The 288,358-nt window shown below is 44.2% G+C and overlaps 1 protein-coding gene and 1 long non-coding RNA gene across 3 annotated transcripts; both read right to left on the reverse strand.

Moving 5' to 3' along the window:
• Positions 1 to 4,910: 4,910 nt before the first annotated feature.
• Positions 4,911 to 234,404, reverse strand: DSP (desmoplakin). Of its 2 annotated transcripts, none has more exons than XM_086965017.1 (24): positions 233,641 to 234,404; positions 173,028 to 173,124; positions 167,641 to 167,789; positions 166,010 to 166,178; positions 156,416 to 156,544; positions 140,077 to 140,127; positions 134,225 to 134,386; positions 133,065 to 133,169; positions 132,074 to 132,169; positions 130,641 to 130,766; positions 125,838 to 125,990; positions 119,171 to 119,325; positions 117,557 to 117,683; positions 116,392 to 116,653; positions 113,788 to 114,020; positions 103,469 to 103,635; positions 86,661 to 86,799; positions 53,498 to 53,691; positions 52,282 to 52,444; positions 51,655 to 51,738; positions 50,382 to 50,489; positions 47,782 to 47,880; positions 15,039 to 16,004; positions 4,911 to 8,709 (listed from the first exon to the last, which is right to left on the reverse strand). In XM_086965017.1, the coding sequence occupies exons 1-24, from the start codon at positions 233,895 to 233,897 to the stop codon at positions 5,524 to 5,526; spliced, it is 7,377 nt and encodes a 2,458-aa protein (XP_086821143.1). In that variant the 5' UTR covers positions 233,898 to 234,404; the 3' UTR covers positions 4,911 to 5,523. The 2 variants fall into 2 exon arrangements, with proteins under 2 accessions (XP_086821143.1, XP_086821142.1); XM_086965016.1 differs by having other exon boundaries at positions 13,707 to 16,004.
• On the reverse strand, positions 40,856 to 47,421 carry LOC147722488 (uncharacterized). Its single transcript, XR_015310029.1, has 3 exons — positions 46,750 to 47,421; positions 46,117 to 46,577; positions 40,856 to 41,079 (listed from the first exon to the last, which is right to left on the reverse strand). It is a non-coding gene; the product is annotated as an uncharacterized LOC147722488 (long non-coding RNA).
• Positions 234,405 to 288,358: the final 53,954 nt, after the last annotated feature.

A 288,358-nucleotide genomic window follows, 5' to 3' on the forward strand; every position in this document is an offset into this window, starting at 1 on the left:
TTTAGTTTGGAAAGTGAATCTTTAGTGCCACTAAGAGGACAATGTTAATAATACAAGAACAGTAGGGCCTGGGTAAGGAAATGTTTCACTTTCTCAGTCCGTAAAGGATCTGATTGTGCCCATCCTGTTTTATGCAACTCAATGCTTAACAACAAAGATCGGTGCTCGGCTTTTTCACAGTAGAAATGATCTTTTAGAGAAATACTGGGTGCATATTTTTATTATTCTCACCAAAGATAAATAACTGCGCAAGGAAATTGCATGTTATTCTAAAACAAAAAAAAAACAAAAACATATAGTACATATTAAAGTGATGCCGAAGGCGAGATCTGGCTTCTCTTTCTGTAGCTTTCTTCGAGTGTGTTGGTCTGTTGTCACCAGACTCCCATGGACTTTCTGTCTTGTATAACAAATAAGTCTCTTGAAAATCAGGAGTGAATTTGTTGCCTATAAAAAGTGGTTGATTCAGAAGGCAGCGCCTTGAGGCTTCCACGCCAATGTGAACTCATACAATGTATACCTTTTGTAGCTCTTATTTGTCTAATTCCAGATCCTCCCACAGCCCGCCCGCATCCTCCCACCGGTGCCAGCTTCTTACATTTCCTAGAACCACCTACACTAGCTACCTTTGCAAACCGGACACACTGCTTACCAGTGCCAACTTATAAAAGCACCCACCAGTAAAGAAACTGCCCACCAGTCCCACCCCTTTCCACGGTTCACGGCTGCAGCACTTCACACTGCGCACCGGTGCAAGCGCTTGACACTACCCACGGAGACATGCACTTACTCTGCCCTCCTGTTCTTTACTCTGCTCACCTATTCATGCTACTCACACCATACACCAGTGCCAGCTCCTTTCACTTCCCACCAGTGTCCATTCCTACATTGAACATCAATGTCAGCTTCTCCCACTGCCAATCACAGTCTACTCCTTGCACAGCAGCCAATGTGGTCTCCTCATACCGCAAGCCAATGCGAGCTCATCACGCCAGCAACAATGCAGGCTCTTCACACTACTCGCACTATCGACCGGTACCAGGTCATCACACTGCTCACCAGTGAAGACTTGCTATTCTTCCCACTGGTGCCAGATCAACAGATTGCCTAGCAGTCCACTGACAAAGAGAAGGCAGTGCTGTGTGTCCTTGCAAAGTGCGGCTCTGGCTCAGACAGCTTTCGCTGTTTTATCAGCCTCTCGGTTTCCAAAATAAAACAAGCATTGGCATAGCCAAGAGGTCGCGCCTTTGGGGCATTATAAGTGTTTAGTTATCCAGCACAATAGCCTTGGTGCAACAATATCAAGTGTTGCATGGCTAAACACTTATAAGGTCCCAAAGGCGAGACCTATTGGCTATGTCAATGCTTGTTTGCATTGCGGCAGATGCTGCAGCCATGTCTGAACTGGGGTGGCAGAGTGGGCTAAAGAACGGTGATGGATTAAACCCAGATCTTTTGACTGGGTGTGAGTGTTTGATTGATTCAGATGCTCTGTCCATCACCACCCCCTTTTGTACCGCAGTGCAAACTATAGGCATTGCAACCTGTGGTGGGACCACCGACAGTCTGTCGGGCAGTCTGCTCACCATCGTAATCGGGCCCCAAGTTCTTTCTAATTAAATAACAGTGCTCTGATTAACAGTGTGGAGGGTTCACTCTGGATATGTCATACACTCCATGTTACGTGTGTTGCATGAAACAACCATCCTGAAGTCTTGTTCTATACTTGAAAATAGACTACTTTGCGTAATCTCAAATTAGATATTTAACTTTTAAGTTTACAAAACTACACAATTATATTAAAGTGCCTCAGTAATTAACAACTAGTATGTAATAATCAGAAGTATATATATAAATATAGCTAAAATCCAACGTCCTCTTCAAACTCAGAAAACCAAATCTATGATACAGTGCATCAATCCTGAATATCTGTTCTAGTGTTACATCAACACAGTTCATTTCCGCACAAAGCAAATCGTGGAAGGGAAAGAGTTCTTCAACGCTCTATATATGTGTGCAATGGGTCTAATGTTCATCCTTTTGAGACATAACTTCAAATAACAACACCATTTCAATGCCATTGCTGACCAAGAACTAGTACACCCAGAAGGTTCTCCAATGGCATGCTCCTACACTGTCTGCGCAGGAAGGCAGTCCTTTCTGAATTGCTACCCAAGATCTCAATAAAAAAGGGCCAAATTCACATTATATAAACACTGTCTTGATGAAGATATATTCATCAAACAATTTTATTTAAGACCTTCAACTATCTTGCTCTATCAACACCTTAATGGATGCTTTAAAGCACGTGTAGTCACAGTCCATTTTTGGGTTATATACAGTTGTTTATATTGCACCGTGTCCTTACTTTAAGGCCATAGAATAATATTGTCATCCCAACTTTGAACCAGCTCCAATTCATTTGAACCTTTGTCAACAACCAGGCCTCAGAACCAGGCGTCAGAACCAGTCCTTCTCAATGGAACCAAATCAGATCATACTCCTCAAAGAGGGGAACCCAATTCAGTGGCTTTAATTTAACCCCTTCGAAGCTAATGACGAGCTGGGCTCGTCATGGCGCTTACCTACCGTGCGCGGATGACAAGGCCAGCTCGTCATGATTAATGATCATTTTGTTTTTTCAGCGCAGGACGGGAAAACGCCTAGCAGCCATGTGGTTAAGAGCCATCCTTATTAGGGTACCTATTCATTATATTTTTCGAGAGAACTAAAATCTGTTTGACAGACTTTAAACTTTAAGTACCTCTTAGACTTAAACCAAAATACATGTTCTCAGAAATGTTCATGAGCATTGGTAATCAAACATCAGCACAATAAATACATATTTGGAACTCTTTCATGGCAAGTGTGAATTGTTGAGCAAATAGGCAGACAACCAAACTTCCGTGATGGAGCCATGCAAAACATCATAAAAGACAAATTCACAAGCTTTTAAGGCTCTTCTTCCACCTGCACATTCCTGCAAGAAAACACAGTTATCGCATAAGAATGGGTACCACTGTTACCTTAGCCTACCATTCCATCAGAGCCACTAAAAATGTACACAGCTGCTATATTTACACAAATGAACAGCGTTCAATGCAGCAGAGGGTCTAGGTCTTAAGCAGGCTCACTTCTACTTCCCTGTCTTCTACTCACATTGAATAGAGAGGTGAAGGTCATCTATATTTTATGAAGGTGACTGAAGAAAAAATCTGGATCAATATTAGAAAACAGGCCTCAAAAGATTCCCACAAGCTACCCCACTCCCTGCTTTTATCCCTATTTAATCTTTGGGTTAGCTCGGGAGCTTCTTCAGCATTGTAAAATTCTTGAAAGGGTGCTAAATCTGCATTTCTAAGAAACACCACTTTCAACATTAGTATGGAGAAAACAAAAACGTACTGGCAGAACATGAAACATGCAGTACAGGTAAAGCAGTCTTGTGATTGGTAATGATGCATCTGCCAGGGGGAAGATTTACCCACAAAGTATTTGAATGCTGGGTAAATGCCTCTCCCTGAAATAACATAGGTGTCTGCAGTGCCCTAAGATAAGATATGCCTGTTATATGAAGATCAGGTTGCTGTACAGTATTTATTAGCATTTATTTTAGATTCATGGACCTTTCAAACTTTAAGGAGTTTTAACAAAGTACTTTCTCATAAAAGAATGAGCCACAAATAAGAGTGCATGACAGATGGTTATTATTTACAAGACCTTTGTGAACCATCTTGTTCTTCCCACACATACATTGCCTTCATAACAGGCAGCTGCTATATGTCCCACCATTTTGCCACCAGACTCTGTGTTTCTGATCTTTGCCAGTCTACCACCTTCATATCTTACCCACACTGCCCCTGCCACGCTTGTGTTGGATCCTTAATACTAACTACTCCCTCCGTGTCAGATTTTTCCTTGTGGATGGTGAACATTGGGATATCTAATCCTGATCAATCCCCCATTTGTCTTATACCCATTGCCATTATCTCCAAGGCTATTTACTTGACTGCCACACCCGTAGCCTCAGATCCTCATTACTCTCTTTTGACCACTAACTCAATATTTACTGTCATCGCATGTTTTTGATACTCAAAAGCACCCACATACTCCTTGTAAATACAAATGTATTCCCTTATATCCTCACACCACGATTCTTCCTCTGCTTCAGTCCAGTAAAGAAATGAAAGAAAGCAGAAGCGCTGCATGAAAGTAGGTGGAGGCTATAAGCATAGTCTGCCACTCCATAGGTACCTCAACAAAACATGTGGTGAATTCTTGCCATCATTTTCACATCCATGAAACATGTAATATAAAAGTCTGAAGAACTAGTTCATGTAGTGGATTAAGTTCCGGAAAATCAACAGCCTATTTGTGAAGAGTCATTGAAAGTTACAATGGTAATAAGAACATACTTTACGCGGTATAAGACACTGTGAGTGGTCTCGCTTAGTGTCCACACTCCTGACAGCTAAACTTTAGAAATTAATTAGTACATGTAAAGCAAACTGTAGTAGTAGTGCTGGCACACAAATCCACAAGTCTGAGGGAATATGAGTTGCTCTGCTAAGGAATCAAGGAACTAGAAGCATGATGGGACATTCTAGTTTTTTGAGAAAAATAGAACTAAACATGGGTCATAAGGGGGACACTGGAAAGACGGGTGCGCATGTACTGTTACCCTACTACATACTATTTTCAAGAATAGAGTTCTAATGATTCTAACCTACATTTTGGTAAAAGGAAGGTATTAACTGTAAAACCACAAATAATTTGTAGTAAAGATTTGCTTAGGTACAACTTCATCAATTGCTCAGTTTCCGTTTTCTGCACAAAGATATATTTGTTGTTCCTAAACACCAAACCAGACTAGATATGTTATAGTCTACTAGAATCACAAAGAAACTCGGTTCTACTAGTTTAAAGATTTATTGCTTATTTTCAGAAACCATTTCATATACAGTACAAGAAACTGAAGAAGCAAAATTACATTGGTCACGATTCCACCAGAAAAGCTAATGCTAAAAACAACCTGACCAGCAGAGGTCTAATTGTACATGAGACAAGATTCCAAGAGGTCTGGTAAAGTATGTGGGATATGTTTATAATTTGAAACTAAAACTGCCTGGTGAAGCCATGCATCAGAAAGCAAGATAATACAGGCATTCCATAATATACCATTACTGTTTTCAGGTACAAATGTGTACTTTTAAGATAAAGATATATAGTTTAATAAAAGATGCAATAAAAATATCTAAACATTGTTAAGAACATAAAAAAATGCACAAGTCAGGAATGTATTATTTTTCAGTATCCAAATGCATTTGCAATGTTGCTAGGCAAAAAGCATTTTCATGTTCTTCTTGATGAACAATAAAACAGACAAGCTTAAAAGCCTTTTACATTGTGCAGTTTATGGCTTATTTTTTCAAAATCTGCTGTACAGTGAAAGTATGTTGTTTCTACCAGAAACTTTGTTTTAACAAACACCTGAATAATTTTGATTATCCAACAACTATCTATCTAGACCCCAGCTGAACTGCTGCTGACACTTTGATAAGAATAATTGTAGGTATTGGATGCGGATGATGCAGCTGTTGCGTCAAAACTACCTCTCCGGGATCCACTACGGGAGCCTGGACGGGAACCTGACCGGGAGCCTGGAGCAGAAGACACATTGTATGGACTACTGATGCCTTTAGATGACATTGAGCATGCTTCAATCATTCGTAATCCAGTCTTATCTTCTACCATCGATCGGTCTATAGCTTCTTTGTAGGAGATCTTTAATTTGGTTTTTGGGCAGGTCAAGACTTTTGGATAGTTGTTGACATCTCGTAATTTCTGTGCAGCTCGCCCATCTATCATCCCTTTTCTAATAGCCTCCTCTGTAGATATCCGCCCCTGCGCTTCTGGATCAATGAGGCCTCCAGTGATGTACTGGAATTCAAGAAAGCGTTGGCCAGCTTCATATGGCAGCCAGTTCACCTTCATGGCTTCTGCTGCTGATAATTTATTCTTTCCTCTCACACCTTCAAACCCAACATAGGCTTTCTGAGCCTGTTTCAACCTTGTTGCCATCTCTTGATCAATCATACCCTGCAAAACAGCATCCTGAAGTGAAAGCTTTTGACCAGTGGAAACATTTATTATGCCTCCTGTGCAAGCTTGGGCTTCCAGTAAGCGTTGCCCAGTAATTGTGTCAACAATGCCGCGTTGGATGCCTTCTGAAATTGAAATCTTTTCTACATTTTCAGAATCAAATATGGCAGCAATTGGACTCATATCTTCCAGAAGATCTGAGAAAGAACCACTTTTGGTAATTGAGCTACTTCTAAATCCTGGTGAAGACGGTGTTTTGCTCACTGAATCAAGCCTGGTGGCACTTAACACATCATCAGAGCCATTCTTCTGGCAGATTAAATCTGCAAACTGAGTGAGGCTCAAAGTTCCAGAGCGATACTTCTCAAATTCTGTTTTATCAATCACACCTCTTTCTATTGATTCTTGGATGTCATACTGGTTGCCCGTTTTCCTGTCCACCAGAACGACTCGTGTGCTGCCATCAGATCCAGATATAGTTATTTCTTCCCATTCACACTCCTGTTCTGAGAGTTCAATAAATGTTTCATAATCAATAAGACGTTTGTTATATGCTTCCTGCACAGTCATTTCCTTGTTTGTGTCTGGATCAACTATAACAACTCTCCGTTTTCTTAGTGTATTCTTTTGGGATGTTTGCACAGCTTTTTTCTTCTCTCTCAGGGGCAGCAGGCAGAGATTAGTCTTGCTGTCCACGATGCACCGGTCCTTCAGTTGCAAATAAGTTAAATTTTCTTCTGTGTTAGGATCAAAGAATCCTTTGGTGTCATCACTTGGATCGGAAAGAATCTCATTCATCTCTTCATTGAAATAGCCACGTTTGTACGCAGAATCTACTGGTAAACGATGGCTGGCTTTGGGATCAATTATTCCACCAGTTGCAATCTGGGCCTCCAGTAAACGAATCCCATGGCCTTTTTCAATGAGTTCTTTGTTCATCGCCTGGAACAAAGAGATGATATTTCCTGTCTCTGGGTCTTTGTACCCTGTAACAGCCCTTTCAGCAGAAGTAAGTTTCTCCTTAAACTCTATTCCAATTAGTCCCCTTTTATATGCTTCTTCAACTGGCAACCTCAGATTATTGACAGGATCCACTATGAAACCAGTGGCTGCTTGGGCTTCAAGAAGCTCAAGAGTGGTACCTGGTCGCAGCAAGCCTTTCTTCATTGCTGCATAGATGCCAATTATTTCTTTTGTGGCCTCATTGTATACGCCAGCAATGCAGCTAGATCCCTGAAGATATTCTTTAATACTTTCATTGACTTCTTCAAAAGTAATTTGACCTTGTTCAAGTTGTTCAAGTGTTGTTGCACGCAGAACACCTGAATCTACCAACTCATTTGCAGTAACTGGCTGCCTTATACCTTGAAAGGACATGCTTCTCTTTATTACTGGCAAGAGGAGCAAACCTGTGTGTGGTTCTATTCTGCATTTATTTTTTAGTTGTGCATAGCTGGCTTCTTTTTTTGTGAGCGGATCAATGTAGCCCTTTGATTCATTCAAACTGGTATACAGGTCTCGATCAATCAGCCCTCGGGACAAGGCAACCTCTTTAGGTAAGTAAACACTATTTACTGGGTCCACAATGCCTCCGGCGGCTAACTGAGCTTCAAGCAGGCGCATCCCAGTTTGTCTATCAATTAGGTTTTTCTTTATTGCTTCTCCAAGGGCTACAGTCTTCCCAGAGTATGGGTCCTTAAAACCAGTGACAGCCTTTTCTGCTGCATAAATTAGCTCTCGGTCTGGAAAATCAACTAGGTCTCTGGCAATAGCATTGTCCACTGTCAACCTTTCATTTTTGTATGGGTCAATAACGCCACCTGTGGCAGCCTGAGCTTCCAAAAGCTTAACAACTGCTTCAGGATCAATTAACTTCTTCCGCTTTGCCTCTACAAATGCATATTTCTCCTTTGGTGTTGGAGATACACCGGCAATTGCCCCAGCCCCTCTAAGATATGGTTCAATGTCTGCAGCAACTTCTGTTATAGACTTTTGCCCCTTAAGCAACTTCTCATATGTTGTTTTGTCTATGATCTGACATTCAAGAAGCTGCCGGGCTGTAACCTTTTTCCGCAAACCATCAAAAACAAATTTTGAGGGATCTACTGATAGTTCTTCTTCAGTTTGCGTATGTATACTGGAGCCAATAGATCGTTTCTTAAGATTTTCTAACTCCCTCTGAAGAGCTAAACGCTGAGCTTCAAGCTCAGACTGACTGGCTCGGTTGGTCTCATCAACCTTGCGCCGGCATCTCTCCTCAATTGACCTGATCTCTGCCTGCAGTCTTTCAATTTCACTTTTCAGAGTCATTTTTTCTCTCTCTGCTTTTTCTTTTTCTGATTCAATCCTTCGAATATCCTCCTCTTTACGGCTGTACTGGCTCTTCCACTGGTTTAAGTCATTGCGGATTTGCTGTTTCTCATCTTCTAACCGTTGCTTTATTCGAGTCTCAGACTCTAGTGTTGCTTTAGCTCGGCTTAACTCCTCTTCTAACCTTTGTAGTCGTGCTTTGTCTTGGTCCAAGAGTTTGATTTTCATCAACAGGCTCTCTCTTTCTTGTGTAATTTCTGTAATTTGGCTTTTGGACTCCTTAATCTTATTTGTTGCCTGGATGGGAAAACAATGAGAGAATAATATTTTGTCATTGGAATCTTTCAGATTATTTACATAATCTTAAAACATTCATACATCCAATAAATTTACTTTTTTAGACCACTGATTTTCAACTTATTGGCCTATTGACTTTCCTAAAGTATTGACCTCTAACAAAGGTTTGAAAAAATTAATAAAAAGTAGAGGGGGAAGAAACGTACCTTTGAAAAGAAAGAAATTAATATATTTGTTATTTGAAAGAAGGATTAGAAGGAACTTTGGTTAATAATGGGTCTCACACCTAATGCAGTTTATAATATGTGTCAGAATTTTAATTCAGTTAGCATATGTTATACATGATTAAAGGCACACATAGCAAACCAATACAGGTGGTTAAAAGGAATGCCTGATTAGGAGGAAGGAAAAACAATTAAAAAGGAATAAATCACAAGAAGAGAAAAAATCCCAAAAGGTAAGAACTTATTAAACAGTCATTTTCAAAAGCAGCTTATGATCAAAGTGGAAAAAAAATACAATACTTGGTTTTATAGTTATATACATAGCTTTATAGGAAAATAGTAACACTGTGAGTTAAACAACTTGGCACGCTTAAGCACTTTATTATGTCTGGAATAAATATATGTACTAGTAGACACTGCAATATCATATTTATGCATGCATGTATGTTACATTGTAGTAGAATCCATTTTTTCTGGGTGCAGTAGTAGCACAAAACAGACTACAGTTTGCCAGGGTTTGGCTGTTGTCCGATAACATCATTTTCTGGGTTTATTGATAGGTTAAAAGCTAACATGGACCCCATCAATAAATGTAAATGAGAGCCCTTAACACCATGAATTGACTATGTTATTTAATTTAAAATATAGTGGGGGGTTGCTCTAATCCCTGAAAAAGGCATACATTTGAAAAACTGTCCCTTTCTATTTATGGAACACCTACGAGGTATTATTTATAATCTTGGTTTATTTTTGCTGATTTATGTAATGAGATTAGTTTATGCTACACTGATGGTAGGAATTATTTTGCATCTAGATTTGCAAGACAGCAGACAGATGAAGTTACTGGTTTGGTGCATCCTTTATTACTTTAACTCCATTAGTTCCACCAACCATTACATTACCCATTGCATCTGACTTTGAGGAAAGTACATAGACAGTTTAAAAGTGAACTTTAAAATAAAAACAAATTAAAGGGATCACAGTTGAGAAATGTATTAAAAAGAGTGTAACTCTGTAAGTCATTTATAGGAGATTGGTTTGGAGAACGTTAATAATTACTAGATTACTCTAGCTCGGTGTTTTCCAAACTGTTTACTGACCCACTGGTGGGTCATGCGCACAATTTTGTTGAGTCGTAAAAGTTCAAGCAATAAAAAAATGCCTTTAAATTCTGTATTTATCTGGTCACATTTGATGTGCTTCAAGGACAGAGGTCAAATATAAGGCTATGTCTTCTGAGAAAGTTCCTGCTTTTTCCCATGGGGATCGGTGTTTACAAACTCCTCTCACTTAGCAGCCAGAGAAAGAAAAGTAAAGTGAATTATGTGACAATCTTGCTGGCGTACAGGTGTTTTAAAAGAAAGGCTGAAGGATGTCAGTTTTTGTACCACACAACAACATGTAAATAACTGCAAATTAACTGTACACATTCAGCAGTTAGGAAAGCAAAAATAAGGCCCATTTTTCAGCAATTCTGAAGTGTGATGGAGACAAAGATTTCAACAGGATCAAACCGAATAAAGAAACTACATGGTGGTGCACAAATGATAAATATTCACTGAAACATGATTTCCACTTATCATTTGTGTGCAATATAGTTTTATCAGAAAAACTGTGTCTGTGCAGATTTAGCTGCCATTTCAATAGAAAATGTGCTCTGTTAATGACAGTGAGCTACTACAGGATACTTTAGTTACATTAAAAATCGCCCACCTCATGTCCACTAAAGCTAGGTGGATTGCGGAAGTTTGGTGCTCTAAAAAGCAGGATGTGGTTCTAAAAGTTTAGCAAACCTCTGCTCTAGTTATGTGAGCATTTTAACTTAATATTAACTTTAACTTAACATCATTGGATTGATATTTTGTATTCAATTTTATATAATGTGATTGAAGGTCATACATTTAAATATGTAGTATTTAGTGGGACTACAGTTATGGCTAAGATTACGTTCAGGGGTCAATGCACACTTACATTTAGTTTTTGGATTAATGTGCAAGTCATGAAGTCAAGTAAAGTGTATCTTGATATAAGCACTAGTCTAGTCTAGTCTAGTCTAGTCTGGATACTTGTATTGCGCAACATATCACATCCCAAGGGAGTCTCATGGCGCATGCGGACGATCCTGGGGTGGGAGAATGAGCCAGAGGATGGAACTAGCAGAAGAGCCAGGTTTTCAATTTTTTGCGGAAGGTCATATGTTCTGTTGTTGTATGTAGGCTTAAGGTAAGTTCATTCCATAGGGATGGTGCCCTGAAAGAGAAGGCACAACCACCATTTCTGGCCGTTTGAACTCTGAGCGGCGTGAGCTGTGATTTAGTGCTTGATCTCAGCTGTCGACCAGGCAAATACCATGTCAATTTCTGAGTCCAGTATTTTGGTCCTCGACCGTACATGTGTTTATGAACCAAACACATGGTCTTGAAGATAGTTCTTTTGTTAACAGGGAGCCAATGTAGGATTCTCAGGCATGGCAATGAGGGGGATCGTCTGGGTAGGCCTAGAATCAGACGGGCGGCCGTGTTTTGTACGACCTGCAGTTTCCTGGTGTGGCACTTGTTTATAGCGAGGAGAAGTGAATTGTCATAGTCAAGCCTATTTACGATGAGGCCCTGGACCAGAATTCTGCGTGCTTCGGTTGGTATCCATTTAAAGACCTTGCGTAGACTTCGCATAATTCCGAAACAGGTGCCCACCGTATGATTTACTTGGTCCCTCATGGACAACTTGTTTTCCATGCGGAACCCTAAATTGCGGACTGATTCCTTTGGAACGGGACACTCCCCTAATTCCGAAGGCCACCAATCTTGGGTCGAGTGTTCATTTGCTCGCCCAAATAGCATGACTTCGGATTTGGTGCCATTCAACTGGAGATGGTTGTGGCCCATCCAGTTTTTTACCTCTACCATGCACATTTTAAAACGCCTTTTGGTATTGTTTACGTCAGGGCCAAGTGTGACCAGTATTTGCGTATCATCCGCGTAGGATAACACGTCAAACCCGCATGCCCTGATCACGTTGGCCAGGGGGGCCATATAAACATTAAAACGTGAGGGGCTCAAAATGGAGCTCTGAGGCACACCTCTTGTGACGGGCCGAGTGCTGGCCAGAGTATTGTCTACTTGTAATGTGGTTGTTCGGTTAGTCAAGTAGCTGACAAACCATTTTAAAACCTGCCCTCTGACACCACACTCCCACAGTCTTCTGATCAAGATCTGGTGGGAGATGGTGTCAAAGGCAGCCGACAAATCTAAAAGGACAAGAATAGAGGATTTACGTTTATCCAGAGCAAGCCTAATGTTGTCGACAACTTCGATCAGTGCTGTTTCATTGCTGTGGGCAGCACGGAAACCTGACTGTGAGGGATCGAGTAAGTTGTTCGTCTCCAGGTAGTTTACCAGTTGTTCATTTACAAATTCTTCCAACACTTTCCCTGAGTATGGCAGCAAGGATATAGGGCGATAGTTTAGAAAAGCATTTGCATAGGCGCCAAGTTTTGCTCATTGATAGCATGTTGACATAACAGCAGCTCGAAAAAGTGGGTTTTTAAATGTTAGGCATGGGGTTGAGGATATGGTCAGTTGCAGATATGGAGATGAACTAATAGTAGAAGAAGTAATGGTAGCTGAAATAATGACACACATCCAGTAAAATGCATGTATTTCAAAGTCCTACACAGACAACTTTACTAGACCTCTTATGGAGAATTTACTTTGTACATTTTTTTTTAGCTGATTAGGTGTTTGAGTTTAAAATATTTGTAGAGCGCACGTACACCTGGCGGTTTCATGGCGCTATGAGTGTTCCCAGATTTTGTCAAGGATCTTAAAGGCATTTGTTGGTTCACAAAGAAATTAGCACTCAATAATTTAACATCAAAGGTATGTAGAGATACCTGATGAATTTCCAGGAATTGATGATAGGCACCAGTTGATATCCTTAAGATAATTAAGATAAGTAGCTGGCACTGATAAAGGTTTGTTGGGGAAACACAAGATTGAAAGCAATTGCATATGTTGTGGTCTATTTCTGGATAAAGTTTACATGCCAAGTATATCCAAATAATAAAATAAAGTTATGGTTAATTCTAGACCTTTCCACAATAACATTCATTTGGTTACATGTATAATTACTGATATGGCATAAACATGCATTTTAAAAATACCCTTGTGCATATGTATATAAACATAACATATGGGTTAACCATACCGTTATGCATGCACTGAAACCATTATTAGCAACCATCCCGCAGTTTTGTGACTTCAAACATGGACTGTTTGAAGACAATTTGTAGAAAAGCATTTATTGCAAAAGAGAGAGTCTATCTTATTTTGTATGCAAGCCAGTGCATTTTATAATTAAAGTGAATGTTATAGTGTTGTAGTATTTTTTCAACAGGGTACAAGTTAATAAACTTTCCTGACGAATGAACCTTTCTCCCTAAATTAAACAAACTTTAACTCTTGATGGTAATCTATTATTTGATATTTAAAACTGGAGAGAGGATAGATTTTCTGCGACCAATTGTATACACAACCAATAGCGATTCTGAGGTCCTCAATATTTGTTCAGTTGAGCAAAACCCTGGAGATTTCACAATCAAAAACAGAACCACATTTATAGACATTTGTGAGAAGATGATAAAACAAGCAACACAGTTGTGGCAGAATAAATATGATTCAGATACACTTAACTAAATTAGCGTGGAAAGCCAGTCATTTGATTTACTCGGTCACTTGACAGACACAAAAGTCAGGAGGAAACATTTTTGAATACCTCTAGTGCCTGCCTTTGGAACTTTTCAATTTCCTGTCTCAAATTTCCCCTTTCTTTCTGTAACTCATTAATCAGCCCCTGTAGTTCTAGGCTTCGTGCGTTGCTTGTTTGCAGTTGATTTCTTAGCTCAGTAATAGTGGCATTTTTTTCACCATCTACTTCGTCTTTGCTCTTTCTTATGTCCTCGTATTCCAGCTTCACATTTCGGAGCTCCTCCTCTAATCTCAAGTGCTCCTTGGTGAGGTTCTGCGTGAGAGACTGTAGCCTCTCTATTTCTATTTTACACTCATTCAGGCTCTTATTGCGTTCTTCGATAGCCTTTTGAAGATGCTCATTTCTAAGGTGGGCCTGCTTTAAGCTCTCCTGCTCCTGAAGCAGCTGACGTCGCAAGGCATCCACCTCTGCTTTGAGCCTATTCAATTCGTCAATTACATGTTGGTTCTCCCTAAGTTGGCTGTCTAAAGAATCTCTGTGCTGCCTAAGGTCATCTTCACTCCTTTTCTTTAAAATGGACATTTGCTCCATCTGCTGGGTGAGATGTGTGACATTATTCATTTGTTCTTTGTAGGATCTTGTCAGGCTTTGCATCTCTTCCTCCAGCATCCTTCGCTTTGCAGACTCCTCCAGCAGATTCTTTTTGTGCATGCCATTTTCCTCCTCCAACTTGTGCTTCTGGAGCTGCAGCTCTCTAAGACTGCTCTGGAGTTTAGAAATGTCTTGGTCTCTCCCATGTTTCTCCTGCGATGTCCTTTCATGCTCACTCTGCAGTTGGAGGATCTGTTTCTCATGGTTAATTTTTAAAGTGCTGATTGCCTCTAGGGTGCTAATATTCTCCTTCTGCAGATCAAAGTTGCTCCTCTGCAATCTAGCAAACTCTTCCTCCAGTGATTTCCTCTCCCTACTTTCAACTTCTACCAACTTTTTCAGTCGATCAATTTCCATATTCCTGTCCTGAATGGTCTTTGCAGCATCGTCAAGTGACTTCTTGTACCTCAACTCTTCTTCTGAACGGAGTTTGTGGATCTGCTGCAGTTCGGTCTCTAGTTTTTGTTTTTTTTGGGAAATCTCAGAACCTGATGTTTTATGGTGGCGAATATTTTCTTCACTTATTCTCAGACGCTCTGTGGTCTCAGTCAGTGTGCTGTTAAGCCTGCTAATTTCCTCTTTCATTGCCTTCTTTTCTCTAATTAAACTGTCAATTTCTGCTCTGTAACTAGATGCATCATTTTGGTTTTGCTTAGACACCTCTTGGATTGTTGTCTTTGTAACGGTGATTTCAGTCTCATATTTGTTTTTTAGGCTTATAATTTGCTCATCATAAGTGCTCCTTACCTTAGCCAGGTCATTTTCACATTGCCTGTAGCGTGCAGCCTCTTCCTGTAGCTGAATCTTAAGTTTCTCAATTTCCTTGTTTCTATCCCGAATGGTCTTTGCAGCATCATCCAATGATTGTTTGTAATTTGAAGTATCTTCTAAGCGAAGCTGAACAATCTTCTGGTACTCCAACTCCAACTGCTGTTTTCTTTGAGTAATGTCTGAGCTAGAGGCTCGCTGTTGCAAGGCAGCTTCTTCTGCTCTTCTTTTCTGATCATTTGTTTGAGCTATGGCCTCGTTCAGCCTCTTTATTTCCTCTGTTAGGCTCTTGTTTCGACTTGCAAGGTTTTCAAGCTGTGATTTGAGTTCACTGCATTCATCATGCTTCTCAATGGATATCGTCTGTATTGTTGTTTTCGTGATATTGATTTCGCTTTCATACTTGCTCTTCAGATTGATTAGTTGATCCTCATATTCCCTTCTTACCTTAGCCAACTCATTTTCATAATCCCGTTTACGTGCTCCTTCATCCTGCAGAAGAACCCTCAACTTCTCTATTTCATACTCCTTTTCTTTGACTGTCTTCTGAGACTCTAATTTTTGCCAGTTGATGCTTTCCAATTCATTTTGCTTTTTTTGCTGTACCTGCTCAAATTCATTCTTGTGCTGATCAAGTCTGTCTTCTGCTGTCTTCCTTCGTCTCTTTTCCTCTTCAATTTCAAACGTCAGTCTTGCAATCTTTTCGCTGAACTCCTTTATTTGGCTGTAACATTTCTCCAGATTTGCCTTAGACATACTACCATCCATTTCAACCTTCCTTTTCATTTCCTCTAGAAGAAGAAGTTTTGATTTGTACTCTGAACATTCCTGCTGGACCTTTATCAGATTCTGATCCAGGTATTTGTTCTTGGAATTATTGTCAGAGTTTGCATCTCTGGCAAGTCTTAGTTCCTCTTCTAGCATTTCAATTCTTGTATTTTTCATCTGTGAAATAAGAGGAAAAGTAAATAAATCCTTATTAGTGGTTCACTGTATCTTCAATGCAAACAAATAAACACAAACATATCGATGTTGTTGAGCTAATTGCAAGGCAAATTGAAAGCTATACCATTGTAACAAACATATAATATTTAAGCATCTAATTAATTGTTTTACCAAGATTCATACACACTATTAGAAACTTTACATTAAAAATGGCATCTAAGTAATCGGTTACATATGGTCATAGGTTTAACAATTGCAGAATATATCTACCAGTAACATTCTATGAATTCAGACCTGGATCTCTCCTTATGTCCTCTTGAGGTAGACAAATGTAATCCTAATGAATGTCAATAATAGAACTTATTATTTAAGAGTCAGGTACTTAGGTTTCTGGCACACAGAATATGAATTGGTCAAGATTATTAAAGTAGTAAATCCTCATTTATTTTTATTTAGCGGCAACAAGCCCAATTCAAGCACTGATGCTGTTTTTAGGTCCAGTCTGAAAATGCAGATCAGTTGCATAGGTCTAATAACTAACATGATAGTCTGCTTGACCACGTTTCCCTAAAATATGTTTTTATGTAGCTGTAATATTGTTAACCTCAAGTTCCTGCTTAAGTACTTTTCGCTGGCACATCCTAGCACAGTCCAAATCCAAAATACTAGAGTCACAATTCATGAAGTCCTTTTAAATTTACACCTGATGATAATTTGATTTACCTATGACAGGAATTTACTTTAGGTAACCCTGACTCATAAAACAAGTACATTATCCTCTGGAGTTGTGTAATATTGTGCAAACCCAACAGTTTGAAGGTATTCACAAACAACTTTTAAACCCAGTCCCACCTGGAAGTGGTTGAAGAGTCACTATGTCATGGAAAGGAGTAAATTAATTTTGATGGTGGATGTGTTAAGGGAATGTGTTGAACTTGGCACTTTTTGCAGGGTCATCCCGGAACTTTTTGCCTTCCTCCTGTATTTTGTCTGACCTGTTTTTGTTGGTTTTATGACTCTGGGCACTTTACCACTGCTGATCAGTGCTAAATTGCACATGCTCTCCCTATTGTAAATTGATGTGTGGATTAGTGACTCCATGAGTGGCTTTTTGATTTACTGTCAGACCCTAGTAAAGTGCAATGCAGGTGCCCAGGGCTGGTAAATCAAATGCTGCTGGTGGGCTTGCAGCACTGTTGTGCCACCCACAGAAGCAGCCTGTAAAGTGTTTCTCAGGTCTGCCATTGCCGAGCCTGTTCTGGTACTGCCATGTTGACTGGGCAAGTGCACCCACTTGCCAGTCCATAAACCTTCCCTTTTCTGCATACTAGTCACCCTTAAGGTAGACCCAAGGGCAGGGTGCATTGTAGGTAAAAGTTAGGACATGCCCTGGTGTGTGTGGCATGTCCTAATAGTGAATAACAGCCATTTTCGTTTTTCACTATTGCAAGGCTACCTGTTCCCCATAGGCCAAGATGGGCAGTTTGATTATACCATCTTATAATCCTAACTGACTCAGGGAACTAGGTAGAAATTCGAGTTTAATATGCCTGAACTCAGAATGATAAAATGCATCTTTTAGTGAAGTTGGTTTTAACATTGTGTTTGAAAATGCAACTTTTAGAAAGTAGATATTTTCTTGCCTAACTATCCAAGTCTGCCTCTGCTAGGTTGCGTATTCCTTGTCTACAGTTTGAGTGACAGGAGCTGGAGGATTCCAGGAGTCCGGGTGAGTCAGCACAGGGCTGAATAGACCCATCTGCATGTAGTGTGGTGGGGGGGGAGCACCTAGGACCTGAATAGGGTTGTGCCTGCCTTTCACAATGCTGACTCCACCTCCTGTGGTGCGTCTGATGTCTCTGGTCCACACTGTCAAAGGAAAGGAGTCTTGTCAACAAAGTGCTCCAAGGACTGCACAGAACGGGTTTGGACTGAGTTCCTGGCCCTCTACCTTCAAAGGACAAAGGATGTGCTAATATAAATATTGGGACCCAGACCCAAGAACTTTAGATCACTTTCGGGAAACAAGAAGAACCTTTGCTGAGGAGAGGAACCAGAGAAACTGAGGAGGAGACTATCCCTAAGCTGAGAGCTGTTTGGGGGATTGGCTTGCAGTGGTTGCCTGACTGCCAAAGAAAGGTGAAAGGACTTTGTGCTACTTTCAAATCAACTTGTAAAGGATCTCCAAGGGCTTGAGCTAGAGCTTGCCTCCTGCTGAGGTCTCAGAGGCAACAGACTACACCAACCAGCTCCACTGCATTCTCTTGCTGGGAATTGAAGTGCCTGCTGTTGAGCTGGCCCTTCTGAAAGACTGCATGTCGCTGGAAGCCATCACATCACCCGAAGCGCATCACCGGAGAAGAGTGTCGCCGTCACAGCAGACGCCGTCGCATCAACGGAGAAGCGCGTCGCAGGGCCTGTCGCAGCTCCGGAGAATGGTTGAGTCGCCTCACGGTCGAAGGGCATGCACGCATCGTTGTCGCATCAAGAAGAAGATGCCATTTTGTCTCATTGCACCGGATCTTCATTGCATCACGGCGCTGCTAGTCGCAACGCCATGGAAGCACAGTAAGAAACCGACGCATCACCTCCCCGCGTGAAGAAGAACCAATGCATCCCCCACACAGCAGTAGGGACCCGACGCATGACCGTTTTTGCGTGTACGGAACCAACGCATCAACGTGGGATATCGCCATTAACAGACCCGCCATTTGACGGGCTCTCCCTTGCCTAAAATACTCGCTCTCCGGACTGGATCCACGGTCCCTTGACAAAAACCGCCTTGTATGAAAGGCAATTGTTACCTATTTTTTCAAGACAAACATGATTTAGATACTTGTCCTGCAGATGATGCCATGTATCTGAGGTTTCGGAATCGAAACGTCGTTGACACACTAGTACCATATGTACCTAAAATTTTAATAAATGCAATATACAGTGGAGCTCTAAAACACAATCAAGTCTGTTTACTGTTTACTGACTACAAGTATACAGACCGCCTTGTTCACTCTTGCCTGAATTCTGTTGTTTTGTCTTGTTCACTGTGGGTCACGGGCCGTGCCTACTTGACATTACTTTAAGATTAATTTCTAATTGTGTGCATTTTTCAAATAAATTCCTGTCCGGCTGGACAAAGGACATACTAACTATCTAGTGCAGTGTTTCCCAAACTGTGGTCCGCGGACCCCCATGGGTCCGTGACACATTTCCAGGGGGTCCGCAGACAGCAGTTTTAACAGCTCTGCAAAGTTCCTTATATAATTAGCAGTTTTCCAGGCAACAAAAATAAGTGTCAAGATAACACCAGTGATTAATGTACCTGCTGGAGAGAGATTAGAGTGTTGTCCAATGGCAGCTTTGAGTTATCTAAGGTAGCGCAGAGGGTTAATATGCCTACTGCAAAAAACGTGTACAATGCAGCTCAAAAAACAGTATTTTATGTGCGTAGCTCAGTGGGTTACTGCTTTTCTCACCCAGATTCGTTTGTAATTGCACAGTTCATATGTTACAATCATAATCTAGAACCGTGACCTATAAACTGTAATCAAAGAGCTGCTTGCAAACTGCACTGTACAAGTTAGTAACTTATGTTTTTCCCACACTTTTATTATCCTGATGCTGCTAAAAAGGTTTATTTGAGTAGAAATACATTTTTATTATTAAAGTCAATGCTAACCACTTTATGTTCTGAATCCTGGGTTTGTGGTTCTCCAGAACAAGCACACTTTAAAAGTGCCGACCAGTATGTATATGTGAAACCTACACCCTGTAGCATCCTTTGCCTTACGTAACATTTTATATACACTGATTTACACATATGATTCATTGTCTCTATATGTGTGTGATGTAAAGTGCTCTGACATCCTACACTGGTATGAGAGGTGCTATAAAACAAATGAAATACATGTGAGAGAAGGCTCTTGAGAGATGAGATGCACTCTTGGAGAGTGATAGTGAAGGAATCATTGAAGAACCCCAATAAAGATTGTCGTATCCTGGTGCATAGTAAGGTCATCATTTACTATTATTTACAAGCTAATACAAATCAATATATAATGATAAACGTGTTATAGAATGCACCCTTGTTTCCTAAATTGTCTTGGTTGGAGAGATTCCCAAAGCCCCCTTTATAGTGGTCAGGCTCACTCACTGCACTTGCTGTGCATCCTATGGGTACTGGTCAGAAAACATCTGCCAGGGCAGCTTTGGGTTGCCAGTCCACCCCTGGCAGAAGCAGGCGCCTCCTACTGCGAAATAAAACCAACCATTTAAAAGTCAGTCAGGGAGATGCAGCACCAATCTTCGATTTTTGCAATTCTTTCAATATAAAATGCTAAAATCCTCAGTAATTCGAGTATTTGTTTAGTGTGCACACGTGTTTATTTTTTTCAAATTACTGTTTTAATTAAATTTAAATCATGCAAATTGCTTAGGGGTCCCTGGTTTCCAGTGGGGACTCAATGGGGGTCCTCAGGAGTCAAAGGTTTGGGAACCACTGATCTAGTGTATGTCTATTCTTACCCTGATCTCTCAAGTACTAGGGTCGACTGTTTTTGTAAAAGTTAGAGCCAGTCGGTCATGTTGTTCATGCATTATTCATCAACTTCACTTTCACATGAACCCCAATAAGACAATGGGTCATATCATCACCGTACTGGTTTCCTCTCTATAAACTACCCGTTTTCCTCTATCCATCTAGTCAATGGTGACCAGATTTTTAAGCCTTTCATATGTGAACGTATTTCCCTCCTTGCATAAATAGCCTTTTCCAGATTATAATTTGCAAGCAGGCGAAAAAGCCATTGCTGAAATCGGGGGTGGGGGTGGGGGGGTGTTGGGATCTAGCCATGTTGATGCTATGCATAAACGGAGGATCGCCATTTCAATCAATACTAATTCCTCTCCGATTTTCCTCCGTGTATCCAGTGCTACCCCAAGCCCTATCAGGGACAGAGAGAGGGAGCATTCTACTCCTAGAGCCTCCTTAAGGAAGTTGATGACCTCCAGTTTAAACTTGCTAAGCATGCTGCAGGAAGCAAAGATAAGGATCAGGTCTGCCTGAAATAATGCACACCTGGGACATGATGTTCCTTTCCCAGTCCCCCATTTGGCATTTTTTTGGGGAGTATAGTATACTTTTTCCACTTTAGCGCCGGTTCCTCCATGTTATCTTTCATTAGAGAGATCAAAAATGTATGAACTACCCGTGTAGACAGATCTTTGTTTTCAATCAGTTTATCAAATATGTCATTGTTAGCGAATCCTATTTGTCCGCCACCTATCTTGTTTAAGAAAACCCCTTTGATATATCTCAAACCATTCTTTAAGGTTTTCAAAGGAGACATGGACAAGTGGAAAGAAAAAAGCTCCAAGTTTTCTCAGTCCAACCTAATCTCATCTTTTAGTTATGGGGCCTTTAAATATTTCTGGCAGATTTTGGTTATTGCAAAGTGGTGCATAAAATTTGAGCCATCCAATTCCGATCAGTCTTCGAACCGATTTCCAGATTTTAACCCCCCCCCCCTTGTTGTGTTGTGAAGCTGATTTTTTTGAAGTAGTCATCGTTAAGTTACCGCCAGGCCCAGCCCCAAGCTTCCACCCCCATTATAAGTTCTACGGCAGGGGTCTCCAAACCGGTCCTGGAGGGCCGGATTCATGCCAGATTTTTTGGATATCCTCATTGAGATACATGTAGTAATTTTAAAAATCTGGCTTGAATCCGGCCCTCCAGGACCGGTTTGGAGACCCCTGTTCTAGGGGGTCGGTACGTCTTCAAGTGCTCTATCTTTTGGCTTCTCTTGTATTAGAACTAGATTGTGTAATAGTACGGTGGTCCAGTAATGAAGTCTTATATTTGGTAGGGCCAATCCCCTCTTTCCTTGGGTTAAGTACGGAATTCATAGGCCCTTTTTGGCTTGGCGTATGCCCAGACAAATCGGGAAAAGAAATCTTCTATTTTCTTCAAAAAGTCAGTTGAGAATTCCAGTGGAATACCATGCAGAAAGTATAAAAAATATAGCAGTTTAATAATGTTGCATCTGCCAATGATAGATAGATGGAGATTATGCAGTCTCGACAGGTCCTGATTGACTTTAACTAGTAGGGGATCGATGTTATCTTTGGCAATGTTATCAATGGTTGCTGATATATTAATCCCTAAGTTGGTCACTTTTTTGAGGGCCCCAGTATCATTGATCATTAAGTTCTTGTTACCCACTATTTGCGTTTTGCCACAATTAAGAGTATATCCCAAGAGGGTCCCATATCTCTCGGCTTCTTCTTTGATTTATTTATAGCAGTATCAGGGTCGGAGGTCATGAGGGCAATGTTATCGGCATATGCCAAGACTTTTGTTTCCTAATTATGTGTTACAATAGGTCTAATAGTCTTATTATTTTCTAGTTGTCGGAGAAAATGGTCAATATAGAATGCAAATAGCAACTGTGAACTTGGACAGCCCTGTCGGTGCCTCTTGTTATTTTAAAAGGATCTGTAAGTGTTCCGTTAACAAATACCATTGCCGTAAGGTGAACATAAAACATTTTGATAGCCTGTAGTAGCCCATCTCCGATTCCCACCCTTGATAGGGTCTCCCATACAAAGGACCAGGAGATCCGGTCAAAGGCCTTTTCTGCGTCTAGCAGGATTAGTGCCATCAGGTCTTTGGATATGCTGGTGGCAGGCTCCTTGTGTGGCCTGTTGTTCCTTGCCCTGGGATAAATCTGTGCTGCCTGATGGAGATGACCTTAGGATAACTAATGCCATTCTGGTGGCAAGGATCTTTTTAGTAAATTGTACTATCACTTTTAATCAGTGTTATAGGGCGATATGAGCCAGGCTCACTCTAGGAAAGTGGCTCTATATATACTGGACCAAAGTAAGGTACAGTGTGTATAGAGTCCCCAGTCCCCAGATGTTTGCAAAGGCTAATGTTAGATATAACCTTACTCTCTAAAGTGGTAGCTTGATCGAGCAGTAAGGCAGTATCAGAGGACAGTGTAAAGCATGTGTTGTACACACTCAGTCAGGAAATGGTCTCACACAGTCAAGAACTGAACTCTAGGCAAATGGTTTTGTGTCAAAAGATATAGTTGTTTTATTTTAGAACCAATCATTTTGGTTACAGTAGTGATTTTTAAAGAATATTATTGTATTTTAAAAGTTGACACTTAGAAACTTTTTCAGATGAAATTGCCAATGTTATCCTATGGAAGGTAGTTTCTCGTTACTATTGTAATCCAGTGCACTGGGACCTCTCTCTAAAACAGGTAAGTAATTACGTTTTGGTAGATGGTACGATTTTTAAAGAATATTTGTAGTTTGCAAAATTCAACACTTCGAAGACATTTCACAGAAAAACAGTCAATGGTTTCCTATGAAGAAAATTCAAATTGCAGGTAAAGTATGTTCACGCTACTTTTGTAATCCAGTACTGGACTCCTAGGTTCAGCACTGGGACCACTATCTAACACAGGTAAGTAAGTACATTTTGGTAGTCGGTACGATTTTTAAAGACTATTTGTAGTATGCAAAAATTGACACAGAAGAAATTTCACAGAAAAAAAGACAATGGTTTCCTATGGAAGAAAATTCAAGTTGCAGGTAAGTACGGTTAGAATTACTTTTCAGGATTGGTGCTAGGCTAAAAGGTGCAAAAGGGGGTGGTGATGGACGGAGCATCTGAATCAATCAAACACTCACATTCAGTCAACAGATCTGGGTTTAATCCATCACCGTTCTTTAGCCCACTCTGCCACCCCAGTTCTGACATGGCCATATGCAAATCAGTCTGACCCTGTGCCTCATGGGAACAGTCCAACCCGAACTGCCAAGCCATGCTTTCCCTGGACCGGAAACAAGCTTCTGAGGACCGGTTTCTGGCATTTCAGCCGTCTTCAGCCTGGCTTGCTTGAATCCAGTGGCAAAGTGAGCAAGGGACTCACGTCTGAGCATACCCTGCCAACTTATGGCAAGCAAAGTGGTACAAAAGGGGGTGGTGATGTTCACCTGATAACAGGTGAGTTATTTGGAATTCGTTGTTCGGCTGATTTTAGGTGAATATTTTGAAGTTCCAAAACTCCACACTTAGAAGAACTTCTGAGTGAAACCAGTCAATGTTAGCCTATGGAAGAAAAGTGAGTTATCGTTTTTTATGTAAGTACTCGACTGGCAGAGTTAAGGTTCTGGACTTAGACTCAGGGGTTGCCGTGGGTCAGGTAGGTACAGTTGGTACACCCTCAGCGGCACAGGGTCAGCCGGGTGCAGAGGTAGTTAGGCCCAATGTTATCCAGTGAGAGGCATGGAGCCTTCGGTTGGTGACTGCTGGCTAGCAGGCCACGCGGCTGTGGGAGCTGGGCTCCTGGTCACTTGCTCAGGGCAAATGGTGAAGTAGGATAGGACACAAGTTGCATGGCCAGGGGCACTCGGGCGGCTAGGTGCAGGGTGCTTTTGAGCCGTTGGGCACTCAATGTAATTCAATGGAGATCTTGAGAAGGTAACAAAGACTGTAGGCCCGAGGACGATGGATCTTCTGGAGCGACCAACACTTCGAGGGGTAAGTTGGGATCTTGGAGGGTAGGTAGGCACCCGGAGTTGGGCACAGGAGGCCGGGTGCAGGGGTGTCTTTGCACATTGGGAAATCTTACCCTCTGCTGGTCGCGGTAGGAGGGGTCCCTGGTTCTGAGTCTGCAGGCGTCGTCTGGGTTGTTGAGGAGGGTCCCTGGGCACTGGATTCCAGGTCAGAATCGCCAGGGGGACGTCCTCAAGGTCTTTGTCCACTTGGGCACAGGCCGGGCTCAGCGGGTGCAGAGTGGGCTGGATCCGCGGTTCCTGGCTGGCACCAGGGGTATTGCTGTTTGAGCAGAGCCACTGCTCGTGGGAGTCCCAGTCTCTAAGAGGGTCAAGGCAGGCAGGTCCTCCGGGGTTCTTGAGGTTGCTGTCGGCAGGAGACGCCGGGAGCAGGTTCAAGAATCAACAGGCCTGTACGGCTGGGGCCAAGTCAGTTGGTGTTGTCATCTTGTTAGTAGCTGCAGGGCTGGTCTTCTTCTTCTTGGCCTTTTTCCTTGTTTCAAAATCGGGATCTGAGTAAGGAAGGTTCAGGGTGCCCCTAAATACTACATTTAGGGGTGTTACAGGTAGGGAAAGGGCAGGGACCAATAGGTCCCTGTCCTGGGGTGAGTACACTGTCTATCCTGCTCCTCTCCGGTGGGAGTGGGGCAGGAGCCTATCTCTAATTGGGTAGGGCTTCAAGATGGCCGGAGCCCGGAGTTTTGCTTCACCTCGCCTCTTCCACCTGAGGGGTGGAGTTGGCACAGGCTGGTACACCCCCTTTCCTAGCGTAGATTTTCCCGCCAGTCTTCCCGCCAGAGTGGGGGTCAGAACCAGTGGGGGCCAGTTGCTGAGTACAGCAAGTGGTCTGGAGAAGCTCACAAAGGCGGTATGCCTTTGAAACTTCTCTCTGCCCATCCTGGGGGAGGAGGCCTAGCACCTCGCCCAGGATGTGCATTGTTGCAGGCCCAGGAGAGCGGGGGCTCTCCACCCAGGGGTCCAGCAACATGTCTGCTGTGGGGCAGCCTCTCAGACCAGACGTGGATTGTAGGTTAGGTTTCAGGGGTCATCTCTAAGATGCCCTCTGTAGTGCATTTTACATTAAATCCCACACTGGCATAAGTGTGGGTTTAATGTGTAGAAAAGTTTGATATCAAACTTGTCAGTCTTCAGTGTAGCCATTATGGTGCTGTGGAGTTCGTAAAGACAATCTCCCTGGACCATATACTGTTAATGGCATCACTGCACTTACAGTGCCCAGGAATGGCCCTGGGTCCTGTAGGGGCACAGGGCTCATGCACCTGTGCCCACACCACTGGCATAGGGCACCAGCTAGATGGGTGACGGATGTATGCCAGGGCAGTGGGTGTGTGGGCATGGCACACAGGGATGTGTGCCATGTCAAGACTATGTTTACTTCTGCACCAGGCCACTCAGCCTGGAAAGGCAGTGTGTGGGTGTCAGGGTGCAGAGCCCCTAAGGGTGGCACAATAAGTGCTGCAGCCCTTAGGGGTCTTCTCTGGTCACAATGCCCTGGGTACCTAGGGTACCATACCAGGGGCTGACATGTGGCCAGAGGTGCCAATTGAGTTTCAGCTTCGATGCAGTTTTAGGGAAGGAACACAGCCCTGGGTACCTGATTGGCAGAAGCCCAGGGCACACTCAGTCAAAGCACATCAGCAATTCAGCAAAAAGTGGGGGCATACCAATGCAAGAAAGATGACACTTTCTCACACTCGCATGTTTTTTTTAGGAAATCACTATTTTGGCGGGTGACCTAGAGTCTGGAGGTCTTCCACCCTTAAATACATGCATAAATAGCTGGGTCATACAGTCTTTAGGCTGCAACAAGAATTTTTCGTAAAATTCCAGAGGGAAGCTATCCAAACCAGCAGCCTTGCCATTAGGGAAACTATTAATGGATAATAATATCTCAATCCATTGCCGGCGCTCATCTAACAGTAGTCGTTTTTCCCAAGAGAATTGCTCCACGGGGATTGGACTCAAATATGCCTTGACTTCTCCCAGTTACCTAGATGAATCCTCCTGATATAGTTTTTTTGGTAGTATGCGTTAAAAGTGTTCCTAATTCCATCTGGATCTGTAACCACACATAGCACTGGGTCTTTCATTTCTTGTATTATGTTCTGTGTTGCTTCTTGTCTAGCTCTAAATGCCAGGTGGTGCCCTACCTGCTCACTGCCCTCATATGCTTTATCTCGCCATACTGCGAGTCTGTCTGCAACATTTTTCACAAGGATTTCCATAATATCGGATTTAGACACAGCCCCTTTTGTCTGCGCTGCTGCGGGATCCCCACCGATTGGAACACTCTAATCAGGTCCTCTTCTGCAGCTGACAGTCTACTTGATGTATCATTAAGAAATAATTGTTTTTTATATGAGGACAGGGACAATCTAAGGATTCCCCCCCCCCCCCATATTCCTGCTTTTAACGTATCTCATACAACCTCGATTCCTGTCCTCCCTAAGTTCTCATCAAGAAATTGAGGGCTCCATTTCCTCATATAACTCAATATTCCTCATTCACAATCAGGGCTTGTTCAAAACTCCATGTTGCACCACCCTTAGTTTTTGGCCTTCTTCCCTTGATCTCAGCCATTAAGGGGTTATAATCGGACACTATACGCGGGGCGTTATCGATACAACAATCATAGAGTAGGGAATGGGACACTAGTATGAAGTCAAGTCTAAAGTGCTCACTGTGTGCAAAGGAAAAAAAGTAAAATCCTGGGTCAGAGGGATTTCGCCAATTTCAGAGGTCGCAGAGTGCGTGATCTAAGCATTTTTGTCCTTAATGCCCAGAAGACTTTCGGTTTCCTACCACTATATGTCCAGTTAGTTTCTGAGTTAAATGTTTTATCGGCAAGTATGTTTATGTTAAAGTCCCCACATAAGATTATGGGGAGCAACCAGACAGTAAGTTTATTATTCACCTGCTCAATCACTCCTGGATTATCCAAGGTGCTGCCATAAACTGAAGAAATTGTGAATTATTGCTCATTGCTTTGAGGGCATTCAGTTATTACCCGTCTTCCTAGATGGTCCACTGATGTTCACCTAAATTGTAGAGTAATGTTTGATGTCAAGATTGCCAACCCACTTGTCCGTGTATTTTGTGTCATCCCCCCAACATTGTGTAGCCAAGTGAATTTAATAGGTGCAATTGAGCCCTTTCAATGTGAGTCTCCTGCATGCAGGTCTGTCTTCAATAGCCGCAGCCCGCCTGCAGTGTGTGGTCTCTATTTAGGGTCATATAGACCACAGATATTAATAGTGGCTATGAGTATATTACTCATCAAGCAAGAAAAGAGAAAAAAAACACAATACCTGTAGAGCATCTCCCCCTTTTGCCAGCCCCCCAACCCCAGTGCCCACCCAACCCCACATCCCCTCCCACCACCTACAGCTGAGATAACCTGGCCCTGCCCGATGATGTCATCAGAGTAGTCAAGACCTCGCTGCTCCTCGAGTCTCACTCCCTCAAAATCATCCTAAAAAAATAAAAGAAAGAAAAATCTGTGAATCTTATCCTAATATTTTTTCCCCAAATCGTTGTCAATCATTATTTTGAGTCATGCGTCCTATGGTTTGGCTCTGTCTACAACTAGACCCCACTCTCAGTTTGGCCAGAGATCTCCTTTAAATATGTTTGGGCCTGAATTTCAGTGAGAATGCTGCAAGTTGTCCCCCTGAAAACAACCTTTAGCCTAGCTCAGTTCTGCAGATATACTTCTGCCCGAGCTGCTGAAATGGGGCAAAGAATTGTCTAAGTTTCCACCTTCGATCCACAGTGGCATGAGCGAAATCCGTTCTCATGAATCTCACTCCATAAAATTCCTTTTTGGCGGTTGGTATGGCCAGATCGTAAAGGGATTGCTGAAGTAAAAATTTCCCGAAGTATACAAGCATTGCACGCGGCTGCTCAGAAGTGGATGAGGGACATTTTGACGGTGTTAAGGAGAATCTGTGGGCCCGCTTGATCTCTTTGTCCCATTCCCAGATGTGCAGTTCAGGAAAGGCCCCCTTTAGCAACGATATCATATATTTTCTGGGGTCGTTACCTTCGGCTCCTTCTGCGATGCAAAGGACATGGAGGCTGTTACGGAGTTGTCTGTTTTCATACTCCTCCATTTTCCACATTAGATCCTTTACTATGCCCTCATGTGCATCGCCTTGTGCTTTCAGTGTGACAGAGTCCTTCTCCAAATTTTCAGTCCGAGCTTCCACTTAGGCCATTCTGTCTGCGATTTCACCACGTGCTCTACGATTGTCTATCTTTACCTCCTCCTGAAAGCTCTTGATTGTTTGTAACACCACTACTAGGGCAGGTTCATTCTGGCTCCCAGTCCCTCCATTCTCAATGTTGCCTGTAATTGTGTGGTTTACCCATGAGCGGATTGTTTGATCTGCTATAGTGGTAAATTGAGAAGCTGAATAGTCTAATCTCAGTTCCACAGTGCTTCTGCAGTCGGGGATCTCGCTCCTCCTTCTCCTACTTCCTTTCTTTGTTAGGGATTTCTTCTGTGCACAGGGTTTTGAGAGAGGCTCAGAGTCAGCGGTGCTCCTCTAGTTACACCCATCTTCTTCGCTGGAGGCGGTGTGCTTACATCAGATAATTCGGATTCATCAGTTAGGAAGCAGAATTTCTCCAGTGTATCAGGTGATCTGGCCAAAGGCAGAGGGGCATCTGCCTTTTCATTTCCAGCTACATTTCCAATTTAATTTCCAAGATCTTTGTTAGCCAAGGAGCATTCACTCCCAATTATTCCCACACTATCTGGACACTTCAGCTGGCCATCTTGGGGGCCGGCGATGAAGCTTGCAATGACAGACTCTTTAGTTTCTAATGCCAGGTCAGGGGCAGTATTTGGTTGGTGGCTAGGCCCAGGTGCCACCCCTCAGGTTGATGTAACGTCAACCAGGACTTGCTCGTTGTGCTCATTATGCTCCTCTGCCCTCTTCCTTTTTTCCAGAGCCCTATACTTGCCTCCATCTGTTAAGCCAAAGATGTTGGTGATTAATGGTTGACAAGAAACCAAGTCCGGAGGGGGTTTTGGCTGCTTTTTTTTTATTGTGTCAGTTTTATCCGTATTTTTACTTTTTTCAGTCTTTTACACACCCTTCCCTTTGCCCCCACGGGTATCGGTCCTCTTTCCTTGATTTTCAAGAGTCAGCATGGAAGATTGGGTAGCTGCAGCCGCTGTTGACAGAGAAACCTGAACACTTTCAATCCTAGTGTTCTTCACACCCAATCCTGTCATTCTTACTTGTAGTCTGCCACCGATACAATGTATTCTCTGTGAGCGGCTCTGGCTATGATACACAGGAGGAGGAAGCGCAGCTCTGCGCGGACCGTGCGGAAGAGATGACACAGGAATTCCCTGCAGAGCTTGCAGAGCCCCAGGGAGCGACTAGAGTGCTCCGATCAGCTGTTCGCTTGACGCTCGCCGCAGGGCGGGAGATGTCACTAGTGCCAGACTGAGCCGCGCAGACTGAAACAAGCAGATTACTCTCACCGCATGCTCCGCGCATGTCGTATCGACAGACCACAGCAATCTCTCATCGCAGGTGCTTCATTACAGTGCTTCACAGTGCTTTAAAAGGGCAGTTCTGTAGTTTTCCAATTGTTCTGGGGTCTGACCGGAGGAGCTCTGTGAGTGAGCGGCTACTCAGATGCCATCTTGCCTTCCGACACTGCTGAATCCCTAATATAAATCTATATCAATGCAAAGAAGTAAATCACCAAGTGTACATTTATTAGAAATCATCCGTCTCCATCAATTGCAAAGTAACAATAATCCCGGATCTAGTCCAAAACACTGTACTTAATCCAATCTAACAGCCTGGATAACGAACTAACCTTGTTAGTATGTAGGAGATTGTGAGCTCTTTCCTATAAAGATGAAATCATGTGCTAATCTAAAACTGGGTGAAAGTGACATTGCAGCGAAGGATTGCTTCAGGGGTTGTTTCTTTTTTAACACTGCTATTCTCAGCCAAAAGGAGGCTTATTTCAATGAGACAGAGTACTATCTAGCATGCTACTGTCCAACTAAGGTTGAGTTTTTTGGCAAATGGCTATAGTTCAAACAAGCCCTAAGTAACTGAAAGGAGAAATGCTGCAACTTATGGTTGGTTGTTTCTGAAGAAGACAAGTGACCTTTAAATTCATGCCAGAAATATAACACTGAACGAGCTCACAGGCCTGTTTTAAAAAAGAAAAACATAGCAATATGGATAAAGCAAGGTCAATGTTTTTAGGATTTTACTTTATAGTTTAATAATCACAGCAACAAAGATGTTAACTACAAATAAAGACCGATGGACCCCTGTTGACTGCTTAGTTTCACTTGCTCATGACTAACGCCCTAGAAACTCTCCAGTTTTATCCTTGGTAACTCAGTGTCTTCCAAGCCTTTTTTAAATATGTTTCCTGTTCAAGATGCCACCAACTTTGCTGGCGGACTTGGTCAAAGGTTTTCTACCTTTTCTGTGAAAACATTTTGAGGCTACAAACTTTGGAAAACATAAGAAAATGTATCTTTGATCATTAAATAAGTATCTGTGTAATGTATGAACCGCAAAGTTTGCCTATAGGAAGATTCACTTCACCACCACAATGTCTGTACCTACTGATCTATCAGCTGGAGTCTCATGAAATGGAATGCCATTTTGTTACCCCTTAAGATATGATTAAAGTTCAGGAGAATCTAACTTTTGTCTGACCTATGTTGTTTCTATCAATCAATCAATCAATAAATAAATTTAAACTTTATTCAGATTCAAAAATGTATCCATAAAAGCACAGGTCAGATAAATCGATATTAAAGAAAGAAACAGATTGGACCAAGAAGAAAGAAAAGAGAAAAATACAGAGTACATGGGAAGAAAAACACGCTCCAAGAAGAACTTCTAATGGATGACGAGATGGTAAATAAAACCATTGTCAATTTAAGTTCCAGAAATATTAGCAACAAAGATAAACAAACACTTTGTCTGGGACTATCCTTCTGTCCATCAGTACACATGAACTATGTGGACAGTAAAATTGATGTTTTTAAATTTTGCAGAAAGTGAAAACTAAACAAATGGCATGAACTGAAACCCACCACTAGTAGAGAACCACACCAAATAGATCGGTCCACCCAAGAACAGGGACTAACCATAGGTGACATTGATACCATGATAGTCCTACATGAACTACAACATAACCCAGATGAAATTCTTAATAGAAGGGACGCAAAACTCATCTTAGATGAGTTAGAAATCCAACATAATAAGGCAGCGTGCAGTAATTTTAAACCCCCTTCCACCTTTGTTCCGATGATGCCTCATGACAATATAGACACTTTCCAGGATTTAGTGAGCAGTGTGCTGCTGAATTTCAGACAAAAGAACTGGCCAAAGAAAATGAAACAGTTCAAACACAATCTTACCGCCACCCAATAAAAAGCCATGGAAGACTTAGCCAATGATGACAGTATAGACGTAAGACCAGCCGACAAGGGTGGCAACATTGTCATTTTTACCAAAAGACATGTACATCAAGGAAGCTGGAAGACAGCTTAATGATGAAAAGACATACAGTGTTTCTACCAGGGTAGAATACAACAGCAGCATTGTTACAATTTGGGAGAAGTTGCATGAGTGGAAGGACAAGGGACTTCTCTAATGGGAGGAGTTCTGTTTCCTTAAAAAGGATTATCCTGTCTTACCAGTTATGTACCTTTTCCCAAAAATCCACAAGGACATGAACAACCGCACGGGTCGCCACATTATTTCATCTAGAGGTAGCGCCCTAGAAAATGTCTTGAGATACGTAGACCACTTCCTTAGAGAGTTTGTGTTCTCCTTACCCTCCTATGTACAGGATACCAAAGACTTCCTAGGTAAAATAGCTGGTCTTAAATGGGAAGAAAATTACATTCTTATCACCTTAGACGTGAACTCACTATACACAGTGATAGATCATACACAGGGAGTGAATGCACGTGAAAGATTTCTCAAACAAAGAGATGTCAGGTACCTAGAACACACAAACATGATCTCAGACATGATCAAATTCTGCCTCGAAAACAATTTCTTCTTGTTCAACAGGGGAATTTACAGACAGAAACTCGGTACCGCAATGGATAATTCATTTGCGCCGAGCTTCGCAAACCTGTTCATGGGGCCGTGGGAGGAGGACAACCTTAAGAACATATGTTACCAGGCAGCCTTCTCAAGGGTAAGATTGAGGCTAAGGTATATAGACAACATTTTCTTGATATGGCACGGAGAGAAAAGTGAGGATTTACTTTTCATTGAGGATCTCAATCAGAATGATAGAAATCTCACCTTGACCAGCACCATTAGCACCGAAGAAGTTGAGTACTTGGACACAAGGGTAATAATCAAGAACAATACCATTGAAACAGTCCTATACCGCAAAAGCACAGCAGGGAACACACTACTCCATGCTCTGAGCATTCACCCGGACAATCTCAAATGCAGCGTACCATATGGGGAGCTGCTCAGAGCCAAGATAAATTGTAGCTCTGTACCAGACTACCAAAAGGAAGAAAGTGTAATCATAGAGAGATTCAAAGCAAGGGGTTACCCCACCTGGGTCCTTAAAAAAGCCATACGAAGGATCGCTGAGATTAACAGGACCAACATTCTGAACACGGCAGGACATAATGAGACAGACACGGAAAAAGAAAACACCACTCATATGATCATGAACTTCAGTAGTAATTCAAAACAGATACAGAAGACAGTCAATCGACACTGGGGCATACTCAAGAACTACCCCATAATAGGTAGCAAGATACCTGATAGACCCGGCATCCAACACAGACAGGAAAGGCATAGACCTACAGGGCTTTTTTCCATGTGGCCACTGTAAAGCCTGTGGCAATAGTAAATTGGTCAAAGAATATTGGAACACTAGTACCAATAAAATGGTGAGCATCACACAGTTCTTAACATGCACCAGCACATTTGTAATCTACGTGCTAGAATGCCCGTATAAACTTAGATATGTGGGGAGCAAAACACACATGGATAAGAAGCGTGTCCTTGAGCATATGAGGGCCCTCACAAATAAAGACAAACAATACCCCATAGCCCGCCATTTTGCCAGTCAGCACTTTTCAGACTATACCAAACTGACATACTATGCCATAGAACAGGTTCTACGCAAGGCCAGGGGAGGCAATAGAGTGCTGAGACTTAGACAGAAGGAATCCAGGCATATTGTTGGAATGTGTACATATTACCTTAATAGGCACAATCTTGATGATGAAATGGCAACACACCTGCATAATGAATGATGTCCTAGCAAGCAAGACTGTATGTCCATCTAACTGGATTTTATTCTATTTAATTTTAGTTCACTTACAAGTTATTTTTTTAGATTTATACCTGTCTTAATTGTATATATGCATCTCTTCTTTACAGGGGGAAAGGAAGGGAACATGTCTCCAAGCCAGTGGCAACGGGACCCCTACCCTTTTCTTCAGCTCATCCTCCGATCATACTTCAAGCATCAGATAAGATTTTAATTTTAAACTTGCACCTTTTGATATGTTATTGATATTATTTTGTTATGTTATTAGGAACACCAGGGGTATTACACAAGGGAAAACCAAAGGAAATGATGGACGGAGCGTTGACAATGCAAGCACTCACCCCCAGTCAACTGATCTGGGTTTAATCCATCACCATTCTTTAGCCCACTCTGCCACCCCAGTTCAGACATGGCCATATGCAAATCAGTCTTACCCTGTGCCTCATGGGAACAGTCCAGCCTGAACTGCCAAGCCAAGCCGTGCCTTCCCTGGACCCGAAACAAGCTACAGAGGACCAACGCTCCGTCCATCATTTCCTTTGGCTTTTCTTTGTTAGCCATAAGTTGGCAGGGTATGCTCAGACGTGAGTCCCTTGCTCACTTTGCCACTGGATTCAAGTAAGCCAGGCTGAAGACGGCTGAAATGCCAGAAACCGGTCCTCGGTAGCTTGTTTCCGGTCCAGGGAAGGCATGGCTTGGCACTCCGGGCTGGACTGTACACGTGAGGGTTTCAGATTTCTGCAATGGCATGGTTTGTGACTAGTTGTGAGTGAGTGCAGCCAGGTGAGAAGGTGGTTCAGACCATCTAAGCCACCTGGACTTTTCGCTCTTTAATCACCTGATTTTTGAGCTTTCACTGTGGGTGAGGCTCATAAGCTGGGACTCACCCACGGTAAACTTGTGATAAAAAGGACTGCATGTGGTTTCTGCCGGTGTCCGCCTTGTGAGATAAGGCCGCTGTGCTGCAGCCAATGATAAGTGAAACTAGAGTGGTTACATGTGGGCACGTTTTGCACCCGTGTAAGGGCTGTGAGGGGGGAGATTCCTGTTGTACGCAGCCCAGGAACTGGGTACAGATAGAATGTTGTAGAAGGGACTATGCAGAGTTGGGTGGTGACATGAAATAGGCTTTAAATGTGGGGCTACACATGAAATGGGTAGTCAGTGTGCTTTACTGTTTCACTCTAGGAACACGCCAATATACTCCTATGAAGAAAGAGACCACATGGGGTAGTTTCAGTTCCATTGGGCCTACAAACTTCAGGTATGCACAAAAGTACACAGTAAGTGGTGTGAAAATAATCATTCTATGTCCAAAGGCATAGCTGTACTGCTTATGAGCCAATGTCATATTCCTCAGACTCAGTTCAGAACCAGAGCCCAGGCTAGGTGTGACCCTGCCACTCTGGAATAATTACCTTTATCACCAAGCTGTACCATCCGAGGCCTAGCCCTTCACTGCAAGTATTCCCCAGGGTGGAGGTCTTCTCTCCAAGATGGAGAGATGGGGTGAAGCTGAAGGACATCAATCAGCAGCTTTCACCCAATGCCAGGCACTAGTCCTGCTCCAGGCTTGGGCCGTGATGTCAGCAAGTGGGGAAAGGGGGCTTTTTAGAGACCATGTGGCATGGGACCCCTGGACGACGCCATCTTGAAGTATCCCAGAGGCCAGTGAGGAAGGTGGGATCAGGGTGAGAAAGGTGATGTTGCCCTGCAAGTTAGGACAGAAGTGCATTCCTGCCGGCTCCCTCCACTTTTTCTTAAAAGGTCTTGCACAGGAAGAGGAGCTCTCTCTGGGATGCGGTCTTGCTGAGGAAGACTGGTGCTGGGGGCTGGCGTCATGGGCAGTTGGAAGGAGGGGACCCTTGACTGTCTCCAGGGCCAGGAACTCTGCCTTTGAGTGCCTCCAGGACTGGTGAAAGAAGTGCTGAGATTCTGCGCAAGGAGAGGAGAGGCCCAGAAGGAGAGCCAGGTGAAAGTCTGGTGAAGCCAGCTCCTTGCAGAGCTTGCCCCCTCAGAAGACAGTAGGGTGATGGAAAGTGTTCCAGATGGCTAGGGCTGGCCACCAGGAGCAGAAGGAGATGAATGCCGGTAAGACTGCCCACCCCTCAGGGGCCTGAGATACGGCCGAAAGGTAGGTGACCTTTGATGAGTCTGACGATGAAGCACACGGGGCTCAGCTGCCGGTCTCCAATGTGCCCCCAGGTGGGTCAGGTCATGGGGGCTGCCCGAAGAGGAAGATAAAGCCGGGAAGCCCTGCAGTGCTCTCCACGAAACTGATGCGGGACGTAGGATCCCATCCTTGGGCCCCAAGAAGTGAAGTCGGGGTTCTCCATTGCGCCCCGTGAAGGTGCCCCAGGGGCCCTTGGGCCCGATGAAAGTTAAGTTGGATGTGCCATCGCACCACCCGTGAAGGTGCCTCAGGGGACCATGACATACATATAAACTGGCCTGATGAAAATGGGGGCGGGGAGTGCCGTCACACCCCCGTGAAGAGGCTTTAGGGGCCCAGCATCCTTCCCCCTAGGCCCAGACAAAGAGGAAGTCAGGGATCACTGTTGTACTCCCTGTTAAGCTGGAAGGGGGCCCAGGATGCCTCGCCCCAATGGCAGGAGAGAGTAGGGCCGTCGACACTTCCCCGCATCACCTCCAGGCCGGTCACAGCCCCCGCCTCTGCCCACAGGAGTGGGGAGACCAGAATAAAGGGTCAGCTCCAGCGGCAGCACGTGAGGGTGCTGGCCAGGCGGGGAGCCAGCGAGAGCAGCCAGGAGTGGGCTCCCCTTCCTAAGCTGCTCTCCAACGACGTACCTTCACAGGAGGTGCCAGGTGGGACCACCCCTTCCCTCCAAGGAAAGACCGAAACGTGATGCGAGGCCATCAGCCAAGTCAGTGCGGCTCTCCTCTGAGCAGCAGGAGAGCCACTCCTCAAGGATGCATGCTCCAGAGAGAGCGCCCAATAATTCCCTGCAGGGCCTGGCAGCATTCAGGGGTTAGAATGGCTTGTGATGACACCAGGAAGATGGGGTCATCAACCTCATGAATGCCATGTGCAGGGTGAGCTGCATGACGAGCGCAGACTCCCATGAAAGGAGCTGGGAAGTCCCCAGCCTGAGTCTCTAGGGCTCAGACATGAATAACCCTTCAAGGGTTTCAGTCCAGTGTTAAGTTCCTCCGAGGCTGGAACTTTTGTTCTGCAGCATGGAGGATCCTTGTTTTTGGGGGACAAGGATTATGAGTTGCTTCCAGGTGGGCTTCATGTGGGGAGTCTCTTTCTAGGGAAGGAAGGTGTTAAATATGCGGAGGTGCATTTACATAAATGTGGTCCTTTTGAGACTAGATGTCATATGTAATATGTGATGTTAAAGTTGAATTGGAAATGTGTTGCTAGAATTCTTGCCAGGGTACCTGGTTATAATTGCTCAGCCATCTAATTATAAATGTGAGTTCTTTTAGGGGCAGTAACTGAATTGTGTTGTACATGTTACCAGATATATTAAGTACTCCTCACTTCAAGTCATGCTTTGACATGTATTTTTGCTACTGTGATTTAAGTGTGTATACTGTGTTGTCAGTATTAGGTGCTCTCGGTCAGGGTTATATGTCACTATGGCAGGTGTTACCAGTATAAAAATGCTTATTGACATAACGTGGTGGGCAGCCACTAGCTTGATGCCAGTGGTAAGAGCCCTCACTCCAAGTTATGATGAACCGGTGGCAATTGGGGGCAAAATGATGTTCATACATGTGAGTGGTGGAACATACACAACGTCAAGAAGTATTTCTAGCATCTGATGTATATTTGTAAATTGTAGCGTAATATTGAGTAGTGTGTGTGTAATAAATGAACTTATTAAAAAAAAAGCACAGGCTGGACACTCAATTATCGAGTGTTATTTATGCGTATCTGTCAATGGTGATTACTAGCCCACACCACTACCTTGACTAAGCTTGGACTGCCCTGCAACGCTACCACCTGAAAGTCAAGCGCTACGATGGGGTGTTTGTTTCCCAGTGAAGGGAAAATGTAGACCCATTACTTGTGCAGGCCTCACAACTAATGCCTCGTATTCCAACAATCTGGACAAGTTAAGAAACACCTACAAACTTACAGATTTGGGGGTATTTTTGTATCTCTCGCAGGCCAATTCCCTCCCTGGAAATGCGCACAGAAAGAGCTTTTCCAGGTTGAGATGAGAATGGTGTAACAGCATATTTAACGGGGTTTTAGGAGAATGGAATTCTCTAGTGGGGAAATATTTTCCTTGACAAAGGAAAAAGTGCACAGATATAAGCATTTCCAACTTGTGGTTATTTCAACTGCATAAATGTTACACACTGCTGTAAATCAAAGAAATCTATAAATACATAGATTTTCTTCAGCATTCTTCAAATCTTTTGCAAACCCCAAAAAGAAACAAAGTTGTCCCTAATGAACAAATTAGGTTCGAATCAATGCCAACAGACCCTTTTCAGGTGAGAGACTACCAATTTTATAAGCCAAAAGTAGCTTTATTTTAATTTTCTCTAACCTGAAATTCTCTCTGATTCAACAGAAGTCAATGTAGAAATAAAAAACACTGATTTAAAATCTTCAACTTTCCTGTTATACAATGTTGGCATGCATGTGTTATGTCGGCCATTTACCAACATTCTGACAGGGTCATCTATAGTCACTTTCCTTCTTCTGCGAGTTTGAAGGGTCCCTCTTTTGAAATCATGACAGGGATGGCATATTTACATATTTTTAATTTTGAGTATTATGTTCCAATTGCTTTTATTTGTCCAAAACAAACACTTACATCCAATAAAGCTTGTTCATTTGTTTTTCCAAAAGAGTACAATTTAGTGTGAATACAAGTAATCTCAAAACTAATGTAGAATCCTGTGGTGCATAGGAAACAAGAGGGGCAACTAAAAGAAGTGTGTACATGCAGTCAACACTATGAATATCTTTTACACAAACAATTATCCAATGTTAAACTGCAAAAACAAATGTGGATAATAATTCTATATAATGTGACACTTAATTTTTATTTTCTTGCCACATAATTCAGTGAACCCTGCCACATAATTTGTTCATTTACTGGCACATAATGAAAGTGGTACACAGTTGGGGCCACTCATCTGAAAAGTATCTGTTGTATAGAGATGACCCAGCAGTCTAGATGATCACACAGGCACAGGCATTCACCAGGTTCCACTTTCAGTAACAAATTAATTTACTATTTTTCTTTTACTTATCATGGTTTTAAAGATAGCAAAGAAATGCACTAATTTTTACTAACAAAAAGAACTGGAATTTGAGGGCTAAGGGCCTGATTTTGAGTTGGCCCGGAGGACCACCAGCCCGCAGTGGCAGCGGTCCATGAAACGCAGCCAAGCCGGCGGCATCCCACCTGCCACATCAAGAGTTCATCGTGGGGCTGGCAATGTGTGTCCTGTAGAGACTTGGCAGCAACATACTTCGGCTCTGCTTTTGAGCCTGAAGACGTTGCGGACCATTCTGAAATGCCTCCAACCAGTCAGACACTATTTCCCTGCAGTACGTTATGCAAGAGAAAGTGTGCGCGCAGCAAACCCGATGGCATAAGGGCAAACACTGATAACACCAGTAGCATCTCTCAAGGGCACCCTTGCCCTGGAGACAGTTTTGCACCCCAAAGCATGCCTTTCCACCGACTGTTGCATGGCGATGTCCCACCAGGGAAAGGTTGTTAGAAAGGCAGGTCATAATACCCACGGCAGTGCTAATGCCGGCACCACCTCCATTGACTGCCTCTGCCTCCCTTACCAATGTAGTCCAGATATTGGTGGTGGCGGCAGATTAGAGGCTGTCTTCACGCCCACTTCGTATTCCGGCAGTCGGACTACTAGGTATGTGGGCGGGCAGACCGCCAAAATGTAATGGCAATTCCCAGACCACCAAGGTCATAATCACACTATTTTCCCATTTACCTCTCATTAAATTTCCTTATTGGAAGATAAAAAGAATTTGAGAGACACGTGCATTAGCACAAAGTATGTTAGTAAGGATGGTGAAGATGATCCTAAATCACCAAACTGCCAGAAAGAACGGACATGCTTTTTCTTGACCTTATTAATATGCTTGTAAAGCCATCTAGGAGGTAGCACAACAAGGACAGCTAATAACAGTTTACAGGGCAGTTGCAGTGTGTAGAACATAACTCTTCCTACTTCCTTACTCAAACAGACACAAATAACTTCAGTACTAAAGAGATGAGCAATAAGTGTAGCATCTTAAAATTAGCAAAAACACACAGCAAACGTACCACTTAGTCTCAAAAAAGGAGCATTTCTATAAAGTGCAACAGACATTCAGCCTGACCAAGGTTTCACATTAAAAAGAAAGTTGAAAAATTATTAAGACCAGCCATTTGGATTAAGTTCCAGTCTATTCGTGGGACAATATTTGAAGGTAAACTATTTAAATATTCTGTGTTCTTATTACCCTAGTATGTTTGGAAAACCTAATTTAATGCTGCCAGTACAGAAGACACATAATACCTGGATGGGTTGGGTTACAAGGCTCTCCAAGATCTGGAGATGTGTTTGTTTTTGTCCTGGGTAGGCAAGGGAGTAGTTAAAAAATTAAATTAGCCTCACTTCAAATTCACATCTAACACATATATATATTCAAACAAAACATACAAAGAGTGAAAATGCAACACTCCTTAGAACAGTTCCCCTCACATTCGTTCCATACCATCTCTTCATTCATCTTGTCACCCATCTGTCCATTCCTTAATCTTTGCACCACCCATTCCCATTCATTCATACTTTTTACACCCATTCTTTTATATATACATCCATCCTTCCGCTTATCCAATCATCAACATTCAAGTATCCATCCACCCGCCCTTTCACATATAAAGTTTTTACCCTTCTCGAGCTATGCATTTTTTCATCCTTCACTGCTCCTTTCAAATTTTCAATCCAAACTTTCTCCCGTTCATCTAGCAATCACTTTCACCTCCATTTCCTACTTTACTTTCGCATTTCACTCCTTTGTTTCGGTCTTTCTTTCCTCTTTTTATTAACTCCATCTACTCTTATTTTTCTCGCTCTGGTTCTTTCTTACCTTTCTCTCTCATTCAAGTCTTTTCTATGTGCCCCACTCTCTGCGTTTTCCCCTAGTTGAGATATTCCTCTTATTCTGGCTCCTTCACTATGCATGCCAGCTCAAGGCCCCTTTCATGGTATTCCCATGCAATGTTATTTGTGGGCATTTTATCTACACATATAGGAAGCCCATGACCATCTAATTAACATTCAAGCAGACCTAGTTTACCAGTGTATAGGGCACATTGGTAGCCACTCCTGAATTGTCATCACTGTGTATGGGTGAAATATTTGTGTTAGTTGCAGAAATAAAACTTTGGATATTAACTTCTTCCAGCAATCAAATGGCATTTCAATCTAAGGCCAGAAGAAAAAATGCAGAGGTAAGAACGTAAGATGCAGTTTCTGGTTTTTAAGAGCGGGGTATGACTCTGATGTGCTACTATGCTTTTGTGAAATGATACACAGATTTCCTTGAAGTGTGCTTTGCTTATTTAGAGATGGTTTGGTCTGAAGGATTATTGTTGTTATTCATTATGTATTAACTGCTCTTCTAAATAGTAGAGTCATTTTATTTTCTTAATTAAAGGTCCGCACCTGAGTTTTGTAGGAAGCTGGCTCTTTAAATAATGTACCAAAAAAAAGGTACACTGTGTAAAGAGTCCAGGCAAACCTCAAAGGAATTAGAGGCACAAATGACACCCCAAATGCTCTCTTTTGTGGTAATGTGGGCTAGAAGTTAGACATATCAGAGGGGAGTGCTAAGCATTTATTGCACACACAAAGGCAGTGAGACACACACCCAATAAAGAATCCAAAAATGTATAAAAATAATGCATACTTTTATAAGAATTGAGATAGCAAAATCAACGGAATCAGGTAAGTACTTTTCGAGGTATACATTTTTACAGTTTTCAAAAGCTGACAGTGCAATTTTTGGTAGCGGTAATGTTATCCTATGAATAAAAACATGTAATGCATTTGAGCACTTAACAGTGACTTACAGGACTGTTCTCTGGGACTTGAGGCGAGTATGGCGCAAGGTCCACGGCCGCACCAACAGTTCACCCTAGGTGGCTCTGGGGTTTCTGGATGCAGAGGAGTGTTACGGCATCGGGTGTCCTATTCACTTCAATGGGGAACAGTCTGGTTGGAAAGAGATTGCAAGCTGGGACTGGGGGACCAGTCTGGGGGAACCCACAGGGGGGCTCGACCCTTGAGATTCTTGATAACGGCAAAATAGCAGTGGTCCACTTCTCATGCTGCGGGGCTCGGGTGCAGTGGTGTCTTTTGGCATTAGGTTCAATGTTTGAGTCTCTAGCGGTTGGAGGGCCTGAAGAAAGAGGCTGCACGAGGCAACTGGAAGTCTAGTCTTGGCAAACCCAAAGATGGGCTTAGCCTCAGAGGGTCTCGGGACCCTGTTAGCACCTTCACCTCCTTCAGAATCAGACTGTGGGGAAAGGGTGAGGAGGTGCTTTGAGGCGTTGGGTGGCGGTGGTCAGAGGCTTTCTCTGTGCCTTGGTTTCTACTGAAGAGGTGCAAACAGTACAGCTGGACCACTCACAATGTGCATCTCATTGTCCCTGAAGTCCCTTGATGTGCTGGTCAGGCTTCCTCAACATTGGAGTCCGGACTGGACACAACAAATCTTGGCTGTAGCAAGGGGTCTGGTACCCCAGGTATTAGCACTGCGCCGCTCCAGTCAGTTCTGGCTTGCTCACACTTGGAGGGAGGATGGATCTTACATGTAGGAGCACATTGACCTCTTCCTGGGAGGCTGCAGCGTTGGTAGTCCTGGTACATGGCAAGATGGTAAACCGGATGTGGCTTCTTTGGTGGCTGCAGATGAAGGAGTAGCACCTCTACTCCAAGGGAGTTTCTCTGGTGAGTGGCGAAGCACTGGCAAGCCCTCCAGGTTTCTTGGAGTCTGCACAGTGGCAGGATGAGTCAGGTTCTCCATGAGTGACAGGTACCACAGACAGGACAGCATGGTTAGTGCCAGGTCAGTAGTTGCTCCTTTGTTCATGGGTCAGCCCATCTTCTTTGTCCACTTCTTTATTTTGTCCAGTGAAGTTTAAAATTCTGGTATTAGAGGGTCCACTAAATACACCATTTAGGGACGTTAAGGGGAGTGAGTCATTTAGTTAATGGCTACTACCAATGGGCTACCTACCCTTGAGGTCACTATGCCCCTTAAATAACCACTTCTTTTGGGGAAGAGGTCATCATTCTGTCCCAGAATTCCTAATTCCACCACACACAAGATGGTGCAATTTCTAAATTTGTATTCACTTGAAGCTGATCACCCCAGAGGTGATCAGCCTGGCAGTGCAGCACACCTCCTACATAGCTAATGTTCCCACCTGTCCTGGTGACAGATGGGCCCAGGGAAGGCGATGGCATTTACCCTATCTGGGGAAGCCTTGGTTCAGATATAAAAGGCAGCAGGGGCATTTGAGGCCTCCTGCCTTTATATGCTGATATACCAGCAATCCTGGAGAAGGAGGTGATAACACCTGCCTCCAGAGCAGGCATTGTTCCTGACCACCTAAGAGCTAGGGCTCTTACCCCTGGGGTCAGAAATTAATCTGTGGTGGCAGACTAGACATCACCAGTCAGCCAGGGCCGGTAGTTTACATGGGGTAGCTTTAAGGTATGTATTAATAAATCCATCACTGTAATCAGTGTGGATCTATTAATAAGAGGTGTTTGATACCAAACACCATTGGTTTCAGTGAGGCCATTATGTAGCTGAGAAAGTAGGTTTGACCAGTGCCCAGTACATGCCTTAAGATGGCTTCCCTTTTTACTTGTACTGAAAGTAATTGAACTGGTCAGCACAAAGCCATATCAACTCATGCAGATATTTTCTCACATGTAATTTAGTGCACCCTGCCTTAGGGCTTTAAGTCCTACTGTACGGGTGACTTACAAATATTACATGCAGTGTTAGGGGGACCATGTCGTGTTTTCACTTTTTGAAGCACCTTGTCTTGACGCCTGCAGTGTCAGCCTGTATGAGTTTGGTGCTGGGTCCCTTAAAATGTCACAAGGTATGCTGCAGCTCTTAGGGACCCTCTTTAGTACCTAGGTCCTAGGTACCAGAGATGCCACTTACTAAGGACTTACAGAGGTGCTAAATGCCTAGTCACTCGGGGATCAAGTAATAAGTTGTAATTTCTAATTTCTAATTTAAAACACTTGTAGAGCGCGGCGTACACCTTGCGGTTTCTTGGCGCTGGAGGTTCAGTAACTGAGGAGGAAAGACCATGGAAGGGTGGAGTAAGTATTAGGCGGGGAAAGCCTGGCTGAAGAGGAAAGTTTTCAGGTCTCTACGGAAGGAGAGATACTGAGTTGCAGAACGGAGATTGTCTGGAAGTGAGTTCCAGAAAGTAGGGGCCAGAGTTGAGAAGTTAGAACCGCCCCACTTTTTGCGTGAGAAGCGGGGGATCTGGAGAAGGGACTTGGAGGAAGACCGGAGGTTTCTAGCGGGGACATAGGGTTTAATTAGTGAGGCGATGAAAGCGGGGGCAGTGCCCTGGCGGGCCTGAAAAACCATGCATCCGATCTTGAAAAGGGAGCGTTGTTTCACGGGGAGCCAGTGAAGCTCTTTTAGAAGGGGGGTGGAGTGGTGATAGCGTGGAAGGCCGTATATCAGCCTGGCCGCCTGGTTCTGGATGGTTTGGAGTCTACGCAGGCTGTACGCTGGGATGCCATGATAGAGGGCGTTGGCGTAGTCCAATCGTGAGATTACCAGGGCGGCTATGATGATCTTAAGTGCCTGGGGAGAGAAGAAGCGGGAGACAGAGCGGATAGTTCGGAGAGTGAGGAAACAGGAGGAAACCACGGAACTGATTTGTGAGTGAAGAGTGAGCTGATTATTCATTTTAACACCCAGTGTTTTGACCACGGTGGAAGGGGATGGTGCCGGGCCAAGAGAGGGGGGCCAGAAAAGAGAGTTCCAGGGGCTGGATGAACCACCAGTGAGAACCAGCTCGGTCTTGTCAGGGTTCAGTTTAAGATGGTTGTGGTTCATCCAGTCCCTGATGAATGTCATAGTTGACTGGAAATTAGAGACCGAGAGAGGAGAGGGGGACAGATCAAAGATGAGCTGGAGGTCATCCGCGTAGTTGTAAACAGTGACCTCCAGCTGCTGGAGTGCATAGATAAGAGGAAAGATATAGAGATTAAAGAGTAAGGGAGAGAGAGAGGAGCCCTGGGGAACACCGCAAGTGACAGGGAGAGGGGTGGAGGTGAAATCGCCTAGTCGGACCGCCTGAGTGCGGTCCCTCAGAAAGGAGGAGAGCCAGACCAGAGCTGATCCCCCGATGCCGGCCGCCTTGACACGGGCGAGTAAGATGGTATGGTCCACCGTGTCAAAGGCGGCGGAGAGATCAAGGAGGACCAGTGCCTGGTGGTTGTTGTCATCCATACCCTTTCTGAGGTTGTCTAGGACTGAGACTACGACCGATTCGGTCGAATGCCTGGGGCGGAATCCTGCCTGGCGAGGGGCCAGCCCCCCATTCGCCTCAATGTGAGCGCTCAATACCGCGGTGACATGGCGTTCCATCACCTTGCCCAGGAAGGGCAGCAGGGAGATGGGGCGAAAGTTAGCCGAGATGGAAGGGTCCGCGCCGGGTTTCTTCAGCAGAGGCACTATGGTGGCGGCCTTTAGTGCAGGGGTCACAACACCCTGAGCCAAGGAGCTGTTAAGGAAGGCGATAGGGGGATCAGGGATTGTATTGTTTTTGGGAAAGAACACTGGCCCTAGGGACTTGGTTAGCAGGAGCCCATTGCACTTCAGTCAAAATTGCATCAAATACCAGGCAAAAAGGGGGGTGGACTACTACAATAAAATACTATTTTCCCACAGGTATAGGTATATACAGCTCAAATACATTTTTCTTTTTCAAGACCCGATTTTTGGAGGCGATAGGTTATTGGAGAATTTAAATAGTGACTATCATTGTTTTTAGGGTAGATAATAATGTAAAAATCTGCACATGGGAGAGATCAAACTAACAGGAGGTTAAACTGTCTGTATGGTTAAGGCGCAATGCTTGAAAGGTTTCACATGTGGCCTTTGAGCATGAGGCTGTATTTTGCGGAACAGGGTGGGAAAATGCTTTACAGGGTTTGAGTAGTATACAATAATTTGATTGTAATAAAGACATTTAATATTTGATCAACAAGTTAAGAGTGCAATGGCCTTCTTTTCAGGGGGCACAAATATGCTTGACACAAGAGTGTGGTGCATGTGGTGGTGGCCTTCCAGATCTATGTTAAAAATGTCAGTGATAATTTACAACATCCCCCGACAACGCCTTCCCATCCATACCAACGCCAATGGCAGCTGGCGTCCTCCACGGAAATTACGCCCACACAGTGCAACCGCCTGTGGCAAGACATCCCTAAGGTCTATAGTAGTATCCCGCAGAGGGAAAATGCATACAAAATTATGACACAATGGTAATACACACCCGCTCGATTGCACAAGATGTTCCCCGCCTCTTCCCTTTTGTGCTGGTGGTGTTCGACTGCATCTGGGGATTTCCTACACATTAGGTGGGCTTGCCCACTCCTGGCCCTGTTCTGGAAGGAGGTCCTTAGCCATATTAAAAGGGTATTGGGTTTCCCCCTGCCGGATTCCACAAGCACGATCCTTTTGGGCATCAAGCATGCCAGCTTAAAGGTGCTCACCCGCAGTGATTGGACTATAGCGCTTCACATGCTTTGAGCTGCTAAGCAACTTATAGCGTTATACTCGAAGAAAGAGGAGACCCCCCAATGGTATGTGCGATTATGGCATGTCATAACCATGGAACTCTTTACAGCGAGGCTGCAAGCGCGCGACACCTGCTTCACGGCTGTTTGGCAACTCCTGATTAAATACCTCTGGGCAATAGAGCATGCACGTTACATGCCCACTAAGCTTAGGGCGCTACGACTCTTCGAAGATACTATACTGCTGCCTGCTCCCAGCAGATTGCTCCCGCAGCAAGATCAACTAGGCGCGTAACCTTCCTTAATAAGGGATAGGACTTTCACTAATGAGTGCAGCTGAACACTTCCCCTGCCTGCCCACACCATTCTTACTCTTACTGCTATCTATCTTCTCTCCTACTCCCTCTCTCTGACGTCTCTTTGACGTCTCCCTGTCCACTCATCACTGTTCGCCTTCTTTCGGGCTCTTGCCCGTGATCTCAAGTTGCCGTTCTTCAAAAGTCCTGTAAAATCCCACAATAAATCAATATTGCACTTTATAATGTACCACGCGGCCAGCCCCACGAGGTTGTAGGTGACATGCTGTGTTCAAAATTACCTTCTTGTTGCTTCTTTATTTTCCTAGAGACACTCCTGCAAAACGCAGCTGGCACTAAATAGGGTTGTAGGCCTGACGCTGTGTACATCTGGGCCTATGTTCTATTCTTGATTCGAAAATAAAACAGATTTTCAACAAAAAAAATTCTGTGATAATTTGCTGATGTGGGGGGAATGTAAAGAGGTTGAAAATCCATACTAGTCAGAGGAAATATTGATCTTAACACCTTCAGCGCGGCGCGAATTCTCGCGCTGTGCTGAAGGTTCTAATGAGCCAAGGGCTCATGACGGAAGAGTTCCGCCATGAGCACAGCTCAACCGATGCTCATGACAGAACCGTTCCGTCATGAGCGTCGAAGGGGTTAATGAGAAGAGTGCTTAAATGACCAAAAACAAAACACAAACAGATGAAAAATAGGTAGCATTTTTTACAATAAGACTACATTTATCCAGGCTGATTTAATGAGTAATTCACCTTTATGTCCTCCATGTTCTTGGACATTTCATTCAGGAATTTATAATAATCCCCACCTCTGGTGAGAAGTTCTATGTAACGACTCTGAATGTCTGCAGCCTGAAGGAAGAAAAATGCAAAGGAGTCAAAATATACTTCTTAAAAATAGAAATACAACATTTTTCAAAGTGAAACAATGAGAAAGATGGATGGATAAAAGGCAAAATATATATTAATAACAGATCATTTACTTGAGGAGCATGGTTAATTTAAGTTTATTCAAACCATAGCCAAATTGCATGTGTACTTTAAAAAAACAAACTCCACCAAACACACTTCACAACAGGTTACATAGTAGTATACACAAAGATACAGTTCATAGGTATTACATTAGAAACACATAAGAATTCTGGGTCACCCAGTCAATGTTTGCAGCACTGCTAATGGGTACCATACATATCTCAAACAGCCTTAAGTTTTGACTGCACAAGTGAAATGTCCTGTCATTTCAAAATCTCACATTGTTTTATTAGAGTGACACACAATGTTGAAGAGAAGGTTTATATATTCTAAATCTACTGTACACGACTGCATTGCTGATTGTACGAGATTCATCTTGTCCCCAGAATTTACTATGCGAGGACCATGTACACCCTCTCGAATTTTATATCTGTATTGGGCTATATTAGCCAATATAGAGCAAGGATCATTATATTTTACCAAAACCTGTTCTGCTCAGATGTGGGTTGCACATTGATTTCACCAATACCTTACTCATTGTTCTGATGAATTCCCTTTCCTTTGCCTGGGTTTTTACCAAAACCCATTTAGGATTGGTACAACAAACCACTTACGGGTCTTTGAAAGTGAAGTGAAATGATTACAATTATGGCCAGCAAAGGTTCCCCCATCCCCGTAAATGCTTATATGCAAAGGGCAACAAGAAGAAGAACCTCCACAATACCAGCTCACTTGGTAAACCAAAGGGGTTTTAGTTCATATGAGTGGCTTAAGTCCCGATTTAGATCTAGGCTGATGGGTTACTCTGTCACAACAATGACAAAGATCCTGTCCGCCGAACTATAAATTCCATTATATCCAATTGGACTGATATTTCAGTGGGCGGGATATCAGTCATCCTTGTGATGAAGTTACCCGTCCACTGATACCTAATACAGGCCCTTAGTCTCTGGCTAGTGGGTGGTCATGAATCTTACTGCATCACCTACTATCTATCTGACCAATCTTCTCTAATCTCTACACAAAACTATCTATTGATCGTCAACTCCACTTTGACTAGTAGACTAATGTTCTGGATTCTTCTATAGAGAATCTTCACAGCCATGTGGAATTTCCTGTATCTCTGGAAGGTAGTAGAACAAAACCCTGGGGAGAGGGGGTGAGCTACAATGGAAATTGAATCTATATACTTGGCGAAATTCATATCGAGGAGGAGGCATTCCCTATAGCCGGACACCCTTGCATAACTCTGACATGCCATTAAAAACAAGGGATGGTGTAAGAGGCATTTTCAGAATCTGTGCCCAATGTAAATCAAAAGCCCTCTGCCATTTACTGCATTTCAGTTAGTGTTTCCCAGGAAGGACACATCATGTCTCGATTAGGAACTTAACAGTTATCGAAAGGGGGCCAAGGCCCACCAATCATTCTACCTACGCAGGCATTCTTCAGTTTTCTGTTCTTAGAGCGACCCTCTCAAGCCCACCTAAGAAACTATGGAGATCTTTTTTCATGAAGATGCTAGTCAATGTCCTAAATACATTCTTGTTCCACTAGAAAACTCAACTTTCATTTTGCAATTATTCATTTGGGCTGTAGACCTTTAAAAGTTAGTGTCACACTTTTACAAATTTGCCAAAATACATTGAAAACTAGAACCCTGGTTTGTTTTGAATTATTATTCTCTAATTTCAAGGGTTTTTTTCCCGTGGACCATCATGTAACCTATTTGCAAGAAAAATAATAAGCATGTTGTGTTAGGAGCTTTTGCTCAATTTTTCGAGCTTTTTGACTATTGAGTAGAACTCTCATGTGAAAGGGGCAAAGCAAATGGTAGATCCTTTATCACCCTCAGCCTCACATATATAAGTTATTACAGAATTCTGCAGAGGTGCAATTTTCCTCACAAGGAAATCAGAAGGGGAACTGCTAGCACATATGCTAGCATTTCTTTTTATTCCCATGGCCTCCCTGTAAAGGCTGAACAATGGTAGACCTGATGCCATGTATTGCTTGGTAGAAGAAGCCTGCCTTATACTCCTGCTTGAATATTGTTGACCGCTATGATAAAAGAAAAGTCGATTCAATCCAAGCCTAAGTATATCGTGGACCAGTTACTAACATATACTTTGGGGGCATGAGTATTTCTAGAAGGATGAATAGAAAAATGTGATCCTTTCAGTTTTCGTGGGCTTGGCCATGATGCTATCAATTCAATTAGAATTTAGGACATTTCTCAAACTACTTACAACTGTATCATCATTAGGAAACGATAATGTCACACTTATTCCTCATACCGTTGTCACTACAAGCCAGGCTATCACAATAAAACTTCCCAAATTTAAGCATGGCCAACCTCAGCATAAAGAGCACCGTCGTACCTCTTGTAATACAGTTCCTGATGGCGACTGGACCATTGTCCTTTTTATTGGTATGTTTAGCAAAGTTTCAAGGCCCGAACTATAGGATGCCAGCTGGAGTTCATAATCCTGAAAATCAAAACACACAAAATATGTTAATAAATATTGAGATGGAATTAAAAGTAGAACAAAGGATGTTGAAAATGTCAAAAGCAGATGCGCATATTGACCTGGGTGAGTAATCATATTGTCACAGAAATATCAACAGCCCCCTTGTAGCTATGCCTGGGACAGAAGCTGCATCACCCATCAGTAAAAACAAAATTTCAACTTCAGCGAGTACAAGGGTGGGGTACATAGTAGTAGAGGGGAGCCTGATGAGGAGAGAGACGCATGGGTTGTCACTATTCTGTTTCTCTTTCCATTAATGCTCTTAGTTCTATGCTGGGACACTGCATAAAGCTGTGACCTGCCAAGTACTTGAAAACACGAAATTGAAGGTGGTAATCATACTTGAAAACGAAAAAAGTATTGTACAAAGGACTGCCTCCCGCAGACTGCGCAATTACCAACAACCCTTAAGGAACCAATCACATCATGGGACTAAAAGTGTAAATACAACAGTGATCTACAGAAAATCACTACAAGTAAGTTTATCAACACATGAAACCTGAATCCTTATGGCATTTACTAACTGTTCCACAGTGGATGGAGCACATACAAATAGCATGATCTATACTAAAAGGTTAAACAACTTGTTGGTTACATCAGCAATACACACTAGGGCATGACCAGAAATCATGTACAGTGTTAACCACTCATACAAACTCAGCTCTGAGAACAAAAGCAATTCTTGTTAAGTGAATGTGTGTAACTCATACATTACCGCATCACAAAACAGAGGCAAAGGCTACAAACTATGTTAGATATATAGGAGTATTACTTAAAATACACTGTCTTTGGTTATAGCCCTTGTAAATGTATGTCAAAGATACGTTCAATATCCTTTCAATGGGTAGAACACTACAAAACCTCGGAGGAGCACTAAAAACCTTGCATAAGGAAAGGTTAAGATGATAATTATAATAAAAGAGCTATTCTACATTCATATAAAAACTGATGGCATCCCAGAAAAAGCAATGGAATTCTTCAGGTAAGATATCAATTCAACTTTGACATCACCGCCATGTACTGCTTCTTGCCACACACATCATAACGTCCAATCATTAATGATATTACAAGACATCACCTTTGGATTTACTCACTGAAAACTTTAGAAACTATCTTTCTGTACCTTGATCGATGATGCACACTGCTCTGCTGTCTTCTGAACCTCTTCGACATCGTCTCGTTTACCATTTATTTCTGCATTCAAGATCTATTCAGGAAAAGGAGATCCTCATGATTATGTCTAGATTATGTATAAAATATTGTACTTTTTACTTTTCAAATCAGTGCAGCGAAGCCACTTCATCAGACAGATGCATTGACTTTGCTCTTCAAATTATTTACAATTTTGTAAAAGACAACATGCTTTTTGTATACATCCCTTGCAACAGATTTTCTATTCGGTAATCAATGTATCAAAGTTTGAATTATTAAAAAGATAGATGGGTGTTGAGTACAGGTTGCACACAGATGTTAGAAATATATGCTTACCTCTCTTAGCATTAGTGACACGGCAGGCCTCGCTTTATTCCATTCCTCTATAGATTTTCTATACTAAATATTACATTTTCAACTACATTGCAGAGAGCTATGTGGTAGAGATATAAATGCCTTAAGGCTCACTCCCTGCACAGAGTCACTTGGTGGCTCTAAGCCATTCATAAAAATACAAACAGAAGATCTACATTCATTATCTTTAAAAGACTCAACAACTACAGTTTTAAAGTTCTTTTACAAGCTCCACACTGCATACCTTCTGCTCATTTAAGTATCTGGAAACTGTATTAGAATCAACCAACTTTGTAGATTCTATGACATCTTGTCGATGCTTTGTGTCACCAATCCATCTACTGAGTCCTTGCCAGAGTTGCCTGTAATTTCTCAACTGCTTGCCCTGCTTTTCCAGCTCCCAAGATCTACAAAAAGACATTACCACATTATGTTAATATCCCTGCAAAGGTATCATAGAATGCATCAAAGTAATGATTTCTCCTACTGATATAATAAAAAGAAAATTCAATTGGTATAAACTAAGAAGCAGTTCAAAACATCATAGTCCTTTGATGGCCAAAATATTGTGTCACCTCTTCTGGCACATGTCACGTATGCAGAGTGAGCAAAGACAATTTGAAGTACAAATTGACAGCCAGAGGCCAAAGAGAACCTGTAGCCAGAATTAAAAAAAACACAGTCCCATTGCTCATTGACCAAAGATAAACATAACAAACACAAGGAGAGGATGAAGGGAGCGCTGAAACTTTTCAGACATTCACCTCCAGTCACAGATCTGGGTTAAATCCATCATCGTTCTTTATCTCACTTTGTCACTTCAGTTCAGACCCAGCTATATGCAAATCCGTCTTGACCCTGTGCCTCATGGGAACTGTCCAGCCCAAACTGTCAATACAGGTCTTCCCTGAACCGGAAACAAGCATCCTTGGAACGGTTTCAGGGTAACACCCCTTATCAGCCAGGCTAGCTGGAATCCAGTGGAATTGAGAGCCCCGTCCATGATATCCTTGTGTTTGCTGTGTTCGCCCTAAGTAGGGAGGGTATGCCAAGACGTGGGTCCCTTGCTCACTTTGCCACTGCGTTCAAGGTAGCCTGGCTGATGAGGGGTGCTACCCCGAAACCAGTCCCAGGATGCTTGTGTTCAGTCCAGATCTGAGACTGGGGTTGAGTGTCTGAAAAGTTTCGGCACTCCGTTCATCATCCTCTTGTGTTTGCAAAGATAAACATAGGCAAACAGCTTCACAAGGCTTCCATTAGCCACCGGAAAGTAATCCTAGTTGTGGCGGCCCTTCTGTAGTATAATTGAGAAACAAGGATAGCATATTCAGGAGGAGGCTAATGGTAGGCATATTTTTTCCCACCGACTCTACAGCCTAATCTCGAGAACACATAATAGTAGAAAATTGCCAGAATCAAAATTTTTACTATAATTAATGTACAACAGTTTTCTCACATACCTGTCATCTATTTCTTTATCAATCCTTTGCCAGCGATCATTTAGTTGGGTTACTTTGTCACTAAATTTGGAAATGTCCACATCGCAATTTGAAAAGGACTGTGCAATCTTGTTGTTAATTTGCATTGTGTTCTGAAGCTCAGTTTCCATGTTTCGCAGCAATGCTTTCTTTTGTTCCAATTCAATTTTCATTTTCTAGCAAAGAAAAATAACAACTATATTTAGCCCCTAGGAAGACAATTCGTATAGATGGTATTGCTAGTGTACATGACATAACTTCTAGCATGAAACAATTTAGTGAACAATAAAAAAGAGAGCATGATTCAAAATATACACATAAAACTGTATTAGGGCCCTTGCAATCTAGATGCTAATGCAGTTTTCTTCCCAAAGTTAAAATATGTGGTAAAACGCATTTGACAATTTGCAATTTAGTCCACTGAAAGAGCTGGCCTGCTTGCTGAGTGACTAGGAGCTTAGACTTTAAGACAGCTCAAACTTTTTCAAATGAAGCTTAAAGCACTGATATGCACTGGGTCCCTACTAACCAGACATCAGTGCCAGTGCTCGTTCCCTCCAACAATGTTCTAAATGTAATACAATTGGCACACACGGTGGCACCCCTTAAAGTTGTTAGTAAGTGGTACCCTTTGGTATCTAGGGAATGGGTACCAAAGAGGGTCCCTAAGGGCTCCAGAATGTATTATGCCACCCACATACAAATTGCATGCAGCCTGCCATTGCTGACTGTGTGTCATGGAGCAAACCATGAATGAAAACATGACATGGCACACTTCCTGTGTGCCATGCCAAAGTCACTGAATGTACTATATGTAAGTCACCCCTACAGCAGGGCTTGTAGCCCTAAGGCAGAGTGCATTATATTACATACATGGGCATATTTGCATGAGCAGATAAGCCCCTGTGCTTTTTAGCTCAATTACTAGAGGGTGCAAGTGAACAGGGAAGTCATCTTAAGCAGTACTTAATTTGAACCAGTGGTTTCTAGTGCTTGGCACTGGCACCTAATAGTCAACACCAGTACTTGTGACAGTCTGCCACAAGGTGGCACTGTCTGGCTAATTTAGAGATGACCACACCAACAGGTAATTATTCATTCAATTTACATTAGAAATGACTATTACCTTCTGCCAAAGCCATTCTTATAGCTTTGGAGGCTTGAAATAGTCTGAATTGTCACGCTTGTAGGGGTGGAATGGTTAGAAGTTGTGTTGTTACTAAGATTAGCAGCGCTGTCAGGGGCAATGGGTGATGTTAGCTGCATTGGCCTCCTGACAAAAGCCCTGGCACGTACTATTATTTTTCAAACAAATTAAGCACTGATCTTAAGTATCTTTACTAGTCACCAGTCATGATGAGTTCCCCAGCTATATGATGGATTCACTGAAAACTATGGTGTTTGATATGAAACACCTTGTCTTAGTAAATCTGTACCCTTCAAAGTACAAGATTTGTTATGACATGCCCCCAAAAGGCACCTTAGAAGTGGCCCAGAAAAACATACCACTATCTAATGTGCCGACTGACTGCTATCATCCAGCCTGTCACCACAGACATGTTTCTGACCCCCTGCAGGTGAGAGCCCACACTCTCTGAAGCCAGAAACCACGCCTGCTCCGGAGAAAAGTGTTAACCCCTCCTCCAGCAGGATGGCTAGTGATTTAACATATCAGTGCCAGGGGGCTTCAAAGCTCCTAATTCTTTTGATTAGGGACCTCAGCTTCCTCCAGACCTGGGAGATGCCACCACCTGCCCTGATGCTTATTTGGCACCAGGACATGTGGGAAATTAGCTATACAAGTAGAAGTGTTGCCCTACCAGGCCAGTCACACCTCTAAGGTGGGATGCCCTATGTACTCCACAAAAGATGGATGCCACCATCTTGTTTTTGGTGAAATTTGAAACTCTGGCACAGGGTAATGCCCACTCCCCAAAGGACGGGGTCAAATAGGGGGTGTAGTGACCCCAAGGGTAAGAAGCTTATTGGCTACTACCGTTCACTCCCCTAAATGCCCCTAAATTCAGTTTTTAGGTGGCCCCCTGACACCAGGAACTTAGATTCACCTGACTAAAGAATAAGAATGACAAATAAGAACCAACGAATGCAACAACTCAGGCCTAGCTTTGGACATGGCACCAAACCCGAGGAAGAGGTCACCATGCTTCAGGAGGTCAGATCCACTTCCTTGCAAGTTTGGAGATGCCAGGACCCCCTTTAGCTGCCCTACACCAATACAATGGGTACAGGAGCCATTGAAGCAGCCAAGGCTTATTCAGTGTCAAGCCCCGACAGCAACACCGCCAAGACCGACCTACCAATGTGGGATGTCATCACCAGCAAGGCAATCATTGAGAATGGTACAGCTGTCCTGTTTTGTTCCCATCTCGCAATTGACCTAACAAGTGAGAGCCTCCAACGCAAGTGACCCACCTGACAAAACATTTCTACACCCGAGCACCACAGCCCTAATGCCAGCCTACCGAAGGTGCACCCTTGCTCCAGAGATTCTCAAGAACCAAGCCCCCCTTTGGGTTTCGAAGGGCTTGTCCCCAAACTCCACTTGCAGTTTTTCAACTTACAGGTCTCTCCATAGACTTCAACGGTTGCGTTCGAGGCTACCTTTGTGACCAGCACCTCTACACTCCAGGGCAGGTAAGCCGATACTGCTGGTGGTTCTAAGGACTTTGGCCCCTACTTGCCTTAAGTCCAGAAGATCAGTCCTGTAAATCATTTGCAAGTGAACCTATGCAGTGTATGTTTTTCCCAAAGGATAACATCACTGTATTCAAGGCTAATGCCTCACATCTAAGAGCTGTATTTTCAATGTTTTTTTAAAATCGCTAACTCAACAAGCATTTGCAATGCAGTAGGTCTCGCATTAGGAAAGTTTGAGCTATTGGTCTTGTAAATGACAATTTTTTTATTTATGTGTTGGTTTTGAGATTTGCTAAATTAATAGCTTTGTCATTTACAATGCCAATAGTTATAACTTTCGCAAATGTGACACCAATAACCTGGGATTACGCTGAGTGATGCTGTGGTGGTGCTGAGTGGTGCTGTGGTGGTGCTGAGTGATGCTGTGGTGGTGCTGAGTGATGCTGTGGTGGTGCTGAGTGGTGCGGAGTGATGCTGATTGGTGCTGTGGTGGTGCTGAGTGATGCTGTGGTGGTGCTGAGTGGTGCTGTCCTGGTGCTGAGTGGTGCTGTGATGGTGCTGAGTGGTGCTGTGGTGGTGCTGAGTGATGCTGGGTTGGCGCTGAGTGATGCTGTGGTGGTGCTGAGTGATGCTGTGGTGGTGCTGAGTGGTGTTGTGGTGGTGCTGAGTGATGCTGTGGTGGTGCTGAGTGGTGCTGTGGTGGTGCTGAGTGGTGCTGGGGTGGCGCTGAGTGATGTTGTGGTGGTGCTGAGTGGTGCTGTGATGGTGCTGAGTGATGCTGTGGTGGTGCTGAGTGATGCTGTGGTGGTGCTGAGTGGTGCTGAGAGGTGCTATGGTGGTGCTGAGTGATGCTGTGGTGGTGCTGTGGTTGTGCTGAGTGGTGCTGTGGTGGTGCTGAGTGGTGCTGAGTGATGCTGTGGTGGTGCTGAGTGGTGCTGAGGTGCTGCTGAGTGATGCTGTGGTGCTGCTGAGTGATGCTGTGGTAGCGCTGAGTGATGCTGGGGTGGAGCTGAGTAATGCTGGGGTGGCACTGAGTGATGCTGTGGTGGTGCAGAGTGGTGCTGAGTGGTGCTGTGGTGGTGCTGAGTGATGCTGGAGTGGCGCTGAGTGATGCTGTGGTGGTGATGAGTGGTGCTGAGTGATAATGTGGTGGTGCTGAGTGATGCTGTGGTAGTGCTGAGTGATGCTGTGGTAGTGCTGAGTGGTGCTGTGGTGATGCTGAGTGATAATGTGGTGTTGCTGAGTGGGGCTGCTGTGGCACTGAGTGATGCTGGGGTGGCGCTGAGATGTTGTGGTGTTGCCGAGTGGTGCTGTGGTGGCACTGAGTGATGCTGGGGTGGTGCTGAGGGATGCTGTGGTGGTGCTGAGTGGTTCTGTGGTAGCGCTGAGTAATGCTGGGGTGGCGCTGAGTGATGCTATGGTGGTGCTGAGTGATGCTATGGTGGTGCTGAGTGATTCTGGGGTGGCACTGAGTGATGCTGTGGTGGTGCTAAGTGATGCTGTGGTGGTGCTGAGTGGCGCTGCAGTGGTGCTGAGTGATGCTGCGGTGATGCTGAGTGATGCTGTGGTGGTGCTGAGTGGTGCTGTGGTGGTGTTGAGTGATGCTGTGGTGGCGCTGAGTGATGCTGGGGTGGCACTGAGTGATGCTGTGGTGGTGCTGAGTGGTGCTGTGGTGGTGCTGCTGAGTGCTGCTGTGGTGATGCTGAGTGGTGCTGTGGTGATGCTGAGTGGTGTTGTGGTGGTGCTGAATGATAATGTGGTGGTGCTGAGTGATAATGTAGTGGTGCTGAGTGATAATGTGGTGGTGCTTAGTGGTGCTGTGGTGGTGCTGAGTGATAATGTGGTGGTGCTGAGTGATAATGTGGTGGCGCTGAGTGATGCTGTGGTGGCGCTGAGTGATGCTGGGGTGGCACTGAGTGATGCTGGGGTGGCACTGAGTGATGCCGTGGTGGTGCTGAGTGGTGCTGTGTTGGTGCTGAGTGGTGCTGTGGTGGTGCTGAGTGATACTGTGGTGGTGCTGAGTGATAATGTGGTGTTGCTGAGTGATGCTGAGGTGGCACTGAGTGATGCTGTGGTGATGCTGAGTGGTGTTGTGGTGATGCGGAGTGGTGCTGTTGTGGTGCTGAGTGATGCTGGGGTGGTGCTGAGTGATGCTGGGGTGGCGCTGAGTGCTGCTGTGGTGGTGCTGAGTGATGCTGTGGTGGTGCTGAGTGATGCTGTGGTGGTGCTGAGTGGTGCTGTGATGGTGCTGAGAGGTGCTATGGTGGTGCTGAGTGATGCTGTGGTGGTGCTGTGGTTGTGCTGAGTGGTGCTGTGGTGGTGCTGAGTGGTGCTGAGTGGTGCTGTGGTGGTGCTGAGTGGTGCTGAGGTGCTGCTGAGTGATGCTGTGGTGCTGCTGAGTGATGCTGTGGTAGCGCTGAGTGATGCTGGGGTGGAGCTGAGTAATGCTGGGGTGGCACTGAGTGATGCTGTGGTGGTGCAGAGTGGTGCTGGAGTGGCGCTGAGTGATGCTGTGGTGGTGATGAGTGGTGCTGAGTGATAATGTGGTGGTGCTGAGTGATGCTGTGGTAGTGCTGAGTGATGCTGTGGTAGTGCTGAGTGGTGCTGTGGTGATGCTGAGTGATAATGTGGTGTTGCTGAGTGGGGCTGTTGTGGCACTGAGTGATGCTGTGGTGGCGCGGAGATGCTGTGGTGTTGCTGAGTGGTGCTGTGGTGGCACTGAGTGATGCTGGGGTGGCGCTGAGGGATGCTGTGGTGGTGCTGAGTGGTTCTGTGGTAGCGCTGAGTGATGCTGGGGTGGCGCTGAGTGGTGCTGAGTGGTGCTGTGGTGGTGCTGAGTGGTGCTGAGGTGCTGCTGAGTGATGCTGTGGTGCTGCTGAGTGATGCTGTGGTAGCGCTGAGTGATGCTGGGGTGGAGCTGAGTAATGCTGGGGTGGCACTGAGTGATGCTGTGGTGGTGCAGAGTGGTGCTGGAGTGGCGCTGAGTGATGCTGTGGTGGTGATGAGTGGTGCTGAGTGATAATGTGGTGGTGCTGAGTGATGCTGTGGTAGTGCTGAGTGATGCTGTGGTAGTGCTGAGTGGTGCTGTGGTGATGCTGAGTGATAATGTGGTGTTGCTGAGTGGGGCTGTTGTGGCACTGAGTGATGCTGTGGTGGCGCTGAGATGCTGTGGTGTTGCTGAGTGGTGCTGTGGTGGCACTGAGTGATGCTGGGGTGGCGCTGAGGGATGCTGTGGTGGTGCTGAGTGGTTCTGTGGTAGCGCTGAGTGATGCTGGGGTGGCGCTGAGTGATGCTATGGTGGTGCTGAGTGATGCTATGGTGGTGCTGAGTGATGCTGTGGTGATGCTAAGTGATGCTGTGGTGGTGCTGAGTGGCGCTGCAGTGGTGCTGAGTGATGCTGTGGTGATGCTGAGTGATGCTGTGGTGGTGCTGAGTGGTGCTGTGGTGGTGTTGAGTGATGCTGTGGTGGCGCTGAGTGATGCTGGGGTGGCACTGAGTGATGCTGTGGTGGTGCTGAGTGGTGCTGTGTTGGTGCTGCTGAGTGGTGCTGTGGTGATGCTGAGTGGTGTTGCTGAATGATAATGTGGTGGTGCTGAGTGATAATGTAGTGGTGCTGAGTGATAATGTGGTGGTGCTTAGTGGTGCTGTGGTGGTGCTGAGTGATAATGTGGTGGTGCTGAGTGATAATGTGGTGGTGCTGAGTGATGCTGTGGTGGCGCTGAGTGATGCTGGGGTGGCACTGAGTGATGCTGTGGTGATGCTGAGTGGTGCTGTGGTGGTGCTGAGTGATAATGTGGTGGTGCTGAGTGATAATGTGGTGGCGCTGAGTGATGCTGTGGTGGCGCTGAGTGATGCTGGGGTGGCACTGAGTGATGCTGGTGTGGCACTGAGTGATGCTGTGGTGGTGCTGAGTGGTGCTGTGTTGGTGCTGAGTGGTGCTGTGGTGGTGCTGAGTGATACTGTGGTGGTGCTGAGTGATAATGTGGTGTTGCTGAGTGATGCTGAGGTGGCACTGAGTGATGCTGTGGTGATGCTGAGTGGTGTTGTGGTGATGCTGAGTGGTGCTGTTGTGGTGCTGAGTGATGCCGGGGTGGTGCTGAGTGATGCTGGGGTGGCGCTGAGTGCTGCTGTGGTGGTGCTGAGTGATGCTGTGGTGGTGCTGAGTGGTGCTGTGATGGTGCTGAGAGGTGCTATGGTGGTGCTGAGTGATGCTGTGGTGGTGCTGTGGTTGTGCTGAGTGGTGCTGTGGTGGTGCTGAGTGGTGCTGAGTGGTGCTGTGGTGGTGCTGAGGTGCTGCTGAGTGATGCTGTGGTGCTGCTGAGTGATGCTGTGGTAGCGCTGAGTGATGCTGGGGTGGAGCTGAGTAATGCTGGGGTGGCACTGAGTGATGCTGTGGTGGTGCAGAGTGGTGCTGAGTGGTGCTGTGGTGGTGCTGAGTGATGCTGGAGTGGCGCTGAGTGATGCTGTGGTGGTGATGAGTGGTGCTGAGTGATAATGTGGTGGTGCTGAGTGATGCTGTGGTAGTGCTGAGTGATGCTGTGGTAGTGCTGAGTGGTGCTGTGGTGATGCTGAGTGATAATGTGGTGTTGCTGAGTGGGGCTGTTGTGGCACTGAGTGATGCTGTGGTGGCGCTGAGATGCTGTGGTGTTGCTGAGTGGTGCTGTGGTGGCACTGAGTGATGCTGGGGTGGCGCTGAGGGATGCTGTGGTGGTGCTGAGTGGTTCTGTGGTAGCGCTGAGTGATGCTGGGGTGGCGCTGAGTGATGCTATGGTGGTGCTGAGTGATGCTATGGTGGTGCTGAGTGATGCTGTGGTGATGCTAAGTGATGCTGTGGTGATGCTGAGTGGCGCTGCAGTGGTGCTGAGTGATGCTGTGGTGATGCTGAGTGATGCTGTGGTGGTGCTGAGTGGTGCTGTGGTGGTGTTGAGTGATGCTGTGGTGGCGCTGAGTGATGCTGGGGTGGCACTGAGTGATGCTGTGGTGGTGCTGAGTGGTGCTGTGTTGGTGCTGCTGAGTGGTGCTGTGGTGATGCTGAGTGGTGTTGCTGAATGATAATGTGGTGGTGCTGAGTGATAATGTAGTGGTGCTGAGTGATAATGTGGTGGTGCTTAGTGGTGCTGTGGTGGTGCTGAGTGATAATGTGGTGGTGCTTAGTGATAATGTGGTGGTGCTGAGTGATGCTGTGGTGGCGCTGAGTGATGCTGGGGTGGCACTGAGTGATGCTGTGGTGATGCTGAGTGGTGCTGTGGTGATGCTGAGTGGTGCTGTGTTGGTGCTGAGTGGTGCTGTGATGGTGCTGAGTGATACTGTGGTGGTGCTGAGTGATAATGTGGTGTTGCTGAGTGATGCTGGGGTGGCACTGAGTGATGCTGTGGTGATGCTGAGTGGTGTTGTGGTGATGCTGAGTGGTGCTGTTGTGGTGCTGAGTGATGCTGGGGTGGCGCTGAGTGCTGCTGTGGTGGTGCTGAGTGATGCTGGGGTGGCGCTGAGTGATGCTGTGGTGGTGCTGAGTGGTGCTGTGGTGGTGCTGAGTGGTGCTGTGGTGGCGCTGAGATGCTGTGGTGGCGCTGAGATGCTGTGGTGGCGCTGAGTGGTGCTGTGGTGGCGCTGAGTGGTGCTGTGGTGGCGCTGAGTGATGCTGGGGTGGCTCTGATTGATGCTGTGGTGGCACTGAGTGGTGCTGTGGTAGCGCTGAGTGATGCTGGGGTGGCGCTGAGTGATGCTGGGGAAGCGCTGAGTGATGCTGAGGTGGTGCTGAGTGGTGCTATGGTGGTGCTGAGTGATAATGTGGAAGCGAAGGGAAGAAAGAAAGAAAGAACGAAAGAAAGAAGGAGGGAGGAAGGAAGGAAAGAAAGAAAGGAATGAAAGGGAGGGAGGAAAGGAAGGAAGGAATGGAAGAAAGAAAAGGAAGGCAAGAAAGGATGGAAAGGAAGGAAGGAAAGGATTGAAAGAAAAGAAGGAAAAAAAGGATGAAAGGAAATAAAGAAAGGATTCTAATTGCAAGTGTCAACATAAACAGGCTTGTTTTGAAGATGTAGTCCCCAAATTTGAGATTCCACGACAGAGAGGGGCTGTGAAGGACAGAGAGGGGCTGTGAAGGACAGAGAGGCCATGCGCGGCGGACATTGAAGGAAGGGTGGGAGGGGAAAAAAACGCATTAGCGAGCGAGAAAAGCCATAAACACCAGGGGGGTGGGGAAGCAGATTGCCTTCAAGCCTTTGCGAGGCCAAGCGCGCGCCTGGGGAAGCTTCATGGTTGAGTGCACAACATGCATTGCACGAAATCTGACTGGTTTCAGAGATTTTCTTTCAATAGTAATAGGTTCCGAGTTATAAATAACTCGACCTAAAAAATCAAGTGTAATCCTCTAAATCAGGATGTTAAATTGGGAGGTACAGCCCGGCACAATGGGTAAGTGCTCTACAACATTTGGCTCCCAATTCAACACCACGTTCAGGACCAACCAGTAGCCCCTCAACCCACTGAACTCACATATTTGCTAGTTTATTTAATTTACTGGAACCTACCTTCTTACAAAGATTACATCACATAGCAACAGTGCTTAATTTGAGTCGGTGGTTTTCAGTGCTCGGCAACTGCACCTAATTGTCAACACTGGCGCTTGTGACGGTCTGGCACATGGTGGCGCTGCTTGGCTAATTTAGGGATGACCACAACAACAGGTAATTATTAATTCAATTTGCATTAGAAATTACTAGTACCTTCTCCCAAAGTCATTCTTGTAGCTTTTGAGGCTAGAAATAGTGCCAATTGTCACGCTTAGGGGAGTGTAATGGTTATTTGTGTTGTTACTATCATTTGCAGCTCTTGCTGGGGCACTGATGAAACCTGCAGTTGCCTCCTGACGAAAGCCCTGTCACTTATTTTTTTTTTTACAAATTAAACACTGCATGGGATCACACTGCACAGGTATATAGAAAATGAAAAAAATCTAAGTCCCTCTTCCTAAGAATACCCGAGACACCCCTTTACCCCCCCTCCCCCGGCTGTGTGGGTTTCAGCAAGAGAAGCAGGAAGCTGCGGTGGGACACACCACCACACACTGAGCTTGGGTCTCCCGGCATGGGGGATGAGTGATTGGTGCCTGGATGCCCAGCGTTTCTCCAGTGCATTGTGCATGCGGCTCTATCGGCTCCTGTCCCTTTAAGAATGCGCTGCTCCCCGCGGCGCTCCTTGTCAATCAGCGACGGTGTGCTTTGAAGTCGTGGCCCCGCCCCCTGTGCTCCCAGCAGCTCACACGCTCCGGCGCCCAGAGACTCCCAGCAGCAGAGCCGGCGCAGGGAAACTTTGGAGCCAGCATAGAGCCCGGCTCCGGGGACACCGGAGACCCCCCGACCGGTACACCACCGAGAGAGGGAGGAGCTCCCCGCCCCAAGAGAAGCAGAGCCCGGGGAGCAGCCCCAACCAGGAGAACAGAAGAGGGGAGTCCGCACCGCTTCCACCATGAGCAAGGAAAGAACAACACTCTTCCCAGCACCCCCAACCAGGGAAGAAAACTACCCTCACCGGACAGAGCAGGAAACGACCCCCTCCCCGAAGTAACGCCCGAGCACATGGAGGGCCCCCGCCCCCACTAAGGATCCAGAGCCCCCTCTAGTGTTTGACCCTCCCAGAGCAGCCCGGACACTTCCAGTCCACCCTTAGGGGCCTCTTCCACCCGGAGCCCCCCCGGCCGTCACCATGCCCCAGCTCAGCAGCGGCAGGGGCGATGACCTGGGGGCCAACGACGAGATGATCTCCTTTAAGGAGGAGGGCGAGCAGGAGGAGAAGAGCCGGGAGAGCCGGGGCCTGACGGAACGCGGCCTGGCCGAGCTCAAGACCTCGCTGGTCAGCGAGTCCGAGGGCCGGCAGCAGCAGCAGCCCCGGCCGGGCCCGCAGCAGGAGGTGAGGTGGTGGGGTGGGGGGCTGTGTGACCGCAGCGATGGGGGGGGGTCCCGCTCTCTCGCAGCCGGTGAGGTCACTGGGTATCACTGTAAAATAACCAACAGGTGAGGGAGACCCCGCTCACCTGGAAGTGAGAGGAGGAAAGAGCACTGCTGATACTGTAAGATAACGAGTGGGAAACCCCTCCAGTACCCGAGGGGTGACGAGAGCAGGGACCCCCGCTGCCTGTGTAAGAACCACTGGCTTTGCATTCACTTCCACCACAAAACAAGCCATCAGCGATTTGTGATGAGAATGTTTTATCTCCTACAAGAGGTACCCCAACCGCAGGTGTGATACACGGGGGAGGGCGAGGACACGTAAGCAGACTCAAGATATGGCCAGTGCTTTAGACTGGCAGGTGCTGTGTGCCGGCGCTACTCTGATGTGCGAGGGAAAGTACCAGCACTTCTCAGCAGCAACCGGGGTGTCTGGGATAGCGTTTCCCAGCATTTCCATTTAACGTAACGGGTACAGGGAAAGCGAATTAACTACAAACCCTAGAAAACGCGATGTCTAGGGGAGGCACGCCACTGTAAACTCTAGCATGGGGTGGTGTGATTGTAACTTCCACCAGAGTTACAATGGGAGAATAGTAGCCATCCCAGGCAGTGAGGTACACCGGGGTGTGGAAACTGTACATACCTCTTTAACAGTACGTGAGTAAGGAGGCGTATGAGGTAGCGTAACCATTTCATCATTCAGTATGTGAGGTAGAAGGGAAATGTTGGCCGAGGAATCCGATAACAAAAGGTGGTGGGGACCTTTAAAGATGGCTCACTCACTTTGTGTGCAATAAGTCAGTCGCAGGTATACTGTGTTGCCAGGACTTTAAACTTGATGAAAAGGGTTGGGGGGCTCATAAAGTGGGCGTGGCCCTTGTGTTTAAATAAGAGCGTGGTTTTAACACTGCAACTGCATTTCTGTGATTACCATAGTGTGCACCTAGCCAGTATTTTGGCTACTTTCTGTTACTGCAGCCATATATATGACACCACCTTAATTCAACCAGAACTATTGGCTTTGATTGTTGTTTAAGATAAATGAGCAATATGGTTTTGTTGAAATTAATAATGTTGAAAATGTTTCAGATCTGAAATTGTGAGTCTGAATAAAACGTGCAAGGGACAACGGTCTTTAGTGTCTCCATCACTCGTGTTATGTTCACTCTTACACATGTAGGCCTTTTTTTTTCTATATGCGCCTCACCCATGTGCATGTCTTCCACCTCATCTCTTTCGCCTTAAGCACCCTCTTTTCATTCTTTCCTGAAAGCACTTACTTCCATCTCCTTTACTTCACCGCCCATACACAAAACACACCCATTCACCTGTAGCAGTGCACAGGTCTTTTCGCGTTGTCAATATTTTGACAACTGTATACCTGTTAACCCACATTTGCAGAGTCACACTTGCAGCTGGAATAGTGACCATTGCTGTGAGCACTGTTCACAGAGGCCATGCGTTGGATGACCACGTTATTCTGAAAACCTTTTTGACCTACTGACACAGGGCCGGCGCTAGGCATGGGCAGCGTGGGCAGCGGCCCAGGGCCTCGCAGCCAGGGGGCCTCGCGCTTTCAAATGCTTCAGAGTTTGGAGGACCAGGGGGCCCAGGAGGCCCAAGGGATTTAATCAATATCTGCCTGCCTTGGCCTAATCGCTGCATCTGCAGGAGGATAGCAGCGATTAGACAGGTCATTCAAGAGCCATCACCTGTGAAGTGCGCCCTGCCCCTGATGGCGCCTCACACTGAAAACAGCTCAGCTCATCCAGGACTAGGGAAAGGGAGCACAAAGTAAATGAAAGGGGTGCAAAATACTGAATCAAGTGAGAGGGGGCGGGGGGAGCAGATAGGTGTGATAGCAGCCAGACAAGAGGTGCAGGAAGAGTAGCACAATCAGAATGTAAAATTGGCTGGACTGGGGCTTTCAGTGTGCTAGGTCCCTCGAGTCTTTACCTGGTGGTAAATTAAAATATTCAAACAGGCCCTACCGGACCCTATATTCATGTCCTTTACTTTACCTACAAAAACAATGATCCTGTATCAGCACAATAATTGTATAACACAGTGGCCGGGTTGGACATTAGGGCAATCAGGCAGTGTGTAATGGTCCAATCTGCCAGGTTAGTATTTGACCTGTTTTTTGGGCTGTTTGTTTGCCTGCTTTATGGTCAGATGAACATGTTTTTAATGTTGATTTTCATGATATTAAAACAAACATTGCCTGCAGCAAAATCAAATTATGCAATCTCTCATACCTTACAAAAAACGTAAACAGCTTGGGCCTCATTTATGAGGCCTTGCGTCAGTTTTGTGCTGCTGATGCGTCACTTTTTGTGACGCATCGGCGGCGTAAAACATGCGCCTTGTTGCGCCATATTTAAAAAGTGACGCATCTAGGTAGATGCGTCACTTTTTAAACCCCTGCGCCACATTATACCTGCGTCAGGTATAATGTATGCAGAGGGAGCGTTCCCCCCGCAAAAAGCCTCGTAATAGTGACGCAGTGAAATCTATGAGATTTCACTGCGTCACTTTTAGGACGCTGTTGCGTCAAAATCTTGCGCCTGCCTCACAGCAGGCGTAAGACTGACGCAAGCCCTTTCACATGGGGCTTTCCACATGTGAAAGGACGCATTGCTGGAGTTGCGTCACTTTTGTGACACACTCCAGCAATGCGTCACTTTTGCGCTTACAGATACGTCAGAAATACTGACGTATCTGTAACTCCTTGCGACATGATGCGTCATACATTAAATATGACGCATCATTGGTGTCGCATGGAGTGCGCAGTGAAAAGTGACGCATCGCTGTTTTGACGCAGCGATGCGTCACTTTTCATAAATAAGGCCCCATGTCTTTACAAGTTAAAAACTGCCCTAATTGACACTTTTCTAGCTAACTAATTCACTAATGGGGGCCACTTTTATTTTTGTGCTGGGCCTATTTCCTGACCCTATGAGGTAACTTCCTGTCAGGTTAAATCTTATGCAAATTATAGGGGCCTCGCATGTTCCTATTCTGCCCGGGGCCCCACAAATCCTAGGACCGGCCCTGTACTGACAGGCACTGTGAGAAACTAGCTTTGACTTCAGCCTGAACTCCAGACCTGTCAATCATGGCCAGTTGTAAACACCTGAGGCGAATCAGTCCAAAGTGTACGTTATACACGAGTAATATGCTGCCTGAAAGAAAAATATACCATCCTGGAAATAGCAAACCGAGAATGCAAGATTAAGCAAAACGTGAAATACAAACCAGAGAGGTGAATAGACCAGGTCTGGGGCGTCCTGCTACTACAATCTTATCTCCCAGAACTGCAGGCCCTCACCACCAGGTCACCGGGGAAGGGGGACCGTCCTGCAACTCTAGAGGGAGGCACAACACTCCAGCACTGGGGGAGTGTGGGCAGTGATGCTGTCGGTTCTAAACCAGCTGGAGTATTAAAAGAGCACGGTTCCCAACGTTTTTGCACACCCGATTGTCAAGTGTGAAAAAGCAACGTGTCGGATTCGAATTCGCTTGCTGGCTGGTAGACTTTTGTTGCATACCATTTTTCTTTTGTAAAATACAATTCGGAGAAAGGAAGGGAGAATCTTCCACGTTCGTAAATGGAGGCGTGGGCGTTTAAATGTAGATGTTCAGTGGGGGGCTGCGGGTAGTCCAGGGTGCTGCTCGCAGTGAGTTTATGGCAGCCAACGAACAATTTGCAGACAGATTCTCTGTGGAAACTCTACAAAGCGACTGAGAATGGAAGCCGTACCTGCCTTAGGTTGTGAAAGCGAAGCGACACATTTGAGATTCACAGGGTGCAGGAGAGGGGGTTGTGCACTGTAAACAATATTGTGCCTGTGGACAATAACATACGTGTCCGAATGCGCATAACTGCGTCACTTACTGAATGTTGCGTCAGGTGGATCAACTACATGAGTAACCCTGGAGTTTAAGGACTCCTGGAAACCGGAGTGTGTTGTTCCCGAGAGATGTAAGCCAATAAACGTTGGAAATCTTAAGTCATAGGAGCGGTCCTGTGGGAGATTTCCGGCTTTGGAAACCTGGGCTCCAGTGGCCAGCCAGGGGTTGTCTTAGCTCGCGAGGGAGGAGGAGAGCTGTCGGTAGTCGAGCAATCAAGCTGCGGCGCATCAGAAAATGCTGCCATATTCTCTGTAAGAGAACCTCAAGTGCACTCCTCTGGAGCAGTTCCACGCAGAACAGCTGCGTAGTACGGAAGTGAGGCTGATCCCGGGGCTCCTTAATGCTACAGTGATGCCTCCTTCAGTGTGCCAACTCCGAGTACAGTGCTTTAAGATCTTATTTGTATGCGCAGACCCACACAAATGGGTTTCAGAGCGCTGTTGTACTGATTATTGTAACGGAAAACTTTTCTGTGCAAAAAGCATGTTAGTAGCGATATTTACAGAGGTTTGGGAGCTTGCACTATTCAGTAATGTTTACACAAATGAAGATACACCCCACCACCAATATGGTTACTGTTCAGCATCGACACATATATTTCAATCACTGATCGACATGTTAAAGACTTTCCTCAGCCAAAATGTCAGTTTTTTTACATTTATTTTTTGAATGTTCGTGATTATTACTCCGGACAGGGCCCCAGCATATTATTTTATCATTAGTAATATCCACACAGGGCAGCTTCAATCGGAGATTAGTTTTTATAGACTAACTGTGCATGCGTACCACCTGTACCAGCGACGAGTCACCAGAGGTCACTGACGCACGGGCCCCGGGCTGAGCAGCCCTCTTTTTCCCATCCTTGAAATCTCTAGGTGGCTGCGATGTCGCTAGCTTGCTACACTGAATCAAGGCACAGAGAGGGAGTCATTTATCCAACATCGCAGAAGCTGAACAAGTGGGGAAGCTATGATTCTAATATTCCTGCTACCCATATTATGTTTTTCTACAAATGCATAGATTTTGCAGTAAGTACTTTAAAACATGTATTTTAAAGTTAGCAAATATTGAAGATGGTTTGAGACCAATTTTCATGAATAGAAAAAAAATCTGTATATTTGCAAAACTGTCTTAATGCTTTTTAACAGTTTTTAAAATGTCTTTACTTAAAAAACGATTTGGAAACAGTTTGCTTTGTTTGAAGCTAAAATAAGTATATTGTAAAACTGAAACGGGTCCACAGCTAATCTCCAGCCCAGGCACAAAAAGTCTCAGCCCCAGAAAACCCCGGATAAAAAGCGAGTCAGATAAAAGTAAGTAGTAGGAGATTTTAGCAGCTGAAGAAAGAACAGGCCGTGAGCGTGCACTCTCCCGAACTTCCGGTCTCGGGATGTGCACGCTCACGGCAGACGTGGGGCGGGACTTCCGTCTTTTGGAGAAGCCCAAGTGGATGGCAGCAGAAGTCATGAGAGGCGGCTGAGGCGGTAAGTGGGGCTTGGGGGGCTTGGCACCTGTGTGTCAGCGTGTGTGTATGCAGTGTGTGTGTGTGCGCGTGCGTGTATGCAGTGTGTGTGCGCGTGTGACTGGAGAGGCATGGCTGACCCTGGCAATCGGCTTCTGGAGATGTGCACGGCTCCAGGGGGCGGGCATGCGCGTCCACGCTGGGAAATCGCCGCGTGTGCCCCTGTCTACGTCCCTTGAGAGCCGACTTAATCACAATAGGTCTCGAGCGAGACCTAAAAAGTACTTACCTAATCTTCTAGATCTTGGTATTTAAATTAATACAAAAATCTGTTATTTTTCTAAATTGGTGTTGGATTTCGTTATTGAGTGTGTCTCTCATTTATAGACTCTTTGTGTCCAAAAAATGCATAACATTCCCATCTGATAAGCTTAATGCTGCTCGACCACACTACCACAAATAGAACACTTTACTCAGCTCCTGTTCACTAATAAGGGATACCTGGCCTCTCTGCACAGTGCACCTCTTTTTAGTGCACTATATAGAAAGCCATCTTCCTACAATTATGGACTTGCAGTGTTTCCACTAGCACTTTATTTTTGCTGTTTTTTTTCAACAACATCTAGCTGAATCTGGTCTTTGAAGTGGTAAACAAAGCGATGCAGCTATACTTCTTGCCTCAGATAAATCAAATTTTTGTTACTGTTAATGATATGTCCCCTTTCTCCTTTCCACTATGTTACTCCCTTGCTCCCCCTCCTTCCACTCTCTCATTTTTCTCTGCAGTCCTTCGACGCACCTCCTTTGTTCCTGTTATCCATCACATCTGTTCTCCTTTAGTCCAATCTCTGCCTTTCTCCATTAGTCCTCCTTTTCCCCTTGTAATCTCCTTCATTAACACATTTTCTCTTTGATCCTCCTCTTTTTAAACAGACCTCCTATTCCTCTAGCCAGCTTCTTCATGTATACTCTCTTTGATTTTCCTCTTTTTCCAGCCTCCTTTTCCCCTTGTCATACCTCCCTTCCCTTAGTGTCTATGACCCTCTTTCCTATTCAATCCATTTCACTCCTTCTTTACCCTGTTCTCCGTCCTTCCTTTACATTCTTTCATTTCTTGCCCCTCCTCTCCTACTCCCATCCGTTAACTTCAACGTTAGCTGTCTAGAGATTTGGTGGCATCTTAGAATATAGAAAATTCAGACATCCCCAGAGACAAGCGGAGCACCGTAAAGTAAAGAAACAATTTAAACGAGGTGTGCAAGTAAAACTGCTGTATCATTCAGGTACATTCAGTTTCATAAAGCTATGAATGCATGTGCAAGAAGGTACAGAGATTCAATTCATTTATAAAAGCCCAGGGTACACTATCAGTGCCTTTGATTAGCATAGAAAGGCATCTGATTTTCAAAATATCAGTGTTTGATTTATTGTCTGCACAGGCTAATTCATGCACATGGAAAAACAAAACAATGTATACAAATGTTCAGCACTTTAAAAAAAAACTAACTTAGGTCAAGATTCACTGCCTGGCAAAACAATGCATGCAGATGTAATAGAAACCACTGAAGGACGACTATAGACAGACTTCATTATTTATTTGCTGAGCTTTATATTGCGCAAACGTGACCCATTAGGGTATCGGGTGCTTTACATAAAACAGTTAGGTCATACCTACAAAGTAAAAAAGCACTGGAAATGCAGTAGTTCTTGCATTTGCTTGAGTTAGAGCTATTGGCGTTGTAAATGACAATGTTTTTACTCATGTGTTATGGAGTGTATGTACGCGGTGTGTAGTGGAAATGTGAGGGTTGGATTGGAATTGTTAGTTGTGGAATTGTGTTACGCGGAACTGTGTGGTGTGGAATGGATTTGTGCAGTGGAATTATGTGGCATGGTGTGCAGTGGAATTATGTGGATAGTAATTATGTTTTATTTAGTGTACTGGAAATATGAGGAGTGGGATTTTGTGCTACAGAGTGTAATTATGTGGAATGGTACTTTGTGTTGTGGAGTGGTATTTAGTGGAGTTTGATTATGTGGTGGGCTGTTGAATTTTGTGGCATGATATGGAATTCTGTGGCGTGGATTATATGTATGTGGTGTGTTGTGCATTTGTGTTGTTGAGTTGAATTATATGGTTTACTGTCGAATTGCAAGGATTGGAAATGTGTGGAGTTGAATTGTGTGGCTTGGAAATGTGGATAGCTTTGCCCTTTTGATGACAAATATGTAGAAGCTAAGCTCCAGATATGTGTCTTAGGTGATGAAAGAAAAAGACAAGCAAATACATCTCATTACAGAGCTCTGATCTTTCCCGGGTCCCATGCATAGGTGGTTTTTCTAGGCCAGGCTTTCTTTTTCTCTCCATTTTGGTAACGTTGGTAGAGGAAGATGGCTGAGTGATCCAATAATCACCTCATACATCTACATTAATCTAAAGCAGAGGTCTTCAAACTGTGGGGCGTGCCCCCCTGGGGGGCCGTAACAGTGTTCCCAGGGGGGCGCGAATACCTCAGTAAGAAGTTGTAAATGAAATAGCCTGGAAGCACCCTTTTGTTGATTTACTGCTTTACCAAGCTGTCTTCATTTACAAACAGCAGCTGAAGTGCAAGGCAGGGTCAAAGATACGATTAAAAAGAACAACTTTAACTATTTTGTTATGCTTTTTCACTTGCAGGTAACTGCAGATAAAATAACACACATCTGAAATGAAACATATTTGATACTTATGAGACCATAATTTAGTAACGCAATCATTGCAGAGGTCTCTGTGAGGTCAAACAGTCACAGAATTGAATCTTGGTGGGCGCAGTGGGGAAAAGGGAATGTATGTGTATACATACTGTTATAGGTCACCTCCTCTAAAATAAAGCACTGTGAATGTGAATATGTAAATCATTATTTTAAAATTGTAAACACAGTATAAGATATGGTGCTGCAGAATGGTTTAGTCAGAGCCACGGGAATTATGTGACAGGGGACCACCAAATTATGCAACAGTGTTGGCAAAACTATGCAAGAAGAAAATACACATAAATGCAGCATATTTTCTGACACTATTACTTCATTATTTTGTACTTTTTATATATAATACTATTTTGGTAAATATGTTACCTCATTAGTACCAGTTTAACAAATTCAGATACAAGCATGTGAAAGGGGGCCAGTTAACCTTTGTGAAGGGCCTGCCACTGCCTGGGAACACTGCGCCACATTTTAGTAACTTTTGATCCTTTTGAGCTAATAATATTTTTTTTCTAAAATTTGCAGCTTCTGCACCAGGTGATGGTTTCTGTGGCGAATGTGGAAGAGCCATAATTATGTGAAAAGAGTCCCAGAATCATACAATTCCAGTGGCTTTGGGATTAGTGTTTATGATAAAACAAGGGCTTTCAAAGCATGTCTTTAGTAATACGTAATCAGACTGTGCCTAGTGCAAGCATTTCAATAAGTATCCATTAAAATTATATTTTCCAGAATCCAACACTCTTATGTCACTTATCAATATGAAACTTCCAGTGAATCCATCAATTAAGGCTTACACTGGGTCCCAATCAGGCCTTACGTTTGGTGATTAACCAATTCCACTCAATTACATTTCTTTCACGTAGCAAGCACCTTGGTCGCTGTCACACCCTTGGCTTCACAACACATGAGAGCCCCACACTCAGCTTTGCTCATCTTTACCACTTCCGCTCGCCCAAGTCTTGCCATAAAGTTTTGGAGGGGGGCCAGACTTCAAAACATTTTCCTTAGGGGGGCTCAGAGCAAAAAAGTTTGAAGACCTCTGATCTAAAGGATAGAGTTTGAACCCTGGGAAGACAAACTTCCTCTTCGGAGGTTGGCAAACCAAGTCACATTAATCTGTTATTTTCAGAGCTTAGGAGCGGAACGAATTGCTCGAAAAATATTTTAATTGATATATTACTATAACAGTTTGAATAATGAGATAATGAAACCTACAAATACAGGAATGCAAAGACAATTTAAAAAAATCTGGCTTGGGCAAGCTAATCAAGCATAGACCTGAGAAACCGAAGATCCCCGTTATTCATTTTTACATTTAATCATCTCCAGCAATACTGTAAGGATATTATTGCCCTTTAGAATAAACAGCATGGTGTGTATATATAAAATAAAGCAGTTTGTGTAGCTTAAACGGTTAACTCACGCGAGAGAGCAAAGGCACTAGATAAGAGCTTGAACACTCGACAACGTGAAAGAGCAAAAAATCGTAAAATGATGGTCCGCAGTAACCTTGGACCACAAGAGATGCATTCATGGAGCTGCCTGTGAAGACCAATAACAACCCAAGCGAGGAGGCGAGGTACCTGCTCCCCTTCTTGGATGCCTGAAATTAGACGGCGAACACACTTTCAGTTTTGCAAGTCCTTGCCGAAAGTAGTAGCCTTTAAGGCTGGTGTACAAATGCAGGAATAAGGGTTCTGGTGGGGGCTCGAAGCACTCTCCAGACAGGACTTGGGTGGGGGAGGATACAGAGGCTTTCTAGACAAGCCTGGTGTTCAAAAGAATTCCTGTTAGCTCTTTCAGTTGTATTTCCCTTGAATTTTGCACATCTTAAATGCTGGGTTTAACACTTTTTGAGACAGATCGTTGGTTGATCAGAGACCCCTGACTCTATTAACTGCAGTCAGATGCTCAAATGTTTGGTGCCTGTGCTGATCTGTGCCGAGGTGTGTTTTTTAGTGGTATTACATATTTTTTATTGGTTTGCGATTCTCTCCCAAATATCTTTTTTATTGCCACTGCCAGTGTTTTGGTTTTTTTGCATAAAAAGAATCAATGCTCAGATTAAACAGGGCAAATCAGAACATGTGTTGTACACACGTAATGTGGTTCTAAGTATCACTTTTGTGCACATTTTCACAGTTAAAAAAATGCCTCCATGCCATGCAGTTTATGTAATGTAGCTGCATATAGCATGGTGATAGTTCTGCATTCAGTACTTAGGCTTACAGTTGTATTTGCTTTTAGTATTTGCATAGGAATTCCATGACAGCAACTTCAATATTTAAGAAAAAAAAGTTGTAACTTTTTTTAGGTCGCGAATTCGAGACCTCTTGTATATACATTAGTATATACTTGTTATATACTTATATGTGTATGTACTATGTGGGCTCTGGAGATCAGTCCTAGGACTTGTCTGCTTCCGCTTAGGACTTTTTTTCTGTTCAACCTTATCTATTTAACTGTCTTCATAGAAAACGACCACCAGAAGTCGGTAAAATACCAGAATTGCTTTCTGCTGAGAGACTTCCTTCATTTTCTTTTTCTGACAACTGCCTCGATTTAACTTTCTGGATAGAAAACGACCAGTAGAGGTCAGTAAAATACCCGAATAACTTTAGCATTCTCTAGATTCCAGTCTGTAGAAATGGTCTTCCATGAGCGCCCGTGGCCAATATTTTTTTCAAATCTTGTATTTTCAGTGATATGACCACCGAAGGCCCTGACAAACAGAGCTTTGGACTATACCATTTCCCGCTGAAAGGCAATATTTCTCCCATGTGTTCTCATACCTGGCATGCCACGCAGTTTGGTGCTTACTTTCCCTCCATGTTTAAGAACAGTAGATGTTTCAGCACCCAGGCTAATGTGCTCCATAACTTAATACATATAAGGTCCCAAAGGTGAGACCGATTGCATTGCAAATGCTTGTTTTTTTTCAATAAATGGAGATCAGGCTTTAAAGCATGAATATATAAGTGCTTTTCCAACTACAATGTATGCTCGCTCAGCGCCAATGAGATAAAACACTCCCATTCTCATCTTTCGACTTCTATTAAGAAGAATATATGCACCTAATGAACTGCAAACTCACTGGTACTATTTTATGCAGTGGTCATAGAGCGAGCTAATAATAAGGTAAACAGAGCTCTTTTTACCGTACCACCCTATAAGCAAGATAAATACAAAAAAATCTTAATCTTGGATCAATTGAGAGAAATTTGCATTTTTGCAGTAGTAAACCATCATACAGATTCAGGCTCATATTGTTCTCTGTGGAGCGGCTTTAAATGGTGAAGAGTGTGTCAGACGTTCTTTCAAACAAACACAAAGAAATGTAATTAATATCACTGGAGCAGCAAGATTGTCTTTAACAGAACTGTCAGCGCTCTTCAGCTTCAGAAGCAGTGGAGAGTACCGAGCAGACAGTTTAACCTCGGTAATAAGACCCCGGCGCTCCCACAAATACTTAACACAGTGATTACGCCAGCCTGGATGTGAACTATGTCCTTGCTTCTTTTGTCAGTCAGGGGACGAAGGAATCCATTTCTGGTAACACTGACACCAATCCGGTAACACGTGTTCAGGAACAGGAGCTAATTACGCTCCAGTGCGGATCCACGGTGTAGTAAGCGTTCCAAGATACCAAAAGTGCATAATTGCTAACTCTTCTGTTTGTGCAGGGACAGTCCCGGCAATTTGGAGACTGTCCCGGGTAATATTGTTGCAGAAACTGTTCCTCTTTATTACACACAGGCACCGAAACATGAACTTTCTATCTGCAGCAGCCCAGTGCTGCAAAGTGTCACAGGAATTGTGTTTTCAAATGTTGGCAACTGAGTAGTTTATTAGTTCAAATAATAACAACCTGTAGGATCCCCAGTATTCCCCTACCTGCCAAGCGGAGTGTGGCAAGCCCTGCTCACTCTGGTCTATGAGCATCAAAATGAAGCTCAACTTTCTCTCGAGGGAAATCTCGCAACCAACAGTTGACGGAGCTAAGCATAGTTAGCGATGAACAATTGGGAACAAAAACAAGGATGGTGAGGGAGCCAGATCTGAGGCTCAGGGCCACCGTGAATGGCGTGCAGACTATAATACTGGTCATGTGGCAACGCCGGGGCCAATCAGGGAGCAAGGCTTTATTTAGCACTGCTTCCAAATCTAACTAATTTTACTATCCCATGTTTCAGGCTGATGGGGCAAAAATGTGAAATCATGGAATGGGTGGGGGCATCTCTAACTGTTACGTGTCTGAGGCGTTACAGTCTTCAAAAAAACCAAAACTGCACTCAGTAATGAACCTTCTGCACTTTTACACATCGAATCGAATAAACCTCACCCATTTCCCCTTCCGTAATTAGGTGCAAAAGCGTACACGGCGTGCAGGAGACGGGGTATAGTAGGTGTGGCAAAAAGATGCGTAAGGTGTGGTTGCTGAAATTTTCATACCCCGTTAAAAGGAAGTCTTGGAATGCGGGGTGCAAGTAGGGCAGCTAAGTGAAAGCTCAGATTTGGGGTAAAATTAGGAAAAGAAAATCCAGCTCTGAGGTCGACCAGACGCAATGTTTTATGGCTCCTGTTTGCCTGAAGAACTCATGAAAGGTCTCAGAATCTACAGTTCTGTCTACAGCTGTAACTGCTAAGGCATTAGCTTCTTCAATTGGTTTTCCTTCAAGAAATGTAAAACCACCATGTAGTGGGCAAAAAACACATTTTGGTAAACACAGCATATCCCTGCCCTAGCACTTACATTTTTGTTTCTCCCAAACACCCAGGTCCCATCTCTATCATGCAGACCGAGCTGACGGAGGGCGATTGTGGCACTGGGGGGAGAGCTAGAGTTCGAGGCAGGTGAAGGATGGGTAGCAGGATTTAGAAAGTGACACGGATGGAGTTCTGTGGGGGAAGTGGACCCACGTCTTTCTTCAACCCGTTCACCATCTACAATTGTTGAAGAATATGGCTGTTAGGTACTAAATTATTTGCAGCTGTCCTTCCCTTCTCCTGTTAGACAACTGACCATTGGAAGCACTTTTGGAGTCTTGTTTTTTTCCTTCTATGATTTATTTCCATGCGTGTTAGCCCACTAAACTAAACAACCTGGTATGTGTTTAGATATAGGTAGTCCGTGATATCTGTCGCCTGAGCAGATCACATGATTTGTCAAAGAAGTGGGAGTTGACTGCGTATTTTTGATCCTCATGAATATTTTGTCAAAAAGCTATGTCAGATGACTGAATGAGAACATTTCCATTGTTGTGGATGGAGATTGTAGTTTTGGCCATGAAGAGCGCTGAGGGTGTTATGGATATTCAAAGGCCATGTGGTGTTTTCCTGGATAAGTTAATCTTGGGCGTTAAGGTAATGGCTCTTCTCCATTGGGCTCTTTTATTGGCGAAGAAGATTAAATCAGTAACCGCAATTCCTTTATTAGGGCAAAGGAAGGTATCAGAAGGAATATGCTACTTACCAGTATGCATCTGTTCTTGGCATAGAGGGCTGCAGAGTGGTACATTATGAATAGATCGCCATCTGGTGTTGGGCTCGGATGATTGCACTTTGTTTTTCTCTTGGAGAGTCTTTTGTATCTTGGTGACTCCTCCCTTAGTTGGTAGTGCGCATGGGCATCGGCTCCATCCTTAGATTGTTTTGCCATAGTAGGGTTAGATGGAGTAGTATAGTAGAATACAGATAAGAGTGCCCATGTAAGTGTATCTAAATAAGATAGTGTTGGAACAGACACAGGTTTCCGGGGAGGCTGGGAGGGCATGTACCACTCTGCAGCCCTCTATGCCAAGAACAGATGCATACTGGTAAGTAGCATATTCCGTTCGAGGCATATGGGCTGCAGATGGTACATTATGAATAGACTATACAGCAGTTCTCTCCCTAGCGGTGGTCACCCGTGTCTGTTGCAACTGTCTGAAACAATGTTTTTAATACTGCTTGTCCCACTCTAGCTTGTTGTGTTGTATGCACATCTACACAATAGTGTTTTGTGAAAGTGTGCGGTGTAACCCAGGTAGCCGCTTTGCATATGTCATCTAGTGGAATGTTTCCCAGAAATGCCATAGATGCTCCTAGTTTACGTGTAGAGTGAGCTCTAGGAGGAACAGTTAATGTTCTCTTTGCTTTTAAGTAGCATATTTGAATGCATTTTACAATCCATCTGGCAATGCCCGCTTTGGAGATGGGATTGCCTTTATGTGTGGGAGAAAACGCAACAAATAGCTGTTTTGTCTTTCTGAAAGTTTGTGTTCTCTCTATATAGTACAATATGGCCCTCCTAACATCCAGTGTATGTAGGGCTCTTTCCGCTACTGTTTGTGGTTTTGGAAAGAAAACCGGTAATTCCACTGACTGATTGATGTGGAATGCTGAAATAACCTTTGGTAAGAATTTTGGGTTTGTTCTAAGAACCACTTTATTTTGGTGTAGCTGCATAAATGGTTCTTGAATCGTAAAAGCCTGCAGTTCACTTACTCTTCTAAGTGACGTGATAGCTATGAGGAAGGCCACCTTCCATGTGAGGAATTGTATTTCACACCTATGCATAGGTTCAAAGGGTGGCCCCATTAGTCTGGTAAGCACTATGTTGAGATTCCAGACTGGGGAAGGTGGTCTTCTTGGTGGAATGACTCTTTTGAGTCCTTCCATGAAAGCTTTAATTGCTGGTACTTTAAACAATGACAGGTGTTGTCTGTTTTGTAGGTACGCCGCTATGGCTGCTAGATGAACCCTAATAGATGTATATGCTAGATTACATTGTTGTAAGTGTAATAAATAGCAAATGATTTGTTTAGTGGATGCGTCCAGAGGGTTGATGTGCTTACTGTTACAGTGTATAGCAAACCTCTTCCATTTTGCTGCATAGCATGCTCTGGTGGTAGGACGTCTTGCCTGTTTAATGATTTCCATGCATTCTGGTGGTAAATCTAAATACCCAAACTCTATGACCTCAGGAGCCAGATCGCTAGGTTCAGTTGTTTGGGATCTGGGTGCATTATTTCTCCATGGTTCTGTGTAAGATGCATGGGTAATAACCTTAGCTTTTGATGTGGTACTTGTGAGAGTTGTAGCAGCGTGGTGAACCACGGCTGTCTTGCCCACGTGGGTGCCACTAGTATCATTGTCATTGAGTGTTGCTGCAGTTTCCTCACCAGTAATGGAATTAGTGGTAGAGGAGGGAACGCGTAAGCAAATTTGTTGGACCAATTTATCCACAGTGCATTGCCCTGGGACCTTTGGTGTGGGTACCTGGATGCGAATTGTTTGCATTTTGCGTTCTGATGATTTGCAAACAGATCTATCTCTGGTTGCCCCCATTTTTGGAAGAATGGCTGTAGTATTTGGTCGTGCAGTTCCCATTCGTGAACTTGTTCTGACTGTCTGCTTAGGATGTCTGCTATTTGATTTTGAATTCCTGGTAGGTGTTCCGCTAACAGGTAGATTTTTTGAGGAATGGCCCATCTCCATATGTCCTGTGCTAGTTTGGACAGTTGGAGAGAGTGTGTCCCCCCCTGTTTTTGAATATAATACATTGCAGTCATGTTGTCTGTTCTGATCAGGACTGCCTTGTTTGTTATTTGCATTTGGAAAGCTTTTAGTGCTAGAAATATTGCTAACAGTTCTAGGTAGTTGATGTGCAGCTTCTTTTGCTGCGCACTCCACTTCCCCTGTACTGTGTATTTGTCCATATGCGCTCCCCATCCGGAGAGCGATGCGTCCGCTGTTATTATTACTTGTGGAACTGGCTCTAGGAACGACCGTCCTTTGGAAATGTTTTCTGTGTTCCACCACTTCAGAGAGCGATACGTCCGGTCGTTTACCAACACCAGATCTGTAATCTGACCTTGAGCCTGATTCCACTGTGTCGCTAGACACTCTTGTAGTGGGCGCATTTGTAGTCTGGCATGTGGTATTAGCAGTATGCAAGAGGACATCATGCCTAATAGTTGCATAAACACTCGTGCTGGTAGTGAGTGTTGTGGTTGAAATTTTTGTATTAACCCGACCATTGTCTGTACTCTGATTGGGTTGGGGTATGCTATTGCCTTTTCTGTGTCTACTGTAGCCCCCAGGTATTGCTGGATCTGGTTTGGTTGCAGGTGTGATTTTTTGTAGTTCACCGTAAACCCTAGGTGGTGCAGCAGTTGAATTGTCTTCTGTGTGTTGTGAAGACATTCTTCCTTTGATTTGGCCTTTATTAGCCAATCGTCCAAGTATGGGAAGACATGTATTTGTTGTCTTCTTAGGTGTGCTGCCACCACAGCTAGGCATTTTGTGAAAACTCTCGGTGCTGTTGTGACACCGAACGGAAGGACCTTGAACTGGTAGTGTTGTCCTTCTAACACAAACCTTAGGTATTTTCTGTGGGCTTTGTGAATTGGGATATGAAAGTAAGCGTCTTTTAGATCCAGTGTAGAAAGAAAGTCCCCTTTCTTCAGTAAAGGGAGTACTTGTTGGAGCGTGACCATGTGGAAGTGCTCCGAATTTATGTAAGCATTGAGAGGTCTGAGGTCTAATATTGGTCGTAGGGACCCGTCCTTTTTGGGGATCAGGAAGTATAGAGAGTATACTCCTGTTCCTTGTTGATCCTTTGGGACCTTCTCTATTGCATGCTTTTGTAGAAGTGCTAGCACTTCTTCTCTTAACAATGTCAGATGATCCTGACTCATTGGGCGCTGTTTGGGGGGGATGTTTGGTGGGGTAGCTGTGAGTTCTAGGCAATAACCATGTTGGATAATTTGTCTCACCCACTTGTCTGACGTGATGTCTTCCCAGACAGGTAGGAACTGTGATAGACGTCCCCCGACCGGTGTTATGTGGTCTGGGGGGAGATCTATGAAGTCACTGTTTGGGTGTTGAGGCGTTGCGGTTGTTATTATTTCCGCGGCCTCTACCCTTATTGTTGTTACCTCTGTAATTACCTCTTGAATTACCTCTGGGTGATGTTGGTGTGAAAGATGTGGATTGCTGATTTGTTCCTGTGTTTTTTGAGCCCCCTCTATAGGTGGATCTACGAAAGGAACCTCTGTGCGTTGGCTGTTGCAATGCTCCCATTGATTTAGCCGTTTCTGTATCCTTTTTCATCTTTTCTAATGTCTCGTCTGTACTTGAACCGAACAATGTCTTCTGATCAAATGGTCTGTTCAGTAGGGCTGTTTGAACTTCTTGTTTGAATCCTGAGATTCTGAGCCATGCGTGCCTTCTTAGCATGACACTAGTGTTAATAGACCTTGCTGCAGTGTCTGCTGCGTCTAACGCACACTTAATGGAAGTATTAGTTATTATTTTACCTTCCTGAATTAATTGGTCTGCCTTCTTCTGATGTTCTTTTGGAAGATGTGTGAGAAGTTTTTCTAACTCATCGTAATGTGCCCTGTCGTAACGTGCGAGTAGAGCTTGTGTATTAGCTATACGCCAGCTATTTGCTGCCTGTGATGCTACTCTCTTGCCTGATGCATCTATTAACTTCGACTCTTTATCTGGTGGAGGAGCCTCTCCTGTAGATAATGAGTTTGCTCTCTTACGAGCGTTTGATACCACCAGCGAGTCTAGAGGTACATGCCCTCTAATAAATATTGGGTCCTTTGGAGCCGCTTTATATTTTTTATCGATTCTTGGGTTTAACACCCTGGCTCTCACTGGGTTTTCGAATATTTCTTCTGTGTGAGTGAGAAGACCCTTTAGCATAGGAAGAGTACCTGATGTTCTCTGTGCACTAGGTAGAGTCTCTAACAAGAAATCCTCTATCTGAGGTTCTGTGTGCATATCTAGTTTGTGATATTTTGCTGCCCTATTAATGAGCTGCACAAAACCTGTGTTATCATCAGGTGGTGAAGGCTTTGAGGGGTATAGCTCTGGGTCGTTGTCCTCATCTGACCCTACATCGTAATTTTCCCATGGATCTTCCTCATCCTGGATAGATTCGTCATCCCCTTGAGGTTCTCCCTCCCCTATATCACTGTCTACATCTGACTGAGGTGTAGCTGGTCTTGGTGTGGAGGGTGTAGGAATATGTGGCCTATTGTGAGGAATAGGAGAAGAGGGTGTGTCTCTAGGACGAGGAGAAGCAGGAGGAGTTATGTTCGTCCCCATTGTTCTCTTTTTTGGAGGAAGAGGTTTATCTTCTGACTGTTCACTCTTTCTCTTCTTCGTGACCACTTTCCCAGTTTGTGGGTCAATAAACAAGATCTTTTGCTTGGGATCTGTTTGTTGCTCTTGAATCGGTACCGAGGGTCCTGGTTCCGAGAGCTGTTTTTGTTTTCGATCCTCAGATCTTTCTGTTTTCGACACCGAATGTCTGCTCGATTCCGACTTTTTGGGTATCGAGTGTCTTTTGGGCGATACATCATATTTCTTTTTCGACATGGAATGTTTCGATACCGAGCTCTCCTTTGTATGCCGCCTCGGTGTCGAAGTCGATGACGCCCTTTTCTCGGATCCGACGTGGTGGGATTCCGAGTGTTTCGGTTTCGGTTTCGTTGCCGGGCCCGAAGGCGGGGCGTCGGAAACTTTTTTCAGCGATTTGACCGGGCCCGAGGGCGGGGTCGTTACCGCACGGGGTCGGTTTTTCGGTAAGGGGACGTCGTCACTCACGGTTTGTTGCTCGAAGAGTTCTTCAACCTCCGACTGGTCCCCTTCCGACCCCGACTGGTCCTCTTCTTCCTCGATTTGTTCGTCTCCGAACAGCTCCGGGATCGCCTCCGCCTGCATTCTTGAAGCCTCGTGTCTTCGAGCTCGACGATTTCTGATCGTTAGCTTGGAGGAGAATGCTGCGCAGGCTTCGCAGTCCCTGGATTCGTGTTCAGGCGATAGACAGAGGTTGCACACCTCGTGTAGGTCCTTGTGTGGGAACTTAGCACCACACGATGGACATTTTTTGAATGGAGTCCTTTCCATGGACTCCGGGCTTGACTGCGCCGAGAAAGGTCTCCTGTTCCTCGACGTAGATCCAAGTTTTTCTCTTCTATTTTGAATTTGTAACGCGTCGGAATGGAAAAGAACGCGTTCGCTAACAATACCGTCGAATTGGAAAGGGAATACGCGCCGAAAAATCACTTTCTTCAGAAGTTGATCTGGAGCGTCTCGATCTTCATCCGAACCCGATGGCGGAAAAAAACAATCTAAGGATGGAGCCGATGCCCATGCGCACTACCAACTAAGGGAGGAGTCACCAAGATACAAAAGACTCTCCAAGAGAAAAACAAAGTGCAATCATCCGAGCCCAACACCAGATGGCGATCTATTCATAATGTACCATCTGCAGCCCATATGCCTCGAACATGAGTGTTTCAGAGTTCCATTTGAGTAGTTTATGCTTGATGTTTTTTGCTGGATTTTAAGTAGGTTGGGGGGTATTTAATCTTGAGTGCATTGCAACCTAACTGTGACAGCAAGCTATCAGAAGGAATTGAGTTATCTGACTCCATTTTATCTACTGAATACAACTACTTAAGCATAAATAAGGGCCTACTCAGAAGTGCAACTATCTATAAACAGTGCTCAGTGCACGTATTTAGCCAAACTGTCTCTTAGATGATAATTAATGCACTTCAATTTGGGTAGCAGAATTACTCCCAGTGTAGTCAGGAGGTTTCCAGACATTTTGCTGTAGGAAGTGTTAGGAGGTTTGGAACTTCTGTGTTATAAAGCAGAAAAAGCCAGAGAAGTGCAACTAGGGTGACACAATTTAGAAGAAAGCATGGAGTGGGCAGGGAACCAATGCTGATTACCCAAGTTTAGAGTGATAAACACCCATAACTTTAAAATGATTAGGGGTGCAAAATATTAAATATATATGGAATTATAAGAAAGACTGAAACAAATTAGTGCAGGTGCAATCAAACATTTGTGTGGGGAGACCAGCCAAAAGCGTTGCAATATGACTGCTCCGATAGGGCTCCGGCTGTAACATTGTTGGTGAGCCAGAAGTCCTTCTTTTCTTTCAGTGTACCACCATAGGAAAAGTCCAGTGTCTATTTCAACTTCATGAGTTGAAGTTCCTAGAAGTCCCTCTTCACTTTCCTTGTAATTGTCTAAGCCCCATCCTCTGTTCACCACGAATTACAGAGCCAAGCTGCTATTTTGGGATGAGGCCAACATGTAGGAAAGGGGACAGAGGTCCCAAAAATAGAGGGCTAGCTTCTGACCTAAGATACCCTAGCTACAAAAAAATCAGCCCGATCCGCCAAGGCACGGAGTTCCATCAGAGAGGGGACCATGCTAGTGAGCGATAGTAAGATACCAGTGTTGGGTGTAGGAGGGTGACTGAACAAGGACAGCAGTGACTCCTCCCCGGAGTAGAATCCATCTCGTAGGTAGACTTTGGGTTAATCCAAACATTTCCAATATAATTCTAGTTGTGATGAAAGTTGTCAGGGAGGTGAATAGCAGGGCATTAAAAGGGATATTTAAAAATAAAAGATCCTAGGAACACCATCCCATGAGTCATCTGTGAGAAGAATGTTAATGAACCAGCTTGAAAGGCATCACTGGAAATTTGCACACAGAATAAACTCTAAATTTTAATGTGGTAGAGTTACTGAATAAAAGGCAAATACATTTGAAAGGCCTTAGGTGTGTGCTTGCTAATCACGTACTGTTAGTGTAATAAGTCATTCTTCTACCACTTACACCTGTTGTGAACCTGTGGAGCTTGCGCAGAAAGCAGAGACTATAACACGGTACCCACAAAAAGAATGATATTTGCATCTTGCATTTTTTGATCCTTGTTCCAGTGTGCACAGAAATCAGGGTTTCCACATGAACAATGGAAGTCCTAATTGGTAGAATCAGGATTTAGATGCAGAAATAAGCAAATGCCCCAATTCTGAGTGGTTCGGAAGGAAGGTGCAATTTTTTGCACTCAGATTCGATTCATCAGGGTTTGGAATTCATCAAGTATCATAATTTGCACCTATTTTTACTTTTTGGCCAGTAAAATGCACATTTTTGTGATTAGGACAGCAAATGACCAGTCGCAGTAAACATAATACTCTTGTCCCCTTTTTAAACTCCAGCAGGTTTGACCTTCTGAAATTTAACAAAGAGTGAGGACTTTATAGCGCTCGGTAATAACTGGGTGCAGTAAATACCATACAACTCGAAATTACGACTGCTGCAAAAGCAGTTTTTTTGCAGAGGCCATAAAACTCAGTCAGACTTAGAATCAGGTACTTAATCTTGAGGAAAAGGCTTTCCATTTAGAAATAATAGATGAGGAAAGCTGGAAGGTAAGGGAGAGGTTATGATGGGATTCACAAAACTTTTTCATACATTTTGTTATCCAGAAAACACGTCAAGTTTTCAGGGTGGTATGTGTCATGGAAGACCTCATTGAAAAGTATTTTCTGATGGGGAAGGGGGTAATCGAGGTTAAAAAAGCAAAAGTCACTGCAACCCTAAACATAAAGCAGAATTGACTGATTATCCACCTGCATAAAGACAGCCAGGCACACATTGGGGTTAGTTAGAACCTTCTGGAAATTAACTAAAGTCCCAGATTTCCCGGATTTAAGACTGGACACAGTGAAAAAAGGCAGCAGTTGTAAAGCCCAACAGAAGGTATATTACTCCTGTTGTGATTTCTGACTGCTGAATCAGTCCCAAGATGCAAATGGCCTGATTGCAACTATGGTGCGAAGTCTGTTTCGGATGCAAACTGGAGTTTGCACCTCAAATGGGTTTCCAAGTTGGTCGGTATTTGCTACACACTAATTGCACATCTGCCACGTGCCTGTGGGCAAATTCCGTACATCACCCTATCTGTTCATAAGTTTCTGGCAGGCAAACCTGGCGAGAGTCTTGTTAGCAAATAGCATGCAATTCCTACAGGCAGAGACTGGAACATCTTTCAGCATGGGTAAATATGGCAGATGTAGCTCTTTGACTTTATCCACTATTAAGACTTTAGTCTTTGATACAATTGAACAGACAGACCAGTTGTAGGCCGTTCAAGTCACACACAAGGTTATAACAACCTGAAAACTTGATGCAACCAAGAAGAACTTCTTTGTATATCAGATGTTGGGTAGGCAGTCAGGGGCTTTTTAGCCTATCTTCAATCATTAATGTAGAGAACTTGAAATCAATTACACAGCCTATTTCCATTACTCCAACCATCAATGTATGAAGGCTGAGATGTTTGAAGTCCAAGCCCACAGAAGGCGAGGTGTCATGTGCATTTTCCGGGGTTTTTATGACAACATTTCTCTTATATAGGAGAGGACATTGACCGTGCACATTTAAAATATCAAATATAACCTTTCTTCAGTAGGTTCCAAGTATACAAGAAATCTAAGAAAATATTTATTGAATGAGTGAACCATTTCTACATTTCTACATTACATTTTATCACTTTGCTATTTTTTTCTAAAATTCATTAAGAAGTATAAAACATTTCTCTCACCTTTAGCGCAACTCGGTAGGCTTCTACCTTGTCAGGGTCCAATGAAATGGTTTCCTCTTCAGTGAGTCTGGCTTCGTAAACCTTGATTAAGTCTTCTGCTTGGAGAATACTTTGGAGCAGTAGTCGGAGTGACTTTAGCCTGAAAGAAAATAAAGTGACAAAATCTGTCAACATTTTTACAGAAAAAGCAAACATTTTTTATTGTAGCTGACTTTTAAGGTGAAAATACACACAAAATGCTAGCATTTGACCAATCTGTTTGTTAGACCATATAAGATGTGGGAGCTGACAAACCTTTAAGGTGTATAGCTCATTGAATTTGTACACACTTTCTTTTGACTTAAATGAACAGTTAGAATGGGAGTAGGGGTGCTAGGTGGCGCCGGACCAAGATGGCTGCGCTGTAGTGAGGCTCTCGCCTGGTTGAGCCGTGAACAATCCATCATATCCTCTAACAGGCGCTAAACGCTCTTTTTGTACCGGGAACAGCTTCCTTTCACCGAGCTGAACGCTCCGACACCGAGAACTTCTCGATTGGTCCGCCACAACGGAAGAAAAACGCAGCGGACCCGGCGGACGCACCTTCGCGCTCATTTCCGTGCCTGCTCCCCCGCGGCGGAGGACTACGCGACATCGGGGATTCCGGGCCCGGCGGTGCCTGCAACGTCGGCGCTGGGGGGCGGACGGCCCTGACGGTCCATCAGCGGTGGCCCTGAGCGGAGGTGAGGAGACACCCCCCCTCCCATCCCCCCCAGATACAGATACCTGCCGAGGGCCGCTCCCTCCCCCGCCTTCCCTAACTTACGCTGTGACGGGACGGGGCGCGCCATCTAGCTCGCGGCCGCTGCCATTGTAATCCTGCCGTGTGCCCAGGCGCCCCTCCCGCGCAGCTCAACAACTGGCACCTGCTGGACTTGAGAGGCCCTCTAGACCTGCGGACCCCCCATCGGCCACACGCGGGGAACGAGCGCCCCGGCAGTCTTATTGGCGCAAAAGAATCCACGGCCGACATACCCTTCTCCTGCAGCAGCAGCTCGTTTGCTGTGCTACCTGGGGGCTGAGGAGGGACCACACTGGACACTATTGATGCCCTGGGTGCCTTCTCCTGCCGCATTACAGCCGTGGGGTGCTGTGTGAGGCCCACCCTTCCTCACCCAACAGCCGCCATTTTGTGGATCCCGGCAGGGGGGACCTCAACGCACCTGCTCAGCTCCTGCCCTGCACAGACCTCTGCCATCTCACTCCCGGCCCGGGCAAAGCTGGTGACCTTGCCCCCTGGACAGCCGGGCGATCGCGGCATTTGGACCGCAGGGTCGCGCGCCAAGGGCCGGGGCGACGCCAAACAATCGAAGATCCCGTTCGAGGCCCGAAAGACGACCAAGATGACTCCTGGGCCAGGCGACAGCCCCACTGCATCCGCGCCACCGGACGAGGACTGGAAGTCCCTGCTCCTGGGCATGAAGCAAAGCCTCACCAATATAGACGCAAAAATTGATAATATGAACTCTCGCATGGATGGTATCATGAAGAAATTAGATCACCATGACACGCGTCTTAAGGAGGCAGAGGACAGGATCTCCGGGCTGGAGGATGGAGCTACCACCGCCCGTCGCCAGGTCTCTCAAATGGACAGACTCCTCAAAGTTATCGCCGACAAGAATGAGGACTTGGAAGCCAGGTCCCGACGAAACAATGTGTTGTAAAAGAAACTTCAAACGCAGTGAAGGTAAGAACTCATCTTTATTCTGTCACCCACTCTCCTGGACTGCCTGAGAGATGCCAACATTCCAAGGCGAGCTCTCACGGAACATACCAACAAGGAAGGGACAACCAGGGGAGGGCGGAGTGTACCAAGTGGATATATTAACAAGTAGAAAGATTACAACACATCTCCCTTTGATACATAAGGGAGAAACCTGAAGATGATGCTGTCCAGGAAGTTATTGAAGAGCCAGAAAGCGACCTAAAAAAGGCTTCAACCAAAGAGGGGAGAGGAGGGGGGGGGGGGGGGGGAAACGAAGGAGGCCTCCCCAACTGGAAAGAGAAAGTGGGTGGGGGGAACACCACATGAATAGCAAGGTTGTAGGGGAAATAGGTCCTACAGTACAATTCCATCACAAATGTACATTTCCACATTCCAGAAACCCTTAAAGCATTTACCTAAAAATTGCTAGGAAGCATAAAATGAATGTACGAGGCACATTGAGACATTATCTGGACCTTATATTTATATCCTCCTATTGTGCGGAAAAAGATAAAGTATAATTGACCTGAAGGTACCTTAACTTGACATACCCTACCTACAGATTCTGCTGGTGGAACTTCTCCAAGATACACTAGAAGTGTATCCAATAGGTTGGCCAAACTGGAAACTACACTTAATGAGTGGAAGGAGGGTAGATCTTACCAAGGATTTCTGACATGAGGGTACCACTCTCCCAACTCCCCTGAACGGGTAAGGCCTTCATCTTTACCCTGCCCCTCAGGTGAGTGGGCTCCCCAGCATAACCTGTTGGCGATACCTTGTGTTTGGACACATAGAGCGTGGCAAAGCTATCCTGATCGTTCCCCTTGCGTAGTTCCTCTCTAACGCAGGGATTGAAGGTACACCCTGCATGCTGGTCCCAGAAGGATGTGGACATGGCAGCAATGGGGGAGGGAAAGGTGGAGAACTCCCCCTTAAAATTTAAAGGAAGAAGCAAAAGTACAATTGACTATCGGACATAAGCACCCAGTGGAAGGGATCCCTAAAATGCTAACCCCACAAGGGACAAAAGGGGAAAAAGGAAACCCACTTACCAAAGGATGGAGCTAACTAACTGTGGACACACCAAGGTACACAGGGTACTAGCATTGCCACTGACCGTATATATCTATTGCTGCAGATCCGCTGAAGATCCCAAAGACAATCAAAAATGAAACGCCCCAAAATGTGCTGTAAGTGCACTAACAGTAAAAAAACTGTATATGAAGTACAAGGGTACCACGTAATTACTGTGTGGTTAAAAGTAACACATTGTGCTGTATCACTGGAGAACAAGGTTGCCCTGAAATTACAAAATTAGCTTTTCACAGGCTGTACACCATCACTGCCAATACGAGAAAAGGTACTAGGTTCACCTTAAAATACTAAATACATAGCTTATCACGGCTGTACAATATCACTGCACACTAAAGTCACCAATCTAATTAATATGAATTACCAAACGCACGGTTGTAACCATTACAATGTTCACCCTTCCCCCAAAACCCATACATGAAATGATATCATCTGCTTGCTCAGTACTCCCCCTCTGCAGACAGGAACGTGTCCATATAATTCTGATATGAATGTTGTGTAAAAGGACAATCTCCAATCTATCACGTAAGTACCAGGTATACACAGTTAGAAGTTTGCACGGTGCACTATAGAATTTACAGTAGTACCCCCTTTATTTATTTATGTATATATTTTTTTTCCTTAAAGCATGTAGAACCGCCCACAGTAAGCACGGATGACTTCAGAGCCTGGATAGTTTAACTTAGGAAATTCTAATTATGTTAAGGCATGCAAGAAGCTTTGCTTGTGAAGTAACCAAAAATATGCCACAGCTATGAACTACATTAATTTAAGTAGGTTACTGAATTGATGCCGATGGCTTGCAGATGATAATGCTCGACATCATTTCTTGTCACGTACACAACGGGACACATGAGGGCGCTGTGTCTTTACATAGAATATATCATCGAGAATAAGGTTCAAACGTTAGTCAGCTACATGTAGCCCCCAGAAGACACAGTACTGTTAATCGCCCCCAAAGTGCAGGCTATAAGTACACAGTCACGCTGATCCCGCTGAAGAGAGGACAAAACGTTCCATATTTAATTCAATGAAGACCTTACTTGAAAAAGGAAATGCCCCAAAGTGCTTCCAAGTGTACTGTAAAACTCCGATCACTTGTGCGAAAATCGAAAATGCCACTCTGCCCCCGTTGAAGGTCCGGAAGGTATTGTAGATGACAGCTCTGAGGTAGCTGAGACGCCCGATTTTGACCACGGCGTTCTTACTTGAAACTCTGTGAGGCAGGGACGACCAGGGAGGCGCTAACAACTCTTGAATATGTGTTGCTGCCCGCGGGGATGCACTGGACGTCGCCCTCAATGATCGAAAAGAAAGGAATTGGAGATGGCTCGGAGGGAGAAATTGCACCGGAACTCACGTCTTCTTCTTCATCACTACTGACGTTTCAGACCGGTTTACAGGCGGAGCTGCTGCGCAGACTCGAAAAAGGAAACTGACGAGGATCCTCTGAGGCGAATGAAGGGCGCCCCGCTGTTGACATGAATGACAACCAGGCAACCCGGCCAAACCAAAGGGATTCCTCACTGGTAAATTGTACAGCGGTACTGAGGAGCCGGTCAGGGCACACCAAAGAACCGAGAGGAGAACTCTCACTGTTTGTTGATCTGACAGCGGAGCAAAAATCACCACGAAACTCCTCGTCAAGTGTACTCTACACTGGACAACCCGTTTAGACTCCGAGCCTTCACATAAACAGGATCGTGTAAAAACCGCCACCCATGTGGCTGCAGATTAACGCTTCACTCAAGAACGGGATTTTTTTCATCCGGCGCAGAAGAGGGGAAGATTACTGAGGGAAGTGCTCCAGCAGTGCGCTTACGATTTTCTTGACCATGAAAATGCTTTCCAGTCAGAAGCGCACGCTTCACCCTCCGTCTCAGCTTGGCTGTACGAAGCTGTCCAACTCCTCCTCAATAAGTCCCTTGAACAAACGTTGGTAGTGCACACCTTTACTTCAGACGAGGGAGCCCTCTCAGCCAACGGCGCTCACCTCCTCACCTTAAATCAACGGTTGCTGCTCACACACTCCTTATGCCTTCGATTACTCACGGCACAGAGCTCAAAGGTCTCTCCGCTTAGCTGGTACTTCCAAGATCAGCATAGCACCGCGCTGACTGTCATTCCGCCATTTCTACATCTGCCAGGTTTGATGTTAGCACTTATAGATGGACGTGACTGGCTTTGATCACGACTACTGCTTCAATAAATCCCCCGAAATCACAAGATGACAATCCTTCCTGAATACTAGGCTACTGGACCGTCGAACAGAGATCACCAATTTAACTTTTAACCTCATCTGTACCAAGCACGAACTTCACAGCATTACTCGCGTACCGGTTGGAGAGAGCACTGAAAGGGGAGGTGACAGCTTGGCCCCCTGCGCCAGGTTCTTCGCCTCGTCGCCAGTGTTGTAAAAGAAACTTCAAACGCAGTGAAGGTAAGAACTCATCTTTATTCTGTCACCCACTCTCCTGGACTGCCTGAGAGATGCCAACATTCCAAGGCGAGCTCTCACGGAACATACCAACAAGGAAGGGACAACCAGGGGAGGGCGGAGTGTACCAAGTGGATATATTAACAAGTAGAAAGATTACAACACAATGTCCTCATATTGGGCCTGGCGGAATCTACAAATACTGGGAAAATGGAGCCCTTTGTGGAGGCCTTAGTGGTGGAGCTATTTGGTAAAGACTCCTTTTCCCCGCATCTTATAGTGGAGCGGGCACACAGGTCCTTAGCAGCTAAACCACCCCCAGGAGCTGCCCCCCGGCCCATCATTGCTCGGTTCCTCAATTACAGGGACCGCGACACAGTGCTCCGCTGTGCCCGAGAACTTGGCACTGTGACCTATGGCAACGCCACTTTGTCCTTCTTCCCAGACTTTACCCCTGCAGTGCAAGAGGCCCGGCGAAAGTTTGCTGCTGTTAAAAAGAAACTGCAATCACTGGACATCTCTTATGCCATGCTCTACCCTGCAAAACTGAAGATCTCTCACCACGGCCAGCAGCACATTTTTGCAACGCCACAACAGGTCGAAGTCTTTTTGAAACAGCGCTACCGAGACCGAGCCGGGCACGACGCAGAGGGTGGCAGATCCCACTCGCGCTCGCCGTTGGAGCAACAAGACTGACTCCATGTTGGAGTATGCTGATACTTGCTGGCTGCCTGTGCTTACCTTGGGCAGCTCCAGGACCTTCATTCCCGGTGAGGTACATTTACTGACTTTCTCATTACCGGTTTGAATACTAGACTGAGCTCGACAACCTACCTCCATCCCAAGTTGGGCGATCCGGTTGTCGGCTGGCGCCTTTTGGGTGTGACTTGTGGGGTAGGGGGCAGGTCGGGCGCCCCTGGCAATACTTCCCCAATGGGTGATCCCCGATATTACCTCTCCCCTTTTGGGGGAAATGAGACTCTGAACTGTTGGTTTCTTCTGCTATGTTTCTCTAGGTTGTTGGGTGGGGCGGGAGGTGTTCTGTACCCGGCGGGTTGGGGTGGCCGGTGTGGGTGGGATGGGGATCTGATATCTTACAGTCGTACTAACTGTTACTTAGAGAGCATTCAGGTTCGGTTGATCTGCGTGGAACTGACGATTAATGTTTCTATGCATGACGTGACTTCTGGTGAGTACGCTATACCTCCGCACAACAGGCACAATTGTTTGCGCATCTTGACATGGGTGAGGTAGAGGGGACGCAATCTAATCAGCCATTACGCTTGATGTCATGGAATGTCCGGGGGCTCAACAACCCGCGAAAGAGGAGACTGGTGTTGGGGTATCTGGCAAGGCATGGTGTCTCTATTGCAATGCTGCAGGAAACACACTTAATGTCGGGAACGTCTCCTTTGTGTGCGGCCCGATGGGCCTCTAGTAGAGTGTTCTCTTCATACTCCAATTATGCTAGAGGGGTGACAATTTTGGTGAGACGAGGTGTGCGTTTTACTCTTGAGGGCTCAGAGGCTGACTCGGCAGGCAGGTTCTGCATGGGATGGGGTAGACTATACTCACACAGGGTGCTATTTGTCTGCTACTATGGCCCCAACATGGATGACCCGTCCTCCCCTCTCACAGTGTGGGGCAAAGCTCAGTCGATGGGGATTGCGCATATAACTTTTTGGAGGGGATGTCAACACCGTGCTTCGCCCCAATGCAGACAGGTCCCACCCTCAGTCACTACACTACATGCATACTCAGCGTCCTCTGTCGCATATAGTCGAGGAGTGCCGTATGACTGACGCCTGGAGGCACTTACACCCAACACAGAGGCAAGGCACACATTACTCTGCTGTCCACTCCTCTTGGGCACGCCTAGACTACATTTTTTGCTCTGCAGGGCTCTCCACCTGGATAGTTGCTGCGTCCCACCTGGCTCGCACCCTTTCCGATCATGCCCCGGTATGTGTTTCATTGTGTATTCCACAGGACGCATCTCCCTATCTAAATTGGCGCCTTAACCCGGCACATCTTACAGACTCCGCCTTCAAGGCAGAGCTGGAGCAAGACATTCAGGACTTTTTTGACCGCAATATAAACTCGGTTTCCAGCATTACCACAGCTTGGGAGGCTTTTAAAGTGACGGTCAGGGGGTGGTGTATTGCCAAGGGAGGTGGGGGGGGGGGGGGGAGTCCTTAGGTCCTTTAGAGATGAGTTGCGGAAACTTGAACGCGAACTGAAGCATCTCCAAAGGGAGGCGGAGAGTGACCCACCCAACTATACTGCTAGGGCTACCCTCCGTGAAAAGCTGAATGACTACACAGACCTGGCTGACAAGGAATAAACCCCCCTAGATACCACAAATATATAACGACGCTGTTAGATGAACACGATGTACCTCAACGAGCGCTGCCGGAACAGCTTCGGATCCTAGCTAACCATTATTCCAAACTCTACACTTCCCAGCGGTCTAACCCCACACCCCTGAACACTTACCTTGACGCCACTGCACTTGCATGATTAGGTCCCTCCCAACAAAAATTCCTTCATCATATACTTGAACTAGAGGAGATCACGGACGCGATAATGTCCATGAAGTCCGGGAAATCGCCGGGTTCGGACGGTTTACCGATTGATTTTTATAAAGCCTTCATGCACATTCTTGCCCAGATACTGCAACAGGTCTACTATGCGGCGCTGGAAGAGGGCATCCTACCGGCCACTATGCGGGAAGCTCTTATAACGTCGCTTCTGAAGCCAGGCAATGCCCCTGAGTCCTGTGACTCGTACAGACCCCTCTCTCTTCTGAACTCAGATGTAAAAATACTAGCGAAAGTGCTTGCATCGCGTCTTAATTTACTGATGGAGCGGCTGGTGTTACCTGACCAGGCAGGCTTCATTCCTAACCGTGCCACCTCCCATAACCTGCGCACCCTCCAGGCTGTCTTCCAGGATATTACGCCCACGTGTGAGGCTGCAGGCAGGGATGCCCACTATCCCCGGTCTTGTTTGTGCTCGCCATAGAACCCTTGGTGGCCAAACTGAGGCAGCACCACAACCACAGGTCCCTTAAATACCCGGATAGACAGCTGCTTGTTGCACTCTATGCCGATGACATGACTCTGTACGTCCATAAGCCCAGGGAGAATCTTAACCCCCTTCTCCGAGAGATTACTAAATTTGGTGATTTCTCTGGCATTCAAATCAACTGGTCGAAGTCAGCACTCTTTCCGCTTACAGACATTACAACACAATTACCCCTAGATTACCCTATCATCTGGGAGGCGGATGAAATCAAATATCTGGGTATTAATGTGACGAGGCGCCGGGACACTATTATCAGAGCCAACTACGGTACGGTCCTGGATACGCTGACGGATAAAGTCTCCAGGTGGATACATCTTCCATTGTCAATGGCAGGCCGTATCTCACTGATTAAAATGGTAGTGCTACCCAAATTATTGTACTTGCTCACTAATATTCCGTATAACCCTGGCCCTCACTTCTTTCGTGCCCTTACTTCCCAAATGTCCAGATTGATCTGGGGCGGCAAGCAGCCGCAAATTAGCATGCGCACACTAATGCTCCTTATAACCAAGGAGGCTTTGAAGTTCCGAATTTTCGAAGATATTATGACTGTGCGCAGGCTCATTTTGCGGCATACTGGCTCCACCCCCCTCCATCTTTGGCCCATCTGGAGGTTGAAGATGGCTACATGAGGCCGACGCCGCCGTCGAGCTATCTCTACACTGAGTCCAAAATCTCAGACCGCGACCCCAGCACGGTGGACTGCACAATACTCGCCTGGAGACGCCTGGCTGATGCTTCAGACACACCCTTCCTATACTCGCCTCTGATGCCGCTCGCTCACGACCCCAGACTCCGTGTGGCCTGCGAGCAAATAGGATGCAAGATGCTCACGCGCTTGGCGCTGCACACATGGGGGGATCTATACCTTCAGGGTACTTTTCGAACGTCTTCACAGTTCTTTGGCGATGAATCTCCGTCCGTTATGGACACCTTTCTATATGTACGCTTGCGGCAAAACATGAAGGCAGACACCCCTAACTTCCCAGATGAGCCTGAGACAGTACAGCCCCTTCATTCCCTCCTCCAAACCGAGGCTCCGAAACACGTCGTCTCGTTACTATATAAACATACACAGGCAGCGGGGTCCCCACCTGCGTTGAGAGCGAGACAAGACTGGGACGCCGACCTACAGACCCCAATGACTGACGAACAATGGACGGAGAGCTGCGCTCATGCCGTGGCCGTAATGGGCAATGCACGCCTTCGACTCATACACTACAAATTTTTGCATAGGCATTACTACACGCCAGCTAAACTGCACCGCTTCCGCCTCCGGGAGGATGACCGGTGTGCCCGCTGTGGGGCCGAGGGTGCGGATTTTTTCCACCTCACGTGGACGTGTCACAGTGTAGCTGCTTACTGGGAGGAAATATTCGCGGCTGTGTCAGACATGATCAGGGTGTCCGTGTCCCCCTGCCCGAAGATAGCATTGTTGGGGCAGGCTGGCCTTACTCTGCAAGCCCACCGTAAATTCTTTGCTCTGAGCTTCCTTATAGCGAAGCGCCATGTGGCGTGCCGCTGGGGGCGCGGTCGAGCACCCAAATTCAAGGACTGGCTCGCGACGATGACTACCTGGCAAGACCAATTGCATAATTATACCGAACTCCTTCCCCTCAAGTCGAGGCCTAAAGACATATGGGGCCCAAGCTCTTGCGCAGCCAGACACTGACACACCGGGAGGTGGGGAGGCATCTGAGACACCCAGCCCGGTACCACACTCCTAATACATAACATCGACGCACTGTACTTTAGTCCCTGGTGTTGATCGCGTTGCATGCTCTGCTACCCGCATTCCCTGTGGCAACATTGCCCTTACTGCGCTGCATGGTCCTCAGTCTGCCCTCGTGACATAATACACTTCTGCCACCTCTGCTTCACCCGGGGTGGGCGCTCTGCATAGGCCGCTTCTGCATCCCCCCTCTCAAGCGTTAACCTGCTGTCGGATCCGTGACCTTGATCCATCTGCTAGTCCCCTCACCTTTGGCTCTGCCCCCTCCCCCCCATCCCCTCCCTCCTGGTATCATAAGCCCCACCCGAGACATGGGTGAAATGGAGGGGGGTTCCTAGAATTATGCAGACGAGCCTCAGGGGGCTGGGTACCCATCTATCAGCCTCCTTTTTTTCATTCCTAACAGGGCCGGGGGGTGGGTGAGGGAGAGACGGACAAGCTACGTTGGCCACGCTAGATTGTCTAACCACATACATGCGTTGTTGTTGACTGTTTTTCTTTGGGGGAGGGAGGGGTAGAAAATCCAGTGAAAATGAAAGCCTCATGCATTCTTTGCTCTTTATTTGTTGTCACCTCCGTTACTCTTGAATGCTGCCACACACAGCTCCCTATAGTTCTAAACGCGGCCGGCCCTGAGGGGTTGTAGGCGGCTTGCTGTGTCAGATGTCACCCTCTTCATTAACATACAACATGTTGGACTCTGGGATTGCTGCCGGCCTGCACCCGCAGGATGTAGGCGTTTACAGCTGTGTACTTAACAACTGCCTCAATAAAGGTTTCCACAAAAAAAACAGTTAGAATGGGAGTAGAGATGGCATGAGCCAGCCATGTGAGATGGTGTGCGCTCTCTCGATTCTCTCCATCAGCTGGGTGGTACTTGGGTCCTTTTTGCTCATAGAGGGACAGCGAGCTGTTGACACTCCATTGAGAGGATAGATGACACAGAGCAGATCACACCACCCACCTCCAGTATATCCGTGGGATTGGTGCAGATGAACCGCAGATTAAGTTGAGATCCTCCTTCCCAGCAATGCCGTGGGTGGCCAGATAGACCAAATGCAGGCACTATAGTCTGCACATCTGCATGGATGGGATGTCCCACCATAAGGTCTGAAGCTGCAGCTCAGACAAACAAGCAGCCGCTCAGGCTATGACCTACTTCCTTTTTATTGTTACTGGGGTGCAGATAACTCTGCAATAGATGGTTAGGCAGTTCCAGATCACAGAAGAGTCCCATAATTAGGGAGAGCCCTTACAGGTACATACAAGTGAGAGCCTGAAGGGCAGTTGACCCACAAAAAGAGTAAAGAGCTACAGGACTGAAGGTGAATATCACTGAACTCTGAGAAAGGCAACAGGTTGAAACTCGCCACAGAAAGTCTGTGGATTCATCGTAATTTGTCACTGAAGACCTGCTCAGAATAATAAACGTCCGCCCATGTGGTTCCTGCCCGCTGGTTTTTCCTGCTGTTCTGGCATTAAAATGGTTGCAAGGGTGCACAAGAGCCTCATTATCCTTCATACAGTATGTGTTGCTCGTAGCTATAAAATAAGAAATCTTAAGGCTTACCAACATTCAGGAGGCTGAGTCGCCCCTCTCTACTGTCTTGCTCAGGGACAAATTCCTCCTCTAAGTCACCACATGAACTACCTTTCTCTAGAGCTCTATTTGGTGGGAATCGCAAGCCCATCCAACTTTGGCAACCCAGGCCCTTAACTGATCCAAAAGATGGAGGGTCGCTGTATGATTTGTAATACTCTGCTTCATGAGATGATTCTTAAGCAAAAGACATACAATTGATGGAGGGAATGCAGAACAAATCAAAACATTAACTCCAGTCAAGAGATATGGGTTAAATCCCTCATTCTTTTGCTCGCCATGCCACCCCAGTTTAGACCTGGCCATATGTAAATCAGTCTTGACCCTGTGCCTCATGGGAATAGTCCAGCCCGAAATGCCAAGCCAGGTCCTCCATGGACCGGAAACAAGCATCCTAGGACCGGTTTCGAGGTTTCACCCCTCTTCAGCCAGCATTGCTTGATTCTAGTTCCACAGTGAGCCCCAGAGATTCTTAAGACATCAACTGATCCACAAGTAGCCTTGTGTTTTTGCAAAGCTGAGAACTGCTGCACAGAACCTGGTCTTAGGGATGGTGATTGCCTCCAATACCAAAAAGGCCATACATTTCACAGGTGTAACTTGCTTGCAGAATTTGGTAGAACACACAATATTATGGTAGAGATTTGAATCTGGTCCTGGACCGGACCACTTATACAGCAGGTACATCAAACAAACACAGTGCCTAAGATAAGGCGGTCTTGCACAGTGTCATGCAGGATAACAACTTGGTTGATTTCTAGAATGCCAGTCCTTTAGATAAATATTACACAATACTCTTGCAGGTTCATGGTACATCAAATAGTACAGATTCTCTATTACATGACACACTCCTTCAGCAGCTACTCACTACCCGGGGCCAAACAGATCATTCTCTAATTCAACTTGGAATTCACTTAGGTCACATTTCACCACCCACAAAACATTGGAAAATGCCAGCATTGACAAATAGACTACTGGATTAAAAATGCCTCAACTCACATGTTACTCCTCTACAGGGAGGGGGAGACTGACTTATTGGTTGCTTCAGCAGAAACTATGGACAGCCACACGGGCAACCTGGTGAGGACTGATAATGAGTGACTTGCGACATAACAAAGAACAGATACCTCACTGAAAGCTCTTGGTTATTAAATATTATTGAAGCTATGCAGGCAGAATACAAACCCCATTCCAACCCCCTCTCTCCTGCTTTCTAGAAGTGGAGAAATGTGCCCTTAAATATCACTATACTAAGGTTTAAGAGAAGATCCTAATGAACCTCAAGTGGAGACGGGAAGAGATAGCAGACAGGATACTCACCTTTCATTTCAAACTGAGGAAATCCCAATTTGACCATGCCGGTGATTAAAGCTGAAGAGAGAAATCTTATATACCCCAAGGATATAGCATCCTTCTATGAGAAGCTATATACATCATCCTATGTGATCTGGCTCTAGAAAAGCTCCTGAAGTATATCCGCCTTTCATCTGTCAACGAGGAGGGCCATGCCCTACAGAATGGTGAAATTACCATAGAGGAGATGGTTGACACCACTGTTAGTCTGCTTAAGTGTAAAGCTTAAGTGAATTCTTTAAAACCTACTAAACCAGGTATCCCAGATACTCTACAATGGCCTCATTTACAAAGGTATCTTACACTTTTGACTAAGTTTACTACTTTTTGGTATTCACAAACAGCACTTTTGTAGTAACTTACACTTTTGTAGTAAGTCCAGTATTACACATGGCCAACCTATGGCACTTCAACGCCCTCCCAAAGAAAATAATGAAGTTGGGGACTCAAAATTTTAACAGTGTAAATGACTACAAAAGTGCAGCTCATGAATAGCACTTTGTAGTACGTTTTATAGTACTACAAAAGTGAAGTTTGTGAATCAAGCCCAATGTTTTAAGGAAGCAGATTTCACAGGCCCCGTGGCCCAATAAGGTCATCATAACTCTTCTATCCAAGGCAAAAATCTTAGCAACCAGGCAGTTTAAAGGTATACCCTCACTGATCCACCACTCACAAGTGGGATTTGTATCTGGGTGGTCTTCCAAGAACCACATGATAATACTCCCATACCTACTCTGGGTCTCTAGAGTCTCACAAAAAACAGTAAGTATTGCCCTTGTTTCCAAAAAGGCTTTTGATCCCGTGTACCATTCACATAAATAGAGGCACAAGACAGGGGTGTCCACAGTCAGCCCTCCTCTTCCTCTTGGCCTTGAAACCCTAGGTCACCGCAATCAGAACCTTGCTGTAGATTTGAGATATTCCATCTCAAATAGGTCCTATAAACTCTCATTTAAGTGCAGATGACATGTGCTTCTCGAGGACCCTTCTTAATAGAGTACCGGCCTATGTTGTTGAAGATTGTTTATGTACTTTGGGCCAAATCTCGAATGGATTTTAGAAAGTGGTCCCAACTCCGGATGTACTTGCGGGGCACATTGCAAACAGTTAAGTTGTTAATTGCACAGCATTACAAATATGTTCCTGGACGTTGCTGTTAAGGATTCATAGATTGCTCTGGTGTATGGATTCTAATATCAAGGTGTTTATGTGGAGAAATGCTTGAGCCCAGGAAATTGAACGCACAGAATCCAATGACCTGTGTATGATAAATATGGGTTTGAATTATCTTTCACATCACTTATCCAAATTCACATACAGGTCCCCAGCTATCCTTAATGCCCAGCCCAATACATGCATAAGGAGATGTATTATGTCCTGCAACCAAGGCCTTGATGCATTGTGCAAATATAGCATAACATCACCACAATTTGACAAACCAGTAATCAAGGATAAGCACGGAAAGCAGCACATTGTCTTCCAAATGGTAGTTCCTGGATCCACACCTTGACCCCCGTATGGCACAATGCAAGACTGAATATAGGTGAATCTCCTGCACACTGGAATGTGATGAGGATGACTGGAGTTGGCCAACTAGATTAATTGATAGCTACAGGGGCTTTGAAGCCTTTTTGTGATCTCGAATCTGAATTTGGGCTTGAACCAACCCAAAAATGGAGTGACTCACAACTGATCCACTTCATACAGACAATATCGCCTGTTTGGAAATACCTTGAGACTACAGCAACCCAAAGGTAGTGGTGTTGGCCCTTTATCACCTTCTGGTAAATCACATCCATGCTGGCCTGTACAGCAGGTGGCAAGGCAGCACTTGCAATTAGTGCGACAGCATGATTACTCACTGGAGGATAGGTAAACCCTGTTTTCCTCCCATAACTGGCTTCTTAGAGAAGCTAGACTGAAATCTGCCTACTTTGAAGTCCTCCACAACTGGAACTGGACATCATCTGGGATGCACAGAGCAGATCAACAGCCCCACTCCAAATGCCGAAGGTGTTAAGAAGTAGTGCCCTCCAAACACAGACAAAGATTGTTGGTGACAGCATTGGCAGTAGCAACTGCATACATTCTTAGAGTCTAAAGGGAACACTCCCTGCTGAACTACATGGAACGGCTGACTGAACTGGTGAAGACAGCCGACTGTGAGCACACTATATACAATAATTACAATGAGATGACTAGTTTTGAAAAGGCATGGGAACCATCTGTTTGTCCACTAGTTGCTGTTTCTTGACTGGTTTAAGAAAGCTACATCTGTTTGGTTCTGTTATTATCTATCCCGCTGTGTAAGAACAATCCCTTACTTTAGAATCCTTAACCCCTTCACTGCGGGCCGATTCCCCCGCTGTGGTGGGGGGCGGAGGGCTCAGCTCGTCATGAGCCACGGTGCTCGTGTGCTCATGACGAGCTGAGCTCGTCACGGCCACACCCGTTTGTGTAGAACGCTCGCACAGCAGGGGAATTAGCCCCGCGTGTGAGCGTTCTAACGGTCATGACGAGCTCAGCTCGTCCTGAGCACACGGGAACCGTGGCTCATGATGAGCTCAGCTCGTCATGAGCATGGGAGGGGTTAAAAGGGAAATTGAGGCATGAATCTAACTGTGGCATGATGGGGTAGGAATTGGTCTTCGGTCCTTCGTTGCGTACTTACCGTCTGAGAATTTTATTATTCATAGGTCCTTTACTTTGCTCAAGCATGCTGATAGTTCTGTTAGCATGCTTGAGCAAAGTAAAGGACCCATGAATATTATTAGATTTCACAGACAGTGAGTAACCAACAAAGGATCAAAGATCAGTCCAGTGTGCATATTTTCTATAATATCCTCTTACAATATCTTATGGCACTGGTCGATTTGCTCCATGAGTGCATTTCCAATACCAATTGATGTATCTATTGTTTAAAACCAATAGAGAACTAATGCAAAACAGAATGTAGGTGAAAACTAAACACAGAAAAACACTATTAGAAAAGTTACTCTCATCTATACAGCAATAGTTTTAGCCGAAAACTGTTTCTGGACACGTTCGAGGACTGGAATGTCCATTTCTCTCACACACTAGACTGGATGACCCAAACAAACACCTATTATATACAGCACACCTCTGGCTTTATTCTGCTTCATCTTCCTCTACTTTGCTAGATTGTCTGAACTCATTCAAATCACTGGAAATTTCCCAAAAGACGGTCTCCACTGCAAAAATTTATTTTAGACTCTCTCCTCTTACCCTTAAACATCACATCACCAAACGTCACCCTATAAACTGCACCTGCTACAGGCAGCAAAACCAAAATTGCCTGCTGGCGAAATCATAGCAGTGGTGAAATAATGTATTGGCACACTCTGGGTGGAGATCCCCTGTCTCAAGAAATCTCAACCTAGCTCCAATCAAATACACTCACAATTATTCAGCTAAGTTGGTTTATTTGAAAGGATGAGAGACAAGAAAGATCACATCACTTCATATCTCAGCAAATTGTGGCACAATTAGCAATGGTGTTAACAGCAGACTGAATTAAAAGAAAAAAAGATGAAAAAGTGATGTCTGCAGCTTGATGATTCGTGTATTTTAGACAGAATTTAGGGAGACTGGGGTGGTATATTGCATCAATAAAAAGCCTGAGAAGTAATGCATAACAATATTTGTGAACGAAGTGTGAACTATATTATACATTCTAATGTGAGGAGATGCTGAAACACGTTAATTAGCACAAGTATATTAGATTACTTTTCAATACCTCTCCAAGTAGATTGAAGAGAAATCATTGACATTCTCCATTTTCTGAAACAGTAAAGTCAGCTCGGACTGTATATAGGATGACTTGTCTGAGCCCTTAAGGGTGACCATCAGTTCTTTTATCTTGCTGAGCTCTGCATATAACGCCTGGGACTCGCTTCTCTTGCCCTGTAAACAGTATAGGACAAAAACGTCAGTGAATGCAACATAAGAATCTGTTGTTCAAACTGTCAGTCAGTGTAGTATCAAAAGCAGCTTCTACTTTCTTTCTCCCATGTAGTGAAACCTTTAGAGCGCTCGTGACTTACCTGCAGTTGGAGTGACCGGTTAATATAGGTTTTAGATTCACCTGAAGTCCAAGATACACTGATATGGTAATCTAGTATGAAGCTTTGCTTCAATACATAAGACAGTGGATATCAAACAATAGAATGCTATCTTCATGCATATTCACACTAATATTTTACTTTATTGCATCTGTGTACCGTTGCGGTATTATATTGTATTTATTAAACATTTTAATTAATCAGTATTGCTAATGCACCTAAAAGGCAAAAATATGCTTTACATGCAACTATAAAAGCATAAGAGAGAAAAATACTGCAGGGCTTCCAAAATAGAAAGGCTTACAATAACATTTTCAACTGATGTGAACATAGGAAAAAATGAAAAACAGAGGCAGGGAATATACGCAACATATGTTCAGATGAATTTGGTATTTTCAACAATCTTCTGAAGGCAAGATGGTCTGGTTTCGAAAGTGGGCGAGTGAAAGTTTGAGAACTAGTTTCCACACCAGTAAAGGAAAGCTTTAGTGCCTGAGTTGTTTTCAGATTTGGAAATCCCAGGCAAAGAGTATCTTTGCTGTAAACACCAATTTGTCCTCTGGAAATGGTGAGCAGAGAAATGCCCTAGTCTACAGCATTGCAAATTAGAAAGAAAATGTTTAATTTTATTCTGGCCTGGTTTGGAAGCCAATATAGCTCCTTTATTAACGCCATGATGTGCCTGACCTTTCTCTTCGCAGATATTAGTCAGGCCAGTGCATGAAAGCCAGTCTTGATTATCAGAGTAATGCCTGAGGCACCCCAGCTAAAATGGTGTTGCCAACATCCTGATGAAAAATGACGAGCGAATGAGCGGCTGTTTCCAGCTGTTCGGGTGCCAAGAGGTGAATAATTTGTTCTAATAATATTCGAAGAAGGTTACACACTGGGCCATCTTGATGAAGCCACTGGTGAAGCTCAAGTATTTCACAGAAGAGGTAAGAGATGGGTAGGAAATTTCAAATTTTTGTTCATTTTGAAGAGTGGTGTCAAGTTTGTTTTTGTGCTTCGGAGTGATGAGTACATATTTGTAATGTTTAGAATTTAATATGAAGGAGTTATCGAAGATTGGCTGCTCCATATTTATGATAACCCCAAAAGCATCATGGGGAGTATGTAAGGTTCATATGGATGCATACCAGATTTGAAGTTGAACACCATTGTGACTAATAAATAATTTGTGTAAACCTGCTATAAATTCACAAGCTGTGCATTGACATTGAAGTAGTGTCTACTCCTTAGTAGACGTTAGAAGCCGGAGCATTCCTAAATACATCTGAGGTATTGCTTGACCACATTTTGGTCTTGCCCATGTAATGAATCAATGTGGCAATGTCTTCTAAAAATGTGAATGTAACTCCAGGTGACTGCCCGATATATAATTGTGTAATTAATATAATCTGATTAAAACAGTGTAGCTGACTTCCCTTCAGTGGACCTCTCTTGACCTCTCTGGTTGCATTTTAACAGACAGATTACAATATTCTGATGCACTGTGCTCTTCATCAAAGGATCCCTCTTTAGTAACAGCAGTTCTCTTATAAGCAAATTTCCCACCAGTCCTGGTGTCAAATGGTCCTCTGGGTAGGGGGTGGCATCGCCCATGTCTGAGGGAAGCCTGGGTTGCATATTAAAGCCAGCAGGGGCTTTGAAGCCCCTGGCCCAGATATGCGAAATCACTAGCCATCCTGCTGGAGGAGGTGTGAGCAACTTGGGATTATTTCTGGGCACACCTGCAGGGAATCAGAAACCCGTGGTGGCAGGCTGGTCGATACCAGTCGGCCAGCTCACTAGATACGGGTAGGTTTTTCAGGTGCCCTCTAGGTGCATGTCATGATACAACTAGTACTGGCAGCAGTACAGATTTATTAAGACAAGGTGTTTGATACCAAACACGATAAGTTTCAGTAAAGCCATCATGTACCTGTGGAACTCGTAATGACCAGTGTCCAGTAGATTTACTTAAGATGGCTTCTCTGTTCACTTGTGCCATCTAGTAATTGAACTAGACAGCACAGGGGCATATCTGCTTATGCAGATATGTCCTCACATGTAATATAATGCACCCTGCCTTAAGGCTACAAGGCATGCTGTAGGGGTGACTTACATATAATATATGCAGTGACTTTGGCATCGCATACAGTGAGTGTGCCATGTTGTGTTTTCACACACGCTTTGCACCATGTCACACAACCTGCAATGGCAGTCTGCCAGCAATTTCTATGGGGTCCCTAATACATGCTGCAGCCTTTAAGGACCCTCTTTATTACCCATGCCCTAGGTACCAGGGGCACCATTTACTCTGGATTTACAGGGGTGCCAAAGTGTGTGCAAATTGTATCACAATTAGAACATCTTACCTTGTCTTTAGGGAATGAGTAATGGCACTAGGACCTGATTAGCAGTGACCCAGTGCACATCATTCGAAAAACATCAGTACCAGTGGCAAAAAGTGGAGGGTGACCCTGACAAAAAGGTGCACATTCCTACAGACACTTATGTGATCTGTGGAGGAAAGTCACCCTATTTGACATGGTCACCCCCACTTTTTGCCTGGTATTGGATGCAATTTTGACAGAAATGCACTGCAGGCCCTCAGTGCCAGATCTCTTTTCCGAAAACTGTACAATTGTTCCCTCACTTGGCAATACATTTAGCACCCCCTGCAAGTCCTAGTAAATGGTACTCCTGGAACCTAAGGCAAGGAGGCTAGAGAGGGTCCCTAAGGGCTGCAACATATATTGTGCCACCCTAATGGACCCCTCAGCACACTCGTTCAGACTGCCACTTCAAGCTGCGGGAAATAGTGCAGAGAAAAGTGATGACACAACATAGCACACCTCCTGCATGCCATCCCTACAGACACTGCCTGCAGTATAGATAAGTCACCCCTACAGCAGGACTTCCAGCCCCAATGCATATGTGTTGACATATCTACATGAGCAGATATGCCCCTGTGATGCCTAAGCCAATTTTTAAATATATCAAGTGAACAGGGAAGCCATTTTAAGTACATGTGCTGGACACTAGTAACTACAAGTTTCCCAGCTACATGAAGGCTTCACTGAAACTAGAGATGTTTTGGTATCAAACATCTTGCAATAATTAGCCCACATTGAGTCCAGTGATGGATTTATTAATACAGGCACCCAGAGGGCACCTTAGAGGTGCCCCCTGAAAATCTACCAACTACTAGTGTACTTGCTGACTGGTTTAGACCAGCCTGCCACCACAGATAGGTTTCTGACCCCCTGCAGGAGAGAGCTTGCACTCTCCGAGGGCCTAAACAATGCCTGCTCTGGTGGAAGGTATTGTCACCTCCATCAAGCAAGATGACTAATTAATCAGCGTATAAAAGTGAAGAGGCTTCAAAGACCTCTGCCACCATTGATATACGACCCAAGGCTTCTACAGATGGGGGAAATACCACCCCCAAGCCCATTAGACACCAGTACAGACGGAACAACTCGTTAGTTAAGAGGTGTGTTTCCCCATCAGGATAGTCCCACCCCTAAGGTGATGTTAATACTAAACTTAGAATTTAACCATTTTGGTTTTTGGTTGAAATAGGCTCACTGGGTCAGGGTTATGCCCATTTCCCACAGGAAGTGGTCCTATAGGCTGTGTAGTTGTGCTAAAAGTGAATAACCCATTGACTACTACCTGTCACTCCCCTTAAAGCCATTAAATTGAGTATTTAGGAGGAACCCCTGATGCCAGGAACTCAGATTTGACTGATCCACAAGAAGAGGACAAAAAAGATTCACAAGACAGCAAGAACTGAAGACTCATGTGGACCTTTGGTGCAAACCCCTGCCTGCCTGCACCAATCTCAACAATCGTGACCTGAGCATCTACAAAGAACCCCAGTAGACTTCCAGCCCTTCGCAAATTGCCAGCAATCTCCCTGTTTTGAAAGGGGGGGACTTTTATATACCGCAAAATAGACCCGAAGGGATCATATCACTTTACTTGAGCACCAGTTGTGTTACAGATAGACACATTGTTGTAATCTTTCTACTTGTTAATATATCCACTTGGTACACTCCGCCCTCCCCTGGTTGTCCCTTCCTTGTTGGTATGTTCCGTGAGAGCTCGCCTTGGAATGTTGGCATCTCTCAGGCAGTCCAGGAGAGTGGGTGACAGAATAAAGATGAGTTCTTACCTTCACTGCGTTTGAAGTTTCTTTTACAACACTGGCGACGAGGCGAAGAACCTGGCGCAGGGGGCCAAGCTGTCACCTCCCCTTTCAGTGCTCTCTCCAACCGGTACGCGAGTAATGCTGTGAAGTTCGTGCTTGGTACAGATGAGGTGAAAAGTTAAATTGGTGATCTCTGTTCGACGGTCCAGTAGCCTAGTATTCAGGAAGGATTGTCATCTTGTGATTTCGGGGGATTTATTGAAGCAGAAGTCGTGATCAAAGCCAGTCACGTCCATCTATAAGTGCTAACATCAAACCTGGCAGATGTAGAAATGGCGGAATGACAGTCAGCGCGGTGCTATGCTGATCTTGGAAGTACCAGCTAAGCGGAGAGACCTTTGAGCTCTGTGCCGTGAGTAATCGAAGGCATAAGGAGTGTGTGAGCAGCAACCGTTGATTTAAGGTGAGGAGGTGAGCGCCGTTGGCTGAGAGGGCTCCCTCGTCTGAAGTAAAGGTGTGCACTACCAACGTTTGTTCAAGGGACTTATTGAGGAGGAGTTGGACAGCTTCGTACAGCCAAGCTGAGACGGAGGGTGAAGCGTGCGCTTCTGACTGGAAAGCATTTTCATGGTCAAGAAAATCGTAAGCGCACTGCTGGAGCACTTCCCTCAGTAATCTTCCCCTCTTCTGCGCCGGATGAAAAAAATCCCGTTCTTGAGTGAAGCGTTAATCTGCAGCCACATGGGTGGCGGTTTTTACACGATCCTGTTTATGTGAAGGCTCGGAGTCTAAACGGGTTGTCCAGTGTAGAGTACACTTGACGAGGAGTTTCGTGGTGATTTTTGCTCCGCTGTCAGATCAACAAACAGTGAGAGTTCTCCTCTCGGTTCTTTGGTGTGCCCTGACCGGCTCCTCAGTACCGCTGTACAATTTACCAGTGAGGAATCCCTTTGGTTTGGCCGGGTTGCCTGGTTGTCATTCATGTCAACAGCGGGGCGCCCTTCATTCGCCTCAGAGGATCCTCGTCAGTTTCCTTTTTCGAGTCTGCGCAGCAGCTCCGCCTGTAAACCGGTCTGAAACGTCAGTAGTGATGAAGAAGAAGACGTGAGTTCCGGTGCAATTTCTCCCTCCGAGCCATCTCCAATTCCTTTCTTTTCGATCATTGAGGGCGACGTCCAGTGCATCCCCGCGGGCAGCAACACATATTCAAGAGTTGTTAGCGCCTCCCTGGTCGTCCCTGCCTCACAGAGTTTCAAGTAAGAACGCCGTGGTCAAAATCGGGCGTCTCAGCTACCTCAGAGCTGTCATCTACAATACCTTCCGGACCTTCAACGGGGGCAGAGTGGCATTTTCGATTTTCGCACAAGTGATCGGAGTTTTACAGTACACTTGGAAGCACTTTGGGGCATTTCCTTTTTCAAGTAAGGTCTTCATTGAATTAAATATGGAACGTTTTGTCCTCTCTTCAGCGGGATCAGCGTGACTGTGTACTTATAGCCTGCACTTTGGGGGCGATTAACAGTACTGTGTCTTCTGGGGGCTACATGTAGCTGACTAACGTTTGAACCTTATTCTCGATGATATATTCTATGTAAAGACACAGCGCCCTCATGTGTCCCGTTGTGTACGTGACAAGAAATGATGTCGAGCATTATCATCTGCAAGCCATCGGCATCAATTCAGTAACCTACTTAAATTAATGTAGTTCATAGCTGTGGCATATTTTTGGTTACTTCACAAGCAAAGCTTCTTGCATGCCTTAACATAATTAGAATTTCCTAAGTTAAACTATCCAGGCTCTGAAGTCATCCGTGCTTACTGTGGGCGGTTCTACATGCTTTAAGGAAAAAAAAAAATATACATAAATAAATAAAGGGGGTACTACTGTAAATTCTATAGTGCACCGTGCAAACTTCTAACTGTGTATACCTGGTACTTACGTGATAGATTGGAGATTGTCCTTTTACACAACATTCATATCAGAATTATATGGACACGTTCCTGTCTGCAGAGGGGGAGTACTGAGCAAGCAGATGATATCATTTCATGTATGGGTTTTGGGGGAAGGGTGAACATTGTAATGGTTACAACCGTGCGTTTGGTAATTCATATTAATTAGATTGGTGACTTTAGTGTGCAGTGATATTGTACAGCCGTGATAAGCTATGTATTTAGTATTTTAAGGTGAACCTAGTACCTTTTCTCGTATTGGCAGTGATGGTGTACAGCCTGTGAAAAGCTAATTTTGTAATTTCAGGGCAACCTTGTTCTCCAGTGATACAGCACAATGTGTTACTTTTAACCACACAGTAATTACGTGGTACCCTTGTACTTCATATACAGTTTTTTTACTGTTAGTGCACTTACAGCACATTTTGGGGCGTTTCATTTTTGATTGTCTTTGGGATCTTCAGCGGATCTGCAGCAATAGATATATACGGTCAGTGGCAATGCTAGTACCCTGTGTACCTTGGTGTGTCCACAGTTAGTTAGCTCCATCCTTTGGTAAGTGGGTTTCCTTTTTCCCCTTTTGTCCCTTGTGGGGTTAGCATTTTAGGGATCCCTTCCACTGGGTGCTTATGTCCGATAGTCAATTGTACTTTTGCTTCTTCCTTTAAATTTTAAGGGGGAGTTCTCCACCTTTCCCTCCCCCATTGCTGCCATGTCCACATCCTTCTGGGACCAGCATGCAGGGTGTACCTTCAATCCCTGCGTTAGAGAGGAACTACGCAAGGGGAACGATCAGGATAGCTTTGCCACGCTCTATGTGTCCAAACACAAGGTATCGCCAACAGGTTATGCTGGGGAGCCCACTCACCTGAGGGGCAGGGTAAAGATGAAGGCCTTACCCGTTCAGGGGAGTTGGGAGAGTGGTACCCTCATGTCAGAAATCCTTGGTAAGATCTACCCTCCTTCCACTCATTAAGTGTAGTTTCCCGTTTGGCCAACCTATTGGATACACTTCCAGTGTATCTTGGAGAAGTTCCACCAGCAGAATCTGTAGGTAGGGTATGTCAAGTTAAGGTACCTTCAGGTCAATTATACTTTATCTTTTTCCGCACAATAGGAGGATATAAATATAAGGTCCAGATAATGTCTCAATGTGCCTCGTACATTCATTTTATGCTTCCTAGCAATTTTTAGGTAAATGCTTTAAGGGTTTCTGGAATGTGGAAATGTACATTTGTGATGGAATTGTACTGTAGGACCTATTTCCCCTACAACCTTGCTATTCATGTGGTGTTCCCCCCACCCACTTTCTCTTTCCAGTTGGGGAGGCCTCCTTCGTTTCCCCCCCCCCCCCCCCCCCTCCTCTCCCCTCTTTGGTTGAAGCCTTTTTTAGGTCGCTTTCTGGCTCTTCAATAACTTCCTGGACAGCATCATCTTCAGGTTTCTCCCTTATGTATCAAAGGGAGATGTGTTGTAATCTTTCTACTTGTTAATATATCCACTTGGTACACTCCGCCCTCCCCTGGTTGTCCCTTCCTTGTTGGTATGTTCCGTGAGAGCTCGCCTTGGAATGTTGGCATCTCTCAGGCAGTCCAGGAGAGTGGGTGACAGAATAAAGATGAGTTCTTACCTTCACTGCGTTTGAAGTTTCTTTTACAACACACATTCATTTTTTTGTTAGGCACGGAGAGATTAAGTGATTTGTCCAGAATCAAAGGATGTTGAGCGTCCCTGCTGAGACTCGAACCCGGTTCCCCAGCTTCGAGTAGAGGAGCTACTCCCCTGCAGTCCGCTGGCATAGTCCGGTTTACCGTGTTGCCACTCCCCAGCCAGCTCGACACAGCAGCGCCCCGGAAAAGGTGTGCTCCTGTGCTCCAAAAGGGCAGATCTCTCCCCCCTCTGAGTGAGAGGACAACAGATCTGGTACTGAACAGCACCACTACTTGGGGTACTGGACCCCTTGCAACAACCAAGGCCTGTTTAAGTCTATTCGGGACTCTAACAGCACCGAGAATGAGCACCTGTCGAAAGACTAAAACACCACAGAGACCCACTTTCAGAGCGACCCAGCTGTTCTGATTTCTATGCCCTCAACCAGTGAGATGGATAACGCAAGGCCCTAGGATGCAAAGAGCCCAGCCGACCTTTCCACTCTGCTCCCAAGCGCCCCAGCCCTGTTTCTGGCATACCGGCTGTGCCTCCTTATTCCCAGGACCCTTGTGACCCGAGCCCCCCTGTTGAGAGCCCCCGGACTTGTCCCCAGGTCCCCCTCTACAGCCTGTTTCTAGGTGTCCCTTCTTTCTTCCCATCTGCGTAGCACGCACAGCTTCCAACCCGACCAGCACCTCTGGATGCCCCAGGACAGGTAATGAGTAACTGCTGGTGGTACTTTGGACCTTGGCACCCTATGACTAAGTCCCCCAGAAACAGACCATAAAAAACTGTATGCAGCATATGCCTTTTCTCCCATAGGGAAGCATTGCTGCGTAAAGATACATTTAAGTTAAATGTTTACTTACCTGTGAAATTAAACATTTTAAAAAGTTCTTACTTGATAACGAAGTTCTTGGTATCAAAAATATGACTTTTTTCTAAATCGGTCTTGGATTTATTCATGAGTGTATCTCATTTATTGCCTCTGTTAGTACAACAAATGCTTGGCGCTACCCTCTGATAAGCCTAAACTGCTCACTCACACTACCACAAAAGAGAGCATTTAGTGTTATAATTTTTGCCTCTGTAAACCAATACTGGTTACTTGGACCCTTCACATAGTGTACCTAATATTTGTCCACTATATAAAGAGACAGCTCCCTACAATTTGAAATACCCATGTATGGATGGCCTAGGGAAACTGGAATTTAGGGGTAGAGTTCAAGTGTGTCTTTAAATGCAATATCTCTGGAACAACAACGGAAATGTAAATGGTTCCAGAATGTGGATAATGTGCATCAATCAATGAGACATTATCCTAAGGCATAAGGTGAAAGAAAGAAATCCTTGTATACCTCAGAATTGAATAGGTGTGATACAGAAACCCAGAATATCAATGGTGGCATGGTGTGAATTAAGGCAATGAGTTTCATCAAACGCACAGTCTTTGAAAGTCTCTTGTCTCCTGCAAGCCCTGAATCCTCTTTCAGAGTACTAATTTCTAGCTGGAGTCTGGCCAGCTGCGCGCAATGCACATGTAGCTTCTGCACAGCTCACTCCCCCTTGTCGTGGGTCAGCTCATCCCTAAATAGCAGCACAAATTCCTTTTCTTCCAGGGTAGGTGAAAGCAGCAAAGGTTTATCCTGAATCCTAGGCTATATCCCAGATATGACAAAACTAAAAATGCATTTGGTCTGTTTCATGACAGCTTATACAAAATTGCAGATTAATATGTCTGGTATGCTCATAGGCCCCAAAATATACCTACAATTGAAATAAAGACAAGTAACCAAGGCCAAAGAGGCTGAGTCGCCAAATTCCATAAGCCATACTGCTGATAACAGAAGAAGACAAAAACTTTATAAGAATGTTTATCCCCCAGGCTTCAAAAGGGGATGAACAGGAATCAAATGATCGAAAGAACATCAATTCCCAAGGAAACAGTTAAACTGAGGGGTTCTCTGAAATTTCCAGCCACATAAAATGTGAATTGAGCCAAACTCAAATCAGACAGCTTGCGTGGGGTTCACCGATCTCCATAAAGATCTAGCAGTGAATCTGCCCTGCCGCTCCAACCAGTCGAGGTCAGTCTTTTTTTATTAAATAGAAAGCTTTAGAGCTACGATTCTGACAGTGTGTGTTCCCTTTCAACTTTGTATCCCAATCCCCAAAAAATGCATATAACTGGACAATTAAGCTATATGCGGGAAATAAAGTCAGGACACTTGGAAATGGATCTATGGGTCATACCTCCAAGTCTGATATCCGGGCAGCAAAGTCTTTAAATGCCTCTTGATCCAGATTAAATGTATTCCTCTGAAACAAACTCATCTCATAGGTTCCCAACCGCTGACGAATCCTCTGGAGCTGAAGCAATAGCTGCGTTTCCTGCTTCTCTCGCTCTCTATCAATCTGTTGACCTCTGTCAATTTCCACATATCCATTTGATGAAGATCCAACTTTATTGGAAACTTCCCTAATAACTGCAATGCAATTCAAAAGAAGCAGAAATATTATGTGAGAAGTGACTGTGTGAGGGAATAAACACAATAGTTAGACATAAAATGTTTGTGGCTAGAAGTATGGAATATGCAAGCTCAATCTTCAAAGACATTCAAGGGAAGAAAACGAAATCAGAGTTGAATAAATAATACCATGGCTATGTTAAACAAAATATGTAATACTTTGTTACCATGCGGAGGCACATGAAAACCTAAAAGCCACATGGAAACCTAACTGAGGTATTTTACCAACTGTCTGAAGAAAAAAGTGCAAAAAGTATGCAAATTACACACAGGGGGTTCGATTTAGCTTCCATTAACAGATCTAAGACAAGACGTTCACCTCTCCTTTAAGCCTAAGTATAACAGCTATTGCATCTTCTGCAGGTGAAAGTAGCATAACTTTTTTAATGCATAACTCAACATACGCTATTTTTCAACATAATTTGTAACGGTCCTTCCTAGTCTTCCATAATGATCACTTTTCATTATTAGCACACAAAAAGCCACCTTTCCAATGGAAGTCAGTAGTGAAAGGGTGATGGCAGACTATCCCTATAATGAGATTCTTTTAAAAGGGGGTGTATGTGTTCGCAGGAGCCACAACAGGGTGAACCTTTGCCCACTCAGCAAGCTAGAGTTCCAGCACACTTTGGTAAGCCTCTCATTCCCCGCCCGAAAACTCAAATCCATGTTTATATCTGCAGTAGGCACACAGTACCAGCTAAAAGGTCCATCGAAGAGCTCCTGCATTTTACTTTGATGAATAGCATTACTAATCAACAGCAAATACCCCCAGGCAGCTACCCAGCCGCAGCTGTGGATGTAGGGCAAACAAAAGGAATGCAAAGCACATTTCAAAGAGGAAACCATCTTCTGGATTGAAGAGGGTGCCGCAGTATTACAATTGAATTGGGAAGACATGGCAGGCCAGAGAGCTACAGGCGCTCCTTGGAAATTGAGGCTGTAACAGCCTGGGGAGGGCGAAGCACCAGTTTCAAGCTCCCCAGCCTCCTTGTCAGGACTAGGGATGAGTGTTAAGACTACTGACTCTCTGAAACTGTCATCTACTTCTGCTGAGAGTTCAAAAAGGCTCAAGCCGTCACATGCATTCCTGAGATATTTTTGAAAGCAATGACGTCAGGGGGAAGAAGAGGTGTCTGCATAATGGCTAGATCAGGCCTCAATAGCCAAACACTTCCTATTATGAGGTATTCAGAGGTAAAATTGGAGGTCTGCTGTTGAAGGCTGTTGTGGATATTTTTATATCTGGATGAAGAACCACTGATGGGGGAAGACCCAGCAGAAAACTGCTTGCTGCTTAGTGATAACATCTGCTTAAAAGAAGATATAACTCTACCAGGGGAGCTTTGTTCACATCTTAATGACTTGCCATCAAAATAGTTTTAACAGATTTGAGAATTACAACAAAAACGTTCCGATGTTTAATCATACATGGTGGGAAATAATTAAGAAAAATATTACCACACTTTCGTGCCACACACCAAATTATAAAAGCCTTCAAATCCAGGATTAATTCAGTAATTTAATTACATATGCTTAACCTTATACCATGATAAGATGCTCACAGCGCTGCATTCGTCTGTATCGTGTCGGCCATTTTGAAAGAACACACAATACAATTGTAAGAGGGCCACCTGCTGCTGTTGACTTTGCCATTGCAAGAGCAATTCTACATGCATTCGCAACGCAAATAGTGCCTAACAATGGATGGCTTGACAACAGAAGGAAGAGGGAAGTACTGGAGTGAGGGAATGAGAGAGATGCCAAGCTCCAGCAGTGTTTGGTGTTGAAGCAAGGAGGAATGAGCAATATGGAGGAGGATGGGGGTAGGCGGTAGGAATCAAGGATGGCTGGGGAGGCAGGAGTAGGGAGAGAGAGACATGGGAGAGTAAATGAAAGAGAGAGAAAGAAGGGTGCAGGAAATGCATTCCCAGTGAGTGCTAGACCACAAATGGTGCATACAACCGCAACTAATCAAAGATCCTGGACATCGGCAAGGGAAGGATACAGACTATATCAGTCAAACATCAGGGTAACACACAAACAGGGAGCAGGACCCATAGACAGGAGCAGGGACCTGAAATGGACGGAGCAAGACCCATAGACAGGAGCAGGGACCTGAAATGGACAAGGAAGTTTTCCAATCATGAGGAGGAGGGCTGGGGGTGTAGACCCAAAACCCATTCTAAGTATGTGTTAAAGCACTAGTTCTAATGCGGTCTATAACGACGCAAAAAAAATGAGAATGACGAAGAAGACTGGGTGGGATGGTCCTAGAACAGCGCTATGCAGAAATGTTTCAGCATACTGCCAGAAGGAAGAAACAAACCTTGGGTGTTGAGCTCAGTTATGTGCTTTTGTTGCTGCTGCTGCGGTTGCTGAACCTGGATTACTTTAGTTGTTTGATAGTTCGGGAGCTGAACCACTAAGGTCTGGTAATGTTTCTGAGCTTCTGAAAATTGAGACTGCATCTTTCGCTTGTCATCATCACCAAACATCTCTGATCCTTGGCTGTTTCGAAGGAATTCTTGGTAATGAATTTCCAGATCTGATACAACTTTTTGGTAATCCTCATAACGCATTGTTTTGAGCTAAAAACAAATGTAAGAAATCAACAGATTTTTTTAGAACAAGCATTTTTTTCACGGATTCATAGGTACATAACATCCAAAAATGAAGTGCTTCATAAAAGAAATGCACGCCTGATCTAAACATTTTAAGTAGTTTAAGCATGAGCATATAATACATTTTTGCAGGTGCCACGATTCAATTGACCAATCAAAACACAAAGATGATTTTGTTTTCTATATCTTACAAAATCTACAGATGCTTTGGCACACAGACCAGCATTAATATGAGAAAGGCCAACACACTCCATCATTCTTGGGTGCAGATACAACTTACCATGTAACTTATTCTACTAAACTGTGCTGAATACAAACTTTCTGTTATGGTCACATGAAAGACAGACTGAAAAATCAAGTGCCCCTTTTTGAAAAAAAAGAATTTAATGCTGAAGTGAATGTTATTTTTAAGGAGAAATATGAAACGTGGGTGGTAGTTTAGGCCACCACCTCAGAAGAAAAGATGCCACCATAAAAAGCACACTTTGAAACAGCTTCTCCAGATATATCCTATAAAATGTAGAACAAAGAGCACTTACAGCATATATGTAGCAACAATCTGCACCCACTCCTGAAAGACGAGCTACAAAGCCTCTGTACATTAAATGACTACATGCCTCATACTAGTGTCAATGCTGAAAAACTTCCCAATAGTTTTCGAAATTGTGCTGAATAAAAAGCCAATCTTTTTAAATGTCACAAGTTAAGCTGTCCCAAAACTAAAACAAATTCAGCTTAGTTCTCCTTAATTACAACACTGAATAAAGGGATACATTCGCAATTTATGTTTGTGTAAAGTCTTTGTATTTGACTGAGTTCATTGAAGAACACCTAAAAATGAGCAAGGTGAACAACCACACAAATACACACCTTAGCAAGAGTCATTGCTCTAATTTTCTCAATGTCCATCATACAATATTTCCAAGACACCAAGCTCTTCATGTTGATGTACAACTGGTTCCAGAAGGACAAAAACAATTCATAGTACTGCTCAATCCTGGAGAGGAAATGAAAATACATTTCAAGATTACCACAGAAAACATACTTTGTGAGGAACATATGAATATTTCAGTTTCGAATAACATAACATCACCAATAACATTACTGATTTGGCAAACAGTCAAAAGTTTTAAAATATGTTGAAGCATTAAAATCATATCACCTAATCTTTTCCAAAGTATGATGTATCTTTCAGGGAGGAAAGAGCAGGATGTGTTGGCATCAGGCAGCAATTATCGTGTTTAAGACATCACTTACGCAAATAGGGTGACGGCTTTTAGGACCATTAAAAAAAACCACTTATCAAGTTTTTTTAGCCTAATATTATATTTTTCCGAATTCAATAAACAGCTCTTAATGAGTTTCACCAATTTAGGCACGAAAAGTAAGTTTCATCTTCATTAGTCTTTTTTCAGAATATGAAATAAAGCGTTTTTCAAAAAGTAACCAAAAATGGGTTTTTACTGAGTTTGCTCGTGTATATAGGTATTTGAGCAGCTACACTGACAAACCTTTGACAAACTCTGCATTGACAAGTTCAAAGGTTGATAGAAACTTCCAAAAATGGTCATTAGGTGGATCCACAAATATGAAAACAAAACAATGCACTATATTTGTAGAACGTGATATGTACTGTATCTATCACTGACGATGTATGTTAGCTGACAAACTGGCATTAAGATAGCTTTGGTAAGGACGATGCTCAGAGACAAAATGAGTCTGCTGTTCCATGCAAGTGACTGGAGGAGGCTATTCAGAGTTTTGCAAATGTCCTGTCCACACTATTGATTACATACACTTTAAATAGGACTGATAGGAGATCCATGAATTTTTGGTTGAAGTCCTGCATTCGCCAAACACTTAACCCCCTCAGTCTACGGATCCAAAATGGATCAACAGATCCAATCGAGATGCGGCGTCATCTGGGTCAACACACAGATTTAGCTTGAAGTGGCAATGTGTAAACAGCTACCAGGCAAGATGGCACAAAAGCCAATGAGGAGTATGTATATCCCCTTAAGAGCTGCCGTCGGCCAACGGTCGTCGCGAGCACTACCTTGCCAGTGCTGCGCACGACCGTTGGCCGACGGGCCAGCATTCGTTCTTCGAACGTTCAGCACTGGGCGCTGAACGTTCGACGCTCCTATGAGGCTAAGGAACACATATCACGCATGAGTGTGGATGAGACATAGGTACCAGAACTGTGTTGAGGACAATTATTCTTAAGAAAATGTAAATTATGGAACATCTCCCCACATTCTCTTGCTCCTATCAAATGCAAAAAAATATTTTAAATTACTCCCGAAATGAGTACAACCATACCTTAGGAGCTAGAGGTAAATAAGTAACTACCAGAAATAATAGGATGATACGACTGTCAGCAATATGTGTACACACGCCATATTAGTAATTCTGGAAAGATATCTTGGTTGCATTGTCATCAGTCAAAACACAAGAAATGCTACTATTGACACTGAAACTTACTTTGTAGAAAGATCTACAGCAATCGGATTTGGTGGAGGTACGATAAGGCTAACAGAAGGAACCAGCATATCAAGTCCTCCTGGGCCAGTCACGTGCCATTTACTCCGCTCTGAGTTGTTCTTCAAAATGCATTCATCTCCTTTACGTATAGTTTTCTACAAAAAAAATATGAGGTTTGTAAAGTTGAAACAGACATTTTTCTTCTTATTGCACAGGTGTACATTGACGTTGAGCGGAAAGTATCCTGCAATCCCTAATAAACAAAAACTAATGATCAATCACCGAGCAAAATAAGGAAAATAATCCCTTTGGTATTTTAGCTATTGGTATGTTTTTATATTGCCTTTTGAAGATGAAAAGCTAAAAACTAAAGTGACAACATGGCTTTATGAAGATATCGTTGATTCTAGTGACAAATGAAGATAGTAGACCATACCCTGTCTCGCATGGGTAATCTTCCTTTCAGGTTGAGCTACCACCCGCATGGGTGTGATATTGCTCACCTAGGAGGGGGTCTAATAGTGCTTAATCTCACAAGAAGTAAAATCCACCTATCAAAGGCGCAGGTTTTATATACTGTGATACTGTGATCAAGCACAAAGTTTGGAAAATCTCTATAAAATGGTGGATAGACTAATGTCGGAAAGGGTGAGATACCACTGTCTCACATGGTGGAATATAGCTATCACTTAATGTGGAGTACAGCACAGGGTAGAACCAACTCTCTTTCTTCAGGTCTGCCTCACTGAATGAGATAATATCTCATACAGTGGGATATTATTCTCTAAAAGCAAGCTGCCCCTGCATCGAAGATCGGGCAGCCACGGCGGACTTCTCAGAAGATGATCCCAAACAGCCTCCCTTGGACCTGAAGGAAGTCGTAACTGCATTTTTTTAATAAACAAACTCCAGACAGCAATCAAGCAGGACTCCGGACGGTCAAATGCCTACAGCTGACAACGGAAGAATCGGATGCTCCATGACGCCTTCGAGACGGATTGAATAAAAGTCCCTGAGGAACCCGACTGCGGCTTGAAAACAAAGAATCAAGTGCAGGTCCGCTCGTCAGGACCGGTAAGGCGTAAAGAGGAACCCCATCTGGTTACAACAACAGGAGACTCGGGACTCGCTTCCTTGTGCCTGACCCTAAGATGGCATCAATGCAAAAGCAAATCAGATGCCCACAGATAGTGCAAGTCCCCTTAGCTCCCCCAACCTCCTTCACCAGCCGCATATTTCTGGACCGCTGAACCGGTCTATGAATCGGCTGCCCAGTGACACGAACATTAGGGTCTGGAGGCACAGAATACACAGCCTCACGAGCACAACCGACCGGTCCCTAAGATGGCAGCCATTCGCCCCTAACTCTCAAACTCTTCATAGAACGCCCTGGTCAGGCCATCACTCACTATGAGCAGAGGAGTAGTCACTATTCATTATTTTTCTGCCTGCAGTAAAGGTGAAGAAGCGGTTATTCTTCCTAAACCAACCTGGAAAATACCTGCTGATAGCTAGTGCGGGGTAACTATCTTCCTACAGGGTTCTGTTGGAGAAGTATTTTTTTTTCTTTCCCCAATCGGCTGATCAATCGATCTGGGCTAGTAAGGACTGCTCCTTAAACAGGGTCACTTCACGCGTCTTACCCAAACCGGAAAGGAGCCTGTCTATTCCTGGCTACGCTTTGGCCACAGTTCCAGAAAAGCCCCTGGTCAACTCACCACAACGATCTATCCTACAGCTAATACCCTAGTCAACCACTGAGGTTAGACACAATATTCGCTAAAATCATCAACCCCGGTTTTGCCTCTGTAGTTTAGATAATTTCTCCCCAGACTACTGTGCTGAATCGCACCTTAATCCCCTCACAAGTGCATACCCCCGTCTAACTAAGTAGAGACAGTATGGAAACCACCACCCCATCCCGCCCCTCCCTTCCCAAAGGACTAAAACCACACGGCCTGAACTCCTTCTCCATAATTTCCACCCCAACCTCACCCCTAAAGCAAAAAGAAACCTTAAACACCGGCTGATCAGACAACACCCAGAAACCCTAATAGAGGACACATACTATTGCTCTTCCAAAGGCCAGATAAAAATTGGCCTAATTTTCTACACCATGAGACCTGCTAATTGGAACAACCTCCTCAAGACACATCTGCACATATCTAAAATAACCAACACCACCCACAGCTGCAAACTTACGATCACACTCCCTGATCACTCCAAACTTAGAGGCAACACCTCCATAACCATATACACCAACGGCACAGTCTTGATCGAAGCCAATAACGACAACCTAGAATCCTTCGACTCCCTCTTCCCCTCACTCCGCGACACCTCTCCACTTTCTCATAGCTCCCAACCGTCCATCCTCTTGTTCCCGAATAGAAGCCCCCCCATGCGATTGCACAGGAAATTCACAAGACCCCCGCCATGCCAGACAACCTCCAGACACCATCCGACACGCCGTTCACCCCTCCCAGAGAGGATTGAACTCTCTCACAACCCCCTTTCAAATCAGAGTCCCAACATACACGTGGCTTTCCAAGTCCATTCCAACCAACACCCACCTCCCCCTTCCATAACCCACCACACTCACAAGACCTCTGTCTTGCAAGCCTGCCTCCTCCCGCCAATCTCCATCCTCCACCCCTCCCCGACAGCGCCCAACTTTTCTCCCCTTCGTAATGGATATCACAACACAGATCAGGCCCTCCAACCCCCGAGCAACACCCACCCCGCCTTCCTTAATCGCCCACTCTCAACAAACAACCTGCAATCTCAGGGCGCTACCCTTGAAGCCTATCCCTTTCCCTCCACTGCCAAACAAGAGATGGCAGAGGGACCCCCACCGAGACCGCCCACTCTCAATATCCAGGACCTTCCACGGAGGAAATTGGGGCGACTCCAACACCAAAGTCAATGCAGAGAGTCCAGCCCACACCCTCACCCACACCCACACCCGACACCCCCTTTCACAGACACCACTCACGCAAAGCTGCCCAATATCCAACTGCTTAGATCATCCACGACCCCCAATTCGACTCCGTCTCAGAGACCCAGAAACAAAAGAGCCGTAACATCCGCCCGAGACGCCTCTTACCTTCCCTACTTAAAGACGAACCAGCGACTGGCCCTGCTAGAGACAGCTTGAAAGGGTAATTCTGGGTCTCTCAGAAATAGTACAGAACCTCACCACACTCCGAAACCCAAACCAACGTCCACTTCCGATTCCCCTATCCGCCAGCACTAATCACTCAAGGCCTCATGAGACCCAGCGGCTCAGCTGGAACACAACCCCCCTCCTAAACCAAGCTCAAAGACCCATAAGAACAAGAGCCTCCTTGCTCACTAAAGAAGTGATAGATCTTGCCTCCACATTTGACACAACCACTACTGTCACCCCCCAGATCCAATATTCAGGTGATCACTGGTATGGGAAGAGACTGCCCCCCCCCACAAAACCCTTAAGACCACCAGCCCTCCTCACTAATATCCCCAGGGCTCCCTTAACGAAGAACCCCAATAACGAGAGTTCCAACACCAACTGCATGCTCACTAAGCGCAGGTCGGCATCCAAACATGCAACCGAATTGGCAGAGACCATCTTCACACATGACATTGACATCACATTCATCACCGATACTTGGCTAAACGAGTTCTCTCCCCCAATTATGGACATGCTTGTGCCCCTGGGCTTCGATATCTTACACAAAGACAGAAAAAACCAGAGAGGAGGGGGCATAGCAATCATACACAAGAACAGCATCTCTGTAACGGAAAATGACTCCCTCAAATATAACTCTTTCGAATGTCTTACTACAACCATTAAGATGAGTGACAACAACTCCCTACTCTGACATCTCCTCTACCATCCGCCAAGAAACACCTCCTCCTTCGGTGAGCACATGTCTAACCTATTAACTCCTTGGGTCTGGTTAGCGCTATATAAATCTCATAATATATAAATAAATAAATAAAAGACCAATTAACAGCTGCTGATCAGATGGGGGAGCAACAGCCAGCCCTCTTGAGCGTAAATAGGATCTTTTGAGATTTTTGATTTTCAAAAGGAAACAAATGTATGCTATTGTAAAAGGCTTGCCATAGCTTTAAAGCTAATTAGCTCACATATTTATAAACAGGCACTAGCAAAACCAACAGGTTTGGCTTTTTTTTAGGGGGAAGTGTTTGGTAATAGTTGAGAGGCTTTGTGCATGTTGCCTCCAGCTGTCTCAGAAAGAAATCCCCAGTATCAATAACATCTTGGGCTACAATAACTTAGGGGCTGGGAGTACGGTCCCTTGCCTTTGCTGAATAGAATGTATTAGCAAAGGTAAGCTGTACTCTCAAAAAAGAGCATTATAAAAAAGAGTCAGAAGATAAGGTTTCCACTGTATATGGTTAACACTAAAGGCATACACTGTGAAAAATATTACATAGTTAATACATTTGACAAAGGACCAGCTTTTTCATTGCATCTTTAAGAACGTTGATATGCTTCTTATGGCCTAGTTATGGCTGTCAATTACAAGCTTCACATCTTGTTACAACTGCAGCCTAAAAAAGCACTACTTGGTGCACTATCACAAAACACTAATGAAAACTTAAATGGGTCAATGTAACTTTCCACAAAAAGCCATGGTGTTGATTAACACCTCATCAAAGCAATGTCAAACATGAAAAACACAGGAAAAGCCAATAGCTGACACAAACAGACAGAAAGCCCACCCTTATTTAGGTCGAGTCTGAGTGAGCGCACATGTGCTACTCTGCGAGACTTGTTGTAGTGGAGTATGGAAGAGAAGCCCCGCCCACTCTCCGCCCATATTTTTCAATGGCTTGTGTCATTGTCCTTCGTAAACGCTGGCTTGCAAGTCGTTGTTAGAGTTGTTAGTCCCTCCTTAGTACCGTCTTATCTGCATTTGTAACCACCCATGGCGACTGGCCTTTTACTGAGGATGCGACATGGTATGTCTTATTTAGTTTGTAAGCAGTCTTTTCTTTAATGGGTTTCTCCTACTGCAGGCATGACATGCTTTACTCGCCATGCCCACTTTCACTTTCAAGCAGCCCTGGACAATGGCAGCTGCTTCCTTGAAGTGAAATAGGTCTTGCATTTACAAGAGTTTGAGCTATAGCCACTATAAATGATAATAGCTTAAAGTCTCGTAAATTTGATATGTTTTGCATTGCAAATGCTTGTTCTCTTTGCTATTTCTTATTGTACTTTATAAGGAACAGAGGAGATGCTGTATTTCTGAGTGCTAAGGCTAACTGTAGCCACATATAACAAATAATTGCCTGAGAAAAATGGAAACACATACCAGTCCTGCCTTTAGCTCACTAGTTTGTAAACCAACTAAAATCATATTTTCTGACAGCATGAAATGTCTAAACAGAGAAATTGTATTAATTTACCAAACGTTGTGGAGCGGAATTCTGATTTAAATAAAACTGAATAAAGATAAACCACACAAACAAGATTATAAAATGTGCCCATACCAAAATTACCGAACAAATCACCACAACCCGTGGGTGGTCTTTCCTGGTCTAGCAATTTTTTCAAATAGGTACAGATATAAACAGCATTAGTTTTACACATGTTTCTATAGCACAAGTTGTCTTACCAATTGACAAAGCCCAAATGAGACAAAACAATTCCTTCTCCATGAGATCTGCAGGATTAAGCTAGCAGACTAAACTGAAGTGTGCCAAACAATCATTAGTTGCATTTGGATTTTACTGAAAACACTTTTAACAGAGGTCTTGAGAAAATAAATTTCTGAACAATTAAGGAGAGTCAGGATAAAGTTATTTTGCTTGATACCAGACCAAATACCTTGCTCCCCTCTGCAACCAATATTCTTAGCATTTACTTGAATCAGACAATTAATACTGCTAGACAACTATCAAATAAGGTTGATCAATATGTATGGCAAATACTGCCTCGGGCAGCACATTACCTAATTAATTTGCTTCTTCAACTCGGAGTCTTATAAACTTACATTTCAGTTTACAGGAATCAAAAATCTTTTTTCAAAGGCGTGAATGAAATATTATGTTGTGAAAGGGAAAATAGCACTCATAATCAACCATTCTATTCACTAGCTGAGTGAGAAACTAAACAGGAAACAAGAAAAGCAAGGACTCTGACAAAAAATAACCAACAATTTTCGTTGTCAACTGAATAGGTTGGCTGGTCAATGCACTTGTTGAACACACTAGGACCCAGAATCGTCATTAAGTTATTTTATCTGACAGCCATACTGGGCAGAGAAACACGGACATGCACACCATAACTAAAACACAAGACGCAACAATCATATGCATTTTGGTGAAAGTCAAAAGCCCTATCTCCATACAGAAACCCCAAAATGGGGAGGAAGCTTTCTGCATCCTGCAGCAAGAGGCAGCATAAACGGCAAATGTTCTACAAAACAGCATTGAAAACCAACACAAAGGTTCCATCTAACCAAGTAGTGTCATCTGCTGACATCTTGTGAAAACATCATCTCGTATTTCATCTTGTAATGTTGGGGAAAATATTTCTAGCAGTACTTTTGACAACAACAGTGTTTTTCTAAAAATCTAACTTCATAAAAACATTTTACTCAATCATCATACAGATCAGATGATTCTGTGTTTTGTAAACTGGTCCCCATACCTGTTCCTGCTTGTAATCACAGAGCGCCTTCAGGACGATGGGCTTGTTGCTTCGATACTCCGGATTACGAGGCTTCAGCTGCACTATCTTCTTGGATTTGTTCACCACATTTTGAACTTGCCTCTTGTATTCCTGAATTTTCTCCCGTTCTTTCTGTTGAAAGACAGAACATTAAAGATATTTAGTTATGCCTTAACTCCTGGAAGCTACGGACAATACCCTTCTGAAGTAATTTAGTAGTTTACAGAACTCACCATTCACAGTGGAAATTTGAAATGTGACGGAAACAGCGCGTACAACTCTGTCAATACCACGCGGGTAGGTAACAACGCGGACGTTACATCGTCCGCGTTGTTACCACGCATGGCATTATATCGCAAGTCATTTCTACGGCTTGCGCTAGATGGCGCGCAACTCCTGGGAATGTGTTGGATTTTAAATCCAACACATGCTGTTGCGCTAACTGGAGTAGGAATAGTAATTTATACTATTCCTAAATCCAGCGTGCCATCTAGTGCAAGTCATAGAAACTACTTGCGATGTAAAGTCATGCGTGGTAACGACGCGGACGATGTAAAGTCTGTGTTGTGACCTACTGCGTGGTAATATATGGAAGTAACGTCATGCATTCCTAAGTTGTAAGAGTTTCCATTGTACGGCTAAGCATTTACACCTCAAAGCTATTCTGTGGAAGATAAGATATACCATACAAGTGGGGTTTTGGAATAATGTAGTGCAACTAATGGTGGCCAGGTTTTATGATTTTAATTCTTCCTGTTCCAAAATAGGTAATACATGTGGATGTTATTAATACCTACTGACATGTTTTTTCACTTTACACCAAACCATCAAAGATATTTTGAAACCATACTAGAAACAAATGTTTGACTAATATAGTGGTGAATCTGCTGAACAATGTGGTTTCCAGATATTTCACAATTTAAATATGCCTGTAATTTGGAGGGCAAAAAGTAAGATGAACATATAAAACATATATCTATTTTCTTAAACAAGGCAACATTTTCAAGGCAGGGTATGTAAATCTTACAAAATGTATTTACCCATAACTGCCATGAAATAAATGAGTGTGGCGTAGGTTATCTGCCCACAAACATCATTTATATTGAAGTGGCTCTTAACCTTCAACATCATGATACTTGTTCACTGGTCATCAGGACATTACTAAGTAGGGGAGAGAACAGCAATCTTGCCAAGCAAACCAGAAACATGTATGAATGTATCATCTCAAGGGAATTGTTGGCATTCGCTATTGGTAGAGGTTCAAACATTAGCAATGATGGAATTAATCAGCAGAAATTCACCACTGCTTCTTCTGATGGATATTCATATTTTTTACTAGCAAAATGTCTGAGTAATGGAAAGGAGACCGACTGGGTTTGGCTGATTGTAGATGACATAATTAGGATATTTTGTGGAAAATCCTACTTTTGATTTTGAACTCAGTGTTGGGTGAAGTGTGGACTTTTTTATTCTACTCCTACTTTATAACAGGTGTACAACTCATCCAATACACTACAAAGCTTCAAGTCCAATATCTTGCAATGCAGCCTTGACAAGCTAGATGTCCAAGTACAGAAGTGCACAAATACCTTTTGAGCGTTAACAATTACTGCAACCATGCGGAGCCTATTTGTCACTAAACCCCAGTGTATTGCAAGGGTAATGAATCCTTTCTGCCTCCAACCTGAACTACTTACTAGGCAGTGTGGAAGCAGGAGCCTTTGAGTGCCTGTTTTATTAAATATTAAATCCCACACTCAGTGTGGGTTTAATGTGCTGAGAATTTTGATTCCAAACTTGCCAATTTTCAGTAAAGCCATTATGGTGCTGTGGAGTTCGTAATGACAAACTCCCAGCACCATATATTCCTAATGGCATTACTGCACTTACAATGTCTACCGGCTAGAGGGGTGGCTGACCTATGCCAGGGCAGTGAGTTGCAGGCATGACACACAGAGATGAGTGCCATGTCGACTCTTCATTTTGTTCTGCACCAAAACACGCAGCCTGCAATGGCAGTGTGTTTGTGTAAAGGTGCAGGGCCTCTAAGGGTGGCACAATAAGTGCTGCAGCCCTTAGAGTCCTTCCCTGGCCACAATGACATTGGTACCCATGGTACCTTTTACGAGGGACTGACATGTGGCCAGAGAGGTGCCAATTGGGGGTACAAGGTATAGTTTGGGGAATGAACACAGGCTTTCCTGATTGGCAGGGACCCAGGGCACATCAAGTCAAAGTACATCAGCAGTCTGGCAAAAAGTATGTGGGGGGGGGTAACTGCAACAGAAACCCATTTCCCTACAGATGGCACAGTGGATAAATGGATGGTGGAGTACGTGGATGGCTGGACTAAGGAACAATTGAAAGATGGAAGAAATAATGAATAGATGATAGAGTGTAAATGTGAAATAGTGGGTGGATGGAAGGGTGAAAGAATGAATTGAAAGATGCTTGAAATGAAGAGCCAAGGGAGCTCTTCTAAGGATTTTAGGGCACACTTTGTTGGTGCCATCGGAGCTTTCTTTGAAAGTGGGGGGTATTTTATAATGCTGGCTACTCCCTTGCCTCCATCATTCATCTTTAAAGCCAGCAAAGTTTTTTCTCTGAATTGCTGCCTTTTAATTTTAAGGAGAAATGAAATGTTTCAAGGGCAAGCATTGTGGGCATTAATTGCACGCAAGATTCCACCATCCTCTTTGACCCCCCCCCCCCCGCCAAAAGAGAACGACGAACGAGACCTGGGCACCACCAAAAATAAACAGTAATACAGTTCGTCCAAGTGGGTGTTGAAAAATGAGAGAAAATCACTGTAATGGGTACACAAAAAATCCAACTTCGAAAAAACACCGTTCTACAGTGACCCTTTAAAGACAAGTGAATGAAACTATCTGTGGCAAAGAGATGTTTGGAAACCACGAATGGCGGCAGGCAAATTAGCTAAATAATGGAATTGACATTAGTGGATTACATCATTCTCACGATATTTTGTGGACAGTCCTATTCAAACTGATAGGATGCCAAGGGGATGTTTGCGAAGTATTCCCGCATTTTTCCACCAGGTGGCAGTAGTGGTAAGCATGCGATTCTTTAGACCTCATACTAGAGAACTGCTAAACTTGAGTAATACCGCACTGTTTGTAAAAACAACATGCTCTTCAATTAAACAGGTGCGCTTCATTCAGCAAGGAAATGAAATAGCATCAGATATTCTAACAAAAGTAACGTAAGTCTGAAGAAAGAAAACCACAACACTATAGGCAAGATTGTGAGTTCAAAGAGGGGGTAACCTTCCGAGAATACCTATAATGCCGCATGTTTTAGGACTGCTTTGTGGGAAATTTATTTTATCAACGCTTAGAAAAAGAAATAAAACCACTGAACGCCCTGAAGTGTCAAGTACACAAAAAAATGTCGTGTCTTCACACTCTACCAACATCCACCCTAGTAAAACAGAGTCACTCATGACATGCATAATTCCATGCAAATCATTTCATACGAATGTCATTGGTGAAATATCCGACACTCCTTCTTAAGGGTACAATGAACGATGTGTAAACTCTCGCAGCCAAGGAGAAATGCAAAGTAAACCCCTGAGAAATCCTCAGTGCGTTCCCTTGCAGTTTATTTGATTATCTTTCCCTGCCAATAAGCTGTAAGTGGTGAAGCATCTTGCCCCCAATTTCAAATTGCAGTGATATTTGCTTCTAGAACCCTACTAAATGCCCTTGAATGGTGTATGGATGGTGTATTCATTTGCATGCTGCCAAGCACCTCCAAGTCAAAATAGGGAAAGCTTCTGGGTCCAGTTTATGCTTTAACACAATTCTTTCGAGGGACATCTCTTTAATACGAGAAGATCTCACAAACGGAACTTTACCAGTTCCAACATTACTTTTTTTTTTACTGCATTCTGCTCAAGGATCCTGTCTTCCAATAGTGCGACCTGACAAATTAATGTGACCAAGAACGAAATGTTTCAATCCTGTGTTTCGATTTACCAAAGAAATGCATTCTGGTATTTGTAGTCTTGATTTCCTTCAAACAAACCATTTTGATAATTTTATGTGGTTACAGTAACAAAGTTCCTAAAAGGCAATCTCCGGACAGTAACTTTGCTTTATTGGTGATATAAAAGTTATCTGGTAAACCAAGGAAGAAGTTGTCATCTATTGTATTCTTCAGCGGGGTCCAGCACCCCTCAGGCTGCAGTTCAAGTGTACAGAAAAACTTTCCTGTGAAAATTTGGAAATGCTAGCCGTTCATAGATAATTAACAGTCCATGAGTCTAAGTCAAACAAGACTGTTATTTAATTCTAATAAACCCTTTTTTCCAAGTTCATACATTAACCAATTTTCTCTAAAATAAAGTTATTTCCATTTCTCACCAAGTTTTGTATTTGTGAATCCTTTTATGGTCAGTATTTTGTTGGGCTTTTGCAATAAATATATTTCATATATCAAGCCCTTTATAGGTGATTACAGCATATATTATATTTACAGATTTCAGAATTTGCGTATTTGCATGGTCCCACCCAAAGGAAGCCTGGCCATGGTGAAGCCTCGCGAAACCAAACATTTCGAAAAGGAAACCCACTTGGGTGCTCCAGAGTTGACTTAAATGAGTCTCTTATATTCCCTAAAGTTTAGGAGTCCCAGTTCTGTACTCTAAAGAATTTGCATTTTAGGTTTTGCAAAACGAGGCAGGTATCTGAACGAGATAAAGTGAAATGTCCATTCCCGAAGTGCCAGGGCCTACATGAACTAAAAATAAAATGGTAGTACCTCCAGATTTTTGATCAGTTCCAGTATATGCTGCAGATCCATGTTCTTGTCGCATGTGTACTTCTTTCGGATGGAGTCATGTAAAGTCTTCAAGTAGGTGTCAGTGCTCTGCGCCTCTTCAAAAAACTACACGGAAAGACATAACAGCGGTGAGATGCAACCTGTGGAAAACTTTTCTGAAACCCTCAGGAAAAACAGAAAAGTATACTTTTTCCTACTCAATTTCCTAATCTTTAACATTAATATGCACATTAATAGAGGAACAAATTAGCTTCTTCAATCAGAATCCAATGTTGTATAGCAACACCCTGTAGAAAGAGTGGAGCCGATGCATAAACATCTTCTAAAAAGTCATCAATTTACTCATAGCTTTCTTTCTCTGTTTTGTGTTCACTTCACATTTAAGCAAAGTGTATATGTTCATCCACACTCCCGCTGCCCTACACTTCCACCTATGGACTGTCCACTAGTTACACATTCCATCAGAGTAAATGGGGCAGAAATGAATGTGCAAGCAGTGTAGATTTATTTTTCTGTTTTCTGTACCAGGAAAGTAATTTTTGTTGGCAAAATACCATCTTCTAAACCAACTGCATGTAGAGCAGTGCTCAAGTGTTTTTCACATCCAATTTGCACACTTACTCCTGGTGTTTTTGGTGCTAACCTTAATATGCGAATTGGGCGTGAAAGGAATTGGGGTAGTTTGTGAGCCCCAGTTTCACACTGGCCCCATGCATATTCTATGTGTAACAATAAACGTACTGCAATTCAAAATTCACCATATGTGTGCTTATTCGCCCATATTATGTTATTAGGAACTCCATATAGAGCTAGGCTGTAATGAAAAATGTTGCAATTTTCTAGAGGAAATGTAAATCCAGATGGACCACTTGTTGAATTTCCACCATCACATAGGTAGCTGCTGTATTCACCTCTTAGCTTATTTTATTTCACAAATTAGAGGATGTTCTCCGCCCACCGCACTCTAAATCAGGGTCTTAAAGCCAGGCAAATATTTCAATCTTCAGGAGTGTGGATTTGAGGTTGGCAGCCTAACTTTTGTGGTCATGTAAGTATATCCGATGAGAGCCGAGGGGCTTGTCAAAACATTTCACACCTGGGTACCCCGGTCAACAAGGTCAATAATGAGAGCAGAATCTTTAATGCTCTGCTGGTGCTACCCCACATTTCTAGCGGGCTAGTCAGTGTCACAGATCTATTCTTTAGGAGATGGGTTGTGAACAACATCTAGTACGTCATGTGTCAAGCTCGTCGACCATGGAGAATGAACCGTATTATTACAGTGCACACAGTTTTTAACATTCGTTTCATGTTTGCAACTTTTAGTGCAGGATCCCTGAATGCTTGCACAATATTCAAAAGTATCATGGTCATGGATAACACCAATTTACACCACATGTACTGGACCATACCTGAAAGTATGCGGCATTCTCCTTCAGATGAACATCAATGCATTTGGTGATCTGGAGAATCCAGCTCCATTGCGTCTGTAGAGTGTCCATGTACGCCTGAAAAGATATTGAAAACATGTGTGAATCAACATACACTGTTGGAAACCCACGTCAGTGGCTTCTAATGGAGGACGACTCGTAGGATGCCGCAGCAAGAATCGTAATGAGTACTGTGACTTACAAGCCCTACTTCATCACTAGATCTTTGAAAGCATACTTCTGATATATCTTGACAATACCATACTTTTTCAAGTGCTTGTAAATGTAGATCTGCCCAGGGCCAGAGTTTTGTGTATTTGCCAGATGGCTCAAAGAAGTGTTGTGTGTAATGGCATTCTAGGGAATTTAGCCGATGCCTTTTGTCCAATAAAGTAGTCATCAGCAGGGGGACTGTGGTGACAGATGACACTGCTACTTGTGTCAGGTTCCTGGTGCACGAGTTAAATCAACAGGGTTTAAACATTTTCATTCAGCATCTTATAGGGGGCTTATTGATAACGTTCATCAGAGAAACAGGGTGAAAAGAAGGGGTTTCGAAAATAAGACCGTCTGGTGTGCAAGAACTTGTGTTTTTCATGAGCTTCGGAGCCAACTCTTCCAAACAGGGACTAAGGTGTAGTGGTACAGGAGCACGAGGTAGGAAACTGCCCCTAAAAAACAGCATGGTGCTGCAGTCAGCCACTCATTCCCAGTACCCCAGGAGAAACATGTCTATTACCAGCTCCAATATATGTATAGCCCATCTTCCCTTGGCAACAGTTGCACAGACAGGTAATAACATTTGAAAACGATTTTTACATTTACAACAGGAGTACAAGAAAACAGTTTAAAAAAATCATCCCTTGCACAATGCCACTCCATTGCTTTCTTTTTTTAATGTACTTCTATACATGCATGAGTACATGAGGAAAAGCACAGATCGATGATTTTTGTGACAAATAAAAAAAGTTACCTCAATTTTGTCCGCTGCCGGGTGCTGATTGGCAACTAGTTGGTCACTTTCTTGCTTCAGTTTGTTTAGTTCTTTCTCTTTCACCTCCAGTTGGCTCATAAGTTTCTGGCAATAAAAAGTAAAGGTAAAAATCAACATATTATAAATTGCAGACACAAATGAGACCTGTTAAATAGTGATGCCTGAAGAAGGCCAAGGTCAGTGAAGGACAACAGCGAACTGAGATAGCTCATCTGCAGGACAACACCTTTCTCACAAGTGTGGACCCTCACCAAGAAAGAAAGGCTTCACAGATGACTTCAATTGCCTTTTTTCAACGTTAAGTGTCTTATGAGCATTTTTATGCACTGTATATTATGAGTTTGGCAAATCTTTTTGGTATAATATCCAACTGGCTCTTTAGTCATCTTTCGTACAATATTAACATAATTTGAATGCTATACATGCAGTCCTATTGCTCATATGGTTGTGAAGGCACATGTACGATACGTACCTGTACTAGGGGAAACTACAGTGGTGAGTGTGTACCAAATCGAGAAAATAATGACCTCCTCGGAAACATTTGACATATGCCCGATCTCAACATGTACCGGACTACATATGTTCATGTGTCATACTCTCTTTGAGTTTATAGCTTCCAGTTTGAAGGCAAAAGCTGGGAATTTGTTTCAAGAGGGAGTTATTCTTAATCTTAGGGAAAATGGCAATGAATACAACAAAAGCAAATATATATAAAAAAATAGTGGTTATTTGTTACTCTTGGGGAAATTGATCATGTTAGAGCACGTGATAAAAAGGTGAATTCCATTGACACGTTTTAGCGACAAAGCCCTCGGTCCCTTATTTGTACTCTGCAATGAATATTACTACTCTTATAAAGATATTACTTATTTGCAAGTCATCCTGCAACTATTCACCTACTTGTTTTAGTATCTGTCCAGCAGACACTGGACAAGGGTACTATTACAGAAAAATGTTAAGTAGATTAGGTCTTGTTTGAAATATATTTGGTATTCGCAATGACACAAAATTAAAGAAGAACACAACATGGTAGGCTATATCATTTACTGGATTTAAACAGCAAAATGAACTGGAAATAGGGATTTAATAAGATGTGATTTAATGCAGCGACCCTTAGATGGTACTTTGCAGCCACTTACCGAGAATGACTCTTGCTTTTTACCAATGTCTGTATTCTTGTCGCTCCAATCGTAGAGAAGTTCCTCTTCCTCACGGTCGTTGATCCACATGATCTCCTTGGAAGTTGCCTGGATGATGCCCTGCAATTGCCGCAGTTGATCCATTTTTTCAAAGGATGATTTCTAGCAGGGGTAAATCAATCACACTACATGTTAGTGGCAAAAAGTCTACCATTCCTCATTGCCTAGCCTTGTAAGATGTGCACACACTGGTCAGTCACAAGCTGGAAAACAACAATTCTAGTCTTTCAGAAAATCTGGAGATTGATTTATTGTGGGAAACTGGACCTCTGAATTCACCGTCATAGAATCAGCAATTGGAAACTCTCTGCAGTTTGGTTTGGCCCAGCATGGTCCAAAGACACTACATGCCGGCTTTACCGCCAGTGGAGTGACCCACAGATAGCTTCCAGAAGGGGGGACATGAATGAGGATTCGTTTGTCCCCTTCTGGAAGCTATCTTTTGGAGGCAGAGGCTAGGGGATTAGATGCAGTTCACAGAAAAACAGAAACAAGCAGTTTATAACGAGCTGAAACCTGACAATATGCTATTAATTCACACAAAAAACACCTATGAGAATACGTTTTATTGGATTATGTCACATCTTTCACAAAGTAAAGCCGCATCAAAATCACATTTCAAATGTTCTATTTAGACCTTGGAAGCTCACAGCGCATGTCTGTAAACAATGACTAAGAGTGAGTGTATTTGATGCAATACAGACCTATTCATTCAGAAACTAATTTGCCAAAACCTGACGCTATAGAGCAAACAAGATTAAAAGGAGTCCAGAAAAAAAAAGCTCTCGGCAGCCAAGATATCTTAAGTATCAGTACCAAGTGTAAGCTACAAATCAAGAGGAACTTGAGCGGAAAGTAAGCAACATCACATTGCCTTTTTATAGCTTATCTGATTGTGTTGTATGCTATTTTAACTTGGGTTAATGATAGTGCCCTAAAAATCGTTGATAAGTGAATTGCTGGAAACTTTGTAGAGTGTACTTCAAACCCGCTTTTTTAAAACTACAAGCCAGAACACGTCCACTTGTATTTCAAATCAACTGCTGCTAGGAATAACCCACTGCTGCTAGACTGTTGCTTGATCGTGTTTTTGCACATTTTGGCTAAGCTTCGCTGATGGGGAGGCCATTTTTAGCCCCGCCAGAAGCACTCCCACTAGGCACCATCTTCGTAGGCCTTCTAGTTCATTTTGCACATTGCAAATCTGACCCTATTTAATAGGAGACAGACTGAGGGGATGCCGCTGGCGTGCCAAAGGCAAGCCTGTCTGCACCCATCCGCACACCGACCACACACAGCACCAGCACCTATGCTGTTCTCCCCCGCAGCACGGAGCTCTTCAGGACCCCAGCACTTAAGTAAAGTGGAGAAATTATACAAGGGAAGAGCTTCTAGCCCTGAGACCCTCTTTTGCTGAGCTTCAGGGCCACGATCCAGGTGTGCGAGCTAACAGCAAGCGAGCAAGCTCACCCCAGCAGAACCTACAACAGGGATAGTATCAAAAGGAAAAGGAATCCTCCATTGTGGGCTTATTAATGCCAGATGCCTCTGTAAACATGCCATAGAAGTTAAACTCTTACTGGGGGACAGAGGGACGGATATTCTATTTGTTACGGAAACATGGGCCTCACCAGATGCAAAAAATACTAAGACCAGGAGAAAAAATGGAAATTGGTATTAGGAGATTACAAAGAACAGCTAAAAAAAGGTAACAACAGACTATTTTGCTGAACAGGTAGTACACTTTCTAAATATGGCCAAAACGGGATTCTCCTTAGTAAAAACATTGCAATCCCCACATTGCGCCACACAAAGAATCATACCATCGCAAGAGATGTGTAATGGGATTACTTCATTTTTGGAGAACAAAATAATGAACACTGTATATAATTTAAATAAAAATGACTCAGTAAAGTCTCTATGACCTAAACACACCCTTAATATATAGAATCCACCATACAGGAGCAGAATAACAGAATTCAAAGGCTTGAGATCATCCCTCCAGTTATGGAGAAGACTTCCTTGAGTTGGCAGGAGCCATTACTTTGGGCTCTCCGATCGACCCACTCATTCCAAAATCCTGGAAGGTACTTGCACCACAGCGGACCAAACCTTCAAGATACATCTGTAATCTTTCTCCGGCCACTGCGTTCCAAAGGACTGGAAACCATCCACAAGCCCTAAAGACTTTGTTAAATTTGGGCCCATTTCTCAGCTGCCTTTTCCAATAAAAGTATTAGAAAGACATATCAATAATATTATATCGACCCACATTAATGCGAGTAAATGGTTCCAAATGGCCCCATTTGCATTTAGGCCTCGTCATGGGACTGAGATAGCTCTGGTTTCAGTTACTGATAATATCAGATGGCTGTGGACAGGGGTCAGCAAGTGGTTCTGGTACTTCTGGACCTGTCCACAGCATTCAATACTGTGGATCACTCCATCCTGCTCAAGACATTGGAGGAAACTGGTATAGTGGGAAAAGCCTTCGATTGGTGCAGCTCTTTTCGAGCTGACCGCGAACAGGCAGTACAACTTCCTTCTTTTCGTTCCAGCTTCACTGCACTAAAGTAAGGAGTTCTGCATGGCTCCTCTCTCAGTCCCACCATGTTTAATGTATACCTCCAGCCTCTCATTAAGCTCATATGTTTGCTGGGAATTAACTGCATTAATTATGCGGACGACACACAGCGTCCAGTGCATGAACAGAACAGTCGATTGGCTTAGAAGCAACTCGATACAGTTTAATGCTAGAAAGATGGAGACTATGCTCTGCCAGGTGAGGAGGGCAGAAGTCAGTCATCTACATGATTTCTGACTGACAGGAAATGGCTCAATTCCTGTATGGGTAGACACTGTACGAGATCTGGGGGTACTAGACTCCACCATCTTGTTAGTAGACCATGCAAAGAAGACATCCAATATCTGCTTTGATCTTATGAGAGCTTTACATGAAATCCTCCCACTTATTCCAACCAGCTGGCACTCCTGGATCATCCACAGCACCATCATAAGCCAGATTGATTATTGTAACGCCCTTTTCATCAGCACACCTGAGAAGGCCATAAAGTGCTTCTCACTAATTCAAGCTGCAGCTGCCAAACTAGTGCTTGGACAGAAATAGAGTCTTCGGTCCTTGACTCCCTGCATTGGTTACGAGTGAAAAAGAGAATTTCTTTTAAAGTAGCGTGCTTGATGCACATGATTGTCGACCAGCAGGTACCTAACACCCATGGAAGATACGATTACTCCATACCAACCAGGCTGATTACCCCGCTCAGCCTCTGTGCCTAAACTCAGGATTCCTAGGCACTAGAAAGCAAAAGCCAGAGGCAGAGTCTACTCAGCTCAGGGAACCAAACTGTGGTACAGTACAACAACGCCCATTTGACTCTCTCATGAGTATTTATCATTTAGGAAACTCCAGAAAACATGGATCTACAGGAAGTAGTTCCCCCTCAGGAAGGTCAGGCTTACGTCCTGCAGCGCAAGGATACCCATGGGGTTGCAGTTGCGCTTAGCAGATGTTTTATAATAATAATATATGCACATTCAGAGACGATGTATGTCTTGTTTTCATGATAACCTCTTGGAAGCACATGGCAAGTCCAACATGCATTGTTTCAAAACAGCTGTTGTCATCAAATATATTATTGAACCCACAGGATTGTCTAGTGTGGGATAGATATCAGTCATTGTGCTGGGCAGGGAAGAAGTCGGAGCAGGGCATAATGGACCTCGAAGAGAGGATGCAATCCCTTGAGGTGCATGGTGGTCAGTCGGACGGGGGCACTCCACGGCACCAGTTGGCGCTAGTGCAACAGTACCACCAGTTTCTGCTGAAGGATGCTAAATTGGCCTGGAAGGAGCACAGAGCCGGATATACCAATGAGGAGATACTTTGTACTTTGGGATGCGCAGGGGGGTTTGCTGTCTGCCCCCCCACAAGGTGGCCCAGAACTTTGCAACATACTTTATGAAGTGTATGCCCAGAAGGAGACATTGACTCTTGACCAAATTGTCGAGCATGTGGATGCCCTACCTCCTCGGGCCCTTTCAAACACTGCTCGGGTTCAACTGGAGGAGGTAATTACAGAGGAGGCGCTCTCCCTGGCTTGGTTACAAAAGGAGAGAGCTCCTTGCTCCAATGGATTCCTGTGCCAATTCTTTAAGGCCTATATACCTGGCCTGAGTAAGCATCTCTTGGGCTTGATTTGGTCAACCATTGAGGGAGCATCACTCCCGCCGGCTTGGTGACACACTGAACTTGTGGTCGTTCCTAAACCGATTCGCCCACTGTAGGAGCACTCTTTATATCACCCTATTTTCCTCCTAAACATGGAGGTGAAACTCTTTGCCAAGATCTTGGCCAACAAGCTTGTGAAATTTAGGCCAGATGTCATCCACCCTGAAAAGGCAGGCTTCATGCCAAACTGGGCCACACGCCATAACATTAGATGGGTCTACTGTGTTTTGGCTCTTGTAGATCGCCACGGTGGGGCTTCTGGCAGCTAAAGACAAAGTGTTGGATTCCGTCAGATGGGATTATCTGTTTGCTGTTCTCCAGAGATTAATTCTCGGTCCCAGATTTCTTTCCTATTTTCAGATAATATATACTGATCTGTCAGCGACGGTACAGATTGCAGACGCGGTATGGGAGTCATTCTCGATCCGTAGGGCCATGAGTCAGGGGTGTCCGCATTACCCCATTGTTATTTGCACTGGCGATGAAGCTGCTGGGGCCTGGGTTCAGATGGATGCCCAGATGAGGGGCTTCGAGTGGACTGCAGACTAGTCTGATAGAATCGCCCTCTATGCGGACGATGTCCTGTTTTTCCTTACTGACCCACAGGCCCCAGGGCCACGCATTCTACTAATTATGCATATCTTCCGCGAAACGTCCAGGCTCTATATGAATGCCTCGAAAGCTGTAGTGTTTCTTGTAAATGGCCATGCTGGGACTGCGGAGATGGCGTAGGGCTAACGTTAGTCAGTGGTGGCTTCAAATATTTGGGAAAGTATATCTCGCCGGACACGAAACGGTTGTGATGCCATAACCTGGCGTCAGCACTAGCGTGGGTATCAGAGGAGGTGCTGGTATGGTCGCTTCTGCCGCTGTCACTGACAGTCAGGTCAGAAATCTTCAAGATGGTCTCCCTGCTCTGATTGTTCTATCAACTGCAGAACTACCCATATTCTATCCCCCAGTCATGGTTCCGACAGATTAATGCAGCTCTCTGTGGGTTCTTGTGGATAAAAAAATTATTATTGCAGGCTAATAGTTTGTCATTAGTTCACCGTTTTTTGCTTATTTAACTTAGATTGTGTAATTTTTTTTTTGTGAGTTTTATATAGTGCTAGCTAGATCCAAAGGCATCAGAAAGCTTTACAAGTTGTGAGCATAGGTTAACTCGAGCTAAATACATCGATACATGTGTCTCAAACACAGTCCTAAAAGTGTAAACACTACAGCATTACAATATCGAGGACAATGAAAAATAAGAACATAACAGTACAGCATTATGGTAAAGACGACAGTGCCAAAATAGGGACTGACTGGGTCAGTTGACCGTAATGAAAGAGTCTGTAGAGGGGGATTGGATCTTTGTGAAGCATGGGTCAGCTTTTAAGCATGTTGAAATAGTGGTTCGTTAAGCAGTAAAGATTTGATGTCCTAATTCACTGCTGAGGAGAATAGACCTAAAGAGGGCAGAGGTTACAGATGTAGCTAAAAATGGAAAACCAAAGATTTTACAAATGTGGAGGCTGTGGGTTACTCTTAAACTTACCAATAAGGTGTCATATTCTTCTTCCAACTGGTAGATTGCTCCCTTTTCTCGCTAAAAAGAGAAACACAAGTAATTAGAATCAGGCAACATTTCATGCACAATTGCTTACCTCACAATGGTACAATAACACAGGAAGTTGCAGAGTCTGGGGCTGGCATAGTGCAAATAGAGTTGGCTTGTGTTATATATAACATGCCTGTTGCCTGGCAAGGCAATATTTTTTTTTAATAGGAAAGGGTCAGTCTCACTTCACTGGGCTCATTTCACGTCTTCTACACATCTGAGCGATACACTGGGCACAACCAAAATAATTTACAGATGCAAATTCCAGTTATTTATTCACAAATTTGGATAGGGTGAATCTCACATTGCAAAAGTACATTTATGAAAATAAAAATTGCTTTTGGCACCACACAAACTCATATTTTATGGTTATAGATGGCAACTTTGTAAGCGCTTTCCTGCCCAGAAATGTGCACTGTGAAAGACAGAACTTTGGGGATTCTAGGTGAATAATAGCAAACAAGCACACAATCCAGAGCGTGAATTGTGTCTCTGTTGCACAACACGCTGCCCCCCTTATGAGGAGTTGTATTTATTTATTTGGAGTTTTCTATAGTGTGAACATGACCCGTTAGGTATCGGAGCACTGTACAAACAACAGGTAAGTTATCCATACAAGGGAGAAATGCAAAATGAATTTGCAATTATCAAAGCTTATACAATATAACACTCAATAGGCACATTTAAGCGCTGGATGTGTCCCATAAAGTAGTAAAGCAGAGTGACTTCAGGTCTGCACTTGAAATTGGTTGAGAGAAAAAGGCATCTCCTATCGGTCACATCAATAATATTTTCTTGGTACCCAATTAGAGTCCAGCCAAATCTTTATTAATGCTGTTCAATGTTAATCCTAAGTAAAATGATTTACTACCAAGCTTTAATGTATTTTGGGGTCACCCGTCTTCAGGTGTCTAAAAATGATAAATGTCTCTTTGCAGGAGTTTAGAATGGCTTGTAGAAAGGAAATACCGGTCTCTTCGAGATCCCTAGAAATAATTAATAAATGCACTTTTTGAGACCTGGTGGCTCTAGGAGTGGGTTCCTAGGTGAAATGGCCATGTGTTTGTTGATAACGTGTTCAGAGGGTTTTGATTTCTACTGAGATTTAGTGCAAGGTGTAGACACCCACATACCAAGGCAATTACCTTTTAATGGGGGATATCATGAGATTTGTGGATGCTGGTCGTACCACAGTCAATATGGGAATACAACAAGGATGTGCATTGCAAGATGGGAAGATCAGTTAACCCTAAGAGGAGAAGAAAGCGCCTTCGGCAGGACACTGGGAGGCAGCATCCTAAGAGGGCTCACTGTATGCAAATTCTACCTCTCACGATATAGTATCAATCAATTAGCTGCTGGGTTATACCTATATGCGTTTTATTTAGGAACAGTTGACCTTCACACAACTGGATGATAACTAGTAATAGACAGGCAGACCCAAGAGTGTTTTGATATCTTTGATGTCCGTGATGGACGAGATAACAAATGACATTTGAATCGATGGGTACTGCACCTTTGTGCAGTTCTGCATGGCAGGGCTGCTGCCAAACGCGGCTTGAAAAGGGTCTACTGTGGGATATGGATGCATTAGGATTGGTTACGGAAAAAATGATCTCATCCATTTAAGAGCCTATATAATACACCACAGGCAAACGGGGAGTGAGCATGGGCACAATGTGGTGAATAATATCATAAGTTACTACTGGGTCATGAACTAACAGCACATTAGTTTTACCTTTGCCCGGTAGGCATATTAGGTGATAGAAGAGTTTGAGTGTTTTTTTGTGTTGCAGGCCTACCTCTAACTCGAACATTAATGCACCCAGACATGTGTTAACACATATTAGCAGAAGAGTTTATGATGTTTTCTCTATGGACCTAGCCCAGAGAAAAGTAGATTTTAAGTGAGGGGTTGTTCTGGGTGTAGTTTAGTTTGTGGGGTGGCTTTTTAGAAACCAGTAACGCTGGAGGCATTTTGAAATACTTTAGAATGATGTCCAGAGTTAGTGGGAAGTTGAGGGCGCTGAGCCATGTTTTAGATAGGAGAACATTCTACTTGAACACAGCGGAACAGCCATTACGTGCCAGGTGAAATGGGAGGCCCTAAAGGCAGTCATGCTTGGGCACTGCATTCACCTTGAGAGAGCCGCACAGGATGACGCCTCTGCGAGGGAAGAATTGATCATGCAGATAGACTGTCACACCCACCTTCTAGAGTTATTACGATGCATAGATTATGGGGCGTATCAGGCCAAGATGCATGCAGAAGGCGGCAAGCTGTGCCGCCTCTTGACGTGGTTACTGAGGTGCGCAATAGCCACTACCCCAGTGACTGCTTTCTGGGTTACCATGACGTCAGTAGTCACAACTCGGGACGAAATCCACAATGTTCTGAGCATACTACTGTGCACTATATAATCCAAAACTCGAGGAATGCCAATCCCAGGTTCAAGAGTTTCTCTTCTCTGCGGGATCAACCTGCCAGAGGTGACTCAGGAACAAAGAGAAACTCTGTACAGCCCCCTTATGGAACAAGAAATTCGAGGCGTCATTCGCAACTCCCCTACATGCAAAAACCCCCACCTAGATGTAATGTACACTGAGTTCTACAAGGCCTACTAGACAGCCCTACTACCTAAATTCCTAGAACTATACACAACTGCCCTCTCGGTCAGGCAGTTGCCCTCGACCCTCTGGGAAGCACTCCAGGCCTCACTCCCGAAGCTGGGCCCGCACCCCCTCAAGATTGCTGCTTACAGACCATTGTTCATGTTGGGCAGTGATTACAAGTTCCTAAGCAATGTTATAGCGACTCTTCTATAAGAGCACATACCGACCCTGGTCCACCTGGACCAACATGGGTTCATACCAAATAGATCCCCAACCCTCAACATTTGAAGGATGCACAGACTGCTGGATTAGACTCTGCGGCACTGGCCCTAAGCGGCCTGCTTGGTCCTGGACCTTGAAAAGGCATTAAACACCTTAGACTGGGGCTATATGTTTGCGGTCCTAATGGTAGTAATGGGCATAAGGGCCAGGCTGCAGGGCATGATTAAACTGCTCGAAGCTGAATCCACAGTGAGGGTGAAAACAGGGTAGTGAATATCGGTCCACATCCCAGTTGGTAGGGGCAAGCATCAAGGGTGTTCTCTGCTCTCCCCGCTCTTTGCCCTGGCGATTGAGCCGTTCGTACAGTGGCTCTGTCAGGCAGGTTGCACGTGGGGTTTATTCCTCGGTGGCATGGTACATATAGTCCCCTTGTTGAGGTTATCCAAGAGCGTGTAAATGAGATAGCACACATTCTGAATGCCTTTCGGTCTGCATCAGGACTAGGAATTAAGTGGGCCAAGACTTGCTTGTTCCTGCTCCACTTGTAATGCCCACATACCACACTGGGGTGGGCACCAACGCCATCCACTGGGAACCACACACCTTCTGATATTTGGGTATTAAAATATACCACTCACTCAAAGATTAAATAGAAGGAAACCTCCCAAAGGCGATTGCCTCCTTCTGGTCACAAATCACCTTTTGGTGCTCCCTTCCCCTTACAGCAGAGGTCTTCAATCTGTGGGGCGCGACCCCCAGGGGGGTCGTGGAGTCCTTGGAAGGGGGTCGCAGATTCTGCCAGAGCATGCAGTTCCTGGCGGTGGGCTGATCGAGGGTGTTCATGGCGGAGCCGAGGTGTGAAAAACATCAAAGCCAAATTAACAAGTAAAAGGTCTTCTAAAGACCTGTCAAGTACTCGGGTGTGGCTGTGTGAGTGTGTCCCTGAAGCCGTTTCGAGCTGGGGGAGGAGGAGAGGTGGGGGGGGGGCGGAGGGGGGCTGGGGGAGCAGGCTGTAGTGTAGCCCTTTGAGGTCAATGCATATTGCGCGCCTGGAGCTGTGAGTCCCATGACACGTCCCCCGCCCCCAGCAGGGAGGCACAGAGATGCCCTCCCATGATCAGGAAAGAAGGAAGAAGAGCAGAGAGGTACTGACCCCCCCCCCCCACCCATGAGAGAGGCACAGAAAAGGTGGGTGGATGAATGATGGGTGGATGGATGGATGTAAGGATGAAGGGTGGATGTGTGAAAAGGTGGGTGGATGAATGATGGATGGATGAAAGGGTGGATGGATGGAAGGGTGGATGGATGGATGGATGAAAGGATGGATGGATGAAAGGGTGGGTGGATGTATGGATGGATAAAAGGTTGCATGGATGAATGATGCATGGATGGATGTGTGAAAAGGTGGGTGGATGAATGATGGGTGGATGGATGGAAGGGTGGATGGGTAAAGGATGGATGTATGGATGGAAGAATGAAGGGGTGGGTGGATGAAGGATGGATTTATGGAAGTAAGGATGAAAGGGTGGATGGGTGAAGGATAGATGGATGAAGGATAGATGTATGGATGTAAGGATGAAAGGGTGGACGGATGAAGGATGGATGGATAGAATGGTTGAATGGATGGAAGGATGAAAGGGTGGACGGATGAAGGATGGATGGATGAATGATGCATGGGTGGGTGTGTGAAAACGTGGGGGGATGAATGATGGGTGGATGGATAGATGAAAGGGTAGGTGGATGGATGTATGGATGAAAGGGTGGATGGATGAAGGATGGATGTATGGATGGGAGGATGAAAGGGTGGATGGATGGATGGATAAAAGGTTGCATGGATGAATGATGGATGGATAAAAGGTTGCATGGATGAATGATGGATGGATGTGTGAAAAGGTGGGTGGATGAATGATGGGTGGATGGATGGAAGGGTGGAGGGGTAAAGGATGGATGTATGGATGGAAAGATGAAAGTGTGGGTGGATGAATGATGGATGGATGTGATGAGGTCTAACAGACGCATTTATGGTTGTCAAAAGATGATGATGAGGAGTACCAGTTTCTAGAAACTTTTGTCGGAAGGGGGTCCTTACCCCTAAAAAGGTTTTACAAGGGGGTCTCGGCATCAAAAAGTTTGAAGACCTCTGCCTTACAGTATAGGGGCGGAGTATCTCTCTTCAAAATGTCGATGCTCCCAAGACTCCTATATTATTTCACTAACTTGCCAGTGGGTATTCCCAGGAGCACATTCAGATCACTGAATGCATTGCTCGGCAGCCTCATCTGCAACAAGGGGAGGCGCAGAGTGGCCATGGCCAAATTGCAGCTCCGGATAAAGCGAGGAGGGTTAGGCACCCCGGTCGTTGAGCACTACTACCTGGTAGCACAACTACAGCTGCCTACATGCTGGCTGGTGGGGCACCATTTAGCAGATATAGACATGGAGCACAAGAAGAGGGCACTTCGAGTTGTGTGAGAACTATTTCTCCCCAATGCAGTGTTGCCCATGCCCCGTATCGGCCTCCTACGAGTGGCGTACAATAGCTAATGAAACGCACTGCGAGTCATGCTGGAAATGCCACAATATGCTCGGGAGATTCCTTTATGCTCCATTTGGGCCTTCCGGGTGCAACTAGGTCAGGAGGAAGTGCAACTCTGGGAATCGGACACTCTAGGAGACCTGGTCCATGACTAGGTCCTCATTCCCTCTGACAAACTTATGGAGGACTTGGGCCTCCCGGCAGGCCAATTCCTAACATATAGCCAGCTAACGCGAGAACTGGAGCGACTGTGGGGCACAGTGGAGACACACATTATACACAGTGGGTGCTGGCCACCTTGCTTACTAAGGCCCAGGACCCACAGATGTCGCTCAGACGGGCTTGGGAGAAGGATATTGGTTGCGAGCTGGCCCAGGAGGAATGGGATAGAATACTGGTGCACCGTTGGAAGGTTTCCCATAATGCTTGTTTCCAATATATACAACATAACAGCCTATATAGGGCATACCTTACCCCAGCCAAGCTTAACAAAATCTACTCTGAGACATCACCCGACTGCACTTGCTGATGCGCCCCTGGGGCAGACAGGTTACATATGTTCTGGAGCTGTTTGATTGCCCGCACCCTTTGGACAGAGGTCACAGACACCGTTGCCAGGGTTACACACCGCATGGGCCTAAACCGTGTAGCCAGCGGCCTAATGGACCTATATAAATATGTTTGGGGTGCCTCTAATCACTTCATTGTCCTGGTGTTGCTGATGGCACATCAAATGACTTGTGGAGAAGTGTGGCTCAGGGGTTAGAGGCGGCAGACCCGGAATCTGAGATCGGTCCTGGACCAGGGTTCAATTCCCCGCCCCGGCGGGTCTTGGGCTAAAAATTCCACGGACTCGATAATTCTCGTCCCGGTGCCTCCTCAACTCTCGGGTTCACACTCTGCGACTCTGGGCAATAGCTTGCTTAATCTCCACAACGGCCCCTCGCGGCGGGATGCCTGACTTTCACCCTGTGGACACCCTGTCGGGGCTTCTCACAGGGGAATATCAGGACGGGTTCCCTAGGCAAGCGCCAGGATACCCTTGTGGTGACAGGTTGCGCTATATAAGTATACCTACATTTACATTTACATTTACAAATGACTGATATGCACTGGAAAGCAAGCGCACTCCCGGGCGTGGCAACTTTTAAATGAGGAAGAGTGGAAGCACTACGCTCTGCCGGGAAGAAGCTAGTGGATTGCGGAAATGCCCCATCGTTTCCGTATGGGATGACCTACTCTCCACCTTTCAGGGAACACCAGACAGTAACACTGTGAAACAGACCATTGGGGACATTCTGTCAGCAAAGGCCCCACCCCCTTTTTTCCACCTTACAACTCCCCCATCTCGCTAATTTCCGCACCATTCGGCCAGGATTTAAGGGCAGCGCCTCTGTGCTGTGCATTTGGCATCTATGCAAGCCCTGCGCGTCTCTGATAGACTACAGGCAAGACTACACATCAGTACCATGCACTACATGACACTCAAGGCTTTTCCAAAGCTCACAGTTTGATTGGGTTGTCGCGTTAATCAAACCTGCACTGCCATGACATTCTGCATCAATATTTGTAAGTACTGGGACATGCTGCAATATGCCTATAATTGTGGTCTTAGAGAGCTGGATATGTGGTAATACTGGCGTTTGCGGATTGACGAGGGAGAACAGGTCTTGTTGCCTTCTTGGAAATGGTCAATTTGAGTTTTGGGAAATGCTCATTTAGCCGATTTTATTATTGTTTTTATAGAGTTTCTCTTGTTGTTCGGATTGTTTGTTCTAGCTCTTTATAGACATGCCCATTCATTTAAAACTTAATGCAGAAAACAGGGTGTGGAGTTCTGGGTGTGGACGTATTTTTCTTTAATTTGTTCTTATTAGCATGTCAAGTTTTAAGGTTGTGCTGGCTATTAGAGTGTTGAATGTCAACACTATGCCTGTTGTCCTTTGTTAAAAAGAGGTAGGATGGAAAAGTAGGCCAAGATGCGCTAGGGTGTGGATGTTGAAGAGATGCCAAAAACGAACGTTTTGCACATTTGTTTGGGATGGAAGCTTGAGCTCTGCCAATTTGTTTAGGAGCAAGGTGTCAAAAGGCGGTATGGCCAGTTGGCCCTTGTTTGGGTGTTACCTGAAAACAGAAACTCTTTAGTGATCATCTGGTGTAGTGTATGGCCAACCCTATGCAACTGACTGGTAAAGTGTGGGTTGCGGACTGATGAGGCTGTGCATAGGTGGATGATGGTGAAGAACTGGGTCTCAAGTGAAGTCCCTGTGATGATATTTTAGCAGAATGGCACATGAAGCCAGGAGGTCAGCTATTCAAAACGTGTGCAGTGGGCCTATAAGTGTTCTACCTGTAAACTACAGCCAGTAGTTAGCTGCGATTATGTTACTGGCAACAAGTAGCTTATGATCTCTTAAATGCAGAAAAAGTTTCATGGGATGGGTTGGCAGGATAGGGATTATAAGAAGGCTAAAGGGAAACCACCTTCTATTACACCTCCCTCATGATGTATGGACAACTGTAGGTGGGTGTGAGCAGCTAGTACAGCTTTGAAGATTTGCAACGAAGGAAAGAGGCTGGTTTCTGTCATGTGGACGAAATTAGGGTGTGACCGTCATTGGTACATAGTGGTTATGAGAGAGCAGTAATTCAGAGGGAAGAGTAAGTCCAAATCTATACGTCTATTCAGCTAGTAGGCTTCATACGTGGTCCAGTATCATGGTAAGAATCATGCAGTATGTTCAATAATCTGAAGAACAACAAATCCAACACCTGACCTGGAATATAGCTCCAACTATTTGCGATACTTTGAATTCAGATCTGCATAGTTCAGTACAACTGCGCTTGGTGAGCTGGATGCTCCCCACTGGATTTTAACCTTCCAACTCTAAATTGTATTTAAAAAACATGTCCCATATACGGAGAAGCAGACATGTTTTATTATGAGATGATCAGTTGGTGGTTTCATTTAAATGAATGACTTGCCACAGGTGAGGGTGTGCAGGCCAGACACCATAGAGAATAGGGCAGATCACAAACTTGTGCTTTTAACCACACACTAGGTCCTTGGCAAAGTGTGGCAAGTCTCTGTCTCTCGGCACTCAACTCCAAAGAGAGACTACATATGCCTCTGGTTGGTCCCTCATCTGAGCTAAGAAAGTGGATTGACATTCCACTAATTCAATTAAAACCCTAGTAGCAATTGCTGGCCTTTTAAACAAGCCTCAGGAGTAAACAGGTAGAAAACCGGAAGTACTCCATACTCAACTAGAGGTGGTGGTCACTCCCTACTTTGCTGATAAACATGCCGTTATTTTGCCCGCAAATGGAGAACTTTGAGTAATGTCTATGAGAGAGACATAGAGAGAGTTTTTGGGCTGTGTGCGTGTGTCTACCTGCCTGTGTGTGTGTGTGACCATCGATCAAATGGCTGCCAGGTTTATGACAAAACAGATCTAACGGTGGTCCCTACCTCTTGAAGCACCTAATCTCAAATCACCCCTTTAAAATTTCTAATTTGTCCCTAAAATAAAGAGAGGGAATCGTGTGCACACTGAGTAGCACCCACCGTCCCGGTGTCTATTCCCTAAGGAATTCAAACTTGATTTCGACAACAGCTAAGGTGCACCACAAGCAATAATATATAAATGAATATTACAATAAGTTGCAAACGATGATTCTCATTTTATGGATTTTCAATCTTTATTTAGCAAATATGGAGTACCACACAGCCGACGCGTTTCATCCCACGCAGGGGACTTCTTCAGGGCTTGTTATAATTAAAGCTGACCTCCCGATGGATGTGACCAGTGTTCTATACAGAGGTATACATGAGGCCTCAGTTGTCAAGTGGTATCTTAATGTTTATATATATGTATAGCTTGAACTCCTATTCAGGGCGTTTTCTTGGCTTGAGAGGCGGTCACAGGCTACCTTATATCACCAGTCACAAGGTGGAAATCAAAATATAGTGGTCTCTTAAAAAATTTTTGTTCATATCCTTGGTTGTTAATGAAGCTTTGAAGATATTGTAGAAAGTGGTATTTCTCCAAACACAAGTAGATTCTGTATTTTATTATTGAGAACCAGTCTTAGTATAATTGCTCTCTGGATAACATCTGGGAAAATTCCGTCTGGAGCATGATAAGTCCTCCGGAGGCCCGTAGAGAATAGGGCAGATCACAAACTTGTGCTTTTAACCACACACTAAGTCCTTGGCAAAGTGTGGCAAGTCTCTGTCTCTCGGCACTCAACTCCAAAGAGAGACTACATCTGCCTCTGGTTGGTCCCTCATCTGAGCTAAGAAAGTGGATTGACATTCCACTAATTCAATTAAAACCCTAGTAGCAATTGCTGGCCTTTTAAACAAGCCTCAGGAGTAAACAGGTAGAAAACCGGAAGTACTCCATAGTCAACTAGAGGTGGTGGTCACTCCCTACTTTGCTGATAAACATGCCATTATTTTGCCCGCAAATGAAGAACTTTGAGTAATGTCTATGAGAGAGACATAGAGAGAGTTTTTGGGCTGTGTGCGTGTGTCTACCTGTCTGTGTGTGTGTGTGTGACCATCGATCAAATGGCTGCCAGGTTTACCATGCTACATCCATTCTAAATACTTCACTACCTTTCCAGCCATTACCAGCAGTGTCCTGATAGGTGGGCAATGGAATGAGTGACATCTAATTTTATTTATTTATTTTAAGAGTTTTATATAGCGCTGGCTAGACCGGGAGGTGTCAGAGTGCTTTACATAAGGTTCCACAAAATTACAAGATTACATCAGTTCCAATTTACATCAGTTGCTAGACAAACAATTACAAGAGCATAGAAAACGAGATAAGTGAAGTGTAGAGGGGAAGGGGTAAGGGAAAAGGGGTGGGAGGGAGATACGGCAGAAAGACGAAGGAAAGTCTGCTCAAAGTCCGGCTGGGTAGGTGACGGTCGAGGGGGAAGTCTCAAAACCCATCTTCTCTATAGCTATCAGGTAGCTCCAAGGGGCTTTGGCCGAATAGCTAGGTCTCAATGGGAAACATTTAAAGAACATGGAGGGCAAAATAAATGGAGCGTAGAGGGGAGGGGACAGGGAAGGTGAGAAAGGGAGGATAGGGGGTGAGACAACAAGGAGAGACTAAACGAAGTCTGTCTAAAGGCCGACTGGGTAGGTGACGACCAAGGAGGGAGTCCACGGCCCATCTCCCCATTAGCTAAACCAGGTAGCTCCATCGGGCATCAGACAAAATAGTTCAGTCTCAATGAAATGAAATGAATTTGTACTTGTAAAGCGCACTTATACCCCAACTGGGGTTTCCTGGCGCTGTACGCATACCGCTGTGGAACCCTTCATGGCTTTTCCCTGTGAAATGTCCACTCCTGGGCACCCCCAAGGTGAAGCCAGGCATCCCAACGCTGTTGGGGCCGTTGTGGAGATTAAGCAAGCTATTGCCCAGAGTTGCAGAGTGGGACCCATGATTAGAAGGCGAGAATTATCAGGTCCGAGGAAATTGAGCCCAAGACCTGCAGAGGCGGGAATTGAACCCTGCATCAGAGTCTGCCGCTCTAACCATTGAGCCACACTTCTCCACGTACATAAATTGAGAGAGGAGAGAATGAGAGACATCAATAGAGGGAGGATGCGGGAAGAGACGACAGGAGAATATCAATCAACACTGCCACACTTTGTATCCTTCCCGTCTAGGTCAATCAGATTGTTTCCATGAGGTTAGGCAGCACATGAGCCCTGAGTCTAATGATTGTTTGTTTTCCCCAATACATGCCAGGTTTAGGAGTCTTAAATTTAATTCTAAAAACATGTAACACGAAAGGAATCCGAAGGCTAAGGGGGTGTGGAAAAGTGTGCTTCAAATTGTGCCTTCCTGATCCGCATAACTGTAGTCAACAAGTGCAGACCTGCTTACAAACTTTTATTTTATGGTAATAAGTTTCAAAGCTAGGGACGGTAAAAAGGCGAATTACCCATTTAATTAAGAAATCAGAGAGGCAGAGTCAACATGGTGAAGGCTGTTTATGCACGTGCTTCACCGCTCACTATCTCGAAAACGCTCCCCTTATTCAGCAACGACAAACCTCTAGGTTCTAACACCATGACCTACAGAGCACAGAATGTTCCAACAAGTAGTAGACCTAGGGGGTGTCGGGTGTGGAGGGGTAGAGTAGTTTCAAAAGCATCCGCAGTAGGTTAGAGAGGGTGCACTGAGGTCAGGCCCCCGTTCACACCTCCACCTCCTCCAGTGGAATCGCCTTCCCTTGAATCACGGCAGTAAAATTGGCTTTACAAGAAATGCATTCACTGTCGCAGAACGGACGCGGCGATGCTCGGAAAACAAGCATTAACACGTCCCCTTTCTCTCGCCAGAACTTGCACATAGTTCTCAGTGACGCAGGAGATGATGCGAAAGGGAGGAAGCCGTGTTTGCATAATTATTAAATATATATAACCCTCTCTCCTCCTGCCGGCTACACCTGCGCGCACAGACCTGGTGCTAAAATGTACAGCTGGTTCAGAGCAAGCCGACCGCAGTCCAGGGGGGTTTCTGAAACATTTCTGCGGCCTATTGTTTTACTCTTTGCCCTAAAACCCTGGGCCTGCGCCAAGTTCAGCTTTGCATGTGGTTTCCAGGGATACCACGACCTTTGTGGGCCTGTCTGCGCAAGGACTCCACCCTCAAAGGCCCTGCCCCCCCCCCCCCCGTCCCCCTTCAACTATGCGCCACTGCTTTCAAATGTGCAGCCAAAATTAATCCACCGCGCAGCGCTGTTTTACTCTTCATGCTTCCGCCTCGAAGGAACGGCTTTACCGCGCTGGGATTCTGCTTGTTTTGGATAGTAAAGGGCGGCGCTGGTGGGTATCGGGTGCCAGCCCTCCGTGCCAACCCACAGTGCCGAGCAGCCTCTGCTCACAAAGACCTCACTAATGCTTGCCCAATTCTGCGGCGAGGGCTCCATTTCCAAGCTCATTATTAATAACCTCCAGCGAATAAAGCACAAGTAAAGCAATATGCCTTCCTCTTGGCTCGGTTCGGCTTTAGTGGGATCTGATACCTTGGTTTCATCCCTTTCTGCTAAAAGCGTTTGGCCCCTGATGCACTGTTGATGCCAACAATGCATTGGTGTTCATCACAGGCGGTATGACTCGGTCTATGACCTCCAGGACGTTCCCATAATGATGGATTTACTTAATTATTTAAATGTTGGTAAAGAGCTTATCTTGTGATTAGGAGCTACTTCGTGGCACTGGTGGGTTGGCAGAAGTTCACCAGGGTTGTCCCTTCTTTCCAGACAACTGGAGATTGTGAGATCCAGCACTTTCCAAAGCTAGTTCTCGGTAAGCCTGGACTGTGTGTTAGGGCGCCGGTTCAGGCGACTGTTGCCCTGAATTCCACAGAATCAATCCTTGAAATCAGTAAAATTATAAAAAAACTTCCCAAACCCCATAATGAGAACGGGCAGTACATTCCAGGATGGACATGCTCCTTAAAGTAGGCACTAACTTTCTCTGGCACCTTCTCCAGGGAAAAGGTTTTCAAACTTGACTGCGCTTACACTAGAAGTGTTCCAGCAGTGCAGATGGCGGCATGCACTCTTTTAAGGTGCCTTGATCAGATATCAGGTTCTTGCTATCACCGGTCACTCCCCTTCCCCAATAACTACTTCATTTTACTCTCCCTGTATTTGCCTAGTAGTCCTGCCACATCTTACTGAAATGAATGTAGCGCCCTACTCTGCCCCATAGCCTACTAAATCTTGTGTTCCGATCCAGTTCCTAAACCCACTCTAACTGACTTGAATCCAGTCGTTTTGTTCATACCCCATTACAGACCCTGAACTCGACCCTCTCGTGCATATCCATACAGAAACTGCACTCACTTATCACCAATCCTATGCACTTATTGAAACCCACTACAATCATAAAATAATTAATTTTTTCTTCTAAACATTACGAACACTCCTCCTGACCTTGCACCTTTACTGTTACTTTCCAGATCCTTCGCTCTCTTAACCACCTTGAAGACCCCAAATCCTTTACTGCAACATTCCAGACCCTGCATTATTTATGACAACATTCCAGATACTGCAACCTCTATGATGGCTCTCCGTACTCTGCACCCTCTAAAGCTGCCTGCCAGAATCTGCACCCTCTACGACTGCCTTCCAGACCCTGCGCGTTCGATGGAGCCTCTGCGGAACCTGCACCCTCTAAGACGGCCTCCCAGACCCTGCACCCTCTATGGTGGCTCTCCACACTCTTCACCCTCTAGGCTGCCTTCCAGAACCTGGACCCTCTACGACTGCCTTCCAGACCCTGCACGTTTGATGGAGGCTCTCCAGAAGCTGCACCCTCTAAGACGGCCTCCCAGACCATGCACCCTCCATGATGGCTCTCCGTACTCTGCACCCTCGACAACTGCCTTCCAGAACCTGCACGTTCGATGGAGGCTCTCCAGAACCTGCACCCTCTAAGATGGCCTCCCAGACCCTGCACCCTCTATGGTGGCTCTCCGTACTCTGCATCCTCTACGACTGCCTTCCAGACCCTGCACGTTAGATGGAGGCTCTCCAGATCCTGCACCCTCTAAGATGGCCTCCCAGACCCGGCACCCCCTATGGTGGCTCACCGTACTCTGCATCCTCTACAACTGCCTTCCAGACCCTGCATGTTAGATGGAGGCTCTCCAGATCCTGCACCCTCTAAGGTGGCTCTCCATACTCTGCACCCTCTATGGTTGCCTTCCAGACCCTGCACGTTCAATGAAGTCTTTCCAGAAGCTGCACCCTTTAAGATGCCCTCCCAGACCCTGCACCCTCTATGGTGGCTCTCCATACTCTGCACCCTGTATGGTTGCCTTCCAGACCCTGCACGTTCAATGGAGTCTCTCCAGAACCTGCACCCTCTAAGATGGCCTCCCAGACCCTACACCCTCTATGGTGGCTCTCCATACTCTGCACCCTTTATGGCTGCGTTCCGGAACCTTCATGTTCGATGGAGGCTCTTTAGAACCTTTTTTTTTTTTTTTTTCCTTTAGAACCTGTAGCCTCTAAGATGGCCTCCCAGACTCCGTACTCTCTATGCTGGCCTCTATGTTACCTTGTAAGACTACCTTCCAGACATTGCACCTTCTACGCCTACCACCCAAACATTTCACTTTCTATGAATCTTTTGTGTATTCTGCACCCTCAAAAACTGTCTTCCCAACTCTGAAACCTCTATGTCCCCTTGCTATATCCTGCAACCTGAATGACTGTCTACTAGACCCCATCTCCTCTCTGATCCCTTCAAAACCTTCAATCGTCTTTATAAACCAAATACTTAACAAACCCTGCACACTACGTTAACGCGCTCCAAATGAGGAAGCCTCTAAGACTACCTTACAGACTCTGCACCCTCTATGACTGTCTGCTAGAACCTCTGCCCTTTATGAAAGACTTTTAAACCACACATCCCCTATGTATATCTTCCGGCATCTACACCTCTATGACTGCCTTTCATAGTATACCCTCTTTGAATGCCTACCCTCCGATGTCTAAAAAAGCCTCCTGGGTGGTAGAATCTCCACTAACATCTTCCAGCTCCCGCATCCTCTATGTATGCCTTCCAGACCCTGCACCATCTAGAACTTCCTTTCAACCCCACCACAGACTATGAAAACCTTCGGATCCTGCCCCTGTTGCCAACACATTCCAGATCCTTTCTACCTCTATATTCACCCTTTCTTCCAGCCCCTCTGTACAATCATGCATCTTTCCATACCCTGCATTTACACTTTCACCCTGTCAAATAATTTTAATGCACCTACCAGGATGCTGCAAACACCCTGCCTTATCTTAGCACCAACTGCCCAACACATATCCAATCATTCCAACACCTGCCCTTGCCTGTTGCCTCCCTCCTGTCATTGTGTATTGTCTTTGCTGTGTCCTGCTCCACCAAGTTCATTTCACACCTGTCTTGCACACAGGACGGCATGCTGGTTTCTCAGTGGATTTGAGAAGGGAGGATGTAAAACTAAGAATTACACTTTCCATAGATGAAATACAGACGACACTCTTCAACGCTTTGTGTTTAGTCGGATCAACTGATTGAGGAGCCGCAAACCAACATAAATTCAGATCCTCATCGTTGGAATTTTCCAAAGATGATGATCTGGAACCTTTTTTGCAGCAAACGTGGATATTTGTCACAAAAGAGCATTCAAGGAAAACCACATTTTGGTCTGCAGCCTTTGATTCTAAAAGAAATTAAACAATATTCAGTGAGGCACGTCGAACGCGTCAGACTGCCAGTGCAACCTACTTAAAATATCATTCAGGTGGTGATGTTCTTAGAAGTTGTAGGACCTGCCAAAACCGAAATTTTAAAGAAGTTGCAAACCAACATTTACGTTGGCATTAAAACTCCATAAGATGGACCTCTGTTGAATATTGATTTAAAGTCCTATCACTGTTACCTTTTGCAAAGTAAAGCAAGGTTGAGCTTGCACATATTGTTGGAACAAGCATAGAAGGAGAGTGTCCTATGTGTGAAGAGTAGAGCGCCACACATAAGGGACAGAGAGTCATAAAAACACGTGAAGGAGCTGGTGAGTGTGCTGGTGTAACACAAAGGTGCATTAGAGTAGTGATTTATGCATGGTTGATAGTGGCACTTGCAGAAATAGCTCAATATTTGATGAGTAGGGTGTTATGTGTGAGTTCCAGATATATGCTCCATTTTATGCTATGGGGATATAATGCGGGCGCAGAGCATGGAGAAGTTGCTAAACTGTGTTCCTGGAATTATGCATCCTACATATCGCTTTCACCTCTAGAGCCACGAATCAGAGCTCATAGGAGATAAGTTGTGACGTGTTAAATGCAATGGAACACCATCACTTAGACAGGCGATCTTACCAGGTCGACTTTGATTTTATCCAGCTCCCATCGATAATCTGCAATGGCGTTGTGAAACTTCCTGTGGTTGCTGATCTGTAGTTCTACAGACGCGGCATCAAACCCCCAATCTGTCAACTCCATTTGGCGCTGTGTTGAGGGAAAAAGCAAGGTGAAGATCCTTTACTATCACAAATAAACTAAAATTAACAACAGAAAAAGTGTGTTGTGGGACTACTGCCCAACACTAAAACAAACAAAACAAAAAAAAACTTTTCTTTTTGAATGAAGACCAACGTCCTTTAAGGAAAAGGGGCTGCAGTAAATAAAAAAAATTAAAAATCTAACTTTATTTAAAGCGCGATCACAGTCATGGTCGTATACTGACCGCGAGAGGCCACAACTGCTGTGATGGCATCCAATCATAGTGAGTCACGATTTGCAACCTACCTCACAAATACCCAGACTGAGACCCACTTCAATTCTGAATTTTGGAAACCAACATATTAATACACAGGTTAGCACAGTTCCTTCCATTCGGAAAAAGGCATTGCAGTTTGCAAATGGAAATGTTGTACATTGGGCCCAAAATGAGAGGTACGTAACACAGGAAGAAACACACAAAGTAAGGATACACTCATGTAGATCAGGAAAAATCGCCTTTGAATTTCAGTATTTGCACAGTTTTAAGGCAAACGTATTTTTAATTGAAAAGTGCATAGAGAAAACGCTCTAGAAATGCACCCATTCTGCAAAAAGCTAACTACCTGTTTTCTAAGATCACACATCTATCAGTGTGTATGTTCTACAGATACATAGACGAAAGATCAGGGAACGTTCTTAGCCTTTCATTTACTTTTCATATAAAATTGCATTTTTAACAAGAAAAACTCGGAATAATCATGGAATATAAAACAAAAAAAGAATAAAGTTCCCAAAAATATAGAAAATGCCAAGTGTGAACTTTCCTAGGCATGCTTCAGCGGTGTATTATTTCCTAAAGAAAGCCTACGCAAAACCAATTTCAAGCTGTCTTGTGCAAACTTCAAATGACTCAATGGGTGTGGTAAAACAAGTATGTGGATACAAAACAAAATTAATTCCTACACACAAAACAAAAAAAAGGACGCCTGCCCCACCCTAAGCTACTGTGAATTTTTTTTTGATGAAAATACTGTATTGTGAAGCAACCTCACGCTGCAGGTCGTCCTGTACTCACACATCCCAGCACTCTTTTAGGGGGCACCTCTATAAGATTGGAATTTAGTTTATATGGCTTCAACACGTAGCTGCGATAATAGGGGTGGTAATAGAATACCCCACCCGCTGAATACCAATACTGTTGTGTGGAATATGAACCCATTCCATGTTCGGATAACGTAGTAACATTGCATGTTCTCCCTAGGTCTAAGGTAAGCAACACAGAATGTTGCAGGTTTTACCTGGCATTTCTTTGCAGGGGAAAAACTGCCTTAAATTTCACACTTCTATGAATCCTCATTCTGGTACCAAGGCAGTATCGTAGAGTGGGGAGGGGGTAAGTGAGGCACTTTTTTGGGTGTGGTGGCGAGCGCAAGGTAAGTTTTCATTTTTTTAAACATTTTGTTCACGGTCTGTCGCCACTCCCCCCCCACCCACCACCTTCACTGGCCGTCACTGGGAGGCAAAATCAGGAACCGCCCCGGAAGGCAAAAGCTCTGAGCACGGTTTGTGCCCAAATCAGTGTTTTCACTGCCCTTAGAATTTGGCTAGTATCAATTAGACACACACTAAATACAAACTTAGAAGACTAAAAAAGGTCTTCTTTTTAAGGTATCCTACTGGAGTTCTGTGGGTATCTAATAATTAATTCAACATAACATACTGAGGGACCGTCTGCTCCAGGAAACTCGACGGTTTTTGTTGCGATTATTGTTGGTCCCATTTTAAATTAATATTAAAGATAGGTTACTGGATAAGGAGGGTAGTTGGAGCTAGAGATCCCTAGTCACAATTGTTTGTTGTTGAATAACATTCAATGTTATTTTGTGTATCCCATAAAACTCAATTCAGAATTGCAATACAAACTCAATGGTACTGATTGGATCAACCTCAGAACCATGAATGGAGCGAATTTGTTAGGATGCACATCTGTGACTTCCAGTTGCACACAGGTTTCTGCAGTGGGCGCTCAACTCGCTTAGCAGTCATACCGGCTTGACCATGACTTGGAACCAATGTTGTTATAAAACTATTATTGTTTTTTTTAATCAGAAAATGAAAGATCATACAATTCTGTTACCAATTTTTTACTTTCAGCGACTTTCCACGATGAAGGTGCCGAATGAGCGCACAGTGTATGAGCACACCGAGTGCGAAATCCAAAAATCCTTAACATCACATTATCAAGTTGGGCCTTTGGGGTCATGTCCACGTCATCACAAGGGCCTTTTAAAAAATGCATGCTGGCCAACATTTTTATTTTATTTATTTTATTTATTTATGCGTTTTTATATAGCGCGGACTTTACCCGAAGGCGTCAGAGCGCTTCACACAAGGAACAGAACTGTTACATTGGTGTCCTAGGGAGACACAAATCGACTGATTTGCAGGAATTTCAAGTCACAGTACTTGCATCAATCTTGCATTTTCACTTACTATTTTATGGTTTATAACGACTTTGGCATACCGTGGTTACCCACTGTAGTCCATGCTTTAAAGATTATTTCTGGCATTCTGTGCGCTCCGCTCCCTCTCGTCCACCAAGTACAGCCTCACATCCAGTGACATTCGAATCAGTTCAGGCAGTGTACTGTACACATGACCAGACTGCATGAAAGCACAACCTTTAGTCGGTGATGGGTTTGCAAATTAGTCTTAGAAATGATTTTCCCAATTGGCAGAAAACAAGAGAATCCATCAACCAATCAGCAGCCAGAAATCCTAAGCCTCAGCTGTAAATGTTCTCTGAGAACTGCTGAAGTTTGATGGGCAGTGGGTAGACCGCAAGACAGTACCACACATGAAAGGAACTCTAAACTGATATGGTGATGGCAAAACTCCTATTTGGTCGTAGTTAGTTTTCATTTATCTTATTAAAACTGGGTTTGGTATTTCACAGTCCTTTCGTTCTCACTTCTGATGTGGGTTATGTCACAAGAAATGTATAAAGCGCAGGTTCACCGGAGGTGAGGCTTTGTTTGGAGAGCTGTGCTACTACTTTATAATTTGCAAGCTTGTTTGAACAACCAGGTCTTGGTGGACACTATTACCGAGAACGCAGTGCCTCCAGATTTACTTTTCCAATATTTTGGAACAGTCAGTTTGATAGCATGGGTCAATCTTAGGCTATGCGAAGGTACAACTTTTTTGATCATATCTGTCCAAATTTGAGCGCTAAACCATTTATGCTTTTGTACGCCATGCAACAAACCTTGCGCTCAGGTGAGCCACAATTTCAAGGACTATTGTGGTTTCACTGAACTACAGGGACAAGTGAAACTGAGAAAGGAGGCGATACTAGTAATGTACAATTAGGAACAGGCAGTAAAGCAGTCACAACACATGCTGAACCGCTCCACGCCCTTGCTCGGTGATGTCGGGGACGTCTCATCGAGTGAGTCCTTGTCCAATCATTACCTTGGACTTTCATCCCTTAACAGGAATTAGGTCGCATTATAATGCCAAACAAAGCAACAGAAGCAAATACAGTAGGTCTGCCAACTCCAGTAAAAGGGTGTAGGCTCTACCGTTCACCATGAATCACCATGGAGATGCGCCCAGGATCACTCCCACCTAATTTCCTTATCAGCAAAATGCACACATGATGAAAGAGCCCTTGCAGAGAGGTGGAGACAAGGACACTCGCACAACATCCCTAATTCCAGGGAAAACAGTTCCTTGCTTTTGAATTTCAGTGCATCTGATAACTCCACTACCTAGGAACAGGTTAAACTCTGATCTGAAGGAAACTGATGGCACTTATAACAAGCATTGGTAATGCATCTGTTTCGCCTATGTAATGAATAAAGTGTTGTTTTCATCAATCATCGTCCGGGAGAAGGAGAGAGCTCCCTGATAGACAACACAGGAGTGGAGAGGATGTGGCGCAGTGATCAGAGCTGCTGACTCGAGAGCTGGGGATCCCGGTTCGAGACTTAGCAGCACCGTGCAACATCCTGTGATTCTATGCAAGTCACTTATTCTCTCCGGGTGATAAATTGTTTTATACATAGGCTGCAATAGCAAAAGGCAAAACTTTATGAAAATATAATTCAACCAAAGCGAATGTTAACAGTATTTCGGCAGCGGGAAACTGATAAGGGAAGCAGACGAGGAACAAGCATTGATAAAACCAGGAAAATAACTACAGCCAATAGAAATGGAGGAGAGGTAAATGTCGAGCACCAGAACCAATGAGAAGCCAGGAAAGAGAGGAGGCTGGATGTAAGTCTCTTTTAAGTTTATATTGAAAACAATACATTTCTCAAGCTCAGCGCAAGCTCTGTGCAGACGAAATCTAAAAGGCAAGGTTTACTGCTGTCATTTCTGTATGCTTGCAAAATTGTTTTTTGAGTAATCCAGTGCTGGTTAATGCACACATTTATAATATTTAATCACTCAATGTGTAGGTCAACTGGTCTCGTGAAACACTGTTGTCTATAGCCAGTCATTCATTTACCATTTTGGGATTAGGGAGAGTTTGATAAACCAGCATTTTTAATAAAAATATGAAAACCTGGAGCCCAAGGCTGTTTCTGCAACCACATCGCCTCTTGATTGTAAACACGGTGAGGAGCACTGTCATGGCCACACCCACTTTGCAGTGCATGGTCTGTAATGAACTACTGATGGAATGTGGAACCCAGCAGAATTGTAAAACGGTATTTTTGGGGTTGGTTCTATTAAGGAAACATTTCATAAAGTTTCCAAGCGCATGTTTTGTAAACTGCACAGGGAATTTCAGTCCCAGATGTAATATGACTATTTGCACACCGGGAAGGGTGAAAAGAGTATTCTCAAAGCTAAGAATAACAAGCACTGGCAAAGCCAGTAGGTCTCACCTTAGCACAAGCTCTTGGCTTTGCCAATGTGTTTAAGTTATGTTGTACACTAACGTGGCTGCTGTTTAGCATGGCTAAAGGTTAGTGGCATAGAGTGTAGTGGCAAAAATGGAGTAGAATGGTGAGGAGTGGAGTAAAGTGGCGAAGAGTGGAGGAGAGTGATGAAGAGTGCCTAGGAGTAGAGTAGAATAAAGTGGCGAAGAGTGGAGCATCTTAGAGCGGCATAGAATAGAGCGGCGTACAGTTGTTGAGTGTAGTGGGTTAGAGGCTTGGAGTGAAATGGCGTAGAGTGGAGTTGCATATAGTGACGTAGAGTGCAGCAGAGTGGAGGGACACAGAGCGGTGTAGAGTGGAGTTGCGTAGTGTGAAGTATGCATGATATGGTAGCACACTGCCATTACAGACAACACATTTTTAATTGAAATTATCTTACATTTGCACAGACAGTTTTACTGATAAATCTATACAGCGCACAAGCAATAATCTTTGGAAATAGAATCACCTAGTGTACTGATTTGTTTTGAACATATTAAAATATTTGTTTCCACCATACTTCCGAATTACAAAAAAATGTGCTTCATTTGTGCTTTCCTAATTCAGCTATATTCTGAAATATTTGAACAGTTCATTTACAGACATTTAAATTTTGTTGTGTGCTAGAAACAAAAACTTTTCTTTCCCAGTACCCGGCAAGATTGTCACATAAATCCTCTTGCTTTGAAGTCAGAGAAAGAAAAGTAAATACTAAGCTGCCTCAGAAGACACAGCCTGACATTTCACCTCAGTCTTTGAATGCACAGCAAATGTGACAAGACTAGAGCAAAATTCAAAGGCTCGTTTACAGAAAGGAGGACTCATGGAAAAATACAAGGAGAGATGGTGAACGAGCTTTGCTCCAGGGGTGAGACTTAAGACATGCTGGACAACCTAAAACAAATTAAACTAGCAAACTGAATCCTCCAAAATGTAAGTTACAAACCACAAAGCCAATAGTAAGCAATGGGTGGAATTCATTTCCAGGGAAGCTTTGAGAATGCCAACAAGAAGTCTTTTCGCAACCAGACAGCTGTGCTGTCTGGTTGACTTTGACCCTAAAATGGGTGCAGTCACTGTGTGACTCCACCCTATTTCGTCAAACAAAAAAAGGAATTTCAGAATGATAAATACATTTGCAGAACAGTGTGTGTGTTTTTTTTAATAGAGTAAAATATGTGGTCCAGTCAGTTTTGGTGCGTCTCCCACAAGGCTTTAAGAGTCACATACTTCAGAAGTCTGCCTTTAATCTGAATATGTGCAAACAAAGTTTTTTTTTTTATGAACCATAAATGTTTGTCACAACGCAGTTTAACCTCAAATATATTCAAATAGGGCTATAGGAGACCCATTAGGTTCAAACAGGCATTCCTTCATCTAAAAGACTGCTCTACTGTCCTCACCGCCTCCTGGTTCACAAACGTTCATTTCTCATGCTTGTACACCATTCCCAGAAGCCGTGCCAAATGCTTTCTGCTTTTTTGGGGGATAATACTGTATTCTAAGATTTGTTGCGCTGATAAGTCGTGCTCCTGATCATTTGAACTAAAGAAGTGACTTGCCACTCTTTCTCTAGAGCTGGGGACATCAGGCCCGAAAGGATGATGTGAAAATAAGCTGGGACTGGGAAACAATCAGTGTTCAAGGTGCAGCAGAACGTCAATGACATAGGTATCAGGTTAATAAAGGCAACAACTAAATGGCAGGACCACAATGGCATGGAGGATCACGAGGCATGCAGGGGTTACTGGGCCCAACCGCACTTGACTCTCAGGATAGCGTGGCCCAAGTAGCCCAAGGCTCTCTCTTGGGGAGAAGGTGTGGATACAGATGAGTGAATACGGGCTCATAACTCACAATGAGCGCAGCAGCAATACATTGTTGTCCCACCACATACTCACTTTTATAAAAAATAAGAGAAGTCTTTTATTTCTACCACTATGCATACAAAGTTCACCGTCCCCTATGAGGTCGAGGCTCAAGTGTTTTTTTGATGGTTCCCCGTAGCACTCCATCCTCTAGTGATAGCGTTATTCCACATTCACTATTGGTAAAATCCAAGTTATGCCCACTATTATTTCGAGTCTCAAGAGTCCACTTTAACTCTAATGTAAAGTCAATAGTGTTCCAGCGCTACAGCTGTAACTTAGCAATAAGCTCCCACAGGGCTGACAGGCCCGAAACCAGCCTTACTTTGGAGTTCCTGCGTGTGTCCCGTCCACAGGCGCTCGCAGGTGAATTCAGGTGAGTCGACTGCACTCAGGCCAGGCAGCTACTGAGCGGGTGCATAGTCTCTCAATTCCCATCACACTCCTGAAGCAACCAGAGGCTTTCTGCTGCACCTCCTGCCGAGTGTCCACTTCCTTTCCTGGTAGGAGGTGGCCTCAATGATCCTGTCTGTCTTAGTTCCCTCGTCTGAGTGATGGTGCACATGTACTCCCACAGCGTCCCCACTGACAAGGTGGCAAATCAGGTTGCAGTTCTTAATGCTCCCAGTGACCCCCTTTGGAATAAGGGGTCACCGTATCTTCCAGCACATGGGCTCCCACCCGATTGGCACAGTGAAATCCTTCACAGCAGCCCCTCCTGGCACAGGGGTTCACCGTCCACTACCACACAAGACTTCAACCCTTACCTCATAGCAGTCTTTTTCATGGCGGCCCCTCCTGTGTGGGATATGGGGTTGCAGACCCTGCGCTATACATGGCTCCGGCCCGATTGGCACAGCATAGCCAAGGCTCAATTCACAGCAGTCCTCTCCTGGCATACAGAGGTCGCTGACTCTGTCCTACACACAGGCAATGGCCCGATTGGTGCAGCAGCCGTTTTCTCACATCTCGCACAGGGAGGCCGCTCGACAGGGCTCCCCACTGGACCTTGCTCCCTCCAAGCTCTCCTGTTTCTCTCAGAAAACACTAGTCTTAGCAAGCAGCCAGGCGCTGGTGCTCCAGGCTACAGGGCAGGTGGCCTTGGATTCCCTGGGTGATGTCCCCTCACTCAGCAGGGAGACAAGCAGGCGTTGTCGTCCCCCCCCGTCCTGGTCACAGCAGAAGTCTTGCAGAGCTTCCCCTCCTCACACATCCTGTCTGGCTGCTTAGCAGGAGACAACTTTTGGAGACTCAAACTCCCCTTTGAGACTCAATGAGAATTGATAATGTCTAGTGATGGTATTCCTTGCTTTACTCCCACATCTTGAGCCCTGACTCGCAATATCTAACCAGCAACTTCCCGTTGTAGCAGTAAAAAAAGTTTTAGAAACAACTACAATAATCAATGTAATCAAAATAAAACACATAATTAATAGATCTCTCATTACAACATATTCCTTCACTTACATAGTTTTAACAACAAACTAAAACAATTTAAAAACAATATCTAAAATAAATGTCATACTAGGTTCTTTAAACAAAATATTAAATTACCTCGAGGGTAATACAGAAGAACTTTGAACCCAACAATAAACATCCTGAATGGGATTCAGGATGTGTATGCCATCGCTCAGCTTCATTCAACTCAATCTGCACCATTGTCCCTCTCTATAAATCTTAGCCAAGCTGCCTACAACCACCACTAGTGCCATGTGCCTACACTTGATGTGCATGAACTCTGTCTCTGGAGCATGGGCACTTGTACAGATAGCTCGGGAAGCCGAACTATGAGCTAGAAACCAAGCCATTGAAGGGGGTTTTCCCCAAATATAAATGAAAGCCTGATTTAACACCATTACCCAAAAATATTTGAAACAATATTATTTAACTAGCCTTTTTGACTTTGTCAAGTTGAACAAATGATAATAAGTCCAATTTACTGGATTCCAGTGGAGAAGCTCTGGGTAGACTAAGAAATAATATGAATATCACACCGAGTAACCCTGCAGAGGTGAGGACTACAGTCCCAGAAGCTTAGAAACCCAAAACCTTGCTTGGCACTATCTAAACTCCACTTCCAGGTTTCTTCTTCTTTTTGAACTCTCTTAAGCTTCACCTCTGACAAAAAAACAGATCCTCTCAAGTTCAGAAGAGCTTAGAAGACTCTCTTGGTACCGTTTGCACAGTACTCTATGACACTAGGGTCATCCCCCTTGATATGTTCATTTGTAATGTCCTCCGTTACTCCTGATTGCAACCGTCACTCACAAATGTCGTCACAGCAGGGATGGCTCTCAACAAATATACATGCACATTTTTTTTTGTAGACCTGATTTTGGGAATAACATTCCATTTCTTCATGCCCTATTAACACGCCTTCTAATGTTCAGAACTCTGACGCTGGCAAGATCATCAACGAGTAAAACATGAAATTAAATTCAGCAGCAAAATAAAACGTTTTTTAAAAAAAGATGAAGATTCCGCTACACAAAAAACCTTTTCACTGGAAAGAGATGTCATTCAACATTTTAAACCACCAGTACCTCATTACTACCTTGCATCCACCCCACAAATGAAGTCGGCCAACCATAACCAAAACGCAGAATAAAAGAAAAGTCACATAAGAAAAGAGTGCTTTACCCACTCAACGAGTGGGTCCGCCATCATGTTACCTTTTGTTGTCGGATCTGACTTAAGGTGTCAGTAGTGATGCGTTTGGTGTATTCATCCCATCCGGAACCGCTCTGAGAGGAGAATCCACCACCTTTTGAGCTTTTCCTTCCACGCGGTGTCGAAATTGCTTTTTGAAGGGCACGCATTTGTTCCTGAAGCTGAAGAAACCTGCGATAGAAGTACAATAATACTTTATTTGTCTATTGTCTTTTTAATTACAAAATTGAGCTTCAGGGACAGTTAATCCTAGATTTTAATGCTCATTAGCCATGCATTTGTGACATCTACAGGGGTGCGGGGAGTAGGTACACGAGATATTCCGTGCTCATTTTAACATACTGCATGGCGGTGTCCGAATATTTCATAATATTGGTAGAAGGTTCATGATTTCGTGGAGGGGGGTGGGCCGTGCTTTTCCCCGAACATCTCAAGGTTGCATCACTGGGAATAATGGACGAGTGAGAAGCTCCAACGCATCCAGAACACCTCCGCACGACTCATCCTGGACATCCCCCGACACAGCCACATCACCGGGCACCTGAGAGACCTGCACTGGCTCCCCGTCAGCAAGAGAATCACGTTCAGACTCCTCACCCACGCACACAAGGCTCTCCACGACCTGGGCCCCAAGTACTTCAACGACCGCATGACCGTCTACACGCCCACCCGCCAGCTACGATCGACCAACCACGCCCTCGCCACCGTACCACGCATCCGCAGAGCCACCACCGGAGGAAGATCCTTCTCCTACCTAGCAGCCAAGACTTGGAACTCCCTGCCCACCCACCTTCGGTGAACCCAAGACCATCTCTCCTTCAGGAAGCAGCTCATGACCTGGCTGTTCGAGCAGTAACATTTCCCTTTCCCCCAGCGCCTTGAGACCCTCCCGGGTGAGTAGCGCGCTTTACAAATGCCGTGATTGATTGATTGATTGATTGACTGGACGGAGCACTTCGATAATGGTGGGATTGGTGCTGACTGGTAGCGAAACGTGGCATTCCAAAGAAATGGAGATGAGACGCCTTTCCCAAGCTTGAGGATTGGCGAGGGGTAATGGACGATTGTACTCTAGCAGAAGAAAATGCGCATAAAGTCAGAGGTTGAACCTGAAAATCTGGTCGCGAGTGACACAACAGGGGGTGGGGGTGTCAGATTTCTCTCTTATTGGGGGCTTCCTCTCAGATCTGTGTTGTAGGAGTAAGATGTATGGTCAGTAACTTTATGATTCTGGACTTGGTGAAGAGATACCAGTTGTGATAAATGTGATTATGATGCTGGCAGGTACTCGACTGATGCCAAAAATCTTCTGTTTGTTAAAAAATGCAAATAAAAGGTTTTGTCAAAATAAAAACAAATGCAATATATAGCCACGCACTTTCACAGAAATCAAGGCTACTAGAGGAGTCCAGCACCTCATCACAAGTGTAATGTGCATATCTGGAGCAAGATGGGAAACATCTTCAAATGCCATTACAATTCACTCCTATTCCTAATAGTTTGCGCAACATAGCAATCCATCACACCCAGCTCCGAGCTCCCACTCTCCAACCCAATCTTGTTGCCCACACTAGACAGTGTAAAGATACACCAGGAGCCCTAACCTTCTTTCCACTATTTGCACATGAGTTACCTTTTGTGGTAGTTGTCACAAGGCTTTCCCATTTGCCTCATTTCATTAATAAGGCCAGCAATGATTTCCATGTTTTCATTTGCCAGCCCCATAGTTTCATCCAACTCTCGGTTTCTCAGCAACTGGGATCCATCACCATAATTCAGTTCCTGTAAGATACATTTTTACAAACAATGAAAAACTGGAGCACAGTCTGAGCATTATATACAAATAAAGCACTTGGAAGAAAGAAAGAAAATCAGAAATAAGTGAAATATTCAAACCAACGTGACCGAAAATAAGTTTTTTTCAGATCAAATTTAACAAACAAACTTAAAATGAAAAGCAAATTGAAAAAAAAATTACTTTCTTTGAAAAGTACCGAATAAGAGAAGGAAATGTAAGATGCAGAGCCATAAGCTTCAGATGACTCAGCAGCGTACCAAGAAACACAGAAGAATGGTAAACGGGTAAATCAAAACAAAAAAAGTGAAGGTGGACCACTGATGGAATGGAAAAGAAGGGCGAGAATCTTTCAGGTATTTCAGGAGAGTTGTGAAAGACACAAAAACACATGGGGAAGATTGTGGAGGGAAGTGTAGGGTAAAAGAGTGGGCTAACCTAGTGGACTCTAATTAAACATTAACAGTGTTGCAAGTAGAAGTGAAGAAAACAAAATGTGCAAAGGAAAAACAAAGGAAAAGAAATATAGGAAATGTAATAGTTGATGTGGACTTCCCTCAATTAGAAATAATGCAAATTTCAAATATAAATCATTTGAAAAAATAGTTTGAAAACATTTTTCGAACATGTTTTCAAACAAAACAGTTAACTTGATCTGAAAGTGAATACATACCATGTGCTCTCCATGCGCAGATAGCTGCATTGAGATGAAAAAGTCTTAACCCAAAGGTAATTCTGATATAATTTAATAGGCAGACCCGCCCACCTTGTCGTCCATCTTGTCGTGTATTTTCTGTGGGGGCCTACTGTGTTTTCTAACTTAGGTTCGCCTAACTGCATGTAGTGATTCGTTTTTGCATTGCACACATTATAAAAGAATCTGCTTGTTTTTGTGCTAAACATTTATTTTTACAAATAGGCTGCACATGTTTTGTTATTCTGTTCTTCTGCTGGGATGCACACGGAACATTTCGTACAAGGTCAAAAAACACGGCTCTGTTTTTGCTCTGGTCGGACACTAACACCTAGACACAATAGAGAAATCCAGCTGCTGTTTTGAAACACACAGTTCTTATCATATAAACTGAGACTTGCTGTTTTGAATAGCAGAGAGGACACATTCTCGCAGAGGAAAGGTGCCGCGACGAGAGAGACCTCCGTGACCTGAGATGTAGTACAACTATCTATGCGGGCCAGGTATGGGGTCCCCCGCTAATCCCAGATATCTCTAATATCTCCCTCTGATTCCATAGTGAGGTTAGGCTTATGCAGATCTGTCTTCCAATAGGACAGCCCTTTTCATTGTGTACAGTTTACTGATGGTCCTGTTCACATTTTTGGCCTGTACAGGTCTCTTAATTGCAGGACAGTTATTGCATATTAGAGCACGATAAGTTTCAATTAACACTCTAACTTTTCTGTGCGTCTCTTTTCCGTTTATTATGGACATGTATGAGTGGGAGAACGAAAGGAAGCAGCCTGCTACCATGATCCCGGAGAAGGTCTAGAGTGTTGTGTTCTAGGGTGCCAACTTACTTGTTTCTCTGGGAAGGTTAGGAGGACAAGTAAGGCACTATGAGCTAGTCTGGATTTGGGCCCATAGGTACTGATGTGGTATGGTGACAGTCCCTACATACTGATGTACTGTGGTCCCAAGCAACGTTCTGTTTCTAAGCAGAATTACTGCAACAATTGCATGCTCCCAGTTCCCCCCCCCCCCAGGTCCCTCAGTTACGAAACACACAACCACAACTTCCTGGGAGATGCAGGTATTTTGGGAAGGATCAACCCACTCTCAATGTTCCTACCTCAGTAGTCTCTTTTATTCTACCTTTCAGTTCAGCTCTTCACTGTCCTTAGCACCTTACGGCAGCATTAAGTGCAATACAAGCAAGAAACATAACTTGTCTGTTGATCTTTAAACTTAGTGTCTGCATGAAGGCGGTCTGTGGGTCTGGATGTCTGTGGCTAGATGGCTCTTGGCGTGTGTGTAATGGATGTCTGTAGCTATGTTGTCCCACATACATGTGCTCAATGTCCAGTCAATGCATGTATGGGTGTAGTTTGCGTGAGTGCATAGACTACCTACTGGCTTTTTCAAATACTGATATAATTAAGACCATTTTATCGGTTGTTTTAGCATGGGCTACTTGATAAACCATTGAATGGACAAGGTGCGGCTTTCAGTTTGTACTCCTTCACAGTACAAAGCCTTATATACAAACAGTAAGGACATGAAGAAACAATCTGCTATCAAGTACCAGATCTAGATTCTACATTATGGGGAGAAACCGGGTTCCCTTATATGTGTGGAGCAATACAACCGCCATTTTTCACTTGCCGCTTGCTTTTGGGCCACTGCTTTTAGGCATCTGCTTTCACACACGAAAGTAAAGGGTCATCATATCCACATATTTCAAGATCTCTGTGCAGAGCAAGGCACTTTTTCGAGGGACAACAGTAAATAAATACACACATCTTTACTGCACTGGCAATTGCATTGTAAATGCACACGCTCAATGGAAGGCTAAGCATGTGTTGGAGCTTTTGTAGTTGCAGCATTGCTAGCTTTAGCAGAAGCAGCCGGTCTCCAAACCGTAATTAGGGACTGGGAAAAGGCACTGTTTAATAGTCACCTTCACAAGTCTATACTGACAAGTCAGGTTAATGCATGCTGTTGATAACAACAGTAAATGGATGCGCTGGGAGTAGGTGAGTCAAGTTAGTGAAGAAACTTCAGTGCAGGAAAACAGAGGAGCAGTGTTTAGCTGTCAATGGTGCAGCAGGTGCAGTGGTACCACGGCCCAGGGGTTTTTAATACGTCACTAGGGGGTTAGGAAAGCCCATATTCATGACTGCATTAGGGCCCAAACCACCATGGCCATGCCACTCTAGGGGAGGCCTTGTTCACTCTACCATTCATGCATCCAGCAGTCTCGAGTTACTGTTCTAGTGCCAAGAACATTTCAGGATAGCCTCAAGGAACTACTTGTACAAGTGGCAAATCTTAATGCTTTCTCGCCAAGGCAAGCTGTAATTATTTAAGGACAGGTGACTTAAATAAGTGTTTTTCTATAAAACCCTACAACAATGGTAAACTAGTAGGTTGGAATTAAGCAGTCTTTTCTGTAGGTGCATTTTTTCCTCTTCTCCTCTCTTGCTGGCAGTTAATGCACTATAATAATGCTAGTAAATAAATATATCGCTTTAATAATGTTTCTGTAAAAGAAATCCCTGTAATGCAGAATTTTCTCCCAAGTAACTTAAAAACCCTTGCATTGTAGTCTAAAGAATAGCATGTCCTACCTAAGATTAACAAAACATCTAAGCCAGGAAAAAAAGCATAAATGAATTTGAACTGGGGAAAGCCAGTACATTTGTTAAGAAGGCACCAATTGTTGGAATCCAGTAATTATTATCTGGTACTTGCATGATGATTTGAAAAAGGTTCTAGTTTCCTATTAAGGATGCAAAGAGATATACTGGGGTTTGACAGTCAGCAGTGCTGAGGGCTTTCTCCTGGTAGAGCACCTCTCCAGGAGGGAACTAGCTGTTCTGTGCTGTGGAGGCTTCCAAGTTGATTTATTTGCTCAAGAGTGTGGGTTTTGTTGACCCCGCACACTACAGGTAGTTCTATTCAGGGGACTCAAAACGATATTAGCAACGGCTGCTTGAACTTGGACCAGGAGGGCTTTACAACACTGACACCAAGCACGAGCATAACAAAGATCGTGTCATAAAGTATAGGAATTTTTATAACAGAGATAACATAAGTGGCTACAGAAGAGGAAAACCAAATTACAATTAAATAAGAAGCAGACAGATACAACTATTCCAGGTACGAAACTTAACTGGAGGAAAGCAGAAATACATACATAAAATGAGTGCTTCAATTTTTTAAAAAAAAGATAAGTCTAGGTGCCCAAAGCTTTTCTTAAGCACTCGCCACTGGCCCTGCTGAATTGTTAGGGTTGCTGAATACCAAGGCAGCTCAGCATCCCCCCCCCCCCCGCCTCTTTCTTCTACCGTCCTACACGTCTTGTTTCTGTATTTGACTCACGCGGTTTAATTTTCAGCCCTGCCTTTCTCTTTGATACTGTATCCGTAGCTTTCTATGCTCCCTTCTTTCTCCCTTTCCTGGCTCTATCTCCCTGGCTCTGGGTCAAAGTTTGATGTTTGAAAAATAAGATTCGATCCCAATGACCCCAAAGTAAGCATTGCATGGAGCTGGTTATCGCTAAAAGGGACTAAGCGTGAAAGCATGCAGAGCTTATGATAACTGGTTTGCGATAAGGTGTTTCAATATTTCTGAAGGACCAAATTCCCTTACTGTTAAAGGTTGGAAGGGGGAAATTTTAGGCCTGGGCCTAGTTATTTTCATCTGTTGGTCTGTGTTTGTGTCATTCACAGCATATACCATGGGGCAATGGGTCAACCCAGCAAAATGCTGCCACTCACTTAATGTGAGTGGCAGCATTTTGCCCTGTGTCAAGGAGCACACCCACACACAAAGGATTCTATTCAGTGCCAGGGCCTACTATGTCAATGTGTGCATTTTAAGAATTAAAAATATTGATTTAGTGAGGAAATAAGTGGCAGAGTGCATTCTTATTTTTAGGGAGGATATGTACTTTTTGGTAGGCCAATTAGCCACATTCCAGAGTTTCAACAGCTATCCAGTGGTCCTGTTAAGATAGGTGAAGTTTAATTGTAGTTAGTGTAAATGGAATCTGACATTTGCCTGGATGTGATCCTGTAGCTAGTGGTTTTTTTACCCAGGATGAATCCAGAGTACATGGCCAAGTTGGCACCTTTGGGGGTAAGATCTGCATCTTAAATCAGTTTATTTTGGTGCTGACTTGCATGATTTCAATGTTTCACCTATCTTTATTGCCGACACATGCCACGTGCTATCTTCAGCCACCTTGCACTGCGTTCAGTTTGTACAAAGGACAGATACCCCTGCAGGACTTTAAGTGGATGTACTCCAAAGCAGTTACTCTACTAGCAATCACAAGATGACCCAGTAGTTTGGCTCTGCACGTGCTTACGTTGACCCGGTTTTAAAATACCAAATAATTATGTTATTTAAGTCATGACATGTCTTTAACAGATCAATTCCAACATGGACTTGGCATTTGAAGAACTTCTCAAACACAAGAGCACTAGACACAGATGAGCATCAACAAGATCAAGTATTTGTTTACAAAGGAAAGAAGACTTACCGGCTGCGCGATGGCCTCCGCATGCATCAGCTGTTCTGCACACGTCGCCAGGAGGTCTTGGATAGTGTTCGTACGTCTGGACATGGTTACAGTTTGCCTAAAAGGAAGATGCATAGATTAAGCTGAGTTGAAGCATAAAAAAGCCATGAGAAATAGAATGACCCAGAAAACAAGTGTATGAGGATCTGGGTGTATTATATTATTTGGCTGTGGGGCCTGATCATGGAATAAACTTGCAAAACCTTTACTGGGTCCAGTCAGGCTCGTTTGAACAACCTTAAGCTCAACCCTGGGTAGCTTTGGCTTTTAAGCAGCAAGGAATGAACAAAGGATCTTAGTGTGAAGCATGTAACAGTACCAAACAACAGAATAAGAAAACCACACAATACAAAAGAAACAAGACACCTTTTATTAAAAATAGAATGCAGAAAGCTGTATGTAGGTGCCAGCCCATGTGAGGCCACTGGACCACTGGGGCACAGAGTGGCAACTTTCTAAAAGTTGCTTAACTTTAAAAGTGACAGTAAATCTGATCTGGGCATCAGAATGGGGTTAATGGCATAATTCATTTGATACCTTACAGTATCCATGTTAGGTAGTCCCATTCAGTAGTTAGCCAGACTGGGGTGTCAGCGATAACCCTGTGTTAACCAATGGTACTACTAACTTTTCCCCAGCAAAACAGCAATTTGGAGGTTACGCTGTTAAGACATACATAAATATATATGTCCTACTTAACAATATGCAGACAACTGACACAGTTCTTTTTCGTGTTTACTTAGGGAAGACTTGCATATGCTTAAGGGAAGTGGTGGCTTTGCCATTGATTTTCTTGGCAAAGTCGAACTATCAGTGTGACACTGCCCTTCCAGTCTCCAGTGGCAGGCTGGGAGCCATTTTGTACCTTGGACACACTCCGAGTGGCCCAAACAGTGCTTCAGCCCTGGGCGGTCAATCTGCCTTATATGTCCTGGGTACCATATACTAGGGGCTTATAAGTAAGTCCGTCCTTGCCAATTGGGGGTAGCCAATTCAACATACACTTTGTAATGGGTAAAAACACTGGTACAGAGGTCTGATTAGCAGGCCTCCGTGCACTGTCAGGGTAAAAAACCAGCATCAGTCCAAAAGTGGGGGTGAACATGCAAAAAGAGGCAGTTTCTTACAAAGTGCCACATCAATTTGGTCAGAAGAATGCATGGATCTGCCAATGACCTGCTGAAGTGTGCAGCTTGATAACAACAAGTGGATCTTTTTTAACAGAGTCTCTCAATACAGAATTGAAGGTTGTATGTGTGGTTGGTGGAACATTGTGTGCTTTTGAAGAAAAACCTGAAAACTACAATAAAAAGGTGACTTGAAAAAGTGCAGCAAAAAATGTAATTCAGAAGTACAATCATGGAAAATCTGCAAGTGATTTGAACCTAAAAGGCCAAATGAATTTTACACCAGAGAAGTAAAGGGACTTATTTATGCTTCGCAATTATACATCCAACCAGAATGGATGCTCTCTCTGACCGTCAGCGGCATCTCAGAAAAAAATCTTTTGCTGTTCGACTTTAAGATTAGATTTATTACTATTAGCGGGTCTCTCTACTATTGGTGTTTTGTTTATGAAACATGAATACAGAATATTACTTATCCCCACAGAAATTGGGCTATATGTTTTTACTATCTTGCAGCATTACCAGAATCCCTGACCCGAAGTACACAATTTGAAGGCTGTAAAATAAACCGGTGCCCATTTATAAATACTCACGGGTAAAGAGCTGTTTCTTCATGCCTGGGTTCTCCAAAGTTGGTCCTGGAGGGCCGGGGCCATGCCAGATTTTTAGCATACCCCTATTTAGATAAATGTAGTTATGGTAACAATTTGGCATGGATCTAGCCCTCCAGGTCCGACTTTGGAGAACCCTGCTCCATCCATCAGGCTCTCTCTAATTGATTATTGCTTGATTGATTCACAGGGGCAAAGACCTTGATGCATAGCATTGGCCGGGAGACATGAATTCTGGGATGCAATTACTGCTCGCTGATTTTTTGCATTTGACAGCCGCAAACTTATTTTATATTGTTTACTGTTTTAAGGATAAGACAGAAAATGCCACTGCATATTCTCTACCATTGTTTCCACCGAAAGCACAGCTTTAATGAATGCTTAGACATCCAAACATCCATGGTTATCCTTGAGCCTGTATCTGAGTTGCTCATTCAGGCAACTCCTGATAGGGCAGGGGTCCTTTCCATCTAATGCGAGGATAAGAGGACCTTGCAAAACTGTCACCAGATAAATCACAAAGATTAGAGTTCTGAAGAGTGCGATTCTTTTTAATTTCAAGGACAAAATTGGAGGCGGTATGGATGAAGCTTGCCTGAGGAAGGACGCAGTGGATGCCTTGCATAAACAACCAGGATTGTTGGTCTCAATTATTCTTTGCGATCATTGCCTGTGTCTCTTTTGAGGGTCTCTACCAATAGATGGCCGCAGGAGGCTATGAGTGACCTATCTTCCCAACACTAACATGGCAGACAAGGCTGATTTCTAAATGACAAAAATGAAATCAGTCCCAAAGGCGAGACTGTGAGAGGGAAGTACCTATATGTGATGTCCAGGGGCTTAGGGTGCACATCACTGCCTCCTTCTTGAGGCAAGAGCCCCACTAGGGTTAGCTAGTCAGAAACACACTGGAGGCTGCATACCAAAACCCGGGTTGCACCAAAGTCTCATCTTGGAGCTCAGCCGTCAAATTACTAAGGGCACCGGCAATCTTCAATGAGTAGACCGACACGTGTATGATGAGTGCCACAGGAGTTTAGTCAGTGAAGAAGAGAGGCGGGAAGAAGCCCCTGCATACAGTAATAGATCGGTATACTGGATACAAAGAGTATGGGTTCAGAGAAACTATACCATCACGTTGGCAATCTGTGTTTATAGTATGTGGTTTTGGGCAGGGAAATATAGCCATTTAAAACACATACATAATGATTACCAAGAAGCATTTGCATGAATCTAAGAATGCGTTTATAAAGCAGTTGACAAGCGGTCATTGCTCAACAGAAACGCAGAAAGTCTTTATGAAAGATTGAACTTTAGAGCTATGGCCTCCTGCCATGTACTGATGATCAAAAAACAAGTATTTAACTCTCCTCAGACTCTCAGCCTCCACTGCGGGCAACGTCTAAATATGACAAAACAGTTTATATCAGAACACTGCTTTAGTCACCGACAGGAGGAATCCAGCGGTGATTTCCCGGTAAAGCACAAACTTGTGATTTCTTAATTTAAAGCAAAAACCCAGTGAAACAACACACACACACACTACTTATTGCAGTAAATGCCTTCTACTCAGACCTTTACAGGGGAAATGGCGAATAATATGTTGCATTAGCATCTACCATACCTATTTCTGATTGTACTGCATTTTCACAGCACCTTTTCCCTTAATACATGTGCCAAGTTTTTATTGGTGAACTCTGTCCGGGAAAACTTACAATTGTGCGGCTATTAGAGCCAACTCAAAATTCTAATTCCTCTGCAAACCATGTTTGTGCAAGGATCATACTTCCCCCCCCCTACTCATAATCAAAGATAAACTGTAGAGCACTTGATAGGTGTCATCAGCCTAACATCCCAACCCATAAATTCACAACATTTAGCAATTACTGATTGGTGGGTGACTGCTTGCCGATGCAGCCTTCAATCATGCATCCCATGTGGAAGCTAGAACCAGCGAACAGATGAAGCCAATGCTGCACCTGGACAGCAGGTTATGTTATTCATTTTCAAGGAATGAGAATGTACTTTGAGTCTCAGTAAGTCCCTGATTTTTTTGCTCTTCCGTTTAATAGAGTCCAACATTTATTTTTCAGTCGTATTTATTTTTTGTCTTAAATGTAGGACAGGACTTTGGTACAATATCTTGTGGAGTTGTCCACTTGTCCAGGACTCTGCCCACCACGCAATAGGATCTGATGTCCCTTCCTGGAAGCTTATCAGGTTGCCCTGTTGTCAAGGCCTTCTCACCTAGCCCTATCTTTGTAAGTTGGACGTACAGTTGACACCTCCCTTCACATGAGAAGTCATAGGTCAGATTTTTTTTATATCCAGTGAATAATATTTAAAGAGACCTGCGTTTCTTAGTTGATGGATTTATAAGGTTTTCATGGATTCGCTGCGGGGTTGATTATACATGGAACATTTTATCCCATAAGTTCTATTTATTGATTTGAGTCCTGAAAAAATATCTTTGAGTAGCTGTAGGTCCATCCTCAGACAACAGTAACTTAGTTCTAACTGCTAGGTAGGGTCTCGTTTTTGCCTGCACCCATCACTCAGGTAGGGGACTTTCAGAGGAATTCTGCAGGGTCTCTCGCATCCTTATTAGTTGTTTAATTTACCTTTTTTCTTATGCTGGACAGTCTCTCTAGCCAAACGCGCCTCCTTATTCTCTCTTAGTCTGTGAAACTGATTCCAGTCCTGTGTGGTACGCCCTTCCATTTGCATGATAACCACAAAGTCTGGGGCTAGCTGTTCCAGGCCTTCAGACTTTGTTGTGGTCCTTACTTAAGGCCCATGTGACATCCTACTGAGCTCTTAACTATGCATAACCTCGGTGGGTCTGGTCAAAGGCTCGTGACACAGTGAGAAAAGCTACAAAATTAAGTGTCATGGATGGACTGCTTGCAAAAGCCTCAGTCACAGATAAACTCTGGCCTCATTCCAGACCACCATTTTTTACCCACTTATTCACTCCAGACGGGGATCAACCACATGCAAATCAGTCTTGGTCCTTCTCCAATTGGAACAGTCGAGCCCAAACTGCCAGGTAGGGTTTCCTCTCAACTGCAGGCCAGGTTTAGCCTAGTTTTATGCCACATCCCAGCATTTCCCCAGCTCAGAAACTTCAGAGGGCAAGAGAAAAGGCAAAATAAGATCCTGTGTCGTTCAGATGCACTTCCAGAAGTCAGACACAGACCACTTTAACATACGAGATTATTGGCAATTGTTATCATTCCTTGACCAAAAAGGAACAAGACTTCACAGCTACTTGTGCTCTCCAGGTGGAGCACTCCAAGATTCAGCAGTGTGGTGGTACACATACCTTGCACACAAATAAAGAAGAAGTAAAATAACCTAATTGGTCTCTGATCAATAAACTGGTCATCACCTGCAATTTCATTGGGTGCACCCAATGGGTAAAATAATCAAATCTATGCCATATTACTTCTCAGCAGAGGGCTCAGCACTATCCCCACATTGTAGAGAACTTACAGCTAGATTCATCATAGTGCCGTTTTGCGAATCCTTAATAGCGATTATTAAGGAATCGCTATTAAGGACTTGCAAAACGGGATTCATGTAGGAATCGCTAAATAAATTGCGATTCCTACACATTCCTTATTTGCGAATAGCAAATTGCTAATCGCAAATAATTTGCTAATCGCAAATAAGGATGCGATTTCAAGGGTGCCAGGGGTGTCCAAAGGACACCCTGTAGCACCCCTGAAATGTAATCTACATTTGTGTTGCGCACACACATGTGCAAAGGACATGTGTGTGTGTATCATGCAACTTAGAAAAATGCATTTAAATGCATTTTTCTAACTTTTCGCTATTTACCACGAGGTTTGACCTCGCGGTAAATAGCGGCCAGAAATAGCGAATTCGCAAATTAAAAATGGCTAATGAATTGCATTTAAGGAATCTCAAATAGAGATTCCTTAAATGCAATTCCTCGCAAATATGCGATTTCGCAATTACCGATTTTTGCATTTGGGATGATGAATCCCAAATGCAAAAATTGCGCTCGCAAAGGGCCAGATTCGCAGAATCTGGCCCTTTGCAAGCCGATTTTTCTTTCATGAATCTACAGGATAATCTGTAGAATAGAAAGAATATTATGACAGAAGATCCATTATAATTTGAAAGTTAATTGTACATTTGGCAAAGCCACAGATCACACATCTTCATCTCCCCAGATGCCGCTCGGCATTTGTGTAAGGGTGGGGACACCGTGTCCCTTCCACAAAGCTTCCGCTCTCTTGTCAAGCGGTAACCTTTTCAAAAGTAGTAAAGAGTGCGGGGTTACCCTGCAGATGGAGCGGAACGCCATCTTAAGTGCTGACTGCACCCACTCGAAGGAAGGCCTTGAACTTCAGCCAACCAAAGAATGGGAAAAGAAGACTTAAAGTGCTTGTGTGGCATAATTTGGCCCCACCCTTGTCTTCGCCTACCAAGTGCCCTGGGCGCAAAACACCAGTTGTAAAAGTAATGGGATTGTTTTCCCTTGCTCAATTATCCCTGGATTCAGTTCCCGTGCGTGTTAGCACTGGTTCGCCATAGGTGGAGTTAATTACTGCAGAAGCTGCCTCGCCTTCTGAGAAAACTTTATTATGGAATTATGGAACCTGTCCCAACTTTCTGTGCCCTTCATTTCATTTAGTTTTACATTTGTGCTGTAGCTTTTAATGCCGCGCATACTGGTTTTCGAAAGCATGTTGTATGGTATGGTCTCTGCCAAATCAGAGGTAATGAGGCCTCCGGCGCACAATCCCGCTGCACGGGATATTCATTTCAGTCAGCAGATGCAGTGACCTTGAAGCATGCACCCCACCTGCGTCAGGCGAGGAAAGAATTGTTTTTGGAATGCACTCATCATTCTGACGTTATGCAACACTAAGGGTGAAAGAACAGCAGCTCTATGTGGGCATTTAGCCTCACGCGGTATATTCTTTAAGGCTTTGTTTGTTTTTGCCTTTGCAGAGTTCAGGAAGACACAATACTGAAACCCGGGAGGCTGACTGCATTTACACCTGAGAAACAGTCGCACAGCAGCATCCATGCAGGTCAACCTGTTGGGCTTCCAACGAGTTTGAAGTCAGATGGCTTAGGAGGGTGAAACCCAGCGAAATCAATGTTGTGGCCAATGATGCAAGGGTCAGAAAGGCTTACACGAGGACGCCCCCTGGGAAGACTGTGGGAGCATCTCCAATATCTGGAGGGCGACTGACACCCTCTAAGTGAGGGTGTGTTGAGAGGTAGGAAACATGTCACAAATAGTTCACATTCTTTGCTCAGTCAGAAGACTCCAGGCCATACAAACTTAAGCAACTGGGAACCAAAAGCAGCCCAGGCAATTTTCTCAGACGACCAGCCCCAGCCGGCACCGGGAGGCTGGGAACGCATATTTGCTGCTTTTGTTACTGGGGGCCGATAATGTAGCACCACTGCAAAAACTGGCCCCCAGGATCAAACAAAACTCACCCCCACCACTGCAAATCTGGCTCCTACCCTTCCAGCCTACCGGGGAAATGCCCGATGCACAGTCCAGCCAGCCCAGCCCTGAACGTAAGTGGCCAGGCCTAATTACTACCCTCAACGTCCCACCTCGCACTCCCATCACTCCGCACCTCAAAGAGCTGCACTGGCTCCCAAACCACAATCAAAACACTCTTCAAACCCCTCACCCACACATACAAAGCATTACACTACTTGGTCCCACTTACCTGAACAACAGCATAAACTTGCACAAACCTACCAGACACCTCCCATAGCCGGACTCGAACTTGCACACACTCCCCACATACACAAAATCAGATCAGCCGTCTACCTCGCTCCTAAAGCTTGGGAGAGCCAGCCTCTTCACATCAGAGCCACCTCCTCAGTTCTGCAGGAGACTGAAGACCTGGTGCTTCACCTTGCCCAGGTCCTGGCTCGGCCCATACAACTTGAACTTTAGCGCAAGGAGGCCCTCCCTAGTGAGTCATGCACTATAGAAATGCACATAACATACCCGGTTACCCTAAAGAATCAGAAAATCCTTTGATTTAGGTTGGTACTTTACTGACCAGACTACACCTTATACATAAATCACGTAAAGTATCAAAAATGATAATCGCTCAAAAAAAAATTTGTTCTAATACCAGGTAAAACAATCATTGACAAAGTCACAAATTGACGCGTAAATCACACACGCATAGATATATGCAGACTATTAAATACTTCTACAGATTTCTTTACACACAGACCAACACACATACAGACACTGAGGAGGCATACTGACCAGCTGACATATAGGAACCTATGCACACAGACCTGCAGGCACCCATTTATACAATAAGAAATGCAATTAGTTCATTACACACAGATTAATAGAAACAACATTTCCAATACACATGAACAGAGCCAGAAAAAGTTAAAGCATCAATAACACATGTAAAGATGCTAGTACAGTCCAACACAACCACTTAAAGTTACACAGCACATCCACAGTCGAATGGGGAGGACAAGTAGAAGATGAGCAGGTAAAGGGTCAGACAAGCTGACGGATATCTTGATATAAGTCCAGGTCATTTATTTTACAATCATTCCCTTTAGAAAATACTGTTAGCACAAATGAAGACTAGAACTACTTGAATACAATGATTTCTCAAGTGAAACACCAAGACTAAAAACATATTAACTGGTGTACATGTACCAATAGGATACCCTACTTGCAGTGCAGCATGCACTCATTACGTTTATCATGATTAATTACATTTTCTAAACAAAATATACATGTGATGGTTATGATGTTGATGATTACATTTATATTCAATCAGGCTTCAAACCTTTGAGAGGCAAAGAATCTACACCAACATATATCACAGAGGACCTCCTCATCATCCTGGTTGAAGGAAAATAGTGACCTAGAGAGCCCTAAACCTCTCTCCATCATATGACATATTAGAACTTGCCATTCTTCTGTAGGGGATCAAAGGATGCATAGTTTTATCAGACCTGGACATAGAGTTGATCTACAAGTCCTATTCAATTGCAGTTAGTAAACTCAAGGACAGCTCCATCATAATTTTGTCGGAGTAGGGTCGATCGATGCCAGTGTAGGGTGGGACGGGCAAGGCCATGGCAGGGGAAGGAGTGATGGGCACTGTAAAGTGCGCATGTCCGTTTGGTCGGCCGTCTTAGGCTGGCCAAACTGAAATGCGCACTTCTATTACTCCAAACCCAGCTGTGTTGCATAGCCGGGTTGGAGAAACAGCAGACACCCATGCACTGTCTGAGTGACAGACGAGGACACTCTAACCAATTATGATGCTGCTCTCATGCGAAGTATAGCATGAGAGCGGCGTCTTGATTGAGAGGAGAGGCTGTGCTTTTGCAGTGATGACCGATAGCAGAGAACCACAGAGGCGTCCGACGGCAACAGGTACGTTTTTATTATAATTATTATTCCCTGTCCCCCTGCTCCCCTACCCCCCCCCCCCCACTTTGCTTTTGTGGTGGCCACAACTGAGTAAACTTCAGTTGGCTCAAGACATCGTCCACGTGTAGAGTGTCATGCAGGATATTGCTGTGGTCCTTCCAATCACCTTTGTACTTCAATAGTTATGTGTTCTCTAACACAAAATGTAAGTATTAAGTGTATACTTCAAAATTTACTCCGATTACACTCAATTTTACACCTGCTTGCAAAGAATACTAAAAAGACAGAAAGAATCTGCAAAGGCCTGTAGAGAGTTAGGTGACTGGTCCATGATCTGGCAATTATCAGATCCGCCCTTGTTGGGACAGCTGCTCAGTTTCCAGAAGTGTCCTGAAATGGAGATACCCGAGTTCAATCAAAAGGTTTGAGTGATCTGCCTCTATGCCTTTCTCTATTAAGAATTGTTGGTGGTGCAGGTCAGAAGAGGCTGATCACAAATTTGTCATCCGGAAATATTATGGTGCTTGATTTTGGAAGTACCCACGTCTTTCGACTTATTGTTCTCGTGAATTAAGTGAAGACTTTCAAATCCAATCATTGAATTGAATCCACCAGGATCCAGTGGAGTTATTTCAGGGCTGGATTAATGTGATCCCATCTTTCTAAGCTTGGTTACAGTCTGGCCACACAATTGTGCCCTCTGTGCAGTCTGCGTGGGTAAACTGCATTACAATAATCCAAGTGGGCCATCATCACATACTGCATAATTTCTATTCACTGTGAAGGAGTGAGAGACTTTTAGCATTTTTGATGCATGGACTAGGTACAAGTGCAAGTTGGTGCCCCTGACCAATGCTTTGATTTAGGGTTAGATTGGTGTTGAATCATTCTCTCAGTTTTTTTGTGAGCTTTTTTTGCTTTTCGTGTAGGAAAGGGGGATGACTTAGTCTTCCAGGGCAGTCACATGTGCATCAAAAACTGCTCTTCCCATAATTATTTATGAGGTCTATTAGAAAGCAGTTGCTAAACTTAAAAAAATAGAAAAGAGCTGTGTTCCATGGAAAATCTTTCCTTAGGAATGCTTACAGCAAGGAGCCAAAGCTGATAGGAATCTCAAGCTGGACTTCCGATTCCTCCATCAATGCTGGTATGGATTTAGAGAGCCAAATGGCTGCAATGGGGGAGCTTAATATAGACTTTCAGCAATGGAGTTAAATCACCCCAAACTGGACGCCCCAGTTAGAAAGGCCAGATCAATGAAGCACCCTCTATGTAATGGTAAGCATCAGATTGTCTGATTAGCTCCAAGTTAACAATACAATGCCAGAAGTTATAGAACTATTTAGTAAGTGGGATTCATGGCTATCACTGACATCCGGTTCAAAAATGCACAGCAGGTGGTCCTCCACTATTTTGCCCTACAAAACAACAAGCTTTGTATTAAAAAAGAAAATTAAAAGGAGGTGGTAGACTGGCCGTAACTGTTCCTCAAGCATGACCTAACCAGTACTAGGTGCTTGAGTGATAAATACATTTTAAAACAATTCATTTCAATGATCCTGGAGTCCCAATTTCTCCCTTGTGAGAACTGTATAAGTAGCATCAATTTGGTCATTAGGGGGACTCCTAGAGCCAATGATTGAATAGCAGGTATCATAGATGGATCTATCCATACATGTGTTAGTTATGTGACTTTAATATTGGGATCAATATATATTTAAATTTCTCAAAGGAGTAGCCTTGAATTGGTAATACCCCTGGAAAGATCATTCCTTTTCTGTATTTTGAAGGCCGATGCATAGTATATGCTCATGCTTACACTGTGCCACTATCATTTCCAATGAATTCCCTATTCACATCTGGATCATAACCAATGTTACCCTTATGAGAAGAATGACACCTCTTCCATCCATAAATGATTGTCATAGGAACAGGGTGGAAGTCGGATTAGGTATGATTGAAAGCAGTGGAAGATCTGGAAATTGGAAAAATTGAGTATTGATGGATTTCGCCAACATCTTATTAGAAAGCGAGAGGAGAGTGGTGGGACAATATGTTTTAATTCCAATGTGTCAGTTGTAGGCTTTTAGGTGTGTACAAATGCAGGTATTGAAAAGTCATGATTATGAAGGTATTTTCCTTATATTACATCCATTGAAGAATCTATTGATTAATTCTATGAGCTCTTCTGTGAAAAAGAAGACATTGCTTCTCCTACAACAATAAATGCACTTATGTTTTACCTCTCACTCATCCCTATCGGTAATTAAATGCAATCCATTGATAAACTAACTGTATCCAGGACGCTGCAGTCTTGCAATCTTGAAAATAGCACAACTCAATTAACTAAAACAGGACAATGATTTAAAATGGCAACTTCTGGACAGATGAAACAAACTCAAAAGTGACCGAGCATGGACATCCTACGCTATTCTGGCGTTTGGCATAAGCACAAGCCAGGGTTCTCTGAGAACTGGACGCGACATGCAAAGAGGTGGATGATGGAAAGGTTACTGTTCTAGATGGAATTTCTTTGAGCTCGATTGCCCCTTAAAAAAAAAAGCCCCTCCCATGGGACTCGAATTGTAGTGGTGTAATAATACAGAGATATGTTATTGTGATTTGAGATGTGCGTAACTATGCTGAAAAGGGGTATGATTTCAATATAACATGTACCAAAACTGTTTGTTCATGGCAGATGAAAACGAAAAACAATAAAAATCTTTCCCAAAAAAAAAAAAAGCACAGGAGAAATCTACAGGAGGTAAGAATCTTCTCTGGCTTTTTATTCCTTTAAGTAGATCGCGAAAAATCGGCACATAACAATATTGTCAGGGAACCCTAACGAGATTTACAGTTGTCAAAGAATTTCTTTTCTAACCTTTAGCTTATAAAAGAACAGACCTTGTAGGTTTGCAAGAGTTCCAGAAAAGACAGACTAATCACAGCTCAGGTGTGCTAAGATGTGGTAAACACAATAGTTCGAGACAGAAAATAAGGCCAATCTTGGTAACGGCTAATTATCAGTAGTGGTACATATCTGTAAGAGTAATAACACGCCGGTGCATCTCAGGAAAGCTGAGCCTCGGGGTCAGCCTGGCACTTTTACAATCACTGAGTAGGACCGAGAGGAACACCTACACTCACTGACAAAGGGAGACGATAGAGGACATTCCACACTAATGGGAATATCTCACCACGCCCCATCAACACAGCTGCGAGCTCTGATGTGAGAAGTTGTGGAAAAAGGGAAGTATACGTGCGAATTATAAAAATAAGTGAGCCCTTTATGCAAAATAGTTTTCAATGACTGATGTATGGTAGGCAGGGCCACTGGAATTATGCGATTGTGCAGCAGCAGCGATTTTCGCATAGTTATAGCTCTGTCGCATTTGCCACATCATTAATCATCTGTCGCATAATCCGCAGATTTTAACAAAAAAATTGTTTCTAGCTCAAATAGTTCAAAAGTTACTAAAAAAGCAGCAGCAAGTGTTTCCACACAGTGAAAGGCCCTTTGCAAAGCTGGACTGGTCACCTTTCTGTTGCTTGTTGCTATATTTGAGTGTTAACCTGGTACTAGTGAGGTGCAACCAATGTCCATACAGTTTTACCATGTTTAAAAATGACAAAATAAGGAAGTAATACTATTACAAAATGTGCCGCTTTATACCACATTGTATGCCTTTTCTTGCCACATAGTTTACACAACCCTGCCACATAATTTGGCCCTCTCCTGCCGCCGAATTCCAGTGGCCCCTAGTATAGTACATGGATTTCATAATTGCAATGGAAGTATGGTAAACATTTTTAGGAGGATATCAACAGGCACCCACTATTTTAGGCATCTGCCCATGACCAGCTCCCGCTTTCAGACAGACCCCTTGAGCTCAGCTGACCAGGAATCAAGCTCAACACAGAGTGCTCCCTCCTGGGGCTTTGAAGCATTCGAGGCTGTTGCTCTGTACGGTTCACTCCTTCCTCACTCTTCCCTACCTCTCTTACACTTCTTTGATTTCTATATCCCTCCCTTACTCACCACGCCAGCACTCTTTTTTAATTCCTCTAGTTATCCACTTCCTCTTTCCTCCCTTCTTTTCTGTCAAACAAAAATTCACCTCCACTCTCAGTTAGACCCAGACATTTCACTCTTCCCTCCTTCATTTCTCTGTTCTACTATCGAACATCTTAAGCTTCCTTATACTCTGCCCATTCCTTCCTTTCTTCATTCCTTTTTTTGCACATTTCCTCACTTTCGGTTCCTCCCTCTTTCCGGTCTTCGGCTATTACTTATTGCGACTCTTTTGCCCCATTTCTGTCTCCCTCTCCACAAATCTAAAACTCCCATAAAGTCTAACTGCTTAAATATGTAAAACTTACCCTCAAGTAGGTGAAGCTGTGCTCCCAAGGTCAAGGCTCCCGCCCAAAAGCTGTCATAGGACTCTCACAAATGACATCTATAGGTTTGGGTAAAATAACATTTGCAAAAATATACATTGGGTGATATGTACCATTTTCTATTTCATAGACAAAGCGAAACTACGCGTTAAAAAGGCCCAGTTTCACTTGTCAGGGTGCAGAACAGTCCAGATGCCTGAAATCCACTCATGGTCCAAGCTGCTGCAGATAGTAATGTGCCATTGTTCATGGACCATCGTTAAATTCATAGCAACAGAATGCTATTTTCTGGCCAGCTGTAGGCAGATTGTAATTGTTGCATTTATATAGTGCTTACTACCCCTACCGAGGCATCAAAGCTCTATTTCGGCGAATAGCACGCTACTCCGGAACCCATAAAGGATTAGTGTTGAATTAGTATAGTGAAATATGAAAATGATTTAAGTGATGGCTAGGACAGTTAATTATTTGGACTCAGAAGGATAGAAGAGGAAAAAAGGTTTGTATTTACGAAGCACTTGTTACCCCAATGGGGTGTTGAAGCGCTTTTTATTTTTTGGCGAGTAGCACGCTACTCCTGAAACCCATAAAGGATTAGTGGTGAATTAGTATAAGGAAATATTAAAGTAATTTGAGTGATGGATAGTATTCAGATGTAGATACCACGAAAATTGAGGATTTGTGCTTTCTGAGGAAACAAAAATTATCCTAACCTTAACATTACAAACGTGTGTTGGGTTCTTTATTCCAGCTACATTCACTTTAAAGGATGGTTGTCTTAAGTAATGTATCAAACAGAGATTCTCTTTTAAGGATTGCATTACTCCCCTAGCTACATCATACCCCTCTACAAGGGTTCCTTTGTTGCTCATTAAATACCGTCGCAGAATATTATTTTATACTTCTAAAATGACCAAACTTTTTTCAATTCCCCAAATGCAGTACTGACTGTAACTGACTCTATACTCCTGCCTCCCCCCAGTGGGGGATGGGAAACCGAGAGTGTATTTTATTGGGGCTAAAGGGAAGAGGACCTCTGGGCGGGCGAGAAATTCGATTAGCTGAAATATTGTGGATCTAAGGTGCAAGTTTATGCTGAGTAAATGTCTGGGTATGAGTTACGAGTGGGAGAGTCTGCATAAATGTGTGTGCCAGTGGGTGTTTTTGAGGTAAGGAAATGAATTGAAACTAGATCTGGGCTATATGAGGGCATCATAACCCGCAGTCGCAATGCAGTGCAATCCAATTAGAACATAGATAGACAAGCTACTTAATTGGTCTATTTCCTACCCCCTGAAAGTTGACATTAGTTTGACCCAATTTTTCTATAGCTTTCACCGTGTTCCAAAACAAGCACCTTCAATTGTCCTGGGCTTTTAACGACCTTGAAAGGTTAAAATGAAGAGTTAACCTCCTCAGGTATTTGACACGCAGACATTCTGACACCAACTAAAACAAAAACACGAAAACACAACGAGGACATGCGTAGCCGGTCACAACACTGTGGATCTGGGGGAACCCCTGCAATGTTATACTCTTCTACAGATGGGCTTTCCCTGCTTCTCTGTGCGGCTGGACTGGGCTATAGGGCCTTAAGGCAGTGCTCAACATGCTGGTCTGACAGGTCAGAGTATGGGCTGTGTTTTTTAGCTGTTTGGGGCCTGTATTATGGTCTGATGGGCAAATTTTAAATAAAATATTGGCTGCAGCAAGTTCAAATCAAAGCAGCCTTCCATACCTTACAAAACACTTCTACAGGGTATCTTTACAATTTCAAAAATGTCCCAATTTACAAACATGCCACTTTTTTAGCTATCTAATTCACTAAAGGAGGCCACTTTTATTCCGTTCTGTCTACTGTCCCTGTTCGACCCTGCTGCTTCGCCACCCAGTAATGTACAAACTGCAACCCTCAACGAATCACAATCCTATTCTCAAGTATGACCTGCCAAGACAACATTTATATGGAGTGCCGTATGCAAGAATATCTATGGTCTGGAAATCCAGTTTTCCCACTCTCCCATGTCACTTAGGAGCACAAACACCTGAGTGACTTAGAGTGGCAGCTATGTACCTTCTTCACACACAAACATTACCATATAGTTACAATTACAACTGGCACACCTGACCATTGCTCTGTGCACTCTGTAAAGAGGCCAAGGATTTGGATAAGCATGTCGTCTGAACCCTTTTATGCATAAAGGCCTATCTGTACTCATCCCGGCTGACCTCAGACCTGAATATGGCAATTTTAGATAATATGTAATTGCATCATACAAAATAGTCTCCCTGTAAAGACCAGTAATGATTCAGTGCCGCTGTGTATTCTTGCAAACCTTATTTGCCCGACAGCATTTTAGGGTGCGCTACCTGCAAGAATCTGGCATTAAAATAATAAACCATGGATTTGCTGGCAGGAACACACACAACGTGTGTTACATATCTCTGTCACAACCCTTGACCCTGCCTCCACCCTCTCGATGTTTTAGCTTATGTGCAATATAACAACAAGAGAGAGAGGAATTGACCTATGTACTTGTCCCTTTCCCCAGCTTATGTGCAGCCATCAAAAATAACAAAGTACCACTTACTCTGCACTGGGACTGATAAGAAGACCTGGCTCTCTACCCTGCAGATCCCAATTCAAGACATCCATAAGAGCTGTCCTGACCAGTAGAGTCCAATTCTACAATCCTTAATAGAATAATACCTATTGGGACATGGAAGAAATTTAATGTAAAAAAATTCTAAGAAGGCCATCAAACCTCCCTAGTCCTTGACTCAGAAATGTCTGTACAACTGATCAACTGATCCACCAATAGGCAGCAGGGGCATCTGACTTCAAGGTCCCTCCAAAACACTTTACACCTGGGCCTAACAGAAGTAGTACCAAAACTACGAAAAACAATAACCAGATTCCTCAAATAAGAAAAATAGTCAACCCCAATGAAAACAAGAGCCAATTAAAAACATGGGTGGGGCAATGGGTGGAGCTTAAAATCCATATCCTGAACACAGCATGCCTCGAAGAGACAGCGCAAGCGTTGCCTAGGCGAGACCTAAAAAAAACAACTCCAGGAAGTTTAAGGGAACCCAGCAATTGAGGCTTGGAGATGATCTCTAAAAAGGAATATGCTTTGCTTGCAATTAAGGCTTTTCACCAAGCTCTCAACCTTGTACGATATTTCATTATGGATTACATTTCACACCATTCAGTGAAGTCTCATGACGCTTTTCACACCTGGAGTCAGTGGTTCTGATTCTGCGGTGCATAGATGAAAGCACAGTGTTTGAAGTGGTGCCAGCTATTAGAGTTGCATATTGGTGCATGATGCCAAGGGAGAGTGCAGCAAACTTGACGACATAGCGTATTATTGTGGTTTAAGCATTTGCCAAATTGCCATTAAGTAAAGAAGTGTGAGAATAGGTATAGAAGCAGCATGGCTCAAAAAGACCTGTGTGAAAGAGGACAATAGCTGAAGGAGGCTGAACCAAAGCCTCTTAAGTGTATATTGAGTATGTTGACAAAACAATATGTTTGCTGAGAAAGTGAAATCCCATCTAACCTCAAAGTGTTAATTTCTCCAAATTCTAAACAACGCCAACTACTAGAACACCACAAAAATAACAAAAGGTATACGGAACAGCAACCATGGCCACACCACTGACACTATAAATCCGAAAAACATAATTGTCCACAGTGACAGTTACAGAACCCGCAAGCCACGTTTGAAGGTACCAAACCTCCAAAGGCACAATGAGGACACATCAAATGCAATAAAGCACAATACAATCTCCACACCATAGCATAACATAGTGGCCATCCATCTTTGTTCATACTGCTCCCCAAAACATTCAAATGTGCATGCCAAACGAGAATATGTGAAGGATAATAGGAGTTGTGTTAAAAATGTCATCTGCTGAATAAGACCGGGAACATAGGCTAAAATATTTCTGGTCAATCCAGTAAAAGAAAGAGGGCAACCCAGTATCCCGTTAAGGATGGGTGTAGACAACGCAAACACAAGGAGAATCCAGAGTACTTATTTTAAGACTTTAGACTAGTTTGTCATGAGTTAATCTTAAAACGAGCGTTACACTGTATCTCTATGAACGAAGTTCAATCATAAGAATGTATCACAGTTACTTTAGGCTCAAGGAGCACAAAGAAAAGAAGGCATTTTATTGAGTGGGTTCAGACAAAAATCAATTATACAAGAAAAAAAGAATATTTACAGAATCAAGTGTTTCTTGGACTTTCGTGCGGAGCAGACAATTGGAGCTCTTATCCCAAAGCCGTTGAAAAGTATTTCCTCCGCCGATACCTGAACTTTGAGACTGCAGTCTCACCTTTGGACTCGGGTTATGATGATACCAGGCGAGGTTGTATCTCATGTGTGATAGTGATGTCACATCTCCAACTTTAACACTAAACTAACCTTAGAATTCACACAGTGGGACTATATTTTGGATCCCTTTTTTTCTTCCTCTTCCTATCTCTCCCGCCGTTTCCCATTCTTTCACACCCACCCTTTCTGAGTCTTCCCACTCACACACCCACCCTCCATCCATCCATCAATCAATCATATGCTTCCCTGGTCACATCCTCCTTCTTTTCTTCCATTCTAAAATATCTCTTTAAACTTCTCCGTCTCTCGTTATATCTCTCTTTCACTATTTCCGTTTAACCTAAGTGTTGTTTTCTGAGATAGTTGACACAAAAGTCATCATAAGATTTACAGCAAGTCAACTGAGTGTGTGCGCTGCTTCAAAGCCAAATAACAGACATGCTACTAAACGTGCATAAACCGGCAGCTCTGCATCAAAATTTCTTACCAGCAGTAGCGCCGTTTTTATCACTGGTTTCATAAAAAGCACTATACGCCAAAGAATATTCTTTGAAGCACTTTGTAGAGCATGCAAGGTCTATGCCAAGGAGTGGTCTACCTCAAGCATATTGTGAAGCGAGTACTATTACTAAGCAGCAGGTAGTTAACAGTTTCCAAACGTAACCATCTCAGGGTACCACTTGCCAAGAAATCTATGTGCGGTGGAAGGGCATTATCAGATCCAGAAGCATGACCTAGAAAATTCTTCCATAACGATAATCCAGAGGGAATGAATAAACTATAACATAGGAAAGCCCTAACCACCATGTTATACTGAAGTCTTCAAAACAAATCTAATCGACAAAGTGATAGAATGCGCAGCATTTTCAGCCAGAAGGACCCTGAAGAGATGTAAACTGAAAAGTTCCCAACGTTTAGCTAAGAAAATACCAGTTTTATCGAATTACCCAACAAAATATTCACCCAATCCGAAGTTGTATCTTCAAAGTTGGCCAGTATTTGAGTACCGCATATCATCATTACAACAATACTTCACATTCAGTAGTACTTCCAAACTATGAAATTGAAAAGAACTGGGGAAAATTCGTTTTTGGGACAACAGAGAAGCAAAAACTTCAATATGATTTCATATAAACTTTTTCTGTAAACCCCCACAATGCTGCAACAGCTTTATGTGGAAATCCTATACCCCTTCTTGCTGCTTCAATTACCCACCTGCCCGCCAAATACACAACTACCCTAGGACCATTTTCATGCCTCCAGAGAGAATGGAGATTTCACAAGAGAAAATAGAAATGCCAGAAACAGTACTTCCCCATTCTTGGCTTGTTTTCAGAAACAATCCCTAGAATTGTTACTCGGAAGTGGGAAACTCTCACAGATCCTGGGAACCAAGCCTCTGTGTTTTTATTTCAGAATTTGCTCTGCCTTGCCTTGGCATTCTGCAGCCGCAACAAGATTTTATTTTTCTACAAAAAAAGACACAACATCTTTAGCCTTTCCAGTAGAGACCTTGAACGAGCTCAGGGTCTTTTCCGTTTTAATCTAATCTTAAATGGACAACAGTTGCGGACTTTAAAGCAGTTTTAGTGACCAGAGAAAAAATATTAAATAATGTCTGGCGTTGATCGGGCATGCCCTATTTCAAAAGGCAAGAGTCCACCCACGCAGACTCTAAAGCTCAAGGCTTATGCGAGTATACAGTTGCCAGACAACAAAGGTTTCTTGGAAGGAATGAATACCTCTGGGTACTGACACTCTTTGCACACTGTACACATGATCATAAGAAACCATCATTCCCGAGTCCAGGCATGCCTTTGATAAGTCTAGAATTATAACCAAGACATTTTGATTTTACTAAAATGTTATATAAAACGATATACTTGGTTGTGTGTGTGTGTGGGAGGGGGGTTCAAGCCACCCCTCTTTATGCATTCGTCTGATATTGTGCCGTTCACATTTTTCTTCTGCCCACAACAGCATAGAGCATGGGACAAAGGGTCAGCCCGCACAGGCCACTGGTTGACTGTGAGTGACGTCATTCACGAGGAGTGTATGAACACACAAAGTAGTTCCCTTCAGTGCTAGGGTTAACGATGGCAAAGTTTCAATACATGCCCTAACCATTCTAGTTTTTACATAACGTGTGTAATGAGTGCTATGTGTCTCAAAATATTTTTCAAACAAGTAAAATGACAAATACAGGTATTTTCGACCCTTCACATGCATGACATACATGCTGCCTGGATCCTGCACACATACAGTTAGGCCAAATGTCATTTTTACTTATGCATTACCATTATTAACTGTGCATTTATGTGGAAGAGATACAAAGTGTGCCCCACCTCAGCTACCGATTCAACAATATGACATCCACACCACTGAAAAATTGAGGCATCTCATACTGTAGAACCTTTACACATCAACATAAAGGTAAGCTTCACGCATAAAATGTATTAATGAATGGTGAAAGTCAACAACTCCAGTGTGAATTCTTAAAACCTCCTGCAAAGAGGCTCGGAAATAATGCCCGCTTAATGCAGTAACTTGCTTATATCCAACTTCTCGCACACCTCTCATTAGGAAGAATCGGCTTAACAAAAGGACATCAATGAACATGGGAAAATAATACTATTTTCCGTATTCTGTAATATTTGCAATCTATCTTACACCTGGTGCACAAAACTCGGGCCTCATCATCTCTTTGGATCTTGGGAAGTCCCAGGAGACAATGGAGGGCATTACAGAGAGCATAGCAGATCTGGGGCTCAACCTGTGGGTGGGTTTGCTAAGATAATTCAATATCTGAAGTTGTATCTCCTTCAAGAACCTTTTAGGTTTTTTAATCAACTCCCGCCTGCCACTACCCTCCTCCGCCTTGCCAAAGAAGGTTTAATAGCCACAACCTAGACTCTTTCATGTAGTTAGGTAAAGATTAACAGAATTTGCCAGTTAACAGATTGACTGCGCATGTTTGCTTATTCAATTATCCGTAGGTCCATTTCAGTCACTGGCTGATGGTGGATATCGATTCCCCAAGATAAGCTCCCATCACACCCTCTATTGTTCCGAAATACTGGCCGCAAATAGGAGTGGCTTCTAAGTCCTTTCTAAGCAGGTTTAGGTTTTATATTCCTCAATCAAAGTTTTGCCTTACAGACAAACAGAACCAGGAAGTAGTGAGACGTTGTCTAGAGTACTCAACAGGGCGTATCTTCAAAGGCAAATATTCGGGATCCGTACCCTTCATCCTAACCAGTGAAGCATGGACCCTGAGATCATAACAAACAAAGGAAGGCAGTAGGATTTAAAGGTTGCACTACCCCGAATATACACAGAAGTCAAAGCAAAGCCTTATTTGCCAAAGTTGCCCACCTCTTAGGTCCACTACCAAAGAACCTCAATTAAACAAGAAAAGAAAGAACAGAGAGGCAACAAACAATCAAGTACAGTACATCAAGAGAATTTTTTCAAGTGGAATGTTCATAAGCGTTCACAAAAGAGTAGTAGTCCTTCATTGATGTTCTTCAGATATTTTTTATTGCATTCTTCATTAAGTATCTTGAGATCAATACAGCCAACGCGTTTCGCCCACATAGAGCTTCCTCAGGGCAGATTTTTTATAAACGCCAAAAGCACGAGGGTATGGCACTCTATGGCTCCGTTTCTCGTCGGCGTCCGTGTCCAAAAATCCGCACGGTTTTTTGGACACGGACGCCGACGAGAAACGCAGCTGGTTGCCGGATGTAGGAGCAACATACCTATTTCGAATTGGAATATCCAGGGACACATATCACAGTGTTTGCCGGAGGTTGTTCACCCCTAATCGCTTACCAAGTCAGAACAACTATACCTACAGAAGGCTTTTTTCTTTGAAACTCCACTTCCGCGAAAGGTCTATATATTTGCTCAGCGCATACTGCTGTTTATAGTGAGAATAGGAAGCTCTTGGATACCATAATTTGTAGACAGTTTGAAATTCTGAACCTAAAATCCACTTGCGCCATCCATAGAATGCCTTACCCTCGTGCTTTCGGCGTTTATAAATAATCTGCCCTGAGGAAGCCCGATGTGGGCGAAACGCGTTGGCTGTATTGATCTCAAGATACTTTATGAAGAATGCAATAAAAATATCTGAAGAACATCAATGAATGACTACTACTCTTTTGTGAATGCTTATGAACATTCCACTTGAAAAAATTCTCTTGATGTACCGTACTGTTTGTTGCCTCTCTGTTCTTTCTTTTCTTGACCCTGAGATCGTTTGCACTGTCTGCATATGGAAAGTGCTCAATTTAAACAGGGCGACATATGTTGAGGTACACAATTCTTAAAATCTGCTGCTTTGCTGCCTGGGTGAGAAGAAACTGTACCTGAAAGGGAATTTCAGCCAGAAATGTTGTTTCACCCTTTTTCCTCCAGCATTGGAGGTTCATAGGGGCCTTGAGCTCCAGAAGCAGTTTTGTAAATGTCAAAGCTCTGTTTCTTTAACGTGAAAATAATTTTGCTTCATTAAAAAAAAAATGCCTTTGCAATATCTGCTCCGTCTTCAGTTGCTCCTGGCTCATGTTTTTGTTTGAGCTATTCACAGACAGTCTAATGAATAATAGATATTAGGAATTTTAATACTGAGCCAGGCAGCCAGTGAGAATCCTCGGAAAGCAGTCTATAGCTATTGGTCCACAACAAGATCAACCTTTTTATAGCAACAAAAGGGCGTGAGGATAGAAACCCCTCATCCGTCCCTTACCCTTGCAGCTCAGGTCCACAATTTAGATGGAGGCCAATAACTTACGTTATTGACATCCTTTGTGGTAAGTAAAGCTACAATACGCCCCCCAACTCAAGCTAGAGTACACTGCAGAACTAGGACCCGCAACATTTCTCAATTAATACATCTGACGTCGTCCGATCTGAACCCTTCTTCCACTAGTTTTGCAATTGAGAAAAAACACTTTATTTAAAATGTGTATTTACTGATAATGACAATTAGGACTTGTTTACAAGACATATTGTTACCATGTTTGAAAAATTGATAAAGAATTGCCTTTGGCTCTACCCAAAGGCATACTCCTTCGCCACTCAGGCTACTGGTGGTTTGCTGTATTATGACGCCTCCTACAAAGTGCTTGCATTGCAATGCACGAGGGACTGTTTAACATGTTAAAAGTAAATTGCATCCTTATACATTAAATTATTTAGATCATACATGGCTTTTTTTTAAATGTTTTAATTAGGACTCTTGTGCATATTTTATTTGTCTTGTTTATTTTATTTTCCTTCTGTGTCTTTACTATTGACTTTTCATATATGTTTATTTCCTGTTGTTTTTTTCCCCTGTATGACTGTTTCCATTGTTTTCACCACCTGTCTCTTATTTATTGTACATCATCCTCTAATTTCACATTAAAAAAAGCTTTGAAAAAAACGATGATTAGCTAACATATGCAAATACAGGTGCATGCACAAATGTTTCCTGTGATAGGCGCATTATAACCAGACCTATTAGCTTTGCCTATTATTGTTCAATCAATCAATCAACCAACACTGATAGAATCCAGCAAATCACCAGTGAGGGTCTCGAGGTGCAGGAGATGTTGGCTGCTGCAAGGTGGTTTGATAATCCGAACAACCAGGCCTTGAGTTATTTCCTGAATTGCTGGAGAGACGATGCGAACCAAATCAAAGGTGTCTGGTCAGTTGGAGGAAGGGCAGGCGTTTGTTGATGTATGCTGGTCCTTCATTGTGCAAGGCCTTGTAGGCGTGCGTCAGCATCTTGAACTGGCATCTCTTCTGAATCGGTAGCCAGTGTAGTTTCTTGAAGTGGGGTGTGATATATGTCCTTCTAGGGAGGTCAAGGATGAGTCTTGCCGCTGCGTTTTGTACTGTTCGGAATCTCTTCAGGAGGCGTGTAGTGATTCCTACGTAGTGTGTGTTTCCATAGTCCAGTCTGCTGGTGAGTAGGGCCTACGTGACGGGTTTCCTGGTGTTGAGAGAGAGCCACCTGAAGATCATGCGTAGCATGCAGAGGGTGTGAAAGCAGGTGAATGAAACTGCGATAACTTGTTTATTCATGGATAGTTTGCTATCCAGGATGATGCCGAGGCTGTGGGCTTGATCTGTTGGGACAGGTGGGTGGGCCACATTCCACAGGCCACCAAGCGTTGTTCCTTGGTGAGGTGTTATTCCCGAAGATGAGGACTTCCGTCTTGTCTATGTTGAGTTTAAGGCAGTTATGCTTCATCCACTTTACGACATTCCTCATGCATCTGTGGAAGTTGGCTTTGATGGTGTAGGGATCTTCGGACAGTGAAAGGATGAGATTATGTCATGTAGGTATTGAAGAAGGTGGGGCTGAGGGATGATCCTTGGGGTATTCTGCAGATAATCTTCTTGGGCTGTGAGGTGAACGGTAGGAGACGGATTCTCTGTGTTCTACCGGTGAGGTACGAGGTGATCCATTTGAGGGCATCTCCCTGGATCCCGATGTGGTGGAGTCTGTTGATCAGGATGTTATGGGAGACGGTGTCAAATGTAGTGGAAAGATCCAGGAGGATGCCATTTCTCCAAGGTCCAGGAAGGCTCTGATGTCGTCGGTGGCTGCGATCGGTGCTGTGGTTAGATCGGAATCGGTATTGGGAGAGGGTCAGGAGGCTGTGGTCTTCAAGGTGTCGGTGAGTTGCTGGTTGATCGATTTCTCGAGAACTTTTGCTGGATAGGGGAGCAGCGAGATGGGCAGGTAGTTCTTTGGTTCGGCTGGGTCAGCTGAGGATTTCTTCAGGAGGGGTCTCACTTCAGCGAGTTTCCAGTACTCAGGGAAGGAGGACATGGTGATGGAGGTGTTCAGGACCTTCCTGAGCTCACTGCAGATTATCTTGCTTCCAAGGTTGAAGACGTGGTGGAGGCTAGAGTCCATTGTGCTCCCGAGTGCACAGAGTTTATGATGATCAAGTGTCTTGCATGGTGAGGAGTTCCCAGTGGACGAGCAGGGGGTTCGGGATATGTGCTCATGGCAGTGAGCTGGTTAACGCTTTCGGCGGCAGAGGGTTGAGGTTAGAACTTTTCGTTGACAACCGAGATCTTGTGGAAGAAATCGGTGAGGTTGTAGCACAATTCCTGTGAGGGCGTAATGTTGTTCTTGGTGGCTGCTGGATTGGAGAACTCTTTCATGATGGCAAAAAGTACCTTGTTGTAATTTGTGCTGGCTTCTATGCAGTTTGTTAGGGCGTTCTTTTTGGTTTCTTTCAGGAGGCGGTGGTACTGGTTAAAAGGCGGTCTTGAAGGCGGTGCGGTCTTCTGTCTTTTTACTGAGGTGCTACTTGCTTTCTAGCTGTCGCCAGTTGCTTTTGGTGGAGCGCAGTTCTTCAGTGAACCAACTTGCTTTTTTAATTGGTCCTTTGGCCTTGGCAGTCTTGGCAGGGGCAATGATGTTGGCGAATTCCGTGATCCACAGGAGAAGTATTTTACTGCTTGTTCTGGGTCATGTGTAGAATCTGGGAGGTGAGAGTAGAAATCGTTGAACAGTCCACTTCAGTCTGGACTGCTCCCGATGAGGCACAGGGTCAAGACTGATTTGCATATGGTTGGGTCTAAATTGGAGTGGCATGGTGAGCAAAAGAATGATGGATTTAAACCAGATTTCTTGACTGGGGGTGAATGTATGATTTATTTAGCATTCCGTCCAGCATTTGTTTGCGTAGCACTTTTCACCCTAAGTGGGATGGGTATAACCAGATGTGGGTCCCTTGCTCACTGTGCCACTGGATTCAAGCTAGCCTGGCTGATGAAGGGTAATACCCAGAAACCAGTCCCAGGAGGCTTGTTGCCGGTCCAGTGAGAACGTGGCTTGGCAGTTCGGCTGGACTGTTCCCATGAGGCACAGGGTCAAGACTGGTTTGCATATGGCTGGGTCTAAATTGGGGTGGCATGGTGAGCAAAAGAACGATGGATTTAACCCAGATCTCTTGACTGGGGGTGAATGAATGATTTATTCAGCATTCCGTCCATCATTTGTTTGCATAGTAGAAAGTGTTGATCCATTTGTCTTTACTAGTCTGATACCTTTTTCTAGGCTCTGTCTGTGGATTTGGGTGGCACGTAGCATGAGTGGGTTGGTCCTGAGATGGTGAAGTGGATGCTGTAGTGGTCGGTCCACGTGAGTTGTGTGGCGTGGCTGTACTCCGGGCTTTAAGTGGGCTGGGTCTGAGCACCGGCAGTTTTTGAAAGGGGGCCTCGAAAAGGGTCTCTATCGGGCTCTGTTTTGTGCCCTGGCACAAGCAGTCCGTTGTTTTCCGGACGTCAGTGACAGCAGGCACATCAATGTGCGCTGCTCACACTGCTCACTTCTCACTAATGGAGAAGTTACGGCATGATGTAATGCCAAGTGAGGGTTGTAGGTGAAGGGAAATCCTTGCTTCTCACATCTCCCATGTGTCTGCTTTTTAAAACAGAAGACTCCAAGCGCTGTTGCGAGTGAGGGGCCCCTATTGACTAGCGCACACTGTAAATTGCCACTTCTCTTTTTGAAACTCAGGAACAGCAACATTGTTGTTGTGCCACTAGGGCTTTAAGTGAAAGCTTTTTCAAAATTATATACAAGCCATAGGTGATGCTTATTTATCTTATGCAACTAACAACCATGGAAAAAGCCAATAGTCCTGACTTGTTGTAGGTATGATGTTACTTGCTGTATCATATATCTGGATGCAATGACAGAAACAGCAATATACAACGGGCGGCACACTATGCTAAGCACAGATTTTTAGCTTATGTGTTGTAGGCCATAAACTTAATTACATTGGTCACGCCCCTTTGAGAGACTCCCCTGTTTTTTCATCCCACTTAAAGCCCTGGCTGTTCTGAACTCTGTCGCTGGAGGTGAAGATGGGGTCGAGCGTGTTTCTGGTGATGTGGGTAAGGTCATTGACAAGCTGCTTGAGGTCGATGTTGCTCATGCTCTTCAGAAGGTCGGTGGTATTGGGGTCTCTCGGATCATCGAGGTGGAAGTTGAGGTGCCCAAGGAAGATGTAGTGCTGGGAGTCGATAGCGAACTAGGCGATGAGGTCTGGGATGGAGTTGCAGAACCTGGGGCGTGGTTCTTGTGGTCTGTAGGCCGGGGTGCCTCTGATGGTGCTTTTTCTGCTCATGTGAAGTTGGAAGTTGAGGGGTTCCATTATTGGGCTCGGATTGTCTGGGTATGTTGTGCCGTGGATGGTATCCCTGTAGGTGATGGTGATTTCCCCTCTGTGTTTGTTGGTTCTGTCACAGTGTAGTATCTTGTAGCATTCAGTTATGGCGCAAGCTGGTGCGGAGTCAGAGTTTAGCCAGGTTTCTGTGAGAAAGATGACAACCGGGGAGAGGAATGATATTGTGTCCCGGATCTCCATGGCGTGCTTACTGAGTGATTGTGCATTGAGTAGGATGCACTGGAGTTGTGTCGTGGTGGTCTCGGCTGATGTGGCAGATGCAGATCGGGCCGTGTTTGCGGCATCTCTAGTGCCATTGGTTGCTTTGGTGTTGAAGGTCAGTTGGCAGTACACGCAAGAGAATGGTCCTCTGGTGGGGAACGAGGATATGCAGGTGCATTGGCTCCTCATGCATCTGAAGTCCATGGCTCGGAGGTCAGCCGTGGTGCAGCTTCGCAGGATGGAAGGGCCAGGGGTACTGGCGCTGGGCATGGTCAAGGCACGGATGGGCGCAGGCGGCGTTGTCTTTGAAATGCCTTCAGTGCGCAGCGCCCTCCATAAGTACTCCTGGGAGGTGAAAGGATCCGTCCGGGAGCCGTGAGGGGATTGATGCGGTAAATGTTAGGGAAAAAGGAACAGTAACGACGGAGACAAAATGGCGGGGAAAGCAATATTAAATAAACTTAATTGTAATCAACACGTAAATGTAGTAGATGGGGAGAAATGCAGGCACTAACAGTGCTCAAGTAATCACAGTACTCAAAAGGGCAGAGGACTGAGTAGGCCTTAACACAATGCAAACTAGTGACATGCAGACCTCAGCATATCATCAGAATTGTTAACTCACTTTTGAGGCCCATGAGTCGCGCTGCCAATCTGTATCGGCTAAACTCAATTGTTAAATTCTGAATTGTATTGAACCTCTACTCTGTCCTATTCGTATGAATTTGCTTTTCACCACAATCTTTTTAAGCTGTGCGAAACCAATGGAAATAAGTGAGGAGGGGACTTTTCTATGGCATTACCTGGGCCAAACATTTCAATTTCATGAATTGATTGTCAATGATGACCACATGACGCGTCTGAGCTCATGGAACCAAATCGCATCTTCCAGTATCACTTAGACATGCCTGACACCATCTTGAAAATAGACCAATTAACGTGCATTCATTTCAAGGAGTTTTTATTGGAGGTATTCAGCATCAGGCAATACAGTAAGAGTAAAATCTGAAACAAATGCAAAATGACTGTACATTTATCAAGTATTTCAACTAGAAAAAAAGGAAGCAACATGCTTGAATTTGCGATAGTATATGTTCCCTATTAACGTACATTGATTGACACGAAGGCAGTCCCAGGCGGAAGGCACCTAAAACCAAGCCTATTTTTTTCTGGCTTAACATATCGGGAGACTCCCGTCTGAATCGGGCGCGTTGGCGTGAAAAATGCATTTAAAAGCCATTGATAAAACAAGGCTGTACACGAACATGATGACTCCACCTGCAACGGTACTTGGTATTTGTGTTTCAACACGTCCATAAGACACAGACTTCGAAAGAGTGCGCTTCTCACAGAAGTACAAATTATGGTCAAAACAAAGACCTGAACTTTACTCCCAACGGTGTAATGCAACTTTATGTGCCCACCATGCATAACGTGTGAGAGACCCCCAGACTCCCATCTCACAGATATTCAAGACCCCCCCAGACTCCCATCTCTCACAGATATTCAAGACCCCCCAGACTCCCATATCTCACAGATATTAATAGGCCCCGGGATAAAAGGGGGGCCCTGAAGGACGAGGCATCATGCCCCTTCTGATCCTCTAAGCACATTACTAATAATTTGACACTAGATGAATCTGCATTTGCCTCCTTGGTAAGAAACGTGATTAAACACAACATAAATGCGTGTTGTTGACATGTCAACGCGACTACAATTTCTTCGTCTGACTAAGTCTGCAAGGGTGTGTAGGGCATTTTATGAACCAGAGAGGACCGGATAGAACTGAGCTGTGTGTGTGGCCCACCCTAATTCCAAAATTCCACGAAAAGCATTGGGAAGGTAATCTCTGCTAACATTTTCCACCTCGTCTGAAATTTCAGAGATCTCACAGCCGATTCTTAAACTGGCTAGTTTTTCACCAAATACAAATCCTGCTTACTGGGGTCTTGCACTGAGGTTTGATTAAAAGAAGTAAGCATTGGCAAAGCCAATATTTATCACCGAGGCTAGAGCAATTAGCTTTGCCAATGTCTTATGCATATTGTAAAGCAGCGCTGTTCAGCATGGCTAATCATTGTTGGCATGGCATACAGTAGAGTGGAATGGAGGGGAGTAGAGTGGCGCAGAGTGGAGTGGTATAGAGTAGAGCGGTGTAGATTGGAGTGGTGTAGAGTTGAATGGTGAAGAGTGGAGTGGTGTAGAGTAGTGTGCCGCAGAATGGAGTATTGTAGAGTGGCGTGGCATACTGTAATGAGGTGGATTGGCATATGTGATGTAGGTTAGAGTGACAGAGTAGATTTGTATACAGTGGAGTGGTATGGAGTATAGTGCATTAAGTGGCCGATGGTAGTATGGCGCAAGTGAAATGGTATCGAGGAGAGTGGCATAGACTGAAGTGGCGCAGAGTGGCACTGTGTGGAATGAAGTGCTATACAGTGACACGGAGTAGAGTGGAGTAGATTAGAGAAGCGTAGACTAGAGTTGCATGGAGAGGGGTGGTAAAGAGTGGGGTCGTAAAGATTGTGGTGGCATGGAGAAGAGATGCATGGAGTAAAGTGGGGTGGAGTAAAGTAGAGTGGAGCAAAGTAGAGTGTCATAGAGTTCAGTAGCATAGAGGGGTGTAGAGGGGCTTAGGGTGGAGCAGAGCATAGTGGCATGGGTGGAGTGGCACAGAATGGTAAGTAGGGTGGCATGGAGTAGCATAGAGGGGAATATAGTGGTATAGAGTAGATTGGCATGGAGTGTAGTGGAATGGTGTTGAGTGCAGTGGCCTAGAGTAGAGTGATGTGCCAAAGAGTGGCATTATGTGGAGTGAGAGAGAACAAGAGTGGAGTGACATAGAGTAGAGTGGCATAAAGTGGAATGGAGTGGTTTAGGGTGTATTAGCGTAGAGTAAAGGGACGTAAAATAGTACCGTTGTGGGTGTAAGTAACTAAAGCATCAATAGACATGACAGTTTGGATCAAAGCAAAACAAATAGAGAGCTGCATGTCTGTGCTAAAAGTGAGAAAAGTAGATAGCACATACAGAAGTAATACAGAAAAACGTACAAAAATTTTAACAAATAGTGTTGCAAAAAGACGAGGAAGAACACATGTACTTGGTCCATATTTCAGGTAGGAACTAACACAAAAAGGTAGGGGAAGCCAATGCCAGCAAAGCAATCAAATTATTGCATATGAGAGTGACAACGAAAACAACTAATGGTATGCCGCGAGTGGGTTGTAAGCCCAGTGAATTGTGAACAACATGTCTTGCACTGTGTGGGCGAGACCTAAAAAGAACAAAAACAGTCACTGCATTGTTATAATAATCCAATTTGAAAAGCGTGCGTTCCATGCCAGGCCTTTTAATAAATTGATGTTCCTTGTGCAAAATTTCCACTGGCCAGGTGAAGCTATGACTTCGGGATATGTAAAGGTTTGTGTACTGGTAGGCACTGGCAGCAATCCCATTTCCTGCCCTTGGCAAGTCAAACCAGTGTAAACAAATTTCCACTGCTGAACACACTAGACTGCATCTTTCATGGGTGCCACGGCCGGAACCTGCCATTCCCCCTAAACCACCGCCCATCACCCCCCCCCCCCCCCCCCCATCCCCCCAGTGTGTCTCATTTTGTTTTTCTAGGAAGTGAAACAGCTAGCATGTCTCAACACTTTTCCATTTAAGGCATAGCTTGCAAAGTAACAGTCAAGTTTTCTGCTCAGTTCCAAAACGTGCATTAACTGCACTACAAGGCCAGCCCCCCCGCTCTCCTCAAGGCACAACAGCAGCAATAAATTATCTTGGATAACTGTGGTGGGCGTTTCTTTGTAGTTCAGATTCCCACTAATATGTTCTTGTATGTGCTCCCTTCTGTGCATATGACCATATCTATTTCTCTGGATGTAGTTTACGTCACTAAAGGTAATTTGGTTTGCGTCTATCTAGTAATGTTACAGCATTGACAGCATTCACAGTCACAATTTCTATTCTTTCATCCAGTTTTTATGGTATGGTTTGACAGTGCAGCTGTTGCCAGACAATTATGTGAGAATCACCCGGAGAGGGGCTTTGGCTCCGGCCCCAGTTGAGAGCCAAGAGTGCATGTTTTGATTGGGGAGAAGTTGCATGCTTCCAACAAAAGCTTGCCCTTTGTGCAGCCGTGATCATTTTCTTTATTTATTCAGGCTGCCTGAGGTTGAACTGTTGGGGCATACTCATGACATAGTAATGCAATTAAAGTGTGTTAAATGAGTAGATAGTTTGTTGTTTTTCTCTGGCAGCAGCAGCTCAGATGGAAGGAGGGCAGTCATTAACTTCCATGGATTTTTAGGTCTGGGTTGACAGTGTAACTGTCACTTGAACTTTTATCCTACACCAATATTATTCTACGGTTCTTTGTGTCCACACAAATACATATTAATTCCTATGTTATCTACTTTTAAAGATTTACCATACCATGAACATTTTTTGAAAGTCAGAACTATTGGCATTACCAATGCTAGTTCCAGTTTTCAAAACAAATAGGTTGCACTGGTTTTTAAACTGGAAAGGGTTTAAATATCAAGGGAGCTGTTTACTTCTTTAAATCGATGGGCGACCTGATTGTGCTAATTGCTGTTTCATTCGATGGTATGGAATTGGACTATATATAACGCTTACTACCCATGACAAAAGGCTGAAGCGCTTTGCAAGCGTTAGTACCATAGATACTTGCCTAAACACGAACATAGGGCTTCCATGTAGTAGCGTGCAATCCATGCAAAGCTTCAGCACCTCATCAGGAGTAGTAAGCACTATATAAATACCCATTTCGTACCAACACTCATGAAGCATTCTTGTAGCATTTGCAGTAACTATGCTGTTGCCAGGGGAGTGAATGCAATTACCACTGGTAGGTGATAAAGTATTAAACCTAGCGCCGGACGCCACTCCTCCTTTGGGGATATGTGAAGCTGTGGATCACTATCAATGCAGTATTTGTACACTGTTAACTGTTTCACATTTATGTAGGTTGCATTGTATTTTGTTGTAATCAATAAGAAGATGGATACTTCATGTAGAATTGATCAAGTTACTTTTATTAAGTTAATTAGTTAAGATAGAATGATAACAAGTTATAAGATAGAAACCCCATCAGGAGCAGCTGTCCTGCTACTCAGCCCTCACTCAACTGACATTCATAAGCTACTCACATTCCAATCATCCAACATTCCACATGACATGCATACCAGCTGAGCAGCAGGGAAACTCAAGATATAACATATTTATATAGTAAGCTGTGTACATAATGAAGTCTGTGCATGTAATGCATACTTCCAAGATCAAAGTAATGATAACTATATGTTTCAAAACAGGACCAGAAACAGAAAACATAAGGACAGTGAAACAGACACTCAAAGTTTTTGATTATCATTGTTAGAGACTGGGAACGAAAAAGGTATGGGCTTGATTGGAAATGTACATTGCTTTATGTTAATCAACCAGAAGATAGGAATCTTCAACACGATAGACTCAAAAGTGGTCAAACTGATGTACTTGAACTTACAAGTTCAGTCAAAGAGACACTATTTGGAAATTTTTGAAAATATCGCAAAATCTTTCCATCATTGGCCACGACTTGACTCAATCACTGATTTTAAAACAACTCTTGCGTGCTTCTCAATCATTTTGTGGAACCCTCCCTACACCACCGGGCTAGTTGCAACTATTTGAGAGTTGTTCCTTCCTACAGAAGGTGAATCCACTGCGGAAAGAATCCAAAGGTGCAATCCAATTTGCTCAAAACTGTTTTTCCTCCCCCTCAGGCCAATATGAAAAGATCTGGTCTGTTTGAGTCTGCTAAACTGAATGGGTTACTAATAGAAATGTCAATGTGTGAAAGTACAAGACGTCCAGTTACAGATGTTACAAGAATCTACACAGACACACACAGAATGTTCTGATTCCCACCAGGGCCGAACTGGGATCCCAAAGCAGCCCTGGCAATTTTGTCCGACAAACCCCACTCCCGGAAGGGGAGTGGTGGACAGCATGAATGCACTGCTGCTTGACAAAACCTGCCCCAAGCACAGCTGCTTTTGTTACTGGGGCCGATATTGCAGCAACGCTGCAAAACTGGCTTCCAAAAACAAAACCGCTCCAAAACTGGCCCCACTGCTCCAAAACCAGCCGCCACCACATCAAAACCGGTCCCAGCTTTTCCGGCCTCCTGGGCAAATGCCCAACGCCCGCTACGACCAACCCGGCCCTGATTCCCACTAAAGACACTGAGAAAATGTGAAAAGGATAAAGGGATAACTGGCGTTTCTGGGCATCGTGCTATGAAGGGTCATCTGCAGTAAGTTGCAAACTCCACTCCAGATGTCCAGATGGTGAAATGCTGTTGGTCTTATATGATATAGTATGTTAACAGAGATTTGTGTAGGGCTGTATTGCAATTAATATGGCCTTGCGGGGCTATCGGGCCAGGCACCCTCACGCCCAGGGACCAAGGATTCTGTTTCCACTTTGAGTAGGATTAACAGGTGCGGTTGATATATCTTGTATGTGTTTGTCATACTACTGTTTGGTGCGTTTATCGAAATATTTGGCTTCCTTCCTTCCTACCTACCTCCATCCCTCCCTCAGTTCAAGTGTATTTTATAATTTGCTTCCAGCCTCCACAGCATGAGCAACTGGTCAGCCAACTTCAGCCATTCGCTCTCTTCTCTGTGAGTGACAGCATTTTGCTTGTGCGCATCTACCTAAAATGTAGTCCACTTCACTGCCCGGGCTGGTAGACCAACTTCTGCTTACATTTCATTGACTTATGAATTTTATTTTGGCATGGAGTAGTTTTTACTCATTTTCTGAAAACGTATGCAAGTACATTTTAAACAGCACCATTTTTACCGTTTATTACTTTCACACTTATAATGCATATTTCATATGTTTGAAAAAAAGTTTCATTGCTAGAGCCTGGATTCAAAAAAACCCACCAATAGTTTTGGAATGGTGGAGCCTAGTTAAGGAAACATATAATATGGAGACTGCTATTGCTGATTCAAGGGGTCTACAGGCTAAACGAAAAATTGATAGAATTTGGAGTTTATTTATGTCTCAATAACTGTATCTGTCATGTTTCTCTTTTTTTGGATCCTTCTCTTTGCTTTTTTTGCCCTCTTTATTGGATATGACCTATGCAATGTTTAATATTTGCTCACTGCAGTTACTGAAAAATTTCTTTATATCTTTTGTAAACCGAAAAGTTTTATTTTTGGCTTTTCTTGTGTGTCCATTTGATGCAAATAAAAAATCTTTAAAATTAAAAAAAAAGGCTTGGCGAGGCCAGAGTTATTAGCTTTGCCAATGGCTGTTATTAGGGGGACATTTCATTAAAGGCAAAGCTAGTCTTAAAGGCCGCAAAGTGCTGTACACAGCAACCGGCTCTGTAGCCAATATGGTGAGGTAGAAGCGAAAGAGGCCGCAGACATGCGTCAATGACGATAATGATTTTAAAAAAGCACCAAAAATAGTAACATTATTTTTCAGAACTCTCTGGAAATCCCTTAGCAGTTTCAACGTCACACATGCTTCCTTGTGATAGGTCTCTAGCGGAGGAAGTGACATTTCATGACTTTATAAGTCAATACCAACTTCCAATCGACTACCTTATTCACTTTAAATTTGTATGCATGGGGCAGTCTGTGGACACAGACCAAGGTATATTTATAAGCGTACCTTGAATCCTGGATATTGTTGGTGTTATGAACTCAGCTGGGCAAGCTTCAGTAAAAATAGTGGAATTCAACAAACCAATGTTCGAAGAGAGAATCATTAACATTCAGGGTCCTATGCTGTTTATTACAGCAATAATCAGCAAATCAGCTGAAGTGATGTAAGGTCATGCATGTTATGTAGTGTCCTCCCCGCCCGGTCACATGTAAATGATCACACTACACACAGAGCTCGGTATTACATGTCTTTATTCTTCAGAGTGTGACTGTTAACTGCCCGCCCTACGTCATGAAATTTCTTCACACCCGTCACTATTCTACAGAATTCCTCAGGGCCCAGAGGGGTCCCACTATCTCGAACATACACAACACTACATGTTATTGAACTACACTAAAGACAGCTATGTCCAATTACTCCATCCATTGTCCTCCACACTAGCCCAAAATTAGAAAACACATCTTTAAATAATTGTAGTGCTTCAAATTGTTGTCTTCTACCATGAAAAATGCATAGCCACATAATTTCCTTGATATGGCATCCATTACCTAATGAAGGGGGAATATCACAAAACAAGAAAGCACACGAGTTAACCAAGCCTTGATCAATCTGATCAACTATCCGAGTTCAGCTTCTAAGAGCTGGTTTAAATTTACAGGCTATGAACGTAACATAGCTCAAGGCGCTACATTGTGTAAAGCAAATGTATGAGGCAATGAGAAGATCGGTATCATTGAGCAATAAGTCTAAACATTGACTCATTCGGTGACACCTGACGATTGTGCACGTACATAGATAGGGTAGAAACTGCACCTAAACAAATGCAAAGTGAAGTTGAATGTAATTTTAAATTCATCGCACTATTTTACAGAATTCAGCACTTGGGGGCAACGCTTTACAGGGTAAGTATTTTCAAGACTGAGACGTCCAAGGAACTGTGCAAATAAACAGAAGCAGTGTCACAGGGGTATGCTACCAATACACACTTTTCATAAGTCTACAATGGGGAAAGTGCTTTTGCAGTAGTTTTTCTTGAATAGTGATTTCCAGTTGGCTAGCCTTTGGAAACTCAGGATGCCAAGCATGAAGCTCACTCCTAAAGGGTGGCATTCCAGAAAAACATTCTGCTGTAACATCCTTTCCACTAAACCCTGTTATCTAGAGCCAATTTCTTGTCCTTTGTAAGCCTCTCCTTCATACTTTTTTCACCAGCTCCTGTGGTGAGTTCATTAAACAGACTCATAAGGGACTAACAAAGTGGATGCAATGTTATCATTTTAGAAGGGATGTTGCTGTTGCAGCTACTTCAAACCAACCCCAGGGCTAAAATTAGTGACAGCTTCCCTTTTAAGCAGAGATGCCGCTTCAGCTTACTCTTTGGTAAGACTCGTGTCAAACTTATGGCATACGGGCTGATGTTTGGCTCTAGTACACATAAAACATGTCCTTTGAAAGTACACTTAAAATTGCGACATAATATGGTTTCTCTTCCTGATTGGTTGCTTATGGATGTATATGCTTGATCTGGACAAAGTTATAGAACTAAATTAACATTTCTGGGCACCAGTTTATTTTCAGTGATGTCAGGTGTGGAGCCTAAAGCTGCACTACCGTGAGTATTCAGAGAACTTTTCTCCACAATCCAGTTCCTCGATGCAGGCAAAAATAATTGTCGATTGTGAATTGTGCATAGTTTCATACCAACAAATAGATTTATATTTTTTACAATAATGAAAAGGAAAGGTTATTATGGATAAGAAAATAATATCATGTAATAACCAGACAATACGAGGCATGTCACTGACCATAAATGTTGTATCCACAACTTATTCTATACTTAATAAAGTGTATGTTGACTCTTACAAAAAAAAATTTTTTTAATAATAATTGTCGAGAGATGGACTTATCCCTCTCCCTTCCCAGCACGGTGATCAGAAAACAATGTTGCAAAGCTTAAAGAAAGCCCTTGCTAGTTGCAGGGAAATGACTGCGCGGGAAGATGGAGTATTTACAGCACGCCAGGCATTAACGGAAATACTACAATGCAGGTATTGTGAACTGTCCTTTGGAGAAGACCTGTTGTGGCGCAGAAGATAACAAGCATTTGCAATGCAGTAGGTCTCGCATTTGAGAGAGTTTAAGCTATTGCCATTGTAAATGACAATGCCTTTTGTTTATCTGTTTGGCTAATTAACACATAAATACAAGGCATTGTCATTTACAATGCCAATAGCTCAAACTCTTGTAAAAGCGAGACCTATTCAAAGAAGCGGCCGCCATTGTCCCAGGCTGCTCAGAAAGTGAAAGCATGCATGGCCGCTAAACATTGCAGGAAAGCATGTCGTGCCTGAAGTAGGAGAAACTCATTAAAGAAAATAGTGCTTACAGACTAAAAAAGATGTACAGTGTAACAACCAAAGTTAAAGGGCCAGTCCTCATGGGAGTTTACAAATGAAGACAAGGCGGTACTAAGGAGGGGCTAACAAGCTTATTGACGAATCAGGAGTCAGCATTTAAGAAGGGCAATAACACAAGCCAATGACAAATATGGGCGGAGAGAGGACGGGGCTTCTATTCCATACTCCAGTACGCATGCCGGCGAGCAGCGCATGTGCTGCCCAGGCTCGACCTAAAAATGTAACTATGACGAAGTCACCCTGATCCAGTGCACGAAAAGTTTCTACCCCTCACAACCCATTATCCCATCCACAAACTCGTATTGAGGTTCACTGTCCCAAATTAGATTTCTGATAAAGATGTACAGGGATAAACAATAAACAGTCTTCCTAGTGATTTTTTCAGTTTACAGTAAAAAAAATGTAAACAGTGATATAAAATGTGTGGGTAACTGTAATACCACATGCAACCATTAAAAACACCTCAATAATATAAACAAACATTGGAAAAGCCAATAGGTCTGGCATTGGCAGACAGAATTTTAGTTGTCAGTGGTTATTTTGTAAATGGTTTTTGTTTAAAAAAAAAAACATTTTGAGGAGCTGCTGGGCCCTTCCCAATGTAAAAATGTATACTGGGTAATTTTCTTGCTCCCTTTACTAATCCCTACTAGTGAAGGGAACTACTTGATGTTGATGCGCTCTTTGTGAATGAGCAGAGTGCTGTGCAGAGTTAGATAACGGCTGGAGTGGACTGCCCCACTGGTCTATGGAGTATGCCGTACTGGGCAGAATAAAAATGTGAATGACTCGATAGCAGACCACCAGATGAAGAGGGCTGACTGAAAATCCCTAGTATTATATATACAATTTTAGGAAAAAACAAAAGTCCTTGGCAACTGCCAGACTCAAAAAGACGTAATGATACTGCGAGATTCAACGTACTGAAGTAACTAGTCAAAACTGTTTTTGTGGCTCATAAAAACAACCGACTGTATATTTGGGGTACACTGAGCTTAGTAAGGGTTAACGATTTTCAAACAATATAACATCTTAATTTAGGCAAACTTATCGAAAACATGAAGCTCCATGGCGTAAATAAGATGATTTGACAATTTAAAAAGAAAGCATACTTTCTAGGCTCGACCAAAGTAAATGTGGAAGTTTGACCGAAAGTTAAAAGGCGATTAAAAAGGGAGTGTTGTTTATGTCTCACAGAACATTCATCCATATTTTGGGAAATTGTGTCAGATGGGGCTCCCTGGTTATTGGTCTGGCTTATCCTTACAGAGGTGTGGGAATGGTGTTGTTTCCAGCAAAGTCAGCATATTCTGTTATGTTTTTGCTCGAATAAAGCATCCCTGTCGTGTCAGTCAGGGCTGGGTGGTGGTGTTTTAGGAATGTGTGTTCTAATGGGTCTGTCAAGGATGAGATCAGACGAATGCTTATTCAGAGTGCCCTGCAAAATGTTCCGGAACCCTCCCACTCATGGAATATCATCTAGGGGAGGTGTGATGTCAGTTCTGATGGAGGCAAGGCACTTTCCTACAACCGAGTTTGGTTGAGGCCATATGCCTTTAACAGATTCTTCTCTCTGTGGGTACAGGTCACTTATCGCACAACTTTAGAGAACTTATTACCATGGACAGCAAAACCACTGTCAAGTTACATAGTCCGAGTGGCACCATTTGCAAGGCCACTGGAATTAAGGGGCAGAGGAGGAGCAAATTATGCAGATTAAGGTAGCACATTTTGTGACAGTATCGCTTCATTATTTTGTCATTTTAACAGGTGGTAACCCTTTCTGGGCAAATATGTCACCTTATAAGTACCGGTTTAACATCTAAATACAGTAATAAGCAATGCAAAGATGACCAGTCAACCTTTACAGATGGGTTTCCACTATGCAGAGACATGGCACCAAGCCTTTACTAACTTTTTATCAGTTTGAGGTAGAAACATTTTTTTGTTAAAATCTGTAGATTATGCAACAGATGATGGATTATGAGGCAAATGCATAATTATAGGAACATCGCTGCGGTTGCAGAATCACATCATTCCAGTGGCCTTGGCCATAGGGCAAAAGCTTCTTAACAAATGAAGCAGGACTAATGACACAAATTCGTTACAACAGCCACTTTCACAATCCTCAGCTATTTAGGCCTACTGAAGAAATATCACTTTGCTCTCTTGGGACACCGGCTGGGTTCGATCTCAGTCATTAGATGACCAACTCCATCATTTTGATCCACCGTGGGAGAAGGGTGATGCTCGCAAGTGGTGGGAATCTTTAAGAATCTAGTTCTCTCTTCTCGGTTATATCTCTTCTATCATTATCAGTTTATGCATCCACATAATTCAGATTTTTTTTAATTCACCTCAATCTGATGAACAACAGAAGTGCATTAGTTAAATAATTGTTGGTCTGGCAGACCAAATGGGCAGGGGTTTACACTAACTTATAGGAACACGACAAATTAACAATGGAGTTATATCGCTAAGGGTTGGGTGTGCTGTGAAACACCACAATACACTCAAACATATATTCTTGGGTCGGGAGAGGCAGCGTTTGTGGTTAGAGAAGGTGAGTGCAAAACCACTTGATTTTTTTTCCATTAAACTTACCAAAATTCCATAAAAAATGGTGAAATTGTGCTTTTAAAGAGAAATATGGTGTGCTGGTATCTTGCATTCATTTTTCACAGAAGCGCACCCTTTGCATGAAAAACACTTGCGAGAAACCCACTGTAAAGACTGATTTGAGTACAAACAAGAAACTTCCTGTGAGAACAAGTGTTTTGCTGGCAAAAGATTATGAGAAATTGAGGAATCTGAAATGTTGAGAAATTACAAGTAACGCGAAATTCTTAAATAATGCATATTTTGCAGAGGTAATAAATCATGAGAAATTGAGTAATCTAAAATGTTGAGAAATTTCACAAAGTTCCCATAACACAAAATTCTAAAAAAATGCATATTCTGCCAACTTGATAAAAATTGCGCACAAGTCCATTTTGTACAGCACCAGGGTCAGCAATCCTCTAAGCATACATGGTTGACCATAACACCTGTGAAATTTTCTTTTTGACACTCTTGTACGATGGCTTCAGCAAAGCAGGTACAAACAAAGGGAATGATGACCCGCAGCACGATTTGATAATGATCTGGCAAAACACCTGCTGAGAGAACTTTGAACTTTCTTCTAACTTCCAAGACAATGTTTTCACTTATTTCATGGTCAGATCGCTGAGAATTTACAGTGTCAAAATATTATGTCTGTGGTGAGGAGAAAGGTGGGGTAGAAAGCTATTATAATATCCCAATAGACAATGCAAGTAAGTCAGAACAGTTGTGCTTTGTGAAAGCTTTTTGCCAATACCGATAGAAAAGTGAATTAAGCAAATCGGACTAGAGGTATTTTAAGAGTTCTGTGGATATCACAAACCTTGTCGATGTCGCAGCACTGTGATGCCAGAGTGCATGTAAATCAGATAGCACTGTGAGAGCTTTGTGACCCTCTAAGTGGAAAGACACAAACAGACGGGGCAAGTGCTTAATTTGAGCAAGTGGTTCCCGGTGCTTGGCACACCACTTAATTGTTAACAATGGAACTTATAATGGCCTGCCACATGGTGGTGTTGTTTGTCAAATATAGTGATTTATTTATTTATTTATTTATTTATTTATTTATATATTTATCCATTGATAGAGCGCCTGGTTACACCAACGGTGTGTCCCCGCGCTAACGATAAGCACAACAGCAGTAGTTCATTAATTCAAAAATGACTAATACTGGCTCTCCAAAACACTCTTACAGCTTTGAGGGCACAGATTAGTGTGAATTGTCACACTAGTAGGAGTGCGAAGTTTAGTAGTTATACTGGTCATGTTATTGGCAGCGCTGGCAGGAGTAACGGATGCTGCAAGCTGAAGTGGCCTCTTAAGGAAGGCCCTGCCACTTATTTTTTTCTTTACAAATTAAGCACGGCACACACCAGATAGAGCAAGTTTATGGTGCTTTTTAAGAACTCTTGAGATGTTGCAGTACTTTAAACCAGTGCATGATGAAATCAGAAGAGATGCATTGCCTGAGCTCTACAATTCTCTATAACAGCACACTAGTGCTGGTTTCAAGAGCGCGGTGCAGGGTACGGCCAGAGCACAGTGGATCCCACCATGCTGAGCTAAGATAGCTATTCATTGCTGAGAACTCTTAGAGTATTCTTGGAATCTAGTCATGATCTAAACCACGGCAGACATCTTGCGGGTGCTTGGTAGATGCAGTCACACTAGGGCATGATGTCAGTACAGAATGAGCTCCATGCATGGTTCAGCAGTCACAGATGCTTGTGTGGTAGGTGAGTAGAGGTGCATTGTGAGAACTCTGTGGATGTCTGTCAACACAAAAAAGCACCTTTGGGTCTAGAGTGAAAAAGGGGAGTAGGGGAATCCTTTTTAAAGGATGGTTTCCCTCATCCACCCGTGAGTGGCATGATTTATCATTGGGTAACCTCCTCGCACTGCGAACCTACTAGTCGCGGTGCGGCTACAACTCCCTCACTGAGAGGGAGGAGCTCAGGGATGTTTTGTGGTTTCACCTAGAGGTATAATAAAACCTACAGATGACCCGGGTGTGGAGGGAGTGTAGAAAAAGGGTGAACGTGAGTTAAAACTAACTCCCTGGTATGTCAGCACAAACCAGAGGTCAGGATTTAAAGAAACAGGCTACGGCAGGATAATTCAACCTGTCAGTCTCTACTGGGTCGACATGTTTCAGCCTAAATGCCCTCTGTAGAGGTGACGTAGCTTTCTTAAGGACCAAAAATTTAACAATTTGAGGTGAAGCAACCACACACGGGTTGGGTTGGTGGGGGAAACTGTCCTTTAAAAGGGATTCCCCTGCACTCCTTTTTCACTCTAGACCCAGGGGTGCTTTTTTGTGTTGACAGATTACATTAGAGGGGAGTTGTCCCCTGCTGGTCATTAAACCGCCCCTGGCTTCCTTTGTGTGTATAGAACTCTGTGAATGTCTCGATAGCAGACATCAGTGAATGGTGCGGGGTAAAGTGTTGTGTTGACACCTCCCTGGATGTCTCGATACCAGACATCGGCCAATGGTGCAGGGTAAAATAAAATGATATGGTCACAGCTCTGTTACTATCTCAGTTGCTTCATAACAAAGCAAGGTGCATGCAGGGCAGTAGAAGTGCGCTGCGAGAGCCCTGTGAATGTCTCAATACTGGGATAATAGTGAATAGTGCAAGACAAAATAAGCGGGGGGCATTGTCAGGCAATTGAATGGCCTGCAGTTGTAAGGTCACTCTTGGCGTCGTCTTTATTCAGATGCAATACAATGTGCAGCAAGGCCAGGCTTAGGGCGTCTAAGCCCGGGCGTCGAGGCTAAGGGCAGAGAGGACAAGGGCAGAGAGGACAAGGGCAGTTGCTTGTTTGAGCCTGTTAAGGGCGGAGAGCACAAGGGCAGTTGCCTGTTTGAGCCTGTTAAGGGCGGAGAGGACAAGGGCAGTTGCCTGTTTGAGCCTGTTCGAGACTGACCAGGGCCAGAAATGCTGCCCAATATACATACCCCCATTATGAATCTATATACTTTCAATGTACTTACGGATCTATATATTTATCACTTTCTTCTAATTTAGCATTTCCAACGAACTTCCCTATTTCTCAGCCTATACTTCGCTCAATATATCCGCTATTTCCACTTCCTCATTTAACCTCAAACCCCATACCACTACTATGATCCCCAAAATAACCCTTTCTAGACTCTCCTACTCTACCCCTCCTTGCATCATCTTACACCTCTTTTACTATACAGATTCCCCAAAACAAACCTTTCTAAACTCTTCCCTCTTTTCTACTCCTCCCCAACCCTTCTCAATCCAAATAACTGACTAACATATCCACCACTAACATTAGTTTCATGTTTCACCATACTAATTCAACACTAATCATGATGGGTAGCGGAGTAGCGTGCTACTTGCGCTTCAAACCCCCATCAGGGGTAGCAAGCGCAATATAAATACAAACCTCTTTCCCTTCACTATCCCACCACCTACCCTTCTCTACCCAAATAACTGAATAACCTATCCACTACTCAAATTTACTTCATATTTTACTATACTAATTTTCAACATTAATCCTTTATGAGTTCCGGAGTGGCATGCTACTCGCCAGAAAAGCGCTTCAACATCCATCAGGGGTAACAAGTGCTATATGAATGCAAACCTTTCTACCCCTATTTATCCGTCCGCTATCCTTCTCACTCCAAATAACTGACTAATATCCACCACTGAAATTACTTTCATATTTCACCATATTAATTCACCACAAATCCTTTATGGGCTTCCTGAATAGCATGTTTCAACACCCCATCAGGGGTAACAAGCGCTATATAAATACAAACCTTTTTTTTCCTCCTCTATCCTTTTGCTATCATTCCAAATCCAAATAACTGACTAATCTATCCACCACTTAAAATGTACTTGCATGTTTCACTATACTAATTGAACACTAATCCTCTATGGGTCCCGGAGTAGCGTGCTACCCGCCGAAAAAGCGCTTCGACGCCTCGTCAGGGGTAGTAAGCGCTATATAAATGCACTTACAATACAATCCAATACAATAGACAATTCATTCTAAACTGATATGGCTTAAGAAAAGTTTCCTAATTGAGCGCATGTCTTTTAGTGTTTCCCTGTGCGACTTCGGTTCTGACCTGCACAGACCTGGAATCGAAAACAAGATACCGCCGCACCAGTCTTAGGCAATGAGACCAGTCAGGAAAATATGTCACAGCCACATGTCAGGACTTCACTATTTGGTATCGTTGCTGTGCTTCGGGAAATTCAGCAACGGTTTCTTTTCTTTGACTCATACCTCACATCTGTATGTGAGTTTGGTCGTCAGACACCGAGTGCACCGGTACCTTAACTAATATGCCACCATCTTCATAAAGGTCCAAAAAGTTTTTAAAAAGATTCCTGCATGTAGTGTTAGGTTCTGGCTGTGACCCGGAAGCAGCGGAGTGTGGTCCCAGCACTCCAATTCAACCACATTTTGTGATCCAAGCCAAATAGCCATTCCCCTGTGCAGGAGTTCCTTTACTAGCTAAATTTAGAAACAAATGAAACAAATTCTATTTATCCTCAATTTTTACACAACTCAATGTTTACTTTTTAATTTCTCACCATTCACAGCAGCTCCTGAAAGTAAGGATCGCCACTGTAGTTTAACTCAGAAGACTAACCCAATAAGCCATAGTCATGACCATGTGCAGATTCATTTCACAGGTCCACCCGAAGGTGAAATCCGTCCCGATGAACAATAACAGCTTCACCATTTCATATTCTTTTGCCTGTGACGCTCGGTGTCCATTGTGCATCTAATGGCATTCTACAATATTTTCCGTAATCCCACTAATTTTATCGTCGAAGTTCCAAACAAAGCCCTACAGTATTTGCCTGTGTTAAAATGAAGTTGTGTGTTAAGGACTGGAGAGTACACACATAAAGCAAGAAAAATGTCCTCGTGGCATTATCAGGGGTGACTGCTCCCCAAAGAGGCAAGAGGCTCACGTGACTCAACGGGCTGAAAACAATACTAAGGTCCAATAATTGATGCAATTAAAATGGTCACTGGAAATTAAAGATGGAGATGAAAGAACAAAACCCTAGAACATTGTTCCCATCACATTGACTATCAATCAGAACGTAGACCCTCTAGGGAGTACAAAGCCAGGCCCGTTGATATCACAGAGCCCTACATATTTCCATTATCTTTGGCCACTCTGCAGCCATGAACCTCCTTGAAGGGACTGCAAATGACATCACAAAAGGCTCTAGTCCTTATACAATTTCTTTATAGCCTGAAGAAATGAATAGGGGGGGCTGGTATGACTGTACATGATCCCCTCTCTTATTCCCTAGTCAACGGACTGGAATCAGTGCAACCAATCACTCGCCTCAAAGCATCGACTGAAGGGCTTCTCCTTTGATGCTCAATAATGTTGTCACTTCTTCTCAACAACTATATGTAGCCACACGCACTGGGAAATCGACAACATGGCCTCTAATTCCGGCTGTATTTTCATTTATATGTGGAAACGTCTCCAACTAGGGGGAGAGGATGTGGCCTACCGGCTAGGGCGGTCAACCTCAAATCTGGGGAACAGGGTTCGAGTCTCGGCCATGACGCTCAACATCCTGTGATTCTGGGCAAATCACTTAATCTCCCTGTGCTTAACAAGAAAATGGATGTGTCCATATGAAGCGCACCTGGTGGTCATTTAAAGACCTCCGATGCCATCAAGTCAAGTTTGCGCTATATAAAACTCTGGAAAAAATAAACTAGCACTAGGACCTGTTACCAAAGAGAATGGTTGTTGAATATTTAATGCACATTATTATTTTTGTGTTTTATATAGCACAAGCTCGACCCGAAGATATCGGGTATCAGAGTGCTTTACATGAGCACCAGTTGTGTTACAAACAGACACATCAATTTTTTTTTTGTTAGGCACAGGGAGATTAAGTGATTTGCCTTGAATCACAGGATGTTGAGCGTTGTTACCAAGACTCAAACCTGGTTCCCGAGCTTCGAGGTCAACCGCTCTAGATGAAGAGGACACATTTGTGCATGAGGAGATCTAAAATAGAAGTGGATCAGAAGACACACACAAACTCTCACTTTTCAATTTGCTAAAGTCCTATGAGAAGCACAAGTCTCCATAAAGAATTAGAAGAATCTAGAGATCATTTCAATTGAGAATTTTCTTTCTCCCGCAGACAAAAGACATCATCAACAGATCAAACAATCAACTTGTGATGCTTTGTAGGGACCTTCTGCTCTTCCGGTTGGACGAGCAACGGACCTTCCAAGACCACTGCTACAGTTATGTCTGAATTACTGTGTTATTGTTCACACTGTCACTTACAAAAAGAAATCACAATAACATCAATTGATCTAGAGCAGAGCAACTGGACTAAATAAACCTGAATAAAATAGACAAAGTCAACACCACACAGCAGATGACTACAGAGTACAGCACTGGCTCACAGAGGGACAGTGAATCAAATGTAAGACTATGCACAGTACATAAGGGCTAGAAAGCAAAGACCCTACTACCTGTAGAAACCGGCACGCTGCATTCTCTCGCTTGCAGTCTCGGAGCAGCTTTGAGATGGACAAACACAGACAGGCGAAGCATAAAGGAAGAAAGGCCAATGACCATAGAACTGCTTGGCCCACCACATATGACCTTGCTAGACTAACGACTTTTAAGAAGCTGAAAACAGCATTATTGCTGGATGCCATCTTCCCACTGTTGACCACACAGAATCAATGACCTTTAACTGTGAAACCAGAGCCTTATGCTGAAGCACTACCAGGAGGCATTTACATCAAGGCATGATGACTAAAGCACTCGCTTGATAACCATCAATGACTGTCCAACTATTTAGACAGAACTCACTTGTGCAACAGACACGGCGTAAACTCAGCAACATGAAGTCACTGGAATATGATGGGTGGCCCCACAAAACACAAATTAAAACTGCAAAAACACACAAAAGGTAGTGTCTTAAGAGTCCAACAATTGTATTGTAGAGTTTGTTCGCTTTGTTTCTTCTCTTCTCCTTTCATAAGGCACACATAGTTCAATGGTATCAATATCAATATACTCTTCTCTGATATCAAAATAACATGGGAGCCGTGGTATAAAGTCTCAGAACAATTCTCTTTATTATTCTTCAAAACATCAAAGAAACAGCCCAGCCAACGCATTTCGCCCTCCAAGAGGAATTCATCAGGAGTAATGTATTTCTTTACAGCAATGTCACATCGAAGTCTAAGTGTACAATGGATCAGTTCCCCCCAAAATTCTTGGACACTCGTACAGCTACTATATTGTTGTAGGGAAATGAGGAGAGAACAAACTTTACAGTACAAATGTTGGACTCTTGAGGCCCTCCCTTTTGTGCGTGTTTTCTGTTGTAATGTATTTATGGTTTTGGAGTAGTTTGACCATTAGAAGAGGAGTGCGGACCACTATTACTTTGTGTAACTAGCACCTGTGCAGCTATCTTTAGTCAGAACTACTCTTGCTTTGGGATTACAATTAATTATAACACTTACTTTGAGTAACTGAAGGTAAAAAATAAATATTTTTGCAACTTGATACCTTCTAGCATCCCGTGATTCTGGAAAGAGATTGTTCCCATCATCACATGTATGCAAATCTTTCCCTGAAAGTGGAAGTGCTTTGTAAGACAAACAGCTATCAATAAAGTACTTACCAGATATTCCAATGCCCACTTTGTTTTAATGGTGGCACTCTCACTACTGTTTCATGCTCTGAAAATTTGTTAAAATGTTTAGTGTCATAGACTAAACAGCAATCTGTCTCCTTTGCACCAATTAGGAATGTATCCCAAGATCACTGATTCAAACAGAAATAAGCATGCACTATTTTTTATAGTATGTTATCTACACGTCGTTGAAAGTTCACAGTGCCAGGTTCATTCGAGATTTTTCTATCACTATTTTAGGCTTACTCCTGTTATAGGTGTGAATTGCACATGGATACCTCGGCCTGATTCACAAAGCATTGTCTATAAGTAGTCAAGTCTTATTCCGGTCATTAAGTGTGGTTTATGCTTGAATTTTCAGGCTACGTTCACAAAGATTTTCCTGTGAATACTTGAGTCTTACTCCTGTTTTGTGTGAATTGTACCTGGATATCAAGAAACAATTCAAATACAGACAAAAATCAATGTGTTTTCTGTCTGTATTTATTTTTAAAAGTGGATAAATACAGAAAATTGTGCTTATTTTAAGTGAATCTCCATGCTTTCTTTCATGAATTAAAGGCCAGCAGCTGAGCAGATAGCATGGGAAAATAAGAAACAGGATGACATTTCTTTAAATAACGGAATATGTTAACATACTTTTATAATACAATGCCAATATGTACCAGTGGATGTATTATGTAATATTTGGCAGCTAAAATAGCTAAAACACGACAGACATTAAAGTATGTGAGCGTGTGAATCAGTTAAATAGATATGGAAATGTACAGTTTTACAACTTCGTTAATACGCGAAACACAAAATAAATATGGATAAATACAGATAAAAAGGCCAAAAAATAAATTTGGATAAACACAGACAGGAATGGGCAAAAAAGAAATACCATAAAACCGGGAGCCCCATTCATAAACCCTGTCACAAACATATTTTTTTTCCAGTCAGCATATTTTACTCCTGGAATTTCATGAGAAAGTCACACTTAAGCCTGAATGAAGTCACAAACACTCTTAAGAAAGGACTTATTAACAAGACAGACAGACAATGTTTTAAACGTGAAGTTCTGGTGCAATTTCCATGAGATAGAACTCTGATCCCTCGAGTCAAACTATGGGTTTAACATTGATCCTGTAAGAAATATTAGAACGTCTCCATCAAATAAAATAATGTGGAGAGGAGGAACTGACGTTTAGAGATGCAGCAAGTCTTCCCTCTGTCGACTGAATAGTAAGGATGTAACCTGCAGCCCTGGGGTCTCACCGAAACTGCTGCAGGGCCCTCGCCAGCAACCAAAGGAATCGTCCAGTTTCGTTTTCTGTGATTATTAAGTGTAACATTTTAAGACATTAAGAACAGAGCTGGGGTGTATCCCTTTTAAGTCCTCTCAAATTATTCAAATGAGGAAAAGTAGCCAGATGGTGAGGAAGTGATTTGCCAGGATCAACCCTTTTTTGCCAGAAAAGCAGGCTCGGAGCTGGGCACCCATGGCTCCACTGGCAGCAATGCACATGCTAAGCAAAATGTGGAAACGGCAATGGCCTTGAAGGGTCTATTCAGCATGGCGTTTCACGAATGCAGGCACAGAAAATGTGGCACGTAAAGATGGAGCCAGTATTTTAACTTAAGAGAGTGATGTTCTGAAGAAAATGCCTGAATCTGAACCTTACTGATTGATGCCCAGGGTCAGACTGGCCTACAGGGCAACATACAGCGCTGGAAGGGCTGGTCTGACAAGTCAGTGAAGGGTCCGTGTTTTTTGTTTGGCTGTTTGTGGGCCTACTTCATGGTCTAATGAGCTTTTACTGTTGATTTCCCAGATATAAAAAGCGTTGCCTGCAGCAGGCACAATTCTGTGTCAATTTCCATACCTTGCAAAACACTTATTGAGTGTGTCTTCGTAAGTTGACACCAGCTGCAGTTTGTGCAAACATGGGCTGCCTTTTTTTTAGCTATCTTATTCCCTAATGGATGAAACTTTTATTTTGGTGCTGTAGACTTTCATTTTTTAGACAGATGACGCTCTGTCACAGTTTGGGCCCCAAAGGCCTGTAATAGGTCACCTGTTACAAATACTGTCCGTTCACACAACCCGTGGGTAAACATTAAATCAAATAACTGGTCAGAGATCAAGTTGACACAATACAGGACCCCCGTTTGAGGGGGCAGATGAAAGGCCTCTGGAGCTGTGTTGCAAAGAATGCCACTAGACACATAGCACAGACGTGAGCTCACCCAGCTGTGAGGGGTGCGCCGTGACCTCTGCACTGGGAGTGCTGGTTGTTATCTCCTGACAAGAGAAAGGAGCAACAACCGAGCAAAACCAAATTTACAGCAAAAAAAAGACAGAAAAGAATTTGTAAGCCGGGAGGTGTTGGCTTTCTGGCACTTCAGTTTTAATTAAACCAAAAGTCAGGTAAAGGGCACAGATCTGCCATGCTCTCTACTGTATTTGAATCAGACACTACCACGTGTATCTTTCTTTTAGGTAAGAGAAATATTGTATTCATTCTTTTAAATGAACTAAGCCCCTCCCAGTTACTCTGCCAGCTTCTCTATTCAGCGGTTCCTGCGACCGTCTGGCAGATTCCAAGCGCTGGAAATTAAAGTGTGCTACTATTGCAACCCGACGGTATGCATGTTATCGACTTTTAGAGCATGAAAGCCTGAGTCAGTCCCAAAGAATTTGAATCCACAGGTCTAGTTGATATTTTAAAGTTCATACACTAGTTCACTTTATTGCCCGTTTCTTTGTTTTGCCAGTGAAAGGTAAAATGACTTTGCATTTTATATCGCGAAACTAATATAGTATGGCGGCTTGATTCTGCAGCAGGTGCATTAATCCGCTGAGCGCTCTCAGCAAACCTCTTGAAAGGCGGCTTGTCATCTCACCAGGCTTTGAATATTAAGGATCCCTAAACTCTCTCGTGGATTGCTATAAATGCTTCCTGGTCGTAAACTCCACAAACATTGAATAACTACGTCAGGTTTTACTGTAGTTTCCATCCTGGGTGTTCTGTCAGGACCTGTGAGCTGAAGAGAGGAGCCCTCCGGAGCCGCCTAGGTGACTGCATTGTTCAGGTGAGCAGGGCGGCTTGGGTTTCAGCAGGAGTCTGTTTGCGGCTGTCCCCTCCCAGGATTGTCTCATACCGGAAGCACTGACGCGGCCCCAAGGTATTAGAGTCTCCCTCAGGGGCGGCTGATGAAGCCTGCATGGTGCCGCCATTACAGAGGTGCTAAACCGTCACACCGAAAGAGAGGGCGCCATCTTTGCACGCCTTCCTGCATTCACATGTAATTATTGTTGTTTTTATTTCTTAATATCACGTGTATTATTGCACACCACACCCTAAGTAGAACCTCATCCAATCATCTGCTTAAGTGGCGTTATTGCTTAAATTCAAGAATACATCTTTTCAGGACTTCTGACAAATGAAAGGCTGGGCTGCTTTTACACCAGAGACCTTCAGTGTGGACCCAGGTATCAGCAGCAGTCAGTCAGCATTCCAGCAACCATACCAGAGCGGCAGTGAAACAATTGAACACACTCCCGCCATCGCCTCAGTAAAGAAAGACAAATCATGCACCGAGTTAGAACATTAGACACTTGGTGCTGTAACTCGTGGAAGTACGGCTGCTCACGGGTATCAAAGCTGCCCTCCCAGTTCACGAGGAAGACAACAATCCAGAAACAAAGACCGGGGGGTCACAAATACGGGGAGCGTAATTTGTTTCAATAAGTATGAAACTAAAGAAGTAAGCAATGGAGTCCAGGTGTATGCTCTAGTCCTTGATTTGTTCTATTCCATGATATTGACGATGGTACAGATCGGAGCACAGTGCTTAGTTTGTAACAGAATACATGGCAGGGCCACAGGTTTAGCTCAGTATCCCACAGCTGGAGCTATCAAAGGCTGGAGTGCTGAAAACCCAGCTGCCTAGCCTCGATTCCACCTCATGCCTCTTCAACCAACAACCAGCAAAGTCCTGACTCATTATCTCTCGCTTGCGGGTTTTCATGCATGCTTTCTCCCTTAGTTGCTGTTTTTCCATCTTTCTCTTCCTTTCACCCTTTTCAACTGAGATTCTTGTAAAGCGTGACTACTCACCGGTTAGGGTCTCAAGGTGATTAGTGTGTGCTGGGAAGGGAGGATCTGGAGTTCAGACGAAAAGCCAGGTCTTGGGGTCCTTCCTGATTGAGGCAGAGACGGTGATTACCTGAGATGTAGAGACAGGGAGTTCCAGGTGTTCGCAGCGAGGTAGGAGAAGGATCTTCCTACAACCTTGGTCCTGCAGATCCGTGGGATGGTGGCCAGGGCCAGTCCGGCAGAGATGTCTGGTGGAGGTGTAGAAGGAGATGCAGTGGTTGAGATAAGTCGGTCCGTCATTGTGGAGGGCATTGTAGGCGTGTATGAGGAGCTTGAAGGTAATTCTTTTGCTGATCAGGATCCAGTGGAGGTCTCTCAGGTGACCAGGATGTGGCTGCTTTGGGGAATGTTCAGGATGAGACTGGCGGAGGCGTTCAGGATGTTGAACAGTTTCTTTACGAGTTATATCGCATAGAGTGCGGTGCCAGAGTCAAGTCTGAGACTTTTTTGGGTTTTTTGCTCTGAATCAAAATCTGCGAAGAAAAAACAAGTGCTTTCCCCAAAAATAAGTACAGGTGGGCCTCACCGGCTCAATTTATGCACAACTGGGTTGAAATGCATACACAGTGTCACTAGAATTACGCAATTCGGCAACCTCTGCGCTTTCCACAGTATTACGGATTTTCCATATTTGCCCCATAATCCACATCCGCTGCCTAATGTGCAGACCTTTGCACAAGGTCACTATTGCTTTTTTCAAATCTTGAGGTGATCCTAAATACTAACGTCACGCTGGCACTGAAGATGGTGATAAACATTTATAAAGTACACTGTTATTCAATAGAATGTCCTGGTACCAACAGAGAACATATCAAGCTGAATAGATTAAGGGAGTTGGATGTAGAAAACAGAGAAGTTTTACAGGCTTTCACATGAGCAAGTGATCAGATTAAAGATGGAGGACGAGCAAGAGACGAGGCCAGGCCGTAGAAGCACGGAAAGGATGCAGGCCTTAGAAGCAAGGAATTCAAAGGATCTGCCACCTAACAGAGTTTTAGGAATCTCCAGTAACATTTATGAAGAAAAGGGGAGTGTATGGACCCGCTGACAAAAAATTAGCTTCAGGAAGAGATGCTTAGTACCAAGACCATTGATGCCTGTGTGACAAAAGCAAAACGCCTTAAAGAAACAGCGCTTTTCAATGTGAAGCCCAAAAACTTGTTAAAGGCCCTAAGCGATATGGTAATGTTGAGGTAAGTGTAATAGAAACTGAGCAGCAAAGTTTTGAACCAGCAGCAACTGGAGAACAAGGGGCACTGATGCTGCGCCTTCATTGCAACACATTGAGAACATGACATTAGCTCAAATGGGTCACCACCTATCCAGCCAATCAAGCACTGAACTTCATTAAAAGCCAAGTCAAGCCAACAAGCAAACTTCTGGCTCTTGCTTCACTAAACAAAGTGGGTAACCACGCATCAGTGCTTATTTTGCACGCAACGTAATTTAAATTGGTACTTTTATGTGTTTAACATTGTTACATACAGCACTTGGTCCAAGTGGTACTAGGGCGCTTCACGAATAACATGATGACAGCAGTAGCAGTAGATAGCAGTCCTGACACACAGATCAACAAGTGCTAAAGAGGATGGTTACTCCAAATGACTCTTCTCCCTATGGGACCTTTACCATGGGCAGGCTCGGCCACACCCGGAGCCCTGACCTTCAGAGGGCGCAGGAGCTGCCTGCACCAGTTTCCCTCCAGTCTAACCTGACTCTAAAGAAAACATACCCCTCCCGCTATCCCAACACACGGGCAATTGGAGATGACAAGTGGGAGGGGGCGCCACACTTTGTTTCGCCCAGGGCGCTATTTGAGCAAAGGCCAGCTCTGGAAGTGAGTGCGCCTTTTCTATTGCACTTGCTGCTCCTGGGAGTGCGCTCTGCAGTGAACGAAGAGTCCATGTGGAGCAGACCTCTGTAGTGCCCTGCCGCACTAAACACAGTTCTCAAATATGGACTGTCACAAACAAAAGCACGTTTTGTGTCGACAGCCCAGGCCATTGTGTTTCCTGGTTTGCCGTTAAAGCAAAACAATAAAAATAAAAAAATCACGGAAAGGGGTGGTGGTGTTATCTGCCCTAATGCCACTTGGGAGTCAAGAATGAATGAATTAATTAATTAATATTTATTGTTTAATTAATTAAAATCGTTACAATATTTTATCGATGAACAAAAGCTTGTTTAAATCTGGGGAGTCAAGAAATCCCTGCGCCTCAGTGAGCAGTCCTTGGGAGCCTCTACTGCCCCACGGGCCACCAATCACCAACGCTTGGAAAGTAGTCCAACAAGTCTGTCAGCAAAGAAAGCCCGGGGGCGGGACAGCTCTTTCAATGGGCAGGTGCTGGCATGGGCCAGAGTACAGGGATGAGCTCACAGGGGTGTGGTTTAAGGTGTTGGCCACAAATTGAAGTTGCAGGAAGCCTTCGATGTATGTGTGCGGGACGGCCTTTAGACCCAGGGCACACAGACTGGTCAGGGTTGTGCGGTGCATCGAGGTGTGAAGCAAGACATGTCTGGTGGTACAGACACCTGGACATTTAAAATAGCTCATATTGGAGAATCGGAGGATGATGCAAATGTCGTTTGAGGTAGAACATTAATGACCAGAATGCACACACACTAAGGCTGCCACACCAATTTTGCAGTACCGCTTCCACGTTGCACGCAGACTGTAGGACTGTAATTTTGCAACGACCGTTGCACGTGTTTTAACAGTTCAAAACAACATTTTTCATGAGATGCCTGAATAAAAAAACGGTGCAGCAAATTTTCGCATGCGCCAGTGCAATCTCAGTAATCCAAAAATATAGATGCAAAATTGCCCCAGCTCCAGTGCAAACCAAAGCAATATGTCTCTGAAGCACTTATTTTGGTATTTCAAACACTCTTAAGAGAAGTTGCTCCCTGTACACCATTTAGCACCTAATATTAACCTACATCCAGGGCCACTGGGATTATGCGATTCTGCAGCCGTGGTGTTTTCTGCAAAATTACTGAATTGCAGCACTCACCACACAATCCAACATCACCTGCACAATTTGCAAACTTCAACTAAAAATATTTTGTTTTAGCTCAAACGGATCACGTCACTAAAACCGTTGCTACTACATGTGTTGCCAGCAGTAAAATGCACTCAATTGTGCAGTGGTAGGTCAGTCACCTTTCAGTTGGTGATTAATGTATTTAGGTGTCAATCTGATACTGAGATTAAACGTTTGCCCACAGCCTGTTAACCTGGTAAGAATTACAAAAGAGTTTACTAATGCAGCCACACAAATGTGCGATATTATGCCATATAATTTGCCTTTTCTTGCCGCATAATTTAGTGCTCCCCTCCTGCGTGATTAAATGGCCCTCCCTACATCCATGCTAACTGCCTTGCTTTAGGATTGCAAACTATGGAAAGTCACCAACAAAAAACTCTGGTTCACTCTTGATGCATCCTCCTTCTCCTTTGATCCACCGTAGTCTGTCCAACACTCGCCAAGCCCTATAGAATGCCCGCCACACGTAGTCACTCAGAGGCAAATCACAAATGGGTACGATACTATTCTAATATATTACGCTACACTACTAGCAAGATATTGGGCAGTAGGTGCTGCGCTTCATTGTGGTTTCACAAGCTGTAACATGAAGTTAAGATATATGAAACTCGACAGCTGTTTACTTATTGCATATTTTAATACCGCTTATTTGTGAAGACCACACTGAGTTGCACTACGGTGCTGTATCCTGACATTGTATCGCAGAACTATGTTTTTGATCTACTACCCTGTCCTAATGTATTCACTGTACTATAATGTTATCTCACGTGTAAGGGCAATCCTCATGACTGTTCGACTATCCTTCACGGAAGGTATGGTTCTGGATCAATCTCTGTATTGTCTTATTTTTATTTTTATTATTTGACTCAACAATGTATGAACCAACAATGTATGAACCATGACTGTATGTATTATTGATTTATACTTACTTTCTGTACTTTACTTTCATTCTTGTCTAATAAAAATGATTTGAACACAAAAAAGAAGAAAAAAAAAGAAGGATTGCAAACTATGCAGCCAGGGCCTGTGCTGGAATGAACCATATTGTTTATTTATGAACAGGGATCCTGCTTATGGCCTGGGTGGGGCTGTGCGTTATCTGAGGCCTGCAACCCGCCCACTCCCATCAGCACACAATGGACTCTTAACAGGCTAGGGAGTAACATGTGAAAACTGACCTTCCACCTAGAAGGCAATGGCATGAGTGTAAGATCACTGCTCTGCTGCTTGGTTCTTGAAAGAGACTTGCTGTTTTAGGGTCTGATTACGAGCTTGGTGGTCCATAGGATCATCGCACCAGTGGTCTGACTGCCATATTATGAGTACGGACCATGAGAGGACTGCCGCAGCCACCAGGGATCCGTGATCCCTGGCGCAACGGAAACGAGACTGCAATATGCTTGGCAGTGCTGCTGCTGAACTGCCAAGAATATTACACATTTCCTCACTGGGACCCTAACCACGGCGGTGAGATCGCATTGAAAGGGTGGCAGTGAGGAAACAAAGGGGGCCCCTACAGAGTCCCCTAGTGCCTCAGGCCTATGGGATTGCATGCAGGGGGCACATGTTGTGCACCCATGTGTGTATACACAGCCCTTTCCTGCATGGCATGGACTTCACAGTGCATGCTGTGAGGGGGAAAATGTTGTGCGCCCCTATGTGCATGCACTCCCTTTCCTGCACGGCATGGACTTCACAGTCCATGCTGTGCAGGAACAGGCTTTGACGCTCCCATTGCAGTGCCTTTTTGAAAGGCACCACCATGGGAACACCAAAGGACCGCCCGAGGAAACTCAATCAGGCGGGCAACAGGTGGTTGAGTTTGGCAGTGGCAAGCCGTCCCACACCGACAAACTCATAATCAGCCCCCTTAGGCCCTCAGTGAACTGGACAATGCTTGGGTGCGATGATCCCGCCTGGGCAAATACCCATACCTTAGGGTGTAACTTTTTTTTTAACACTAGTTCTGTTTTACTTCCCCATTATATGTTCCACCATTGGAAATGGGGTATAACGGCGTAAACTGCATCCTTCTTCCCAGCCCCCGCTCGGAGCTGCAAAACTCAGAATCTTTAATTTTTCCCAAAACAATTTTTGCCAGGTATTACCTGTCAAAAATGTTGAGGGGATAAACCGCCAGGTCGGGATGTGGGATAGAAACATTTAAGAACCTTGCATCAATGTACACAGAAAGGAAATCCAAGCATATCCCAGTAGAGGTGAGACTGGAGACTAAACCCAAGCCACACCTTTCTACCAACCCTTAACAGGGAGTGTCACCAGCCTTGGTATCACTTTCAATCTCCACACATGACATGGTGGCCCTACAAGAACCTCTTCCTCACCTCTCCAATGAATTGTTCCCCTCCAGCGGGATCACCCTGCCCAAGCGCCTGACTTCCCTGGCCTTTAAGACTCACTAGGGTGAGAGGTAAACCAGGTGACAGACCCTAAATTCTGGAAAGCATAATGTATGTAGACAAAGTAGTATATATATGGGAGTTCTTTCAAGATGGCATGTTGGAAGAAATCCCAATTTTAAGTTCTTACCTGGTGTGCCTACGTCACCTAACCCTACAACTGCAGATTAAGAATCAACAGGCAGGACCTTCAATTCAGGGATTAAGAGGTTTATTAAAAGGTCCCACTCACACATATATCTTGTTGTGTTTCATACACATGTAAACATTTTCTTTTGAGCAGTTCCCTTTCCAAACAACCCCATGAAAAATGTGAGTGTTGAGCACTTTCAGAGATATACTTAAACATTTCTGTCTGGAAGAAAGACTTCCCAAGTTTTCAGGTATGGCTGTAGAGAGGAACCATATGTCCTCTTACAGAAAGCCCAGCAGGACAGGAGCTGTGACTTGTGACCTAGGACTTGTCTCCACAGCCTTCCTTGCACCCCCCAGAAATGGCACAAGTGCTGTGCAAAAATCCCAAATTAATTTACTTGCCCCATGTCTGGCCATGAATAGTCCATCCACTACCATGTTTTCCTTTGCATTCTGAAACACGTAGTTTTGATTTTACCATTATAAATATGCTGTCACCATTTTCTAGTTCAATTGATGGCCTCCCAGATAGAGAGTGTTCTAAGATGCCATAAAAATGGTGGTTAGTACAAAACAAATGTGACATATCAGAACAAGTGCTTGGATTTTACCATTATAAATGTAGAACTGCCACTAAAGGTAGAAAGGCATAATCAGGCTCGATAAGCTATACATACTTGGCATGAAATAACTTGATATCTCTGAGACGCTATGTGTCATCAGGAGGATAGTCATTTCCGTTCGTAGAAAAAGCACCAAAGTACACACTCAATTGACTTTATAAAACCCTTGATAAGACAATGTATGTAGTTGATGTTCAGTTGAGTCGATCTCTCCATTTATTTTCCACACAACTCTGTACGTCATGAACAATTTCATCATAAAGGCAGCCGACACGTGTTCCGTCCATGGGGCTTTTTCAAGCCTAAAAGGATTTATCCTACTACCATACGATATGTACCAAGCACATTCAGTAAATCCGTAAAAAATCATAAATCCCTTGTAAAAGCAAAGCAGAATTATTCTGTGTCCTTCAATAAAAACATCAGCGAGTGTGCATCTGATTGCCAAACCTGCCCATCAAGTGCATAGATACATTAGTACCTGCTTAATTGGTACACTGCAGAGACCATGATAAGCCTGCCTGCCCCTCATAAGGGCTCACGGTCTTTTAGCCTTGAGAAAGTCAAGTGGTCGAAACAAGTGTCGGCTGCCTTCATGGTGAAATTGTTCATGCCATGTTCAAAGTTGTGTGGAAAATAAATGGAGAAACTGTACTCAACTAAAAATCGATGGCATACATTGTCTTTTCAAGGAATTAATTAAGTCAATAGTCCGGGAATTCGCAACCTAGGTGCCGTTACCATGTGAGCTCCACCAAATGGACTGCAAGTTATTTTCTTCGTCAAGGACTATTGGAAACACTTATGTATATACATTTATGACCAGTCCTTCAGACACTATTTTGTTATTGATTTGCAAGGAAATAGCATGGCCACCCTTGTTTTGTTGCTGCTAGTCACTTCCTTAAAGGGCTAGCAGAGACTATATGTTTGAGTAAACAAACAGCTCAATTCTCTCTGACATCAATGAATCTGTCCTTAATAACAATCTGTCTAATGTGGTTTGACCGCAATTATCAAACAAAATCGGAGAACTACGTCAAATATACCACAGCAAATGAAACAATAAAAGAATCGTATTTCTCTCTTGAGCATCGGACTAAGTGAGTCACTTAAAGAGTGGGAGGCACTGTCCTCCCTTTTGGCATCTTAACCACATGAAATATCAGGTCATCTCTCAAATACCCCAAGTCCCTGCGTGGCCCAGTTTATTTTGCATACTGCTATGCATAACTATATAGGGATTCGCTGAACTACAAATCCCATAATGCAATGCGAAAACATTGAAAACGTGTTAATTTAGAACCTCTGATCAGCAGGGCTCTGGTCTACTGTGCTAATTTTCTGGCAAGACACAAATAATACCATAAAAAGCAAAGCTTCAAAAACCAGCTCGCAATAAATATATCGGTATTCATTTGTTACTAAGTGACTTCATGTCAGTTAACGCAGTCTTCAGTTCAGTGCTTCTCACTGATAAATCCCTTTAATTCAGTTATTTAACTCAATGGATTCAACTGAAGCGAAGAACCCCAGAAGCATACAGTTACTGAAGTCCATATCCAAGGACTGAAAACTGTGCTCTGTCGACTTGTATTCATCTGGGAACTCCCTGGCAGTGTGTCAAGGGCCGCTCCAACCTGACAAATTACTCCAGACCTTTACGTCAGGTTTAAGAAGTGGCTCACAGCATTTAGCAAGTGAAAATTATTCTCGTAAAACAGTCATTCTTAACCTGTGGCCAGAAAAGCCTATTTAGGGGTCCGCGGGTGTTTTACAAAATTAAATATTAAAATGAATAAATGACATAAAGTATGTACAAATAAAGAACCAAAATTGAAAATGTGAAAACTTTTTGTATATTTATTTGTGAATTAAACAAAATATTTAAATGGTTGAGCATTTGTTTGGTGAATACTTGTTTTTTGTATTTGTGCATATTGTTTTGAGGCACAAATCATAAACATTCCTTAGGAGGTCCCTGTCTTCCAACAATGAGTCTGTGGGGGGTCCCCAGCCTATAGTGATAATTAATTGGGGGGGGGAGGGGGTACACAGAAGTTCAAAGGTTAAGAACCGCTGTCGTAAACAATCCTCAGTAAGGGGATTAAGACAGAGCTCAAGTTTTCCCACGCTAGGCGTGAATATTTCATCCAATCCATTTTTTTTAATCAATGACTTCTAATAACCATTATGGAATTGAAAGGGGGAAACTACAGTTACCAGAATGCACCGGGGTAAAACAAGATAGCTAAATAGAACAGGGTGGGGCTGACGTAACGCCGCGAGAACTGCAAGAAGGGATACTTCCTAGAGGTAACAAAGTTAATGTTCTGCCACAACCCGGCCCACCCAGTTTACAAACTACGTTTAAAAGTCGCGGGTGGGCCAAGATGACAGGATTTCACTTCATGGGTTAATACAACAAGGCGTGTGAGGCTGCACAGGGTCACACAGTTCACAATGCTCTTACCCTCCTCCGTAGCCGTCCCCGCTGGAGTCGTAGCTGAGCTGTTGCTGCTGCAAGTAGTACACCTTCGGCGGCCCCATGTTGGCGCTCATGTTGGCGCCCATGGGGGGCCCCATCATTCGGCCATGGCCGCCCATCTCGTACCTGCTGCTTGTGTTCATCTCGTACCTGGCGCCTCCGTTCAGCTCGTGGCCCGAGTCGGCGTGGGTCAGTCGGCCCAGCGTGTTGAGCCTGGTGGTGGAGCCTCCGTTCACACTCATCTCCCCGGCTCGGAGTGGCGAGCCACCAAGAAAAACAAACACGGAGGGAGGGGAGGCCCGGCGGGGGAATGGAGCCGAAGAATGGGTGAGGGGGAGGGACAGTCACTCTCCGAGCTCAGCTCTGTCCCACCTCCTTCAGGCCACAGGTGGGCAGGAGAGCCGCGGCGCGCGGCGAGGCAGCTGGGATCCGGGGAGAGCACGAACCCGCTCCTGCCCTGGCAAGAGGTGCAGTCCGTGTGGCACCGGGCAGAAAGGTGGCAGGTGCTTGGCACTGAAAGCCACACCTAAGTTTTTTGTGTATGTTTTTTTTCAGTGAGAAACTATTCTGAGCTGCTGAGGCAAGCACATTGTGCGGCTCCTCGCCCTGGGCTGGAGCGCTGTGTTGTCTTTCCAGTTCCTCCTCCTTCTCCAGCGGATTGTTCACTCCCTTGCTCCCCCTGTTTCTTCCTGCTCACCTGCACAGAGCCCTCGCAGGCCAGGCCTCGGGAATGTTTCGTTTTGCAAAGTGTAGGCGGCAGCTAGAAGAACTACAGGGAGCAAATCTCAAAGTCCGTGTGTTCAGAAATCCAAACTTGGTAAACAATAAAGGAGTGAGCTTTGCATGTATCGTCGCCGACAATGCAGGGCACTTGATTTCAACTGCGTTTCTTTAGTTTAGGTTTTTATTTTACTTCTGTGTAATTGTCTTTAAAACGCAAACCTAACTCCTATGTGCTTCAGCGCGCTGCATACCACGTACAAAACACAGAAGTGTACAAATATAAATAGCAACTCTACAAATAAAATGTGAGTGTGATAAATGTCATTCATTCATTGAGTCTTTATTTCGACAATTTCAGTCATAAAAGATTGCAGTAAAAACAGTTGTATAAAACGGAGAATAGATAAAATTATCACTTCATAGAAACAGATTTCATAGGAGAGATTTAGCAGACAGATTAACAATCGCAGTGTAAAATCACCCCTGGGTAGCGCTCTGAGGGAACATCTTTTGGACCACATTGCTAAAAGAAACTTTGAGAGTGCAAAAACTATATGTGGCGATGTATCGGTCTTCAAGACTCTCATTGCAACAGAGCATTTGTCAAATCCCATATTCTTACATAGGGGTACTAGCCAGTACTTTCTAGCTTTTCTGTAAACGGGGCAAAAGAGGAGCATGTGCAATTCATTCTCCATGAGCGCACCACACCCAAGACAGGATTTGCTTATTGAAGTCGGCCACTTGCCTGCGAATGCCCCTAGTGGTAATGTTCCATGCCTCCATTGGATATATAACTTTCTCCTACTGGGTAGATGTCATCCAGAAACTCCTCAAAGGCATAAGTTTGTTTAAATGTTAAAGTTGTTGTCAAGGAGCCAACTGTGGAGTCATGCAACCATATGTTCTGTTTGTGATCCATGAAGGACTTAGCACGCATTTTGCCGGAGACCCCACTGCATGCCTGTTCTGGATCATACCAGAGGTCCAATAGTCCCATTTTCCTTAGCTCGTTTTTTACAAATACAAGCCAGGGGGTTTTTGCTGCACTAGCATGGCTCAGCACATCCTTTAATACAGACCTGTAATTGGACAGTTCTGGGGTTATCCATAGTCTACGCCAAAACCTTAGGGGTTTCAGAGCTAGCTCAGGCTGGATAGAGCTCAGTCCTAGGTCCAGTGTCAAAGGGAGGGGAGGAGTACTTTGAGGGAGTACAGGTAACTGTCTCATTAACTTGTACTCCACATTTGCAATTTCAGGCCGACAGGAGTGTCCCCCCAGAGTTCCCCACCTTAAAGGGCTGTTGCTCTCACCTTAACTTTGTAAATCTCCAGTGCGGGACTCGCTGGTTTAAATGTAGATGAATTTGACATTTTGAGGATGCCACCCACTAGTTGGGAGAGTTTGAGTTGAGATTTGACCTGTTGGGGACCCCAGGAGAGATTTTCGTTAATCGTCACCCCCAGGTATTGAAAAGTCTTTACCCTCTCCAATCTGACCTTACCCAGAAGCGGTGTTGGGCGGGTGTGTGCCGGAGGACTGAAAATCATAAATTTAGTCTTCTCAGCGTTGATTTCCATTCCACGACAGTGGCAAAAATCGATAAAGCCATTGAGCACTCGTTGGATCCCCATAGGGGATTTGGAAAGCAGGAGGGTGTCATCGGCAAACCTTATCGCTGGTACCCTCCTGCCTGCCAATCTGGGTGCGTCGTTATTGGGAACCGCGTCCAAGTGTGATATGACACCATTCACATAGAGGCAGAACAGAGTTGGTGCCAGGACGCAACCCTGCCTGACTCCTCTGGAAACTGGGAACATGGACGACAGCACCCCGTCCCTCCCACATCTAACCTGTGCATAGTTATGTGTATGCAACCTCATCAGGGCCAGCAGTATTGCCTTTGGAATACCCATATCCGAGAGCACCACCCACAATTTGGCCCTGGGTACTAGGTCAAACGCAGACCGGAGGTCCACGAAGACCATGTAGAGGCTGCCACCCTCCAGTATAGTTGTCTTCCAGAATAACATTATGAGACGGAAAATCTGGTCCATGGTTGATGTTTTTCTCCTAAATCCTGCGTGGTAGGGACTGAGGATATCATACTCCTCAATCCACTCTAGTAAAAGGTCCAGAATTAGTCGGGAGAAGATTTTTTGAGGGACGTCTATGAGGCTAATGGGCCGGTAATTGGTTGGGAGCAGAGGAGAACCCTTCTTAAAGATTGGCACAATCTCCGCTCCCAACCAAGCACCCAATATCTCCATACCTCCCAAAATCGCGTTGAAGAGGGCGCAGAGGTAAGGAGTCCAAATCATCGGTTGATCCCTAAATAAATCACCGGGAAGCCTATCTAGGCCTGGGGCCTTACCCGAGGCCAACTTCCCTATAGCAATATGTACTTCTTCAACGGAGAATTGCAGCTCATCATCATCCCCCTGTCTGGGTGTATGTATTAGCAGACTTTCTACACCTACTGGTGCAGCATAAAGGGTCTTAAAATGGAGCTCCCAGACCCCTGCCTCTATATTGGGTTCAATTGCAGATCTAGGCTCACCTGACCCTGTACTGACGATGGCCCAGAATCTACGTGCATCTCTAGAGTCTAATGAGGAGGAGAGATTAGACCATTTGTCCATATCCCACTCCATCCTAGCATGGTTCATTGTTTCTTTATATTGCAATCTTAGGGAGCGAATATTTATTTTATCTCTCCCGTCTTTAATGGCCCGATAAGCTCTGATTTTACCTTCCTACATGAGGCGTTGTACCACGTGGATACGGGCATCCTACGCTTCCTGTTCGGGCCCGGTGGATTAAGGAATTCTCCTAGACAGGCTACCAGATCCTGATGCCATGTAGCAGATTATCATTAAAGTCTGGTACCGCGTGCTGTGTAATTAAAGAGCCCACCTTCTCAAGGATGGGTACAACTGCACTATATAATTTAGGCAGTGCATCCCGTGCTACAACCAGTTTATCCCACTTAACTCTGCGCCTGTTGTTTGTTAGGACCAACCCTTCTGCCACATCCAGGCCACAGTTCTTTCCATTTGTCCTTGGCCATGGGCACTCTATCCTCAGGCTCAGAGCATTGTGATCACTGTCCACCCTAGGCAATACCTCCAAGTCAACGACCTTTGGCCATAGACATACCTCCACCATAATATAGTCCAGTCTGGATTCTTGGCCTCTTTTGTTGAAGGTACACTTGGATGGGGTGTCGGATGGCATGCGACCATTGCAAGCCCTTATAGAATTATTCAGAGTTAGGGTCGTGATCTGGATGGCCAAGGGAGACCAGGACTTTGGATGTGGAGATTGGGGGGATGGAATTTCCCAGTGTTCATCCTCTCCCGTCAGTACTCCCTCATTTAAGCCATGAAGTGGCTCATAATGACAGTTTAAGTCCACGGCAACCAAATAATGTGTGTCCTTACTTAGGGAGCCAAGGAAAGATGACAACTCCTCAATGGTTTTGGACTCGTTTGCCACACTTGTCGGCCGTGAATAAACATTCACAATGGCGAGTTTGTGGGGGTTAGTCCAGGACAGGAGAACACACTGAATGTCATCAGAGTGGGTCGGAATGATCTAGCCCGAACAGCCCAGGTGTAGGCCTACCCAAATTGTAAGGCCTCCCAAGGGCGTCCTTTCCCCCCCCACCGTGCGACAATATTATATGATGCAAAATCCACTCTATGTTGATCCTCCCGGGCCCAGGTTTCTTGAAATAAACATATGTCGCTACCGTCCACAAAGGTGCCCCATTCTGGGCCGGCCAATTTATTAGGTAAGCCTGCCACGTTCCATGATAGAACTGACATACAATTTGTGCTCCCCCTGTTAGGCTGTGTGCGATCAGGCGCACTATTAGCTTTCCCCATTATGTTTTCAGCGCTAGTAGTAGGTAGGGATAATACTGGTAAGTGAGTAACGTCTGCCCTATCCAATACATACGTGTTACCACTCCGAGGACTCCCTATTGGGGGGTTCTGGGCTCTTGGCAGCGCGCAAGCCTAGTCATTCTTCTCCATAATCTGGCCGTCCTCGACAACCACATAGTGGGTCTGAACCTCATCCTGTATATCCTGGTCGACCCTCATCAGTCCGTCGACCTGGTCCAGGCCACTGAACCTGTTATAGCATGGAATCTGGTTCTGGGCAAATGGTTGGTGGCCTGCCCAATTCTTCCCACCCCTCTCGACGGTGGGATACAAGGGACCATCCCTCATCTGGGTTTCTCAGTTGTTTACTGGGATAAAAATAGTAGAGTGATCCAACTTCAATCTTTGTGCCTACGCTAGCTAGATTCCAATTACGTATGTAGTCTGACATGTGTGGATCCCTGAAGTTGACCAGAACACAATCGCCAGTTAGGGTTTTAGCAGTACGCCCTACCCATCCCACCCTTCGAACCATAGATATTTCGGTGCTCATTTAAGGAGGAAGGGGTCTGTGCGCATTGAGCCACTGGATAACTTTATTTTTTAGAGTTGAATAGGATTCAACATTTGGCATACTAATTTCTGGGACCCCTGTTAGAATGATTATATAGTCACTGACATCAGGAGGGAGGTCCACCTGGGGTTCGGTTCGCAATTTCCTCTTTACCCCTAGATCCGAAGTGGCCCGCCCATCATGGGAAGTAGTGTGAATCCGTGCCCCTCCTACACCAGTGGGCGCTGTGTGCTGGTCAACCCCCGGCCTCCCTCCCAGATTATTTAACAATGCATTTGCTCCCCCGCGGGTTCAGTGGGGTTAACAGCAACTTGTTGTGTCACAGAAGTGGCAAGACGTTTGTGCGTTGCAGCCCGTCCCACCTCAGTTATCATGTTCCGGTTGTCTTGAACTGATGCATTTTTATCCAAACTATTTAGGGTAGCCAGTGTTACTTGTTCGAAGTCGAGTAATTGGCTTTCAATACTGGCAAGTCTCTCCTCCAGCGGGCGTAATATAGCACTCAATTGTGCAGTAATTTTCGTGCATAAGCGGACCTCCCATGTCGATAGTTCTTCCCTGGGGAGACCTGTACCTAGCACAGTGTTAGATGGGTCAAGTAAATCAGGTGCAGCATCTGAACTCTGGGTCTCAGCATCCTTTGGGCTTAATGGGATTACGTTATTGCTACAGTTTTTGGCGGATCTAGCTCCGGACTTTTTTTCCGTGGGCTGCTTCTTCTTGGGAATTACACCCTTACGGTTACCATGGAACTGACGGGTAATCGGTCTCTCCGGGGTTTTTTCCATGATGGATATGTCTAGTCGTGGTGATTGATCCTGTTCGATTGTTTGGGTGCAGAGGGGAGTGTGGGCCAGATCATGTCTAGGTGAGTGAATTTGGGCAGTAGTTTGGGCATTGTCCATGAGTGCAGTGACCATATTTGGATCCCTGGGAACCTCTGGTGTTCGAGCATTCGCAAAGTAGCCCATCGAGGATCTTTTGGCCATAGCAAGATCCTGAGACACCCTGCGTTCTAATTGCTTTATATTATACCCTGGTCAATCGCTAAATTAGTTCTAGTTATAAAATCATCCAGTGTACCAGTAAGTTTGTTATGTCCTTTGCTCCTAGACTCCCGTGCAGCCATGCTGCAGTTGTTCACTTTAATTTGAATGGGAGTTCTTTCACACCACAGAGTGTACTTACAGGTAGCTGCTGGAATGGTTCCAGGGAAATGCTAAGAGGGCTGGTCCGGTCCAGGCTCGAATGGGCTACAACGGGCCCGCCTTGGCCAGGGCTTCGCCCGGCGCGAGTCCCGCGGCGCGGAGTGCCGTCCCAGTTTTGTTATGTAGGGGAATGGAGGTGGAGCCGGGAAGAGGACGAAGCGTTGCTGCGCGGGCTGCTGGTCCTCGCATTCCCGCCGGTAGGTAAATGCCCCTCAAACAAAGTCTCTCTCTCCCTGGCCTCCAAGCGGCTGCGGCTTTATCTCCCAGGTGCGGTGGGGGCGGGAAGAGGACAAAGAGTTGCTGCGCGGGCTGCCGGTCCACGCATTCCCGCCGGTAGGTAAATGCCCCTCAAACAAAGTCTCTCTCTCCCTGGCCTCCGAGTGGCAAGTGCCTCCAATCAGAAGAGCCAGGGTGCCTCAAAACCAGCTTTGCCTCTACTTCGATTTAGGAGGTCCAAAGCAGACCCAGGACAATGACATTTCACTCCCCAGTTTGCCTCAAGCAGAACCTGCCTCCCAGTTACCACACAACTCCAGTGCTAAGACAGGAAAACGGAAAGTTTATTTTTCCCACCTGGGGGACTTGCAGCTAGCACACATCGTCTCACAATATCACTCCTTTGACAGGAAAATCACCACCAGACGGTAATTCCTAACACGTGCCGGCTCTGCAGCATTATCTCTCACTCCTCAATCGGTTCAGCATACTCCTGTGCTCCTGTTCCAGCGAACCACCACCCCAGCTGTTCCAACTCAGGTGAGCTCAGCGGGGGATGGAATGGACCTTCACTCGAGGAGAAGAGCTCCGCGTTCTTCTTTGCAGAATGTTTTTCTCCCCTCAAGGGAAGCCCTGCGCCAAGACAGTCCGCGGGGGGGGGGCCCGAATGCTCCAACCGCCTTAACCTTGCGGGAGAGCCACAAAAGGAACCCGGGCGTCCACCGCACACAGAGCGGCTCCCAGCGGCACTCAAACACCGTGGCAGATAAGGGCCGAAGGTGAGGGAGGCAGCTACGTTCGACCACCGCAGCTCGTCCGCAGCTTTCCCAAATTCAGTACTTCAACAATGCAGATTTCTGGCTCAAAGCTCCGCCGGAGGACAATCACAGGTATTTCGGCAGGTAGTTCGGCATCGGGTAGGGTAGGGACCACTCACACACCACCTCTCACTCGGCCGCTGGTGCAACCGCCATCTTGCCTGAAACAAATATGTAAAAGTTTGTGTAGAAGTAAAAACGTGTAGGTTTGGTAGTCCGTAAAAATATGGAAATATACAAAGTGTGTTTGTGGGGTGGGGGGTTACCCCTTTTTTCTTTTAAATACCAATAAATGCAAATACTGTTTGCAACTTGTAGAAGCAGAAAACTAGAATTATGTGACAATGGAGAACCAAGCTATGTGGCAGGGCTGAATTTATAAAGCAGCAGGAAAAGGCTTATTCTGCCTTTTAGTTTCTGTAATACAATAGTTGACTCATTAGAAAACGAGTTTACATGTGAATGCTTAATGTAATAAAATGTGTGGCTTTTTTTTATTCTGTGTATCTGGTTTATGCTGAAAACATTTTCTTCAGACTATGGTCCGCTCGCTACCCATGAATAAACGGTTGTGCATAATCGATTCTTACAATGCATATGTATAAGAATCTCCATAGGAGGCAATTAGAGATTCAAAATATGAGACCTAAAAAATAAAAGTAAACTTTTTGAAATTGTTCAGCAGTCTTTCATTGCCCTCTTCAAATTATTTCTATACTTAGCGCAGTCTGTGGTGTAGCATTAATTTACCCATAGAATTACGCAGAATATTTCCAAGAGGAACAGTGGTTCATATAAAAAACTGTGGCCCTAATTAACTCATACACTTATCTCATGCTGAGACATGCACTTACCAATCCTTCAGATTGCATGGCTCTAATGGGTAAGGAATTTCAGCTAAACACACCACTGATGTCTTGCAACCAAATATTTATAGAAAATATTAACAGCACTCACATTCACATTTTGAGTAAGACTTGCCAGTTCCAAATGTATTTTCACAGGATTGCCACCGTAAGTGTCTTGAAAGCCACCCAACGTTAGACCGGTATTAGATGTGTATAGAATGTGAGAACAAAAGCAGAATCATTTGCATTTTTCAATAATACATAAGGCTCCATGTTTTCAGTTTTTACTGATTTTTACAGATCAATACAGACAGAAAACATTCATTTTCTTGTTTGTATTTATTTTTAAATGTGGATAAAAACGGAAATGGAGTGGCTATTTGAATAATTCTAAATACTGTCTGCCATGACTGCCAGGCCAATGATGTGTGGATTGATGGATAAGGGGGTTAAAAAAGAAAGGAATTTTAGTAAAGAGGCTTTGACAGCAGTAGATATTCACATGACTGAAATGTACATTTTTTCATATAAGTGCACTGATTTATCTTCTGCGGGTGTTCACAGCACTGAAACCTGGCAGATATTTAACCATGAGTGCATATTTATCGGTTAAATAAATGTGGAAATATCCTAATTTCAGCTTAATTTTTCTCAAAACCAAAATTAATATGGATAAATACAGATAAAATTAGCAAAAAATAAATATGGAAAAATACAGGCGGAAAAGGCAAAACAATAAATACCATAAAACCGTGAGCCCTAATAATAAAGCAAGACCTACAACGTGTTTTCCCCCTAGATTAGCAGCCCCTTCAAGAATTGATTCATTATTAGGGATCATAGCCACTTGGGAATTTTTTTTAGCACTAGACGTATGATGAGAGTTTGTGGGAACCCGCTTTACAGCTAGTATCTTCTTTGACATTCAGTTTTGCCTGTACAATTCCCTCTCGGTATAACCTGGAAGAAATTGCCTTTGAAAATATCCTTAGAGAGATTGAAACTTGTGCATTACCCACAATTTAAAATAAGATGCAAACAGCAGCTGATTTTAAATGTTGTAGCACTTGGATTGAGATGTGTGTTACTCATGGACGTTTTGGAGTAAGTCACACCCAAGTCTGGAGTCAGTAACAACTACTCAAGAAAAAAGCGTTGTGAATGTCATAAAACTCTTAACTTTTTATGTTTTGCTACCAACATTTGCATAGGTTCCACCTCTAAACATTGTATAGAAGGCCCTCTGATGAGAAATTCTGCTTTGTGTGACCTGTCCACTGAAATATGTTCGACATTCTGAGACCGAGAAAATGGATGGTAGTTACCAAGACTAATTTTAAGAAAACAGAAAGCAATCCATCTTCTTTTGATTCCAACGAGCAGTGATTTTGCAGCTGTCCTAAAGCACATCTTGGATGTATGTTAATGGGCATAGCATGTCAGAAGTATGATGTAGTGGCAGAGAGGAAGTTCTTCTTTCTCTCTTCAACCCTGATATTCTGTGCCTGGGAAGAGTTTATGTTTTGTGATGCTGCATTGCCTTTCTATTGTGGGTGCTAAGGCTGGTAGTTTGTCTAATACTATTACCATAACCACTACAGCTGCTTTCCAGTGCCTTGCTACATGAAATGTAGCTTCCTGAACCCTGATGGAGTGAGAGACCAATATGAGTATTATTGCCGCTTCCCCCTCTGTGTCACTCATTGTCATATCATACTCCCTATTTCAGCTAATTCACAATTGCAGCACCCAAGCTGGCTGCTAATTCATCTTGTCGGCGGGCAAACGCCACTTTTTCAGCATAGACAAATCAATGCGAAAACATTCCAAAACTTCATACAGGCCAAATCAACTGCGAGATCGCACTCTGGCATGGTACAAACAATCCATCCACATGCACAACCTTTCAAACAATGGGTTTTGTGTGTGGATAGATTGCTTGCACCACGCCAGAGTACAATCCGGCAATTGGTTTGGCTCTCACAGCATTTTACAGTGTTTTCACATTGATTTGTTAATGCAGCATTTGCATTTAACTATTGATGTGGCATGATCAACGAGTGCCTCAGCACAGTATGGGACTTCTACAGCATGGAGGTGTTGTGGTAGTTGTCATTTGTTGTCCTGAGGAGACCCTCCGGAATCAGGGTGTGTATCTAAATGTCAACACTGTTAAAGGGATTTTCTGTAACAGACTGATTTGTAACACATATTCAATTTGACTGTTAGCAAATTCGAGGATCATAAAGTGTACCGAGATCGGTGTTAATCTCCTAAGGATTTTGGTGCTCCGCTTCTGAGCCAGGTCAACAAATCAATACATTCAATTTTATGTGAAGTACATTAGGCTCCACAAAAAAAAGACTGAGAATATTTTAATATCATACCATTAAGGTTAGTCTTTACAGAAGGCAAACATTCAGGTTGGCACCAATTAATAATGAAAATGTGTATGTTTCAGTTACTATGCAATTAAAATTAAATATAAATCTTATAACCCAGAGGGGGGAGCCAACATGTGCCGTTGCTTCAATGCGATGAACAAAGGAAAGTCTGTTTTCTCTCTCTGAGAGAGAACTCTAATATCTCCTACTACTACTCTCTTCTGAACTGTGGTATGAACTAAAAACAAACAAATACTAGCATTTTACACCTATATGCAGTTCTTACAAGACTGTCCAATCTGGTTAAAGCAAGGTGATACTATCACATACTCATTAGGTTCCTCCTGCGTCCATCAAACGTGCACTTACTGTAACAAGATAAGGGACATCTTTCTATATGAGGCTCTATTAGTAATAGAGCCTCGCCAGAAAGCTTTCAGTGTATCCCATACAATGGAAGCCTTAGTTGAATGTAGATTAATCTCGAGAAAACACTTAGGCTCGATCCGGAGGAAGTTAATTTCCTCATCCTCTAGCAGGATCGTACGATCAAAAGACCAGGTACCATGGGCCAGTTCCTCAGGTGTTCCCGGCAAACAGTATGGTCCGACAGGTTGAAAAATACCTTGGTGGAGTAAAATGTTCTACCCTCTGTTTCTGGATGCTCCTTCCACCGGATATTCTATCGTGCCTTGGTCTGATTTAACATCCACATAAAAATCCCTGAAATTGTTCAGGAAAGATACGCATGGTGGTTAGCGCTTTTCCTAAGAGGGCGAAGGCAAATGAGGACAAAAAAAAAACAAGATAAGAGACATGGACTAGTCTGTACATGGCAGGACAGTTGTCTTCTTGAAGCACTATTTATTAAAACCTTTCCCGATAATCACAAAACATTTCTTCATGTGGAAATGAGGGGAAAAAGAACATCACATTTCGAAATCCAGCTCACCCAGAAATAAAATATTCCCAAAGCAAAGACGGAAAACAATGCTTAACATTTTAAAATTCACGCCTACATTAGTTATAGTCAGTCTAAACGTGAATATGATTTCTCTACATATAGCATTTGCATGTTTATGGGTTAATGTTGTATTAATGCAACAGATTTAATAAAAAACACTTATTCAAATCCTTCTCTCTGGTGATTTTGGGAATCATCACAAATCACATTTTCGCTAATTGAATTCTCCCATTGCACAGAAGGTGTCGATTTTTGCAACTAGCCTCTGGACTCCTCCAACCCCTTGAGCTTACAATACACTTTATCTTGGATGTTGTCCATCTCAAATTCTTCTCTTTTCCTCTTTCTTCCTGTTCGTGGTGCCATCTTCTTTTCTCCCGTCAATTTGACACACACTTTTTCGAAATCATTATGATGAAAATGCATATCGCACATATCAAAATAATTAGTAGGAGGGTAATGCAGTCCTAAGGATTCCTCTGATACTACCAAACAACTTGCAATTTTTTGAAAATCCTTTCTATGTCGCATCCCAGACACCTGTCTCCTTTAAATCCTTCACCTCACAAGAAATGTCTGTCACGTTAGACTTGTTAATAAGGTTTCTTGCATCAGATAAGTAAGTGCAGCACTGCTGAACACAAAGCATGCAGCAGGCTCCACCTTCTTTTCCTAATAAGATGTCTACAGCAAGTCTATTTTGCAATACCAGAGCTCATAGGTCACAAGCTCTTCATTTACTGCAGTCAAAGAGCAGCCAGGTTAGTAGCCAGACAATCTACCAAAGTAGACTCCTTTCTCATCTTCAAATCATTTAAAACTACACTTATAGAAGTACCACGGCTCCAAATATATTTCCTACTACATGAGAAGTACTATTCTTCGCTATCCCAGGAGCCACTATACTCCTATCATCTATATCATCTACGTGAAATACTTTGGGAATTGCTATAAACAATTCTCTACCCAGTTCAGTAGAAGCTGAAAATACGCTTTTTTCCTTCACACATAATAAACACCTCTAGCAAAAGATTCTTACCCTGACAGAACTTTCTTACCCACAACTATGAACTCTTGTACAAAATCACTCCAAACTACTGTCTCTGCCCTTTAAACCTGATCTTGCTCTTTTACCACACATGCTATTCCCTCTTTTGTAAATCTGTGCTAAGTTTCGGATGAATCCTAACTGCTGCTGCTTCTTTTTCCCAACTAATTATTCCTCCTTTCTTTACTCCTTCCTTAACATTCAATTGTGGTAATTCAATTCCTCTATAAAGTCTTTCTAAGCCCTATTTAACTAACATGAAGCCTTAAAATGAGTTAGCTTGTTGCGTTAGTTTGTATGATAGGCCTCCTATAATGTTAACTACGGTCCAAAGACTGACCCTGCTTGTGGATTTAAGGACTTAAACATAGGCACATCATCCGTAGGCATATCAAAATGTACAAATAATACACAAAATGACCTTGACAATAAAATTAATTGATACTTATACTGTAAGAAAGAGAATAAGTGAGAGGCAATGGTGATAAGTGACAGCAGCTGTAGAGGCAGGAAGGTACATGCAAATATAACAGTCTTGGAAACCCATTACTCTGTTACCAATCTAAAATAAACATTGTCAGAAAAGTTACGTCCAGAGCCATCTTTGTGTAATATTTTCATACAAAATGTAAGTTGTTCATCTAAGTAGGGGAGAGACTTTCAGACAACGCCGAAGTAGAGGGATTAAATTGCCTAGCCATCTTGCTTGCGGGGTGATTGCTGCCATCGCTGGGAGTTTCCTGGTGAGAGCTGCATCTGGTTCCCCCCCGCTGCCGCCTACAAACCGCGGCCGCCGAGCGGGGGGACTACAGCCCCCACAATCATTCCAGGCCCCGCCCATTGACACTACCACCCGCGCCCGGAGGCGCACAAAAAGAGCGAAGCTCCGCTAAGGAGCGGAAGAGACATTCAGACAACACCGAAGTAGAGGGATTAAATTGCCTAGCCGTCTTGCTTGCAGGGTGATTGCTGCCATCGCTGGGAGTTCGCTGGGGAGAGCTGCATCTGGTCCCCCCCGCTGCTGCCTACAAACCGCGGCCGCCGAGCGGGGGGACTACAGCCCCCACAATCCCTCCAGGCCCCGCCCATTGATTCTACCACCCGCGCCCGGAGGCGCACAAAAAGAACGAAGTACCTCCCGCGTCGCGGGACGGCGCCGGGCTGAGCCCGGGCCGTCTGTGGCCGTCAGTAGCCGAAGGAGGCCGGGCTGGGCCCACTCCCTAACCTCATGCTCATTTAAAGATCGTTCTGCATGACAGTTTAAAAACTGTGAGTAATCACTCTCGCCATATATAATGCCTTTGAGTCCCATTAAAGGAGTTGTGACCTCGAAAAGAGGAGGGTGTAGGAGAACACTTGATAGCTATTTTTTGAGGGCAGCTAAAGATGTGGATATTGAAAAAGAGTCTATGTTGGCGGAACGTCGGGCAGAGCGGCGACGCTCAGTGGAGTCTATCAAAAATAAACGCTCGTCCCTGGGTCTAGTGCAGTCTGCTAGCTCACTGTCCACAAGCCACCATTCTGACATAGAGGTCTTGGACACTGCATGCAGTGATAGCATCCCACTGCTCTTGAGGGATACTATCGCTTCTTCTCTCCTTGAAGGGTCTAACAAGGAAACGCCTATAATCATTCCTCCCTCTCCTCGTAATGTGAGCATAGTGGCCGAGCTCCTAGTTGATTCACAGGTACCCGTAGTAGAGGTCATACAAAACAAGGTCATAAGCGCTAATCGATCCCGAGCAAAAGGCTCACCGCCTAGAAAAAGGAGAAGGAGGGGGAAAGTCTCATCAAATAAAAAGGTCAGCCATGCTGACTTTGGCAAATCTTCCGATAATACCCTGTCACATTCAGTTATACCTTCTGGTTCGGTTATTTTAGAACAGGGCCCCACATCAGAGATATCTAGCACCGAGATAGTGGAAACCCTTGAACAGCTGCTTAGATCCTTTACACTACCACTGATCGAGAGATTAAAGAGAATTGAAACCTAGTTAGGGATTTTAGAACAGGCAATAGGCAAAAATACAGGGCTAATTGAGAGCATGGCTAAGTCTGCCCAAGCGCCCCCAGTTGCTTTATTAGCTGCAGTACCATCTTCTAAGGGTATAGCCCAAAAAGATATAAAAGATAATAATGTAACTGCAGCCAAACCCCAGAAGCAGCCGCCTTCTAATATTCCACAGCATCCAACTAAAAATAATGTCAGTGAGACGCAGGGGGGGTGGGGGGAGAAACAACCACATTCAGCTAAGGGTCTAACTAAATTGGGGAGTAAAAGTCCAGGTAGGGCAGTAAAACCCATGAGGTGTCCAGATCTACCTCCAGAAGCTGTTCCGTTGGTGGTGGTTTTAAGGGGAGTCCCCACTCTAGAAGAGGGTAAGAGAGAAGGATACTTCCAACTAAAAAACAAAGTCGCATATTGGCTTAACCAAAACCGACCCTTACCCCCTAATATAAATGGCGAAATCCTTCATGTGCGGCGTGCCCCCTGGATGGGTAACCGAAAAAAGGACATTAAGGGGGACATCATTATAATTAACTTTAGTGACCCCAGAACAGTTACACACATCCTAGACTGGCCTCCCGAATATGGCACCATCCCTTTAATAGCCTGTGATTTGACTTACTTTTATCCAAGACCCTCCATGCTTCCTATAGTCAATCCCAGACCCCTAATGGGTAACTGGGACTATCGTCCCGTTTCTCTCAGAAATTGCTACGAGGCCCTTTCAGGCCTGGAGGGTGTGGATTGACTTTACCATAAGGGCACTGATTTGGTCAGAGGCGAGAGTGTGATTGACTCACTCCACTCTAACTCCGAGGAGAATTCTATTTACAATAGTCTGGAGCCCCCTCCCAACAACCCTCTGTCAGAAGTTATAGCTACTGACCAGTTGGAGAATTGCCCCGGGGGTATACAGTAACCTTCTGTTGCTGTTTCTGCCTCTGCACAGAATTAATCCTCTGTGCAGATTACCACAAAGTACATTGGGACCGAGGGTCGTAAGAGTAAGGAACACCATACTGATTATGTAATGGTAGACCGTAAAGGAAAGCAGGATAAGTTACTGGCTTCACTGATTACAAAAGGTAAACAGACAGGGATAGGTTTAAGGGTCTCCTTCTGGAACATAGCTGGTCTCCGTGCAAAGACCAATAATTGCATCTGGGTAGATTTTATCAAAGATATAGACATTTTGTGCCTTCAAGAGACTTGGTCCCTTGAGGAAATCCATCTAGATGGTTTTATAACTTACCATGTGCCTGCAGATCCCTCTACGGGAGGTGTAAGGGGGGGCTTTGTGTATATGTGTCTAATCTTCTTGAGGTAGTAACAATTGGCATGGTGAGATCGTGCAGCCAATACCAAATTGTTGCAATACAAGTCTCCCCTAAGGTGCAGATAACCATTGTTAATATGTATAACAGTTCAGACAAGGGTAAAGTAAATGAAATGGTACACTCCATTAATGTGGCGATCAGGAATATTGCGGCTAAATCAGGGATGGATTCGATACTTATCTGGGGAGGCGACTTCAATCATAATCTTTGCCAACACTTTCAGAGCGGATGTGGTGACTATGCTGAAGACGAAACTGAGTTCCAACCACACTTTGCCCACCATAACGGAGGCGACGCGCTCAATGAGATGATGGCTACCCACAATTTGGGCTTTGCCAACTTGCTTTGTGTACCCCCAGTGGAGTTCAGCCCCACATTTGTGGGAAGAGGTTACAGTATTATGATTGATTTTATAACAATTTCTAATTCCTATGCAACCTGGTTGGCAGACTTTGCAACCAACATTATAGGAATTAGTGACCATCTCCCGCTCAGTTTTAGAATTTTACTTCCTAAGGATAAAGATTGCTCACTGGTGGAAAGGCTGGCTTGGACCACTGGTTGCACATTGGCCAGTCAAAATGGTTACGCCTTGAGATGGGCACAATGCAATCCTGAGGTAATTAACTCAAAAATTATAGAGCAAGCTATAGTACCTATTACTAAATGTTTGCAGGATGAGGTCTCATATCTGGACATATTAGACTCTTTTGCTGACATAACCAGGATAATACAAGCAAATCTTCAGCGACCCATAAGAAAGAAGAAACCTGGCAATACTAGGTGGTTTGACGCGTCCTGCACAAAGACTAATTTACAATTGTTAAAGGCACTGCATAAAACCCCAAGAAATAAGGCAGATATAATAAGGTGCAGGAAGGAGTATAATCTAGCAAGGAAGGCACGTAAACAAAAAATTAAAAATTAGGCTTGGGTGAATTTACACGAAGCCTCACAAAAAAGGGATAGTTGCGTGTTCTGGGCAGCAGTCCGGGCACCGTTCTTTAACCCAGGAGACCTGGCAAAAATTGAGGTGGCAATACCCGAAAAGTCCTGGATTACCTTTTTCTCAGAAGTATACAATCTGAGGGTGGTAAACAATATTGTGGACACCGGGGCATTAATAGGGGGGAATCAGGATAGCTTTGCCCCCATGTCCCCATCTATTACTGCCAAAGAAATCACAGAGGCTATTAATCAAAGTAAGGGAGGTAAAGCCCCGGGGGCGGATGGTATACCCATCGATTTATTTAAATATAAGAATGAGTTATGGTCCCCGCTCCTTACACGTGTGCTTGAGGCCAGTTGCAATCTGGGTTTTATTGACACATGGTCAGACTCAATAATTATCCCTATTTTCAAAAAGGGCGACCGAAACAACCCTTCCTGCTATCGCCCTATATCGCTCCTGGACTCTTTTATGAAAATAACTGGCAGAGTAATTTTGAATCGACTGCGGCAATGGGCAGAAGAAGCAGAAATTCTGTTGCCAGTCCAATATGGTTTTAGGGAAGGTCGGGGCACAGTTGAACAAGTCCTTAATTTCTCATTACTCATAGGAAAATACACTCAGGCAAGGAAGGGGAAAATCTATGCTGAATTTGCAGACCTAAGCGCTGCATTCGACTGTGTTAATCAGTCATTTATGGAAGATCCTTAAGGAGATGAAGGTGGACGAGGTCCTAATTTCCTTCCTTAGGCAGCTTTATGTGGGAGCCAGGGCAAAAGTTAGATTTGGTACTAACGGCGAATGCACTAAGCCGTTCTATGTCCGGCGGGGTGTCAGGCAAGGATGTGTTCTTGCCCCTTTTCTTTTCAATTTATACACCAATAATTTAGAGAAAGAGCTGAAGGCCAAGGTGCGCGATTCCCCCCAGGTCAAACATAATCAAAGTGTTTCACTCCAGTATGCGGATGATGCTGTGGTCATGGCCAGAACTCAAAGAGGGCTACAAATGGCCTTAAATACATATATGAACTTCATGGACATGAGGGGGCTGAAACTTAATGTAAAAAAGACATTTGTAATGACCTGTGGTAAACGTAGGAATGGAGAGTGTCGTCTGTTTGCAGGGAAAGAGAAGATCGCCCCATCCAAAACTTTTTCCTACCTGGGCATTGTATTAGATGATACGGGTAGTTGGGGGGCCTGCAATTAGATCCAGGTCTTTGATGTTTAAACGATCAACATCTGCCTTGATGATATTCTCCAAAAAAATGGGGAAAAGACCGGCAGACATATTGCTGAAAATTTATCAAGCTAAGTGTATTAGCACAGCTACTTATGGGGCGGGAGTCTGGGGAATATCCGACTTAACACTCATGCAGAAGATAGAAAATGCATTTTTTAAATTTATTCTGGCTGTTCCCCAAAGTACACCTAATTTTAACTGTCATGCATAGTTGGGCATTCGGTATATAAGTGACCTTATTAGCATGCAACCGCTATTGCTGTGGCACCGAGTATGGACCTCACCCGATCTCAGCCTGAACAGAGACATTGTCACTGACTGTATGAGCCTAGATTGGGCCACTAGAATCCCCTGGTTGACCCATATACGTAAGTTCGCTATTGATCTAGGGAGACCTGAGTTTTATCATACACCTGAATCACAGTGTAATATTACCAGGAAGGACTTGAAGCTGCTTTGCTGGAACCATTTGGAAACCCTAAGGGCAGGAGTAGTACTGGTTAAGAAATCTGTGACTCATCATCAAGTCACGCTAGTGACATACTCTATTCAACCTTATTTAAACTGGTGCTTAAATGGTTTTGATTTATATTTATTGACCAGATTTAGGTTTAACATCTTTTTTCGTTTAATAACTTTCCCAAATATGAATAACCGGGACAGGAAGTTATGCAGTTGTCCGTGTGACAATATGTCAGTTCAATCAACATTGCACTATCTTCTTCTGTAAATTTTACGTTGAAGAAAGGTCGAGGTGGATTAAACCACTTTTTAAAAAGTATGGAACATGGAGACAATGCAGGCCGGCCCTACTGTTTCTTTTATCTCTCAATGATGTATACACTGTGGCCGTAATGACAGGTTTTTAAAAAAAGTGTACTTAAAAAAAGGAAAAGCTTAAATATTTTCTAAATTTAATTGTTCCTTTTAATCATTCTTAATGTATTTACATGAACTATTGTATGTGCTAAATTGAATCTGTTGCTTTTATGATTTTATGTATTTTAAAATCGAATAAAGCTTTTTCATTCATTCAAGTAGGTCTGACTAGCATTCTCATTAGCAGAGTTTAGAACCACTCATAAGCCTACTATTAACATAACTATGGCTAATGCCAGAACTACTAATATAATTTTGTAATCTTTCTTTGGGTCAATGTGATGATTTCTCTCAAGTCAGATCAAGAAAGAAAAGATCTGCTTACTGGCACTATTTTCCACATCAGCAAAATTCTAAGTTCTTTTCACTGTTAAGCAGTTAGTTCATTTTAGACTTTAGGATTAAGGGACATAAACTTCGACCAAGTACCTAAAAGGAAATTCTACTCTGCAGTTGAATATCTATGGGAACCTAATATCTTTGTCTATATACCTACGGTGCTAAACATGAATTTTCAAATGTAAGGACGTATGACACTTTTGTTCATTAATCAAACTACTTCATTCAATCTTTAGGTGTGATAACATGGTTGACAGGAGTTTCAAAAACACTTTGATAATTTTCAGCTTCATAAGCTCTCAGATCACAATTGGTCAACTCAGAGCTGAGTATCTGTGATTTGGCACTCTTTGTGTCTTAGTATTAGTAGTAGCAAAATAAAAGTTTATTAGGCCCTTAGTCTGTTTGAGAAGCTGGCCTGGTATATGATGTCCACAAATGTAAGTGAGCACCCTGCACCAGTCCAGACAGCCTGTATGGTGATTTAAGAGGTCTTAGAGAACTTTAAAAAGATCTCCAAGTGGCAGGTGTGGCGAGCAGCGTTTAGGCTTAGTCTAGAAGGAGTGCAAAGCAGCTTGTTTTAAGATAATGCAATCTTATAGTATAGATTAAGTGAAAAAGAACTACCCATGGTATTTATAAAAGCATGTATTTACTATATAATACTCTCGACATGTTTAGATACATATCTCCTACCTGGAGATAAACACAATACTTTGCATAGAATTATAGTTAATAGCACAGTGGGCCCCGGGGGGGAGAACGAACCATATACTAAGAAATTGGTATGAGTACCATGACTCGGGTCAAGACAAGTTCGAGAGAATGTAGAAGTGCTGGGGACCCAAGGAACCACACAAGGTGAGTGACTAGGAATCGGATAAAGAGTGTGTGCAGTGTGGGAACACAACCGCGTGCTCTGTATAAATCAAGGTGTAAGTCGCGGTTGGAGTTTTAAAGATTAAGGTCCCTTCCTAGTGGACCCTGAAGAAACCCTGTGGAAGACAGAAGGGTGGAGAGCCACCCCACCTGTGGATACCCTAGTCCCCACGTTACTTACACCAGGGAATCCGGGTGCTTAGGGGTGAAGTGGTTTCGGAAACCGCTGTTGAAACCAAAGGCGGACTTCAGGAAAGTGCTGCTGCTGACGAAGGTGAAAGTGTACAATGGAATCTGAAGGTGGAGTCTAGTTAAGATGTACCTGCAAACAGAGGGGACAGAGTCTATGTCACTCAGGGGTGACCTGGAGACCTGGAAGACGAATGCCCACCAATGTTGGGAGTTGCTGGAGAGTTGACTAGGACCTTAACTATTAAGCTGTGAGGACCAGACGATGCTGAGGAAGACCAGGAGCTGTGCACGAGCTGTCCCATGTCGGATGTCGAGTGCTGATGGGTCGGTGTCCAGCGGGAGCATCAACAAGCATTGGCAAATGCAACCCACACAAGTCAAAGAAGGTGCAATGTCGGAACCAACAAGGTCCGCTGGAACTACCACAAGCAGGGGAGTCAGGGCAGGCCAGAGCAATCAGGGGAGCCACCCCAAAAAAGGTGACCCTCAAGTGGACCCACACGCCGGAGTCACTGGACTCAATTCATCATGATTATCTGCAGTGTCCATCAGTATGTTTAAAACAGGGTCATTGTCAAATTCCCATTTTTCATCTTCGTGACGTGTACAGGACTCAACAGTGAAATGCCTGGCCATTTCATATGCATAGTGGTACCTGTGATCACAAAATAACATCCCTTTTTCTTTGCTGCATATTTCACAACCTGATATCTCTCTAGGCAACTGCAATACTTTAAGACATAATAATAATATTAGGCATTTGTAAAGCATGCAGCTACCCCAAACGGGGTGTCCCGGCGCTAGTGCAGACAGAGGGCAGGGAGAGGTGCAGCGCAGAACTAGTCATTCCGACTAAATAGCCAGATTTTCAGGGACTTGTGGAATTCGTGTTCAGACTGTATCATGCGCAAATAGGGAGGTAGGTTGTTCCAACATTTGGTGGTACCCACCTCGAATGTTCTACCGCCCATTATAGCTTTTTCAAACTGGGGAGTGGAGAGAAAGCGTTTGTTGTTAGACCTTAAAGATCTGGTTTGTTGATAGGGTCGGAGTCTCCTCTTCAAATTGATTGGCCCTCTTCCTTTGTCTGCCCGATATGCGAATGCCAGGGCCTTGAATTCAATCCGTTTGGCTATTGGCAGCCAGTGAAGTTGCCGAAGGTACAGGAAGATGTGGTGACGAAGCGGGACACCACAGACCAAACGGACTGTGGCGTTTTGAATGATCTGGCGTCTATGGATCAGGCCAAGCGGAAGGCCCATGTTTAGGCCATTCGCATAATCAAGGTCAGGGGTGATCAAAGCATAGACCCCGGTTTTTTGGGTAGTAGTAGGCAGAAAGTTGATACATTTCCTAATAGTTTTAAATTTGACAAAGCAGGCTGCCAAGACCGCTTGAACATGTGTCGAGAAGGACAGATCTTTGTCCTATCTCACACCTACATTTTTGACCGAGTCCTTAGGAGTGGGAGCGTTACCCAGTTCAAAAGGCTACCAAGCAGAAAGGCGGGGGGAGAGGAGGGTTGATTAAAGAACAGGACCTCGGTCGTATACTCATTGAGTTTTAAAAAATTGTGGTTCATCCAGATGGTGATGTTCTAGAGGAATTCTTTTAGCAGGTCAAAGGTAAAGGCTGACACACCACTAAAGGTAAACAATAACTGAGTATAATCCGCATATGATGTTACTTTAATCCCAGTTGAAGAGGAGCGGGCTCAGGTCTGAGCCCTGGGGAACTCCCCGTTTTAGAGGTTTGGCGAGTGGTGGTTATGTAGAAAGGATGATAGCCAATTCACCACAGTTCCCTGGATGCCTATGTCCTTTACACGATCTAACAGGATGGGGTGAGAGACTGTGTTGAATGCTGCAGATAAATATAACGGTACAAAAGGGGGTGGTGATGGACGGAGCATCTGAATCAATCAAACACTCACACCCAGTCAAAAGATCTGGGTTTAATCCATCACCGTTCTTTAGCCCACTCTGCCACCCCAGTTCAGACATGGCTATATGCAAATCAGTCTGACCCTGTGCCTCATGGGAACAGTCCAGCCCGAACTGCCAAGCCATGTCTTCCTTGGACCGGAAACAAGCTTCCGAGGACCGGTTTCCGGCATTCCAGCCGTCTTCAGCCCGGCTTGCTTGAATCCAGTGGCAAAGTGAGCAAGGGACTCACGTCTGAGCATACCCTGCCACACTTATGGCGGCCAAAAGCGGTACAAAAGGAGGTGGTGATGGACGGAGCATCTGAATCAATCAAACACTCACACCCAGTCATAAGATCTGGGTTTAATCCATCATCGTTCTTTAGCCCACTCTGCACCCCAGTTCAGACATGGCTATATGCAAATCAGTCTGACCCTGTGCCTCATGGGAACAGTCCAGCCCGAACTGCCAAGCCATGTCTTCCTTGGACCGGAAACAAGCTTCCGAGGACCGGTTTCCGGCATTCCAGCTGTCTTCAGCCCGGCTTGCTTGAATCCAGTGGCAAAGTGAGGAAGGGACACACGTCTGAGCATACCCTGCCAACTTATGGTGGCCAAAAGCGGTACAAAAGGGGGTGGTGATGGACGGAGCATCTGAATCAATCAAACACTCACACCCAGTCAAAAGATCTGGGTTTAATCCATCCCCGTTCTTTTGCCCACTCTGCCACCCCAGTTCAGACATGGCTATATGCAAATCAGTCTGACCCTGTGCCTCATGGGAACAGTCCAGCCCGAACTGCCAAGCCATTTCTTCCTTGGACAGGGTCAGACTGATTTGCATATAGCCATGTCTGAACTGGGGTGGCAGAGTGGGCTAAAGAACGGTGATGGATTAAACCCAGATCTTTTGTCTGGGTGTGAGTGTTTGATTGATTCAGATGCTCCGTCCATCACCACCCCCTTTTGTACGGCTTTTGGCCGCCATAAGTGTGGCAGGGTATGCTCAGACGTGAGTCCCTTGCTCACTTTGCCACTGGATTCAAGCAAGCCGGGCTGAAGACGGCTGGAATGCCAGAAACCGGTCTTCGGAAGCTTGTTTCCGGTCCAGGGAAGACATGGCTTGGCAGTTCGGGCTGGACTGTTCCCATGAGGCACAGGGTCAGACTGATTTGAATATAGCCATGTCTGAACTGGGGTCGCAGAGTGGGCTAAAGAACGGTGATGGATTAAACCCAGATCTTTTGACTGGGTGTGAGTGTTTGATTCAGATGCTCCGTCCATCACCACCCCTTTTTGTACCGCAGATAAATCTAACAGCACCAACATAGCCTTAGACCCTTCATCCACAGCCCACCGTATGGAGTCCGCCATTTCAATCAAAGCAGATTCCGTGCTGAATTCTGGGTGGAAACCACTCTGGGAGTTAATGAAGGAGGCTATTAGACTCAATAAACCCAGCCAGTTGCTGGTGCACTATTTTCTCTAAAACCTTTGCTGGGGCTGGGAGCAGAGAGATATGTCTGTAGTTGCTAGTGATTTCAGGGTCAGCGTTGGCTTTTTTTAGGATGGGTAAAAGAAAGGCATGTTTCTAGGCTGCAGGGTAAATACCCTGTCTGAGTGAAGAATTCCAGATGGCATTTAGATGGGGGTTCAGACACTCCACTAGGGCACTATATTGTTTAGCTGGCCAGGGGTCACCAGGGGACCCTGATTTGCACTTCTGCAGTTCAGTCAGCGAGGCGTCAGAGATCTCAACAAGTTCTGAGAAGACTGGCTTCAGAGTCTGCTCCAGATTGTAATCACTAGTCGTCTGAGAGACGTAGGGTGAGCCATGGAAGGATGCATAAATCAGAGCGATTTTCTCCTAGAAGAAATCGGAGATTTTGTTGCATAGTGTCTGTGCAGGAGGATGAGTGTGGTTAAGCACAAGTGGGTTGGTAAAAGACTTCACAATTAAAAAAAATTCTCTAGAAGAGTTCTTTGCATTAGTAATCCATTCAGCAAGAAAGTCTCTTTTTTTTTTCAATGAGGAGCTTACTCTTTAAGCGCTGCCCAATAGCGAGTTTTACTTTCAATGGAATAGGTTAGTCTCCAGCTACGTTCTAATTTTTTACATTCAGATCTTTTTTTGCTCTGATCTCATCCAAGTACCGCGGTGCAGAGGGGGACGTTTACAGGTTTCAGGGGGACCAGGGAATCAAGCGCTTCGCTAACCCGTTTATATAAGTTTGAGATGCTATCCTCAAGATCGTTTGAGAGAGAAGGCTTGGAGTCCTTAAAATGTTGAGAAAGCGACTCAGAGGTAACCCTCCACCAATTACTTCTAAGATCGTTGGGGATGGAGGTGGCTCTCCCACCGTTTGTCATGTGTAATTGGAAAGGGATCAAGAAGTGATCTGACCAGATCACTGGAACAGGTGGATGGACTACGATGTCGGGCAGGTTAGAGCAAATCAGGTCCAGTGTACGGCCTGCCTTGTGCATTGGAAATAGTATGTGTTGAATTAAATTGCAGCCGGCTAGTGTGGAAATGAAGTTGGTACTACGCGGGCTGGTAGGATCGTCCACATGTAAGTTCAAGTCGCCTAACCTCGTAAAGTTGTAATACCGTGTACTGGCCTGGGCAATGTAATCCACGACGTTGGGGACAACTTTAAGGCTGGAGTCAGGTGGTCTGTAGAGCAGGAGCCCTGAGCAGGAGGTGGACGCCAAGAGTTTGATACAGAAGGGCAATCCTTCGATGGAATCAATCTGCTCAAAGTTGGATGATACGATCTCCCGTCTAGTTTTGTGGATGATTGCTAACCCAACCCCAAGTCTCCCACTTTGCCTATTAGCACAGACAATGCCATAGTCCTCCAGGATGGCCAGAGTCAGCGCAGGATTAGAATCATCACAAAGCCACGTCTCAGTCAAGAACAAGAGGTCCCAGTTGTTATCTACAAGGGACTGATGTATGTTCAAGGCATGTTTGGGCAGGGATCTGCAGTTGATCAGGCAAGCCTTTAGCTCCACTTCCGCGGGTAGTGTAGCCGGGTTAAGGCTAAGGGTCTTACTTCGCTTTGTGAGGCAGCTGATATTAGGGACATACCCAAAGCATGGGCATATGTAGGTTCCTTTTGGACCTCCAGGGATCAAAAGAGGCGGGTTGGTGCAAGTTGGGGGCCTGAGGGAAAGTAACTCAGTCCGACTAAACATAAGACGGTGGATGCTGGGGATTAGGGCAGCATCACTGACCCTGGCCGCCGTCCGGCCACGGACGGGTGCAGACAGGCTTGCCTGTGGGGTGCCTTCGGCACGCCGGCTGCACATTGGTGCCATAATCTCTAAAAATAGCCTGGAATGCTAGAGTGTTTTCCTGCCAAGATGGCTGCTCGTAGATGTCCCTACCAGGAAGAACTGAGGGACACCCTTTTGCCTAGGGCTCAGTATTCTCCCCCCCACTCAAACAGCATGGGGTTGCTGCGGCGGACCGGGAAGTCGGCGAGCACGGAGGTGACGAATAGCAAAAAGTGCAGCACAATGTACAAAGCACAGGTGAGGGTTAAAAGCAGTTTTTTAATTTCCCAGTTTTCAGTTTTTAAAAACCACACACAAGTGAGTCTCCGCGCTAGCATAGCATTACAAGCCAAGCGAGACCTCAGCCTATCTCTCCGCTGCGCGTCGGCACCATAATGTCTAAAAATAGCCCGGCCGAGTTGGAATGCTAGAGCGTCACCCTGCCAAGATGGCCGGTCGTAGATGTCCCTACCAGGAAGAACTGAGGAACACCCTTTTGCCTAGGGCTCGGTATTCTCCCTCGACTCAAACAGAATGGGGTTGCTGTGGTAGCCGGGGAGTCGGCGAGGAAGAGGATGACGAATTTCCCAGTTTTCAGTTTTTAAAAAACACACACAAGTGACTCTATGCACTAGCACAGCATTACAAGCCAAGCTAGACCTCAGCTTATCTGTCCGCATGACATATTCTCCTTTTGGGATTGGGAATCTAGAGGAAGTTAGGAAACCTCTCTTGGCCACAACAGTCCATAGTCATGGACCTCACCAAAACTATATTAACTATTGGTGTAAAGGGTGGCACTGCATCTATTGGAGACACTGCATGCTCTAGTATGAGCAATCAGTTCAGACACTGTTCTCAGAATTACTTGTCTGTCTCTTAACCAAGAGCTATTCAAAATCAAAAGCAAGTTAAGATCAGTCTCTAACAGGTGGGCATCTCCAATGTAAGGTCTTGGCTTGGTGCAAAACCCAATAACAACTAGACAATTATGGACCGTTTCTTCAGTGTGTGGGTCACTTTCTTGGATGGGCAAAAAAGTACCAGGGTTTAAAACATTGGACCGCCTGAGAGAAACATTTTCTGCTGTTAAAGTCACCAGTTCATATTTAATCAGCCTGCTATTTATCATGTGGCTCAGTAAGATCTTGACTGAATGTGGGACTATCACAGAATGTTAGTAGTGCATAACTATGCTTTTGCTCTGTTGGATGATAACACACAGCTTTGAGGCAGCCAGGAACAGCTGCACCCTCTGGATCGAATGTGGCAGGGAAATAAGCCACTGCCTGTTTTACTTCCATATGGACTTGTGTCAATTCACATAGTGCACAGCCATCTCTCTCATGACAATAAAGGACAAAGTTTCTGTTGAAATCAGCCATTCCAAGTGCTGGTGTATTGCAGAGTTTCTCTCTGAGGGCTAGGAAGACACTCATGCATATGTTGTCCCAGGTTAGCGGAGCAGTCACATCATTGTGGGTAATTCTTTGTAGAAGCTTAACCACTAAGGAAAAGTTGTGACTCCACTGATGACAATAGCCCACCACTCTCTAGAACATGCTGACTTCTTTCTGTGTTGTTGGAGGGTTCATTCTCTAGATTGTGGAGCGTAATTCTTTGGACACTATTAGCTCCTTTCTCAGTGTGGTGTTCCAAGTAAGGAACTTCCCTCTGGTAGTATTGTAGTTTTTGTAGGGGGCACCTTGTGTCTGATTTAACACACCAATTGTGTCTTGTTTACAGGCCTCTGTTATTGATGCCACCAATAGGTCATCAAAGTTTAGCCCTGTAACCGAGCTGCAAGCCTGCTGTAGTGCCTCCAGATTTTTCTTCAATGTCTGATAAAAAAAAGTGAGCGTCTCTCTGTCTTGTCTTGTGGGACTTGACACCACATAAGGAATTTTCCTCAGAAAGCAAAAGGAAAATGGGACATCACATGGAATCCACAACAGGATTTAGTAACATGGGACTACACATTGAGCGATTCACCTCTCTGAGATCCTGACTATCCTCTATTTTTTGTTCAGGCTTTGCAAACCCATTACTAGTAAGCTGCAGGGACTTCCTAGCACATACTTCATGATGCCCTGTACTAACATGGCTTCAGTGACAGGCGTAATTACTGGCATCACCTCAGGCGTGATGTTATTTTGGGGTGTTCAGGGAATATTCTGCTTTAGGTTTCACTATGGCTCGGCATTCTTAATCAATCCAATGTCACGAGGTAAGTCTTCCTTGGTTAGGAATGGGAACCACTCCACTGTTGATTCTTATGAGTTTAACATAAATGGTTGGCTTAGCTGTATGGCCGAGTAGACGTTCTTTGCCTCAGATCCTCGCAGCGGCCCTTATTCTGTTTGAATCCTTCAGAATCCTGCTCTTACGAACAAGGAATTATCAATCGGAACCAGCACTGATGCTAACTTGAGTTATCCTGTGCTACCTGGTGTGTAGCAACCAGTGGAAATCGCAAAGTTGACAAGGCCTCCGTTGGGAACGTGCGCTATCTTGGTTCACGGAGCCGAAGCGCAGTGGAGTTCTGGACGGCCCGAGCCTCGATCGGATGTCTGGGGCATGGGTCTGGCCTGTCCAGAACTAGGCCCAGTGGACCTGAGAGTGTCCCCGAAGCAGCTGAGGAGCCTGTGAGCAGTGGCTCCGTTGCATTGCAGGAAAACGGAAGGGGACGTGGCTCGACGGGTGCGGTGGCCGGATCCTACGGCGCAGTGTTGGAGGCACGCAACGAGGTGCACGGAGTAAGTGCGGAAGTGCTATCGGCCTGACAATATTCGGAGGAGCGGCTCGGGGACTCTCGAGGGGCTGAATTTCCTGGCACATGAGCCGCTGTTACCATGGAACTTGGGGTGAGTGCTGCTGGGAGGTTGCAGGGGGGTCCTACATGATCGTGGCTGGATCGCATCCACAATAGAGCGAGCCATCCATTCTGCGCTTTATGACCGAGGGATCTCTATGAGTGGCCCTACAGCTAAAGCAGGAACATATTGCCCCCGAGAGGGAGCAAGGCGCATTTAAAGAACCAGCCCAACATTGGAAGTGAACTGGCTGGGAGCATAATTGGGACATGTAGGCACAGAGAGTTGCTCTGCCTACTTCCTCGCCCCCTCTTGGACTCCTAAAGACCGTCTCCCCTGACAGTTGTGAAGTGTGTTGCTGGTCTGCGGGGAATCGTGAGGGGCCCTCAGTTGGTAAAGGGGGCCTCCTGGAGAGATGCAGCACATGCTAAGACCTCAGCCTCTGTAGCCTGCCCGAGATGCAGCACGGGGAACTAATGAGCCTGCAAAATATACCAGGGAATAGGACTTATGGGCATGGTGACCTAGATCCTTTCATGACCGAGGAAAATTCACTTGCAGCTGAACTATTGAGAGGTGGACAGTGCACGGGGTTCAAGATCCGACTGGTGGTTACTTCTGGATGCACCACGAGGCAGTTTATGACCCCAACATTCCCAATGAAGGGCTGTGGTAGGAACCGTTAACTAATAAGCGGAAAGCAGCTGATCGGCGATCGTTATGGGGAAGGATAAACCCCCCAAGTCTCAGACAAACAAAATCTCTAATTATGCGCAGCCACTGGTGCATGGATTGGAGCAGCGGGATGGTAATGTCCACGGGGATCAAACACCCCCGGAGAAGGCTGATGAGGGTACACATACATTGATGGATGTGATTCAGGCTATTCAAACGACATGGGACGAAATGGTCAAAAGAATTGATTCTGTGGCCATTGGTGTGAAACTGCTGTGGTCTGATAGAGTGACCACCACCGAAACAGATGTAGCTGCATTGCAGTCTGATGTCAAGTCCCTTAGTGCCACTGTTGTTGAATTAAAAAGGCAAGTAATAAAGCTCGATGAGACGGCGAAAGATTCGGAAGGGAGATCACGGAGAAGTAATTTGCATTTTGTTGGATTTCCTGAAAAGGCAGATGGCCCCTCCACTGAGTTCTTCCTGGAGGAGTGGCTCACCAGAGTGATTACTCCAAAGAAACTCTCAAAGTTTTTTAACATTGAGCACACACACAGGGCACTGGTCCCGCACCCAGACTGGGAGCACCGCCAAGGGCCATTATTGCCAAACTGTTCAACTATAAGTACAGAGACTTCCTGATCCAGCTTTCCTGCAATCGTGGTCAATTTCTTTTCGAGGGACACCATCTCAATATGCCTGGACTATACCCAACGTGTGCTAGATCAAAGGACATCCTAAATTGCGGTTAAAAGAAGGATGCGCGAGTTGAACTTGAAATACAGCCTTCTTTTTCCCGCAAAACTAAGGGTTGAATATGGAGGACGCACGCTCTTCTATTATTCGGCAGGGGACGCCACAGATTGGCTGGACACTAAGGGACCAGGGGGACGAAACCTGGTTTCATCCACGGAGTCTTCTGGGAGTTATACAGGGTCAGGAATACTGCAGGATCATCAATAATCTCAAAGACAGCATCAGGCGGAGGCACGAAGGGACCCCAGTCAGGTTAAAGTGCTACAGGATGGCACATTACATGAGTCCGACACAGAGACGGTCCTAGAATCTATTGTAATGACACAAGTCCCAGAAACAGACATTGATGATCAAGGGAGTGAGCAGGAATGATGGCGCCTTGAATTGGAGAGGTCGAGAGAGCACATAAGTGTTAACATTGGTGGACACACATACATTAAGCATGGAACAAATGGTTCATAAGGGCTAGATGAGACGTACTGATAATAACTTTTAATAATAATGTATTTTGAATACAGGGGCAGCCGCGGTGCTGTGACGCCCCGTCAGAGTTAGGCCCGGTGAGAGACGCTTGAGACCAATCTCGCTCCTTATCGGATCGGTTCTCTAGGGCAGCACTTAGAGTTTCAGAGCCGTGGCTCTACATTATATGGACTAACAGACATTTTGTGGGTAGGAGGGAGGGTGAATTGGGATGGTACATGTCGAATTTTGCACCAGTTTTACTGCTATTGGCCGAACTCACGCAACTGTCCCGTGGGAGGTAAGGGGAAGGCGATTGTTCTGTTTCTACTGTTTTCATATTTCGGGGGTGTTAATATGGTCATGGGACAGATTCGTTGTTGGACATAGTACTGGGGCGCGAGTAAAGAGTTAAAGTGGGAAGATGCAGAATGCGATAGTTGGGCATAAGATCTTATGATCCTAACAGCACAAATACTGAAACTCCTTAGCTGGAATATAAGGGGTATGGTGGGGCTGGTGAAAAGATGCAGAGTTTACACCTTTCTGAAACGGTATAGAGTGGGGATTGCTGGTTTGCAGGAAATGCATGTATGGGGAGGCACTATTGCAAGTATCCATAAAAATTGGAGAGGGAAGTTAAATGCTACCTATTATTCTGGATATGCACGTGGAGTGATGATGTAGATTGCCCTGACTTTTTCCCTGCCATTGTCAAAGCAGCAACTGCATATTTGGGTGTCGAGATTGTCCTTCTTGGGGATTTTTATTGCGTCTTCAATGCACAGTTAGACAAAGAACCCCCAAGGGTCTACACTAAACCATGCATTTTATGGTCTCTGGAGTTACTGCTACAGGGTATGCCGCTCATAGATGAGTGGAATGCTAGGAACCCAACGTCAAAAGCGTTTTCATGGTACACCCCAGCGGCAAATGCACTTAGCCGCATCGACCACTGTTGTCTTACGCCTGGGTTGTCAGCAGACACGGAGGGTATCTCATACCTCCCCCGGTATATTTCAGATCATGCTCCGCTGTTGCTCACTTTGAAAAATGGCCTGGGCCGTCCTGCTATTCTGCTCTGCAGGCTCAGGGTGGAGGCAATATCAGATCCACCTTACGCTGCTGTGGTCTCAGAGACTCTACAAAACTACTTCCGGGAAAACTGGGGGTCTGCTTCTCACAGAGCTACTGAGTGGGAGGCCATGAAGGCAGTTATAAGAGAAGTGTGTATGAAGACCACGTATGGTGTGAAGCAACGGCTTGAAAGGGACATTGCGAAGCTGGAGCGCAAACCACACAATCTAGAGGGCACTATACGAGAGACACAGGAACATTTAGCCGAGTGGACCAGGATCCATGGAGAGAACTGGATGCTTGGGCCAGGTTGGATACATCCACATATACTTCATATAGATAGTGGCTAAATATGCAGGAGGATAGATCAGGGGCGTTGCTCGCGAGATTAATTAAAACGGAAAAGGAACAAATGCCCATACTGCAATTACAAACCAGTTAGGGGACACAAGGGGAGACTTTGAAGGAATTACATCTTACCTGGAATCAACGTGTAAAGGGGCCCAGAGGACTGATTTGGGGGCATTGTGGGAGTTTTTGGAGGGCGTGCCTCTCCCTAAATTAGATGAAAGAGACGAGGAGGCCCTTGGGGCACCAATCTCACGGCAGGAAATACTAGCATCTCTACGGCATCTGAAGCCTGAGAAATGCCCGGGTGGAGATGGGATCCTGGTGGAGTTTTACCATAGGTATGCTCTCCTATTGGTAGATCACCTCATAGAGGTATTTAAAGAAGCCATGGATGGATAGGAAAAATCTGCCAAATATAATGTCAGAGGCAGTTGTATCCATGATCCTTAAGCCAGACAGGGACCTCCTGCTCACGAGTCCTTATAGACCAATATCACTCCTCAATGTAGATGCCAAAATATTGAGTGGGATACTGGCGTCCCGGTTACTGCCTTATTTGTCTGAAGTGATTAAACCGGATCAAGCCGGGTTTATCCCTAACCGTAATACCACACACAATTTGCAGCATCTGGCACACTTCTGGCATGCCTGAGTCTAGAGTCAGAGGAATGGGCGCTGTGCCTCCTGGATAATCCACAGGTGTTTGACTCGATGGCGTGGGATTATATGGCCGCACAATTACAACTTGTGGTGCACTGGTTTGAGGAGCAAGACAACTGGGAGAAGCGATTACTGGCAGGCACACACTGTGGTGTATCCCTCCCGGAACTGTTTATAATGGGTTCGGGGGTCCCGGGATCTTTTCCCTATGTCATACGTCAAGTCACGTTGGGTCGTTATGGGAAACCGCGGTACAGAAATAAGTCTGAAAGGCGCCATATGCCCCTGAGACTCCACTATGGGTGGTTGCTCCCTTCAAACAGATAGAACAAGTAATGAATGTTGTTAAATGGAAGGAGGGTGGCTGCCTTTTGATGGGGGACTTGTACACTGCAGAGCGGTTCATAACCAGAGAGGAAGCATTTTTCGGTTGAGTAGAGGGCAGTATTTACAGTATGCTACGGTCTCAGCGGGGGCTAGAGAGTTGTGGCCATCGTTCCCACAAGAGCCACAGGTCACATCAGTGCTCCAGACAATAACAACCTTAACAGGGGGGCAAAGACTGATCTCACACATATATAGAGCATTGCAGGAGGATGTCCCCTCTGCTCCTCTACCGGTGCAGATTAAAAGGGATGAGGTAGTGGGCGAGCCCCTTACGGAGACACAGTGGCGTAGAGTGTATGATGTGGGTCAAACGAATAATCTCTAATGCCCGTTTCAAATTAATCCAATATAATGTGGTGCACCAGACATATGTTATTCCTCGAATACTGCATAAAATATACCCGGAACGAGCAGATACATGTCCTAGATGTCAGAGCTCGGACACACATTTTATTCTCTTATTATGCGACTGCCCCGAGCTGGCACCTTACTGGAGTGAGATCATAGAGATTTTGTAGACTGTTACAGAATGGACTATACCAGCCACTATTAAGGGGGTGGTGTTGGGACTACTACCCACGCCTAAAACTAGGAAACTCACTAGAAGATTTAACAATTGGGATTCGTCCTAGCACAAAGGCGAATCGCAATCCATTTGCTAAGTCCAGATCAACCTAAGTACAGAGAATGGATTAAGGATATGTTGGAATGGGCCACTGCAGAGTCAGGTAGGATGAAAAATGTATGGAGGGATCATAGGCTCTAAGATGATCTGAAGGCCTGGTACTTACTAATCACAGATTTAAGCAAAGAAAAAGGAAAAGACCCCTCAGCGGGTTAACAGGTCTCCCCACACCCCACTCAGGAACAGGTTTGTTACCCGTATTAGAGGCCCCTCGCACAGCAGGGAATAACACAGACAACTGAGAGACATAATTGAATGGTTGGTCTTCAAACCCGGTAGTAAATGTTCGTACCCGTGACCATAGGGGAGGGGAGGGGAAGGATGGGGTGGGGTGGAAGAGGGATTTAAGTTTATAATTATTGTTGTCAAGTTTTAAGGGATAAAGTGATATTGACATAGAAGATATATGGTTTTTCTTTCCTTTGAAGCTGAAGTAGTAATAATGACAACAGCTTATGTTGCAAGCCTATGTATCCAGATTAATTGAAATCAAGTTTGTAGCAGCACATGTAATATGCTTGGTTTGGAAACGCAATGTTGTCATGAAAATGTCAATAAAAACATATTTTTTTAAAATACATAAATTCTACATCTTCATTATGTGTCTTACGTTCCACACTGTCAGGTGTGCAATAGATCACACAATTAATTTTACAGAGCAAGTCCCTGCCCCACAGATTCACTGGAATGGAATCACATATTGCAAATTGCTGGACAATTCAGGAGCCGTAGCTCAAACAGTTTTTGTACTCTATTTATTAGAGATGCCTAGAACTTGGACTTGTTTTCCCGAGACAGATGGGTTAGGGAGTTCTACTGTTCTTGCAGTAGAGCGGGTAGCTTCACTGTCAATTAGAAATTATACGATGTGGCCATTCACCTCTGCATCTACATATAGCCCGCTTTGGTCTACCTCTAGAACTGTGCCAACCATGCAAAACTCTTCCCCTCAAGGCTCCGTCATTGTGATTGATCAAGGTGCAGTTCAACAGGGTTTGTCCAAACCTGGGAACTGTTGGAGTTTGACAGAAATTATGAAAGGGTTCTGCTGAATCTTGGAGTTTGGATTCAAACTGTACCTTCTGTTTACCATGTTTTGTTGCATCATTGGGGCTTGAGGCACATTAGCAATATATGACCTTTGAGCTTGCTTATTCTGCGAAGGCATTGCATTCATATTTGTCATTTGAACATCATTTTGCACTGGATTTGGGTTCAATCTGCATTCTTGCTTCCAGAGCCCCACCTTGTTGCAAATATGACAAGGTGTGTTTTTGTCAACATGTTTTCGTCTATCCCTACATTCGAGTTGGCAGCCATCCATCAGCCTCTGTCTTGCAGACCAAAATTCACTGCTTGCTTCAGCTGACCACCACCTTAAAAACCAACTTCCTGCATCCACACACCGACACTGGGAACCAAATGAAACCCTAAATTTGCCTAATACATAAGGTGCTGATATCCTTTTTGCACCAATTTAGTCTGCACCAGCATGAATTTCCCCTTAATCTTCTGCTTTACTTCCAAATCTGTACTGCAATATTTTGAATACCTAAGTATCTCAGCCAAGAACTTCAACTACCAGCAAAACCCTTTCTGCTGTATATGGGAACTAATTTCTGGGTGCAAACCCAGTACGAATTGAGAAAGGAACTCACTAAGATTCTTCCATTTGGATCTTCGACATATGTATGCTGTCCGAAAACTTGTATCAGCCTCTCATAATAAGCGTTTAACATCTCTTTGGTCTCTTGAATAGTTCTGGTTATTTTGAGCCAATCTATTTCTTTCTGTGGGACGTTCATTTTCATATGAACAAGTACATGGTTAAACTAGTCCATGACAGTAGGGGAAGATGCATGTGTCTGGACGTTTTTCTGTGGCTCTCCGTCAAGTCAACCCACATTCACTTTACATTATGTTCACAAATTCTTGGGGACCTCAATTTTAAGAAACATATTCAAGTCTACCCAAAGCACTTTCAAAATGTTCACAATCCTTGTGACCTTTATGTACCATTTGTCAGGATTCTCGCTCAACTTTAGAAACCGATCAGAGCGACTCCAGGGCACATGAGCGTTTGTACCTCAGTGCACCTCTCTCAACAGGAACTCTCCAGCCTCTGTGTCACTCACACTAACTTTCTTTTCCGTTCCTCCTGTTTTCTGTTTCTTTTTCTTCTTATTCCTTTCACGCTCCGACCATCAGTTCTTATATTTTTGTACTATCCTCCACCTTATGAAGCATTTCACTAACTTTTAAACAAGTACTTTCATACTTTACTGATCTCATTTTCTTTAATTCATCATCCTTCATCCTTCATCACCTTCCTGAATTTATTCTGCAAGTATTTATTTTTAGTCCGATCAATCCCAAACTTGTCAAGCAACTCTTTCAGTCTGGCTTGTTCCTCACATGCGTATCTTGCAGCCTCTGTACCCAAAAACATGATTTCAGTCTAACTATATGGGTTTATGAGGTCTTGTTCAAAAGTTCCTTTAAGAGCTTTTTGACTTCTGCTTTTAATTTCGCGAAATTAATCTCTTTGGAAGGAGCCTCTTCTGATTGATGTTGTTATTCTGAAGCTAAAGCTGTAGTGACAACAGATATACTAGGGGCTTCCAGAGATGGACCCAAAGTGGCAGATGGTAAACTTCCTTCTGGGAGGGGGGGTTTACTCAACATGTGTGCTTGCCACCACTGCTCCCAACTGCAGTGGAGGTTGCACTCCAGTTTCAGGAACAACATTGCATGGAGGTGGTCAAGATTTCAGCAACTCATCTAAGAACTCTTCATCTGTCATCGATGAGGAAGGATAACAGCTAAGGTCCCGTCTGCCCATCTGACCTTCGATCCAGGAAGGAGACGTCTTGACAGACTGCGCTGAAGGTTCATCAAACGGGCCCTTATCAGGGAGGCCCAGACGGTACACAGTGCAATGTCCTTGGGTGTTATCCTTCCTCATCTATGACAACAAAGGATATCCGCGCACTTCTCACCTTACCATCAATTTTGAAATTGGGGAATTATCGATTTTGGATTACCATTATTTCCTTTTCCTTTGAGCCCTGATGAAATTCAATCCCTATTGAACGAAACGCGTTGGCTGAAGCTCATACTTTCTGATGACATTGGAAATAAAGGATTTCTTTATGAAAAGGAATTTGTCAGTTTTTTTGTTATTATGAAAAGACATTCTGGGAGTGCACCACTCCACATTTTGTAACGTATCAAGAAACTGGTTAGGAAGGAGAATGCTCATTCACCCTCATATATAATGATCACTAATGACCAGAAGACTAACATGACAGTCTACATTCCTATTCAGCATCTTTCAGAGATCTTTGTAGGAGGAACAATTTGTGGGTGGGGTCCATGACTACCTGCTCGAGAAAATAGATGTCAGCAGTGCTTAATTTGTGAAAAAAGTAAGTGACAGGGCCTTTGTCAGGAGGCCACTCCAGCTTGCACCCCCAATTGCCCTTGCCAACGCTGCCAAAACAAAACTATTAATCATCACACTCCTAAAAGTGTGGCAAGTCAGAATATTCCAGGCCCCCAAAGCTATAAGAATGGCTTTGGTGGCAGGTATTAGCAATTTTTAATCTATAATTCAATAATAAACATCTGCTGTTGTGCTCATCTCTAAATTAGACAGCCAGCGCCACCATGTAGCAGACTGGCATATTTGCGGGTGTTGACAATTAAGGGCCGATGTGGAGCACCAGAAACTACCTGCTCAAATTAAGCACTGGATATCAGACCTTAATAATATGGAAGCACCTCAAATAACCTCTTTAGTTATAAAAAAGCCTATTTTCAGCATGAGAATATATGTATAAATTATATTATATATACATGTAGTACATGGGATTTTGCAATCGCTGGTAATAGTCATTCTCTAAATTTTACGTCACAACTCAACTGTAATACCTTTAAAAATTAATTCTGACATCACAATGCCTGCTGCCAGGATCCGGGGTAAAGGCAGGTCAGGGCATGGAACATAAGCAGCTGTTTATAGACTGAAAACGAAAGTTTCTTCTGCTCTGTTTTACTAACTGTACAACAACAAGCATAAAGGGGATATGTACTGCGAACTACCTACCACTCTGATTTAGTTAGCTGTGTACAGTTGATTGGGCAGACCCCCGTACTAGAGATTTCAGGTTTAATGGAAAGGGAAACACAAGAATACATCTCAGTACACCTTCAATAGCCTCCCAAAAAGGCTGCAGTTTGGGGTAACTCCACCATATATGGAGAGGGCCTGTCAACAAACCACACCCTCCAGCAATTCCTCAGAAGGTTCAAATATATTCTGTGTATTTTAACTGGTGTCCAGCGCCAACCCTTTATTTACTTGTAGTGTATCATCTTAGCTTCATGCTTAAGAAGTGCTTGTGGACGTCCTTTCTAAGCAATTCCCACTCTTTGTTCGTTACCTGCGTGTCCACTTAGTTATCCAATTTGCGCTAGTATGCCCAACCCTCTGATGTTAGTGCTCCCTTAAATAGCCTGCACGATTGTGAGATCATGTCCCTTTCATCTGTTCAAAAGGTGACTTTTCCCCTGTAACTTCTTCTCTTGTCCTTTCCTCATCCCTTCTACCTCCTTCCCCCATCCGTGGCTGCATAAAGGTGGGTGTAACACAACCATCCAATTTCCTACAGTCCAGACTCCTTCTTGCATTGAGTGAAGGATTCAATAGCAGCATCCTGGAAAAGATATGCCACTATCCAACTTCCCCCCTTCTTCCATTGTTTATAGGGGACTGGTTTTAGTGCAGGTGTGAAGGATCTATTTTTAAGTAGTGGTGTATACAGAGAGGGAAACGTGGTAAGACCAAACCTCTCTGCCACATAATCCCAAACCCACAATGTTGTTTGTACTTCTGTCAAGAGATAGGAAGCATTAACACAAGAAGAGGGAAGAGGCAGTTATTTGTGACAGTGTCTGTCTTGACTGTATCCGAGACAATTGAGCATAATGCACCCAGGTAAATCGGTGTTTGCTTCACAATTTCTCAGACAGAAAACTTTCTCTGAGATGGTGTGGAAAATGAAAATATATATACATTGACCAGACCATGATCCTATCCCCCATTTTGCTCACCCATCAGGACATAGAATCTGTGACCTTGCCACCGAACGTTCAGACCTTGCATTTTGACCAAGTCCTGGTGGAGCTACCTTGAAGGCTATAGAGGAGATGGGCCGTAGACTTACCCATCGGCCGTCACCTACCCAGCTGGAATTTGGGCAGACTTTACTTCGTCTCTCCGCTGTATCTCCCTCCTACCCTTTTACCTCACCCACTTACTCTCTATGCTCCATTTATCTCGTCCTCTATGCTTCTAGCAACAGATGTAACTTGCAACTGATGTAACTTTGTAACAATGTGGAACCTCATGTAAAGCACTCTGATACCTCCGGGTCAAGCCAGCGCTATATAAAACTCAAATAAACAAATAAAATAAATAATATATATATCCCCCTTACCCTCTACGCTCCATTTATCTTGTCCTCTATGCTTCTTAAATGTTTTTAGCAACAGATGTAACTTGTAACTGATGTAACTTTGTAACAAGATGGAACCTCATGTAAAGATCTATGATACCTCCGTATCTAGCCAGCGCTATATAAAACTCAAATAAATAAAGACATATTTATATTCATACGAATCTCCAATATCGTGCTCTCTCAGTAAAAAACAAGTCTCAGCCTCCGATAAGTTGCAAAGTGTTTAATTCCCACAACGCGTTTCAACTGCTACCGCAGTCTTTGTCAAGTGTAAATGTGCACTGCCAATGACTGGCTTAAGTAAAAACAACATGGTAAAAATAGAATACTGTGTGCTCCCTTATATCGAGGGGGGCTTCATGCCAATATGGGGTTTGATCTACCTAGCAGCGCTAACTTCATGCCATTGACAGGCTTTGATTTCTCTTGTGTTTACACATCAGGCACTGGCCAATACTGTGAGCCCCTTAAACAGCACGTGGGCCTCACATGCAATTTTCTGTGATGCAGGTGGGACATTGTGCACCGCACTTAAACGCATTGAAGATTCATGCACCAAGCGTTCACTGCATATTTTTGAAGAAGTTTCAAACAATCGTACAAGGGTACGGGACATTATTTCCCCACTATTCCCCACTTAGGGGTGTATTTACATATAACTAGACTGTTGTGTTTAATTTTCATGCATATTTACAACACTGTGTAGCGTGAGTTGGACTGTAGCATTACTGAGTTTACTTTCATACATTGTCCTTTACACTGTTATTTTGTAACTTCAATACTCCAAATGTACGCAACATGTAATTCTCGCATACTTATGCCAATATATGTAGTAATCTTTGGCACCACTCCAATATGGCCGCCATGTTTACGCAAATTTTGACTCAGGACAGAGCCATCTTCTATTTTTACCATGTTGTTTTTCCTTAAGCCAGTCATTGACAGTGCACTTTTACACGTGACGAAGACAGCGGTAGTAGTTGTAGTGACCTGACAGATGGGCGACTGGACAGGAGGGGACACTAGGACCCTGTGGGTCATGAGGGAGGTGACCAGGTCACCGGACACCACATCCTGCTAGAGGACAGGAAGGGGACGGACACATAGAGGACGGACCAAGGGGACAGGACGTGCTGAGGCTCGCTGCTGCAAAGTCAAAAAAGAAGATTACATACCCTCACCTGTGTCCTGTATCTGGTGTCTCGGCAGTCCGACTACAAGGACACGACAACTGGCGACGAAGGGAAACGAGCCGACGCGCAGATCGACGTGGAGATCGACGCGTGGATCGACGTTCACACGCATCAGGAGTAACCAGGTGCCCACCCTGGATAAGCGGTGGGAAGAAGAAACGAGGGAAGGAGCGATATCGGAGCCCACCCGACCGCCTCTGAAGCAAGAAAAGAAACATCCGCGGTAAGCGCGAAGCTTCAAAATTGGACGCGCGAGCTCTCGCGAGAGGCTGAGAGTCTCGGCGGCCATCTTAGATCCAGGCGGCTGGACCAATAGGAGGCGAGAGCGTGGTGGGCGGCCATTTCAAGGTCAGGCGAGAGCGAGATTTCGAGCGCGAAATCTCGCGAGAAGAGAGTTGGCCATTTTAAAGAGGACATCAAAAAAAAAGGCATTGGAAACAACAGAGCAGCCATAACAGAGTCAGGCAAAGGAAGAATATGATAAGGAAAGGTGTTAAAAGACTGAAATAAGAGAAAGAGAAGGTAAAGAAAGGTTCAGAGGAAAGTGAGAAAAAGTGCCGACTTAAGAAGTAATGGCGCAGTAAAGCACAGGCAAATGCAAATGCAAATAAATAAATAAATAAAGAAATAAAGAAAGAAATAAAGAAATAAAGAAATTAAAAAAAGGGGAAAAAGGAGATACAACAAAAAGAAAAGGTCAAAAGAAAAAGGAAACGCGGGAACAAATAGAAGAGTGCCGGAAGAGCACGGAGAAGAGAAGAGTGCCAGGAGGAGCACCAGAAACAACAAAAGAGCACAGAAAAGAAGAGATAACACAGGAAACAAACAAAGAGTGCCAGAAAGAGCACCTAGAACAGAAGAGTGCCAGGAAGAGCACAAGAAACAACAAAAGAGTGCCTGGAAAAGCACAGAGAATGGAAGAGTGCCGGAAGAGCACGGAGAAGAGACGAGTGCCAGGAAGAGCACCGGAAATAACAAAAGAGCACAGAAAAGAAGAGATAGCACAGGAAACAAACAAAGAGTGCCAGAAAGAGCACCTAGAACAGAAGAGTGCCAGGAAGAGCACAAGAAACAACAAAAGAGTGCCTGGAAAAGCACAGAGAATGGAAGAGTGCCGGAAGAGCACGGAAAAGAAATGAGTGCCAGGAAGAGCACCGGAAACAACAAAAGAGTGCCAGGAAGAGCACAGAGAACAGAAGAGTGCCGGGAAGAGCACGGAAAAGAAGAAAAAAGTGCCAGGAAGAGCACACCAAAGAGTGCCAGGAAGAGCACGGAAAATAGAAGAGATGGCAGAAACGAAACAAGAAAGACAAAGCGCACATGACAGAAGACCGCCACCCTTCAAGTTGTTTGAGCCACAAGTAGGAATTAGAGAACTGACGTCACTAGAGAATATCACGTCGCGAGGGAAAGAGAAAAGAGTGGAACAAGATCGCGCTGGCAGCTGGAAAAAAGGCAGGAATGAACAGGCCACGAGGAAGTACCATGATGAAGGAACATGCTACAGGGGTGGACTTGAATGTCCACATCGAGGCCCATGCTTAACGCGTGGCCAGATGTGCAAGAAATCGAACGAGAGAAATGACTATGCCAGCGCACGCCAAGGAATGCAGGTCAGAAACGACAGAGGAAAACGACGGAGACCGCAAGTGTCAACAAGCAGGCATGGTGAAAAAGGAATAAGGAGCTCCTCACCAGAATGGGGAGAAGAAGAAGAAGAAGAAGAAGAAGAAGAAGAAGAAGAAAAAGAAAGGACTGGACGACTCTATCTTATGACGGATGTTACCACAGAGTCAATGAATGAAGATGGAAAAAGAAAAAGAAGGTACCTGGTGGGCAAAAGCAAAATGAAAAAGACAGAGTACGTGACGGTAGGAGCAGGATTACACAAAACAAAGTTTGTTTTGGACAGCGGTACAACATGTAACATCATGTGGGTATCGAAATTTACAGAAGAGCCGACACACGACGACCAAAAGATCAAAGAGGACATTTATGTGCTGAAGGGCGACATCTCAGCGCCAGGTTTGCTGGGCATCATCACAGCTCAGAAAATGGGTCTCATGGCCATGACATACAACACGATAGAGCAAAGAAGCATCCTAAAAGAATACCGCAAGCAGCGCATTGAACTGACTGTAAATGCCAGCCCAGCGGGACTGGGAGCAATATTGGCACAACACAAAAAAGGAAAAGATTACCAAAGACACATGGTGGCATATGGGAGCAAAAGTATATCAAACGTAGAAGAAGGACACTCCCAGCCGGGATACTACCAGCTGAAAAAAGAGAGTTTGGCGGCAGTGTGGGCGTGTGAAATGATACACAAGCCGGGGAAGGAACAGGAACACGATACAGCAACCATGGCGGAGGAACATCTAAACTGTGCATTGAAACATAACACACCGGCAACGATAACAATGAAAGAACTAGAACAAGAAAAAAAACAAGACATCACCATGCAGACCACAATGAAGGTGACCAAACAGCAAAGGTGGAGGCACGCTAACAACAACAGCAGCTGGAAAAAAAAAGCATTGAAGGAAGAGCTGTTGGTGTTCAGAAAGATTAGCGAAGAACTATCAGAAAGCGAGAACAGAACAGTAATGAGAGGCACCAGGATAGAAATACCACGGACGCTGAGAAGAAAGACAGCAAAATTGGCACATGAGTCACACAGAGGGACTGTGACAACAAAAAAAATGGTGCGAGAAAAAGTATGGTTCCCGGGACTTGAGGACATGGGAGAAGAAAGTGTGATGCACTGTCACATCTGCCAAATAACGGGGCCCGCATCAAAGCAGGAGCCGCTGCAAATGTCCGCATTTCCAAAGGAAGCATGGACAGAGCTGGCAGCTGATCTCTACGGGCAGTTGAAAGCAGGAAATTACCTACTGGTAGTAATAGATGAGTTCTCCAGATTCCCCATAGTGAGAGAAGTAGCGTCAACATCAGCCAACAAAACTTTGCCAGCTCTGGATGACATGTTGGCAGCATGGGTGTCACAGCAGACACAACAAACAGACAATGGACCACCATTCTTTAGTGGCGAATACAAAAGGTTCATGGAGTATCTCGAGATCAACGATCGACGAATAGCGTCTCTGTGGCCACAAGAGGACAGAATGGCTGAACGATCTATGGGAATGATCAAAAAGGCAATACAGAGCAACAAACAAACACAAATCTCAATTGGACAAGCACCATGGCAGGTGCTGAGAGACTGTCGAAACACCGCTCACAGCCCCACAAGAAGATGCCCTGCGGAGCTGGTGTTGGGGCGATCAAGAAGAATGAGTCTGCACCAAGTGAAAGAAGTGGAAAGGGTGGAACAAAAAGACATAGCTGAAAGAGACAAAGAAGCGAAAACAAGAATGAAGGCGGATGCTGATCGGAAGAGACATGCAACAGATGCGAAAGCGAAAGAAGGAGACACTGCGCTAGCTCGACAAAGACAACAACGGAAGTTAGAGAGCACTCTCGCAAAAGACACACTGACCATAACGAAAGAGGGAGGACAAATGATAACGGCGTCAGCAGGACAATACCACATCACCAGAAATGAGTCGTACTACAGAGAATTGAAGACAAAAGAAGAGGAGCGGCTGAAAGATGGGCTGAAGAAAGACGCCCAAAGGGAAGCAACACAAGAAGACTTAACAGAACAAAGACCAAAAAGAGAAGGCAAGAAGCACAAGAAACTGATTGAGGAGATGCAGAAACGGAGACCTGTGGACACACTTTTTCCGCATATCAATGTCTATATCTCTCTCTCTCTCTCTCTCTCTCTCTCTCTCTCTCTCTCTCTATCTATCTATCTCTCTCTCTCTCTCTCTCTCTCTCTCTCTCTCTCTCTCTCTAGACCTCTCCTAAAAATCATCAGCAAATACTGTCAACATAAAAGGGGGTGACATTGTCTAGTGTAATGTACTAAAGATTTGTTTATATGAACAAAAGATTTGTTTGCGACAAGGGGGAGGTGTAGTGACCTGACAGATGGGCGACTGGACAGGAGGGGACACTAGGACCCTGTGGGTCATGAGGGAGGTGACCAGGTCACCGGACACCACATCCTGCTAGAGGACAGGAAGGGGACGGACACATAGAGGACGGACCAAGGGGACAGGACGTGCTGAGGCTCGCTGCTGCAAAGTCAAAAAAGAAGATTACATACCCTCACCTGTGTCCTGTATCTGGTGTCTCGGCAGTCCGACTACAAGGACACGACAGTAGTTGAAACGCATTGTGTGAATTAAACACTTTGCAACCTATTGGTGGCTGAGACTTGTTTTTCCTGAGAGCTATTGGTGATTCGTATGGAATCTGTTTGCCGGTATGCTCTGTCGGTGTGTGCGCCACCTCCCACGGGTCTGACAGATCTGGAAGGAGCAGCGTGGTGATAAATGCTTTATCATTGGACCCTCACCCAGACACTGAATGTCAGTGAAGGCAGGGTTGAGTGAGTGTGTTAAAATATCCTTTAAATCCATTGTAACACATTTATTATTCTGGGATCTAGGGCTAGGTTAAAACAGATCAGTGTGATGCTTTTAGGAATGAATATTCCAGGCATCTGATAGGTCAACATGTTTCAGCCTTTATATAACCCGTAAAGGGTCAATAGGCTTTTCTCCAGGCCTCATTTCTACCCTGCTTTTTACGATTGATAATTTTCTTTTCAATTAAATAGTAATAAACATGCACATTACCATACAGACCATATTTATAGGACCTTTTCTTTGTATGGTTGTAAATGACTTGTTTTTTTCAAAAGACATCATAGGGGTACCGGGGGAGGCGGACTCTGTAGTCACACATTCATCAAGAGTACGTGTCTGCTCATAGTGTCTCCCTGTGTCCCTGCATGAAGCTGAGGATATGTCCTTATCATATACTTCTCACTCCTCTTCAGTGTATGAAGTGCTTTGGAAACCAGACCAGGTCGTACAAAGGTCTACGGATTATTGAGTGATCTATTCTAGTCAATACCAGTCAGACGCCTAAGACCTTTCCCAACCCCCACTCCTGTGGTCTTTTTATTGATACTCAAGTCTTTACCAAGTTTTCTGGATGTTCACTCTGAGGCTTCCAGCAGGTGGAAAGCAACACGCTCCAAAAAACCGAAATAAACATATATTATCCATTTTCAACTTGGAGCCCTTAGCATTCACTCTAAGCTGGTCCGCTCAATAATGCATCTTAAAGTCTTATAAAGGTAAATCTCCCATGCCCCTCAATAGCTGTAGCCATCTTAACGGTACCATGGTCCTAGCCTTCTTTTAAATAAAGTGGCTTAGAATCCTTTCAAACTGCTAAAGGAAATTCTTCTCTATATTTATGGCATGAACATGGAAGTATATTCATTTTGACAGTGCAGATGCTGGCCGTCCAAGTCAGCCTAATTTTGCACCATCTCTCTAGATCTCTTTTCACTTCTAATAAAGTTGGATAATTGGCCGAGTAAAGTTGGCGTGGCTGCGTTGTTATGTTTATCCCTAAATATTTTGTATGTTTTGATGCATATGTGAAAGCGAGATTCTTCTTGAGTTTTTGAACCATCTGCAGAGCAAGAGTCAGGCTTTGATTTATCCATGTTTTGTTCCTTGAAGCTTGATCTCCTTTGCAGAGTTGTCTGTGAGAGGTCTTGGTATGGGTAGCCTGCGTGTGCACTAAATGAGATTTCTATTAACTTCCTAGCTGCCCCTATCACATTTTTTCCAGATAGTGGTGGAATTTCGCCACCACATCTCTAACCAAGGGATGTTATGTGTGTTTGTAAAGCACACTGTCGCCAGCGAGAGTAGGCACTTTTTTCGCATCTGCTCAGGCCACCATCTAGTCCACTGACTTCATCATTAGGTTTTGTATGCTTTTCCCATCATGGTTTACATTAATGTGCTTTTATTGTTAATCTATGTCTCCATGACAGTTTATAAACTTTATGGAATCGCATGCCCTAGAGTATTATCATGATGCAGCATCCTATAGTTAAACCTTCCCAAAGATATAGATGTATATTGCTGTTTTCATAATTAACGTTAAGGTCTTTAGTACGAGTGGTCTGTAATTCATGACGGTGCCAATAACAGAAGTTACCAACCACACTGGTAATCACGTATGTTGTGGTATTACCGCAAACAGTATTCACATGTGTGCTGCATATTATACCGGGGACAACTTCTCCAGGCCATACCTGTAGGACCTGGTCCTTGGTAAATTAAATCGGATTACACATTTACATGTGGATATCGGTGCAGTAGCACTGGTTCCTCCATTATATTCCCTGTTGCTCTGGAGTCTACAGGGGGTTAACTTTTGATCCTCAATAATATCAGGGACCAGATAGCACCAGTATTAGTAATAGTGGCTGCAGTGTTACCTACTCCTTTTACCAGGCTTTTCTCATTAAGAAACTGGCACCATTGGTGTGGGTCGCCCTTCCATTTTTCGCTGTTGTTTCCTCTGTTTTTGCTGGTGTTAGATGCTCTGGGCGCTGTGCCACTGCCATTCAGTGCCACAGCGCAAATGCTCCCTGTGTAAATATGAATGTGAATTGGTATATCCCTGATTGGCTTATTTGGTTTACCTGTTAGTCCCTAGTAGTGTGGCCTGTGTGTGCCCAGGGCTGGTAACCCAAATGCTGCTGGTGGGCCTGCAGCGCTGGTTTGCGCCATCCACAGAAGCAGCTTGTAAAATGTTTCTCAGACCTGCCACTGCAATGTTTGCGTGCAGTCCAGAACTGCCATCTTGGCTGTGAAGTGCCCATACTTCCCAGCCCCTGAACCTTCCCTTGGCATCATGTCAGTCACCCCTATGGTAGGTGCATTGTGTGTGTAAGGTAGCACATGGCTTGATATGTGTAGCATGTCCTGGTAGTGAATCACCCTCCATTTTGTGTTTCACTGCTGCAAGGCTACCTGTTCTCCATAGGCTAGAATGGGCAGACTGGCTATTACATCTTATAGTCCTATCTGACTCAGGGAACTCTGTAGAAATTTGAGTTTAGTGTGCCTGAGCTCAGAATAATAAAATACATCTTTTATCAGGGTTGGTTTTAATATTCTGTGTTTGAAAATAACACTTTTAAAAAGTAGGTATTTTCTTGCCTAAGCCTTCCAGTGTGCTCTGCTGTTATGTGTATTGGCTGACTGGGTTTAGAGGGGCAAGGCAGGCTGAGTCAGACCTGGGTTGAATAGAGAGATCTGCATTGAGTACTGGGGAAGGGTAGCTCCTTGACCTGAATAGGGCTGTGTCTGGCAAGGTGAATGCTGGCTCCCCCTCCTACTGTGCGTCTGATGGCAGACCCCCTCTTTCTGAAAGGAAGGATGCAGCCTGGTAAACAAAGTGCTCCAGGCCTGAGCAGAACTTGTCCTGGCTGGGTTCAGTGACTAGAGACTATTCAGAACAAAGACTTTTGGGGTATACATATCTGTGCCCAAACCCCAGATTTTGGTATTGCTCCTGGGTGTCAAGAGGAACCTCTGTCCGTGTTACTGAAGGAATCTGCAGGAGAGGACTGTCCTTGGGCTTGTGTGCTGTTTCTTGGATTGGCCTACAGTAGTTCCCCTTGAACGTGGAAGAAGAGGGAAAAGGACTTCTGAGAGACTTTTATTTAGCTAAGCAATCACCCAAGGCCTAGAAGAGAGCTAGCCTCCTGCTGGAGTCACAGGCACATCTGACTCCCCCACCAGCCTCCTGATTCCTCCCAGCGAGGATTTCTATCTGCAAGTGAGGCCCCTGTGAGTTTCAAGGCCTCTAGTTCTACTACAGAGAAGAGAGTGCTGAAATCGTCGCTAACGCCCGTTTGCGAGCCGCCGCAGCTGAAGAGCGTAAGAAAAATCATCGTGAGAGCGTAAGAAAAATCATCGTGCAGCTACCGCCAAGCGCTCGCAAACTAAAGATCATCGCATCCCACGATTGCGGGCCACAAAGTGCTCGCTAACCCCAGAGATCATCGCATCGCACATTTGCAGGCTTTTCGAAGTCTCGCTAACCCCGGATCATCGCATCGAGATCAACGCATCAGGACATTGCAGACCGGGTGCCGTACGTCCACCATTTTCCTCGCATCGCACCCGGATCGTCGCTCCCTCACAGGCACCATTTTCTTTCAACGCAACAAGATGGCACAGGATCAGCGCATCCTCCTCCCTTTCGGCAAGGATTCAACCTACTGCTGGCCTAGCGTGAAGAAGTCTGTCGCTTTGTCCCACACGCAACCGCAGACCGGCGCATCATCCTCCCTTGCAGCAATGATTCAACGCATCGCTGGCCTAGCGTGGGAATTCAATTCTTATGGCATAATCTAACAATGACTGGTCTATCTGTCTATCTATTACTGGTAGCTGTTGGGAAATGTGTGTGGGCTATTTTTAGGGCTGTGCTCCAGAGGCCGGCAGAGAGCTGAGTCGGTTAAGCTACAGCTGTTGAAGCGTTTGCTGCTCCCCCATGTAGCAGGTGGGAAGTGAGAGCAGTAGCTTCGTGCAGCCCCCATGGCTCTGCTCTAGATTCCAGGTTCAGTGGCACTGGGTCCAGTATGATTAAGTCTGAAGTTTACAGACCTGGTAATTCTGGGCGGGGAGACACCAGAAATGTTAGATTGACCTGTATTGGTATCCTCCTCTGGAGACAACGCACTGGACCACTCATAATGGGGTGGGGGTAGTAGTACAGATATCACCTTGATGGTGAATTTAAATTACATTCCAATTGGGAAAGGCAGGTGATTTTGCCCTAGGTGCTCAGTATCGAAGACCAATGACTACAAGAACTCCTTTACAAGGGATAACTATGAAGCTGCCTTAGAAGCCCCTTTATTACTTGCTCTCCACCGACGCCCAGGCAATTTGATCTCTCTGACCTTGTTCATTTTGTGTTTTTTTTTCCATAAGGAAGGTTAGACCTTAGAGAAATAGCCACAGCAGCAAACACCAGGAACTGGGATAGGAGTACCAAGCTCCTTTGCTCTGTTTGTTTGCAACAATTACCGAAAGAGGTTGCAACAGGCAAACTTGCATGAGCATGAAAGACCCATATCTGCCAATTCTTGGGTTGAAGATGTGGTACTTAAGATGGAATTCAAGGAGGGCCAATCGCTGTGAAGTATTTCTTCCTCACTTTAATCTTCTCCACGTGCATCTTCAGCAGAAGTCTCCTTGCTTTTGTAAACAGGTACAAGGTTTACAACATACTGATCTACTCCTGGAAGTTTCAGCCATTGGCTGTTGGAGCCAATCCTTTATTTGCTGTAGTTTCTACCAACTTGTAACCCCAAAACACTTGACAATGAAGGTTAACAAGAAGGTCAAGGAAACCCTGTGAAGCTGAAACCGTGTTATAGACAACCCAAAGCGAAGCCATGTGTTCAGTTCCTGCCAGAGCGCTACCACAGAAACCTCCCTGCAGCCACAATTTGTAGGTGAAGTTTTGAGGCCACAGCCAGTACTGTATTAGCAGAGTTTAAACAAACCTATCATCCCAGGTTTGTTTCTTATTAATGTTTTTCACCATAAATGAATGTGATAAGACTTTTTGAGCCATCTGCTGATCATGTCCCACATAGCAAACAGTAGACACGAAAGTGACCTGGACCTGCAGCCAGGGACTAAGGCGGTCAGTTAAGATGGAGAACACTTTGAATATTCAAGCAACACCTCAGTCGAGCTTCCTCACTTTATACCCTGCCCCCTGAGGAAACATGGCGGCTGTGATGCTTCACGTGGACGGGTTTAGAGGCGGCACGTGTCCCGAAGATAATAAACCTTTTGCTTGGGACTGCGCTCCCTTGAAAAGCACAAACCGTGCGCCTCACAAAAGCAGGGCGTGGTGGGCCGTGGCTTGAATAACTTGAATGGCCGCTTTGCTGACAATTTGCATGCCTAGCAATTTTGCTTCAGGTGGAGTTAATTTATATGGTTGACACCCCCGTCCACTGGAGAGCGCAGAGAAAACACGTGTATCGGATTTCTGCTGTCGGGCATGCTGGCTCAGGTAGTGTGATCCTGAAGAAAACCGTGAAGAATCCATGTAACCGTCGACTAGGAAAGAAAGGGTGTTGAGGCCGCGAGGCCCTCTCACTCAAGGTACCCATGAGGCCTAGGCGCATGTAGGAAGGGAAGGAAGGGTCTGTTGTTAAAAACAGATGGCCCAGAAATGTTCCTAAAACCTATTGTACTAAACCTGACAGAGCTCCCAAATCTTGTTTGATTGAGTTTTGAAGCAGGCTTTACTACTGTAAACTCAGGAGTATGTCACACCTAAATCTGCACTTACTCACACGACTTAAAGAAAAAAGGTTTGTATTGGGCCCTGGGCAGCAAGAAAACTACTGGAACAGCACTGTCAATCATGCAGAGGCCGCAGTTTGTTCAGTACACTTGACTTTCTGGTTCCTCTGAGGTGGCCACAACCTTTTAAGCATGGCAAAGTTCACATTTTCAGGTTGTAGCCTGTGAAAAACACATTTTTGTCCTGAATGAAAGTGTGTTTGGAGATTACTCCTCATCAGCATTCACAGACGGTTCTTTAATACACAAGGGACCGTCCTCGGTAATACAGGCGCCTCCCTGTCGTTCGTGCGCCTATCTTGTTGGCCAGATAGGGATAGTTCTTTACTGCAATGTAATAAAGTCGGGGCCACTGGAAATATGTGGCGACAGAGGACCAAATTATGTTGCAGGGTTGACTAACTTATGCAGCAAGAAAGGCAAATTATGTTTATTAATGCAGCGAGACAGTTTTATTTTGCTTTTTTGTCATTTTAAGACGTGTTAATGCTACCTGAGCAAAGGTTTCACCTCAAAGGCACCAGTTTAACGTCTGAATACAGCAATCAGCAAATGTAAGAAACTCAATAAACTGTAGCAAGGGTTCTGTCGCTGCGAGGCACTACATGTGGCACTTTTTGTAATAATTATAATAAATAATTCATAATTGTAAAGCGCAAACATATCACTCCTTAAGGGTTTCAAGATGCTTGGGGCCGTCGGGTAGACGGGGAGGTAAAGTGAGCTGTTGCCCAGAGTCACATGATGCTGAGCTGACCTGCTGCCCGCGCCAGGGATCGAGCTGTGAGCCCCACGCTCTGGAATCAGCCGCTCTGGCCACTGCGCCACACCTCTCCCTTTTGTAGCAATTTTTGATTTCCTTGGTCTGGAAACTTGTTGCAATCCGAAAATGATGTAGGTGATGGTGGACTGTGTGGCAAGTGTGGTAAATCTATAAATGTGCCTTGGCCAAAAAATCTCATAATTCCAGTGACACTGATTGCAGTAGGTGGGGCGTCTTAATTTGCTACCAGGCTATGTTGTCCTTGCCCAGTTTATTGAAATGGTTCCTCCACATTATTAAACTGCACAGTAGAGTGCCTTGTAGGAGGGAGCGGACTAGATTGTTAAGGCAACCATACATTGCTGGCAAGTAGCCCATGTCCAGACGGTGAATTTTAGTTTTTGTTTGTCAGTCAACCACAGTATGCATGCTGGGTCCTTTAGCCTCATACTTATAATGGTTAAAAATAAAACGGAATATCTCAGCATGCATAGGGCTCAACGGTGGCTCCTCCGCTATGGCAGAGGAGCGTTATTCCAATGCTTTTCAGCAGTGTAAAAAAGGAGCCAGAAGCCAGTTTTGGGACGGTGTATGGCTGTCATCACTGTCAGCAGGGGGAGGAGTGGTATGTGCAATTAAGTGCGCATGATGATTGACCGGCCATCTTGGGTCGGCCAAACAGTCAGGCGCACTTTGCATGTTCTCCACCGGGTTGTAATTCACAGCCTGGGTGGAGAACATGCATAGGCTTGCAATCTCCATCTGAGCGCCGAACCATAACGCCCAGACCAATCACAACGATGCTGTCATGGTGGCAGCAGTGTCGTAATTGGCTCAGAGGAGCCAATGTGCTTCCGGGAGGAGAAGCGAGGACAGACAATGGAGGAAGACGGCGGCCGTAGAATGGTAAGTGAATTTTTATTTTTTAACCCATCACTGGTAGCGCTACCTCACGAAAACCCAGGTTTATCCACTTCATAAATATGCAATGTCACTGGTATGTTAAATAAAAAATTTGGCCAGTAATTACTGTACCAAGAACTAAAAGATTTTTGCGTGATTTCACAAATTGCGTTTGTTCCAGTCCTTCTACCAATGCTAAATTGCTGCAGATTACTTAAGACAACAAGGAGAGCTTGAAGTACTGGCTCATAAGCTAGCCTTTTCTCGCTGGTTCATAGTCAACATTGCTGCATTGATACTCACTACATAGCAAGCCAATATAGTGCATAAAAGTGACCGTCAATGAAATGATATGCAACTAAGCAGCCATTTTAAAGAACACTAGCTTCAAAGGGCTATTTCCATGCACTTTTCAATAGTGGCCGGTGAAAGTGTGCCCTATTTAGGTCTTTCCTCTCGAACGCTTTAGCTGTCTGTAGATAATACCAGCACTTACAGTAGTTTTTGGGTCAGCCTATTGCTTATCATTGATTGGTTTTCTTGTCAATCTGATTTGCTTCCTCCCTTTATGATGACTTTCCTTCCTTTTGTTGTATTTGTCTCTCCTGTGCATTGTTCCTTTACCGTTCTTTTGAATGGATGGCTTGTATGCTTACATTGCTCTCGTTCAGAGAACTACTTTCTTCTTTTGCTTTTAGCACTCCATGTATTTTCATGCTCTCCGTCCCTCTCCTTTGTATTCTACTTCCCCAACACTGTCAACCCCCATGCCCTCCTAGTTGCTTTCACAGTCTTTACCTCATCCATTGCTTCGCCCAACACTATCCTGCTGGGCCATTATATTTTATAAACCGGCCCATCTTCATTCCTCCACACCCCTTTAGTCCTATTTTTTTGATTTAATGAATAAAAAACTTTTTAGGAGGTTATAGCAGCTGTAAATTGTTACTTGGGCGCTCCTTTCTGCAGTCATGCTTTTTATTTTTAATTTACTGCTCCAAAATCTGCATTGGCCCCCTTGGGATGGTAAATGAAAACTAAAAACAGAAAGGTGATGACGTTATGACATTTGTGTGCGCCTGCCTGGTGACCCAACCATGCATATATGTAATCACTCTGTGGAAGCTGTGGCGTCATGATGCGTATGTACTCAGTTGTGATTACGTATGCACGCACATACTTCATTCCACTTGGGGGTTGGGGGGTAGTTGTTGATGCTCAACATCTAAAACAATGGACCCATATCCAACTCAAAGGAAGGTGAGTCCCGGGGAGCGAGAAGAAAGAAGGGCTGTTAATGTTCGCGTCGTCCATGCCTATACACTAAAACACCAAAGCAAACGTGAACAGTCTCAGAGAGACTAGATAACGAAGGGTCACTCACAGGGAATTACACATTTTCTAGGAACCGTCATGCCTATGCTATGCCTCAGAATTGAAAAGGATCAAGGGAATTCCCAAAAAACTGAAACTGATGGAACTCCTTTGGCCCCTCTTGGTAGCTCCGTATTCAAAACCAGCTGCATCATCTACAAAGCCATCACAACCAGCACCCCACTTACCTCGCAGACAAGCTCACGATCTCTGGTGGTTCTCTGTGTCCAGGACACCATCAGACTGCAGTCAAGAATTGTAAAAAAAAAAAGAGAAAACAAGACAACAAGCCCTTTTCCATGGGTTCTCCCAGGATCTTGAACAACATCCCCATATCCATCAGAACTGCCCCAAAGCTGCTCCAATTTAGGAAAGACTTTAAGACTCGCCTCTTTAAAGAACACTATTTCTCATTATTTGTATTAACCGGAACCAACTCAGCTTCTTCTCCATAACTGACTTGCCTTTGACCTTGTAAAACGCTCCACTGCCTTTTGGCGTGGTTCCCACTATCGAACTACCATATGCAACCATACATACATACAAATTATGGTCATTACGGCGCAGTTCCCTTCCATATGCTTCTTTTTTGTTGTCTTCAGGGTGGCAGGGTGCTTTTGGGGTGGTTGTTAGACTGGACCGCTGTATGTCAGATCTAGGCTAAAAGTTTTGAGATTCTTCAAGAGAAACAAACAACCATACGTCCCTGTTTGGAAATATCAGATGAACAATGGAGCACATACAACTCACATCTCCACAAAATACAGGGATCTTTATTATTACAGGAGAAGAGAGACAAGGTGATGCTGCAACGTCGGTGAAAACCCAGAACCTGTAGACAGATCACAAAATGAAACAGGGAAACAATTTTGCACACGAATAGTCTGAAATCAAGTGACCCATCTACACTGAAAACCAAGTCTATGCTACACAGCAAGGTATAAAACAAGCAACGTATTTACAAGGCTAAAGGCCAGATCTATTCTATCTTTGCCTACCAGGCTCCAAATCGACCTTCATGCTATGTCTGGATTACAAACAATTCCTGACAGAATGAATTTACACAACCAACATGATGATAGATCAAAGC

This window comes from Lissotriton vulgaris, chromosome 4_1, assembly GCF_964263255.1.
Source record: "Lissotriton vulgaris chromosome 4_1, aLisVul1.2, whole genome shotgun sequence".
Classification (NCBI taxonomy): domain Eukaryota; kingdom Metazoa; phylum Chordata; class Amphibia; order Caudata; family Salamandridae; genus Lissotriton; species Lissotriton vulgaris.

Bases quoted from the DNA above. Each gene is read 5' to 3' on its own strand.
- DSP (XM_086965016.1), bottom strand. From the start codon at position 233,897: ATGAGTGTGAACGGAGGCTCCACCACCAGGCTCAACACGCTGGGCCGA. The intron at 103,636-113,787 runs GTATGACCCATA...TACTGTTTACAG, and splicing joins CCCGGATATCAGACTTGGAG to GGCAAGAGAAGCGAGTCCCA. The intron at 16,005-47,781 runs GTGAATTACTCA...CTTATTTCACAG, and splicing joins AGAACATGGAGGACATAAAG to ATGAAAAATACAAGAATTGA.